At 49.6% G+C, this 232,972-nt stretch overlaps 3 protein-coding genes and 1 pseudogene across 23 annotated transcripts; 2 read left to right on the plus strand and 2 right to left on the minus strand.

Annotated features, from left to right (window-relative positions):
* Positions 1-8,195: 8,195 nt before the first annotated feature.
* Alpl (alkaline phosphatase, biomineralization associated) lies at positions 8,196-64,198 on the plus strand. 2 transcript variants are annotated; one of them, XM_057784328.1, is made up of 12 exons: positions 8,196-8,274; positions 45,544-45,697; positions 50,565-50,684; positions 51,270-51,385; positions 52,288-52,462; positions 53,046-53,221; positions 56,091-56,234; positions 57,955-58,024; positions 59,200-59,334; positions 62,077-62,268; positions 62,623-62,742; positions 63,302-64,198. In XM_057784328.1, exons 2-12 carry the CDS (start codon positions 45,637-45,639, stop codon positions 63,565-63,567), a joined length of 1,575 nt encoding a protein of 524 aa, XP_057640311.1. In that variant the 5' UTR covers positions 8,196-8,274; positions 45,544-45,636; the 3' UTR covers positions 63,568-64,198. The 2 variants fall into 2 exon arrangements, with proteins under 2 accessions (XP_057640311.1, XP_057640310.1); XM_057784327.1 differs by lacking the exon at positions 8,196-8,274 and adding an exon at positions 19,282-19,358.
* A 12,498-nt stretch (positions 64,199-76,696) lies between these two features.
* On the minus strand, positions 76,697-139,224 carry Rap1gap (RAP1 GTPase activating protein). Of its 17 annotated transcripts, none has more exons than XM_057785363.1 (25): positions 139,067-139,224; positions 102,066-102,159; positions 96,422-96,457; positions 95,622-95,669; positions 94,886-94,924; positions 94,338-94,523; positions 90,314-90,417; positions 90,002-90,080; positions 89,593-89,646; positions 88,514-88,597; positions 88,220-88,320; positions 87,958-88,087; positions 86,873-87,028; positions 86,489-86,560; positions 85,832-85,918; positions 85,388-85,525; positions 83,555-83,686; positions 81,679-81,756; positions 80,730-80,839; positions 79,839-79,952; positions 78,588-78,711; positions 77,829-77,878; positions 77,453-77,587; positions 77,239-77,279; positions 76,697-76,939 (listed from the first exon to the last, which is right to left on the minus strand). In XM_057785363.1, the coding sequence occupies exons 3-24, from the start codon at positions 96,437-96,439 to the stop codon at positions 77,243-77,245; spliced, it is 2,076 nt and encodes a 691-aa protein (XP_057641346.1). In that variant the 5' UTR covers positions 96,440-96,457; positions 102,066-102,159; positions 139,067-139,224; the 3' UTR covers positions 76,697-76,939; positions 77,239-77,242. The 17 variants fall into 17 exon arrangements, 13 of the variants coding, with proteins under 13 accessions (XP_057641346.1, XP_057641348.1, XP_057641347.1 ...); XM_057785365.1 differs by having other exon boundaries at positions 77,453-77,532; positions 77,829-77,931; XM_057785364.1 differs by having other exon boundaries at positions 77,453-77,556; positions 77,829-77,931; positions 139,067-139,223.
* A 5,666-nt stretch (positions 139,225-144,890) lies between these two features.
* Usp48 (ubiquitin specific peptidase 48) lies at positions 144,891-222,702 on the minus strand. 4 transcript variants are annotated; one of them, XM_057785512.1, is made up of 27 exons: positions 222,410-222,702; positions 209,351-209,471; positions 207,964-208,120; positions 206,740-206,867; positions 205,330-205,454; positions 204,771-204,879; positions 202,832-202,965; positions 201,835-201,917; positions 196,214-196,393; positions 191,681-191,806; positions 191,025-191,174; positions 186,575-186,772; positions 184,769-184,883; positions 182,218-182,348; positions 177,457-177,528; positions 172,980-173,104; positions 172,756-172,878; positions 172,290-172,351; positions 171,209-171,319; positions 168,338-168,468; positions 167,987-168,093; positions 166,781-166,885; positions 160,295-160,450; positions 152,023-152,148; positions 149,534-149,582; positions 148,213-148,239; positions 144,891-147,287 (listed from the first exon to the last, which is right to left on the minus strand). In XM_057785512.1, exons 1-27 carry the CDS (start codon positions 222,541-222,543, stop codon positions 147,265-147,267), a joined length of 3,108 nt encoding a protein of 1,035 aa, XP_057641495.1. In that variant the 5' UTR covers positions 222,544-222,702; the 3' UTR covers positions 144,891-147,264. The 4 variants fall into 4 exon arrangements, 2 of the variants coding, with proteins under 2 accessions (XP_057641495.1, XP_057641494.1); XM_057785511.1 differs by having other exon boundaries at positions 191,681-191,809; XR_009058020.1 differs by lacking the exons at positions 144,891-147,287; positions 148,213-148,239; positions 149,534-149,582; ... (1 more) ...; positions 160,295-160,450; positions 166,781-166,885 and having other exon boundaries at positions 168,338-168,463; positions 191,681-191,809.
* LOC130883541 (ubiquitin-like protein 5) lies at positions 154,444-159,956 on the plus strand (annotated as a pseudogene).
* Positions 222,703-232,972: the final 10,270 nt, after the last annotated feature.

Consider the following 232,972-nt stretch of genomic DNA (forward strand, 5'->3'; position numbering starts at 1 on the left):
TGTCTCTGTGGTGTGTCTCAGGAAAGAGACAGCCGGGTCCTATCATAGTTTGTACAGAGAATTCCGGTCTGATTTCCACAGCGTCCACGCCAGTTCACACTTTGACAGGCAGTGACTAGAGACTCATCTTTCCCACGTCCCTGTCAGGGACAAATGTTTCTTACCATTTGTTTTCCTGATGGCAGCTCCTCAAATCAGGTTTAATTTGCATTCCCCTCTCGGCTAAGGAGTCATGCACTTTGAAAAAAAAAAAAATCTCCTGGCCATTTGTACTTTTGTTTCTGAAACCTTCTAGTGCATTGGCCCATTGATTGACTGGCCAGTTTGCTTGATTGTGTGTGTGTGTGTTTAATTTTTTTTTTTTTTTTTTTTTGTTTTTCGAGACAGGGTTTCTCTGTGGTTTTGGAGCCTTTCCTGGAACTAGCTCTTGTAGACCAGGCTGGTCTCGAACTCACAGAGATCCGCCTGCCTCTGCCTCCCAAGTGCTGGGATTAAAGGCGTGCGCCACCACCGCCCGGCTGTGTGTTTAATTTTTGCAGCTTTTAGGAAGTGGCTTTTTCTGGGCAGGACCCATTTTGGTCACATGAAAGATCGGAGTGGGGGAATTTGAAGATGCAACTGAAATGTTGAAGTTAAATTCAGCCAGCCTTCTCAGGTCCTAGAAGCAAGGTGAAGATGGAGCCACAGAGGAGCTGCCTTAGTTTCCCCTGTGCTTGCCCCCCCCCCCCCCATCCCAGCAGTGGATTCTTCTTCCTCAGGTTCCCTGGCTCAGCTTGGCTCCAGCACACAGGACAATTTGACATTACCCACCTTTTGGATAGTTCGTTAGTTCAGGCTCCAATTATGAACTTGGTTGGTGCAACTCCGTTTTGTATCTGGGGACAAGACCAGGGAATGGCTGGACCTGGTACAGCTGGCATGGCAACGACTGCCCATCTTCTCCATTACAGAATGAAACAGGAAGTGTCGTCTGTGACCTCAAGAATTTGTATGATCGAATCTAGACTGGGGCGTCTTGTCCCAGACTTAGGTCAATGCCTTCATCTCTGGGAGCTACCAGGTTGGCATTGCATAGCCTCTGCCCAGTCCACAGTTGACTGCACAAGGACTGGACATGTGACCCAACTGGGTCAATCTGGTTCTCTTTCTTGGGCCCTGGCGATGTGATGCATTGATGGGGTCACAAGGAAAACCCTGGGGAGGCCTTGTTATGCTGGAGAAGCCAGAGAGGTGGAGGAAATTCTGTCTGCACCGGTGACTGATCAAATCCTAGCTTGCTGTCTTCCACGGGGCTCTGGAGGGCCACAGCAAACCATCAGGAGAACTTTTCCTTTGCCTCTCACTAAACCCTCATTAGTACTACTAAGGCACTGGGAGTACCGGCTGCCAATAGGAGGTTTAGCTTGCGCCCTGGATTCCCCCAAGGGATGCAGAAACACAGAGCGACCCACTTGCTCAAAGTTGTACAAACATTGGGGTCACATTTGAATCCAGATGGTCCTTCAGAAGTCATCTGTGGCCTGTCCCTACAGTCTTTCAGTAGGAACGTCGGAGGTTCACGCCTTCTAGCCCATCCTGGCTCACTCCGAGCCTGTTGAGATTGGAGGGGTAGCAGAGGAGGGGGCGACCCAGTCTCTACCCAGTTTTCCCAGACCATTCCCACTTCCTGAAGATGAAGGGAGAGTCTGAAGTCCCTGGGCTTGGGTGATTCATTACTCGGGGTTGTAAAGCCTAAGCTCATAGGTTTTCTTCACTTGGATTGTAGAGGCTTCTGGGACCACATTGGAAGAGGATGGACCCTGGGCTCCCTAGAAGAGTGTCATTTGAGACTTTGACCTTTTTTTCTTTTCTTTCATCAAAGTTTGGGGTCATTTACTAATACTACTTAGATAAGGTTATGGGGGGGTGTCTTGTGTTCTTCCTTTCTTTCTTTCTTTTATTTTTGAGAAAGTGTGTCATACATCCCCGGTTAACCTCAAGCTCCACAGAAGCAGATGATCTTGAATTCCTGAACCTCCTACCTCTACTTCATGAGTGCTGAGTTTATAGATAGAAGCCACAGGCTTACTTTGTGCCATGCTAGGGCTCCTCCAGGGCTTAGTACTTGCTTGTGGGGAACTTCAGGGTTCTGGAGTGGTCAGCCACTTTTTTCACTCATTGGTGACTGCCTGCAGAAAAGGAGACCTGCTGTCTTTGAACTGGGCCTGTGTAGACAGAGAGGGAAATGGGGCTTTGCTAAGAGGAATGGCGATCACGGCTGTCCAACTCCAATGCTGAACTCACTACCTTATACCATATTTAGAAGCAAAAGCTGGGAGGCAGGAGACTTAGCAGATCAAACTGGAGATCTAGACCCCTCCCAACCACACCCAGTTAAGCCTTTGTTTGACAAGGAGATTGACTTGGACATGGGCTTTGGGCCAAAGGCCAATTAGTGTTGCCCAGCCCCTGCCATGGCTTTGACCTGCTGTGCTAGAGACCCTCTGTGCTCACAAGGGTCAGGAGATTCACAGAGCTTAAAGGTCATTTTCTTTTTAAATAAGATTTATTCTCTCTCTCCATCTTTGTGTGTGTGGGTGTGTGCGCGCTTGAGTGCAGGTACCTGCAGAGGCCAGAAGAGGGCATCATTTCCCCTGGAGCTGGAGTTACAGGCAGCTATGAGCCCCCTGATGTGGATGCTCAGGTCATCTCTAAGATTGGTACATACACGCTTAACCTCTGCGTTGTCTCTCCAGGCCCTTAGCATCTTTTCTCAGATCTAGGCCAAGATTTTGTTTCAGGTACAGAGATCTGGCAGGACCACGGAGTTGGGCTCCTAGTGTAGCAGCCGAATGGAAGCGAAATAAGTCAGAAACCGGACCCCCAGAGAACACTGAAAACCCTTGCTGCCAGCGCCAGGGAGGAAGCTTGGTAGGTGAAAGTACAAAGAACCAGACGCAGTAGCGTGCAGCTGTAATCCCTGTAATCTTGTGGCAATATGGGAAGTAAGAGCAGGTGAATTACCTAGAAGATGATGGGCTGGCAAGCCTGGAGCACACTGGGCTTTAGATAGTAAGAGTAATTCTAACTCAACAAGGTGGAAGAAGTAAACAGACTCTCAAAAGTTGCCCTCTGACCCCCATAGGTGTGGCATGATGTGTGTGTACACTACACACACACACACACACCATTTAAAAAGGGGCCCGGCTCTGTGCACATGTTTAACACATGAGGCCCTGTCTAATCCCCAGCACCAGCTATTTGTATGAAGAGCTGACCCCAATCTTGCAATCAAAAATTGCTCGCCTAGAAGGAAGCAGGACGCTAAAGCACCGTCATTCTCAACGGAGTCTCCGTATGGTCCATCTCATATGGCTCCATGGAAGAAGGGAGACGGACCAACAGACAGACAGGAGGATGGAGGATATACAGGGGGACAACGGGGGGGGGGGGCAAAGAGAGGCGGGGCGGGAGGATCTTTCCTCTGCTGTCCTGCACACAGTTAAGCTCTAGCCCTACTGATAGAAGTCTGCCGTCCGGACTCCAGTGTGGTGAAGTCCTGCTGTGCCTCCTGGGGTCGGCCTCTGTCTCTGGAATCCTCTGGAATCCGCTCCTAGAAGGCTGCCTCGACCTTTGCACTCTGGCCTCCAGCCACCTTTTCCGGGGCTGAGAGTAGGAAGTAGCGTGCTCCCTCTCCCAGTCTGGAGCCTGCTCACAAGTCCCTTGAGAAATAAGGACAAAATGGGCACACTGTTTGGCGGACAATAAGGTTTTTCTTACAGAGCGAGCTCCTGTGAGCCCTGTTAGGAGGGCTTTCCTGAAGGGCAGTTGGGGTTGGAGGACACCCTGTGGGCCAGAGACGGGGAGCAGGGCTGACATGCTGGGAAGGTACTGGGGCTGGGGAACAGGGTTGCATGTGGTGTGAAGGGGCCGTGATCGAAGACCAGAGAAACAGGAGGTGAGCAAGAGCAGCAGGAGCTGAGAGTAGGAAATGGGTGGGGCAGGATCGGGAGGTTCCTTTTAGGACGGGGTGAGGCTCGGGGTTGGTCCCAGGAGGGTATGTTACACACGGCCCAAAAGCCTAGCGAAGAGACACAGGATCCCTGGGTTTATATTTTCTTTCTTCCTATCTGAGTGGCGGTGGACAGCCTTCTCTTTCTCCCTTGGACAGTCGTATTTAATGCTACAGTTGGCCCTTCTTCAGCACACCCAAATCTGCTCTGGCTTTATCTGTAACCTTATCATCTTCATTACCACATAATCCACTTGTTTATAACGTGTAATGTCTTCTTAAGGACGTCTGTCACCTTTGCCTTGTTCACTTGTGTCTGGGCTTCCTGGAGCAGCGTTGGCCACACACAAGACATTCGATACACTTTTGTGGAATGCATGGAGTTGCTAGCCTGTCCTAGCTGCGCTGAGTGCTTCCTCCTTTGACAAGAGAATGGAGCTAGGGATGTAGCCTCACCAAACATGCACAAGGCCCTTGATTCCATCCCCAGCACTTCACAAACTGAACACGGACACAGTGGCCCGTGTCTGTAATCCCAACACTCTAGTGGTAGAGGCTGGAGATTCAGGAGTTTAAGATCATGCTCAGTGGGGCTGGGGATGTAGTTCAGATGGTAGAGTATTTGTCTAGCATACATGAAGCCCTGGGTTCGATTTCCAGCACCACGTACACCAGACATGGTGGTACACGTCTGCAATCCCAGCATGAAGGATATGACCTTGACTGCATGTCCACTGTGAGGCCATCACGGGCAACATGAAACCCCCTCTTCTCTTTTGTTTTTTCAAGACAGGGTTTCTCTGTGTAGTCTTTGCTGTCCTGGAACTTATTCTGTAGACCAGGCTAGCATCAAATTGAGAGATCCTCCTGCCTCTGCCTCCCAAGTGCTGGAATTAAAGGGGTACACCGCCAATGCCTGGCAAGACCTTCCTCTTAAAATTGGGGGAGAAAGGCAATAGAGAGACTGTCTCCATGGCTACGAAATGAGTCTTTCTGTGAAGAGAGCTTTTTGTCTGGTTGACAGGCACAAAAGAAGTGTCCCTCAAATGACAGCTCACAATGGGCTTTGCTTCCCTGCCCCCCGTCTGTGACTCCCCCACGCTGTAGGGCTGCTCCGAGGAGCCAGTGGGTCATGTGTGGAGTCAGCAACCCACGAAGCAGGCTCCTCATTCTAAATCTCCAAGTTCACTTTCATACTGAGTTGAAAGCAGGACCACAGGCGACCCAGGGAGTAAAAAAGCTGGAGTTTTGGTTGGTTAGACCTAGGCCTGAAACAAAACAATCACACCTTTTAAATATCTACCAGATTTCACAATCTTTCCTTCCCCTGGAGGCCACACTGCTCTTTCCAGTCCCTTTCCCTTGTCCCTGTCCACTGCGGTCCCTACTCCCTGCATTTGGACTCCTGGCCCTCACTTGATTTTTTTTTCCCCCTGAGACATGGTCTCTCTTTGTAGCTGTTTGGCTCTGGACTTGTGAACTTCCTGCTTCTGTCTTCTGAGTACCAGGATTACAGGTGTGGGGGTCACCCCATTGGTGACTCTAAGACCGGGTCCTTGTTTCAGGCAGGGAGCTCATGCATGGAGTTAACAAGGACAAAGTGAATGAGCAGCTCCCAGGCAAGGGAGCTTGGAGGTCAAAGGGTGGTGTTTGCCCATTTCTTTCAGCTAGGAATCGTACCTTGGAGACCAGGTGTGAAAAGATAGGAGAGGTCTATATAAGGAGCTAGCTGCCAAGAAGCTAGCTAGGTGCCAAGCAGACCTGGCACCTTGGAATCTGGGCTATATTTACACATTCTAGAAGGAATCTGGGTCCCAACAGAGATACCTTCTCAACCCACGGGCCAGTCGGGGTAAAGCCGGCCTTGGGCTCCTGGCGTGAAGGCCTGCCTTCCTCCTCATTTTCAGGGAGCATCAAAAGTGGTACCCAGACGCAGGGAAGCAAGGGGTGCTGGGAGACACCATCTCTGCTGATTGCTTTGTTCCGTGCTGAATTTGGGACCCAGGGCTTCAGGCACATAGGCGAGCGCTACGCCATGGAGCCACATTCTTCAACTGAATTCTTGAAGGATGGAGATCAGCAGCAGGGAAAGTGTGAGAGGGCAGAAGGCGGCTGGACAAGCAGCCACTCCAATCCTCTGGAGAAGGCTTGGGGCAAACCATGAAGATACAATGGTCTCAGGCCGGTCATAAGCCAAACCAGAAGTGCCCATTCCCCCAGCCTTGGGAGATGAGAAGCCAGGAGATGTGCTGGGAGCCCACGATGATGAGACAACACCTCTAACTCCCAGTTCAGCTTCTCAGCTCTGCCCATGTTGGGAAGGAAGACCTCCTGTGCCTGGCATGTCCCTTGGCACACAGACAGATACTATCTCAAGCCTTTTGTATCCTCGAGCTCTTCCTTGGCGTTAGTGAGCAATTGCCAAGCGTTGTGCTCTGGGCTCCTTGCTGTCCTTTAATTCCCAGCTTCCTACAGACAAGGAGGTGAAATGGCCAAAGTGTCATTTACTCATTGGCCCCACGACTTTTGCCATCACGACCTTGCTGCAAAATACATAAATAAAGAATATTTATCCAATGCTTGGACTCACTTTTTTAAAAACATGAACTTATTTCTAAAGGGAAATTTCATAGGACTACTGTAAATAAACAGCATTTATTATTAAGATACAAGGAGAAATAAAAACAAATTCAGACATTCTTGGGTTTTGGCATCAGGCTCCTTTCTGGCCCTGAACTTACTGATGAGTCACGCACTCTCACTGGGCCTTGATTTCCTTCCTGTACAATGGGTTCATAGGGAAATCTTAGCTAGAAGGTACCTACGATGGAACTTCAGGCTCCTCTTGGTCAGTGCTGGCGCTTAGGTGCTGAGGAAGATAGGATGCGGGGAATTGTGATCCTTGCCTTCAAATCTCTTGCTGTTGGGGGTTCCAGGCACAAATTACAGAGGCAGCCTCAGTAGTCCCTAAGAAGATCTTCCTCTTAGGAGGAAAGGCACTCCCAGTTAAAGGAGGTGTTTACAGGAACCCCCAGGAGCACTCAGCTGGAACTGATCAAAGACTTCAAACTCAGCCTGGCTCTCACGGAAGAGGCCTTGGGGAAGGGAGGAGGTGGTCTCAGGGGAACAGGCGAGGCCAGCAAGCACCCAGCGGCTGGCTACCTTTCCTCTCCCATTGATCTAGAATTTGTTTCCTGTGCATTTTCCAAACATGGTCTCTTAGCTCCCCACAACAACCGGAGGTAAGGGAAACCAGTGTCTCTGCCTGTTAAAGAGCACTGGCCGGTCCCCGGAGGCCGCCAGAGCAGGCTTGTGGCCCTGGACAGTCTGGCTCCATTGCCGCAGGCAGGTCCTGGGGCCTCCAACTGGGACCGAAGAAGCGTCCTGACTCCTGAAGACAAGAGAGGGGGAGGACTCTGCTCGAGGGGGTCTCCCTGGGCTTCCTTCTACCTTAGCTGAGGGCGAGAAAGAAAGTGGATGGGAAAGGGATGGGTGTGGGGGATCGGAGGCACACATGATTACAGATAAGAATGTATAGGCAGAGAGAGACACACGGACTTAAGGAAAGTCAAGTGGGTCTATAGACTCCTAGACAGACGCGCGGGGACAGGCACAGGAATCGAGGCACAGACAGCCATCGAGGGACAAAGACTTCTACAAAGAAATCAGGGAGGGGGCAATGTGTGGGAGGAGGGGAGGGAAATGGGAAACGGGGAGCAGTTGGAAATTTTAATTAAAAAAGAATAAAAAAAAAAAAAAGAAAAAAAAAAAACCCAAAAAAAAAAAATAAATAAATAAATATGTCAGAGTCTGTCAAAAGTACTAAGTAGAGAGTGCTGTAGTTGTTATGAGAATAACTAACTGGAATGTTTAAGTAAAATTAAAATAGCCAGAGAGTTAAGCAGAAAAAAAAAAAAAAACAAAAAAAAAAAAAAAAGAAATCAAAGATAACGACGGTAGCCCGCTGCACCCCAGAGGCCAGAATCAGCTGCAGGCCGAGACAGGGAGGCAAGACTGATCTCCTTTCCTGCGGTAGCCCTCGGACCGGGCCGAGAGCAACGCTACCGGCAGGGGGCGCCCTGGCAACGCGGAGGCACCGTCCTGGGGCTCGGGGCGCGGGCCGGGGGCGGGGCGGCCGGAGGCGGGGAGGCCGCCGGGCGATCAGGCCGGGCCGCCTTCATAAACCCGCGGGGGAGGTGACCGCCAGCGTCCGCTCCCGCCACTGCACTCCCAAGGATTGCCGCTCGCGCGCCGGGACGGACCCTCCCCACGAGTGCCTGCAGGTAAGGAAAGCATGCTGCGCCCGCGGCTGGCTCGACTCCGATACGCGCGCTCCGCTGGCCCCGCAGTGTCTGTCCCAGTCACGGTGGGGACACGTGGAAGGACAGGCGTCCTGGGGACCCACGACCACTCGTTCTTCTCCGGTCCCCCGCGCGCATCTCTCGGGGCCTGACTGAATGATGGACGGGGCGCCCGCGGAGCCGCTGCCCAGGACCCATCCTCATGCTAAGCACCTGCTCCCGGTGTCCACGCGGCTGCGTAGCCCGCAGCTGCGCCCTTCGTGGTTCCAAGCCACTCTGTCCCCCTTGGTGTTTAAAATAGTTGGGGAGCATCTGGGAAGCACATGCTGGGATCCTTGGCGGGAGAGATTGGAGACCGTGTGCTAGTGTTTGTTTGAGCGTGGGGGAGCCCAGGAAACAGAAGGAGCCTGCAACCGGCTCCGGAATGCGTGCAGGTGAGAGTGGGGCTGCTACCTTGTCCAGCCTGGGTAAGAAAGGGTTAAGGGCACGATCACAACGGTGACAGGACCCAAGGCGGAGGAAAACCTCATCCTCACCCCGCTTTGTCCGTGGTGAACCTTTTCAACAGTAATGGGCCTGGGGGAAGGGGCCTTGCAAAGGACTCTGGAGTGTGCCTGTGCATCCTTGATTAAATGAGGGTTGGAGGGGGGCTGCTGGCAGTCTGGAAGCTGAGGAGCGCTGTGAGTTCATGGCCAGCCTGAGCTACCTAGGGAGATTGTGTCCCCAAATCATAGTGCATACACATACAAGCATACATCATACATACATACATACAAGCATACATACAAGCATACATACATACATACATAATACATACATACATGTAAAAAGAGGGATGAGTCTCAAGCCTGAAAGAACTTTTGGGCCCCAAGAAGAACTCAGGCAGGCCCGGGTTCTCAGGCCGGGTGAGAATTAGAGAAGATGACAGCTGTTTATTGATTGCCACCTGCCCTGACACCTGGCAGACATCTCATTTACAAATGAGGACAGCGAGCTGTAGACAGTGGATGCAAGTGCTGTCAGGGTTTAAATCTGGTCGCTGGCCCTGTCCCTATGCTCTCCAGCAGAGTTGGAGAGCCCCCTTCCTGCCCTCCTGGACTCGACCTGCCTCCCTGCATCCTGCATCCTTTAGTCCTCCCCACCAACTCCTGCCCCAACCTCGTCCATCTCTCTCTTCCTCCCTGTCCAGTTTTAAAACTGTTCTTGAATTCCCTGGGGGAGAACACAGCTTCTCAAAGGCCCCACTGGTGGAGAGAGACGGGGCTGGGCTGGTCCCCATCCGTGTCCATGATGGTCCCATCTATATCTTAAGACTACAATGAATCAAAAGACCAAACAGGCCAGAAGAGTGGTGCCTTCAATCCACACAAACTTAACTAGCCACCAACTTTGTGCTAGGTGCTGATCCAGGTGCTGAGAATGTCTGTCGCAGTAAATGACAAAATCCCTTCTCTCCAAGTAGACATTGGCATAACAAAAGTTTTTCAGGCTTTGAAAATTTGAGTGTCACCGGGTGGGTGGTGGTGGTGCATGTCTTTAATCCCAGCACTCAGGAGGCAGAGGCAGGTGGGTCTCTGAGTTTGAGGCCAGCCTGGTTAAAAAAGAGGGAGTTCCGGTACAGGCTCCAAAGCTACACAGTGTCAAAACTGCTATGGTGGAATCCAAATGAGGTAATTCTCAAAGAAAGGGGTAAAGATGTAACTAACAAAGTGTGTCACCACGTGTGTCACCACCGTGAGTAGTCGGCACACGGTACTGATGAAGACTGGCCATCTAGCTGTGTGATCAGGGCACAGCTCTGGTCTCATTGTAGATGCCAGTCTCCTTGAGGCTGTTCAGGAGCTGGAGTTCACAAGTCCGTAGAACCTGCTGGCGGGGTGGACTCTATGTGAATACAGCTTGCAAGGTGTTTAGCAGATTCATGTCTTAGAAAACAGTGGCTGTTCTCAGCTCTGGTCTCAGCAGAAATTGCATCAGAGTCCATGTACATAGTTATGTCATCACCTCTGAACCCTGCGTCCCCATCAACCACCTTTGCCCGGGCTCTGCCCCTTCCCCGGTGGACTGTGCCTTGAGGGAGCAAGCTGCCATTATTGTACTCAGATGCCACCTCCTCCCTCCTGGACACAGCCTGGGAAGGGAGCCTGGAGCTCCAGGCTGGGCACAGCCCTGGGGTCTCCTGCCATCCACCTCCCACTCATTGCACAGCCTAGTACCAGGCCCCGTCCTTTTCTATCCTGCAAAGATAGAAGGTGTTAGTGATCCTTTCCCGCATGTGAAGGAACCTCTTGAAGGGCCAGTGGCTTACCCTGGGACATGCAGAAACCATCTGGGCATCCGGGGCTGGGACCTACAATGTCAAGTCCAGTGAACTCCCTGCCATACCATTTGTGGGCTTCAGGCTTCTGGGGAAGGGGAGATGGGGGTCGACCATGACATAGAATTTAGGAGTGGAGCTTGAAGCTCTCCGCGCGAGTCTATCTGACTGGACTTATTAACACAAAACCCTGGAGCTGGAGGAGAGTATTGTGGGGCTTGTGAGCCAGCCGGGCTGAGAACTGGTGCTCAGAATTCTCCACGTGGCCACAGGAATGCTGACTGAGCTCCCTCGCACAACAGCCCCATCGTCATTGGCACACCAGGGCTGGGCTGTGTGGTATGTTTGTTATTTTGGCTTTTTTTCCTCCCCTTCTTTTTCTGGAGCTGTTCTAACCTTCGCAATACAGTGGGAGGCAGTAGACTGAGAATTCCTTATCTGTACTGTTGTGGCCCTCTTGGACCCTTCGTGGCCTCATCCGTGATGTGAGGAGGTCATCGTAGGTACCTTGCAGAGTCGCTGAGGGTTCACGAGGATGTAAGCAGTCTATCAACTTTAGACTTCATCTATATGAATTATTCTGAAGATTTTATGTTCTCTGGGAGGCAGTTTCATAGCCCAAGGGGACAGAGCAAGGTCTTTCTAGACACCATGACCTAGATATCAGGGAAGGTGCTGGCTTGAGTCAGTACCTTGGTTCCAGTCCTCAGCACATGTGACGTGAAGCCAGTCTAGTTTCCTCTCTGAGTGTCAGAGTGGGCCCAGAATCATTATTTGATGGTCCATGTCCAAAGAACACTCCAAAGTGCTCTCTATATTTTTCCACCTTCTCATCCCCCCCCCTCACATTTTGTAATTGCTCCCAGAAAAAGTCCATGCTTAAAGTTTTCCATGCTTCAAACCCCAGCCCTGCTGCGGCATGAAATCAATTGTTTGTATTTAATTTAACTTCTCAAATGAAGGGGTAAAATTTGGGATGAGGGTAGGGGCTGGGGGAGGAGATCAAGTTAAAGCAGATGTGTTTTTGTTTAACTGCAGGATGGTGGTTAAACTGCCCCCCCCATGTTATTACTATCGTCCCTTTTGAATTCCAGTAACCAAGAGTCGGGTTTCTCTAAAAACTGTGGTGTTCTTTCCTGGCTAGCGTGGACTTGCCCTCCCTGTATTATTATTATTATTATTGTTTTATAGTCATTGGAGGCCGCAAAGTGCTGGCTAGAGAGGAGACCTCAGAGATGCCTAGAATTGTAGACCGGCCAGGTCTTCAGACACTGGCTGTGTACATCCATGTCTTTGAGGCCCAGAGTGGGAAAGAGGCTTGCCCAGAGGTATCTGGTGGCTTAGACTCAGCCTCCTGGCTCTTTGGATTTTCCGAAGGTGACCCCACACTCACCACGCCCCTCTTGGACTTGGGCTGTCAATTTCACTCTACGTCCTTAATTTACTTTCATTTATTTATTTGAAGCAGAGTCTCATGTAGCCCAGGCTGGCCATGAAATTTGCTGTGTAGCAAGGGCAGAACCCCACCACCACCACCACCACGATTGCTTCCATCAAAAACACTTGAACTTTTCTGGCCAGGCGGTGGTGGCACACACCTTTAATCCCAGCACTTGGGAGGCAGAGGCAGGCAGATCTCTGTGAGTTCGAGGTCAGCCTGGTCTACAAGAGCTAGATCCAGGACAGGCTCCGAAGCAACACAGAGAAACCCTGTCTCAAAAAACCAAAACCAAACCAAACCAAACCAAACCAAACCAAATAAAACCCTCCACCTCCGGTGTTCTGGGATTACAGTAGAGTACCTGGTTTATGCGCTCGGACTGGAACCCAAGACTTCGTGCATGCTAGACGCATCCTCAGCTCCAGTTTCCCTTTCTTTGAAAAGCTGCAGTCACTCAAGGGATGGGGAAGATAGTGCAGAAGATGGGAGAGATCTTGAGCTCTGGAGAGAGGTGTGACATTGGACAAATCACCGCTCTTCTCTAGCCTCAGTTTCCCTCTCTATAAACCAAGATGTCCCAAGAGGAAGGAGGATGGGATTTCCTTAAACTTGGAATGGGTCTCACTGAGGTCCCTCACATCTGGCCTACTGTATGTGGAGGGAGGGCCCAATGCCTGGATGGTTGGGGGGACTGGGGGTGGGACACTTGGCTCCTTACAGTGAGTTCAAAGCTTCAATTTAGTTGCTGGTGTTAAACTCGGGGTGGTTTCATTTTACATAAAAACACTGGTTTCTGACTTCTGACTTCTCTTGAAAGATCAGAAGATGCGGCTCTATGGGGCCACGCCCTTGCCTGGCCACAAAGGCTGGAGCTGAGTGGCAGCTGCCTCAGCCATTTAACTGCAGTTCCTGAGGCGCCTCAGTCCCTCGCACAGCCCACTCCCCTCACCAACATTGCCAGCCAGCCTCTGAGTTTGTAGTTTAGGGGCAGAGTTAGACAAGCCTTAAAACAGAGAGGCTCAGGTTATATTTGAATGACAATGGGTGGCCAGGGCCAGCCTGCAGGGGACTGGGTGGGACCAAGGATACAGAGGCAGTTGATCTGCTTCTGTGGCCTAAACACAGCTCTGAAAGATACTGGCTGTGCGGGCAACCTCTTCCTGCTTCAGTGGAATCTAGGGGCTCCAGAGTGGTTTGGGGGGATGGGACATCATTGCCTGCCTGCCAACATGTAGCTAGCGGGGGATTGCCCAAGACGTAGCTACTCTCTTGAACATGAACAACCTAGGGAGAAGGGATGCCCGTGATATATGTCACCTCACCTCATCTTATACCCATGTCACACACAGGACCTGTAACCTTAACCACAGCTCTCTTCTTCATCCCTTTGCTGGCGCCAACAACAGGTGGGTCTCAAAGTGGCCTCGGTCTGCCGGAGTCTCAGAATCACTGAAAAAGCAGGAGAGCACCATGAGAGGCTGTGGGACCCAGTGGATAAACATGGAGTGTAGCCAGGCATAGAGTCTAGGTCCACAGGAATAAGTTGCTTGAGGGCCACAAAGTGAACTGCGGCAGGGGGACCTCAATTGCTGAGAGTGACTCAGGTCCCCTGCCCCTTGCACTTGACAGCTCTGTAATCGTGTTCCGATCCACGCTGGGCTCTCAGCACCCGCGTACACATGCCCCATTCTGCCCTCTTGCTGCTGAAGAGACTCAGAGTTTGTAGACCCATGGAAGGGTCTGGAAGGTGGTGTCTGTGTAGTTAGACCAGTTAGACCTGCTGTGAGCCCCCAGCCCCTCCTGCAGCCATAACCCCAGTCTTTTGATATTCTTCTGGTTTGGGTTTTTTTTTTTTGACACAATTTGACCATATAGCTCAGGCTGGCCTCAAACTTTTGGCAGTCCCCCTGCTCAGCCTGCCAAATACCGTAATTACATCAGCCTCACCTGAGCTTATGTCTGAGCCTTGTCCTCATCCTCTGGGATGTCTGGGTTGAAGTTCTGTCCTTTATCTGGTGGTCAATAGGTGCTGGGCAGAACTCTGGCAGCATTTCCACGGACCTTCAGAAGCTGTCAAGAGCCAGAGTGAGTCGCTTTCGTTTGAAAAACCTTAAGTGTGACTTTTACAAAGATCTACCCAATGGGGTTATTTTATTTTACTTTTTGCAGGAGAGAATATAGGACCCCAGAACTTCACTCTTGCTAGGTCAACCCCCAGCCAATGAGTTCAACTCTAGCAGCTGAGTTCCATCCTAGTCCTTTCCTTTGTCAAGGACACAGCAGGGGTCCTTATGTGAGATTCCTTTCCCTGGAAACTCCCAGTCCAGCCAGCTGCTTAGGCCGAGCCCACCTCCGCCCACCCACCCCAGAGTGACTTACCTGACCTCTGCATAGGACTGACTCCCATATTTGCTGCCAAGTCAGGATTGTCCCAGTTGCCCTCCCCAACTTCTTCCTTCTTGGCATGCCCATTGCTGCACTGTTGTGACTGTCTCCTCTACCAGGCTGGGGAGCGGGTGTGTGTCTCAGTTGGTAGAATGCTTGTCTGTGATTTACAAAGGCCATCACCAATGCTAAGTAAGCCGGGCATGATGGCACACCCAGCACGCAGAAGTTCAGGGCCATCCTTAGCTGTATATGAAGTTTGAGGCCAATCTGGATTACATGAATCTGTAAAAAAGAAAAAAGGCCTGGCGCAGGCCTATAATCCCAGCTACCTAGGAGCTGAGGCAGCAGGATAATAAGTTCAAAGCCTGCCTGGGTAATACGTGAGTACTGTCTCAAAGTGTTGAAACTTAGTACCATGACAGAGAATAGAGGGTTTACTTAGTGTACGTGAGTCCCCGGGGTTCGGTCCCCAGTAACACACAGACCCTTTCCTTCCCTTAGTCTGTATCTGTAACATTCATGATGACATTCATTTGGTCCTTTGACAGCCCTTGCTGGGAAGTGGAAGCAGAGATCTCTCCTTGTTGCAGTCTGAGATGCTTCTTCTCTGAGCCACAAGTGGCATAAGCCAACTTCCTGGAAGGGCCAGTTGCTTATTTATGTCGAAATAATAAAGTTTAGTAATTCTGTTTCTGGCGATCGTGGCTGACAAGCGTTCCTCTTTGCATCTTGTTCAAACCCTTATCTTTCAGCACTCATCTTCGATAGATTATTCGATTTGACTCATCCTTTTACCTAAATAGTAAGGGCTTATTCTGGGCCCGAAGCTGGGCTACTTATGTTGGATGTCTTTATTGTCTTTAACTTGCTATTTTGTCCTTACAAAGTACAAAGCTCAGAGATGGTAAGTAACTTTCTGAAAGCCACACAGTTACAAAGTATCCGCGCCACCTGGGGTTAGGCGGTTAGGTCTCAGGCCTGATCAGAAGAGCTTTTATGTTTGGGTACAGATCCCTAGGAGACTTCCCGTACACACTATTTTCAGTTGAACCGTCTGTCTCTGGGATTTGCAGCACAGGGTTGGGTCCCCAAAGGGAGGGGACTTAGCACCACCGGGACTTCTAGTTCAGCCGCAGCATCTGCTCTCCCAGACGAATGAATCTTTGCCTGGCCACGCCCCTTTCTGGTCCAGCACGCCAGTGCAGTCTTAGCTGAGCACCCAGAGGGCACGGATTTGAATTCCAGCTGAGTAGCCTTTTTTTTTTTTTTTGTTCTCCTATCTGCACAGTCTAGTATCTTTCCTGAAGCCCCTCCTTCCTGCAAATGAATCAGGGCCTTAGGCCTTTCCTAGTTCCTTGGTGAGACAAAACTGACCTTCATGCAGCCACTTCCCTGCCCTGTCCCTGTGTCAGACATCATCAATCCACTGTTGCTCTCTCTCCTGCTGAAGTTCCTCCCACTACAGTATGGTGCTCCAGACTACCGCAAGTCACTAGTGAGAACTGGCACACAGGAAGAAGGGACAACCCAGATGCAGATTAAATTTAGCAATACCGTGCAGATTAAATTTAGCAATGCCGTGGACCAGGGGTGGGAAACAAATTGGTCCAGGTGGCACTTGATTCAGTGGCATGGTCCTCCTCAGTCCTAGCGCAGGCCGCCTGTGCCAGAACTGACTTCTGCTGTGGTGCAAGACCTTTTATGGGGCCACAGCAAGACCCCACATTTAGCCTCAAGAGGAATTCTGGTTTGTGGATCTGGCTGTTGCCCTGACTTAAGTAAGAGGGGCAAGGAAGGGGCTGTTTCAGGCTTTCCTGGAAAGAGCTGAAGGCTCCCACCGCTGCCTTGCCTAATAACCGCAACGGTGGTAACAATAATAGTAACAGAAAGGAACGCCCCCCCACACCCTGAATATCTTATCCACGCCCCTCTGCTAGCCTTATTTATATGCATCCATGCCGTTAATTACTAAAACAGCCCAGTGTTCTAGCCACAACTTGACAAAAGGGAAGTATGTTGTTTGAGTCTCCTGCTTGCTTCCCAGTCAGTCCTGGGTCAGCTGGGTTTCATGTTAGTATTTTCTGGGTCACCAGGGTCACCAGTGAGTATCACTTAGGAGGTGACATTTCTTTTTTTTTTTTTTTTAAAAAAAAAGATTTATTTATTTATTATGTACACAGTGTTCAGCCTCCATGCAGGTGCCAGAAGAGGGCACCAGATCTCATTATAGATGGTTGAGAGCCACCATGTGGTTGCTGGGAATTGAACTCAGGACCTACGGAAGAGCAATCCGTGCTCTTAACCTCTGAGCCGTCTCTCCAGCCCCTGAGGTGACATTTCTTTATGAGTCAGAGTGGAGAGTGCTCTACCTTGGAACCCGAGGCCTAATCATATGCTCTCTCACGAAGCCCCAGCTCAGTCCTGGCCCTTTTCTCAACTCTATAGGGGACCGACCTCTGCAAATGGGAAACTGAGGCTCAGGGAGGGAGAAGGGTAGCGCAAGGATCACACAGGGACCCTGTTGCCTGTGTGGACCCATCCCAGGTTTATTTCAATTCACTCCATGCTATGGGTTTGTCGCTTTAACTCCTTCAGCCTCAGTTTCCAGGCTTTTGCTGTAATTTATGTTTTTGTTTGTTTTTTTTTTTTTGTTTTTTTTTGTTTTTGTTTTTTTGTTTTTTCGAGACAGGGTTTCTCTGTGGTTTTGGAGCCTGTCCTGGAACTAGCTCTTATAGACCAGGCTGGTCTCGAACTCACAGAGATCCTCCTGCCTCTGCCTCCCAAGTGCTGGGATTAAAGGCGTGCGCCACCACCGACCGGCTGTAATTTATGTTTTAAAGCCATTTCTTCCCTTTTTGTTTTTGAAACAGGGTCTCACTAATGTAGCTCTGGCTGACATGGAACTCTGTGTAGACCAGGCTGGCCTTGAACTCACAGAGATCCTCCTGCCTCTGTCTCCTGAGTGCTGGGATTAAAGTTGTGCCACCATACTGGGCATTAAAGCCATTTCTTCTTCATGGACTCCGAGGATCCTTAGAGGCATATCCAGTCTGCCTGGGCACATGGCTGAAGATGGCTAAAAATGTGGCTCAAAATTAGGGATTTTTTTGTGATTTAAAAAAAAAAAAGCTGAGCGGTGGTGGTGTACGCCTTTAATCCCAGCGCTCGGGAGACAGAGGCAGGTGGGTCTCTGTGAGTTCTAAGTGAGCCTGGTCTACAAAGCGAGCTCCAGGACAGCCAGAGCTGTAACACAGAGAAAGTCTGTCTTGGGGGGTGGGAGGGAGTAACTGTTATGTGGCTCTTTTTTTTTTTTTAATATTTATTTATTTATTATGTATACAATGTTCTGTCTGTGTGTATGCCTGCAGACCAGAAGAGGGCACCAGACCTCATTACAGATGGTTGTGACCCACCATGTGGTTGCTGGGAATTGAACTCATGACCTTTGGAAGAGCAGGCAATGCTCTTAACCACTGAGCCATCTCTCCAGCCCTGTTATGTGGCTCTTGAGTGTGAATTTTGTAGATGACATCTTGTCACAGTGTCAAAAGGTTAGTCATAGCTGAAAGTAATGTCTTCATTTAGCAAGAGGGGGAACTGAGGTTCAGAGAGGCAAGGCAACTTGTTCAAGGTCAGATTGAGGGCAAAAGTCACCCTCAAATTTAAGTCAGGAGCTCAAGCAAAGGCCGTCCCTGAGTGTGTCCCCAGCTGTTTTTTTTAGTTCTGCCCTTCCCTGCCCAGTCATCCTGCAGGGCGGTCTCCTGGCCTGTGGTCCCGCTAATATCAGACTGCCTTCTAGACGTTGGTCAGAGATCTCGAGCCTGGTGCATGAGGTCTGATCTCACACAGGTGCCCGGCCTAGAATGTGAGCTCCAGGAGGGCGGTGCCGCAGACACCCGGATGTGGTTCAGGGCCCAGTAGGGGACTCAGGGCCCAGCACCTCCAGGAGCACACCTGCCAGACTTCCCACAGCCTGCCAGATCTGTGGCCTGACAGCATGTAAAAGCTTACCACCTGAGCCTCTCCTGGCCTCTCCCTGGCCAACCTGCCCTCACCCCTGTGGTCTTCCTTGCTTCGTCCATGACACTGGCTCTCCACAGCCCTTGTCTCTCCACTGGGGCGTAGAGGCAGGAGGCTAGAGAGTTCAGGCAAACCTGGGAGACAAAGCAATATCCTGGTTTGACAAACGTAAAATAAACACAAAGTCGTCCCAGGGATCATTTCTCAAATCCACCTGTCCCCGCTCCCTAGTGCACGGCAGACACTTCAGACAAGCTTGTTAGATGAATAAATATTTGAAGAATAAAATCCTACAGAGATTAAGTGTTTTTTTTTTTTTAAAGTGATCTTGTGTGACTCCTGGGTCTCAGTTTCCATATATCGAGTAACTAACTCCACCCTAGGTCTGCTTACTGATTTATATATCAATGCATGTTTGCTTAAATATGGGGTCACCCGAGCCCAGCTTTGTTCCGAACCCATCACAGGCATTTATTCATTTACTTCTTGTAACCGAGGCTCAGAGAAATTGAGCACATATTCTCCAGGTCAGACGGTTGCTGTCCAGTCCAAAGGTTTGACTGTCCCCAAGGCTGCAGGTGCTCCGAGGAGCGTAAAATAGGAGCGCCCCACCCCCTTAATCTCCCCCAACGTAGAACCCTGCCCCGGATTCAAGAGTTCAAACGTGAGAGTGTGGAGGGCTGAGGAGAGTACTTCTGCTGCCCAGACCATGAAACCGCTCCAAGAAAACACCCGCCCAGCCCGGTGCAGAGCACATGGTGGGTCTCGTGACCACCATCGTCGGAGTAGGCAGCGGCGGTGCCCTAGGTAGAAGCTGCTAGAAGGAGACCCACCTGCAAACCAGGAGTGCTTTCAGCAGAGAAAGGCAGAGGTCCTGACCCCGCTCCATTCCCACCTGTGGTAGGTGCCATAACTTAGGGCCCTTTCATTGCCTTTCCTGGGGGAGGGGGAGTGCCTGCTGCTCTCTCTGTTTCTGCTCACACGGGGACTTGGCCAATACATGGTGAGTGACTGGTCAGTCTGAGTGTGCACTCTGGCTGTTAGGCTGTGGCATCTGTCTGGACGATTTGGGATGTTTCCTGCTGGCTTCCTGGCACCTCGTTGGGCTGGCCCCAGGCAGGCAGGTCCATGTAAGTGCTTAGTCAGGGCTCTGTGTAATACGTGGGGGAAGAAACAGAAGCTTCACTTCCTTGAGGCCTCTCACTTATTTTCCTGGAGGCTGGGTCCAGAGAGATTGTTAGGGATGGTGACTGACCTGTCACCACCCCAGCTGGGGCAGACACAATATGTCAGCTCCTGGATTCCCTGGCACCACCCAGAGCGGAGAGTGTGCAGACTGCCATGTATGTCTCTAAGCTGGGGAAGGAAGGTCTCAGAGTTTCAAGGTGGGTGGGGAGCCATGCAATGTGTGTCACACAGAAACAGGAACCCTGAAGTGCCCAGGACTACAGAACTGGCTAGTGGTGGTGCTGAGATTCAAACCCAGATCCTGGACTCTTTGTTCTCTGGTTTCTGGGTTGGTTTATACCAGTCTGGGCTTGACTTTGGGGAGTGAAGCTCTGTCTCCCTCTGGAATAGTTGGTGCCGAGTTCCCATCCTGGCTCTTCTTAGTCTGTTTATTAATGTGACTATGGGGAGCTGTCATTTACTAAAGCTCCACACAGCACAGGCTGGGAAGAGGACTTGTTACCCCTCCTGTCTCATTCGCTTCAAATGTCTCTAAGAAGTAGGTTCTGGAGTCCTTTTCCTCCAAGGTGAAGGTGCACAGAGAAGGGAAGGGATGCATCCCAGGTCACATAGTTCATCAAAGGTTAATCCAACATTGAACGCCAGCAACTTGGCTCCAGATTCTGGACTGGGCCTCAGTTGCTGGAGAAATCTTTGTAGGCTGGATATGCCTAACTACTTGAACCAGTTGCTTCTGGAGCCAGACTTGGGGGGCTGGCAGGAGTTGAGCAAACACCAGGATTAGATGACAGAGCACCCCAGGAAGTCACTGAACTGCCCCTGCCCCAGAGCTGACGTGAAGGGTTTATCTGTTGTCCCTGATCCCTGGAGTCTCCAGGTCAGGGGGAGGCCACTGCTAGCTCGGGAGTCCTAGTGGTGGAACTGGCCCAGCTGCCAGCCACCAGTTGGGGCTCTGGCCTTGGGCCTGATTCTGCAGGATTTCAATCCCTTGCTTCCAGAGTCTTCCTGGGCCGCGGGAATCTCCCTGCAGTAACTTATGCAAGAGTTTTGCTCTCCAGTTTCCTCCTTCGCCATGGGCTCCCAGGCTGTGCCAGGCCTGCCTGGTTGTCCTGCTTCCCTGTGGTGGGGGAAGTGCACCCTTTCCCCCTGGGCAGCTACCCCGGCTGAATAACCAAGTGCTTCCCTATGGCTCTTGGCCAGGCAGGGCTCACAGTGCAGACCTCTGCCAGCCTCCGTGTCCTGTGGCACATTCCAGCTGCCCAGGGTAGACTCCAGGGAGAATGCCCATCCCAATGGCTGTGGCAGCCTAGGACCAGATGCCACCAGGGATAAAGGCATCCCTGGTAGGTAGAGCTTTGCCTCTCTCTGCCTGGAGTGGTTCCAGGTAAAGGAATCAAGGCACCCTTGTCCCAAGAAATCCCTGCTGGGGTGGCATTTCAATGGCTCCTCGGAGGGTGCCAGTTTTCTGGTACCTGTGAATGAAGAGAAGAGAGAAAAGAGCCAGGAAGAGGAGGAGATAGAAGGATGCAAGAGGACCTCCATTTAGCTATTCAACAAACATTTATTTCTACGTATTATTTTACTTATTTATTTTTTAAAATTTATTTGTATTTTATGTGCCTTGGTGTTTTGCCTGCATGCATGTCTGTGTGAGGCATATTAGAGCTATGTCTAGTTCTATACCCCTGGAACTGGAGTTTCAGACAGTTTGAGCTGCCATGTGGATGCTGGGAATTGAACCCAGGTCCTCTGGTAAAGCAGTCAAGGCTCTTAACCACTGAGCCATCTCTCCAGCCCCTACTTATTTATTTTTAAATTTGATTGTATAGTTTTATATGTGTGGTGTCTTGCCTACATGTGTGTCTGTGTAGCACTTATCTGACTGGTGCCCACAGAGGCTGGAAGAGGGTGCTGGATTCCCCTGGAACTGGAGATGGGTTGTGGGCTACTATGTGGGTGATGGGAATTGAACCTGGATTCTTTGGAAGAACAGCCAGTACTCTTAACCAATGAGCCATCTCTCCAGTCCCTGCTTTTAGTTTTTGAGGCAGGATTTGTAACATAGACTGGCCTCAAACTCCTGATGTAGCTGACCATGACCTTGAACTCCTGATTCTCCTGAGGTGTGCACCACCACACCCGGTTTATGCGGGGCGGCAGGTGGCATGTAGGACCTCGTGTACTCTAGGTGAGTACTGTCCGCTGAGCCACATCCTCAGCCTTTCAACAGATTGGTCTTTAGTCCGCTGCCTGCAGGGCCTTGGTACATCAGTTCCCAGCAAACGTTCCTCCTTGGGGAGGGGAGCTGATCAGCTTCAACAACCTACACAAAACTAGTGCCTTGGGTTGGAGGAAGTACAAGATAGGCTACCTAACTAGCCGGTGGCAGAATGAACAGGAAGGGCTACCAGGGAAGGTGGCTTTCATCCTATAGACAGGTCTGGTTTAGGAACTACAGCAGTGCCTGACCCTGCCCAAACTCGATCACCTGGGAAAAGTCAGCAGAAGTTAAAGTTTATCTCCAATATGAACGACGATGATGAGGAACGGCCTTATGGAGGGTCAAGGGGCTCCAGGGCTGGGGTCTCTGGAGGTGGTGGCCTTTAAGCTGGAGGCTAAGAGAAAGGGGGTCACACAAAGACCTCTACAAAGAGTGTTCTAGGAGGTCAAGGGCAGACCTGAAACAGTAAAGAAGAGAATAAACCGGGCATAGTGGTAATATATGCCTATAATCCCGGTTTTGGGGGGTGAAAACCAGAAGGCCAGAAGTTCAAGGTCATCCTCAGCTACCCAGTGAGTTCCAGGCTAATCCGGGTTACTTGAGACCCTTTCTCCAAAACATCTCAGAAATAAAACAAACCAAAAGAAAGGGAGAAAATAAAATAAAACTTAGAGGAAGAGAAATTGGCATAGGTCAGAGGGGTGGAGCTTGGGGTGATGTCAGAAAGATGAGTAGGACCTGGGGCGTGTGGCCTTTGACCCCATGGATGCCAGGAGAATGCAGAGCTGAGTGGCCTGTTTCTTGGTGGCCCCTTCACAATGGAATGGCTTTGGTGCCTCGCTGCTGCCCCCTTCAGGTACAGATGGAACTGCAAAGCCCAGGGACAGAGACTAGGCTCCCTCCTCTGTCCCCCCACACCTCTTCTTTGGGTCTAACCAGCTGCTTACTAATCATTTACAGGAAGTCCTGTCCTTGCCTTGTTTGACAGGTGGAGGGTGAAGCTTTTCTTGGCCTAGGGGATTTAGTGACCTGACCTGGGTTCCGAATGGTGAATCTACAGAGCCTCAGAGACAGTGAGAACAACATGGTTTTTAATTCCTAAGATTGATTGGGCCTCTCTGAGCCAGGGTGAGTAGCAGGTCCTTCTTATGTCTGCCTGTCTGGCATGGCATGGATGCTTGCTGAGAGCCGACAGTCTGTCCTGGAACTAGCTCTTGTAGACCAGGCTGGCCTCAAACTCACAGAGATCCGCCTGCCTCTGCCTCCCGAGTGCTGGGATTAGAGGCGTTCGCCACCACCGCCCGGCTTTATTTTGTTTTTATGGAGTGGGGGGATCTATTTGTTGTTTAATGGCCTACCTGTCTCCAAGCAACCTTCCCATTGCTCCGTAACTGGAGCCTTGTTTTGTTGCTTATGTTGATAAATTCAGAGACCCCCTGTCTTAGTCAGGGTTTCTACTGCTGTGATGAAACCCCGTGACCAAGGTGGCCCTGGGAGGAAAGGGTTTGTGTGGTTTACACCCCCATATCGCTGTTCATCATCAAAGGAAGTCAGGACAGAAAGTCAAACAAAGGAACCTGGAGGCAGGAGCTGACACAGAGTCCAGGAGAGTGCCGCCTATTGGCTTGCTCCTTGTGCTTGCTCAACCTACTCTCTAGAGCCCAGCACCACCAGCCCAGGGATGGTACCACCCATAATGGGCTGAACCTGCCCCAATCAATCACTAATTAAGAAAATGCTCTACAGACTGACCTTATGGAGGCCTTTTTTGTTTTTGTTTTTTTCAGTTGGGGCTCCCTCCTCTCTGATGACTCTAGCTTGTGTCAAGTTGACATAAAACCAGCCAGGACAGCTGACCTCTTGTCTACTTGACACGCAAAAACACACCATTGTTGAGCCGCACCCCTTTCTTTCTTGTCCATACCAAAGTCACACACTAGTAAAAACATCACAATATAAAACATTTTACAGATTTAAAAAGTCCCACAGCCTTTCAAACTCACAGCCTTAACAGTTGTGTCTTTAAAAATATCCAATCTCGGGGGCTGGAGAGATGGCTCAGTGGTTAAGAGCATTGCCTGCTCTTCCAAAGGTTCTGAGTTCAATTCCCAGCAACCACATGGTGGCTCACAACCATCTGTAATGAGGTCTGGTGCCCCCTTCTGGCCTGCAGACATACACACAGACAGAATATTGTATACATAATAAATAAATAAATGAATAAATAAATATTTAAAAAAATCCAATCTCTTTAATAAAAGCCCAAATTCTCTGTAAAACTTCAATCTCAATTTCTCTCTCTCTCTCTCTCTCTCTCTCTCTCTCTCTCTCTCTCTCTCTCTCTCTCTCTCGTTTTAATTAGTCTTAACTGTGGACTGCTGAGCTAGCTCCAGTTCTTGAGACAGTGTTTCATATAGCCCAGGCTAGCCTCCAACTCACTGTGCAGCAGAGGATGACCTTGAACTCCTGACCCTTCTGCCTTCACCTCTCTACGTTGGGATTGCAAGTGTGCGCCACAACATCCAGCTCTCTTGTTCTTTCACCATTTGTACCTATTTATTTATTTACACAGAGAGTCTTACTGCCTTCATGTGCTAGGATTAAAAGCATGTACCACCATGCCCAGCCTATTGTTATTTATTAGTATTAATATTGTACATATGTAGTAGATAGACAACATGTATATGACTTGTCACCCCTCACCCACTTTTATACATATGTGTGGTGTGTGTATATACTAGTTAGTGTGAGTGTATGCATGCATGCGGGTATGTGCACATGTGTGTGCATTCATGTTGTGGTCAGGTTAGCCTTAGGTGTCTTCATCAATTTCTCTCCACCTTTACTCTTTGCAGGAGGTCTCTCACTGGACCTACAGCTCATAGGCTGGCTGACTGGTGAGCTGCGGGAGTGTTCCGGTCTCTGGACCCTCTCCGCTAGGGATGCAGGCACCCACCACAACTCCCTGTGTTGTTAGTTGGTTCGTTCTCGAGAAGATTCTGGGGATCTGAGCTCATGTCCTCATGCTGTGCAGCGGGCACCTTACTGGTTGAGCTTTCTCCCATGCTCCCCTTTACCTTTGAGATTAGTATTTACAACCATATGTCTATGTAGTATGCATGTGCAAAATACATAGTTGACCTTATGAAAGGCCTTCACGCTGTATAGAAATTCTCACTGTCAGTCTTCTATCGCTGAAGCTCAGCCATATTTTTGCATGTATTGTGTAACTCGCTTCTTCCCTGCTGTATAATACCTCCTGTGGATAACTATTCCACAATATAAATAGATATATATTTTATATACATATATATCATATATTGTTTTTATCTTGTGCTAAGAATGGGATCCAAAATCTCAAGCTTGCAAACACTCTGCCCCTGAGCTATACTCCCAGCCTCTATGTGTGTTTGTTGGCTTTGATTCTCCACCTTTTGCTGATGTGGAAAGAGAACACTCAGAAATATTGATGAACACAGGACTGGGCAGATGGCCAGCCACACAAGTATAAGGACCTGAGTTCAATTACCGAAACCTGTGTAAAAGTAGGGCTTGGTGATACAGACTTGGGGTCTTGTGGTCCCAGTGTTGAGAAGCTGGAGACATGTTGATCCTTGGGCTTGCTGGCTAGCCTAATCAGTCATTCCAGGTTCTAGTGATAGACCAGTCTCAAAAGAGGAAGGTTGAGGAGGCATGAGAAGACTCAGTAGGTAAAGGCAATTGCCACCAAGCCTGAAGACATATGTTCAATTCTTGGGACCCACATGGTGGAAGGAGAGAACCAACTCCTAAGACTTGTGCTTTGTCCTGCCTCTACACACACACACACACACACACACACACATACATACAGTGGTTGTACTAAGTGTCTTGAACTCCTTATGCAAGACCTTAAGATTCTGATCTTCTGAGCCAGGTGGTGGTGGCGCAAGCCTTTAATTCCAGCAGTCTGGAGGCAGAGGCCAGCCTGGTCTACAGAGTGAGTTCCAGGACAGCCGAAAGATTCTGATCTTCCTGCGCTCTGCTCCCAAGTCCCTCCGCTGGGACCACAGGTGACACTCCCGCCCTGACTGATGTGCTGGCTTGGATCCTAGAGCTCTCTCATGCTGTGTAAGCACTCTCGCAACTGAGCTACAATGAGCTTCACCCCTGGCCCTACTGGGAGCTTTTAAAAGAATCTTAATTTGTGTTTAGAGTGCATGAGGTGCTTTTACAATTATTTTGAGATGATTATATGGCTTTTCTTGTTTAATCTGTTAATGCCACTCATCATATAAAAGACTTTCCCATGAAGCCTCTCAACTTGAGCTCCCAGGCTTGACCTGGCTGAGGACCTGGCTGGTTTGCTGTGTATTTGGCTTGCGCCGGTGACATATTGTCTAGAATCATCCATCCCTCTGGGTTTGAGGGTTGTGGTGACCATGGGCATCATGCTAGATGGTGGTTTTTTACTCTCCTTCTGCAAAAGTTCAAGTAAAATCAAGAACATTTGTTTCTCGAAATTTGGTAGTGTTTACTGGTGAGGTCATCTTTGCCCGGCGTTTTCCTTGGGAAAGATATTTCACTGTGGTCTCAGTTTCTTTATTTAGGTTCTCCACGGCTGCTTACCTCAGCTTTGCTAAGTTCTAGTTTTAGGAATTTATGCATTTAATTTACATTTTGACATTTATTTACATACAGGTCTAGCATTTTCTCATAGTTCTCTTGACTATGATAGCTCTCTCTCTCTCTCTCTCTCTCTCTCTCTCTTTCTCCTCTCTCTCTCTCTGCCTTGCACATGCTAAGCGTGAACTCTGCCACTCTTATGTTTCTAAGATGCGTTCTCACCTGTTGGGTCAGAAATCCCTTCCTCTGTCGTGAGGTTGGTCCATACACCAATAATGCGCCATTGTTGAATCATTCCTCTGCTATCGGATGCTTCATCCTTCCAGTTTGGACTGTTACAAATCAGCCTCTGTTCAATGCTCTTGTAGGAATCTTCATGCAGATAGACTTTCATTTCTTTGAGCTAGTACTTAGGGTGGATTTGCTGACCATATGATATGCATATGCAGTAGCGTTCATCTGTAACTCCGGCGCTCCTACAGGGAGATAAGAGGGCAGAGCTCGAGAATCCTTGAAAGCTCACACCCCAGCTAGCCTGGTGTACACAGTAGCAATGTATACTGTCCTGAACAAGGTGGAGGGTGAGGACCAACACCCGAGGCTGTCACACGTGTTCTGTGCGTGCGTGCACTCATACATGAGCATGCAGAGAGCTCAGGGTGTGTGCATGTGCACACACACACACATACATGATGGTGCTAGCTGTGGTGGTACACATGTGTAATCCCAGCAGTCAGGAGACAAGCAGGAATAACTCTACAAGTTTAAGGTCCACCTAGTCTACACAGAGACTTCCAGAGAAGTCTAAAAAAGGTTACAGGGCTATTGGATGCTCTTGTGACTAAGATGTAATAATTCTAAGTTTTTCTATGTTCTTGTTAATGATTGGTTTTTCTTTTTTCTTTTTTGTTTTTTAAAGATTTATTTTTGTTTACAGTGTTCTGTCTGCATGTGTGCCTGCAGGCCAGAAGAGGACACCAGATTTCTTTACAGATGGTTGTGAGTCACCATGTGGTTGCTGGGAATTGAACTCAGGACCTCTGGAAGAACAATCAGTGGTCTTACCCTCTCAGCCATCTCTCCAGCCCCATGATTGGTTTTTCTAATCTGTTTATCCTGTTTTACTTTTATATCATTTATTTATTTATTTTAAGGCAAGGGTCTTACTATGTAGCCCTGCTTGGCCTAGAACTCAGTATGAAGACCAGGAAGACCAGGCCGGCCTCAAACTCATAAGAGATCATCCAGTCTCGGTCTCCTGGGTGCTGGGACCACACCCAGTCTTATTAACTTACTGATTGATGGAGACAGAGTCTCCTGTAGAGAAGGCTAGCCTCCATGTAGCTGAGGCTGGTTATTGAACTCCCAATTCTCTGACCTCTACTTCTGAGTGCTGAGATCGCAGGCCTGTGATATCTGCTCTCCTGGTCTTTCTGGTTTGGTCTTAGGCCTTCTCATTGGTGTGAGTGGATCTCCTTCCCTCGGCTCAGTGCTAATGCTGTCAAGGTTGTGCATTTTATTATCAGTCTTGGGGAGTCCTTTTTTGACTAACTAGCAGCCCCCTTCAGACATAGCTGATGTCAACATTTAATCCGATTTTGCACTTTATCTATTGCTTTCTTAAGTATCTTTAAATAGTTTTTGTTTTGTTTTGTTTTTCGAGACAGGGTTTCTCTGTAGCTTTGGAGCCTGTCCTGGAACTAGCTCCTGTAGACCAGGTTGGCCTCGTACTCACAAAGATCTGCCTGCCTCTGCCTCTCAAGTGCTGGGATTAAAGGTGTGCGCCATCACCGCCCGGTCTCTTTAAATAGTTTTAAACTACTTTTTATTTAGTATGCGTGCATGCACATATGAGCTGTAGCACCTACATGGAGATCAGAGAACAACTTTGGGGGAGGTGGGCCTGTGCTTCCATCATGTGGGGTCCCCATGATCAAACAGCAGACTCGGTGGGGAATGTGGGGTGTTACCTGTTGCACCATCTTACCTGCCCTCTAAAATATCTATCTTTCTTTTCTTTTTCTTTCTCTTTTTTTCTTTTCTTTTTTTTTTTTTCTTGGTTTTTCGAAACAGGGTTTTTTTGTAGCTTTGGTGCCTGTCCTGGAACTAGCTCTTGTAGACCAGGCTGGCCTTGAACTCACAGAGATCCGCCTGCCTCTGCCTCCTGAGTGCTGGGATTAAGGTGTGCGCCACCACCGCCCGGCCCTTTCTTTTTTCTTTTCTTTCTTTCTTTTTGGTTTTTTAGACAAGGTTTTTCTGTGAAACAGTCCTGGCTGTCCTGGAACTCACCCTGTATACCAGGCTGGCCTCGAATTCCCAGAGATCCACCAGCCTCTTCCTTCCGAGTGCTGGGATTAAAGGTGTGCACCACCACCACCCCGATAAAATATCTCTTAAAGAAAGGACATTGAAAATTTTTACTTAAGTCCAGTTGACCATTTGTTTTTCCCTTATGAAAGCACAATAATACGCTTTTATGATTTTCCCAGAGGTTTAATGGTTCTCTTACAGTTACGTTGCTGAGTTACTCACACGAATCAAGCTGGCTTTCACCTGAGCCATCTCACTGGTCCCCATTTTGCTCCACTTGCTCCCAGAAGTCAGTCTTGTCCCCCGGAAATACCCTGGCTCCTGCCTGGACCTCTCTTACTTTTTTTTTTTTTTTTAATCTCTTATGTGTTTTGTTTCAATGAGTCGCCTGTGCAGACTGTTCCTTCCAGGGTTTGGTTGGTTTAGTTGTTTTGTTTTAGCATTTTCAGTCTTGTTTTGTGTTGCTAAGATTCCTGTTGCTCCTGTGACTTCCCTTCCCAACTTCCCAGTGCTCATTTGGAGACCTCTGTCCCCACACAGCTGATTCCTATGCTGTCTCTGATGACTGTGTCTGTCTTTCAACGTCACTGTGCTCTGTGAGTGCTGGCCCTTTAGCTGGGGGTACATTACAGGGTTCACCTCGTTTGTGGATACTGTGTTTTGGGGGGAGGGAGTAGGCTTAACTCTTGTCTTCAGCCTCAAGAAAAGGACAGACCACGCTAGAGACCTGGACCACAGGCTAGCTTGCTGTTTGGGTTTGGTCTGGTCTGTTCCCTCTGCAGGCAGATGATACCTCAGGCCTGAGCCTCGCCTTCTCTCCCCAGGAAGGAGTCTGGAGGAAATGGTCCATCCACTCAGGTCAAAGTATGCCGTGGTGCAGTCGGGCATGTGTAGAGTGACTGTGTGTGGGGGTCCCTTTCTCTTTCCTGTGACCCTGCACGTCTTTAATGTTGTCCAGGCTGCCCGTTTCTAACCCAGGCTGCCAGCTGTGGTGGTCCAGGGATGGTAGGTGCATGTCCAGGTGCACAAGGAAAGCAGAGAACTCAATCTGGCTTTCAAACAGCCTTTTCCCCACTCTGGGCACATGCAAGCCCAGCTCTGGCTGCTGGGGGTTTCCGTTTCTTCCGTCAGCTGGGCAGTCACATTTGCTCCACGTTATCTGGAGTCGACTTCGGAGTGGAATGCGAGAACCACTTCTGATACTTGTTTTTTTGTTTATCCTCCTTCCTTCCCTCCCTCCCCCCCTCCTCTCCTTCCTTCCTTCTTTTCCTTTCTTAAACAGTCTTATGTAGCCCAATCTGATCTCACTACTCAGCTCACTCTATAGCCGAGGCTGACCTAGAACTTGTGATTTTTCTGAGTGCTGGGGTTACAGCCACGCACCACTGTGCCCTGTTTCTGTGGTGCTGGAGATCCAGCTCAGAGCCTCCTACGTGCCAGGCAAGCGCTCTGCCAACTGAGCTACATCGCCAGTCCCCTTCTGTTCATTTCTGATCAAGGCGTGCAGGCCCTGGCCTGCCCCACCACACCCGAAGCACGGTGACCCGAGCTCCAAAGCAGCGTCACAAAGACACTGGAGCCACCAGCCCTAGACTCTAGCTCGGTCTAGAAGAGACGGACCTGCGCCTTTATTTAATTAATTAATTTTTGCTGTACCAGACGGAACCCGGTACTCCACTACTGAGCTGCGCCTCTGGTCTGCACTTTTTAAACATTAGAAACATTACAAACAAAGCAACAACAGAAAAGAAAAACACGAGCAAATTAAACCAGAATGAGAGGCAAGTACAGTGGTTCACATCTGTAATTCGAGCGCCAAGCCAGGAGAATTAAGAATTCAGGCTCTGGCTGTGTAACTTTGCGAAGGTCATGTAACCTCTTTGAACTTCAGCCTCCTGAGGAAAAGCCCCAAAAGCCTGTGGCTGTCCCCTTGTAGGCCTGTGCTTTGTGTCGAGTAACTCCTTAAACGTCAGCTGAGTCACCCCAGCATGACAGCAAACTGCTTGAACACTGAACAGTTTAGACTCAATCCTAGCTCCGCTGCTCCTATGCTGTGTGCCCCTAGACAGGTCCCTTCACCTCTCTGTGTACCCTAAAATGAGGATGACCCTATGAGTACCTACCTCAAAGTACAGGTGTATAGCTCTATAGCTCAGTGATAGTGTTTGCCTATCATGGGCTAGGTCCTGCGTTTCATCCCAAAACTGCAAAAATAAGTCAACAATAGCTCCTCTGGAAAACTCTTTCCACACGCATCCTATTGACTGAGGCTTTGAGCAGACGTGGCCTGCTGCATTGCATGTGTGTGGTGGAATGGGTACAGCATGGGGCTTGACCATCAGCAGGATGGGGGGTACAGCATGGGGCTTGACCATCAGCCGGATGAGTACTGGGAAGACCAGAGAATCCGGGTCTACCAGATGAGCCTAGTGGGGGAAACCCATTGGGAGTCACCACCCCACATGTGTGCAGATGGCTTTGATAGTCTAGAGCCTTCTTATCTTCTGCCGGATGTATGCAGTCTCTCATACTACTATAGAGCCCTGGAGATGGGTTCTGGTGAGCCCAGCCTCTCTCTCTCTCTCTCTCTCTCTCTCTCTCTCTCTCTCTCTCTCTTCTTTCCTCACTCCCTCCCTCACTCCCTTCCTCCCTGTGTCTTCCTGCACACTAACCTATCTTACCCTTGGCAGGGTTCATTTCCTTTTCCATTGCCTTACCATTGACAGGGGTTTGACGAATTCTGTTGGCCCCTGGTGGGCAGTAGCTGCTAAGTAAACAGCAGCCTGGGGACCATTGTTTGAGCACAATGTGGAGGCACAGGAGGTGTGAGATCCACATCAGCTGGGCCTCAGGAGTGGTCAGAGGCTCCCCAGGAAATCGTGTGAGGCCCAGGTGCCAGGCTGCTGGGCAGCAGTGCGCTCTCTATGGGAGAGCATTGCTGAAGTCCCTGGGCACTGGGGCAAGCAAGGATCCCAGGACACTGTGCGGTTCTGTTTCTTTTAACTTTTTAAACTGCTTTGAAGGCTGTCAGGCAGAACAAACAGCCTCCGAGGAGCTATGGCCCAGCCCCACTCCTGCTACCCAGTGACCAGGGGCAAAGGCCCCAGGCTTGGGGCCAGGCACATCTGGCAAGTGGCTGGTTCTGCCCCCTCTTCTGCTCAGGGATCTTGGGTGAGTCACGTCACCCCTCTGTACCTCTCTCCTCCCGAGATGGGTGTTACACAGTTCTGTATTAGCTACTTCCTGGGGGCTGACTGATCCTGGCCTTTGGACCTAGCACAACCCATGTGGGAGTGTGTGTGCCTGTGGCCATGCTGGGCAGTCCTGCCCAGAAATCCCCTTTAATTCTCCTCGCCTCCCTTTCCCTCCTCCCTTCCTCCCTCCCTTCTTTTCTTCTGTGGCAGGGTCTCACTATCTAGCCCTGGCTGGCCTAGAACTTGCTTTGTAGCTCAGGCTAGCCTTGAACTTCAGCAGTCCTCCTGCGTTTGCCTCTGGAGTACTGGGATTACAGACACGCATCACCGTGCACAGTCCTGGATTCCACACGTGTGTGGCTCATGCTCCTGTGTCCAACCACCTTTAGCTTGTTTGTCCCGTCTCTCTTCCCTTTGGTGGAAATAGCCAGCTGAGCGTGAACGAGCAGATGTGATTGTTTATCATGTGGGGAGCTGAGGAAAACCCTCTGGACTGGATTTCTGAGGGCAGAGTCTGGGCTCCAGGCAACGGGAAAAGCCAAAGCAAACAGTGGGAGAATGAACTGGCTCCCATTCAGAGGTGAGCTTCAGGCATGCCTGCATCCAGGGCCTGGACGCCACTGTCCGTCTCGTGAGTTTCTCCGTAGGTTTCTAGTCCACCCTCCCGGCCATTGTTCCCCTTTCGGGGTTCCCCACTCCACACTCCCAGCACCGTGCCATCCAGGTGGAGAAGATCCCAGCATCTGCCAGTCACAACAGCTGAAGGGGGTGGCCTTCGCTGTCGTTAGGAAGGGGAACGGATTCAGAGTAGCCAGATAGGACAGCAAGTCACTGTGGGGGCAGCAGAGAACACCAAAGTGCTCCTGTGCTGGGGATGGGAGGTCTCCGCGGGCTCACTTTCTCTCAGAATGGTGACCAGGGAGAGAGGGAAGGCCGGGGACACTAGCCGACCCTTATGTGCGATAGTGCCCCCAGGAGGCAGGTCACAGTCAAGACAGGAGGAGCTGGATGAGAGCCGGAGTGGCCTGAGATGACATGGCTTCCTGCCAGTCCTCCAGCCCAGGCTAAGCCAGGAGACTCTGCCGACGTAGAGTCCCATGTCACAGCCCCAGTCCATGTGGAGACGGTTCTGTTAGATGCTGGGGTGCCAAAGGCATTGCGTGAGGGGTCCACAGGCCCGGCTGCCTCCCAGCACTCTCACGAGTTTTCTCCACTGGTGGACCTGAGAGTTCTGCCTGCACTGGTCCTGGAGAGATTACACAGAAAGCTCCAAGCACACAGTAGGTGCCCTGTGAAGACTTTCTCCTCTGATTATTATTATTATTATTATTTTGGATTTTTTGAGACAGGGCTTCTCTGTAGCTTTTGGTTCCTGTCCTGGAACTAGCTCTTGTTGTCCAGGCTGGCCTCGAACTCACAGAGATCCGCCTGCCTCTGCCTCCCGAGTGCTGGGATTAAAGGTGTGCGCCACCCCCCATCCCCCTCCCCCCCACTCCTCTGATTATTATTGCTGTGTGACCTTGACCAACTTGCTTCACTCCTCTGTGCCTGGGGAGCAAAGACAGCATCCACCAGTCAGAACTGTGCTGGCTTCCTTGATGGCTTCCTATCACGATAGGTGACAGTGTTTTTCCTCATTGCCCCTTATCCTGTTGAATCCCCATTCCTACAGGGGCAAGAGGGGTCAGTGTGATCACAGCCTGACCCCGCCCCCCACCATGGGTTTAATTCTTTGAGTTAGGTGCTCATGTAGCCCAGGCTGCCTCTTCCTGCTCCCACCATCCAAGTACGGAGATGACAGACCTGAGGCACCACACCTGCCTTGGTTAGCGCACCACAGATCAATGTTCCTGCCCTTCTGGCCCCCACAGCTGAGAGCCTCTGACGCCCCGGTTGCTGGGAGCCTAACAGCAGTCTCAGGCTCATCGGAAAGCGGAGAGGATGCTGTGGGGGCCCAGCTGCCAACCTCCAGCTTCTGCGTGTTCCCTGTGTCAGGCCCACCCAGCACGTCACAAGTTCAAGGTTAGTCTCCACACAGTCCGAAGCCTCGTGTCTAGGGTGCTAACCAGGTCCTCCCAGAGGGAACGCAGCCAGGACAGAGCTGGGGGTGGAAAGGGTGTCTGAGTGTGGGAACTGTTGACTCCCGTGGTTCTAGGGGGATGATCTGAAGCCGGGGATTGTGGGAGAGGTAGGGTGTACCCAGGATCACATCCTGCCCAAGTCCCACGGGATTTCCACAGTCCGGCCAGCCATGGGTGTTGGGACAGGGACCTGGACCCAGCCTGTCCCGGGAGTGACTCTAGGCCTTTCTCAACATGTCACCTCAGGCAGGTAACCTCATCTCTCTCTGGGGCCAGGGGAACCCCTCGGCCAGGGGAACCCCTCCCCCCAGGAGTCCGAGGCAAGCATGCCAAAATGAGATTTGGGAAGAGTGCGTTCTGAGTCATGAATCACCAGGTGTCCGGTCCCTGTTGCGTATGTATTGCGCAGAGCGAGTAGCGTGGCTCATTTCCAGTCAGGCAGGGTGCTGTTGCAGGAATTAATGCTCAGACCCCAAGAGGCCTCCCCAAAGCAGAAAGACACCCACACGGAAGGCTGAATTCTGACGTGGTCACTTGCTGTTCGACTATGGGAAAGCTGCTTAACCTCTCTGGGCTCTTGTTTTCCCATCTGTAGAATGGGAAAAACTGTAGTGTTTAACTTGCAGGTTACTGTGGATTAAATGAGTCAATAGAGGCAAAACTAGCCCTGGCTAGCCTGGAACTTGATATGTAGACCAGGATAGCTTTGAACTCGGAGAGATCCACTTGGCCTCTGCCTCCAAGTTCTGGGATTAAAGACCTTCACCATCACACTGCCTACGTATGTCTCTCTGAGCTAGCCAGGGCGTCACAGCCAGACCCTGTAAGTTCGGGGCAGGATGAGGGAGGAGTGTTCTCTAATGCTATGTTTGATGTATTATCCTCTGGCGGTGTGCATAACATAGAGTTCCAAACCACCAGCGTCTGCACTGTGCCTTGCACTCCTCTAAATAAACTCCTCCAATGGGAAAAAGAACCATCAAGGTGCTGTGTGACTCTGGAAGGTCGTGGACCCTCTCTGTGCCTATCAGTGATTGATGGTAGTGAAAGGAAGGACTGGACTGCCACATCTCCTGGTAATGGAGGGATTTCCGCTGCCAGGGCTGGGTACAGCATGGTAGGAGCCGCAGGGGCCTGAAACACACCTCAGGGGTGCATGGCTTGTATGCCTTCAGCCTCTTCCCTGCTCAGCCTCCAGACTCACGGGCCTGAGGGAGGGAGGAAGGCTGTGTACCTATAAAGTGGTGCCCTGGACCTTTCACCTCCCTCCCAGCCTGCCTGCATCTCCTCCCCCACTGGCCCTTTGCCTGCCACAGGCTGCGGCCCACAGGGTTGTCTGGTGTCACTGTGAAGTGAGCCTTATGCCCTGGGCCTTCTGATTCCAGCTCTGATAGCCATGCCCTCACTTATGAAATTGGGCTGGTGACGTGGATGAGTGAAGGCACAGCCAGGTCCTGCTTTGACTCCGTTGGGGCCACTCCAGGCTGCTCTATCGTCAGACACCTGCTGTCTGCTTGGCCACTGTCCCTGACTGAAATACTGCGCGTCCTGCCTCTTAGCTGCCGATCCTCCTGGCTGTTCTTCTCACCTCTCCTCACTGCCAGGCCTCCTGGCGACCTTCCCTCCGAGACTACCCTTAATAGTCTGTCCCCTCCAAGGGGACAGAGCCTCACGCTGCCTGGAGGTTGTTTCTTCCCAGTGTGTATGAGACAAGCCAGGGAACGGGATCTGTGACCTCCTCGATCCGGATGCTGAACTTTGCTTCGAACACTTAGGGCAGGAAAGACCATTCTGGCCTCAGGTGAGCAGGCATGCGGGCAGGCTCATGAGTGAGTGTGTGTGTGTATGTGTGTGTGTATGTGTGTGTGTGTGCGTGCGCGCGTGCGTGTGTGTATGTGTGTGTGCATGCGTGTGTATGCTTGCACACACATGTGTCCATCCAGCTCCCTTCTGTCTCCCCCATTCTCTCTGCTCACTTCCCTGCATTCCTAGCTGTTTCTGCCCCACAAACCTTCAGACCTGCCTATCCCCAGTTCAGGTTGAGCCTTCTGCCACAAGTAAAATGTCCAGAATCTTCAGGGCAGCCCCGAATCTCTCTCAGACCCTCACTCCACGAGGGAGTTACCTGATGCAGGGGCGAGACTTCTTACCTCAGTTATCTAGCTTAAGGGGCAGAGACAAGGCTAACCCTGGCAGCCTGGCCCAGTGTTGCCCTCCTGCTGCCAGGCTGCCTCTTCCAACACCCACTATTGACTGGCCTGGCAGGCCTTGCCTGCCTCCTGGCTGCTGCACGGGCTTATCCAGCCACAGACTGCCCAAGGGCAGAGACGCTCATGCTGTGTTAGGAGGTGATGCCCGGCTGGGCCTGGGGTGAGGGCAGCTTGCAGGCAGAGCACTTGGGTAGACTTCAGAGAACTTTCCAGAACAGGAAGGGCAGTATACAGCTGTACCAAGACTGGGGGTGTGCCTGGATGGCTGGTGTTCCCTCCTTCAATCTTGTCCTCCTGTGTGTAGGTTTCCTGCCAAGGAGGGGCACCTGCACCTGGAGACCTGAGACTGAAGCTTGCTCTGTCTCCTCCCCCCCATCCCCCATTGTCTGGCTTAACGCCATCTAGAGATGGTCCTCTCGGATCTAACCACAGCCCACTCCCACCAGCAGGCATCTCTTCTTGAGCCCTTAATATGAATGAATGAAATTCATTCCATCTGTGAATGAATAACGTCCTGGGCAGTGAGGATCATCACAGACACCTGCCTTTGGGGAGAGGCAGGTCCCAGGTCCCCTTTGAACCCCTGCAGCTAAAGCCAGCCTGCAGCAGGGCCTCCTTGCCCAATGACTTGCCCCTGTCCCCGCTACATCTTCCCCAGCCTCTCTGCATCAGGGAGTGCTCTAAATTCCAGTTGGCAGGGATGTGACCCGAGCTGCACCTCTGCTCTCCCTGGGGCCCAGAAGGTGGCTAGCTGGAGGACATGGAGTCACCACTAGCCTCCTGAGTGCCGGGACTACAGGTGTCTGTCCCCATGTCTACCTTTTCTTTTTCAACTTGAGTACATCCACCCCTCCAGAAAGCCCATCTTCCCCAGTGCTCCTTTAAACCCATCCATGGAATGCCCACAACCCCCAAGAGTGCAGACAGGCAGATGCAAATTTTTCATTATGTTTTTATGTATGTATTTTGTGTGGCATAGAATCCACCATCAGGAATCAGGTGAACACACAGTGCTGCTTGGTTCTTCTTCTTTCCCAGGTCAGGACTCTAGTCTGGGAATGGTGCCCATCAGATCTTCAAAATTCAGTTTAATCATAATAGCTCCCATGGGCACACTCAAAGGCCCTTCTAGAGGATTCTAAGTCTATTGACGATTAACACTAGCCAACACGATAGTGGAGGGTGGCCTTGAACTCCTGGCCCTTCTGCTGCCACTTCCCAAGTACCGAAATGACAGGCAAGCGCCGTCATGCCTGGTTTATGCTGTGATGTGGATGGAGCCCAGAGCTTTCTGCACACTAGGCAAGCACTCTACCGTGTGGGCCACACCCCTGGCCCTTCTTTACTTTTATCTTATGAAGTGCCCGGCACATAGTAGGTGCTTTGTTTACTGGCTGCTCAGTAATCTATCTAGAACCTAGAACTGAGTTGGGTATACAGCAGGTGCTCAGCAAATGTTCTGGGGTCAGGCGTGGAGGAACAAAGCTGAATGAGCAGCATCAGGTAGCCCTGCCCACAACCTCACCCAGGCCTGGGGTGGGGGATGGGACCTTTGTAGGTTCCATCTCCTCCTTCCTGCCTAATCCCCTGAGATTAGCTCAGGGGTAACCCTCGGCTCCAGAGTCAGCAGGTTTGTGTGACAGCCACATCTAAAGGCTCGCTTCACTCCAAGATGACCCTCCTGTCACCCACCCTGGACATGGTGGTCACCGCAGTTGGTGGCCTCCTCCTGTTCATGCTGGCCCTGAGCCTGCTATGCTTCTTCACCTGTCGCCTGGCCAGGCCACTCAGGTAGGAGATTCTAACTCCTGTCCCTGCTGAGTGCTCTGTCCCTAGTGACTGTTCATGTGGGACAGAAGAAAGGTGGACACTAGTCTTGGGGAAACTGAGGCCAGAAGAGGACAGTCCCCTGGAGAAGAAGATGGCGGAGTCAGCCTGGGTGTGTATGTGATTGTCAGCTAGCCGGTTGGATCTTAAATTTTCTGAACTGAGACGGGAGGCCAGGAATACCTGTGGCTGGGAGGCTGTGCGAGTTCACGGTGAATGTGACCGAGCTCACAGGTAGACAGGACAACAGAGTGCCTGGGAATGAGCATCTTCGGCGCGGTCTCTCAGATTGTCCCGGCTCTATTGACACCAACTGGAGACTGGCATTCTGCCAAACTCTGGAGCCACTGCCTCAGAATGCCATTGTCAGGGCCCCGGGCCCAGCCACTCAGCCTCCCGCTGGCCTGCCAAGTAACTGCTTCCTCCCCCGAAGCCAGAGCCATTGCGCTCCTGTCCTAAAGAGTCAGATCACGTAGCTGGAAGCCTGGCAGAGAGACCAGGCAATGGAAGGGGACTGTGGGACAATGGGTGGCAGGCAACCGGGACCCCCCCCCCAGACTGGGCCCAGGAGAGTCCCCCACCCTGAGCTGCCTGAAGCCTCTGGGGGGAGGGGGGGGAGGAGTCTGAGCTGAGGCAGGAGGCTGAAGGATTTTCTGGGTCTCCAGTTCTTTGTGCCTTCTTAATGTGGGGCCCTGGGAATAGAGTTCAGCATCCCGGGCAGACAGTGGGCTTCAGGCTCAAAGTGCAAAGACCTTCACTGTCTGGATCTGCAGTTCCCAAAGCTTCACCCTGGAGGGAAGAGACTCCGGGCCCTCAGACTAACCATGCAGGCTGCCCGAGCCCTTTCAGTGGCCTCCTCAGTCCTTTGTCTGGGACACTAGGTGCAGAGAGCGGAATGAATTCTCTTTCTCAGGCCACAAGTGTTGTAACTCCGCGTCCACTCCCTTTTCTCCTTCATCCCTGTTCCCTGCGCCACCCACAGTGTTGGGTCTTCTGTGATCCTTCCTCAAGTTCTGTCCGTGCTACAGGTTTGACAGCTAACTTGCTACTGATACAGCACAGCCGTAGACGTGGCGTTGTTACCGACATGTCTTCCTTATTATGGACCAGAGCTTGCTGGGTACTAAGCCAGTGTTAACGGGGAATTCGCCATGGTGATCTCCATAATGGTTTCTGTAACGTTTTGCCGTAAGACTTTGATCATTTGACCAGGTTAAAGAAAAGTTTTGGGGGCCCACCTAGAGTGGAGTTCAGGGGCTGAAGCAGTTGCCTAGCGTGTGTGAGGAATGGGTTCTGTCTAGAACCGAGGGTGGAAGGGGAGGAGGGTGGAGGGAAGAAAAGAAGACAAAGAGGAAGAAAACCCCCACGGTTCTTTCGCGGACACTCTTACTGAGTCTCCTCAAGGTGGTGACAGTTTGCCCTCGTCCTGACAGACCCATCTCCAGCTGCCTGTTCATCCCAATGACACCTCAACCCATCACATCCAATCCAAGTTCCTGAACTGTCCCCACAAAATCCCCTCGCTCCACCTCACACCTCCAAAGGCCACACCCATGCTGAAAGATGGATTCTTCCACCCTAAGATCAGAAACAAGGAAAAACATGGTTATTTTTGCCCTTTCTGTTCCTCCTGACACCAGACGTACTGACCAGTACAAAAAAGGCAAGGGGGACAGAGTGGGAAAAGCCACGTGACTAGAAAGTAGAAAGTAAAGCTTTTTACTTAAAAAAAAAATATTTTATTTAGTTTGTATATGTGTGAGTGTGCAGATGCATATGTGAGCAAGAGTGTGTGCATGCATGTGTGGCGTGTGTGGAGGTCAGAGGAACCTTTCAGGAATCTGTTCTCTCCTTCCATCCTATGGGTCCCCGGGATCGAACTCAGGTTGTCAGGCTTGGCAGCAAGCGCCTTTACCCATACAGCCATCCCACTGGCCCTTAAGTTCTTCGTAAATTACCTGCTTATCTACCTAGAAAATACCAAGGAGCCAGGTAGTGGTGGCGCACGCCTTTAATCCCCTTGGGGGGCAGAGGCAGGCAGATCTCTGTGAGTTCACGGCCAGCCTGGTCTACAAGAGCTAGTTCCAGGACAGGCTCCAAAGCTACAGAGAAACCCTGTCTCCAAAAACAAAAACAAAAACAAAAAAGGAAGAAAGAAAGAAAGAAAGAAAGAAAGAAAGAAAGAAGGAAGGAAAAAGATAATGCCAAGGAGTCCCCACGTGTACACACAGCATGCTTAGAATTTACATGAGTTTGGCATTGAAGGTCAAAATGTAAAACAACAAGGAATTTCTTTTTAGTAACATTAAAGAAACAAAGGCAGATATATACAACCACTCCCCTATGAGAGAAGTGCATAGGTGTAAATGTAACAAAACCTGTCTAAATTCTCTATGCTGATCAAAGTGCCAGAGGGATGGAGACAGATACTGTGTTCATGATGGAAGAATCTACACCGCACAGACAATGATGGCTTTCTTTATAGCTATTAAAATTTTATCTGTGTGAGTGCTTTGTTTGTATGCTGGTGCATCGTGTATGTGTGTGTGTGTGTGGGGGGGCCCTCAGGGTTCAGAAGAGGGCATCGGAGCCCCTGAAACTGGAGTTACCGATGGTTGTGAGCTACCCTGTGGGTGCTGGGAATCAAATTCAGGTCCTTTGCGAGAGCAGTCAGTGCCCTTAACCAGAGAGCCGTATCTCTAGCCCCTATATGAATTTAAATTGATTTGTATTGATTGTATGTGAGAGATAGCACGCGTGCTCACGTGCCGCCATACATGTGTGAAGCCAGAGGTCAACTTGCAGAGTCAGCTTACTCCTTCCACCACGTGGGCTCCAGGGATCGAACTCAGGTCATCAGGCTTGGCAGCGGGAAGCCGCCTTGATATGCTGAGCCACCTCACTGGTTGAATCTGTTGGTCACGTGGTGATAGAGGACAAATCAGGGGCCGCCGTGTGTAGCAATGGGGACTGCTTGATCTCAAAGGGACACAGGGGCTTGGGTGGCATGGCAGGTCTCCACCCTAATCATGGCGGCATCGGAGGGATCTATTCTTATGTCAGGCCTCAGAGCCTTTGCTTTACGCTTGAGGAAATGGAGGGGTTGGGGTTGCCATAGTAATCTTGCTGCTATTTCTGGAATCAGAAGCCCTATGGTCAAGGTTCCCTCCGCCACCGTCTTGTTAGTCAGCACAGGCTCCTCGTGTCTCCCCTCCAAGCCTTGGTCTTGTCATCCATCACGGGGGACTGTAAAATGTCCTCTTTTCTCGCTGTGGAAGTTGCTCGTGGGAACCCCACTGGAAATCCCATTCCAGGCCATCTCACATAGACTGTGCTCCCCAAGGGCGGCTCCACCCTTGTAGAGAAGTCGCCATACCGTCAAGAAAGAGATGGTTCAATTTTCAAACAGCCCACGGGCAGACCGTGAACCTCATCAGTAAACAGACAGCTCCTGAACCTCAGAAGTTCCCATGGTCCCCTTTAGGCTCCACACCTACACCCTTGCACTGCCTTATTCCACTCTCTCTGGTGGAATAAATACCAAAAACAAAGGGGTGCCGCATGGTTCTGCTATTGACGCTGGTGTTGCCCATGGTTCTGCTTTCCCGGCTCAGCCTTACATTGTTAGGGCCGTGTGTGTTGCTGTACGGTGTTGTCAACCGTGAGTTCTGAACTCCTGTGCGAGCTGGGATGGACACGCGTAACAAGGGCTGGCATGGAATAAAAGGGGTCCCGTGGCAGCTGTGGTGGGTGACGACAGGTGCCTGACGTTGCACTCATTGGCACTCTTCTGGTAGTGAGTGACCAGCACAGTCCTCCTGTGACTCCCAGGGCTAGGAGCACAGTTAAGCATGGCCTTAGGGCGGTGGATCTAAAGCCATGAGTGGAGGCCTCTTTGGGATCGCATTTCGGAGGCTTTGATTACATTCCTAACAGTAGCAAGATTACAGTTGTGAAGTAGCAATGAAATAATTTTGTGGTTGGTGGTCACAATAACATGAGGAGCTGTATTAAAGGCCTGTAGCGTTGGGAAGGTTGAGAACCTCTGGACTAGAGGCTGCCAGTGTAGCGGCTGGGAGAGACCAGGAAAGTTATTTTGAAAACAGAGTCGTATGTGCTAACAATTGAGGCTGTGTGAAGTTGGAGGAAACATGTTAGAATTCATTCTGAAAGAGGTGGCTTCGGGCTTAAAGAACCGTGAGTACTATTAGAATGCATTAATATTTTATAGCGACTTGATGGCTTTTTCTGACTTTAGGATTTGCTATGAAATTATTTGGCAACTAAAGGAGAATAAAAAATTTAGATGCTAAGCAATGGTAGCGCACACCTTTCATTCCAGCCCTTGGGAAGCAGAAGCAGGCGGATCTCTGTGAGTTTGAGGTCAGCCTGGTCTACAGAGTGAGTTCCAGGATGGCCAGGGCTACACCATGAAACTCTGTCTCAAAAAACAAAACAAAAAGCAAAAAGCATTAGAATTTGGGTTTGGGCTGGTGCGTCAATGGGGGAAAAGCACAAGGACCAAAGCTTGGACACCTAGCCCCAGTAGGGAAATCTGGGCATGGTGACACATGTCTATAACCCTAGCCCTGGGGATGGAGAGGGAGACGGGAGGATCCCTGGGGCTCGCACCACATCCAGTAAGAGACCCTTCCAGAAACCGATGTGGGCAGCAATAGAGGTGGGCACTCAAAGCCTCCACAGATAAATACAATCCACATACATGTATACACAAACACACAATATACTATGCCCACAGTGTTTTTACTGCATGTGTTTATGTGTGTATGTGAGGGGTAGGTGGGCTGTTGGAAGGTGTGCTATTTTATTATGTGTGGAGGTCAAAGAACAACTTTCAGGAATTGGTTCTCCCCTTCTGCTGTGTGGGCTCCAGGAATCGAATCCGGGTCATCACTCTTGGCAGCAAGCGCCTTTATCTACTGAGCCCTCTCACTGGCCAAAATCGTTTTTTTTTTGGTTTTTTTGAAACAGGGTTTCTCTGTGGTTTTAGAGCCTGTCCTGGAACTAGCTCTTGTAGACCAGGCTGGTCTCGAACAAAATCGGTTTTTAAATTTAACAGTCACCTGAGTTGACCTCAGAGTTAAGTGCACTTGGGCACTAGATGGAGGGTGTTCCCTCCAGATTGCTACCTTCCTCTTACCCACCCTTTCTGCACCTTTACAGTTCCTTGTTCTAGTAGATCGGCAGTTTATCTGTCCCAACATCTTTCATAGAGTTTTGCCGTTCCGTTTCCCATCACCAATGGGGTAATCACATCCGGCCTTGAGCTGACAGGGTAACATTATTTCCCAACGAAACACTTGATATTTAAAATCACACCTCTTCCCGTAGCATCCTCAGCCAGATGGCTGGACATCCTGTAGCCAGCTGCCTGTGATCACAAGAACATGACCGCGGTTAAAACACGCTTAAGCCATTCATGCACACTCATTTTAGGTGGCTTGGGAAAAATATTTAAGAGGAAATAATCATTCCCAGTCTTGCCACCCTGCGCAAACCACCAGCGGATGTTTGCTGTGTTTCTGCTGTGTTTCTTCCAGTTCTTTTAAAACAGATTTTTTTCCTTCCTTTCTTTCTTTCTTTCTTTCTTTCTTTCTTTCTTTCTTTCTTTCTTTCTTTCTTCTTCCTTCCTTCCTTTCTCCTTCCTTCCTTCCTTTCTCTATTTTCAGACAAGGTTTCTCTATAGCTTTGGATTAAAACATTTTTAGCTGGGCATGGGGGTGCACGCCTTTAATCCCAGCACTCGGGAAGCAGAGACAGGTGGATCTCTGAGTTCGAGGTCAACCTGGTCTACAGAGCCACAGCCAGGACAGCCAGGACTGTTACACAGAGAAACTCTAATGAAAAACCAAAAAAGAAAAAAATATTGTAAAAAAATTTTACACTGAGCTGAGAGTGTTACTGTATGAAGCCTGAAGCCCAGAGTTTGGTCCCCAGCACGGGGGTGGGGCAGGGGAATATTCTTCAAACGTTTGTTCTCGTTGTTGCTTGAGTTCAGGAGGGCCTGGTGCAGTGGGGAGGTCAGAGGGCAGTGTGGGCATCACAGTCAGTTCCCTGCTTCCATCCTGTGGGGTCTGCTCAGGGAACGAACCACGTTGTGTCATCAGGCTTGAGGCAAGCGCCTTTACCTTCTGAGCCACCTCTGGTTCCAGGGGACAGCTTTCAAAGTCAGTCCTCTTCTTCCGCGGAAGGTTCCGGCATCAAACTCATGTCCCCAGGCTTGCTTGGCAAATGGTTTCACTTGATGAGCCAGCTCCCCAGCTCAAGGCAGAATATCTGAACAGATACGCCAGCGCAGAAGGTGCTGAGGAGCCTGTAGGAAGCTGCTTAGTGTGTGAGTCAGACCAAAGAATCCTCAGTTCAGGGGCTGGAGAGATGGCTCAGCAGTTAAGAGCATTGCCTGCTCTTCCAAAGGTTCTGAGTTCAATTCCCAGCAACCACATGGTGGCTTACAACCATCTATAATGAGGTCTGGTGTCCTCTTCTGGCCTGCAGGCATACATACAGACAGAATATTGTATACATAATAAATAAATAAATATTAAAAAAAAAAAAGAATCCTCAGTTCAAACTCGGTGGCAAGCAGCTGTCCAGCTTGTATGAGGCCCTGGGTTTGATCTCTGGCATTGTTCCCACCCCCCAAAAAAAGAAAAAATCGGGGAAAATACAGAGATCATTAACAAAAAAAAGAAAAGAAAAGAAAATCAAAGTCAGCTACTGAGGCGTACACCTGTAATCCCATACTTGATGGGTATAGGTAGGCAGGAGGATCGGGAGTTCAAGGTCATCCTCAGCCAGTCTCAGCCACGGAGATACTTCAGCTTCTACACCTCTTACCAAAAACTGATTCGTCCTTGAAGAGAATCGGGCAAATATTGGTGTCCTGGGTACAAATATCCTTGTGAGGAAACTCGGGCTGTTTTATCCCTGCTGAGTGAGGCACAAGGAGTCAGAAGGCCCTGCACTCAGTTGTAGCTTTACTCCTTGAGGTGTGGTCTGTGAGCCAGCAGCAGCCAGAGCATTGCCTGAGAGCTTCCAGAATGACGGACTCTAGGCTGGGCGACTCCAACACTGTCCTCTAGCTGGCATGAAAAGTCTGCCCTTGGGGAGGTTAGGCAGCTGGGGTTGGGGTATATATTTGCAGGACAGGTGCATTTAGGCCCGGAGAGATGACTCAGCAGTGTAGAGCATTGCCTGCTCTTCCAAAGGTCCTGATTTCAATTCCCAGCAACCACATGGTGGCTCACAGATGCATTTATGTATGTTGGCTTGCACAGGTGTTCACGTGATTCTGTCCCAGAGTGGTAGCCCACCGCTGGGCTTTGGTATTCAACAGCTTGCCGGATGAACCAAGGAACAAAGGACTGAATGAAGAAACTGCCCTAGAGTGACATCTACATACCTTTTCTCCTCTTTTCTAACTTCTAGGATCGGAACGTCAATTAACGTCTGACGCTGCCAGCCTGCCTCTTCCCACCCACCCATCTGGGCTCCGGAGCGGAACGGGTCTCGGGGTACACCATGATCTCACTATTCTTAGTACTGGCCATCGGCACCTGCCTTACCAACTCTTTTGTGCCAGGTAGGACTGCCGGGCTCAGGTGGAAGGAGTGGGTAAGTAGGGTTGGAGGAGAGTGTGGTCTGGGTTCAAGGTCATGGACTCATCCAAAGTATCGAAGAGCTGGGAGCCAAGTGCTGCAAGCAAGACCCCCTCAGCTTGCTTTTGAACTCACCTTCAGTGGGAAGGTGTGTGTGGTATGTGTGTGTGTGGTTTGTGTGTGTACAGGTGCCTACAGAGGCCAGAAGAGTGCCCCCAGATCCTGTGGAACTGAGTTTAAAGGCAATCATAAGCCGCTCCACATGGATTCAGGGAATCCAGCTCCTGGTCCTCTGACTAAACAGTACGTCTTCTTAACTGCTGATCGATGTTTCTGCGGGATTTTTTTGTTTTCACCCATGGAAGCATTTCTATGATGTGGTGTTGTGTTTAACCCTTTCCACCATGGAAGCCAGAAGAGGGCACTGGAGTTACAGACAAGTGTGAGCCACCACGCGGGTGCCAAAAATCAAATTGAGGTTCCCTAGAAGAGCAAGAGCAGCCAGTGCCGCTAACCCCCGAGCCGCCCCTCCAGCCCTCCACCTATTTCTGAGATGGGGTCTCTGACTGAACCTGGAGCTTACATTTTTAACTGAACTAGCTGGCCATCAAGCCCTATGACCCACCTGACGTGTTTCCCCTACATGGGTTACAGATGCATGTCGGGGATCTGAACTCAGCCCCTCTTGCTTGTACAGCAAGACCTTTAGTCCTGAGCTACCCCCTCAGCTCATCTGTCCCGGCATTTCTGTAGCTAGAGTCAGCAAGGAGAGCCCTCCTCGGCTCCCTCCATCGTGTGGCTGAAAGTCCTGCTGCCCTGCTTTCCATGAGCCTCAGTTTCTCCATCTGTCTGGTGGAGATAACGCCACACTTCTTTGGAGTCATTAAGGAGTTGCAGGGACTGACCGACTTACCTGACAAGAAGGGAGCTCATGGGCTGGAGAGATGGCTCACTGTTTAAGAGCACTGACTGCCCTTACAGAGGTCCTGAGTTCAATTCCCAGCAACACAAATGGTGGCTCACAACCATCTGTTAGATCTGGCGCCCTCTTCTGGCCTGTAGGCAGACATACAGACAGAACACTATACATAATAAACATAATAAATCTTAAAAGTGGGTGAGTGCAGACAATGCTGGCTTCTTAGGAAGTCTTTTACTTCAGCAGAAGAGATGGGGGTGCAGAGTGTTTGCTCCAACAGTGGTGGGGTTCCCAGGTCAGCATGTTCTCTGGAGTCCAGTGAGTCCCATCCATGGGCACCCTTGGGAATCCAAGTTCACCTGGACAAGGTCCCTGCTTCTCAGCACTCCAGCCTCCTGGATATGAGAGATGAGCTAGAGACAGAAAAGGAAGAGAAGCAAAACCAAATATCCAAAAAAACAAAAAAAAAACAACAAAAAAAAAACAATAAAAAAAAAAACCCAGATGGGTCTGGGGAGATGGTTCAGTCATTAAGAGCACCAGCTGCTCTTCCAGAGGACCCAGATTCAATTCAACTCCCAGCATCTACATGGCACCTACAAAGACGCTCATAACCATCTGTAACTCCATTCCTAGGGTATCCAACAGAATGATGGGTTTTCATATATATTTTTCATATATATATTCATATGTATATATATTTGTTTTCATATATATTATATATTGTGTTTATATGATATATTATACATATATTGTGCTCGTGGAGCCACCATTCAGATTAGGGAGACATTCCCAGGCACAGAACAGAGGCCAGTTTCTCAGTGCCCCTCCCAACATCCCTTCTTGGTCCCAAGCACCACTCTGAATGTTCTGGACCCCATAATGGATTTATGCAATGGGTACTAATTAGTACCTTAGGACATAATGTCACATTCTGGGCATTGGTCCCTGTCATTTGTCCCTTGAGACAATGGTCTCCTGGTATTCAGTCATCTAAACAGTTATTGCTTAATATTGCCGGTTCTCTAGCAAGGCAGTCGGTGTGATATTGACTCAGCCCTTGTTAGAAACAGGCTCTGGAGTCCCCTTCGGATTCCCAATCTACCAGAGGCTGGTTAGAACGGTGGCAGGGCCAGTATTGAGAAAGATCGCGGACATGGGCAGACTGGCGTCAGTCAGGCCTGGTGTCTGCCTCGCTGCTGGGGGTAATTGGGCATGTGGTCAGAATGGACTGAGGTGGCACCAAGTGACGGCAGAGGCTCCGTGACCAAGGGTGTGAGAGACTGGAATTGGCCCTGTTTGTAGAATCAGTGATCTAAACCATTGGCCTGGGGGCTGGTGAAATGTGGGCCCCGTTGGTCAGAAGTTAGGTTTGATCCCAGCTGCCATGTTAAAAGCTAGATGTGGGGACGCAAGCTCATAATCCCAGGGCTGGGAAAGTGGGGACTGGGAGGGGGGTTCCTGGGGTTTACACAGCCAGATCAGCTCCAGGGCCCAGTGAGAAGCCCTATCTCCTATAAACAAGTGACTGTATCTTTTATAGTCTTATGACCTCCATCGCCAGCTCTCCATTCCATTCCCCCGGCCAGAAACTAGAGTGAAGAACTTACCCAGTGGTCAGAGCTGGACAGCAAGGCCCAGGCCTCCAGGTTCCCCTGGGGGTCTCCACTGTGAGGTCTGAAACTGGGGTTCCCAGCAGACACTTGTGACAGAGGAGGGACTGGAGCTTAGGGATGAAGACAGCACGCAGAGTTTGGGGTGCAGGACACATGAGAGGTCATAGAGGAGGGCTGGAGGCTGGGGTGCCCAAGGCTTGAGGTATAGTCCCCCTCCCTGGCTTGTCCATAGCGTCCATTGCCTGGCGAAGTGAAATGTCCTCAGATCTTCCTCAGTGGCTCATTTTTGGTCTCTTCCCTTCCTGCTGGGAGGAAGGGATGTAACACCTCCTCTGAGGTGGCTGAGGAGACACAGAAGGTATGCGTGTTCTGAACTCTTGGCACATAGGCTGGGATCCACACGGGTGCCAGGACAGAGCGGTTCCTCAGGAGCATGCTGTCCTGAGAGGCAAGTGTGGGCCTGAACAGGCTGGAACATGTAGCCATATCTCCAGCCCAAGGATCAGCACTGTGGCCCTGGGCTGGCCTCTTCACCTCTCCTGGCCTCTGCCTCACCATGGCCAGAGTGGGTGGTCTCTGAAGGAGGTATCCATGCAGGGCCTTCAACCCTGGACTCTCAGTTTTGTGGGTGTGTGGGTCTAGCGGGGCCAGGGAAACCCATAGAGGAAGCTTTGTAAACAGCATCCAGAGATGGGAGCCTAGGGAGAGGGGATACAAGGTGGGAAGAAGGCGAAGGGGCATCTTCGGAACCTCTGTGAAGCAGGTGTGTCATTTCCACAGTTAGTGCGGTCCTCAAAAAGACCCTGAGTCAGCCTGGCGGTGATGGCGCACACCCTTAATCCGAACACAAGGGAGACAGAGGCAGTTGGATCTCTGTGAGTTTGAGGCCAGCCTGATGCACAGAGTGGGTTCCAGGATATCAGGGCTACACGTAGAAATACTGTCTCAACAACAATGTAAAAGACCCCAAATCAAAAGTTTGACAGGCAAGGAAACTGAGGCTCAGGGAAGTGATTTGCCTGGAGTTCCACAGCTATGGATTGGTTGGTACAGAAGGTAGAGCATGGAGAAGTGGGGGAAGAAGAGAAGAGACTCTTATTTATTTATTTATTTGTTGTAATATGAGCGGCGGTGCTGCGTCCCCGGCACCCAGCCGCCCACATGGCTAGCTTATGCCCCGAAATAATTACACGGAAACTGTATTCTTTTGAACACTGCCTGGCCCATTAGTTCCAGCCTCTTATTGGCTAGCTCTTACATATTGATCTAACCCATTTCTAATATTCTGTGTAGCACCATGAGCTGGCTTACCAGGAAAGATCTTAACCTGCGTCTGTCTGGAGTGGGAGAATCATGGCGACTCACTGACTCAGCTTCTTTCTCCCAGCATTCTGTTCTCTTTACTCCACCCACCTAAGGGTTGGTCTATCAAGTGGGCCTAGGCAGTTTCTTTATTAATTAACCAATGAAAGCAACAGATAAATGCAAGACCCACCTCCATCATTTATTTATTTATTTATTTATTTATTTATTTATTTATTCATTCATTCATTTATTTATTTATTTATTTATTTTGTTTTTCGAGGCAAGGTTTCTCTGTGGTTTTGGTTCCTGTCCTGGAACTAGCTCTTGTAGACCAGGCTAGCCTCGAACTCACAGAGATCCACCTGTCTTTCCCTCCCGAGTGCTGGGACTAAAGGCATGCACTACTACCACCCCTCTGAGACTCCAGTTATTAACTCTACCAGGGAAGTAGTGAGGGTGGAGACTCAGCCAATCCCTTCCCAGCTACCCCAACAGGAGTGCCTTGTCCGTACACGTGATGCATTCACCCAAAGGCCGGGCTTGCTTTCTGGTTCAGCGCTTAGTGCGCTCATCAAGGAGCTCCAATCCAGCTGAGCCCACTGTCATAAACAAGCCAGGTAGAGTTTATCATTGATAGCTAGCTACCTCTAGGAACTTCTGCAGCGGTTTGTTCTTGAGAAGAGGTTAAAAATTACCCTGCTTGCTGCTGATTGAAGGACAGATATGGATTTGGCAAGGAAATCTAACTTTGCCAAAGTTTGTTCATGCTGTGTGTCTTTGGAGGAGTCACTTGGTGTCTCTGGTCTCTGGTATCTTCATTTTGAGATGTGTGAAATTACCAGTGTCCCCAGGCTTGTTTACAGGGTTTGCCTGGAACCTGTTCACAGACCTTCATTATCTCCTCCGTGTTTAGATCATCTCAGCCCTCAGGAATGAACTACTGGGGTGTCTGAAATTCTGGGGATGGATAACCAATTCCTCACTTTGCCAAATAGCTGCTTCTCTCTGCAGAGAAAGAGAAAGACCCCAATTATTGGCGACATCAAGCCCAGGAGACCTTGAAAAATGCTCTGAAACTCCAGAAACTCAACACAAATGTGGCCAAAAATGTCATCATGTTCCTGGGAGATGGTGAGGCTCGGGGCAGTGACTCTGAGAATGATGGGGCTGGGGACAGAGAGCCTGGAAATGGTGGGGCTGGGGGCAGTGACCATGGGAATGGTGGGGCTGGGGGCAGTGACCCTGGGAATGGTGGGGCTGGGGACAGAGAGCCTGGAAATGGTGGGGCTGGGGGCAGTGAGGCTGAGAATGGAGGGGCTGGGGGCAGTGACCCTGGGAATGGTGGGGCTGGGGGCAGTGACCCTGGGAATGGTGGGGCTGGGGACAGTGACCCCGGGATTAGTGGAGTTGGGGAGAGTGACCCTGGGAATGGAGGGGCTGGGAGCAGTCAAATTGGGGCATTGAGGCTAGGTCACTGGAGCCTGAGGCGATGTTTGGCTGGAAAGAATGACTCCTGCTAGGAAGTGGCAGGGCCATGTGGAGGAGGGCTCTGGGGCATAGATTTAGGAGAAAGGGACAGAGAGACATTTACAGAGCCTTGCCCTTCTGTCTGCTGCCCACTCTCCTTGGCTGTCTTGCCACTGAACTAGAGAGCTCTGGGTGCCTGGGAAGGTTGAATGGAAGGCCTGAGAGTCTGAGCTGTCTGTCCTCACACAGGGATGGGCGTCTCCACAGTGACAGCTGCCCGCATCCTTAAGGGCCAGCTACACCATAACTCTGGGGAGGAAACGCGGCTGGAGATGGACAAGTTCCCCTTTGTGGCTCTCTCCAAGGTGAGCTGTCCCGGTTCCACCCTCCACATGGTGGGCTGCAAAGCTTTCAGACCTCCTGGGTCCTGTGGTCCCATAGTGACACCCGGGCAAAAGCAGCCATTCCCAAGGTTTTTGGAGGCTTTTAGCTCATTGATCTAGAACCTATTGTTGGTGTGTAACACACTCAGGTAAAAGTGAGTGTGATCCAGTTTGAATCTGTCCCAAGCTGCTGGTGTCTGAGTAACTAACACCTGCTGTCCCCTGAGCTGTGTCTTGTCTTTGTCCTTTCCTCCCCTGACAGTTGCCACTGTCCTGACCCCTATACCAATGATTGGTTGTGACTGTTTTCTGTAAGCAGAGTCAGCCTAGTTCACACCTCCCAGGTTAGATTATCCGCGAGAACCATTCGGTACCCTGCATGCTGTGGGCAGCTGTGGTTCTTGGGGGAAAGACGTTGAGGGGGTATATAACAAGCACCCCCTAGCCACCTAGAGTCAAGCCTCAGCTTCTTCTAGGGAAAGAGGGGAGACTGTAGTTTCTGGACCTCCAGGGAGCTCTCAAGTTCATGGGAGCCAGGAAGGTAGGCCTATAGGATCTCCCTGGGAAGTCTGGACATAGTGGTGACCATTTGCAGGGGCAGCAGAGAAGCCAGGTTGGTCTGTCAGACCTACTGTCCCCTCCCCTCAAGTGGGACATCCTGACCCACCTGCTCCCTACCCTGTGCTGGTTCCACAGACCCAGGCTTGGAGGGAGACCCTGAGTTCTGCCAAGGCATGGGAAGCAGGCAGCTCAGTCAGGTGACCTTCTGGTTCTGGGAGACCTCAACAAGCTGCAGTAGCCCTCACACCCTGTTCCCCTGATGGAAATGGGGACGGGGTGGCCATGCTGGGTGCCCATCCCCTGACTCTCCCTCCCACCTGCAGACATACAACACCAACGCTCAGGTGCCTGACAGCGCGGGCACCGCCACTGCCTACCTGTGTGGTGTGAAGGCCAATGAGGGCACTGTGGGAGTGAGCGCGGCCACTGAGCGTACGCGGTGCAACACCACTCAGGGGAACGAGGTCACCTCCATCCTGCGCTGGGCCAAGGATGCTGGTGAGCCATCACAGGCAGAAGTTCTGTGACTATCTGGGTCTTAGCCTCCCCATCCATGCATGCGAGGGTGGAGGCAGGTTCTTCACAGCCTCTTGTTCCCCTGTGCAGAGGAGCCAGGGAAGCCCCTCCTGAGCTGAGGAGCCTGCATGGAAGGCCTGGGTCTGTGTAATTCGCTACAGAGTGGGCATAGCAATGGAACCCTCCAATTTTGAGTGAAGGTCAGAGCATCAAGCTAGGGCCAGCCCGCAGCAGTTCAGGGTGACTGCGCCTTCCTTCTGCCCTAGGGACTTGGAAGGCAGGGTGACAGAGCCCTTCTCTCTCCATCTGAGGTCCCTTTGGGGCTGCCTAGGGCTTCCTATAGGCATGGGCTTCACAAGTCACACATGGAGGAGAGGACCTCAGCCTGCCTCAGGTACAGGGAAGGGTGTTCAGCTGCATCTGCCTTCAGGCAAACTAGGGAAACTGAGGCCCAGGCAGCCAGAGGAACTGATGGGAGGCAGTCTACGGCAGGAGGGGAAGATAACAATCTGAAGGGCATCCCTCATCTGCAAGGTGTGCTCACCTCTCCTGTCCCACACCTCAGGGAAGTCTGTGGGCATCGTAACCACCACGCGGGTAAACCACGCCACCCCCAGTGCAGCCTATGCGCACTCGGCTGATCGGGACTGGTACTCAGATAACGAGATGCCACCGGAGGCTCTGAGCCAGGGCTGCAAGGACATCGCCTATCAGCTGATGCACAACATCCGGGACATCGATGTGAGTGCGAGCACCTGGCATGGCTATGACAGGGCGGGGGACAGTGGGGTGTTGGGGGAGGCTGACCTGGGAAAGGCCTGGTTTCTCTATACACCTGGGAGAGCTCTCAGACCATTAGGGGATTTGTGGTTGGAGCAGGCAGCCACTGTAAGATTTCTCTGTGGTGGGGCTGTGAGGCGAACCCTCATGTGGCTGCCACACCCCGAGAACCAAGTACCCAGGGATTATTCCATGAATTGGAGTCTGATGCTCCACCCTATCCCCAGTATGCACTGATACCTCTCTCCGACATGCACTGACATCACACACGCACGCGCGCGCGCGCGCACACACACACACAGTATGCACTAACACCCCCTCCCATACACACAATACACAATGACACTCCCCACAGTATGCACTGACATACAATGTGGTCTTAGGGGATGGTCTGCCCTACATAGTCACACTGCACAGAGTGGCACCTGCCTGCACACAGAGCTGACGTGCCCAGGAAACATCCAGAGCACGCCACGCCTTTCCCAGCCTCGCTCCGCTTTTGGCTAGCTTGTATGATCTTGTGCCATTACTTAATCCCTGAACGTCCCCTCTTCCCCTCGTACAACTCTTCTGCCATCTGGACCTGCTCTGGCAGCTCACTGCAAGAACTAAGTAAGAAAATCCCAGTTGAGTTTGGTGCAGAGCCTGCCCCGTGAGGGCTCGAGAGGCAGCCCTTACATGTAAGCCACCTGTCCTTGACGTACACATTTTAACACCCAAACAGGTTCTTACATGCAGGCCTCAGCTCTTGGGGAGAATGTCTGGGTTGTTCTTTTTCTACTATGAGGGCTGACAATGACTTAGACCCATTGAGCCTGACATATGGGCTCAGTGAGGCTCAGGGAAAGCCCTGAGATTCAGGTGCCATCTCTCCCTGTCCTCCTCAGTCTCTCATGCCCCCAGCTCTCTTTTCAAGTAGCGGGTGAAATCGCTGCCTTCAGGGTCAATGGTCCTGTTACCTCCTCTTAGGAAAGAGCCACCTGGGACGTAGCCACCCACCTGGCTTTATCCCCACCTGCCAGGCCGCACTCCCCCTCCTTTGCCCTCCCATTTCCCACCTGCTGGCTCCCAGGCTGCGCTGCGGGAGGCCAGAATGAGGTCATGTGTGAGCACACTGGTCCCTGGGGTAATTACAGTAACTCTAGCCAGCTTGGGCAGGAGTTGCTGAGGCAGGGCTAGGCACTTTGGGAAGAGATGCTTCGCAGGCAGTGAGGGGAGCTGGGGTCTCTTAGAGCCGTGAGGGCATGAGCCAAGGAGTCAGAAGGGGAGTCCTTAAGACCCCCCCTGCCTTTACTCTCCTCTTCCAGTCCCCCCCCCCATTTGCCCCTCTGTCACCACCACTACCCCAAAAGCCCTCCAGACCATCCATGAAATGAAAATCCTGGTGTCCACTCTGAAAATAAATATCTCGAGCTTTAAAGAGAGAGAGACACAAACCCAAACCCCAAAGGCGAAGAGCCAGCCTGTTATTTGGACGCTTAATGAGGCCGTGTGAAGTCTCCACTGGGCTGGGAACCTCGTGCTCCCGGCAGGAAGATTGGGGGATTTAGTTCCACTCTGAAAATGCCAAGGGGTCAGGTTCTGTGGGAACAGAAGGCGCCAGCAACCTGGAGTCTTTTCCTTCTCATCCCAGTCTGCACTGTCCAACTACACGGTGAGGGGAAGACCTGGGCTCCTTGGGAGCGGATCTTCCATGGCGGGATCTTCTCTGGACAGTCATTCCCATTTTATAGAGTAGGAAACTGAGGCCTGTAAGGTAAAAAACAAACAAACAAACAAAAAAACGGGCCCTTGGTTAACAAACAGTAGAGTTGGGGTTTTATTTCAGTGTCCTTGGTCTTTCTGGGTGCCCATGGCTGCCCCAGGGGTGCCTTCCCCACATCTACTGCCTGCTCAGATATCCAACCCTCTCATTATCCCATAGAACCCTGGGAAATAGAATTGAAGGTAGAGTGAGAACTTTGCCCCATCTGGGGACAGTGGATCTCAGGTGTCAGCCAGGGGCAGCCACTTGGGCTGTTGCCCACGGTGACAGGAGGACACGGTATGGCGGTCACCATGGGCTGTGGCTGTTGTGTTCTTGGCCTCTACTTTAAAAATAGTTAGGACTTCAAACATGGATTCCCTAGGAAAACAAACAACCCCGCGTCCGTCTGCCCGCGCATCCCAGCCACAGTGGATAAAATTAGCCTGGCGGTGACTACACAGACATGAGGCTGGCCCGTGTTTGCCCAGGCAGTGGGTTGGTTCCCAGCTGGGCTGCCCTGAGACCTCCCTGGCCGAAGCCACTCACTGTGAGAGAATAGACTCCTGAAGGCCCCCTCCTTGGCTCTGTGCATACAGCAGAGCCACTGGGGGCTTCTGGTAGAGAAACACTGGGTGCTGGGTTTGAATCTTATCTGCGTCATGTACCACTATGTGGCTGAGTGGCAAGAAAGCACATCTCTGTGCTCATGTCTATATTGAGAAAATGCTGACCGCTTCCCTTGCAGCTTGGGTAGGAGATTGAATGAGTTACTCTATTTCAGTGGCTCAGGCCTGGCACACAGTAAATGGGCTTTCCTCCACAGGGGGTGTTAGCCTGGTGGAATAGGCATTCGGGAACACTGATATTCCACCCAGAAGCCCCAAACCACAGTTTTGCTAGATCAGTGATTTCATTTCTCCAATTTGAACAAGTAGGGGCTGAGAGAACACGGGCCCAGGACTTAACCTGCTGGGTGAGCGTCCATACCTCCACCCAGACTCTGATGGCTGCTTTCCAGGCTGGGACGCCAGGGGCTTCTGAACAATTTAGAACCCTGGGTGTGATAACTCATGTGTCCTTCAGGTGATCATGGGGGGCGGCCGGAAGTACATGTACCCGAAGAACAGAACCGATGTGGAGTATGAACTGGATGAAAAGGCCAGGGGCACAAGGCTGGATGGCCTGGACCTCATCAGCATTTGGAAGAGCTTCAAACCCAGACACAAGGTAGCTGACGGCTGCAGGTGGGGTCGGCTATGGGACCTTGGGCCATGGGACCCCCACCTGTGCCTCAAATGTTCTCTTCCAGGGAGGGTCCTGCTTCTACCTTTGTTTGTTCTACCCCTTACAGACCTGTGACCGACACTCATGCACCCTGCAGGGCGGGCACCAAGGGGGATAGTGACAGGGTTAGGGAGTTACCTGGGTGGACCCCAGGCAGATGGAGCACCTACAGAGGCACCAGAACAGAGGGAGTGTCATGTGCCTGGCTGGCAGGGAGTTGGGATCATCAGGCATGCAGAGGGGTTACCACAGAAGCCCTGGGCAAATGAGAGGGCATGGGGAGACAGTGCGGGGCAGATGACAGAGACACAGCTGAGGAGAATTCCTGGCTGAAGAGGGAGGTGTAAAGCCCTCAGAATGCATCCCCGGGGCCAGGGCATGGGTGGGCTGGGACGGAGGCTGCAGCAAGGTCAGGTCAGGCCCTGATTCCTCCAAGAGGCCTCTGGCCCTTTAAATCTGTAACAGTGGCCAGCGGGCAGCTGGGTCTGGAAATGACTGTGGTCAGGGCTGAAGACAGTGGGGAGCAGCCTGGCAGCCGCTTTGATGTCACTCTGGGGTTGGGTTTCTCAGGGTTCCAAGGCAGTCCCTGGGGAGGCTTGGTGGGATGAGGTTGAGCTTAAGAGTATGGTTGGGACAAGGCTGGGGACAGCCCCATGCATGGGTACAGGGTGTGGGAGCGACTGACTGTTCTCTTTCCCCTCTTGGGCCAGCTTGGACAGGCAAACCAAAGAAACACCGGCCTCTTTGCCTCAGTGTCCATGATCAGGGCCGGCAAGCCCCCCCTAATTGTCCCAGGACTCTATCTGGACTCCTAGCATGGGGAGGGGCCTGTACTACGGCCATGAGCTGTGCCCGATAAGTCCCTGTTGGATCCCAGATTCTGGGCGTCCATAGAAAGGCCTAGAAGTCATTCTCAGTGACCCTGATGTTTGTGTGTCTCAGTCTGTAAAATGGGGGACAGTCTTGAGGCTGCTGTGAGGATTGCGTGACACGGCAGGACACTGGGGACCCGAGTCCCTTCTTATGTCCCTTCCGCCACTCCCAGAGAGCAACCTAAACTATTGGGGAAAAAACAAAACAATAAAACTGCTCCTAAGGCAGCCGCCCAGAGAAGGCAAGAGGGCTGTCTTAAAGATAGAGAATTCCTCACAGTGCTGGGACCACACACCTCCTGGGTCCTGGATAATCCAGGCAGAGTCTCGCTGTGTTCCTGTGCTGTGGGGGAGGGATGGGATTCCCAAGGCACAGCCAGTGAACTTCACTCCTTCCTGGCTCTCCAGGGCCCCCCCCCCCAACACCACTTATTCCCTTCTGTAGGCATCCAAGGTCCCTGTGACCTACACATCTCTTCTTTGCCCAATGACACCCTTATGGGACAAACAGCTCCCTGGTCCCAGATGGATCAGTTTCTACTTTGCTTCAGGACCTCCAGAAGCTGTCGCCTCCACCAGGAAGCCCTGCCTGGTCTAGCCCCCAGGATCCTTGTTACCTGGGTTGTACACGATAATGTCCGTGTGTCTGTCCGTTTTTGAGTACTGAGATGGTAGGTTCCCAGGGCAGGATGTTAAATGATGAAGGGGAACTGAATACCCTGACTCCAAAGCCAGTTGGGGCTGTCCCTAGATTCCCCAGCCTGCGCTGACACAGCTCTTCCCACCCCCAGCACTCCCACTATGTCTGGAACCGCACTGAGCTGCTGGCCCTCAACCCCTCCATGGTGGACTACCTCTTAGGTAAGTAAAGAAGGCAGGGACCCCATGACTAGGGCTGAAAGAGGCAGCCCCCTGTTGCAGGGCCTTTCCAGGATACAGGGAGAAAAGGAGGCTTTTGTTTGTAGAGTTAAGCTGTTGGAAGAGATGAGCCCCAGTTGGCATAAGAACCCAAGATCAGAGAGGGGAGCATGCATGACACAGCCAGGGCAGAGCCAGCCAGGCAGCCTCTGCCAGTCCTCAGGGTGACCACTGTTCCCTAGAGAGTAGAGACCAGCAAAGCGTGTGGGCACTCCAGAGGCTGATTAGCACAAAGGCCAGCTTGCCAGCAGGAGGGACACAGGACCTGAGCTGCAGGAGGCTGGTGGCTCACACCGTCTTGAAGGTCAGCTCTTGCTTCCAAGATGCTCGAGATGGGGGGCTGGAGAGATGGCTCAGTGCTTAAGAGCATTGCCTGCTCTTCCAAAGGTCCTGAGTTCAATTCCCGGCAACCACATGGTGGCTCATAACCATCTGTAATGAGGTCTGGTGCCTCTTCTGGCCTGCAGACATACACACAGACAGAATATTGTATACATAATAAATAAATAAATATTAAAAAAAGAAAGAAAAAAAAAGATGCTCGAGATGGAGTGGCATAGAGGGTGCACTGGGCTCAGCTGGCACACGGTGACAGGGTGAGGGATGGCTCTCATGTGGGAGTAAACCGGGGACAGTGAGCAAAAGACACAAACACCCTGAAGTTTCTGCCACTTCACCGCATAGGCCTCTGTGCCCTCTGACCTCATCTGTAAAAATGCACAAGTCGAGCCCCAGCCAGAGTTCATGGCTGGAGAGACGGGGTGCCATGTCTTCTTGGCTTTGAGTCACAGGTCTGCCCTTTCACCTGCTGAAAACAGCAAGTTGCTGGGCCCCTCCAGAGCCTCTGTCTCCTCCTCTGTGAGGCGGGCCATAGACACCCCCACCTGTGCCCCTGGTGAGGTGGGCTGTAGGCCCTGTGCCCCCGGTGTGGCAGGCTGAGGATAATAAAAACTGAGTCCCCTTCTGGATCCATAAAGCCTCCCAATAAGATCCCTCTCTCCTACATTTGCCCCAAGCTGAGCATAGGGATTTTGTATCCTCTGTGACACCCCAGGTTTCTTCGGGTCCTGCCTACAGGCTCAAGACTCTGGCACCCACACTCTTGCCTACGCCCACAGGTCTCTTTGAACCCGGGGACATGCAGTATGAGTTAAACAGAAACAACCTGACTGACCCTTCGCTCTCTGAGATGGTGGAGGTGGCCCTCAACATCCTGATGAAGAATCCCAAAGGCTTCTTCCTGCTGGTGGAAGGTAGGGCCTGATGGAGAAGAACCTTCCAGAAACATGACTCGGGTTAGGCAGAGGATGGTACAGCTTTCAAAGAGAACTGCCAATTTGGGGGTGAAGAGAGAACTCCCTCGTAGGAGAGGATGCTCCCAGTGAAGACTGGAAGGTCGAAGGATGGGGAACTGCCAATCTGAAAGAGCTTCCTGGCAGAGGGGACAGTCTTTCTCTAAGACCTGGCTGTGGAGCTCCATCCGGAGGCTAAGCACCACCTGTGCAAAACCAGTTCCACCTGCTCTGTGGCTGTCAGGGGTCGGGGAGATGGTGCTTGGGTTCTTGCCCCCATGCTACCATGGCTGTGGGGCCTTCGCTAACCATGTCTGTAAAATGAGGCCAAAATTTGTCCCCTGTCCTAGAGCGGAGACTCAGCTCCGTTGTGTTCAGAAATGTAAAGCAAGGACTTGGGGTAGATGATCCAGTCAGTGAAGAGCCTGCCGCGCAAGCATGAGGACCTGAGTTCAGATCCCAGAACAGGCGAGAAAGTCAGGCCTGGTGATGAGCGCCGGGAAACCCGGTCCTGAAGGGGTGGTGACCAGTAGGGCCAGCCAGGTTCACCTTCAGGTTCAGGGAAAGATCCTGTCTCAAAAAATGGAGACGGAGGGACTGGAGATATAGCTCAGCAATTAAGAGCAGTTCCTAGCGCCCACATTAGGTAGCTCACAACCACTTGTATTGCCAGATCTAAGGGATCTGACACCCTCTTCTGGCCTTCACAGGCACTCCCTACACAGAGAAAGAGAGAAATAAGAATAAAAATACATCTTGAGTCTGGGGAGATGGTTCAGCAGTTAAGAGTGCTTGCTGCTCTCCCAGCAAAGTTGGTTCCCACCACCAACACCAGGCTGCTCACAGCTAACTGCCTATAACTCCAGTTCTTGAGGACCTGATGATGTCTTCTGGTCTCTATGGACATTGCACACATGTGCATAACCAAACGTGTGTGTGTTTTGTGTGTGTGTGTGTGTGTGTGTGTGTGTGAGAGAGAGAGAGAGAGAGAGAGAGAGAGAGAGAGAGAGAGAGAGAGAGAGAGATTAAAGTTAAAAATAAAAGCTGGGTGTGGTAGCCCACACCTTTAAACCTTTAATTCCAGCACTTGGAAGGCAGAAACAGGCAGATCCCTGAGTTCGAGGCCAGCCTGGTCTACAGTGTGAGTTCAAGGCCAGCCTGGCTTACATAGCGAGTTCCAGGACAACCAGGGCTACACAGTGAGACCCTGTCTCAAAAAAAAAAAAAAAAAAAAAAAACCAAAACAATAAATAAATCAAATTCTTTAAAAATAAATAAAAGGGAAAGTGATTGAGAAAAGACACGTAGCCTCAATCTCCAGTCTCTACACGCATATCTATGTGGCCCTGTGCACACACCCATAACTAACCAGAACACAAACCCTAGGGGAGCAGGCAATGAGAGTTAGACCTCAGTGTTTCCATTGCTATCGCTGTAATTACATAGTAGCCAAAGCAACAATGGGAAGTAACAAAGTTTCCAGAGCCTTCCAGAATTTCAACAGCCCTTGCTCTCTATGGTCCCTTGCATGGCCCTGCTGAGATACTCATGTACTCACCCCATGCAGACACGCAGGCATGTCTGCACACTCCGTGCCCAGTACACACATACCCGCTCAGGCTCCTCCACCTTCCAGAGGCCAGTGGCCACCAGCCCAGCTAGGCTACCTTCTTGCCAAGCCCTGGGGTTCCCACCAGTGCCGCGGTCTGACCCCAAGCATGTCTCCGATCTGAGGAAGCGCCAGGAGCCAGTGGTGGTGAACATGGGTTCCCCGGGAGTGGTCCTCTTTGTGAGCAAGGCCAGGCCAGCTGCTCCCAGAACCACAACAAAGGAAAGGCCAGCCTTCCTGCCCTGCCAACCAGCCCTGCCAGCAGTGAGGGTGAAGTTAGCAGGGAGGGAGCTCCTCCTGGAGTCCCAGCGAGGACCCTCAGAACTGGGAGTGACCACTAGGTGGCATCCTGCAGGCAGATTTTTTTTAAAAAAAAAAAAAGCAGTTGCTAAGGCCTGCATATATACTCCAAGGGGCTAGCGTTATGGGATTCAATCTGCCATTGGCCTTTCTGGAAAGGCCACCGTGACACTGCCTAGGCACTTGGGGGCTTGTGCTGCTGTGAAGATCCAGAAGTTCCCATGCTTTCTGCTTATAGGGATGTGTTCATGGAGGAAGCAAAACTATGGGCTTCGGAATGAATTAGACCTGAGCTCCTATCCAGTACCCCCTATGGGAATGCCACGCCTCCATGCTTCCTCAGATGGCCTAAGCTATCTATATATACATGGCTGAGTCCCATCCCCGCCGGGGTTTGCTGCAAAATCGAACAAGATGCCTTTATCATGCCCAGCACACAGTAAGGACTTAAGCGTGTTCCCCTTCCCTTCCTTTCGCTTCCCTGAAGCCTTCAGCCACCCCTTAAACAGTTGAGGATGCTGAGCAGGGAGCAGAGGGATGGGGGAAAGAGCCAAGCTCACCCTGCATTTCTCCCTTCGCTGGGTGACTCTGCTCTGCCCACGTTCACCTTGCCCGCCCTCTGAAAGCCACTTGACCATGTGAGACGCCTGAGGTGGACCTGGGGAGTCCCTGGTGAAGGTCACTGTCATTCCCTATCAAGGAAATGTCAATCTGATGACAGTGTCCTGGGGCCTGTGGAGGCATGGCTCCCTCCCCTGTCACCTCACGGGAGGCCTTTGTCTTGATGTCCCCAGGAGGCAGGATTGACCACGGGCACCACGAGGGCAAAGCTAAGCAGGCCTTGCATGAGGCCGTGGAGATGGACCAGGCCATCGGAAAGGCAGGTGCTATGACTTCCCAGAAAGACACCTTGACCGTGGTGACGGCCGATCATTCCCATGTTTTCACTTTTGGTGGATACACCCCCCGAGGCAACTCTATCTTCGGTGAGTGTGCCGCTTCCTGGGGTGGGAAAGCCAGCAAGGTGACTGGGACCCCATGCAAACTGAGGAAGAACAATGAGATAGTGGTGACTGGAGGGAGAATACAAGAGAGCTGAACGTGGCGGACGGGCGAGTCAGGCGGGATAGAGAACGGGAGAGAGAAAGGGTAGATGCATGGGGGGGGGGATATTGACGAGATGAAAGGCATTGGCATTTGGAAGGTGGCTTCATGGAGGTCGTTTGGGCTCCTGAAGGATCACAGGGATAGCGAGCCACAGACCCCGAGGCGCTCGGTTAGGGGGCTGCCGACAGACTTCCAGTTCTCTGTGGTGACCTATGACCCCCTTCCCTGCACAGGCCTGGCTCCCATGGTGAGTGACACGGACAAGAAGCCCTTCACAGCCATCTTGTATGGCAACGGGCCTGGCTACAAGGTGGTGGATGGTGAACGGGAAAACGTCTCCATGGTGGATTATGGTGAGACCGCATGGCCGGGGCTGGGCGGGGAGAGGGTGTCCCTCCAGCATGGGCTGACGTAGTCCTGGAGAAGCCCAGATTTGAGTCAGAACTTCAGTTCGGGTTCTCTCCTGTGCTTTAGCAACTTGGACACAGGATTCCACCTTTCTCAGCTTTGATTTCTCTCATGAAAGGCTGCTGCCTTCTGGGGACTTTACCCTGGAAGGTGAACTTGTCTCATAAGCCTAGCTTGGTGCCTGGCCTGGTGGGTACCACATGTTTTACTGGATGGATATTCTGTAGGGGGCTGAGAGTGTTGTCTTCTGGGTCAGGCAGGCTTGGGTTTGAACCCAGTTGCCTCTGGTGAAATACCCACCTCCACCCCGCTACCTCTGCCACCACCAACCCACCCACCCCACACCCCAACTGTCACCATCTGTCACCATTCTGGGTGCTGAGCTCTGGCTTCCTCTTCTGTGAAAAGAGCCTTCAAGCCAGTCTGGGGGTGAAGGAAAAGGGGGTGCATCTTTTACAGCATTGAGGTTCAGGCAGGCACTCAAAAGATGTTTCTGGCCTACAGCTCACAACAACTACCAGGCCCAGTCTGCTGTCCCCCTGCGCCATGAGACCCATGGTGGGGAAGACGTGGCCGTCTTTGCCAAGGGCCCCATGGCACACCTGCTTCACGGCGTCCATGAGCAGAACTACATCCCCCATGTGATGGCCTATGCCGCCTGCATTGGGGCCAACCTCGACCACTGTGCCTCTGCCAGCTCCTCAAGCAGCCCCGCCCTAGGGACCCTGCTGTTCCCATTGGTGCTGCTCCCCCTGAGCACTCTATTCTGAGGGCCCATGCCTCACGAGTCCACAATGGATAGCCAGCTCCCCTCCCTATGTGGCCCACCACCGGCAGCCCACACTCAAGGGAGAGGCCCAGGCAGCCTCCAGCGGGAACAGAAGTTTGCTGCCCATCTTCCGTCCGGAACCCTCCATGGGCTGGAAGATCCCAGGCTCTGCCTTTACTCCCTACTCAGTACGCTTTGGCCGGCAGGGCAGGTCTCTCTCTTGGGCAGGCAGAACACAGACTGCACAAATTCCCAAAGCACCTTATTTTTCTACCAAATATATTCTCCAGACTCTGCAACCTCCATGGAACATTCCAGATCTGACCTTCCCTCCCCTCATCCCTTCCTTCTGGAACACTGGGCCCCATAGTCATGGCCAGTCCCCAAGCCCAGCCCTTACTGGAGGGGAGACCAGGTCTGCTCAGGATGAGACTCCCAGGAAGCCACCTCCGGGGTTGGCTGTCTCCCCAGGGTGGCCGCCGGACAGGACGCACACTCCCCACCCAGCTCCAGAGACACACGCCAGCCCTTCACTGAAGCGGTCCTCCTGTTTGGAACAGCAAAAAAAGAAAAAAAAATTAATTTCTCTTTTTGGTGTTGGTTTAAAGGGAACACAAGACATTTAAATAAAAACGTCCCAAATATTTCTGAGACCAAAGCTGAGTCTTTGTGGTCAGTGGGAAAGAGACCAAAATAGGCCCATCACTCAGGAAAGAACTGGACTTGGGGTCCAGGGTAAGGGCATGGTGAGCAGAGACATCAGGGCTCCTGCCAGTCAAGGGGTTCACCACTCACCAGCTGCAATGTGTGGATCCCTGGCTTTGCGTCCCAGTGCCCTGGCATATGGCAGTGGGAGACAACCCGCTTGTGGGTCATTGTGAGTTGGAAAAAAAAAAGAGTACTTTGTCTCTAAACCCACAGCAAGAAAGGCTTCTGTGACCCAGGGCGCCCTCACAACACGACACCCACAAAATGCATTGCGTGGCCTGGTGCAGCGTATGCAGCTCATTGCCTTCAGCAAATCCCGAGCGCATGCCAGGCACTGTGTAAAGGCTCAGTAATTGCATGGCGGTGGCCAGGGAGAAGGTTTAGCCCGTTAAGCCACTTGCCGCACAAGCACAACGACTCAGGTTTGATCCCCAGAACCCATGGAAGGTAGGAGGAGAATACTGTCCCCACGAGTTGTCCTCCGACCTCCCACGCATGTACTGCGTGACACACACTCGTACACCATCAATCCCAGAGGGTCGTGGTGAATGGTATGGACATGCGCCTTCCCTTGCAGAACTTCTAGTGACTGATTTTCCCATGCCCACTTCCATGGGAATGCTCCAGACATTGGGGTACACAGAGCCCCCCAAGTTTACTCCTCTTGCCTCAAGTCGCTTTGCTCATGACAATGAACACTGACCCCGGCCTAGAGCTAATAACTCTGGCCTGATACTGTGTGTATATTCCTTCAGTTTCCTCTTGGAGGAGGCTTTTCCCCATTACCCACGTTTATGAATGAGGACACCCACAGAGTAGGAGGCCATATGATTGTCAAGGTCCCCCACGTTGTAGACAGGGATTTGAATCCAGATTTGCTCCATGCCAATGTTCCTGCACTTAATGACATCTTTTATTTGTTTATAATACATTTCCAAATTCCTGCCCACCCAGTCCCAGCCAGTGCCAACGACGCACAATCCACACCAGTGAAACAGGAACCAAGACCGAATAGCTGGAGTGGACCGAAGAGGACACTGAGCAAATCCTACTCTGAGCTCCCTAGCAGTCAAAGCAAAAAGGAAAGCACAGCCAGGCGATGCTGGGATGAGAAATTAAATTGTCTGTGGTCTCTCCAGGACAGAGAACCCTGCCTCATCTTGAACTGTGTATTGCAATGAATTGAGGTCTTAGCACAATACCTGCACAGTCTTTGCCGGTTCTCTGAACTATCATTTAAGCAGTTCCTTCTATTCACATGGAAGCAGTCCTTTAAACATTTTCCAGTACTCTCTGCAGCCTATCAGTGTTCACAGCTAAGAACACGATCGCCAAAGGAACTGGAGACAATGGGGCGTGTAAACCGTGGCTTTGCGTCTCAGGCTGAATTGGGCATGAGTTGCTAAGCTGATGAAGTAGAAACAGAAAGAGAACAAGAGGGTTGTGTGCCTTGGCAGCAGGGTGCAAGAGACACACTTGAGAGTCACATCCAGGGTGTGGAGGAGAGGGGATGTTTCTTCACTAGCTCCCCTCCCTCACTGGCCAAGGACTGGACCAGAGAAAGAGCACACTGAGCTCCCAGCTTGCTTCTTGAAGGGCTGAAACCCCAGACCAGTTATAGGAATCATTGCTGGAGGGCACGGGAGCATCTGCTGAGCCTTGGGATGTGTGCAAGGGGGCAGCATGGCTGAATCAGAACCACAGACGCAGTGGACTGGGACAGAGTCTTGCAGCCCCCTGACACCTGTGCCTAGCACACTGTGGGCACTGAAGACCCCTGGGAACATGCAGCTCTTCCTCTGTGGGATGCTGTCAAAGTTGTCCGGGTGCTCACATCCCAGAGAGCAGAGTCCTGCCTCTCACACATCATAGTACCACGGTAACCGTGGCTGCTGATCGCATGGGTTATGCATCCCAATCTGAGCCAGGGGTCTAGGCAGTGGGCCCAGCTCTGTCTCCAGCAACCACAACCATCGCAATTGGCATCCAGTGGCTCACGGGTTCCCTTTGTCTTCAGGTTTCTCAGGCAAGGACAAAGATGGGCAGGCAGGTCCTCTTCATAACACAGTGTGAGTCTGTTTCCATGTCAACAGATGGATACCCTGGCTAAGAGGTACAGACCCAGGCTCTTCCCACCGGCAGCTACCACCTCTACCTGCTGCACCGGTGCCCTTTCTATCCCACCAGTAGTACCTCGGTAGCAGAGCCAGCACCCTGCTTTGCAACCTGAGCAGTCCTAGCTTCTACTTGGAGTTCATTGGTAGGAACTGGTCACGTGTCTTTCCAAAGTGCAAAGGGTACTGGGAAATGTAGTTTTGGTTGGGAAGCTGCCCTTTACCAACACAGAAGCAACGTCCTGGGAAGAGATGAGCTGAAACAGCTGGGCAGCAGGACTTCAGGTGCCACTCTGAAGAGGCTGAGGGTTGCCGATGAAGGCCCTGGGGAGCCATAGAAGGTCCTAGACCTGGAGAACGAGCACCATCGCTGACGCATCCTCTCCGCAGCCAGTTTTGAGGAAATTTCTCTGATGCTGGAGGCTGGGCAGCTGCGCTAAGACTGCTGCACCAGATTAGGGAAGTCTGGGGCCATGAAAACAAAGTGGGAGATGCCCAGACACGGCCCTCAGCAATCTGGTTCCTGGATACAGAGGAGGAGTTTAGTGCTGTACCTGAGTGGTATCAACACTCCAATACTCTGAGATTAAGAGCTGGTGGCAGCAAGACACCGTACTCAATGCCCCAGATGTGGAAGTGAGTTGCCGCCTAAACGAAAGGCATGCTTTGCACAGCATCCTGTCTGGTAGATAGTCTCACCCTCGCTTACAGATGGAAAAGCTGAGGCATGATAGCTCCAGGCCCCCTTGCTGGGTTTCACACCCCCCCCCCCCCGTGCTTCTAAGGTGTTAATCTATCCAAGGACAAGTGCTCCAACCCCACAAGCCACAGGACTGTGGGTTCCTTGGGGAGATTTGGGGGAGAGACCCAGACAGTGAAGTTTGTAATTACCCCTGGGCTGAACTAAAGACCTCCCACTGGGATGCTCCCTAGGATGCAGGGGAGTGGTGATTAGGCAGTTGGGGAGGGGCTCCTGGTCCCTACATGGTTTCCCCTACCTCCATCATGGCATCAGGCCCTTTCCCCACTCCTCAGGGTCGTCAGGGTGACCCCCAGGTGAGTGGGCATGAAAGCTGACAGCAGAGAAAAGACAAAACAGACAAAGCTACTGGCTGGGCACCTCCACCCTGCCTGTAGGAGCACAGACACAGGCTCCTCACACAGCAGGTTATCCACACAGTGGGTGCATAAAAGCTCTCCCAAGCACATAAATGCTCTCCCAAGCAGTCCCGACTCCAGCGATTTCCTTGGTGTCCCCTGGGTCTCAGGCACTGTCCCTAAGTGCTCCTTGACGTGCATGGGTTCATTAATTTTTTTACCAACCATGTTTGGAAGGCCAGGGCTATTATCTCATTGAATCAACAGGATCAGACAAGAAAGGTGATAAACTCCAGGAAAATGTAACACCAGTGAGGATTAGAGCCAAGGCTCCAAGGCCAGCAGAACAGGCTTTTTAAAAATTTTTATTTAGGCTGGGCAGTACTCGGGAGGCAGAGGCAGGCGGATCTCTGTGAGTTCGAGACCAGCCTGGTCTAGAAGAGCTAGTTCCAGGACAGGCTCCAAAACCACAGAGAAACCCTGTCTCGAAAAACAAAAAAACAAAAACAAAACAAAAAAAATTATTTAATTTATTATTGCATGTGTGCGTGACATGTGTTGTGAGCATAAATATAGGTGTGTGTCACGGTGCAAATGTGGAGGTGAAAAGACTTTCAGGAGTTGTGTGTCTTCCACCAAGGGTTCCGGGTAGCGGTGAAACTCCGAGGCAGGCGCCCCCTTACAGATAAGAAATAAATCCTGAGTGCTGCCTGCTGGGGAGACCTGTCTGAGAAAGTGACATGAACAGGGACCCAGTTAGAAAAATGGTGGCCTGGGGCTGGAGAGATGGCTCAGTGGTTAAGAGCACTGCCTGTTCTTCCAAAGGTCCTGAGTTCAATTCCCAGCAACCACATGGTGGCTCACAACCATCTGTAATGAGATCTGGTGTCCTCTTCTGGCCTGAAGGCATACATGCAGACAGAAAACTGAGAATACTGTACACTAAATAAATAAATAAATCTTAAAAAAAAAAAAAAGAAAGAAAGAAAAATGGTGGCCTGCAGAAAGCTGAAGGGCAGGTCACTGGAAGCAGGGGCAAAGCCAGGCAAGAAGGAACTGATGTGTCCCAGGAGTAAAGAGAGGATGACATACTGGAGCCCAGTATGACATACTGGGCAGTGGGGGTCGGAGAGTGAAGGCCAGCCCTAGTCTGTGGTGCATAGCAGTCTGTGTGTTCTGGTGGCAGAGGAGAAGCCATCATGGGGCCCAAAGAGTGGATGGCCGGGACCTGTGCCTTTGCTTTGTAAGGTAGACTTAGCTGCTGTCAACCAAGCCTGGACTGCTATATAGCCTGTGGGCCCTTGTGTCCTCGGGGACAGAGTGGTGGAGAGTGGTGGCTGATGGCTGGATCATAGACATATTGGGAAGCTAAAGCCAGCAGGGACGTCTGGCAGATGGCATGTGGAGAATGGAGGAGCCTGGGGCACAGCAAGAGCCCCAGTTGCCCACAGACAGGGTCACAGAGGTATGTAGAGTTCTGGGCACACAGGGGAAGTGATTTGCCTGAGGTTACACACACCGATGGCCAGAGTGTTCCTTCCACCCCAAGACCGTCCACCTCTGGGAGGGTGAGGAGAGACGTAGCTGAAGGGGCACACTTGTTACCAGACTCAAGTAGGGCAAGAAGAAGTCTTGAGGATGAACTCAGACAGATCCCTCCAGCCCGGGCCACTGCCCATGGAGGAGCCTTTTTTGAGCTATCCCCTGCCTATGGCATGGACGGAAAAGCTCACCAGGGGAAGAGGGCCTGGGGTCAGGTGATTGACAAACCATCATTTCGATGGTGGGCTTCTGCCTAGGCCAATTCAGGAGCTGGGTGGAAACCATCCAACTATGAAGCTCCTGGCGTCTTCCTGGACTTAGGACCTGGGGCCTAAAGTCTTTCCTGAGCATCCCCAAGCACCATTTTCCTGATGCCTGCCTCTGCCCGTCCCCAGACCTCGGGACCCCTCCAGGTCCCCTTCGGCTTGGCTCTGGTCATGGCTCCTTTCCTGAGGCCAGGACTGAGGCCTCCCTGGCTGCTGCCCAGACCACCCAGCGCCAGGCCCTGGCGGAGCCCGTCAGGGCCTGGCCAGCCGTGGTCTGGCTCCGCCTGAGGGGCTGTGGCCTGGGAACCACTGGCTGTCTCCTCAGGGAAGCGGCTGGGTCTCCAGAACAAACATGGAACCGCAGGCTCCTCTCCTGCCCACCGAAGAGGGAGCTGCTTCTGGCTCCTAGCCACAGGCCACTCTCCAGGCCTGGCTCCCACTCTGTGGGGGATGGGCTGGGGAACGGAGTGGTGAGTACAGCCCTGAACTTGGGGGACGGGTGTGCAGGAGAACTACATAGCAGGAAGAGGGCTGGTGGGTCTCTGTGACCCGAGGGAGGGGCTGAGACAACTGAAGGAATGAGGCTGTGATGAGTGAGAACGTAGGTGACCCCGGAAGACCCCGGGAGACCCCCAGGACGGAGGCTTTGGTGGAGGCCAGGGTGGAGCTCTTCTGAACCTCAAGCCAAGAACAAAGCTTTGGAATCAGACAAGGCTGGTTTAAAATCCAGACTCAGCCACATCTAAACTAATGCGTCTTGGGAAAGTAACTCTTTGGACCCTCAGTTTCTCCCTTAAAAAAAAAAGAAAAAAGAAAAAAAAAGAAAAAGTTCCTGTAGCCTCTGTGTGGCAGAGTAATGGAGAGACGACATCGTCCCCCGGATAGAAAATGCCCAGTGCAGAGCACAGCAGAGTGGAGCCTCAAGGGACATCAGCTACAGCCCCCTCCATGGCTCTTGGGGGGTCCTCGGCCTGGGGAGGGGGGGCAGACCAGGACAACCTCACTGATTCACACCAGCTGGGGGATGGGTCCCATCTGACTCCACTAGAAGCCGCAATTAGAGCCCAATTTAAGGAAATGCTGGGCTGGCTCTTCCCCGGACAGATGTGATTATAGGCTCAGAGCTAAAGTGTTACTAACAGGATGACACAGAGGTCCCGGCCAGGCCACAGCGGTGTCCAGCCCAGCCCCCTTCCTACACTCTGGGGAAACAGAGGCCTCCGGTGTAGAAGGAGCCTGGCTCCAGACCCCCCTGCAGGGAAAAGGGCGATGATCTATACTCCCCCAACTCCTACTTTCTCTGAAGGATTTACTGCAGTGTCTGGATGATGGGAGGGGCAACTGAAGCCCCCAAGCAAGGCGGCATCTCAGAGTCAGTGATGGCCATAAAACCAGCTGACTTCTCCATGCGCACCTCCCAGGAACCTAGACCTGATCATCAAAATGAACAGTGGTAGCAGTTCCCTTCTGGAATGTTCACCAGATGCCCAACAGATACCTGCGTGCCTCGCCCTCCTCACAGACCCTGGGAGAGAGCTGCTAGTGAAGGACCCATTCTAGGAAAGGAACCACTGTGGTGCTGAGCCTCCAGTGACTTGTCCACGGTCAGGCTCGGAGCCAGGAGCAGAGCGAGGCATGGCACAGCACGGGTGTCCCTTGTAGAGTCAGACATATTGCCCTGAGACCTGAGTCTCAGGAGGCCTGGGCAGGGGACTCACAGATGATGGAAATTGTGAACAAGCCAACAAGGGTGGAAGTTGGTGGGAGGGTGGGTTGGGTGGGCGGAGGAGCTGGTGAAAGAGGGGACTGATAAGCAGGAGATGGGTGCATGATTGAGTGGAGGGACGGATGTATAGACAGATGCGTAAACGGATGGGTGAATCTGAGCAGATGGATGGGTGAGCGCGTGGTTGAGTGGGTAGGTGGATGGGTAGATGGATAAGTGAATAGATAGGCAGGCAGGTGGATAGGTGAATGGATGGATGGGTGGGTAGATAGTTGGGTGGGTAGATAAATGGCTAAGGTAGATAGATGTGGATGAGCGGTGTTTAGGTGGATGAATAGAGGGTAGGTGGGTAGAGGGCTAGATGTGCAGATGGATAGGTGGATAGACAGGTGGATGGATGGATGGATATGGATGGGTGGCTGGGTGGATGGGTGGGTGGATGGGTGGGTGGATGGATGGATGGATGGATGGATGGATGGATGGGTGGATGGATGGGTGGATGGATGGATGGATGGATGGGTGGGTGGGTGGATGGGTGGGTGGATGGATGGATGGGTAGGTGGATGGATGGGTGGGTGGGTGGATGGGTGGGTGGGTGGATGGGTGGGTAGATGGATGGATGGGTGGGTGGATGGGTGGATGGATGGATGGATGGATGGATGGATGGGTAGGTGGATGGATGGGTGGGTAGATGGATGGATGGGTGGGTGGATGGATGGATGAATGACAGCTAAGTAGATGGGTGAATGTATAGGTGTGTGGAAGGTTGGATGTGTGTAGGTAAGTGTGTAGGTGGATAGACATGTAGACGGATGGACAGATGGACGGATGAATGAATGAATATGTAGGTGGGTAGGTGGATGGATAGGTGGGTGGAGGGTGGACATGCAGGTGTATAGGTGAGTGTGTGGATAGATAGGTAGATGGGCAGGCGGGAGGATATGTGGGAGATGTATGGGTAGAGGAATGGATGTTCATGGACAGATGGCTGAGTGAATGAGTTTGTAGAGGAAAAGATGGGTGATGGATAAACGGGTTGATAAGCTATTTAAGGGGCTCTGTCTAGAGAGGGTTAAGAGGGACACAGAGCGGTTCCCCAGTTGCCCCTCCAGGGAGACTACTGAGATGAATGGACTACGGAATCGTGGTTGAAACCTCATCCATCCGGGTCAGGGATCTTCAGTGCTCTGGGTCTTAGGTGTCCCATGGTTCAGATGTCCCCTAAAGAGCGTAGAACAGTACCTTGGGTCTGGTCCTCCACTTTAGAAGGCAGAGTTCCCTGCATGAGGCCCCTCTCCTGCTTCCTTAACTGGAGCTGAGCTCCAATTCTGGCCTGAGGCAGAGTGGGCTAGGGAAAGAGGAGCCATGAACCCTGTCCTCTGTCCATGCTGAGCTGCCACTCGAGGCCCTGGGACTGGAGCTAGTGTCCTCCCACCCCGGCATTAACTCCCAGGAACTTAGGAGTGGGGTGCTAGAGCCCTCTTCTGGCCATGTGCCCCACATTCTATGGGATGGGTTGTGAGTCCTCTTACTCAGGGACACTTAGAGAGGTCCCACTGTGTGCCTGCTCCTGGGGCCCAGCAGAGTGCACACGCTGCCCGAGGACTGTGCTTGGATGGCATGTGCCACCACACCATGTCCCCCATGGATTCTCCCCATGTGCAAATGGAGCCCCTTCCCCATTCTGGCTAGGAACTGTGCCTCTACCCTCAAACCAGCCTGTAGACTGGCTGTCCCTGTCCCTGAGAGGCCTCCTCACTCCTAGGACCACAGGACAAGACTGCCAGATAAAACACAGGGCGCCTAGTTCACTGTGAATGTCAGGTAAACAGGAATCATTTTTTTTTTTGCTATAAGTATGTCCCAAATATTGTATGAGGTATACTTAAGCTAAAAATGAGTCTGTGTTTACCTGACATTCAAATTTAACTAGGTACCACATGTTTCTGTTTGCTGCCTGCCAACCCTTGCCCTGAAGCTCATTCCCCCAGCTGGCACCTGGCCTGGCCAGATGGTCCAGGTCGTGCCTGGACTTGGCCCCTGCATGCCGGACCTAGCTCTTGTCAGTGCTAGGTCTCCTGCTCTCGATTCCAGGTGGACACCTACCTCCACCAGCCTGCACAGAGCAGGCTATGGACTGTCTGGCATGCTGCGTCCAGTCTTCTGGGCCAGAAGAGTGATGGAGCCCCAGCTGCAGAGTATAGACCAGAAGGTCAGAGACAGAGGGGGCACAGTGACAGAGGCACAGGAGACCTAGAAGAGGTGGGGATGGTCCAGGGACCGAGACAGACCACCAAAGGTGCTGAACTGCAGTGGGGGAGGGGTCCGCACTGTGGCAGAGGCCAGCCTGGGCCTCTGAATCCCAGCACCAGTGGGCTCACAGGCCTTAGGAAGCAGCATGGGGTGTCCAGGAGGAGCCCCTCCCAGGGGCACACATAGGAACATTCACAGCTTCCCAGAAGGGCCCATGGGGCAGCCAGAGTGGCTTTTAAAATTAGCTTCGCTAACCAGATCTGGTTATTTCAGGAGGCTCCATCCTGGGATGTCCCCTCAATAGGGCAGGCTCAGGGAGGGAGGGAGGGAGGGTGAACCTCTACATTCCAGGGTCCCTGGCTGAGCGCCCCCTGCAGCCTGAGAAGCAGTAAACATTCAGGTCCTGGTCCCCTGGTACTGAACCAGCCCGTGCCTGCAGTCACTTCTTTTGGCAATGTCCTGGAGTTGGTCATAGATATCCTGGGACACCTTTGCTGTGATAGTGGGGTGGTATGGGAGGACCCTCATTTTGGGCATGGATTCTGCACCAGGCTTCATGCATGGCTCCTTAGAAGTATGACAGTGTCCCAGACCATACGTAGGTTTGTCTGTGTCAAGGTGACACTTAGAGAATCTTGCCCACAGGGAGCTAGGGATGCCAGGGATGCGAGGTGCCCCCACTGTCTCCTGGGGCAAGAGCTGTTGTTTCCAGCACCAGGGTTATTTCTAACAGAGCCCGTTGCTTCCCGGAGCTGGTGCCCCCCGCCCTAGCCTTAATTCCAGCCTCGGGTTAGTGTCCTGGCTTGCTCTCCCCACCTCAGAACCGAGGGCAGGCACCGAACTGGCGCGGGGACAAGAGAAACAACACTGTCCACTTTGATCCCAGAGACAGGATCCATCCTCGGACTCCCTGAGCCCCACCTTGGAGCTAGAGAGGAATGGCTTGGGCCATGCACTGTGGCCTGGAGCCTTCTTCACGCCACACCACGGGCGCAAACAGGCAGGGGAGCGGTAGGGGCTAGCCAGGGCTTGCTCTCCTGGCTATTCACCTGTTTTTGTTGCAGGGCCCTGCTGCTCCAGCTCAGCTCTGGGATAGAGCAGGGAAGTGGGTACACAATTGAGCGAAGTCCCAGAAAGGGATGCTCGGCCCAAAAGCCTGTGGTGCTGAGGCTCAGGGAAGCATTCCCAAAGTCTCCCAACTATACCTGTGTGTGGAGCCAGCCCCTGGGACAATGTCCTCTGGACACAGACTGGACTGCATCCTCTGAAGGCTTAGCAATAAGGATGTCTACGGGTACCTCTGTTTAGAGGCCCTATCAACTCTGCTGCTGTCCCCAACCCCCGTGCACTAGTGTCTGAGCCCTGTGGCTTCAGCTGCACCAAGACCATCGCAGTGAGGCCTCATTCAATGGGACCTCATACCAGGGACCACAGAAGAGAAAGTGGAGGGCCAGATACCTCCTTCGCCTCCCTGAGCCCCACCTTGGAGCTTGAGAGTAATGGCCAAGGTCTCCAGGAGAATGAACTGAATCCATGTCCAGGAAGCTCTGTGCTAGATGTCATGGCTGTAGGCCTTCGGCTGAGGCGGAATGCACAGTGGAGCTGAGCTGGTGGGAGATGGGGTGACCTAGGAGGGGAACCACCAAGCCAGGGCAGCTTGGAGCCAAACCCTGCTGGTCAAGGCTGGAATCTGGGTATGAGTCACGGTCCCTGGGTGGCCTGAGGCAGCCGAGGGTCATAGCAGGACCCTGTCAGGAAAGGCATGGTACATCTTAGCCTCCCAGTGTCCTCAGCATCTTCCTGGGAAAGTGGAAGTGAGGTAGGGATACCAAACTTCTAGGGAAGCTGAGCATGGCTACTCCCTTTGAGCTCAATTGGATAGCTCAGGTTCAGTGTCCCACCCATGAGTCTCCTGTGGCTCTATCCCTGAAGAAACCCATCCTCCATGGCGCCTCCAACCAGTTGGGACCCCTCAGACTCCATTAGCAGCCACCACAGCTCGAAGTGACTCTTCACTGTTATTCTGGGCTTGGCATTCATGGCCATGTGTTCTCTGGCCTCACCCTAGCCTATATCCTTGTCCCTTCTAGGACGGTCCTGACTTTGTAACCCCCCCCCAATTTGAGGGACTCTACACACGCAGGACCATCTCCCAGAGACCTCTTCCTCCTCCACCCTGGGATCGCCTGAGACCGGGACATTGAACTCTTCTCTGCCCTGCTGGCAATCATTTGGTGCCCCCTGGTGGCCACATAAGGGAAACCCTCGGGATTTGTGGGTATGAGCTCAAGGAAAGGAGATAATTGTTAGTTGATCACCTATTGTGTGCTGACCTCTAATCTGTCTGGTGACAGTGTACCCCAGCTCACTGGATGCTCACAGATACCCCCTGAAGAGGTCACAAGCTCGCCCTGCTCCTGTAAGAGGAGACTGACTTCCTCACCACCAAGCTAAGGAAAGATGGTGCCAGGGTTGACCGCAGAGCCACACTCTTCCTCCATGGGCAAGGGCACAAGGTGGGGGAGGGGGGCATGGAAAGGAGGCCTCAACTGGTGCTCACAGACCCTGTGACTTCCTGGCCTTGAAGGTACCCCAAGACGCAGCAGCACTGGAGGGGACCGGCTCATTCCCTCCACTTTGGGTCCTCTGGGCATTTACCTGGAGTGTGTCTAGTCGGGGTTCACACAAAGCCAGGCTCCACTCGCAGTACAATAGCGATAAATAGAATTTATTTTGTACAACCCTTACTGACATACATGTAGCCACAGGGCTTCCAAAGTGGGTGTTGGGGCACGGCTCCTAATAGTGAACGGATACACACACGGACGTGGCTCACAGCAGCTATGCCTGGCAGCCCCCACCACTGCAGTGGTGGGAAGGGGATGGCCTGGACTCCAGACCAGCTGAGACCCCTCAGCCCAGAAACGCCCAGGAGCGTGGGGTGGCAGGGTTAAGCTGGGTGCCGGATGAGGAGCCAGGGAGGACCCTCTTCCCAACAGGGGACACTTGGCCATCGTGTGGAGGCAGTGACAGGACGTTGGCAGGTCTGTGGTAAAGCTGGGGGCTCAGGGAAGGTGACAGGTACAACAGCCCCAGCCCCTTAGCCCACCTGGGGCCTCAGGAAGCAGTCGGTATAATAGGAGGTCCCCAGGAGGACTAACGGCCCCCTTCAGGGCGGAGGCATGGAATGGGTCTTCAGTGACCTCTGAAATAGTCTTGTCCACTTGCAGCAGAGATGCCCCGGGAAGGAGAGTGCCTTGCCCAAGGTCCCACAGCAGAAGCCCCACAGGACTCCCTGATCAGTGCTCCCTCTGCATACTGCACACCTGCTGCTTCTATGGTGGAGTGTGTGTTTGCCATGTTCCCTCTCCTCCTTCTCTGCTCCCCAGGACTCCACAGGGGAATCCAGGGGACAGAGGCCCAGGTAGGGGCAATCCAGGGCCAAAGTCCCTGCCCACACCCAGAGCCCCAGTCTGGGGTGGGGGTGGGGTGATGCCGGCAGCATCCACTCCCAGCTCTGGATGGCTCCGCCCTGCGGAGACAGCCCAGATGGGTGGGCCAGGGGGGTTGGAGGCAGGGGTACCAGGGGCTGAGGTGGCTGTGGGGCAGAGGACCAGCTGCCTGGATGTGGTGCAGCATCTTCTCCTTGTGCTTCTGAGGCCTCATCTGCAGGGAAAGGGAGATAAACTCAGAGGAAGAGGGCAACAGCCTGGGAGGACCAGGCATGGGCTCCTTCCACCCATGGGTATCCCCAGCCTTCCCCAGAGTCCTTGATCGCCCAGTTCCTTTTGGCTCCATCAAGCTCCCCAACAACTAATAGGCAGAGGTGTGGCAGCACTATGAGCCCCGTTGCAAATATAGGGAAACTGAGGCCAAGAAGCACCAAGACTAGCCCAGGTCCCCAGCCACCAAGGCATGAGATTAACCCTCCTTCACCCCATAGGATCCCGTAAGCATTGGCTGACCTGCTCAGTCCCGCCTTCTGATGAGGTGGCAGCTAGCAGCCCTGTAGGGACAGATGCAGCCAGAGGTGGGGGCAGGAGACACAGAGAACCAGAAGTCATTGGATGAGCCCAAGTCCTCCTGGCCTAGAGTGGCATCCCAGCCGTCGGGGTCCCCTTGCTCCCTGGTCCCTGTCCCCAACCTGCACTGCCCTCTCCCAGGACAGGTCCCTCATACCATCTGGGGTGTGTGCTGCTCAGATGTTTCCAGTTGGATCTTGATCTCGGGACACGCAGGGTCCCCCGACTTGCCGGCGTCTGGGTGGGGTGATCGTGTGAGGCCTGGGAAAGGGGGCAGGAGGGAGCCACCTCACTGGCCAAGAGGAGGCACCAAGGAGATGCAGGCATGGATGGGTGGTTGGTACTGGGATTCCCCAACCCTGCCAAGTCCCTCCCTTAGAGATCCTCACTCTTAACTCACCTCCCAGTTACCCTTTATTGTCCTGTGAGACCAGTCCACCTGCCCTGGACCACTGTCCCATGCTCTGGAGTATAGGACTAGTCCCTGCCCTCTGTGCCCGGCCCTCTCCCACCCGATGCAGCTATCCTGGTACCTGGGGAGCTGCCCCCGCTCGTGGTGCTCACACTGTCGTCCAGCCATGTGCTGTAGAGGAAGGAGTCCCGCTTATGGGAAGTTCCTGAGGATGACACGCTCTCCTGGGGAAGGGGGGGAGGTCAGCCCCGCCCACAGCCCCCACCCACCCCCATCCCTCGTTCATTCAGCACACATATGCGTATGTTCTCCTGGTCCGGGGTCTCAGGGATAGAACAGACCCAGTCCCTGACCTCAGGGAGCTTGAAGTCTCAGAGGCCAAGAGGCTGTGAAGAACCCTGTAACTCCACTCTAGAAGGTCAGCGGGCAGGGCCTGTGTCTGCCAGGGTACAGGCCAGGCCAGTAGCGGGTACCCACTAGAAGTTAGTTAGATGAAAACAGTCAAGGTGCTGAAGGTGAGGCCCAGGCCACAGGGAGAGTATGACTCGGCCTGGCCAAGGGGAGAAGGGAGGAAGATGAGAGCGGTGGATGCGAAGGCCTGAGGGTGAGATCAGCCCGTGACAGTTAGGGACTGCGGAGGGGCTCAGAATGTCTGAAGGAATGAGACAAGGGCAGAAGGAGCACCTGGGCCCTTGGGGGGGGTCTCTGTGGAGAGCACTGGGGAGTCATGGAAAGCTAAGATTTCTCCTCTGAGCTGGGACACCACCCCCCACCAACACCTCAGTCACAGCCAGGCTTATTCCTCTGCCCAAAGCACCTCCAGAGGCCCAAGAGGCCCCATCCCACCGCTGTGGGGGCCCTAATCCCCCAGGCTTCTCACCAGGCCTGTGTCATCACCGTCCACACCTTCCGTCTCCTCCACTACGCTGGCGAAGCTGCTGGCACTGGATGAGGATCTGGAAAAGCCTTGCAGCGCCTCTGCTCTCTGGGCAGCCGTCTCCACTCTGCCACACAGTGCCGTCAGCCAGCAGCCACGGGCGGGCGCTGCCCCTCGTTCCCTTGTTCCCCACTCTCTCCAGGGAAGCTCAGCCAGGAGCCCCCAGCCAAGCACCCTCTTGGCTACGGCTCTTCCAGCACCTTATCCTCCGTGGACTCCCAGTAAAGCCCGACCTATTGTGCGGACCTGGAGAGGTCCCTCTGTGTTGTTGCCCTCTGGTGGTGGCTCCTCATTGCCCCAGGGAAAATCTGATGACTTTGGCTTGATACTCAGTAACTGTGAAGCGTAGTGGCTCCGTCTAGTAACATTCACTGGTCCCCTGAGATAGTCTGTGGGACCCATCTCACAGACACGGCAGCACAAGGAGGGTGGCACTCAGCCTTAGATCACTCAGTTAAAGGCAGGACAGGGACTTGGGACTCTCACACTCAGGGCCTTTGTGTCTCCTGCCCCAAGTCTTCCCTATTGCAAAAATTCCACAACCCAATTTTGTCCCTGCTCAGCAGTCTGACTCTCCAGCTCATGATGCTGAGCTCTTGACCCCACCCAACCCCAGCAGGGACCAGCCCAACAGAGTAGCAGCCTCCTCAGGCCTCCCTGCTTCTGGTCCCGCACACTTGCCAGCCTCTCTCAACACTCTCTCTTCATAGGTCTTCCTCCTATTTCAGATAAAACTCAAAGCTCACACAGAGCCTCCAGAGCAATAAGCAGGTCTCTGGCCACCCTCTGACCTTGTCCCCCCACCACCAATGGTCCAGTCCCCCAGTTTGCTCCAACGACCCGCAGCCTTTCTTTCTATCCATCAGACATGCCTCAGAGCCTTTGCACTTGCTGGCCCCTCCCCAGAACCCTATCTCCACCAGGTCCACCAGTTCCCCTCTCGGCTTTCTGTCTAAAAACCCATTAAGGACACCTCCTTCCTTCCTGCACCCCTGCTAGCGACCCTGTTCTCTGTGCAGATATGGTTTGTTAGGTATATTGTCCAGGCCAGCAGTTCTGCGGCCCCATGGGCACACAGCTTGCCACTGTGTTCCGGAATACAGAGTGGGCACAGCGTGCATGAGGCACTCAGCGGAACACCAGAAAATAAATGAGAGGCTTCCTCCCCTGAGCCCAATGGACCTGAAGCCCTACCTGTTCTTAGTTGTGGGCATCTCCGGGGAGCTCTGAGTGGAAGAGTTCTCTGACTTGGGCTCCTGTGAGACATGCCCGCTGTCTGGGGTCTTCTGACCAGCTGGAGGGCTCTCCCTGCGGGGCACACGGGGGCAGTAGGGAGACTCAGTACCGAGCCTGGCAGTAGGGTAGAATGAGGTCCAAGCCGTGAGGGGTGGTCATGGGCATGGCGTGGCCTTAGATGGGCTTTTGGGTAGCTGTCCCTTCCTCTCCATGTCACAGTCTCCTAAAGGATGCCCAGTCAGGACTTGGCTACACCAGGGCTCAAGCCCAGGATTTAGATTCTGAGTTCTGGTGGCATGAGACTCAGCTGGCCACTGCATTGTGCTCATGACAAGGGACCTGCATGACAGCCCCAGGCTGCTGGCTGTTTTCCTATCGCACGCTTCTTGCTGCCATGATGCATCTCAGAGAAGCACATGCTTGGCATGCCCAAGGCTACACAGCTAAAGCAGGCTGAAGACCTCTTCTCTGCTTTCTGGGCTCAGCCTTGCCCACGAGCATTCACAGACGCTGCCAGCCCCTCTCGCTGGCTGCATGGACTGGGCAGGCTGTTTCTCGATCTGAAAGGTGCTGGTCCCAGGGAACCAGTGGAACTACTGTCAGAGCGCTTCTTCCTGAGTGAGAGCTCTCATGGGAGGGTCATGAGGCAGAGGGCAGGCGCTGGTTGGGGTGGGCTAGTGGGCTGGGTGCTCCTGCAGGTCAGGGTGAGCCCTGAGTGCCCCTGTGAGCCAGGGTGAGAGGTGCACTGGTATCCCTGAAGGTCACGGTGGGTGGTGGGCTGGCGCCCCCTGCAGGTCAGGGTGGAAGGCGCACTGAGTGCTCTGATGGGTCAGGCTCCCACTCACCCACCTCTTCTCCTGCACCTCCTGGATGTTCTCGATGCCAATGGCGCTGCTGCGGCGGGAGCCAAATGGACCAGACTTCTTCCTTGTGGGACTCTTCCCAGGGACAATCAGGGACTGTGGGGAGAGACTCCGACTCAGTGCCCACCTGCCTTGCATTCCCAGTGGCCCCACCTCCCCCTGGGGCCCTGCCACCGCGCCCTGAAGCCAACAGGTGATGAGCAAGAAAGGAGAGAAAATGTGCTTTCCGGAGTGAGGGCTGCCTGATAGATGGGCAGGCTCAGAGAGGGCCAGTGCTGCTCCGGAGAACACACAGCATGGCTGTGCTGGACCTTAGTCCGAGAAGGGCAGGGTTAGGGTTACGCCACTAGGGTTAGGAGGAAGGACAAATCCTCAGACTCTCGCCCCTGGGCCTCATGGGAGCTGCAGCCTAAAAGTAGTTGTGAGAAAGCAGTGGTAACCCCAGCCCCTGCCAGGACACCTGCACCCTCAGATTTCAGGCTCTGTCCCCCAAGTAAGGACATCCCCCTTTACACAAACTATGGCGGGAAGCCCGGCATCAGAAGCGTTGGGAGGTAGCACGTGGTCCCTGTGGGGGTATGAAGGGAGGGACAGGACCTGCAGGCAGCTCGTGGTGTGGAGGGGACACAGGGAGAGAAGGATGGTGCTTCATGCAGAACCGGCAATATTGGGAGACGTGCGGCTGGGCAGAGGGTCTTTGAGTACCAGATCCCGGCAAGGACCCAGTCCAGGTTCTAGGGGCCAGGCCAGGGCCTGGGGACTCTGACCAGGTCCCAGTATCACCAGAGCTGTGGCACTCTGCCCTGCACGCCCTTGGGCCTGTCCCGGGAAGGGGGCAACGTCCCCAATATGGCCTCCGTCCTGAGAGCGAGCAGAGAAGAGCGCGTGCAGGTGCAGGCAGCTCCAGAGCCGCGGCCCCTGGGTGGGATGACAACCTCTTCCACAGCTCCTATGCCTAAGGCGCTGCCCCGGCGTCCGAATCTACTCGTGCTTTTCCCAGGAATAAGCAATGACTGGCGTGGGGCAGGGAGGTACAGAGTGGAGGGAGAGAGAACACAGAAGGATGGAAAGAGAGAGAGAGAAACAAAGGAGGCAGTGGCAGGTGGGTACCGCAAGAGCACACGACACGGGCAGAGAGAAACCAAGGGGCAGGGAGGGACAGTGGGACACAGTGGGCAGGGAGGCGGGACAGGGAGAGTTGGAGGGGGTGCAAGCGGACGGGGAAGAGGAGGAATGGCAGATGGCAAAGGGAGAGAAGGGTGAGGAGACAGGAAGGGTAAGAAAAGGAAACCACGTGAAGAGAGGGAGAGTTGTGCAAAAACAAAAACAGAAATGGGTCTGGTTACTGCCACGGCAGGTGCTGCTGGCTTGGTCCTAACCCGGGGCCCCTCCACAGCCACCCCCAGGAGGCCAGGCCACTCCACAGGCACAAAGGGAGGGGCTGAGAACCTGGGTTGGGGAGAAGTTGGGCCAGTTCCTACATGACAATGGACTTGGTGACCACTGGACAGCAGAGACTTCACTTTGCTCCCCTGGCCAGACCAGACCACACGAGAGATGGTAGGGAGAGGGGAGACTCCCGCCACATGACACAGCCACACAGCACGAAGCACAGAGCCTGGCATGCAGCAGACAGGAAGAGGAGAGTGGGCGGCCGTGTAGGTACACGGATGGATGGACTGACGGATAAACAGACAGAAGAATGGCTGGGAAGATGGATGGATGTGTATGTGGGTGGATGGACAGGTGGGTAGACGGATGCATGGATGAGTAGGATGATGGGTAGACGTGTTGTTGTATGGGCAGATGAATGGATAGATGCAGAGGTGGGTGGATGGGTAGGTGGATGTGTGAGTGCATTAATGGGTAGATGTACGGGAAGGCAAAGAGGAGTGGAGGGGCAGAGCAATGGGGGCAGTGTCTAATGTGGCCACTAGATGGCGCAAAGCAACTAAGTCATAATGTAGGTTTGTAACATTTGCTGAGTGTGGGGGTGGGGGGCAGACTCCTACAGAGCCTGGCAGACAATTAGTAATCACAGAGAAGGGGTTCACTCAGGAGAAGCCCACACAGAAGCCCAGTTCCAGACACACAAAAGACAGTCACAGGCATTGAGGCCCTGGCTGCCACAAACACAGAATGCCACACAAGAAATGTCCACGCAGCAACATACATCCTGACAGACAGCAGGCATCCCCCGATAATCAGGGCTTAGCACACATCACTTGTTCACATAGCAGCCCAAGTCCTGACACACAGTAGGTGCTCACGCAAAAGCCCAGGGTTGGGACACAGAGTAGGTGCTTACAGAGTAGGTGCCCACACAGCAGCCCAGTTTCCAACACACAGTAGGTGCTCACACAGCAGCCCAGGGGGTGGGGCACATAGTAGGTGCTCACAAAGTCATGTCCACACAGCAGCCCAGGTCCCGACACACAGTGATGCCCACAGCCTGACATACAGAGGTGCTTCCAGAAACCTAAGGCTTGACAGTAAATGCCCACACAGCAGCCCAGTCCCCAGCACACAAAGGACAGCAGAAGTTCACAGAGGCTGCAGAAAGTCACACCCAAATAAACAAACGGCCAGGTGGAGAAGGCCAAGGGGGTGGGGAACAATATCCCAGTATCCTGATTGGGGCACTTGGCCATTGAGAATAGTGTCTATACCAAGTCCAGTGCCCATGACGGACACATGAACAACAGGGCCATGGGAGGTGGTAAGGCCAGGCCTTAGGGGGCAGGGGAAACCAAGGGCCCGGGGTGAGGGGAGCAAGAGGTAGGAGGGCAGGGGGAATGGGGGGACACTCACTACTCCAGCTGCCTTGGCCAGGTCAGGGTTGTTGGGGGTGAAGCTCCCACTGTGGCTTGTAGACACGGTGTTGGGCTTCTTGTTGCTCAGTCCCATGGCATCCATGGACTGGCTCCGGCTCCGGATGACCCTCTGTGAGAGCAGGGGTGGGCGTAAAGGAGGTATGGGCTTTCTGGGGGCCTCTTAACTTTGGGGAACCTCAGGGACAAACGCATCTGGTCCCTCCCCACCAGTGGCACTCAGGGTGAACCTCGGAAGCCCCACTGCTTTGTGACATAGCAGTTTCCCTGTGTGCCACACAAGAGGCAGGGACACAGAGTGCTTAGGAGTAGCTGGGCTTCGGATGCCTCACCGGCATGTTGTCTCGTGGGTGTCATGAGGAAGACAGGCAATATTGAGTATGTACATGGCTGACTGCTCCTCGGGAACCCTGTGGGACCCTCTTAGGGTTCTTTCCCCCTCTTTCTGATCATTTCCAGACCATGCTAGACCAAATGCTTTCCCAGGAGCCAGACAGTTGTATACAAACTCTGCCATGCAAGCCTTCCACAAGGTGGGACTGTCTAATGCACACATTACCCAGGAGAAAGCCTAGGCAGAAGGGACCCTGGGGCCCATAGGGCCAAATCCTGTGCCCTTCCCTACAGACTCCATTGCCTTGGAGGCATGCTTTGACCTAATCCAGGGCCCCTACTTAGAACTAGCCAGATGAGAAACTTCTAGACCCTGCTCAAAGAAAACACCAGACCTGTGTTCAATCCATGGGTCCCTGACTCCGGTGGTAGGGCCAGGGCTCTCTAGACCAATTTGTTGGTATCCTTTGTGGGCCACTGGACTAATCTCCCAATATGAACCCACAGTTCCCACTGTAGCTGAGCCGGGGTGAGGCCACCTCCCACCGATGGACTTGGAGGAGCAATCACTGCCTAGCGCCCAGCAGCTGGTGAGTTCAGGCCCCATCCAAAGGCGGGGGCAGAAGTCTCCTTCCACTGCCTTGCTCTAGTTTGTCCATGCTCTGGTAGACGGAGCAGGCATTTATACCCACATTATGCTAACCCAACTGCTTTGCAAATAATTAAAAAACGTTTGTGCATGACGGGCTGTCACGACCCCCATTTCCCTACTCAACAGATAAACTGAGGTTTGGAGCATGCCGGAGCTGGTAAGTGGCAGGACTGAGCTGGAAGCACAGGGACTCCATACTCTCAGCTAAATCACATAGTACCAGGGGGAGGTCACACAGCGAGCTCCCTCTGCAATGTCACCCGGTCCACATATGCCTCCTGAGCCCATTTCTTAGAGACATGACAGACCTCCTCCTCCTCAGACTTGGCAGTCACAGTCTGTGACACCAGGGTCCCTTGCTGTTGTCTGGAGGACTCCAGCCTTCGATGGAACTCCCAGGTAAACCCTCCCCTGAGTCCCTCCAGCCGTTAACTGCACCCCAAACCAGAGCCCCACTTTATACTCTTCCTCCTGACTCAGACTGCCCAAAGCACAGAGCACATCTCCAGATCTCAAAGCACCTGAAACTGCAGGTCCACCAAGCTACGTCCTAATCCTAGCCATACTTCTAAGCAGAGATACAAGCCCTCAGCCAGACCCCGCCTTAGCTCCATCCCCAGGACTCAGAACAAGACCTGCCTAATCCACCTCCAGCCACATTTCCCTCACAAATCGCCCCCCCCAGACCCCAATTCTAGGACTAGGGCCACGACCCCTCTCCAGGCCCACCCACACCCGGTTGCCTCTAGCTGTCATGTCCCATTCCTTCTCCATCAGCCCCAGCCCACCCGAGCCCCATCCTGCCAGGGTGGAGCCCAGGGCCTTCACCTTGAAAGACTCGAAGAAGCCACCACCACCGCTTCCGTTCTCCATCTTATCATCGTCGCCACCCAGGCCCATCATGGACTGGCTGTGGATGTGAAGTTCCTCATAGAGTGTCTCCAGAAGGGCAACACGCGTCCGCTCCTGTGGGTCGGCCATGAGAAACCCCAGAGATCAACCCCTGACCTGGCAATTACAATCCCAGCTTCACCTACCCTGTGCGAGGCATGCAGAGGTCCTTAGGTACCTGTGTTGGCTTCCCTAACTCTTTAGCTCCCTCCTCCTGCATAGCATCTTCCCCCTCCAGCCCATGCTGGACACTGGCCTCTGCTGCCTCTCACTTCACCTGTATCTCTGTCCACCCCAGTCAGCCCCCCAAAGTCAAGGTCTCAACATGCCTTCTCCCTCCAGGGCAGGGGGGCGGGCGTCTATCCCTCCAGTCTACATTACCTCCAGTTTGGCAAACTTCTCTGCTTTATAGCAAGCATACTCAGCGTTGATCAACTTTGTCAGCAGAAATTCCTGGAACTCAGGCCCCTGGGAGCCCCCAGAGTAGAGGAGACAAAAGGAGGGTCAGAAGAACACTAGAGAAAGGAGCTGAGCTCGGTGAGTCCGACTGGAGCTCCCGAGCCGTGCCCTACTGGGGCCTGAGGTCACCCTCTCCACTCCCAGAGGGCTTCTCCTTGGACTCAGCTCTCTAGCTGGGCACTACAGGGGACTCTGTATCTCTGATGGAACCCCCCCCCAACTTGGGAGGGTCCAGCAGAACAATGCAGGGGGAGGGAAGGATCAAACCAAGGTTTGCCATGTGTAGCTAGTGAGGGGTTGACAGGGACATGTGTACACCCTCCCCCAGAGAAAGGACAGACCGACCAAGAGAGAAAAGATGAAAGGCCACAGTCAGCTAGTGAAAATGCCAAACAGCCCTGCAGTGTACTCTGTGACCTTGCAGAATAAGTCACAGCATTTATCAAGACAAAGAGAGGCAGTGCAGCTGAAGGCTGAAGGGGAACCTAGATCCCCAGTACAGAGTGGGCCTTGGGGTCCTCCCTCAGCTCCTCCCACTTCAGTCCTGCTCCGGGCCAGGGAAGCAGGGCTGCCTCTCACCTTCCTGAACACAGCAGGGTCCGGGAGGGGGGGCCCAAAGAAGGGCACATCGTCTCTCGCGGTGACAGAGACCTGGAAGGAGAGGAAGCTGTTTCTGTGGGGTCCAGGGCCCACCCAACTCACAACATCTAGGACCCCTAAATCGGTCCATGGGGTTCAGGAGGCTCTGGGGCTGCCCAGAGAGGGAACCTTCTAAGCCAGAATTCCAGCTCCTCCAGCCACTGCCCTGAGTCTGCAGGGTGGAGCTGGTCAGGGAACTGAATGAGGATGTGAAAGCTGGGGAGGGGGGTAACACCAGACAGAATGGGAGGCAAGTGGCCCCTCTAAAGAGAGGCCTTCCTTCCTCACTGCCCACAAGCCCTGGGAAGCCCCAATTTCACCTACTTTGTAGAGGGGGCCATCGGGGCCGCCCCCCTCTGCCTGCACCACCACGTAGGCGTGCAGAAAGTTGGATGCAATCATGTCCGGCACGAAGGGTGTGTTCTCATCCTGGAAGACCACGGCAACGATGTCGTTTCCAATATGCCGCTTCCGCTGCAACTGAGCACAGGGCCACAGGCGTTCACAGCCTGGCCATGCAGGTGTGGGTCGGGGGTGCCCAGAGGGTGTGGGGTTGGAGGGGAGACAGGGCAATCAGAGAACACATGTAGGGATGTGTGCTCCTGCCCACCCCCAGTATGGCAGACTTGTCTTAAGATTATTCCCGTTTCCTTGGATACCTCTGACAGATGAGAAAATGGAAGCTGAGAGAGGACTGATTCCAAGGCCTCCCGATGCCCTCGGGGACTTGAACCCAGGTCTCGAACCCGGATCCCACCTCTCAGCCCCTCCCCTATCTCAATCCTATCTAAACACCCCCAAACATGCTCCATCACTGGAAAATGAAATTAGTGTTGCTAAAACGGAAAACCAAAAGAAGAAGCCAGTAAGACTAACACAGCTCCATCATCTGTTACCCTTTTAGCACCCTGGGCTGAGGGACCGGAGTCAAGCAGATACCCTGACAGGAATGCTCGAAACAAGGTAAACTGAATTTTGAGCTTAGGGCTACGAACATGCCTGAACTCCCTGTTCTTTCATGAGACTCCCCACTTCCTTTTGTTAGCAACTTAGCAGCCTGTCATTGTATCTTAAAAGAGGTTCCTAACTCCTGGCTCTAAGTCTCAGGACCCCCACGTGACCCCACCAAGCCTCCTGTTCCCGCTGTGTAAATCTGCTCGAGTCACATCCCTCTCCCTTTGACTCATCTACCGTGTAGATGTCATTATTATCATCGCTCCACAGAGGCAGAAGCCGGGGCTTTCCTACCTCCCCTCCACCTACAGCCCGCCCTGGGGGGTGGGGAAGCAAGTCATTTCCGCATCTGTATGACAGGGCCAGCGCTGAGGCTGCCATGATGGACGCGGAACAGACAAGTGGATGGGGTCACAGGTGACTGTAGGAAACAGGTAGATGGGTGCCCAGGCTACCTGCTGGGCGTCCCCTTCTGTGTATGGCAGCTTGGTGGACACGTGAAACATGATCTCCTTGTTGCGGAAGTTGCAGTACACGGACTCGGTCCCCGTCTGCCCGTGAGTCACGTCCAGGCCTCCTCGGAACCTGTCCCCAGGCCCCCAAGGCCATGGCTCAGTCTCCAGCTCCAGTCAGGCCTCCCTGGGGCCAGGACGGGGCTCCCTCCCTGCTCAGGAACACGGTCCTAATCTGCTCTAGTCATCTGACCCTGGGACTCACCCCTTGAAGTCCTGCAATTTGACTTTCTGGCCCAGAAACTCAAGGAACTCCACGAAGGCGGGGCTTTCCTCATTGGTGCTGAAGAGTTCCTCTTCAGACGTCTGGGGGCCACACAGAGGGGCAAAGTCACAAAGCTGCAGCTTCTGAGTGACCCTCCCTCAGTCCCATATCCTCTCAGAGTGGCAATGGGCGGTCCCCAAGCTCCTGGGAAACAGTGAGTGTTCTGGCAGGTGACAGTTGAGACTGGGGGGGGTGAGCCACAGGCCGGGCCAGGGGAAGGGTAGGTAAACACACCTGCCCCAGCTTCTGATAAATGACTCCGAACTTGAAGTTATTGCTGATAACGTGTTCATCAAAGGTGACGATGAGCCTGGAGGCCTGTGGGAGTGCCCAGTAGTGTGTGCTGGAAGCATCGCTGTGCTCTCCCTGCCTCCACCACACACACACACACACACACACACACACACGCACATGCACACACACAGACACACAGGCACAAGTGTGCGCGCACACACACACACCATCCTCAAAACAAGGTCATAGGGAGACTCCACTGGTCCTCTGCTCCTTGCTTTCAGAGAGCTTCAGTCTTTTGCCTCTGATCAGCATCCTGCAGACCTGTGCAGGGCTGGGACCTGGTTCTGATTCTGTTGGATTTCCAAATTCTACCATGAACCCTGCCTATTATAGCCAAGGTCACCCCAAACCACACTGCAATGCTCAGCTCACTCCCTGACACCTCAGCAAACTTCCTCATGCTCCTTGACAGTTCAGCCATCTTGCCTTGGGGCCCCAAGCAAGTGTCCTTCCTCACTCTGAACCTATTTCCCCCCAGTGAAACCAAGATGTGGGATTTGATTTCTGAGATCCCTTCCTTCACCTTTTAGGATCACAGACTGATGTAAAATATTCAGCTAGGACACCCACCCTAGGATATTTCAAGGCCATGTCTTCCAGATGACAGAAGCCACTGCACTTATGCCAGCATTGTCACAGCCATGGGAGCAGCGGGGTGGGGACTCCAAGTACATCTGTTGTGGGGATGTACTTACAGGGCTATCAGTGTTATTTGGTCTCCCTATATCCCCTAGAAAGCAAGGACCATGGAAAAGAAGTCTAGAGCACAGACTATCCTAGGAAGCTCTCCAGACAACGTGAGATATTCCATGCAGGACAAGGCTCCAGGTAGGCCCCCTTTATCTGCAGTGCGTCCTTAGGTAAACACAGAACCCTTCTGTGCTTTCTACCGCACACTGTGGGCCATGTACGGTCATCAGGGCAAACAAAGAGGGCCCAGCCACAAAAGGTACCAATAGGTGCTCACTCCTTCTCCTGCTGCCACACACCCTGGGTGAACAAACCAGGGCAGATACCTTGGGGTAGAGCACAGGGTAAAATCGATCCACGTTGACATCTTCACATACCAACTGCAAAAGACCACAGGGAGGGGTGTGAGCTGAGGTCAAGGAGAAAGAAAGGGAGAGACTCTCTGCATCTTGGTAGGAAAGCCTAAGGAAGACAGCAGCCGAAAGGAGGGGAGATGGGCCGGTCTGGAAGCAACAGAGACTAGTGAAAGACTGGGGGCCCTCACTGCTGCTCAGACTGGGGCTCAGAGAACTGGGGCCACCTGGGATCTGTGGGTGCTGCAAAGAGAGCTAGAAGCACAGTGCAGGTACCCAGGGCTACACAGGGCAGCATACACACTGGGTGGGATCAGGGAAGAGGTTGCCTTTAGAGGCAGCTGCCATCAGGCCCATGGACCCAGGAGGTTCATGGTTTCACCTTTGCCATCTGGACCACATTGGGGAACTCGGTGAGGCAGGAGATGGGGATGACGTCATGGTAGGTCCGACACTTGGTCCTGGGAGGAGAGAGCTTCATTGGTGAGAGACTCAACAGCGGGAAGACCTCAGGGGACCAAAGGTGACAGCAGGGCACCAAGCCTGGCTAAGGCACTACCTTGCTGTGTGGCCTCAGGCAAATTCCTGCTCCTCTCTGGGCCTCCATCAGGAAGGCAGGTACAGGGAGCTGCGCTCGAATTCTAGACCTTAGTCCTCCCTACTGTCTTGGGGTTCCCCCTTCCACTGCCCTCACCTAAGCAGTAGCCGCAGGTGCTCTTGATCCCCGATGACATCGTACTTGAGAGAGAAGACCAGGTGGCCAAGAGCAGTGTCCAGAGAATAGTAATTGAAGTGCTCCTGCAGGAGGGGCAGGGGAAGTGAGGGAGAGGAGGTCTTGGCTTCTGGAAACCAGACAGTCAACTTGGTCCCAAGCAGCAAATGCCGCGGGCAACAGTGGACTCTGCATCAGATTGATCTGCCCTGTACCAGTTGGGTAGCCTGAGGATCAACTGTTTCTCCATCAATCTCCTGTTCTAGTAGCTGGGGGGGAGGCCACTTACCTGGATGGGGCCCAGAAGTGAGGTACAGAGCCTGCTGGGACTTTATCTCTGGCTCCTTATCAAAGTCGGAGCCACCAAATGTACATCTGTGTGTGTGTATGTATGTATATGTATGTATGCCACAGTCCCTAAGTACCCAGCAATCGCTCCACAAGAAAAGCCAACTAGCCAGGTGGTGGTGGTATATGCTTTAATCCTAGCACTGGGGAGGCAGAGGCAGGCGGATCTCTTGAGTTTGAGGCCATCCTGGTCTACAGTGGGAGTTCCAGGACAGACAAGGTTATACAGAGAAGTCCTGTCTCAAAAAACCAAAAGAGAGAGAGAAGGAAGGAAGGAAGGAAGGAAGGAAGGAAGGAAGGAAGGAAGGAAAGAAGGAAGGAAGGAAGGAAGGAAGGAAGGAAGGAAGGAAGGAAGGAAGGAAGGAAAGAAGGGAGGGAGGGAGGGAAGGAGGGAAGAAGGGAGGGAGGGAGGGAGGGAGGGAGGGAGGGAGGGAGGGAGGGAGGGAGGGAGGGAGGGAAAGTCAACTAGATGCCCATGGTGGTAAACACCTGGCATTCCAACCTAGGGAGGCTGAGGCAGGTGATCCCGAGTTCAAGTCCAGCTGAGCTACACAGTGAGGCTGTCTCAAGAAAAAAAGGAATGAGCTGGGCGGTGATGGCGCACGCCTTTAATCCCAGCACTCGGGAGGCAGAGGCAGGCGGATCTCTGTGAGTTCGAGACCAGCCTGGTCTACAAGAGCTAGTTCCAGGACAGGCTCCAAAACCACAGAGAAACCCTGTCTCGAAAAACCAAAAAAAAAAAAAAAAAAAAAAAAAAAAGGAATGGTAGGATGGGCTGGATGGCCCACTAGTTGAGAACATGTACTGTTCTTCTAGAGGACCCGACGAGCTCTGTTCCCAGAACCCCGTGTCAAATGGCTCACAGCTGCCTGTAACTCTAGGGTCGGGGGATCCAGTGCCCTCTTCTGACCTCCACAGAATAAAGGGAGTGGGAAGGGAGGGAGGGACAGAGGCCAACTACCAAGTGTAGGGCACTGAGAGGAAAAGAAGTCGAATAGTTGATTGCCCAACCTGTGGCTCAGTGGCCCCAGAAGTCAAGGCCCGTGAGAAACAGGAAATGACGCATCCTAACTGACCAGGCAGGTTCCTGACATCCTTACCAGAAAAGAGGGTACGAGGGATGCCTATGACAGGAATGGCACCCTCTCTATGGGAACCCAGGCCTTTTGGGGGAACCTTTTGGGAGGGAAATCCCTAAACCCAGAAGTGAGGGGTCGCAGCCCCAGTCTGGCCCTGGGCTCCCCCTGCTGGCTCGGGCCTTGGAGTGGAACTGCTCAGCCACACCCGCCCTGAGAATCAATCACCCTGGAAGTGAATCTTGTTTAAACATGAAAGTTGCGTTTGGAGGCAGGGTGGAGAAAGAGGCAGGGCTGGGGGGTGTGCCCTCGAATTTGCAGTGCCCCTGAACTAGGTCTGTTGAATGGACCCAGACCCACAGATTCCCCTGGACCCCAACCTAGACACAGGGTGGAGAAAACCCCAAGATGTCTGACATAGATGATCTGTCCATAGAGGAGTGGCAGGCACTTGGCCAGGAAGTCCAGGGGCTGAGAGTTCCCCACTAGGCTGCAGGAACTCTAGAGACACAGTGGGAGGTGGGATCATGGTCTCAGGAGATTGGTCCCTAAGGCTACCCTCACTGCCTCTTACCACCAACATGTGGTCCCTATGCTGGGCACTGCCGTTTCCCTAGCCACCCCAACTCCTCCCCTCTGTCCTACTGACCTGACCCTGGTTACCACAGCCCCCTCTTGTTCTTTATACCTGCCGTACCGAAGACCCCTGCTCCACCCAGCACTATAACACCTCTGGTAGGCCGGGCGGTGGTGGCGCACGCCTTTAATCCCAGCACTCGGGAGGCAGAGGCAGGTGGATCTCTGTGAGTTCGAGACCAGCCTGGTCTACAAGAGCTAGTTCCAGGACAGGCTCCAAAACCACAGAGAAACCCTGTCTCGAAAAACCAAAAAAAAAAAAAAAAAAAAAAAAAAAAAAACACCTCTGGTAGACCTTAGAGTGCCAACAATGCCAGGCTCATAGTCCCTGACTCCTAGACACAGCTAAGAGCACTGGACAGTGGGCACTGGAATGAAGGTCCCCCTCCCTCCACCCCAGGCTGGGCCAGGAGGTAGAATCAAGTGCTATTCTCTGGCTCTGTCCCCAGGCAAAGGCTGGAGCTTCAGCCTGCTGGGTTAGTCACCACACTGTGAATCGCCCCACCCACCCCCCCAACCAGACAGCACCAGTGATTTCCTAGAAGCAGCCTAGTGCCCTGGGTCCATACTGAGGCCACATAGCTTCTCAATTATGCAAGTGTGCTCCTTCTTCCATTAAGTGCACATGTACATGTACACACACACACACACACACACACACACACACACGGCTTGGCTGGAAGTCCCATCTTCCTGAACATCTTTTTACCACCACCACCCCCCGAGATAGGGTTTCTCTGTGTAGCTTAGGAGCCTGTCCTGGAACTAGCTCTTGTAGACCAGGCTGGCCTCGAACTCACAGAGATCCGCCTGCCTCTGCCTCCCGAGTGCTGGGATTAAAGGCGCGCGCCATCACGGCCCCACCTAGTGAATGTCTGTAAGAGCTGGTTCAGTTCTAGGCTCAATACCTGCTCTTGACCAAGTCACCTCACCTGAGTTTGGCATCCTCTTCCGCGAGAGCGGAGGGAGCAAGCAGGTGTGGCAGCTACCGTCAACCACATGTTATGTGCTTCGCAGGCTCCTGTCTTAGCCCCATTTTTACAGATAAGGAAGCAGTTGAAGAAGATTAAATAAAACGCCCAAGATAACGCGACCAAACCAACAGAAGGAGGACCCACCATTTGCACCCCAGAGGCCGCAGCATGGGTCTATTTCACAGCACACCAACAGCACCCGGTGTAATGTGGTCCCAGCCCGGGTCCTCAACTCCCACCCAGTAACTTTTTTCGTTTTGTTTCTTTGGACAAGGTCTCGCTTTGTGGCCTAGGTAAGCCTTGAACTTCCGGTGATCCTCCTGCCTCAGATTCCCAAGTGTTGCGATTTCAGGCCTCGCCATCCTCAGCTCACACCTGATAACTCTGGAGCGTGACTGCCTTGCTCAGTACATGCTCCGCAGAGTGGCACTGTGGGTGTCCGTCTACGGAGCAGTTATCGGGCAGAGTCCCCGCTCTGAGGCTGTGGTGACAGCCGTCCAAGTCAGACTATGACGCTCCTATCTTCCCAGCCCCTCCCCCGGCTGCTGAGGGCCAGGTCTGGATCGATTTTGTTTTCCATACCTAGAGTTCAGTGCAGTGGGTGCTCGTGATCTGTTCATGCTGGAAAGCACTTACGTGGTTGGAGATGCCGTTCAAAACCCCTCACTAGCATCTCCTCGTTAAGGCTTCCCAGCAATCATGTGAGATGGATGTCATAATTGCCATTTCTACAGATGGGGAAACCTAGGCACCCAGTAGATAACCTAGCTAAGGCACAAACCATAATGGTGTCTCTCTTCTTGACAACCATGCTAGACTGCCTTTTGCAATATCTGTCGAGTGAATGAATGAATCTGAGACTCAGAATTCTGGGATACTGACCTAGCTTCATGAGACTCAGAATTCTGACTTAGCTTCAGCCTAAGGCCACCTCCTGTGGGGCCCAGCCTCCCACCCCAGCCAGTCACTCACCTTGCCCAGAAAGTGCTTCCGGTAGATGCGCGCTGTCGGGTTGCACTCCAGTTTGATCTTGGTGGTGGGGGACTGCAGAGGCTCTGTCTCAGGGATGCTGGTGATTTCATGATTGGTGCCTTCAATCCAGTAGCCCCCAAACTGGGGCAGGAGGATGAGGGGGAAGGGCCCTTCTCGCCCCAGAACCTAGAGGGGGACTCAGCTGAGAGATATTCCACACAGCACTCACTAAAGCCCCAGGGCAACCTCTCAACCCAGATCCAGGACTAGCAGGCACTATGGGACAGTCCAGGGCTATGAGACCCAAGGCTCTCGTCTACCCCTTTGGGGAACCTGCTTGGTTCCTTACCTCTTAGCACTACGCAAAGGGTGGGGGAGAGAGGGAGAGAGAGGGTGGCCCAGGGCCATGGGATGAAACGTGGGCGAGAGGCCTCAGATTCAAACAACCCCGGAACTCTCAGGACTGGAAAGTGAGTTTCCATAAGACAGCCCTGCATGAGGGCCTCCCAGGGTCATGGTAAGGGAGGGTGCGGGACTGAGGCTGGTACCTCATGGACACTTGGGTAGGGAATGTAGTCCTCCTCCGTCTGCAAAATATAAACAAACCACGGACCAGCTGAGGTGAGGCTTTACCCTTTACACACACATACATGCACACACAGAGACACGTATGCATGCACACACGTGCTTGCTCAAAGGCTCCCTGAGTCTGATATCTTTAGAAGCTTTCTGCCAGGGACAAGGGAGGGTCCTTGCCTCGCCTGAGGAAAGTCAGGACAGACAGAGGCAGTACTCCAAGTAGGACCTTAGAACCCACATTCCTACCAAGCTCCTGGTGGTACCAGTCTAAGGACCGCTCTGAGACCCCAGCCCTGAATAAAGCGGCAGGCTTATAGCCCAGCACATGCCTGCAGCCTGGAAATCTTCCCCTGGGTCCAGGCACATCCTCTAGGGGAGTCTTGAATCAGAGGACCTGTGCTGAATGAAGCAGGGGCTCCCAGGCCAATAAGGAAACACAGCTATGTGATGGCAGCCACCTTTGCAGCAACTCAGCATTGGTATGAGGTGGTCTGGAGGGGCAGATGCCTGCGGTGAGGCAGGAGGGCAGCAAGAGCTGGCTTGAGAGCTTTCCAAGGTCAGGGCAAAGGCTCTACCAGCTGCTGAATTCCCAGGGCCAGGTGCCCTGCTCAGCAACACTGGCACACAGTGGCAACTGGGACCCTCTTCCTGGACCCTCCCCAGCCCAGGAGAGTGACTGCCTGGAGTCCGGCCTGGTCCACTTACTTTGAGAGGTGGTGGGAAGGAGCATCGCTGTTCATCCATCCTGCTGCCCTGCAAGAGAAGGTATGTCGTTACCCTTCTGCCGCGCCTGCCACCGGGAGCCCTTCCAGGGCTGAAGCCCTAAGACAGATGCTCATGTATGTAAGGGCACTTGCGGAATGGGGTGTTGACCAGCTCGTTCCTCAGGCATCCCCATGGTAATGAGATCAGGGAGGTACAGCAGCAGAGAGGAGCTGGGGGCTCTGTGCAGGAAAACACATGCTGCTGGGAGTGGGGGCAGGGAAGCATACTCAGGCATGTGGTGTGTGTGTTTGTAGGGCGGGGCTAGTGCATCAAGAGATACATGGAGGGGAAGGAGATGGAAGAGAGGGAAGACGAAGAGGCCAAGAAGCTGCAGGGATAGGAGCCGAGCCAGAGAGTTGACATGAAGGAGGCTCCAGAGTTTTCTTCAAGCCACCCCCACCACTCTACCCCATTACCCTTTGCTCCCATCCAGACACTCACCCATGCCACAGACAGAGCAGAGTTTGGAAGTGGAGGGTAAGCAGGGGTGAAACAAGGGGCAGGGCTGCACCCCAGGCTGCCTGGCTCACTAATGCTCCCCCACTTGCATCTCTGCATCTATCCTGCATCCTGCACGGGGTTGCTACACGAGCCTGCCAGGACTCTGATGAGCTATGTTTGTATGTACCTGTGGGGATGACTTGGGAGCTGGGACCCTGGATGAGTTCACAGAGAGGAGGCAGGTAGGGGACCACCACCTTTAGGCCAGCCCACTCTGGGGCTCCCTGACCCATCCTTACCTGCATCTTTTCAATCATCTCAAACAGATCTGTGTTCTGCAATAGAAAGAGGAGCGAGGTCAGTCCCCAGGGAAGCCCAGCTGCTACTATCAAGCCTAAAACAGGCTCTAGCCACCTAGCTGGCCGGGTCCTCTCAGGTACCAAGAGGGGAGCGACCAGGACTTTGTGGGAAGGGTTTTGGAAGGCTAACCCCCAGAGTTTGGCCAGTTTGGGCACCTAGTGGGGTGAGCCCAGAACCTAGGTCCTGGGTCTCTGGCAAATGTCCCACTCAGTTTGCTTTCTTGAAGGGTGAGGAAGTTATTTGAGAAGAGACATCTTCCCTTCTGCCAATACAAAGGCATCAGTTCCAGGATTGGCATATGGACCCCTGAGAGCCCCCAGGATCCAGCCCTAGAGCCAAGACCCATGAGGCACAGAGCGAGGGTCTGTGGTTCCACCAGCACTCAGGAAGAGAGCCAGTTCACCAGTGCCCAGGCCAGACAGCCCTCCCTACAAGCAGTGTGGACTGGGTGGGGAGAGATGCTGGGCTGCCATTGGTCCTTCACCTGTGCACGAGCCTACATGCACAAGCTGGCCTGTCCAAGGCGAAGCAGGAAACACACAGGGTTAATGCAGCGTCTGGCAGCTGCTTGGCAGCATGGGCCTCTCCAACACCAACTCCCTTCTGAGTCTTCCTGGAAGGCGCATCCCTACCGGATGGAGGCTGGCAGCTTGGGGGCCCGACCTGGGAAGCCCCAAGAGTCTTCAGAGCAGCCTTTCCCACCCCCCGCTCTTCCAAGGTTCAACTCAAGCAGTTCCTGCTGTCCAGGAGGAGGCATCTGAGCTCACACACATGTGCTAAGCTTGTGTACCAGGAGGCACACACTCTGTCTGCAGGACAGACACAGGCCTGCACACCATGATTTGAACAGTTTCACTGCAGCAGGCCTACCTTTTGCATGTCAACACACACACACACACACTGATCCATATGGGGCCTGTGCATAGTAATTCTTATAGACATAGCCTAACACACACATACACATGTTGGTATCCTGAGTTCCACACAACACACACTCAGGTCCACATACCTGAGATTCACGCATGTGCAAACCCACACCTGTGTAGCCTGCACCCCAGTAACTGCACATGCAAACACAGGAGACACACTGGCTTGGACAGCAATAGCCAGGTGCTCAGGGAAACAGACAGAGAATTATAGGCATCATTGCCAGGATCAAGGCATGCTGCACAACAGACCCAAACAGCCTCTTACATTGCACACAAGAGTTCTAAGAAGAGGAAGAGGAATCCGGCAACTGCCAGGGTTGTTAAGTCCCATGGGGTCCTGAGTACAACCGCCCAACAACCCTCAGTTAAGTCATGAAGGTCACAGAACTTTTAAGCCCCCATGTGCACAGTCTGAAGCCTGCCAGTAGAACAAGACCCTGTACCATGGTCACCTGTGGCCACACCCAATACCTTTGAGTTTGGAAGAACAGATCCTACTGGTAGTTTGACAGACAGCACAGACAGACATACACTACAGTCCAGGAAGATAAACACACCTGTCAACTCGACTCAATGTTACAACACTGCCTCCATCTGTTCAGGGGTCAGCCAGCCTCTGACCTACCCCTTCCAAAGAGACCCAGCCATGAGTTCAGGGGGTGAGGAGGTCCCCTGAAGGTGACCAAACAGCCAGGCACAGTGAGACATCACACACTGCTGCACCCGAATCACAACTACATAAACACTGACACATGGTACTGTCAGCCAGAGCGTACACACACAGCAACAAGTAACACCCACAGTTACAGCCCCGCAGGCAGTAGCAGACGCCCTGACACATGGCAAAGGAAGGCTGGGAGTGGTGTGGCCAGAAACCTGGCATCCCACCTGAGCAAAAGCCACCACAAATTCACCCGGTGATACCTGTACCCCATCCATGTAGGGAAGGCTGCTGATAGTCCCAGTAGCAGTCATACACACACACACACACACACACACACACATGCACACACACAGTGCCACTGCAGCCCACGGCCACAGGCCACAGTGTCCTCACGTCTGTCCCACAGGCAGCTGTGGAAAACTGCCCATGGGACTGGGGTGCTCCGTGTGGTACGGGTGTCAGTCCAAAAACGCACACATCCATCGTGATGGGGGCCCGGGCACAGCCTGCCGGACTTGGGGTAGTCGGGCTGAGTGGTGGCCTTAGGGTCCCCCATTGGCCAGGCCGCCCCTGCCAGCGTCCTCACCTGCCAGCCGGCCACAGCTGGCAGCGAGCCCCTCCGCGGACGGCCCTGGGACGCTGGGGGCCGCGGCTGCGCCATCCCGAGCCCCAGCCCCGGCGGCGGCGCTGCAAGCCGGCCCGGCCCCGGGGCCCCCGTAGCCGGAGCTAGGAGATCCCGTCCCGCCGCAGCTCTGCCTTCTCTGGGCTCGCCCCGCGGCCGGGCCCGAGGGGGCGGGGCGCCAGGTGCGGGAGGCGCGGGCGGGGGCAGGACGTCTAGACCACGCCCCCTCATGGGGGCGGTCCAGCTAGCGGCCTGGAACACTGCGCCTGCGCGCAGGAAGCCTTGGGCACTTCTGTTAGCAGCTGCGAGTTCCCAGACTGGAGACCCTGCCCAGGGCTTCAAGGACAAGGTTCTTGGGACAGCTGTGCCCAGGGAATGCAAAAGTCCTGGAGACTGGGATAAACTTGAACACTTCCTTAGCCGGACTCTTTTGCGCGTCTCACCTTCTTGCCATATGGCTATCCTTATTAGGCAGATAAGAAAACCATATTCCAAGAGGTGCAATAGCTTATCGGGGACCACACCACTAGGAAAACCAGGGATCCCTAGCCTAGAGCTGCCTCATCCTCACCTCTTCTCCCTCAGCATCCGATCCTCCCGACCCTGGGGGGCGGGGAAGCCTGGAATGGAGAGAAAGGACCCGCGAACTCTAGGACAGGTATTCTATAGTTTAGGTCCTTCAGGGTCTAGCCCTGGCCTTGCTACAACTTGCAGGGTATATAAGGGAGTCTCTGGCACCTCTGTTGGCCCAATTAGCCACCCAAAGTACAAGGCCTCTTGAGTCTTCCCATCTGACACTGCTGTCCTTGTGTCTTGGGCTGGTGCCACTACTTTGCAGTGGGGACAGGCCCCCAGCCATTCCACCCATCCTCTAGACAGAGCCTGGAACATTCTGGGTGTTGCAGGGGCAGGGCTCTCTCCAGCTGGGGCCAGACCTGCAGCTTCCCAGAAGTACTGCCCACTACCCAGGGCTGGGGAGCTCCTGCAAGTCAGGCAGGCACTTTCCTTTCCCTCCCAGACCTGGCCCCAGGTCAGGCTTGGGCCCAGAGAGCCAGCGGGAACACCAGGGATGTGCATTCCAGACACCAAGTAGCTTTGGCTTTAATAATTAACAGCAGCAAATATTGATTTACGCAACCACTTCCAGACCTGCACACTTCCGGGCACCCATCACAATGCAGCCAGAGGAACATCCTTTCCCACACTGGCCCTGGGGGAGGCTGAGCCTGCTCAGATCACCAGCGATATGTAGGCCAGGTAGAGAGAGTGCTGTGCACGCTTCTAGTGTGTGTGCGTGTGCAAATCAGAGGCCAGTTGTGGCTGTACGTGACATACTGCATTTCTGTAGCACAGAAGTGTGCGGGCGGGTTGGAAGGGGTGGGTAAGGATGATTACTGTCCATCTCCTTCAAGTGTTCATGTGTAAGTGTAAATAGACTATAGATCTATGCTTGTATCTGTCTGTCTGTCTGTGGCCCCCAGTATCTAGGTATAGATAGGCCAAGTATACACTTGTATGTAGATTTTACAGTCCCCGAGTTCTGCAGAGGGCAGCTAGAGTCTATTCGAATGTTCTTCTCAAAGATAAGAGAATTCTCTTACCCAGGCCTGACAATGCAGGTGGACTGTTAGCTCCCAATACTTTTACAGGCCTCGCCCAGTGGCAAGCTGGCAAAGCCGATAGAAGAGACACTGTCTACACTATGTTATAGGTGGAACTTGCCCTTATGCATAGGGAGGTCATGTGCTCCTCAAACTGGTTCCAGTACTATTAAAAATATGTACTGATATAGGGTGCTGAGGAAAACTGGAGACTATGGCAGGCCTGGTTTCAGCAGCCAGTAACCTGCCGGGAGCCCCAGAGGAATCACTCAGGGTCTGAGAGTTGATTTCCCACCCTGTCAACAGTTCACAGGGTGGGTCCTCATTTGGGGGAGCCCTGGAATGCCGGAATGGGTCTGAAGCTCACTGAGCTGTGTTAGCCCAATTGGAAAGTGGCAGCCAACTGGGTGGAGGCCAGGTGATCAATGGTAATCAGAAGGGCCCACTGTGGGCTGTGTGCCACGCAAGGCTCCAAGGACGTGCTACATCTACGTCCACTGTCCTTCCTATGAAAAGACCAAAGGCCAGATGGGACAAATAAGAGTCCAGTACCCAGGGGAAGACCTCACGCATAAACCCAGCTGCTCGAGCAAGTGACTGCCATCAAGTCTGTTTCCTGAGGACCCTTGTGGCCCTGGTTGGGGCTGCCCACCAGGAAAGGCAGGCAAGGGTCTCAGGAGGCTCTTATGTGACTTAGAGCACCCCTACTTGGGATTTCCATGGAGATATCAGTCCTTAGATAACATTCCTTGGTCCTTTTTCCTCCTGGCCTAGGAAAGGTGCCAATTCTTATCCCAGAGCTCTGGAGGAGGTCCCTGGCAGAGCCTTCCTGGCTGTGTAACTCTGGGGAAGACCCCTACACATCTCCGAGCATTTAGATCCTATTCGGGAGCAGGCTCCCTGCCTGAGGTTGGTGAAAGGACCACGTGGCAAGGGCTTTAGTCATTGCAGAGAGCATCCTGCCACAGCAAGGGTTTGTTCCCCTGCACTGGAGAGTCCATCAATCACATACTGGCCAGAAAGCACCAGCTGGTCCCGGCCCCACAGCATCCAGCCTGCAACCCTTTGGGCAAATAACAGTATCACTGAACTCAGACTTGGATGGCCGTGGCTACAGCACAGACAGAGTGACAAGCTGAGGGACAGAGCGACGCTACAGGCAAGAGACTAAGTACTAAGCAGCAGTGACGGAATTCCCTGAAATACCCACTGCCCCTTGGCCCTGACACTCTGCAGAAGCCATTCAGACACTCATCTCTTGGCCAGGGCATGGCTTCTCGGGGTAATGTCTGTGTCCTGGCCTGCCAGGAATCTCTAGGTTTGGTACCACTCAGGTAACAGGCAAACCTTGGTTGTTGATTAACAGCAATGAAAAAAGTCTTCACCATAGGGCTAGGAGCCAAAGAAGGTCCAGGCTGTGGGAGAGACACTTTTATCCAATCCTGGTGTGTGGGGGTAGCAGGGGCTATTATCACATCTGGTCTATAATGGGGACAGCTGTGGCCATGGTGATAGTGGAGAGAAGTCAAAGGAGCCACCGATGTCATAGTTTATCCCTAAGCACCCCCTTCTAGCACTTCTGTAGACACTGGTTCAACCTCTGAGACCACACAGGCCACCCAATGGTCAGGAGTGGTATCCTTTGGGGGACTTAGTTCCAGCGGCCTCAACCTGAACAGTTGACATCTTCCCAACAGGCATATTTAGACATCTCCCAGCTCTGACATGGTGGGGCACAGAGCAGGGCCATAGGCTGGGGTCATTTACCTTAGGATAAGATGAGGCAGGGAGGGAAGGAGCTGAGTCCACCAGGAACAGGTCTAGTGCCTGAGGGAAGCGCTGCTTCTGGCCATCACTCTTCCTGGAAGAGAAAAAGGCATCTGAGGTCAGAAAGAGCCTCAGGTGGGAGATTCGGGACTTCTGGGGGAGCGAGGCAAGTAGGCCTCTAAGATCTCCAGAAGGAAGGCAGGGAGGTCCCTGAGCAGGGTTGATAAGCGGGCTCCCCTTCCCAGAGGTCAGAGTCAGGGACTCCCAAGTTCTTGGTCAGTTCTTCAGCTCATTCTGAAGATGAAGGCTGAGTCGGGGACAGCAGGTGTGGCTGTAGACGTGGGAACTATTAGGTTCCCCAGCTCTCTGGGTCCCTCCCAGAGTCTCTAGTGAATGGGAGCCTTAGGACTACTGTTACTAATGCCAGTAAGTGCCACACAGTGGGCCCACTGTGGCCAGGCCTACGTGAGCCACTCCCCAGGCCTTGTAGGCACGACTCCTCACTTCCACTTTAGGACATGGACTATGATGTCCGCAGAGGTCACATAATCCACTCACAACAGGACACTGTTCATGACCCATCTGACCTTAACCTGATGAAGCTACACCCACATCCCTTCAACGACAGGGGACAGGTCGAAAGAGAGTGATGTCAGCACTTGTCTGTCACACAATCCTGCTAGGTTCACCTCCCAGGTCAAGGGGAAGATGTGCCCAGTGGTTTCCAGATCCAGGGAACCTGTGGCCCGGTGAAGCAGGCCTAGCTTCTGTCGCTGCCCAAGGCCAATCTGACATGGCTGTGCCGCAGCCCCAGTTCCACCAAGGCAGGCTAGTCCCGAGAGGGTGAGTCACCTTCCAGAGGCGCTCCAGCAGCCTGTGGCAGACTTGAGTCAGGCAGAGCCAGGCAGACACACCCAGAAGAGGGAGGACCCGCGGCATTCCTGGTCTAGGAATGACCCTGGCAAGTTCTAAGCCTCTTTGCCTCTCCCTGGATCAGAGGAACCGGCCTCAGCCCTGCTTAGCACAGGGAACCCCCTACCCCTAAGGATTACTGACTTCTGACAAGGTCTGTGTCTCGACACTGCTTGACTCAAAAGGACAGACCTGGTGGCAGCAATCTTTTGAGTGCATAGCATCAGTGTGGGCTATAGCATAAGGCACTGACTGGCTAGCATAGCTAGAGTCCAGGACCCAGCAGCCTCTCTGGGCCTCAGTTTCCAAAACAATTCAACACCATGACTAGCCATCATAGGTATTTATGCAACGAACTCTCTCCCAAGTAGGGCCCCATACAGTATTTGTGGACTGATTGCCAGGCTGAAAGTGGGCAGTAGGAAGCCATGGAGGGCTGGTGTGTGAGGGAATGTGCTCAACAAAACTTCTGCTGACGCAAGGTGGGAAGGGGGAGACGAGAGGGGGTAGAAGGTTAGACAGAGGCCATAGTGGTGTTCAGGTTTCAGGTAGATCCTGTGGAGACCCATTCTGCCCTTAGTGTCCTGGAGTTGGTTACTTATTCACACTCTGTGTGTGTGTGTGTGTGTGTGTGCGTGTGTGTGTGTGTGTAGGTGTGCATGTATGTGGAAGCCAAAAGTCACTGTCATGTGTTTTCTCAATTGATCTCCATCTTTGTTTTGTTAGTTTGGTTTTTTAATTTGTTGTTTGTTGGGGGTTTTGTTTTGGTTTTTTGAGACAGGGTTTCTCTGTATAACAGCCCTAGCTGTCCTGGAACTCACTCTGTAAAACCAAGCTGACCTAGAACTCACAGAGATCCTCCTGCCTCTGCCTCTTGAGTGCTGGGATTAAAGGCATGTGCCACCATGCCTGGCTCCCTCTTGTTTTTTTCTGAAACAGGCTCTCCCTGAACCGGGAGCTTGCATCCTCCTGCCTCTGTCTCCCGAGAGCTGGGGTTATAAATGTGTGCCATTGTGCTGACTTTTTTTTTTTAAATGTTTATTTATTTTGTATACAACATTCTGCCTCCACGTATGCCTGCACACCAGAAGAGGGTGCCAGATCTCATTATAGATGGTTGTGAGCCACCATGTGGTTGCTGGGAATTGAACTCAGGTCCTCTGGAAGAACAGTCAATGCTCTTAACCACTGAGCCATCTCTCCATTGTGCTGACTTTTTAACCTGAGTGCTGGGAATCTGAATTCAGGTCCTCAAGCCTGCAGTGTAAGAACTTTACCTTCTGAGCCAGCTCTCAGGCCACCTGCTGAGCCCCATATTTTATAGACAAAGGCTAGCTGGACTTCAAAGCTTACAGCCTTGACCAAGCATAGCTGATGCCCAACAGCGTTGTGGAACAGTCTTTGTACACTGTAAGTATGTATTGCTCTCATCATTAATAAAAAGCTGATTGACTAATGGCTAGGCAGGATTTTCAGGGCAAAAAGAAGGCTGGGAAGAAAGAGGGTGGAGTCAGAGGAGTCGCCAACCAGAGAAACAGGAGATGAGCTTGCTGTGCTAAAAGAAGGTCCCGCCACGTAGCAAAGTGTAGATAAGAAATATGGTTTAATTTAAGTTATAAGAGCTAGTTAGTAATAAGCATAAGCTATTGGTCAAGCATTTATAATTAAGTCTCATGTCAGTTATTTGGGAGCTAGCTGGAGGTCCCAACAAAACATAGTGACACAGCAGTGTAGAGGAATGTGACCAGGAGGTGATGGCACACACCTTTAGTCCCAGCACTCAGGAGGCAGAAGCATAGTGTGGGAGGTCCTTCTGTATATGTGTTGCTTTTATTGGTTAATGAATAAAAAAGGCGGGGTCAAGGAGATGTCATGTAGTTGCCGAAGGAGGCAGACACCATAGAACTGCCCAAGAAGCAAGAGGTAACAAACCACAAGCCTCATGGTAAAATATAAAGTAATAGATTATTTGGGTCTGGGTAGCTGAGAAATGAAGGAGTAGTCTCTGCCTACAGAAGCAGATGAATCTCTGGGTTCCAGGCCAGCCTGGTTGACAGAGCAGGTTCCAGGACAGAACAGAGAAACCCTGTCTTGAACCCCCTCCCACCCAAAAAAGAAGTGCGCTTAGTTGCCACGAAACACTGTTGAGGCCAGAGAAAAGCTGGGTGCTCTCAGCAAGAACCACGGTCCTGGGAGCCCCTGGCTGCATGCAATGGTGGTTTCCATAGCCAGGTTCAATAAGTGGGACTTTCTAACCGTTTCATGGCCCCAGAATCAGACTTCGACAGCACCAGGTCAGCTTGGTGGCAATTCCTACTAGAGCAACTCGTCTTAGCCTGTTGCCCAGGTCCCATGAGCATCTCTCTCAGAACTGCTAAAGCCAGAACGGTCCAGGGAGGCCTCCCTCTCACAGCTGGGGGACAGTACTCTAGTTCCTTTCTAGGACCCTCTTCCTCCCCACAATCCCTGCCTCCACCTCTCACCTCCCTGCTCTGGGCTCTGTCCTCTCTACTGACCAGAGTCCTGGCTCTCCCCCAGCTAGGCAACTCCTCAGCTGGATCCTAACGGACTGGAGAAGGGAGGGGGAGGACTAGGGCCCTCTGCCCTAGTCCTCAGTCCTAATGTGTGGAAGGACAATCTTCACAAAAGCCTTATAGCCTAACAAGGTAAACTGCCTACTTCCTGCATGCGGAAACGGGTTCAGAAAGGGCACCCACCTGCCGAGCAGGCTTCTGAACTCCAGTTTGAGGTCTCCAAAGTCAAGATCTGGACTCTGTAATGTGTGGCCAACCCTGAGGGCCCAATCCTGACCCGGCCACCCCAGCCTGAGGGCCAAGCACTGTTCATCACACCCTGTTGACAGCTGACGAGATGCCAATTCCGAGCAGCAGGGCCGACCATGATTCATGGATGAAGACAAGATGTTCATAGGTACTGGTTCTCTCCCTCCACCATGGTCCCAGGAACCCTCAGGCCCTCAGGTTTGGTGGCAAGTGACTTTACCCGCTGAGCCACCTTACCAGCTGGGATTCTTATTTTTTGAGAGAAGAAACTAAAACCTTTCAAGATTGAGTACTTGCCGAAGGTCACGTTCATGAGTCCAGGACCATAAAACTCCCAGGGATCTGGGTGAAGAAGTCATTGTCCCTTTAGTCCCACATGACAGAGCCTCTCAGCAAAAAGCAGCTGCTCATTTAACACTTCACAGTAATAGACTAGCCTCTTCTTCCTTCCCTCCTCCTCCCTCTCCTTTCTCCCCCCTTCCTCCCCCTCCTCCTCCCCTCAACTCTGCCTTCTGCTCAGACATTCCCGCTCCTCTCTGCATACCTCCCGCCATCTTCATGAGCTTGGCCTTCTAGGTCCCTCCCGTCTCATCTACCCCACCCTCGTCTCTGTCATTCTGTCTACAGGGGGGAGGTCCCCTAAATCTTGTCCCCTTCCCACGTTTCCAAAACCAAAACCCTTCCTGACCCTCAGGCCCAGTGAGAAATATCTCCTGTTGTTCCTACTCCAGCAGCAGGGGCAAGGGGCCCCGCACTGCCAGACGCCCCATTTGGCTGCTACAGTTCACACAGGCAGAATCCCCTTCCATCAGCACAGTTGCTTAAAAAGGAAGTGTGTGTGTGTGTGTATGTGTGTGCGCGCGCATGCATGTACATGCACGTGTATGTGTGTGCCCATGTGTCTGCAGAGGCCAACTCACAGGAGTTGATTCTCTCCTTCTCCACGTGAGTCTTAGGAATCAAACACAGCAGCCAGGCTTGGTGGCAAGCGCCTTTACCTGCTGAGCTGTCTTGATATCTCCCCCAATGCACAATGGCTTTTTGAGGTGTGACTTCATCAAACTTTCATCCCGAAGAAAAACCAGAAGCACAGAGACGTTCTCTAACCAGCCCAAGCTCACATAGCAGGGAAAGGGCAAGGCTGGGGTCTGACTCCACTATGTATGTCCCAGGCGTCCACCACACAAGCCCCTCGTTTTGTCAACTGGCCTACCTACAGCGACTTTCTACCCCAGCCCTGGGCTTCTGCAGACATCACTGTGGTCTTCCTGGCTCCAAGCTTGCCCTGTCTGCACCGGGAACATCCTTGGACACACGAACAGGTTGCAGTCACATAAGAGATGACTTGTCCAGTGTCACAGGGAGAGCCAACCTGGGAACCGGGCCCAGGCACACTTTAGAGTGACATTCAGCTCCTGCAACCCCCTGGTCACCAGCCAGTTGGCCCTGTTTCCTTTCCTCTTGGTGGTATCCCCCTTTCCCTGAGAAAGAGTAAGGCATGGGTCTAGGGGACAGGGCCCAGTTCCTGAGTGGGCCAGCTGGAAGCTGCTGCAGACAGCTCCTGGTTTCTTGGCAACTCTCGCTTATTGTGGCATCAAGGTAACAATAATAATCACACCTGGGGGGCGGGTGCAGGCTCTGCGCTTTTCAAAGGCTTCTTTGCTTTATCCTCTGCTTTATCGGATCTCCTGGGACTCTTGCCGGAACTGAGCAACTGAGCTGGCAGATAAGGCTCTGGCCTAGGCTCCTCATGCCCAGGAAGGCAAACTGATGCTTGAGGAGGTCACAGCACTGCGTGGGGATAGCCCAGCATTCGACAGCAGATTAGAGATGAAAATCCAAGCTCCCCCACAACATAGCCCTCAGGTCTCTGAGTGCCTCGCGAGGGTAGGAGGACCTCGGGGGATCTTGCCCTGCAGAATAGCAGGGTCCAGGCCATCTTTGAACAGGAGGGGTGTTGGAGTTATCAAGGCAGGCAGAGGACAAGTGATGGCACACTTCCCCGGGGTACATTCTCCCAGTGACCCAACTGGAAGGCGGCTGGGAAGCCCCATCTTTTCTTGAACCTACAGGGCAGGAGCTCAGGGTCTATCTGCGCAGGGCTGCCTAGAAGCCTGAAGAACACTGATTTCAGGCACCAGAAGGGTAGCCCAGCTGACCCAGGGGTTCCAAACATGGAGGCCCTGGTTCATCTGGGCCCTGATGACTTCCCTTCCCAGTCTCCGCTTCTCATGTCCCTCTCCTTGTCCTGTCCTGAGGACACCCGCCTGGCACACACGTAGCCAGCCAGGTACAGAGTCAGGAGAACCGGCCAGCTAATGAAGGATTGGGCAGGCAGAGTTAGCCAGAGGCCTAGGGGTGCTTGCCAGCCTGTGCCTGCCAGCCGAGAATGGGGGCAGAGGTTGCCCGCCAAGCGCTTCTACCCACCTGGTGAGAAAAGGGCACAGATCTCCCAGTGAGAATGGGGTTGGGGGGGGCATGCCCTCCAGAGCCCCAGTCTCCCAACACAGGCCTGGGGCTTTGGGTCTAAGAGGACTCTGTTATAAAATGGGAACCAAATAACTGCCTGAGAGCTGCCCCCACCGAAGGGGCACAGAGGCCCATTGTTTTCGAAGCTCAGCCATCTGGCACAGCCCTCCTCCATGCCCCATGCCCTGCCTGCCCATCCCTGCCTGTGCCCAGGTACCAGGAAATGTGACTAGGCACAGCCAGGTGAACAGGTTTCAAAGTAGGGGGGAGGTAAGGGGCTTCTGTCCAGGCGAAGGTAGGAACCTAGGCAGCCAGACATAGGCCCGAGCTCTTCTACTCCGGGATGGCCTCCTGGGGTACCTCTGACCTATGACGACTGGAAGGGTGCATAAGACTGGGGGAGAGGCCAAGAACCACTATTGTCAGTGATGTCCTTAAAACAACACCCCTAAGGAGATCGCTGCTGCCGCCACCCATTTTTGAGATGAGCTTGGGGTCCCCCAAACATGTCTTAAGATGAGCTTGGGGATAGAGTTGCCCGGACCCCCATGGAGCATTCAGATAAGAGGCAGGCCTTCTACTCTAGGCCAGGGTCACCAGTGGGCAGGAAGGTGGCACACGAGGCCCTCACTATGTGCTGGCTGGGAGCCCAGATACCCGGATCCCGGAGCTGGGCCAGGCAGTGGCCTCCTAAGCAAACAGCAGGTTGGCAGGCCAGAGAGGAGGTCATGGGTTAGCCCCCACCTGGGGTGCTGGCTTGCCCAGCTCAGGTGGCCTGGCTTTCCCAGCTCTCCTGCTCCCAAGGCATGGACGCTGGCTCTCACAGTACAGGAAGAAGCAGGCATGGGAGAGAACGTGGCATACATGGAATTTTTTCCTGCAGGGGACATCAGCTAATGCAGCCAGGCACCTTCCAATTAACACACCGCAGCCTTCCCCCAGGACCTCTATACCATATACTGAGAAACCCACTGGCAGGTAACACAATCCACGCTGTACCTGGAAGAGAAACCGCAGCCCCAGCAACCAGACAGGGACTTGCCCACGGTGACACCCGAAGCTTGCACCTTCTATTTCTAATCCTTGCCTGCACTGCCACAGGACAGAGCACCGTGTGCCAACTCTCTCAGACGGGCCTGCTACCCCCACCCTAGGCACAGGGGAAGAACGGCCAGGGTGCCCTTTCGAGCACCCACAGGCCACAGAGTTCCACAGCTGCCTACAGTCTCTGTGTCACCCCACCCCACCCTTGACCTATTGTCCCAGTCAGCCTCTGCAGCCCAGGGGGTCCCCCTTCTCCAAGCTCCTAGCATTCCTGTGCTCACTCACTCCATCAGTGCCCACGCGCACCCCCCCCCCCCCCGCCGTGCCCTTCATTCCTAAGCTTGGTCATTTTCCCACAACACATGGTTTGCTGCCTGTTCTGAGCCAGACAATGGTTGTTGGCAGTCCCTGCTGAATGTTGGCAGGGGGTGAGGGTGGGTGACCATGCCCCCCCCCGCTTGAAAATCTGCAGTGATACCCAGATTCTCCAGCTGTGCCCAGGACTCCTCTGATTTTACCAGCAAGATGCTCAGACCTTCACAACTAAGGCCTTATTTAATCCCCCTGCACCGATCGCACTGAGGTTTACATTTCCCAGCTGAGGGTTCCAAGCTGGGGCAGAATGATGGACAGATGATGACCTTGTCAATCATCTGCTGACTGAAGGTGCAAGGGGAAGCCCTGGTTCTGTCTCTGCACCTCTGGGTACAGAACGGTGTAACTGCCACCTCTCTGGGTCTCAGGCTAGACCATCCTGAAGTGCAGCTGGGAGATCCCACCGAAGGGAGGACGGGAACTAGGGTGGGAAGATCTGCCAAGGGTTGCTTGAAACCAAACCCAGAAGGAAACCTCTCACTGAGAAAACCTTAGGCCCCTCAGGGGCGCTTTTTCTGCTCCAGGCCTCAGTATTTTGTCTGCAAAATGGTATAATAATCACGTACTTGTCGGGGTTGTTACATGTAATAAAATAGATACCATATGTATATTCTGACTGGCCTAAAATTGAGTGTACACTTGGTGCTTTAGGATTCATGACCTTCTGTCTGCAGAGGCGTATGGGTCATAGTGTAGGCTCTAAGACCGAGCTGCCCACATGTTAGTCCAAAGTTTGATGCTTCACAGCGCTGTATCCTTGGAAAAGTTACTTAACCTCTCAGACCCTCACTTTTCTCATCTCTAAAATCAGAATGAAGAGGGGCTGGAGAGATGATCCAGTGGTTAGAGCACTGACTGCTCTTGCAGAGGACCCAGGTTCAACTCCCAGCACCCACACGGTGGCTCACAGCCATCTATAATTTTATTTCCAGGGACACTGCATATATATGGTTCACATACATATAGGCAGACAGACACTCATATACATAAAAAAGAAATAAGTATATTAATTTTGGGGAGTTTTTTTGAGACAGGGTTTCTTTGTGTAGTCCTGGCTGTCCTGGAACTCACAGAAATCTGCCTGCTTCTGCCTCTGCCTCCTGAGAGCTGGAATTAAAGGTGCGTGCTACCACTGCCTTGTATAAAATAAATAAATCTTAAACAAAACAAACCCAAAAAACCAACTCAACAAAATCAGGAAGAATAGCTGGAGAATTAGCTTAGTGGCACAGTGCTTGCCTATCGTGTATGAAGCCCTGGGTTCCATCCCCAATGCATGCATGCATTCACACACACACACACACACACACACACACACACAGAGAGAGAGAGAGAGAGAGATTTAGAAGGAAGCATATCAACAGCACTAGCCTGTGAGGATTTGTAAGTCTATACACAGAACATGCGTGGTAAACGCTAATCTTGAGCCTCCCCCTTTTCTCTGCCTTTCTTTTTTCTTTGCTGACAACAGACCCGGCTCTGTTCCGGGAGGTAGATATAAACAGTGAAACAGCCAGCTGTGTGGGGGATTGGTCCCTGGAAGACCAGGCAGAGCGGCAATGGCTGCAGCTGGAAGTACAGAGAAAAGCCTGAGCAGAGCTTCTAAGGACCCCACCCCCAGGCTGCTTAGGACCCCTAGGGGCGGGGCTGTGGCTAAATCTCCTTGACTTCCAGGATTTCCCTAGATGCACCAGGGCAAAGAGGATGCAATCACGGTATTTCAAGTACTATCGTCCGTCTCCTGGTTGAGAGCAAAAGACACACGCTTTGGCCTGGAGACTCAATTTCTGCTTTTTCCTCTATAAACACATGCAAGGATGCACAGAGGTCTGGCAACTTGATGGTAGCAGGGTTCACAAAAGCTAAAGTCTGGGAGGTACCTCAGCACCCATTAGAGGAAGCTGGTGAGCTGAGGATGGAATCACAAGCAGAACACTCACACGGCTCCAAGTTCACCCAAAGCATCGCAAGAACTAAAACATTGCCAGGTCTGATGGTCAAGGCCTATGCCCATCATTCTAAGGCTGAGACAGGACGGAAAGTTCCAGGCTAGCCTGAGTAACTTAGTGGACAATGTCCCCAAATAAATGTAAAAAAGGCTGAGGCTAGCTCAGGGATAGAGTACTTGTCTTTGAGACGCAGGAAAAGGCTTAGTAGATTGGCAACACCTAGACTTCGACAGTTCGGACCAAGAAGAGGTCCTCACAGCTACAGAAGACAGACGTGGGTTTGTAACTGCAGATATGGATATGGGAAAGTTAACAGATCCACAAGAAATTTCAGGCTTTTGGGGGTTTTGTTTTCTGTTTGTTTGTTTGTTTTGTTTTGAGACAGGGTTTCTCTTGAACGCTGTAGGCCAGGCTGGCCTCAAACTCAGAGATTTTCCTGCCTCTGCCTCCCCATGTACTGGGATTAAAGGCATGTGCCACCACTGCCTGGCAAAATTACAAATTATTATGCTGCAGATAAAAAGGGTATGAAGGAAGTATTTGGCAAATAATCGATATGAAAGAAAAAATAATAAAGACAAAGGGAAGCTAAGTGCTTACTCAGACTGTTGGGACCTGGTTCCTCTGTCTTCTCTAGTCACCTGGAGAGAAAGAAGCTGACCCGGGGAGATCAGAGCCCAGAGCCAGGAGAGAAGAGCCAGGCCCTCACCTCCCTGGCACACCACACTCTTTCCCTGAGGGCTGAGGAAGGACACTGGTGTCACACCAGCGTCCAGAAAGCCAACACTGCATACCTCGTTTGTAAATGCAAACACAGGTTCTGTACCCAAGTGGCCACCAACTGCAGGTTTGCCCCACTGCACCCCAGACCCACTCCAGAGACCTTCTGGTCACCTGGCAGGTGGGTACTGGCTGGCCCAGCCCCCTCCCTGAGCTCTGAATAACTTTGTGTCAATCAACTTTTTATGGAAGACTCTGACCTTGAAAGTCACCTGTCCCCGCACCAGGGAGAAGGTTAGAGCAGCTCCACCTGCAGAGTCAGAGGGTAGGGGGCCGAGAACGGAACTAGAGATCTAGGGGTCCCAAGTTCAATTCCTGACAGTGTCAAGATCTGTGTGTGTGGCTGTGTTTCTGAGCCTCAGTTTTCTCCACTGTGTGGTGGTGGCAGCAATGGCTCCACCCTGCAGGCTCATGGGAATGTTCTTTGGTAGTCAGCCACCTCAGGCACAGGGCTAAGCCCCAGGAGTCAGGCTGGTTGCCTTAGGCGTGTCCCTTCGGAGTGCTGGGTTCCCTGGAGCAGAGTGGTGGGGGGAGAGGGGAACGTGCAGCATCGGGTGGGAAGTGGCTGGGTGTGCATGACAGGAAGTAGAGGTGGCAGAGAAAGCGCTTGTGTCTAGGGTGTGCGTGGGCTTGCGTGCCAGTGTACTTGCATGGGATTGTGCCACCCACCTGCCTAATGGCTTCACTCTGCGTGAGAATGAAGATAGGCTGCCTCACGTGGCCCCCATCTCCCTTAGTCCTCCCTCCCCAACCCCTGCAGCTCCCAAGGCCCTAGGACACTTTTACAGCTCCAGGCCTTTGCACATGACCTGTCCCCACCTTTGCAATAGCATCTCATATACTCTGTCCTTCTTCAGCCTCTCCCTTAGTCCCTACGAAACCAGGAGAAGTGCCCCACTGACCAGCACACCTCAAAAGCCTGGGCCAGGCCCGCAGAACCTTGTTACTAGAATTTACTCCGTGCACTGTGCACTGGACACCCAGCTTGCTGCTCGGGGAAGGGGTATGTTTGTGTGATCCCATGTTCCACACACAGCAGTCTACTAGATCAGCCTGTGAGGGTGACCTTGGCGCTGATTGGGCACAGGGGCATCTCTGTCAGAGGTCTCAAGGAACCTCCAGCCTCCTGGGCAGTTGGTTAGGGAAGGCAGAGGGCTGTCACCAGGCTGGCTGAGGTAAGAGACAGAAACATAAAATCTCTTGTTTCCCACTCCTAAAACAGAGCCTCCACTGCCTGGACCACCCTTCCCACAACAGACTTTCCCATCAGTCCTTGGGGCCACCCCAGTCTCCTTTCAAGGCAGGCTCCTTGTGTGTAAGCCACATTAGCTTTTTGAAATCACTTCATTGGTTGCTTAGCTCATCTTATGTCTGTTTCCCCAACTGGAGGAAAGCTGTGGGGGGTCAGGGACCTCATTCTCTGGGTCCCTGCAAACTGTAACTCAGATGAACAACCAGCATGAACCCAGAAAGTATTTGCTAAATGAAAAGCTTATAAAAAGCCTTACAGGGCCTAGCATGGTGGTATATGCATTTAATCTCAGCACTTGGAGAGAGAGGCAGGAGGATCTCTGTGAGTTTGAGACCAGCCTGGTCTAGATAGAGTTCCAGGACAGCCATGACTAAATAGAGAGACCCTTTCTCAAAGCAACAACAGAGAGAGAGAGAGAGAGAGAGAGAGAGAGAGAGAGAGAGAGAGAGAGAGAGAGAGGAAAGGAAAGGAAAGAAGGAAAGGAAGAAAGAGAAAGAAAGAGAGGGAGAGAGAAAAAAAAAAGGAAGGAAGGAAGGAAGGAAGGAAGGAAGGAAGGAAGGAAGGAAAGAAGGAAGGAAGCCTTGAAGGACAGCTCTGTATAGAGGCATTTCACTTGTATTTTAATAAAGAAAGCTTGCCTGAAGATCAGAGAGTAAAACAGCCCCATGGGTCAGCCTTACAGACCAGGTGGAGGTAACACACACTTTTAATCCCAGTAGTCACATTAGTTGCCATAGAAACCGGGTGTTGCATGCCTTTAATCCCAGTGGTGCATGCCTTTACTCCCCGCCCTGGAGAGTATTATAAAACAGGAGGAGACAGCTCTCAGGCTCAATCTCATTCTGAGATTCTTGGAGGCAGGACGGCCATTTCGAGCCGAGGTAGAGGTAAGAGCCAGTGGCTGGCTGCTTTGCTTTTTGAATCTTCAGGCTGAACCCCAGTTTCACTCTCTGAGCTTTTATTGTGTTTCAGCTCTGTGATGTCTAAATCCCCATTTATGAATTTATTATGGATATAAACAGATTCAGACAAGGCAAGCCTCTAGCCCAAATGCACACAGCAAATAGCCAAACCAGGTCCAACAAGCTAGGCCTGCTGGGGCCTTGGAACCCAAGAATGAATTGAGGATGACCTTTGTTTTATAGAGATTTAAAAACAGCCTCTGAGAAGCGATATATTCACGTCACCAGGGTCACCAAGGCCACCAAGGAGGCTTCCCTCCGGCATGTCTTCCCCGCCTCACTGGCCCTGAAGCAGCGAATCTCCTACAGCCACGGTATGAAAGAAGAAAGCAGGACTCAGGTGAGGAACTCTGCAGGGTCTCCAGCTGAGGTGCCAGCCTGTGTGGGCCAGTGCCAGGACAGCAGTAGGCAGTGTGTTCCTTCACATGGGGAACTGGGGAAAGTCTCTCATCTGCAGGCAGAGGCCTCCACGACAGCAAGCAGACCAGCCGGCTGTGTATTCATGGACAGCGGAGTAACTGCAGCAGTCATCACGGTCAGGGGCAGTTCGGTGCCAGTTCCTAAGTGGGTCCTTGGGGCATACTGCCTTGTGGAACTCTTTCTAGCCAACTCATGCCAGGGTCCCAAACAACCTCCCCCTTCTCTAGTTACTCTCATTCAGGGGTCTGCCTGGGGTCTGGACTTGTGTGTGGTGTCTTGACGCGAGCCTGCTCCTTCCCTGGGTCTTGGTCTGTTTCTTTGCTAAACTCTCTCCCTCTCCCACTCATTATGGGTTAAAGACCTAACAAGTGGGGAAACTGAGGCCCAGAGAGAGTCCCTTGCTTGCCAAATCCAGACAGCCTCAACCCAGGCCCAGAGTCCAGAGTTTGGGGCTCAGCCCACACTAATCACCATCAGGATACTGGGCTCCAAAGCCCCAGAACGATGCAACATCTAAGAGGAGCTCAGGATAAGTCCTGGTGCCCTCAGTGGTCAGACATGGCCCAGGCCCTGTGTCCAACACATGCCATCTGCTCTTCCCTGACAATGATCTGCTAGAACATTCTCTGGCACGGTATTCACTCCCCACCAGCCCCAATGCCCATCTCCCTACCCCTCCGTTTCACACATGCACAAAGCCACACAGCCCATCTCTATGTTGGGCCACTATAGTGAGATGGTTGGTGTTAATAGTTGACTTGAGAGACTTGAGCATCACTGTGCATGTCTGTGGGGCTTGTTTTGATTGGGTGTGAAGAGCCGTTGACTGTAGGTGGCAATTCCCTGGTTGGTATCCCGGATTGTATAATAGAGAAAGCAAGCGGACAGCAGGCATTCATGGCTCTGCTTCCTGATTGTGGATGGGAGGTGACCATTTACTTTGAGCTCCTGCTGCCTTGCTTTCCCATCCCGTGATGGTCTGAACTTTTAGTATGGCTTCATCCTTTTCTTCTCAGGACTGAGAAACTCCAAGAGGCATGGCCTCTTTGCTGTCTCCACTGCAAGCCAATCTGTCCCCTGGTTTGCACATGCTTTGGCCCTCAGAGAGTTTCCTACATTAATGTGTGAATTGGACTACTTTGGACAATAATCTTGCATAAAGACCCTGTGCCCCAAGATACCAAGAGGGCATCCCCAAAACCATCCACTCGCCCCAGCAGCTCAGGCACATGACACTTAGTCTCTGTGGATTAATAAGTCTTTTCTTTCACGAGGCAGGAAACATTCCTGAAGATCCACATTTCTAAGCAGCAACACGGACATGGTATGGAAATAGGAGGCCCAGAGAGGCCAAGTAGGTAGGAGAAGGCCACACAGTGAGTGAGGGGAAGCCAGAGTGGGCATCTGAACCTGGCACTGCCTAACTGCCGAGTTCTGATCTTTTCTGACAGAGGGGGAAGTCTGAGCATCAGCAAGATGAAGAGCCAAACAAGAACAAGCAGGAACCTTGGACAAGAAGCCCAGCTTCATGGTGGGTGCTGTGCACAGGGTTCATGCCAATCACTTCCCTAGGCTGTACTGCAAAACCGCAACAAGCCAGGACCCAAACCCACCTGGAAGGAACCTGACTCTTGTCTCCTGAAGCTATAGAGAAGCATCCTGGCTGAGGGCATCTCTCCGAGATCCCATCCAGGAGTTGTCCTTTTATATAGAGTGTGCGAAGGAAGGTGGCTGCAGCTCCAAGGCAGCAGTAATTGAGCAGAGGATGAAAGGGGAGCTGGGATACGAACGGGCAACACTGTCCAGGAGGAGCAGCCTCAGAGAGCTCCCCTCTCTCACTGAAGGGCTATGTGTGTGCATTGCCAGTGGTGGTGGGGATCCCCAGAACACACACAGGCTCAGACAGCTGAAAAGAAGACCCTCTGATACCCATCTAAGCTGTCTAACAATGCAAGGGGGCCACTTCAAGGGCAGAGCCACAGGGAATGTACGAGAAGGTGGGATAGGAGGGCCAGTGAGGTGGCTCAGCAGTCAAGGGTGCTGCAGCCAAGCGTGAAAACCGGAGTTCTGTCTCAAGACCCATGCGGTGGGTGGGAGGAGAGAACTGGTTCCTAGACTTCCACAGCCTGCTGTGGCACTTCACACGCCACCCAAATAAATAAATAAATAAATAAATAAATAAATAAATAAATAAACAAATGTAATAGAAATTAAAAAGGGGGTGATAACTGAGGCATAAGGAGCTCAAGAGGCCCATGAAGTCACTGAAAGTAGGGAAGGGCTTTTCTCACAAGGCCCCCAAAAGCTTCTAACATGCTAAGGGGTCACAGGCAAATGAAGTAGTTCCTGGCCAAGTGGAAGGCCATGAGAGGTGTTTCTTAGCCTCTTCCATCTCCAAGACTCCAGGAGGCCGGCACTCTCTATGACCCCATGAAGCCAGGCACCTGAGACTCTGCTTCCCCAGGCTAATGGCTGCTGAACCTAAACTCCCACCTTACTTGCAGAACTCACTCGATGCAAGCCTCTCCGAACCTCGGACCCGCCTCTGACCTCATGCTCCCTCAGCCCTGCAGCCACCTGGTTCCTCGCTACTCACAGGACACAGTGAGCTCATTCCCACCCCAGGACCTTTGCACCTGCTGCTCTCTGGATGCCCCAGCTCCTCTCATAGCCAGCTCCACCCTTCCTCAAGAGTCCAGATGCTGGATCTTCTAAAAAACCTTTCAGGACTTTTCTTCCCTGCCTCAGCTTCCTCCGTGGCTCGTGAGATCACAGGTCATTTACCTGTGTGGAGGGCAGTGGCACAACCCCAAGCTGCTAGCTTCCTCCTTCACCCGTAAGCCTGCTTGAGCCTTCAGTGCAAGGCTCAGAGACCAGTTTCTGTCCATTTACGATCCTCTTCCCTACTCATTTCTCAAATGAGGATACCAAGGCCCAGAGAAGTACAGCCAGTCTTGGTCAAGCAGCGATGTCTCAGGAGAAGGGCCAGCCTGTCTCAGGGATCATAAGGAACCCTGTCAGCACACAGTAGGTGCTTAGTGGTTGCTGCAAACTCCTTGCACATAGTAGGTGTCCAATAGTTGCTGTTGATTCTCAGTTCTTGGGAACCTGTCCACACACAGTAGGTACACAATGGTTGCTTGAGGCCAAGTGAATACAGGGTAAATAATCACAGCTCCACTCCTGTGGTTCCAGGTCACCAGGAGCACGCGTGCACACCTCAGACTACATCAGCCACCCCTGTCCATCCAGGTCTAGGAACTTAGGTCCCTCTCAGAAGTGGCTTCTGGGATGTGTTCTTGCCCCTGAGCCCGGTGGGATTCCTTGCTCTAGCTGAGCTAGAAGAGACAGCACTGCCTTTGGCCGTGTTTGCCCCAGAAGGTCCCTGCCCAAAGCTGGGAGCAGGTGTGGGCTCAGGAGGCAGCTGCTGGCTCCCAGCCTGGGCTCTGCCAGCTGCCCACCAGGGGCCTGCCCACCAGATGCATAACAGATGAGCTGGCCCAGCGGGCTGTACCTGCTTGGCATTTCAGAACTCCTAATGAGGCCAGCCGTGGCCTCCTGCAGCACTGTCTGATGGCTGAGAGGAGCCACCTGAGGACAGGGACTGCCACCTCAGCCCACCTCTCAGCTGCTGCAGCTGGAAGACTGTTGGAATTGTCCCCGACTTCCTGCCCTGGGTCAGTCCCTTGCACTCTGAGTCTGTTTTCTCGTCTGTAAAATGGCAATGGAAGTGTACTCTGGGAATAAAAAACTACAAGTAAAATCCCCAGCACAGGACCTGGGCACACTGTTGAGGGGACACATCTTTGTGGCAGGCGACCCCTCCCTATGGGACACTCAGCACTGACTCCCGTTGGGGGGTATTTGCGGGCCTCTTGCCTCTCTCCATCCTTCCCACAGCAAGACTCCCATCTCCGTAGCTTCCATGCCCACCCAAGATCTCCTCTCGAGCAAAAGAGGGAGCCAGATTCAAATCCAGCCCCAACCAACTGCATCCTTTTCCATCCTCTGGTTAAACTGTGGCTTGTGAAATGGGGTCTGCTCTCAGGCCTGACGTCATGACTGACTGAGGCTATCAGAATGATCTCCGCCCTGTCTTTTGAGCTCTACTCTGCCTCCAAGGCTCCTAGTATTAAGAGCAAAGCATCTGCTTTTCCCACAGGTCTTCCCAGAAGTCCCTGCTGTGAGCAGGTCAACTGGTTGCCCTCACACCCCCTCCTGACTTGTCTGGACCCACCTCAAATGCCCAGCCCCTACACCAGGTAGCTGGGTCCTTGGGGCTGCAGAAGCAGAACCAGAGCTCCATTCCACGATATGCACCCAGGCACGTGGCTGGGTGCGGTAGCCCTGCAGGGGACAGAGCCCTGCTGGTCTGGGACTCACACGGGGATGTGAAGTCAAGCCCTTGAGAAATTTCAGCACACCCCGCTTGGCAGAGCACGGAGCCGGCCTCACACTGGAGACTCACATGGACGTACTCTGCCACAGAAGTTGCCTTGAAGAAACTTCCAACTCAGCACACACGTGTTGAGCATCAAGCGGTGCTCTGAGAGGGGACTGACCTGCCCGAGGTCCCCGTCTAGAACACAGCAAAGGCGGATGCCACCCACACCTGTCAGCCTTCCTAGTCTATGCTCTTTCTGCTAACCGGGGAACAATCAGTGATGTGTGTGAGATAAACAGGGGGGCGTTCTAGGGAGAGGAAGGCGTGATGTGGGATCAGAAACGAGCTCCCTCCCCCGCCGCTCGGCAGCTGAGGAAGGTGGCTGGAGGAAGCATGTGGGGATGGCAGGGGAGACGTGAGCAAAACCTCACGGTGACTCTAATCAGGTGTCCCTGTTGACCAGGCCGTGTGAGAAATAACGGCCAGAGAGGAAGGCAGAGGCAGGCCATCATGACTTGTGGAGAAGGCTGCCACTCACTAGACTAGGGCAGGGTTGGTAGTGGGGGTGGGGGGGGTGGGGGGGTGGGGGGGTGGGGCACGCCCAGACTTAGCACCTTGGACAGCGGCTCAAGCAATAATGGAACAGGGCAAGGAATTGTGTATAACTGGTGCATCCTGAAGTTTCAAGATCCTTACCTGTCAGAGAGGGTGAAAGCCAGACAAGACAGCAGGTCAGTTACTCTCAGCCACGGGACCCTGTCTCTAACTCTTGGTTCAGAACGCTCGTCTGTGACAGCCTCATGTGCCTGTCCCCATTAGAATCTCTCTGAGGTCTGGAGATCTCTGCTCAGAGCTAGAGACAGACAGATATGCCTGGAGGCAGCTGATGGCTCCCATCAGGTTCCCATCAGGGTTCTGCATCAGGCCAAAGTTCAAATCCCAACTCTGTATGACCTTGGGCAAGTCATTTGCCCTCTCTCGGTCTCATCTATACATAACTAGAGAGAATAGTCCCCAGTCAGAGGTGTGGTCAGGATGACTCACTAAGCACCTAACACTCACAGCAGGTACTTGAAAAATGGCAGTTACTGGTGATCGAAGCCTAGCAAGGGAACCGTCCGCCTCACCTCTGTTCATCTCCCTATGCTCCCCCTGCTCTGTACATAACACACCAACCTGGCTCAGCGTGGCATCAGGAGTAGAGCTCAGAGAGGGAGAGTCACTGGCCCCAGCTGCACAGCTAGCAAGAAAGGAAGTGAGAAAGGCGCTCTGGAGCTCAGCATGGACACAGTGTGCCTCCTGCCTGCTTTCCAGGGTCCTGGGACCATGGGGGCTGCTTAGAAACCTCATAGCAACTGGATCACCATGGGGCATGTGGACCCCAGAAAGCTCCCAGCAGGGGCAGGAACCTAGAACGGGGGCTGGAGCCACTGGGGGGCCTCCCTCCGGAGGTGAGGAAACTACAGGAACAGCTGGCAGGGCCATGTGATATCGGTGCCAGGGAAGCCAGGAGGCACCCGCCTGTGGGACATCAGGTGCCCGGGGCTGTGAGAATCCCGAGGTGACGCTGTGCTTCCGCCCACTGCCTGGCACCTCTTGGTGTTGGGGAAGCTGCAGATGCCACCTCCGCCAGAGAGAGAGAGAGGCCTCAGACACAGGAGACAGCTCTGGGGTTGGGCATGAATGGGTCTAGAGTTTGGGGGTCAGTGAGAAGGCAAGCCACCACCTGCCCAGCTGGGAGCCACAGCGGGGCAAGGACTGGAGAACGGGAAGGCAAGAAAAGATTTGGAGGAAGCCCTCTCGTAGACCAGCCCAGGTTTGCACGCCTGATTTCCCCAACCTCACACTACTAAATAGGCATCTCTACCCCCATTTCCCAGATGAGAAAACTGAGGTTTGGAGAGGTGGTAAAGCACCGGTGATCACCCAGCCAGCATGGCTCTGAGGCTGACCTTCACAAAGAACTGTGGGAAGAGAATATATTGGTTCTGGCAGGAAAGATCTCCCACGCCCTTCCTAGAGGGACCGATGGGTCTGATTATAGAGGGTAGGAATGGATTGGGGGTGCCCCCAGGGAGCAGCCAAGGCAGCCAGATGCCCTTGAGAGTCCCCGGTACTCACCACACACTCTGATGAGGGGAGAAGGATCTGTCCACCCTGAAACACAGCAAGCGGACAGCCCATGAGGGGACGTCCATGGTGACCCTGCAGGGCACACCAGATCCTTTCCACTCCATCCTGCCCCTGGTGGCCTAAGGAAGCACTGCTGGTAAAGGTACCTGACGTCCTCAAAATCTCCTGGGTGACAAGGCCTTAATTAAGGTCAGTTTAGACACCTAGGGAGGAGGGCTGGGTTTGCAAGTAGAGACCAGAAGCAGGATTGGGGTCTGGGAACCAGGGAAGCAGGGAATATAAGTGTTGGCAAGAGAGGAGTCAGAAGTAGTTCTGAGTCAAGCAGTGTAGGACAGTGTGACTTCAGTATAGGGTCAGAGCGGGGTACAGGAGGGTGGACAGGCCAGGGTGTGCTAGAGCGGGGTACAGGGGTGTGGACAGGGGGTATGCTAGAGCGGGATACAGGGGTGTGGACAGGGAGTGTGCTAGAATGGGGTACAGGAGTGTGGACAGGGAGTGTGCTAGAACGGGGTACAGGAGTGTGGACAGGCCAGGGTGTGCTAGAGCAGGGTACAGGAGTGTGAAAAGGCTGGGGTATGCTAGAGCAGAGTACAAGAGTGTGGATGGGGGGGTGTGCTAGAGTGGGGTGCAGGAGTGTGAACAGGCCGGGGGGTGTGCTAGGTGTCTATGACTTATGGCAGAACCCCATGCCCCCTCCAAGTCCCCCCACCTTGTCCTAGCTCATATTCACCCAGGAATCCCCTGGGCACCTGGACAATCCTCCCCTCACCCCAACACATGTCCTTGCCTGAGCACATGGGTTCTCCCCAAACTGTATTCCCTGTAAGCCCTGCCTGAAGGAGAGTGGGTGGACAGGGCCTTCCCCAGCTTTTCACCCCACTGTCTTCGAGAGGGCACCTTAGGGTGTGGAAGCACCAGGGCTCCACCCTTCCTGGTGGGGTTCCACAGGACTGGGCAGCTGCTGGGAAAACAAATAACTCTTGCCTTCTGCCTGAGGTGAGCAGGAAGCAGAAGGGACAGAAGGCTGGGTTGCTGGGGCTGAGGTTGGGGTGCTGAGCTAGGGAGCAAAGTAGACCCTGCTTGGGAGAAAGGGAGACTGAGGAGGCCAAGGCTCACCCAAGATCACAAAGCAGAACTTGTCCTCACCTTTTGGGCTGCCCCTGGATGTCATGACCAGGAAACCCCACCCAGCTCAGGCTCCTAGCTTTGGCGCTCGTCTGTCTGCCCACCCTGTCCCCCTGCAGGAGGTCCCTCAGAGGCCGAGCAGCCAGGAAGAGAGCACCTCAGTCAGGACCTTGCCTACACACAGCTAGCTCATGGGGCTCTGACTGTACCCCAAAGCATCATACCAAACCTGAGCCGAGTGCCTCTGACAGCAATGAGTCCAGGCTGGCAAAGGGCACACAGTCCCTTGGCTGGCCCGGGAAAGACCACTGGGCTCAGTCTTTGTAACCAGCACCCTCTGGCTTGCCAAATCTCTGCTACTGGCAACAATCCCATCCCTTAGCATCCCTCAGGCAGGTGCTTAGGGTCAAGAAGGTGAGTCACCCTAAGATGGACCATCTACTACCCTGCCCCCAGCCCTAGCCTCCAGGTCAAGCAGGAAGCGTATAGGGTGCTTGGTTTCCACAAGGTGAGATGGTCAGAGTTGGGGCAGGGGCTTCTGATGGCTCCTAGGGACCAACTTTCAAAGCCTCATTAGAGAGATGGCAGAGACAAAGTGGAGGTCCCTGTAGGGCCTTCTGAGACTATCTACCCCACCACATAGACCTAACCCTGCGTCCACCCAGTTGGAACACACACACACACACACACACGTCCAGGCATCTTCCACACACTCACACTCATGTTCATAGATACTGCAATCCGCACTTACTCTCACCCCCACACGTGCATGTGAATACCCAACAGAGCACGCGGGAGCTCACTCATCCCACTCACGACTTGGATGGAAGTTCGCCTCAGCCTCCGCACCCCTCCCCACCACGGGGGCCACCGCACCCAAGCAAGACCCGCACAGCACTTGGCCTCGCACTCACACCTACCCTCCGTAGGCGCCGAAGGTGAAGCTGCGCTTCCGGCCGCTCATGGTGTCCTGGCCACCGCCCGCAGCCTGCCCAGCGCGGGGTCACCTTGGCAACGCCGCCCCAGACCGGACCGTGTGCGTCCCGGCCAGCCAGCTGAGGCCCCAGCGCAGAAAGGACCGCTTGTTCGCTCCAGGCTGCGGGGCTTTCCGAGAGCGCCACCCCCACACGGCCCCATCCACACAGCCACCTCCAGTCCTCCCCTGGAGACTCGGAGGGTGTCCCACTGGCAGGGTTGGGTCAGCTTGGCCTCCAGGGCCATGAGAAGCTGAGTTAATGCGGAGACAGATGGTGCACAGCCCATAAGCCTCGGGGCTGATGCCCTGTGGCCCTTTCTGCAGGTTAGAAAATGAGGAACCCTCCTGTTGTCCTACCTGAAGCTCCCGCAGGAATTTCAGAATGATCCCTCAGCAGAGAGGGGAGGTCTGGAAATCCGTCTAGCCAAGGACCCCTCAGGCATTGACCTTTGGAGACAAACAGGGCTGAATCCTAAAGTCCCTTCATACAGTCCCTCAGCAGACACAGAAGCTCTCTCCTCTACACCCAGCCAGCCTAGGGCACTGCCCTGACACTCCTCGGGACACCAGCTGACAGTGGGCACACTTGTCTCACCCCTGCAATGCTTCCTCACCCCTGTCTAGGGAGGCCCCAGGAGCCCCTGCTTGGGGGAAGTTTAGGAACTGCAGCTATAGAGAAGAGGGCTAAGGGCCCATCAAAGGGACAAGACCAGGTGGCAAGGATCCTCAGAAGTGCTTTTGTAACTGAGCTAGGGCGAGGCTGGCTCCTTCATCTCTTGGGAAATGACAGTTATGACTGGCAAGGGTCTAGACTCTAGTTTGCTTCACCCAGACAGGGCTGGGCAGGGCTGGGCTGGGCTGGGCTCACAGCAGTTACTGAGCCAGCTGCCTCGGCCCGGCTCCACCCCGCACCCCCCACCCCAGGCTGCCCCTTTGCTCTGAGCTCAGATGAGCTGAGGGGCCCTGAGGAGCGGCCTGAAGAGTTCAGGGCTGCTTTGAGATCACAGAGTTCTTGGTTTTCTGCTTTGGAGGAGGGTGGGGCTCCCTCCTGGCCTTCTTGGCAGGATGCTCAGAGTGGGGTTGGGGGTTGAGGAGACTGTGCTGGACCCCAGCTGCAGACTCCGCTGAAGAGGGACCCCTCTGCAGGGCAGTGTGAAGAGCGCGCTCAGTAGGAGGCGGTCAGGTAGGGCTGGATGGTAGAGCGGGCTGAGTCTGGGAGTGCAAGAGTCATCCACTGAGAAGAGAACAAATCTCCCCTCACCCCCCCCCCCCCCCCCGCCTCCATCGCCTTCTGTGGAGAAGCAGGGGTTTCCAGGGAGGAGCTGGATGGGGCAAGGGGCACCTGGATCCAGTCTGGGAAATGGTGTGTTGGGGGCTGCCCAGCCCTTGACTCGCACAGGACTCCAGTCCTTGCATTTACCCCCGCAGCCTGGACTCCAGCCTCGGTAGGCTGACTGAAAGGGTCAGTTTCTGAGTGGGTTCTGAATGCCCAGTTGGCAGGGTGGCCAAGGAGCTGCCAACATGCCAAGTTTCCCAGCTGGGCCTGGCCCCAGAGAAGTCCCCCTGATGCTGGGACAGAAGGCCCTTAAGATGGGCCGTGGGGGCTGAAGGGTTCCCACCAAGGACAAAGAGCCCAGTGTGGGATCTATCTCTGAGCTCTGCCCAACTGCAGCTGCCCAGTTGGCAAGAGATGGGGGTGGGACGGTCAGTGAGGTCATGTTCTCTCAGCCACAGATGCGGAGGGCACTCCTTGGCCAGCCCCTGGCCCCTCAGGCCGGCAGCCATTAAATGTACCTTCTTAGTCCGCAAGAATTCACTCGTTATGCCGCAGCATGGGTACTGGAGATGAATGGCCAAGGGCAAGGGGTGGGGAGGCCTGCATCCTGTGGGGTCTCCTAGGGTTCCAACCGAGCTTTCTTGTCTGTCAGCTGTGTGACCTAGGGCAAGGTGCTTAACCTTTCTGTGCCTCAGTTTTTCCATCCGCAAAGTGGGGCTGGTAATGAAGGTGCTAATTATTCAAAAGGTTTGACTGCACATTAATTGAACTGCCAGTCATAAAGCACTGGGGATCCTGCCTGGCACAGTGTGTGTGGTAAATAAAATCTTCACTGCAGCATGACTTGGAGGAGGCTGAGTTAGATGGGTTTGCCTCATTCTACAAGGATAGCAAAGACTAGTGATAGCAAACTATCTAACTGGCCACCCAGGTGGAGACGCAGGGCACACAACTATGAGAAAGAATGGGCTAGGTGTGGTGGCCCGTGCCTGTAATCCCAGCACTCACACTTGGGAGGCAGAGGGAGGTGAATCTTGGTGAGTTCAAGGCCAGCCTGGTCTACACAGACAGTTCTAAGACAGCCAGCACTACATAATGAGACCCTGTCTCGATAGATAATAGATAGATAGATAGATAGATAGATAGATAGATAGATAGATAGATACATACATACATACATACATACATACATAGATACATAGATAGATAGATACATAGATACATAGATAGATACATAGATAGATACATAGACAGATAGATACATAGATAGATAGATAGATAGATAGATAGATACATACATACATACATACATACATACATAAAAAAATAGATAAAAATAGACCCAGGCATGGCAGTGCACACTTCTCTGTGTCTCAAAAAGAGGGTGGGTGGGTCTGGGTGCTGCTGGAGAAATTGCTCAGTGGTTAGAGCACTGGCTGCTTAGGACCTTGATTCTGTTCCCAGCATCCACATGGTTCACATGGCTCACAACCATCTGCAACTCCAGTTCCAGGGAATACAAAGCCCTCCTCTGGCCTCAGGTACCAGGCTGCCTATGTTACACATACATACATACATGCATACGTACCTGCATACATGCAGGCAAAATATTCATACACATAAAATAAAAACAAAAGTTTAACTGGATGATGGTGGTGCACATCTTTAATCCCAGCACCTGGGAGGTAGAGGCAGGTGGATCTCTGTGAGTTTGAGGCCAGCCTGGTCTATAAGAGCTAGCTCCACGACAGGCTCAATAGTTAACAGCTCAATAGTGAAACCCTATCTCAAAACAAACAAACAAAAAGTTTAAAAATAGTGTTGAAGAATGAGGCAAATCTGTGTTTGAGTATACAGCACACAGGACAGATTCCAAAACAGACACATAGAGAGACAGCACAAGAGACCCATACCGACCACCACAGACCACTGTGGCGGGGGTGGTGCTTGCAGGCTGGCACTGGGGAAAGATGGCTGCACCTGTAGGAGTCCCTGTTCCCTGGGGACTAGAAAAGGAAGCTACAGGCTGGGGGTAGTGCTGAGTTGGCAGAGTGCTCGCCCTAGCATGCATGAAACCCTGGGTTCACTCTCCTGCACTAAATGAAACCAGGCATCAGGCCCACACGTGGTGCACATGCCTTTAATCCCAGGACTCAAGAGGCAGAAGCCGGTGAATCTCTGTGAGTTCTAGGCCAACCTGGCCTACAGGGCCAATTCCAGGCCAGCCAACACTGCATAGTGAGATCCTGTCTCAATAAACAAACAAATACTAGAACCAAGTGTGGTGGCTCACACCTCTAATCTCAGTGCTAGAGAGGTGGAGGCAGGAGCATCAGGAAATCAAGGTTGTCCTCAGCTACGTGAAATCCTGTCTCAGTGGGAAAACGGAGCTGGGGTGTCCTCTGGGGTTAGCCTCCTTCTTGGAAGAAACCTCCTCTTCTAGGCCTCCTGAATCTGTACCCAAGTTAATGGAACACGCGTCAAACGTGATGAAGAAGGAAAGGTGCGGGGGTGGAGAACAGCTCCTTCCCCAAGCTCACCCCAGGCTGAACTCTGAGAGTCCTGCCCACCTGCCTGCAGCACTCCTTAGCCAGCCGTCAGCAGGGAACCGGAGGAGAGAGCAGAGCGATGGGCAAGCCCTGGGAAGATCCCAGGCTGGGCACCACATGCTACTCGTGAGCTCTTGCCAGGGTCCCCAACCACTTTCTTCCCTCTCAAGTTATTCCCATTCAGGAATATACTCAGGGCCTCCTGGGCAGGAGACATGGCGGGCCTGGGCTCCCTGCCCTGCAGGAATATGCTCAGGGTCTCCTGGGCAGGAGACATGGCAGGCCTGGGCTCCCTGCCCTGGTCTTGGCAGCTCCTGAGTGGCTTGGCTAGAATCTGGTTCCTCCCAGGGCTCAGGTTTGCTCATGTGTTAATCAATCTCTTTCTCACCAGGCTAAAAGCCCAACAGTAGCAAAATACACTAGTCCAGAAAGAATTTCACCAGCCATGGAAGCACCCTCATCCTTCTAGCCCGGTTACATCCATTCAGTCCCAGGATCTGTGATCTAAACTCTAAAGTGTCAGGGTTGGGGTATCCCCTGGGAAAGAAAGAGGGGTGGCTCAGCTCACACCCTCCCCAAGCAGCTACGGGTGATGTCTCTGCTGTCCTGGTTCTGAGCACTGACATAAGACACTCCCTGGAGGACCCAAGTACACATCTGTACACAAGGCTTCCCAGATTCACGGGCACTTGAACTTCTACAGAGCATACAGATGTCTAACTTGCGCCTAGACAATAAGTGTAAATTTGCTCCCATGAAAGTCAGCCCCCATGACATGTGCATGTCAGCTCACACGCACACACACGCAACGGTCAGATGAAGTTTCCTCGCCTGAGTCACAAATCTCAGTGTGCTCACCTACTGACTGTGGCTAGGTTTGCACGCCCACAAGACGCACAATCTTCTAACTATGATTGCCTTACATCTATTATACAGTGTGCGTAAGACACGCACACACATGCATCTTGCATGGTACCCAGCAAACTGCTGGGGAAACGTGAGATAAAGAGAATGGCCTTTTGTGAGTCAGAGATGTGTGCAACCAAGCATGGTATCCCCGAGGAGAGCGCAGAGGGGAGGGAAAAGCCACTGTACTGTGGTACAGCAGGGACCCCTTTAGCCTCCCTGTTTTACTGTCTCTGCTAAGTGTATGTGTGGCCTTCCCTGCCCCTTCCCTTTCAGGGTAGCTGGTTAAAACTCAGGCAGGTGCCCACAGCACCTACCAGAGCAGCAGGCTGACTGAGCCCTATTCCCTGGGTCAGGAGACCTGGATCTAGCCCCCAGGTCTGTGAGTCACTTGCTATTTCCCAGGACAAGCCCCTTTCTATTCTGGACTCTGCTGACTTATCTGTCGTTCCCTTCCACACAGCCGGCCAGTCTAGGACCCAGTGAGCTTCGGCAGAACCACAAAGCTCCCACCTTGGCTGTGGTTCTCAATGAGGGCATCTCCGCCCCTGAGAAGCATTAGGGAAATACAGGAAGGTGGTTTTTAATTTAGCAATTGCCGATAGTCACCACAGCAATTCAGAGAGTGGCGGCCCAAAGAGCTATTCAGGGAGAGTCCCAGTCAAGGCAGACTCCTGCACACACACACACACATACACACACACACACACGGTCTGCCTTGCGTGTGGGTACAGTCTGGTAAGTCAGCCTAGCCCCTAAGTGCTTCATATGCCAGTATTGATCTGTACTTTTTTTTTTCCCTTTGCGGTGCGGGGACTGGATAGAACCCATGACCTTGAGTAAGCCAGGCAATTGGTCTTCTACAGCTCCAACCCCGTGAGTATCTTTTTGATGTGACTTTAATCCATAATGAAATTTTCTGAGGTTCAATTACTGGAGCCAGCCAGAGCTGAAGGTCAGGTGCAGCAGTAAGATTTTCCACTGTTAAATGGAAAAGTGTCTCTGTCATAAAAACCAAGGGTTTGGTTACTTCTGTGACTCTTGGAGTGTGGTCATGCCAGGGCATTCACCCAGACAAGTGGAGCACCGTTTGGTTCCCTTACGGTGACATGTCAGCGACTTCTGAAATGATCTGAGCAGGTAGGCTTATTATCTAGGCGGGTTAAGTCTGGAAACGAAGGCTGCACTTTATCTGAATAGTCTCTGAATGTAGCGCGGGAGTCAGAGGCGGTCCCTGGCGCCCTCATCTGGCTAACGATAAAATTGCATGCTAGAGCAGGCAGCACTCCAGGACCAGGGACAGCGCCCCAGCCCTAGCCCCCAGCAACTCTCTGGCAGAGTGGAGACACTGTGCCCTCACAGAAAGTGTCCCAGACCCCGCTGTGACATACCTTCCCCCTCCTCCCCTGCTGCGGAGGCGGCCCCACAGTCTGTCCTCGCCCTTCCCTCTAGACTGTGCCTCTCCAGGCCACAATGGCACACCTGCACGCCACACAATGGTGGCACCTGCTTTGCCGCCTACCGTGTTCCTTCTGCCTTTCGTTCCTCTGAGAGGATTGCTGAGTTGCACCTACTCACCCTGGGGCCTCTGTGATCCCCACAACAGCCCCAGAAGCTAGATAATACAAGAACTGCGCATCTGCTGTAACTGATGGGAAAACTGAGGCTGGCAGCAGCTCCCCGGTGCTCTTCAAGACCCCAGTCCCCATCATTCATGCCCAGAAAAGCAGTAGCTACTCACTACCAAGGCTTTGTGCCAAGCACTTAGCCCACCAACCTGTAAGTTAGGTCGGATGGCTGTGCTCATTCCACAGGTTAGGAAACCCAGGCTTCTAGGGGCTGAAGGGCCTGCCCAAGAGTGGGGGTGGAAATGTCCTGAGACGGTCACTGTGGCTTCTGAAAGAAAACACTGTTCTGCTCTGGTTTTCACAGGCTAGAGTGGATACGGATGGAGCTCCACACCCTTCCCGAGGAACTCAGTCTCTCCATTTGTCCAGGCTTTAACCTTGTAAGACACATAGTAAGTGCTTAACAGATACAAGCTGCTTGGTAGATACCCCACCTTCCAGTCCAGACAGAGTTCTATAAGCAGAGCCACAGAGCCTGGACATTGGGCGCAAAGCCTGGACACAGGGCAGGGCAAGGTTCACTGTGTGGGTAGGGACATAGAAACAAGAGCCGCTCAGAGCAGGGGCCCAGCTCCCATGACTGGAGTTGGATGCTGAGCGGTAGCAGAGGCGCTTGCCTGGTGCTCACGAAATAACAGGGTGGTTATTTATACCCATGGTAGCAGGTGCACCCGCTGGGTCCTGTCCCATTTCTCGCAAGAGGAGGTCAGGTACACCATGGGCACTCAAGAGGGTGCAAAAGCCAGTCTGTGGCTGGCTGGGGACAGGAGAGAGGCAGCCATCACAAATGAGGCAGAGTGAACAGATGTCTGGATCTTGCACCTCACTGCCCAGTCCCTGGCTCTCAGCCTGGTGACGCTAAGCACTTGCTAGGTGTTCAAGGAATGTGTTAATGGTGTCCTAGGCCAGTGATGGACAGGAAGAAAGTCAGTTTTATCCCTATCATGACACACATGGTCTAGTGCCAGCTTGAACTTAGAACGAGTCAGGCCTGTGTTTGAATCCTCCTGCTCCACTATTCCTGACTGGTGACTTTGGGTCTTTTCATAAATTTTCAAAGCCTGGGATCTTTAACAGGTGATGGCAAGGGCAGCAACTGTACTTATCTCACAGGGTTGCCTTTAGAACTCAGAAGTTCTCAGCCCTAACCCAGGAGGAACCAATAAATAAGGACACACAGTCGGGCATGGTATGTATGTCTGTAATCCCAGCCCTTGGGGAGCTGAGGCAGGAGGACTATAAATTCTAGGCCAACCGCAAAAACAGAAACGTGTGGCTAGTGCATGTAACCTCAGCACTTGAGAGACTGAGGCAGGAGAATTGCCATGAGTGTAAGACCAGACCACTCTAGACAACACAGCGAGACCCTTCAAAAACAAAAGGCCAAGTAAGCAAAATTGAGATAGGTGTTTAACACGGTTAATGACAGTCCTGGTGTGGCTATGACCTGTCCAGGAGACCCAGACCCTGAGCCAACCTCCACACTGGCTCACAGAGTAACTCGGGAAAGTGTCCAACCCCCTCTGGACCCCTTTCTCTGTCTACAAAAAGGGCTCTCCAAGGGCCCTTCTCACTCTGCTTGCCAAGGTAGTCCAGGCCCCTGGGCATGGTGGGCAAAGACACCTCTTGGGCAGGGGCAGAGGTGTAGTTCAGACTCTGAGACCCTCCTCTCAACCTGCAAGACCTAGCTCTGAAGACCCTAGTCCCACCTCCCACAGACTAACCCTGGGGCCTAGCACCCCAGACTGGAATGAGGCCGAGAGTGAGGGGTGCTCTCTGGCTATCCTGGCCCCTTTGTCTTCAGGAGCCTCTAGTCTGGAACCCAAACCGTCCTCAGCCTAAGAACTGCAGGGAAGCCCGTGATGGGGTCTAGACTCCTCATTTCAGTCTTAGTAGGACTGAGTCACATCTGGGTGGGCCTCCCTGAGCCCTGGAGGGCACCATGACTCCTGTGGCAGCTGCTATTCCATCTCATGATGAAACTAAGGTTCAGGGAGATGGGCCTTGGCGGGTATGCGCATAACCCTGTTTCTGGGTCCATCCCTTTCTACTCGAGGCACTGTGTTCTAGGACTCTGTGATACCATTTCTACTAGCTCAGGGTTGGCTCTGAGGGGCCCGCATGGCGACAGAGCAAGAATCGGGAAAGGTCCTTGGGTGGGCAGCGAGGCCCTCCTTCCTCCCTGTCAGGAGACATCCACGTTCTCCATGTTGGCACTGGCAGGTTGAGGGACAGAACTGATAGGGAGAGCCCCTGTCCTGGTGGCCCCTGTCCTGGTGGCAGCCTTGTTCCCATGGCCTGAGCAAACTTCCTAGAGCAGCTGGGGGATAGTCCTCCCCCTTCATCAGCACCCTGTCCCTCCTATCTTCCTCTGTACACCACAGTGGTTATTATACAGCCCTAATTAAAATCTCAGCCCACTGAGTGACCTCTGGAGGCTGCTTAACATCTCTGAGCCCCTTAGAGCTGATAATAACAGTTGCTGAGGAGTCAATGGGATGGGTCCATGGAAAGCACTGGCAGGGAACTCATACAGCGAACAGTAACTGCTCAATTAATGCCCCTCCAGGGTTCTGCTGCTCCGCTCACATTCAGCGTATCCTCCCAGAATCCTAAAGGTTGCTATGCGGTTCCCATCCTGCTGGGAAGGACTGTATACATTTGGGGCAACGGGGAGCAAGTCCCAGGCTTCTCTATCTTTAGGGACAGCTACCTACACCTTTCCAGTTGTAAGCCTGGTGGCAGGGATGGGTGTGGTCTCGGCCCTAAGGGCCAAGCTTTGTTCCCGGTAATTAGAGCTCAGAGAGACAGACCACAAGGCGGGAGGTAGGCGCTCACACCTAAATGTAGCCCTGCGACGTCCTTAGCCTGGCACCAGGACTGGCACAAGGGCCTGCAGCAGCTGACCAGAGGACAGGCGGCTTCTCTGCTGATTTCCAAGGTCAGACAAAGGGTGTCAGGAAACCTCATCCTAGCACACCCTGAGGTCAGGATTTGGCCCTCTTGGAGAATGAAGAAATCAGAGGCTCCCCGTCAAGCTCTGGTCCTAAGCGGTCAGTCAGGGGACACTAAGGTCACCCTCCACTAAGGACCTCCACCTGCCCCTGGAGTCCTGAATCAAGGAGGGACCTTGGGCAGGGGAATTGGTCCCTTAGAGATTCAAGTCAGATCTCGGGGGTAAAAGTCTGAACCCCACAGTCCAGCCTCGCTTTTTCCTCTGCAAGTACATGGCTCTGGTGGACTTGAGGAGGTGGCTTGGGTGTCTGATCTGCACCTGCTGTCCCTTGTTCACCTTGCCAACAGCTCCAGCTCCAAATTCCCAAGGGCGCCTGAGGAACAGGCAGTTACAGAAGTACCTTGACTCCCTAAGCGAGAAACACCCCTGGGGCTCAAACAGCGTAGTCATCATTAGCTCCTGGAGCTCTGTGGCCTTCACAGGCTTCTCCCGGGTCACAGACCTAACAGCAGACTCAGAACCTACTTCACTGCTCTCCGCTAACAAGGCAAAGGCAGGGGGACAAGGTGCCAGCCTTCTGTGCACTCTCAGCTACGCTGTTCTCGGCAGGGCTGCTGTCTTGAACCCCCTTCACCTGCTCCAGAGATAAAGACAGTGTGGTGCTTTTGTCTGCACTCGAGGAAGATGAGGGTCCAGGGAGGAAGGCGCTGGGCGGTACTCACCCAGCACAGGTGCCAGAGGACAGCACCTGCAGCAGGGCTGTTTCCTCTTCCCTGGTTACTGAGTCTGGCCATGTATCCAGGGCCTGTATGCTGAATGCCCAGCAGACTCCTTAGTGACTTTGGGGCAATGCAGAGACCTCAGGCTGGCAGACAAGCCGTTAATAAAGCAGCTCACTTTGTCACCCCATCCAAAGTCCCCAACCTTGGCCCTAGCTGGTCACACCATCAGCCTTGCCTTCGACCCTCTCACCGTGCAACTCGGAATTCTCTTGACACCAAGGTTACCATGTACTAACACCTACCATGTGCCAGGCCCTGACCCCTTAGGAGGAAATATTGCCCAAGTGCCAATCGCCTTGAAAATGTGATGTCAAGGGAGAAAAAGAAAAACCCCACTACCCCAAACACTGACGGAAAGGCTTTAAAAAAAAAAACTATAAAGTTTGAGCTGGATATAGTGATGCATACCTGAAATCCCTTGCACTTGGGAGACTGAGAGAGGAGGATTACCATGAGTTCAAGGCCAGTGTGGGTTACATTGTGAAAACTTATCACAAAAACAAGGAAAGGAAAGGAAAGGAAAGGAAAGGAAAGGAAAGGAAAGGAAAGGAAAGGAAAGGAAAGGAAAGGAAAGGAAAGGAAAGGAAAGGAAAGGAAAGGGCTGGTGAGATGGCTCAATGGGTAAAGGTGCTTGCTGCCAAGTCTGACAACCTGAGTTTGATTCCTGGGACCCACATATGATGGGTGGAGGGAACTGACTCCTGCAAGGTGTCCTCTGATCTCCACGTGTGTGCTGTTATGCCTACACGCATACACACGTAAATATGCTAATAAACAAATGTCTTTTTAAAAAGGAAAGTGAGGAGAAGGTAGGAGAGCAAAGTAAACACTGAGAAGTGTTTAAAAAAAGATTTTTCTCCAGGCTTTCCTGGGGTTTGCCCCTCTGTACATTTGAGTGTTTGCCTCTGAGCCCAGCCCTATTTATCCAAAGCGGTTCCCAGGGACTGTGCTGACATCCTCACTACGCCCGCAAGAGGAAAGCAGAGAGGAGCGCAACACTCCTGTGTTGGGGAGAACTCAGTTTCAAAAGGAAGATGACTTGTCCAAAGCCACACAGCAGAGCTCCGACTTGAATTCTTTGCATGTGAACAACCCTCACCAGCCTCGAGCCTGGCCCTGCATGGGCTAGGCAAGCGCTCTACCCCTGAGCCACAGCCCAGCTTTTTATCTGGACACAGGGTTTCACTAAGCTGCCCAGGTTGCCCTTTAACTCACTCTCTACTCCAGACAGGTCTTGAATTTTCACTCCTCCCACGTACCCAGGCTCCAGATAGCTGGGATTCCAGGCCTGGGCCACCAGGTCCAGCATTTTTCATTATTCGGTTGTTTTAGATTTAATCTCCCAGGTAGGCCTTGAACTCAAGTTCCTCCTGACTTTGTCCTCCCAGTGGGTTTACTACTGAGCCAGCTCAGCTTGGATTTAGATACTTGATGACTCCTATCCAGCGTCTTTATTTATTTTATTGGGGTTTTGTTTTTGGATATGGTCTGTCCACACAGTTCTGGCTGGCCTTGAATTTGTTACATAGACCATGCTGGCTTCAAACTCCCAGAGATATGCCTGTCTTGATTTCCCAAGTGCTAGTATTAAAGCTGTACACGACCACCTATGTTAATCTTTTTAATACTTAAAAAACAAAACAATCCACAGTCCCTGCTTTACAGATAAAGAAACAGAGCCTCAGGAAGACGGAGGGAAATGCCTCCAAACCATGCAACTGGTCCAGAGAGTCAGAAACACAGATTCGGGTCTGCTCACCCCAACAGGAGTGTGACCTCATGCTGGTAGAGCAGTCAAGGCACTCTGAACCTCATCTCTTTGCAGGTAACAAGCACGGTAACACAACCCACAGTGACTGCCACTCCCAGCTCACCTCTGTCCCCAGTCCTCCCAGTGAGATCCTCTTTGATTTTGGGGTGCCTCCCAACAAGCACCTTTCGGATTCCTTCTCCTTGCCTCTTTTCTGAATCACCTGCTTGCCAAACGTCAGTCTTCAGCCCTAAAAATAGAGCCTGTCATGAAGGCTAAGAACATCCGCGCTGCAGAGGGACACTACAACTGTGGCCCCTGCCCTCGGGGCCCCCTCTGCCTTGGCCTGATCCCAGGCCTCTGAAATCCAAAGTCCATGGTAGCCTAGGCTAGACCTAGAGCTTCTGGCCCATAGAAAGTCCCCAGCCTGGGTCCTCTCAGGATCACACTGCCCTGCTGAGCCTTGCTCCTTGGCAAGGGGTCTGCCTCTTCACACCTCTGACCCAACTACTTACTACCCAGCTGGACCAAGCTGCTTCCCAGAACCTGAGTTGGGTTCAGAGAGGGGAAATGATTTGCCTGGCTGCACCCCCAGCTAAAGGAAGGGCCAAAGCTTGGGCCGAGGATCAGCACTCTCAGAGGTCTAGGGTTGGGGCCCAAATGAGCGTGATGGAACCCACAACCCCTCATCGCCCCTAACCCACCACTGGCCTGCCCAGGAGGCCTCACCTCAACCTACACCAACACCTTTCAGTAGTAGCTTCCCAGAGATGCCAGCCTCTAAGAAGCTCGGCCAGGGTGCCAGGGCTCAGCCTAGCATTTGCTCTGCCTTGGAAAAAGGTGGAGCAGAGGTATCCAAGGATCTCCTGCATTCACACCAGCTGGCCCCCTAGCCCTCCTCGGGGGCGGCGGGCTGTTCAAAGCAGAAAACAGAACTTGACCTGATAAGGCAGCAGAAGAAAGGGAAGCAGGGGCTGTGGCTGTTCCAAGCCTGTGCTGGGTCCTGTGTGGTCTCAGGAGAGACCTGAAGATCAGATTGGCACCCTCAAGGCCAGGCAAGGGGAGAGACTCTCAAACAGTCCTTTGGGTAAGTGCAGGGTGAGAACAGGGGCAGGTGATGGAGGGGCAAACATGGCACAGTTTCAAAGGCTGTCCTTCCATCCCTAGCTGGGTTCAGAGGGAGCACAAAGGGGGACTAAGGTAAGGGTTGGTTGGGGAGGGATGTTCAGAGGGGCCACTGCCACCCTCCAAGGGTGACAAGGCAGTTACATCCCACGCACAGGAAGCTGATGCCAGGCACGTGTGCAAGCGTGTATCCATGTGGGCGCCTGAGCATGTCTGCCAGGTTCACTTTTAAGGGCCTCCACGTGTTCTTCTCTGCAGGTTCGTGTGTCCTGGCAGCACACGGGAGGCCACTGAGGTAGAAAAGCCCCCTAGATGAAGGCTTCAAGGAGCCTCCCCTTAATCATGGAGGTGGCATCTGTTGGGGTGGCGTGTCTCTTGTGGGTGGGGTCACCCAGGGTAGAGGGTGTCTGTGTGTTCCTGAGTCTGGGTCTCAGGGTATCTGTGTGTCAAGCTGTGTTTGTGTTTTGGTCTGGCTGTGCAGAGCGTGGGGTTGTTTGGCTACTCAGTAGTCTGACAGTGGGAACAAAGGCCTTGAAGACAGACAGGGGGCATGGAAGACTGACCGGACTCAGGAGTCCTTGAAGGGTCTCTGTGTTCTGAAACACGACAGAGGGGTAGGGACAGGAGCAGAAGGCAAGGCTCTCAGGCCTCCTTTACTCCCTACCTGTTCAGACCCTGGTGTGGGGCTGGGGGCTTGTGTGCCTTGAAGTCCAAGGAGAAGATAACTTCAAGGCAAAGAGGAGGCTTGCTGCACCCCAACAGACCAGAGAAAGGTCCCTGCTGTGACCTGTAATGGGTAATGTCTAGAGCAGCAAGAGGCTCCTGAGACCATGCTAGGCCAATATCTTAGGAGAAGGGGGGGCTTTTCTAAATGAAGTAATGAGCTGGCCGAAGCCTGGTGGGGAACATCATAGCCATGGGAAGGGGCATCACTGCCAGTACAGATTCTAGACCTCACCGTCTCACCCAGTTCCATCCAGAGGCACCTCCCCTCCCCTCCACACAGGCAGCAAAGGGCCACAGCCCATGGTGAGCCCTCCACTTGGCCGGATCTCCACCAGGAGAATTCTGACTGTAGCCAGGTGTGTTGGTGCACACTTTTACTTCTAGCACCCAGGAGGCAGAATCAGACAGATCTCTGTTCAAGACCAACCTAGTCTACCATATCAAGTTCCAGGCCATCCAGGATTACATAGTGAGACCCTATCTCAAAAAGATTTAAAAAAAAAAAAAAAATCTGATTGCAGCCCTAGCCCTAGGTAGCTCAGGGCCACACACAGTCTGCTCAGCCTGGCCAGGCCTGTTTCCCCACCTGTGCCCGGAGACCTCATCCTGCAGTGCAAGGCTGCTGGAGCCAGAGAAGGTGCACAGGGCAGGTGCCCACACCACAGGTTAATCATCACCCCGGAATCCTGTGCAAGGTGAGAGGCATACCCACTCACTGCCCAGGTCTTTCCACTGCCAGGGGGCTCTAGAGTCAGGCTGAGGTCCCACAGGGGAACCCCATGGGGCAGGGGTCTGAACACAACCTGTTCCTGCTGCCCTAGGGGTTCTGAGCTCACCTAGACACCCATCGGCGCTATTCTGAGCAACTTCTCCCCCGAACCATCTCTAGGTGGCCCTGGATTGGTGGGGTTGCACACATGCAGTTAGCTCCCTTGGACAGGAAAAGGTACAATCTCACCCCCATTTCCTCTTGGCCTTGCTCCTGCTTCATACCTGGCAGGATTCTCTCCCCATCTCTCCTGCAGGCCAATAGATGTCTGGCCCTCTGACTTTGACAAGGAAGGGAGTGAAGGACAGACACAAATGCCAATATACCATGTGAGGAAGGGGAGGGATGTGCTTCCTAACCCTACCTCAGGCCTATGCTGTGACAGCCACCGGCAAGGTCAAGCATTGGAGAGGGACGGATAAAGGGGTCGGTCAGACAGGCACACACAGAGGGGGGAGGACCCAAGGTTTCTTCAGGAAGCTGTCACATCACAGGGCTCCCAAAGGGCCTGCAGGGCACAGTGGTGACTGCCAGTGAATTCAACCACCAACCCTCAGAGCCAACGGAGCCAGGGGTGGCAACAAGGACTTCGTGACGCCAGTGCCCCGCTCGGTGGTGGGTACGGACGAGCAGGGATGAATTATATATCTGGAGATGCAAGGACATCAAGGCCCAGGGCGATGGCCAGAGGACCCCCACTTCCCTGGTCAGAGGAACAGAGTACCTCCCCTTGAGGATGCCGGGCTGGCCTCTCTCCAGTGCGCCCACTTCTACCCCGTTCCCTCCGGAGGGTGACAAGGGTGACGGAGACTAGGACTCAGGAAACCTAAGGGTGGAACCCGAGTCCCGAGTCTGCCCGCGTCATGGCTGGTGCCCGCTGGGGTCCCCCCCTCGCCCGCCTAGCCACGCCGCCATCTAGCCTGGCCGCGCCCCTCCCCGCCCGGATCTCCTACACCGAGTCGGCACTCACCGGGGGCCTCGGCCGGGGTGTCCTGGGCTTGGCACTCCGGTGCCCTCAGCTGCTGCTGCAGCTCTGCCGGGACGCGCTCGCCACCGCTGCCGCCACCGACGCCGCAGTTCGGGGAGGGGGACGTCACGTGACCGCCGATCGCTCCTTCCCGGCGCCGCTCCCCCCCCCCCTTCACTGCGGAGCCTGAGCCCCAGGCGCGGGAGCGGCAGGGAGGCCACCCCTGCTGCGCGCCCCTGTCTAACAGGTAGGGAAACTAGGGCCCAGAGAGGTGTAGGGACAAGCTCAGGCCTGCACAGCCAGACAGCAGCAGTGCTGGGGGCTCTGAGGACAACTTCAGGGCGATTGGAGAGTTGGGGGGCGGGGGTCACGACACTCTTCTACCGGAGACGCTGGGACAGGAGAGAGACCCACTAGTCAGTGACTCCCTGCGTCTCCTTAGGTTCTTCTCTACCCCACCTTAGGCTAGGACTGGAGGGAAGGCCGGAAGAGGACCAAGAGCAAACCCTACAGCTAGTCAGAGTGACCTCGGAGAACCCCTTAAGAAAACTGCCCCAAGGTCACCTAGCAAGCTGACTACAGGATGGGCTCTTGGGCCTGCCCACCAACTCTAGCTGGTGTTGACGAACACACCCCTCTTCCCGAGGTCAGGGGCAGAGACTGACTGTATAGGTGCAGACCTGTTCCAGAGCCTTCCGGATAGATGCAAGATCCTGACCAAGTTACAGAACATCGGAGCAGACCTTGACTATCTGGGTCTCACTCATTGTTCTAACTGGGGAAACGGAGGCCGCAAGGGTGGGGGAGAGAACTTCCATCTTGTTCATCCCGTTATATTTTGGGGCTGTCTAAGGTCGTGGTAGGACTTAGGAGAAACGACTCAAATCCTGATTTCATGTTTCTTGAGCACCTACCTTCCACTCCCACTCTTACTTCTTGAGCCACAGGGACTGCGTTTCATTAAGAAAATGATCTGGGTCTTTGGCAACTCTTACAGCAGCTGCTATAGGGCTTGGCCAGACTTCAGACCCCCAGGGACCTCACTCTCCTCAAGGGAGATTAGGGGAAATCCCTCATGCCCTCCTCCCCCATGGGAAAAAGGCTGAGGAGCAGTGGGCATGCTATCCCAGCAGTGTGAGTGGGGTGGAGGCCACAGCCCAGCACCACACTGGAATAGCCAGACTGTCGAGCAGCTGGAGGCTGGTTTCCAGCTTTTCCAGAGTGTCAATGCTGGTCCGGGACAACACGGGTACCACAGGCAGCTGAGGCACTGGCGAGGCTCCTAGAGAACACCCTGGCAGTCCCTTTGACGTTCTATAAATACTCTAGGAGTCAAAGCTAGAAAAAGAGGAAAGAAATTAAATGAGGCTGTTCCAGGGCCTTGTTGGGATGGTACTCTGATGTGTGGTGGCAACTGTCTCTGGAAGTGATAATCTTTGTGGATCCAGTACTAACTGGGAAAGAACACCCAAGTGCCTACATACCTTCTGGTCAGAGTGTGATGGACGAGCTTCACCCATCTCAGAAGTCCAAATTCCAGGGTTCTCCTAGGCATCCTTTGGCTTTTTGTACACAGCAGAGCAGAATGTTGAATTCAGTTTTAAGCACAATCCCCGTGCCTCTTCCTGCTTCCTAACTCTTTTCCCAACAGCGGCCTCTTCCCTCCCAGCTGTGTGAGGACGTGGTTCAGCACCTGGAGCCCGACAAAGGCCCTGCAGACAGACGGATGGACAACAGCCTGCTCCAGGCAGCTTATTAGACTGAAGTGTCCCATCTGGGCCCAAGGGAAAAGCAGACAGCGGGGTGTGGGGGGGTAGAAATATACCAGGGAGCTGGAGCTGATGTAATCAATCCCAACTCTCCAGGAGACAGGAAGATCCCAAGTTCAAAGCCTGCCTAAACTACTCAGAATTTAAAAATTCCCTGGACAACTTAGCAAGACCCTGTCTCAATTTTTTTTTCTGGGGATGGCGGTGGGGGTAGCAGGAGTCAGGGTCTATTCTAGATGTCCTGGAATTCTCTATGTAGACCAGACTGGTCTTGAACTCAGAGATCCATCTGCCTCTACCTTGGGATTAAATGTATGAGCCACCATGCCCAATTTAAAACAAAACAAAACTAGGGCCTTGAACGTAGTTGGGCGGTAGAGCACGAGGTGAGGATATAGCTCAGTCGGTAGAGTGCTTGCCTAGCATCAGGAGACCTTAGGTTGCCAGTACCACACAAAGCAGGGACGGCAGGAAGACAGTGAGCCCAGAACTCAGAGGAAGGTCTTCCCCTCAGGCATTTATTGAGACTCCAGAAACAGAAAAACAAAAAGGAATCTTGCGTGGATCAAAAAGCCCAGCTGCACTATCGTGGGCCTTTGTCCTTCCATGCTCTCTGGACACACAGATTAAAAGCTCGGGGGCCATGGTGCTTACTTGCACGGGGGAACTGAACATGCCTGACACTGGCTAAGGAGAGAATGAAGGCTTTTATGTCCCAGGCCTGTTTCTTTAGAATCAAGGAGCTTTTCAATTACAGCCGGTTCCTCTTTGCAGAAAGCCTCTTCAATGGGAGGCTTATAATCTCTTGTGGTTCTTGGAGGGCACCATTCTGAGATGGCCAGAGGCCCTGGGGAGGAGACAACACGTGCCTATGAAGGGGGCTGGGTGCACAGCCTGGCATGGACTGAAGATTGGACAAAGGCCCTGGAGCTTTGCTTTCTCTGGCCTATTTCAATCCAAACCACTCAGCACTGACCACTCACACATGGCTGCTCTAGGCACTAGCTTTCTTGTCCTCACTGAATATGCTCCAACCCTGCTACCACCTTGCCCTTGCACTCACTAAGATGGCTTCAAATGCTGACATCTGAGGCTGAGAACGGAAACATATATGGCACATCTGTGGTTTCTCAATAGTGTGTGTACATGTGCGTGTGTGTTCTAAAACAGAAATGACGTCCCTTGGGAAAGACACCTCTGCTAGCTCTGACAAAGGGAAGAAAAGCAAGGCAGAGATGTCCCACAGGGCTTGCATCTAGGAAACAAGCATGCTAAGCATCCCCCAGGAAAGCTGTGCAGAGGCCTAGGGACTAGGTAGTGAATCTTCAGAAGGGATGTTGGCCCAACCCCAGCTCTCTTCTCGGACGTGCCTATCGGAGAAAATCTGGTGGACCCTGAGAACGCTATGGCCAGGGCTGGCAAGTAAGATGACCACGTTCTGGTGGCAGTGGCCTAAGCTTAGGCCAGTCCAGAACTGGGACAGCTTTCTCAGAGATGGTTTTAGGGATAGGCATTTCAACCTTAAGTCCGACTCCCAGTAGAACAGTACACTCTAGTTCTAGAATCTAACAAGCGAGGACATCCGGGGCCTCTTCCATCTGGGGAAGCAGCAACAGGCTCTGGAGGGATAAGACACTGCTGCCGCAAAGCCTTCACACATAAACTACCCAGAGGCAACTCTGGGACTGCTAAGCCCTCAGTCAGCCCTAGTTGGCAACTTTCCAAACACACACCTGGAGGATCCTCCAGGGAGCCAATGAGCGGAGTGTGGGAACATTGCTGGACCTGCCAGGAGGCCCCACTTTCTCCTTCTACCCAGCAGGAAGAATGTTTGACAACGTCTACACAGCCAACTTCCGTATGTTCAACTGGGAACACTCTTGTCCAGGATCATAAAAGGAGCTGGTTGCCCTTGGTTACAAAACAGGAGTGGCAGAGGCAGGAACACCCAGATACAAGTGTGCAGAGGCCAGTGTGCCAGCCGGCCATGGTCCAACCCAGGCAGTGGCTTGCCTGGACCATGTTCCCATTTCCTGTGGCCCAGGGCTTGCCTGGCCTGGCAGTATAGCCTATATCTGGAACCCAGTAGCCTCAACAGTTGCTGCTGCAGGGCTGGATCCTCTATGCCCAACAGCAATCTTAATGACAGGCTCTGGCTGCCCCTGAGGTGCCAGCCAAGCCAATGCAGGAAGTTTCTTTCACTGTGTATGTTCCGGGGGAGGGAGCAGACGACACAGAGCGACACAGGCCCAAGAATGCAGCTCAGTTGAGAGTGCCTGGAACGTATGAGGCCCTGGGGTCAGTCCGGAGCACCACTAAGACCAGGTGTGTCAATGTACACCTGGACTCCTTACAGACCGGAAGATCAGAAGGTCATCACTGCCTACATACAGTTTTAAGTCAGCCTAGCTAACTAAGTCCCTGTCCCCACCACCACACACACACACAAAAAGGGGGGGCGGTGTCAATACAAGCAGGAAATGGTAGCCCATACCATAGTCCCAACACTGGGGAGGCTAAAGCTGGACCACAAGTTCAAGGCTAGGCTGTGCTACCTAGTTAGGTCTCTGTGTAAAAACAAATTAAAACAAAGGCTGGGAATGGTGCCTCAAGCCTTTAATCCCAGCACCTGGGAGGTAGAAACTTCCGGGACAGCTGAGGATACACAGAAAACCCTGTCTCAAAACCAACCAACCAGGGCTAGAGGGCTGGCTTAGCAGTTAAAGAGTGGTGCTGCTCTTCCAAAGGTCCGGGGTTCAATTCCCAGCAACCACATGGCAACTCTCAACCATCTGTAATGAGATCTGGTGCCCTCTTCTGGTCTGCAGGCGTGCATGCAGACACAGCACTGTTTACAGAATAAATATCTTTAAACAAGACAAAAACCAACCAACCCCGTTTCTCCTGCGGAGTCTTGCCTCCCATGGTCAGGGCACACAAAAGGCTTAGATAGCAACAATCCCGAAGGCAGACCAACATCAGCTTGAAAAGGGCCCAGAGCTCCGAGAAGTGGCAATATTTCCTCTCCTCCTTCCTACAACCTGCTGAGCGGTAACTTGGCTCAGCGCAATAGATTCTGGAGTTTGTTGGGGGCACACAAGGGACACCTGTTTCCAATCCTCAACTCGAACAATTATTACTTGTAAAACTTCAACAATCCATGAACAAGGAAAACCACAGGAAGTAGCTACGAAGCACCAACAGGCATCCTGGCGCCTGCACACCCTTACAGGGATGTTACTATGTTCTTAGCAACAGCAATCAAAACGACTGAAGCCGCCCTTCTGGGGCAAGAACTCCATCGGAAAGGCAGAAGTCTTCTGCACACATTCTAACCATATTTTGAATGCCTTTCAGCATGCCCCTGCAGGTAAACAGGTACTCAAGCCGTGTATTGTTTAGCCACTGTCCATGGCGATATGGGCTAAAGATCTATGAAAAAGGTTAATGGAGCACCTGGCCAGCCACCGCTGCAGCCTGCAGAGCTCCCAGCACAAGGAATGTGTCATGTTCTTGGTGAAGGCTGGGGGAGGGGGTGCACTCTGGATCCCCCAGTGCACTTTCAGACTGCACGAACACCTAATCCTCCAGATGCTGGGGTGAGCACAGCAGCAGATGCTCATGAGATGAGGAAACACAAGCAAGGCCACAATCAGCAGCTTTCCTTGCTAACAAAGTAAAGGGTGGAATTACTAGGAAACCAGGTGGACCTTCCTACACACCCAGCATGTCAGGGCCCTCAGTGCTGTCTGCCCTTTCATGTTTGGGGTCTGAATTGTACTGAATCTGGTCAACACTGTTCACATGCCTGCACTCTGCACTACCACCCTGTACCCTGACTACCCTTGAGCACTTCGTGACCTGCCTGGCTGCTTACGGAAAACGAAAGGCAGGGTTCCCTGCTCTGAAAAGACAAACCATCTCTTAGGTATCAAAGCAGGCCACTGAAACTGAGCATCAGTGTCTGCTGTTGGCCAGGATCTGATCAGACCTGGGATGGAAGACCAACACCGGCAGGTCAAAGGACAAAGAACTCACTCTGGACTAACATCCGTGGAAACAGAGACACAAGTGTCTTTAATTTGGCAGAAAGGTTGACAGTGATTCTCAACAATAAAGTTCATAAATACAGAAAAGAAGTTTTCTCTCAGGGAATGAAGACATCAAATGATAGCCTACATTCTGGTAACGGCAATAATCGTTTCAGCATAGGCGACTCTACACATTTGCTTGGGATTAAAGAATGATCAGAAATATACAAAGGAGAGCTGGGGATGTAGGTCAGTAAGCAGAATGTGTCTTTAGCCTGCATGATGCTGTGCTTGCAGCTCAGCACATTAGGAAATCTGTCACAGTGGCCACATGCCTGCAATCCCAGCACCTGGGAGGAAGTAGGAAGATCAGATGATCAAGGTTATCCTGGTTACATAGTGAGTCTGAGGCCAGCGGGGTTACAGGAGACTGTCTGGGAAAACAAAAAGGAAACATACAAAGAAGAAGCCTGGAGTGTAATGCTCTGGTTTAATGCCATTTCTGAAGGCAGCTTTAGAACCCAGTAGAAGAGCAAGCCTATGCTTTAAGTCCACCCTATCTCGAAATACAACCAAACAGCACGTATTAATAAGCAGAAACATGGCAACTGTTAAGTACAAGTGCATATTCTCCAAAATTTATCTACTTCAAGCTGTGAAGAAGCCAAAGCCCAAGGATCCCGAGCTGCTTGGGGGTGGCCTTGTTCTGGGACCTGAGCTGCAGCTCTAATAAGGCTCGGCAGTGTGAGGGGTGCAAGGCAGAGCCACACAGGTTGTCAGGGCGGAAGCATACTGCAGCACACTGAAACTGGGTCTGCCCCACCTGCATCTGCCTGACAAGAGTTAATGGTTATTATTTTAACATGATGTAAAGAAACATAAGCTATGCAACTGGCTCGTCCACATTCAATACCAGGAAGAGGGGGAGAAACAACAGCTTTTGTCATTTATCCGCACTACCACCTGTTCGTGATGCTTTGTCCAAGAGTCACAAGTTCTGGGCTTCTTTGTAAGGTTATCTGTCAAATACCTTATGACCTGTCGAGTGTCTTGGCCTTAGGAAAGAGTGAACTCTTTGAGTGAGGCTTGGTCCCATTTCTGTGGTGTTCAGGAGGACAGATCTGAAAACCAGGATCACTTGAGTCCCTGTGTCCACAAGAAGGCGTAACTTTCCTGGGAGGTATGTGGCTCTCCTGGCCCTGCACAGGGCACCTCACCTCCTCCGGAACACAAACTTGTCATTGCAAACACAAACACCACATTGGGAGTTTTACCCTAGCAGCCATAAGTACTGACAGAGGGCTGTCAAAAGATGCTGCTAATGTTGAGATCAGCTCTTTTTAGATCAGTTAGGCAAAGATTTAAACAAACTAGAGGTTAAAAAAAAAAAGTGGCCGCAAACATATCCACACCGACTCAACAGAGAAAATGCAAAAAGCCAACCATTATCCCAGCCCTTCAACCCCAACCTCTTGCTCCATTCAAACCCTTGTTCCTGTAGATACAGGTGCTGCTTAGGCTATTCACTACCAACAGTGATCCTGAGTTGGAGACAGCACACCCGCATACTCTTTCGTTTCTCGTTTCAAAATGTCCCTCTGCGGTGTGTCAGAAGAATGCTTTTCAAAGAGAAGTGAGGTCTGAGGAAAGTGGAGCTGGAGGACGGGAGGGCCCCTTCTGCCAGTCCAGCTTGCACTCTTCCGTCCCGTTCTTCAGACGTGCAGGGAATGCTTGCTTTGCTGCTAGGAACTGAGCATTTCCCACCACCACCGCAATGATGGAAGAAAACTGAAACAGTGCCGGGTTTAAGAGGGAGAGCACACGGGTGCTCTTCTCCCCAGCACCGACAGACAGCGAGCAGGCGGCAGGGCTATGGCTGACCTGCAGTAGAGCTCTGAAGACATGTTCCATGGTGGCAAATTCTTCACATTCATGCTTTATTGAAAGACGAGTAAGGGTCAAAGACAGGTACTCATTAGCAGGTCGTGTCTCTAGACAGTCACCTGGAGTTCAGAGCAGGATGCTATCCCATGCACTTCCACACAAATCCACGACTGACCAGGGCATCTGTAGGAAACTGACCAGGACTTTATTCCCTCCTGCGGCTCCAAATCTCACATGTAAACATGATTTACTCCACTGCTGCGCTGCTCACTCACCCTCTCCCTCCCACCACCGCTTAAATAGAAAATCTGAAACATTTCCTTCGTCTGATGCCCATCAGTGCAATCTGCTTTATTTGACATAAGGCAATTGGGACAGTCTCTTTGAATGGATTTTTGCCTTTTGGAAGAGCCAGGTAATAGTTTAATTCTTAAATCCACTTTTCCTTTAATGCCCTAACACGTCAAATTCCTCTTCCTTTCTGGTTATTCCTTGGCAGTCAGCAAGTGGTCAAAGATTAATGTCCAAGCAGACCCGTACCTGAAATAGAACACACATGGAGGGAGGGCTAAAATGAAGAGTTTGTGTATTCTGTTTGGCAAGAATGTGTCAACAGGGAATATCACCCACAACAAATGAACACAGGGGCCCTTGGCACTGAAGATCAAGACAAAATACCAGCAGACTCCAAGCTCTCAGCAAAATCACATTTTGGTTGACAGCCATGGATTCCTATGCGTATCACACAAGCTAACCGGGTTTGATTGATGCTTTCATTTTACAGCTATGTCCAAAAAGGAATATTATGCTTTGATTTATGTAGATCTTGCCAGGAGTTCCTTAGTGGAGCTCAAATGCAGACAACAGAGCAACACGGGGAGGAAGGAGGTATTTGGGCCGGGAGCTTTGGCACTGCCCGGTGAGGAACTGCTGGCAGTTGATTCAATCCCATTTGGGGAAGAATCTGAACCTGCCAACAGACCTTGGGAGTGGTGAACAGGGAAGCAGCTCGGCAGCTCTTGCAGCTGCAAAGGTACAGTGCTGAGAAGACAAGGCAGTGCTGTCTCCACCTGAAAATCTTCATAATTAATGAAACCGGCACTGACCTGATAGAAGCCTATACTCTCCCGGCACCAATTCTTACCCTTTACATACCAGCTGCCCTGATGAGATGGAGCTGATAGGAGATTTGGGCAGAAGGTTAAATATGAATCTAGAAATGTTACTCATTACTTCCCAGCCTCCCTGAAAGCAGACCAAGGAAGTGCTCCTCACACACAGGCCAGTCTCAGGCCTCGGTGTGGAAAGCGAGAACGAGAAGCTGGAATAGAAATGATTTCAGCGAAAATTAATTCCAGTCACAAGACTTGGATTGGATTACATTTTAAAATCAAATTCCAGCCTTCACGTTAATAAAGAGTCCCAGTGTGGCTCTGACATGGAGGAAGCACGACAAAGGCCTTACCTTTAAATCCCTCTTCCGGCATACAAACTGCAGAAGAAAAGAATTCCAGAGTGAAAGACAGTTACTGCGAGCATGTCAAATGCCTCAAGATGAGGAGTTTAAAATAACTTTTAATTGCCTTAGTCACCTGGAATGGTTCCTTTTGAACCCATGGTAGCAATGATCTGTTGGCCTTGTCATCAAAGTCACACACGCATTATTTAGAAAGGCAAACGTTTGTGGCATGCCTGGAAACCTCACGGCTAACCTCTGGGAGCTGTGTCTTCTCTCCTCCTGTCACTCCCACATGACAGATCCCACTGTGAGATTCTCTAGCAGTTTCTTTCTGATATTTAGTTTCCTTCCTTTTTGTTTGTTAAAGATTTAATTTTTATGTGTATGAGTGTTCTGTCTGCACACCATTTCTGTGTATCCCCCATGCACTGACTGGTGCCTACAGATGTCAGAAGGGAATTGAACCCCCTGGAACTGGAGTTACAAACTGTTCTGAGCAACCATGTTGATGCTGGGAAGCAACCTGGATCCTCTACAAGAAAAACAAGAGCTCTTATCCGCCACTCCGGCTCTATTTGAATTATTTTTGAGACAGAATCTCACACTATGTAAGCCACACTGGCCTAGAACTTGTAGCAATTCTCCTGTCTCAGTTGTACAAGTGCTAAATTACATTTTTCTTTCTGAATAAGATATTTTTATTGTTTTCCATATCTTAACTTCTGACAACCTTCCAGTGAAGAACATTTAGCTCTTCTATCACCTAGCACACCTTGCCAATACCCAGTCTGCATGCCAGCCGCCAATGGTGCTTTCAGTTCCACTGCTTATATGCTCTCTCTTTTAGAGCCTGGCAATTCCTGCATAAATCACATGCTTTGTCTCTTTTGCATCTAGCTGCAATAACCTCTTCAAGGCCGTCACCATCGTTTCCATCAACCTTGCAGAAAGCTCATCCTAAAATCCACGTCCAACTCCCAAATCTGGACCAATGCCTATACTACTTGACGCACACAGCCTGGGCTCTGAGATCTCCCTTCCCATCTCCTAGTACTTCCAGTCCCACGCCTGGTCCCAGTAACTTCCTTCTACCAGTCCTTTGTTTAAGAGTGTATCCCCACATGTTGCCCCCAGGCTTACCTTTTTTTCCCCAGTTTCCTCATGTTAATGAACAATGCTTTCTACTTCCCAAACTGCGGAGTTTTCTACTTTCAGAGCATGCAGTAGTTCTCTTTCAAGGTTCAAAGTAAAACCCAGGGCCATTCAGCCTCTATCTATAACCCCATATCCTAAATTCATCACCAGGTCCTGAAAGCATGGTCTTTACCTTGCATGACATCATCCATTGCAGCATAGTCTGCAATTGGTTCATCAGCCTAGAAAACAAATGGAGACCGTTCAGAGTCACGTGGGAGGAGGGGCTTAGGGAAGAACAGGCTAACCACCCCCTGAAGCCTAGTCCTGGTTCAAATACTGGCTACAAATCCTGTCTCACAGTTCAAACCCTTAGCACCTCAGTTCTACCCTTAGAGAAGCAAACTACAGTCTACAGAGGACTTGTTTTGGATGAAACAAGCTCAGATCCCTCAGGGCCAGTAGCTTGGCTGGCTCCGTCAGCAAAAGTTTGGTTCACAAGTGGCTAATGGGCAATGCTCCTCATCCATTCAGTGTTGCCTAGTTTTGTACAAAAAGTTGGCACTGGGCTGGAGGGGCCTTGCTCAGACTTAACAAATGCTCTGGCAAATGTAGGTGTAGACTCCTTTGGCCCACTGTACGAGGCAGAGCGTTGTTATCTTCCCCACAAACAGCTTTAAACAGGGAAGGTGCGAAGGAGCGGTGTCTAAGGGGAGATAACTGCAAGGGCAAAGTGGATGACCAGTCCAAACTCCAGCTGCAGACCTGCTACAAAGCCACGTAATGAGCTAGTCTAGAGGTTAACAACTCAACAGGTAAACATTATCATTCCACAGAATATAGTTCTGGGAAAAGTCAGAATGGGAGGACCAGACATGCCAGACGTAGATGTGCCTGCCCCGTTGTGTCAGGGTAAGTTACAAAAACATGCCCACCCAGGTCAGGTATCTTTGGGATTGTTCTACCGGGGTTTCCTATGTGGCAGAACAGTGTGCCTCAGCACCCCTCTCTTCTATACCAGCATGTAGAGAGCATCACTAACTCCAAAATTTTCTTTCTGAGCTTGTTATAGGATATCTAAAGTACAAAATGTTTATAACCAAACTCCTTAAATGGGTTACTTAAAACAGTAAATATACTGTATGAAATTACCTCCAGGTTGTGTATATGGGGTACATATGAAACATACCTCATTATATATACAAATATTTCAAAATCCAAAATCTCTGGTCCTCTGCACTTCAGACAAAGAAGCCTCAGCCCATGCCCCTGAAGCAATATAGAAGTGCAGGAGGCCAGGCCACTGTGCTATCAAATGAAATCACAAGAAGCCCTACTCTCCTCAAAGAGATTTTTATAATTGCTGTGTCCTGGCTAGTTTTTTGTCCAACTTAACACAAACTAGAGTTACGTGCGAAGAATCAGATAGGACTGTAAGCAAATCTGAGGGCCACTTTATTGACTAATGACCGATGTGGGTCCTGCTGTGCCTGGGCAGGTGGTCCGGGGTAGTATAAGAAAGCCCGTGTAACCAGGCATGGTACACATTTTTGATCCCAGCACTCCAGAGGCAAAGGCAGGCCTGTGAGTCCCAGGCTGGCCAGCACTACATAGTGAGACCCTGTCTCCAAAAAAAAAAAAAAAAAAAAAAAAAGCTGCTTGAGTAAGACACAAAGTGTAAGCCAGTAAACAGTGCTCCTCCACAGCTGCTGGCTCCAGCTCCTGCCCCTCCTTCATGACCGATTACAACCGTAAACTGAAATAAACCTTCCTTCCCAAGCTGCCTTTGTTGTCATGGTGTTTATCACAGCAAAAGAAACCTATTTTGTTAAAATGATAGATGAAAAATTTAAGTATCAACAGGGTCAGCAATCCTTTCACAGGTCACACACCTCTTCTCTGCTCTTTCTTAAAGAGGGAAGAATTGCAAAGAAGCCACACTAGTCTAGACTCCAGCTAGTCCAAAATAAAACAACCCAGGCACAGTGGTGCATGGCTGTAATCCTAGCAACCAGGAGGCTAACGTAGAAGGCCAACCTAGGTTATATAGACCCTGTCTTAATACAACAATAAAATAAGCAAACCAAAGGAATGTGTGCACACATGGCAAGTAAAACCATGAATGCAAGAAGAGGAGGTGCCGACATAGAAATCATAACCAGAGACCAGGCCACTGAGCTGAACCCGGTGTGGTGGGTGGTTCATGGGCTGACAGTCAATCCTGACCTGAGCTCAAGCCTTCCTTCCATGAGTGGAAAAAAAACAGATCTGTGGTCTGGAGAAGCTGGCCTCTTGTCAGAGAAAAATCAACCTGGAGCAATCAGGCTGGGATGGTGATAGTCTTGGCAGTGCTGTCTGTCCTGACTGTCTACAGTACAAACACCAAGCCACATAGAAATCCAGAAAGGACCAAGAGGAGATACCCATTTATCTTTAGTTCACAGGCGGCGGTAGGTATTCTGCCATCACGGCAGCTGATGATGACTGTGAGGACACAACCTAGTGGTGTGCTGGCCTCCTCTCAGCCTCTGTCAGAGCTGGAATAACCAAGAGGGAGCAAAAGCTCCCAGCCCCTGAGAACTCCTGCCCTTCAAGGACCCATGCTGCTTCACCACCACGGCTATCCTTTACCAGGGATGCAGCACTGACACCTGAGGCCCCAGCTGGACGGCTGCTACTTACCTTTAATAAAATGACAGACTCAGGAATGACTCCGAGGGCCCCAAGGGTGGCACGGTCATCACTTAAAATCTTTCCATCAATTGACAAATTCTGGTCAAAGGGAGCGACTGAAAATGCATGCATGATCTGTGGCAATACAAAAGAAACAATGTCTACACAAAGGACAACACTGAGCCCTGGACCACCCTTGAAAACATAGGACAGATTCTAAAACACAGGAAAAATCCAAAGGCAGCCAGCCTACTTGCTACAATGCTAGAGAGTGTCCCTAGGAGGCCAAGCCTTAGGAATACAGAGAACAGAGACAATTAGACATTCAGGTCGGTTGATTCAGTGTCCTGTTGCCTCCCCAAGTCTATCAGGGGGAGCTCAAAGATAGGGCTGTTGTTTGCACCCACACTTCATCAAGATCACCCCATTCCTACGGTGCCCTACAACATATCATAAGCAAGCACATGGTCTCATTCAAAATCATTTCCACGAACAAGTATGAATGCTCACCAAAAAGTATTTTTAGGCTTGAGTTGTCTGGTGCCTATAGTTCATTTATGGAGGGGTTAATGCATGATGCCTTTCTGAATTTAGAGGCTCCATTGCAGAACAAAACATATGCACAGGATTCCAGGCTGGCTTGAGACACTCATTTCAGAAACACCACCACCACCACCACCACCACCACCACCACCACCACACACACACAAATTTGGACAAAATTGTTTCTAAAGGCAAGGTTTGGGTTTCTAAAGACAAGGTTTCTCTGCATAGCCCTGGCTGTCCTGAAACTTGCTCTGTAGAATGGGCTAGCCTCAAACTCAGAGAGATCGATCTGCCTCTGCCTCCTGAATGCTGAGAGTAAAGGTACGCACCACCACTGCCCACCTACATTTTTCTCCTTAGCAAGCAGCCTGGACTGTGTCATTCGGACAAACTGTCAATATTCTTAGACTCAGTGTTGAGTCTCTGGGGACCAAAATACAACTTCAGAGAAGGGCTACGTGCTGTATCCCAACAGTGGCCAAGCAACAAAAGTCAAATACATTCCAAAACACATAATTCCTTCAATGTCTTTCAGATTCAGAAAGTTTTTTTGTTTTGTTTTGTTTTTTTGTTTTGTTTTGTTTTGTTTTGGCGGGGAAAATTCAGAAAGTTTTAAAAGAATTGATGGGGTAGGCCTTTATTTCCAGCCGCTCGGGAGGCTGGGACAGATCAGCCAGTGTTAACTTAGTGAGATACTGTCTCAGTGAGGGCACACTCATCTAGTATAACAAGGCCCTAAATTCAATCTGTGCTATCTCAAAATAACCAATAATGGTTTAAATCATTTCTAGATTGTAATTACATCCAGAGAGCACAAGGAATCTTGAAAAGGCACACAGACACCAATAATAACACTATTCCTCTTCCTCTTCTTCCTCTTCTTCCTCTTCTTCCTCTTCTTCCTCTTCTTCCTCTTCTTCCTCTTCTTCCTCTTCTTCCTCTTCTTCCTCTTCTTCCTCTTCTTCCTCTTCTTCCTCTTCTTCCTCTTCTTCCTCTTCTTCTTCTTCTTCTTCTTCTTCTTCTTCTTCTTCTTCTTCTTCTTCTTCTTCTTCTTCTTCTTCTTCTTCCTCTTCCTCCTCTTCTTCTTCTTCTTTTTTTTTTTAAAGATTTATTTATTAAGCATACAATGTGCTGCTGGCAAAAAGGGCACCAGGTCTCATTACAGATGGTTGTGAGCCACCATGTGGTTGCTGGGAATTGAACTCGGGACCTCTGGAAGAGTAGCCAGTGCTCTTACCCTCTGAGCCATCTCTCCAACCCTCACTATTACTATTCTTAATAGGTAAGGCAGTTAAAAAAAAATTCATGTGAAATTTTTAATTAAGTTATTTATTTTGACTTAGGTTCTTACTATGTTTAGCACTGAGTGTCCTGGAACTCACTACATAGATATGCTGGCCTCCAACTGTAAGAGATCCAATCGCCTCTGCTGGAATTAAAGGCATACATTACTACACTCAGCCAAGATAATACTCTTCAAAAGTAATTCTTTAGCATCCAATTGTATTACACTGTTATCCCTGATGCTCAGGGAGTCATCCAGCTTTCATGCTTTCTTCTACTCGGTGGCAGAAAGACGGGTCATCTGTAGGAATTCAGTCTCCAGCTCCCTGTGCAGCAGAAAGGGCTGGGGTAATGCTTACCGAAGGAGTGATTTTATAACTGGCTACAGATAAGAGCTCTGGTCAGGTAAGAATGATACTTGGATTTCTCAAAAAGACATGAACACCCAGAGGTGACAAGGGCACGGCACTGCCAGTGAGCTTCCTGAAGCAGCAAGCCTTGTCCCTACACTTCCTGCTTATACAGACAAGGCTAACTCTGCCAACCCAGACCAGCATACCAATATGGAACAGGTTCATCAGCACATCCAGCAGAGCTTCGATGGAGATGGGTGACAGTGACTTCACACAGGTAAGGTCGCATTCATTCCCCTCAATATAGGATGGCTTCTTCTCTTGAAATGCCCACTCCATGAGATGGGTCAAGCCCCAAATCCCTTGAGATAGCCATACCATCTCTGAGGGACTGACACACTGTGCTGTGAGTACAGACAAAGGCACGTAAGTGTGTTCAACAATGACTGTGTTCTTCATGAAGCCAGCACACGACAAGTATCGCACTAGACACTGGAAATCTACACTAGGAAAATCCCTCCTGGTAATGCAGGACAGGTGGTTCAGCAGTCCTTATGGGGTGACACAACTTACATGCAGGATTCTAACAGGGACTAAGACAAGGTATCCCAGAAGAGGTGCTGGGAGACGACAGCAGTGGTTTCGAAGAAGAGAGACAAATCAAGGCAGGGGTGTGGACAGTACAGAGCCTGAGTGTCAGCGTACAATAAAGGCTGCCTAATAGTGACCTGCTTCCTAACTGTGGACATTCCAGGAGCAGCAGAGCATGCTGCCAGACTTCAATTACCCACATATCTGAGGCAAGGAAATGCAGACGCTTCAGCCACTTCACCCTGTGCCCAAACACCACCCCCCCTTCCTAAGGGCCAATGACACACAACATCTTTAGGGAAATAAAATTTTGCACTGGAGAAGGGAAGTGGAAGAATGACTATTTAGCATGAGTTAGGTCTAGATTTGAGTATTTGTTCAGCAAAACAAACCAACAGGAGAGAAGCATTACTGGATTATTGGATGAACAAACAACTATGCAAAACAACAAACTTTAGTTTTTTAAAATGTTTTCAACATTTACTTATTTTATGTGTATGAATCTGATGCCTACATGAATGTTACGTGCAACACTTATATACCTGGAGCCTACTAGAGTTACAGATGGTTGTGAACAACCATGAGGGTGCTAAGACCTGAACCTGAGTCCTCTATGCAGCAAGTACTCTCAAGAATTTCTTAACTACTGAGCTGCCTCTCTAGCCCCCCAAAGCAACTTTAAGCTTCTAAGCAATAGCGTATGGGAAAGCATCTATCTATACAACCTGAGCAGTGTGCCCAAAGGAAAGGCTTCATTCTACAAAAGAAAATGAAGTACAACTTTTTTTTTTTTAAGGCACCCACTGGGGCTGAAGAGATGACTCAGCAGTTAAGAGCACTGGCAGCTCTTTCAGAGGACCTGGGTTCATTTCTCAGCAACCACATGGCAGCTCACAGCTGTAACTCAGTTTCAGCTGATACCTGTACTGTGATACAGACTGTACCCTGATACAGACATATATGCAAGCAAAACACCAATGCACATAAAATAATTTTAAAATGTCTACAAAAGAAAAAAAAGTACCTACCACCACCAACTGAGAACTACATGTATGCCACACAGCTGCGGTGGAAGGGTCACAGCTAGCCGATGTTCTGAAAGCACTGGGCAGCAGGGGGAAATTCCATCCCGCCACCCTTTCTTTCAGTCCTGTTTGATTCACAAGAGCGGGAGATGAGAGGAAACACCACAAAGAAATCACTGAGGAAAAGGCGTGTGGGGGTTTCATCTGAACAGCTGCTGCCATGAAGCAGTTCATCCAAGCAGGTAACACACTCCCAGGAGGAGAGGTTATTTTTACTGCCTTCTGATTTATTCTTCAAAAACAGCGATCCATAATAAGAGCAGCACAGGCCTTCAGAAACGTCCTGGTCCACAGGGGCTCTTTTTGTAATTTAAAGGTTTTGAATGCTCGAGGTTTACCGCTGACAGGCAGAAAACCGGTGATGGAAACAAGCCTTCTCAGATGTAAAGGGCACAACAACAGAGGGAAGATATTATGCCAACACATTTATTTTCAGAGCCGTGGGTTCAACCAAGGGAAATGCTGTTCTCAGGACAATCTGGAACACATAACACCCTCAAAAGAAGCCTGTACTTTTGCCTCAATTACAATGATAAATATCAGCAACAAGAAAAATGCATTGCCATGAATGCCACCACATAAAGGCAGCAGACAAGGGAGCGTGGTCAACTTTTGGAGATCCTACAGTGACTCAAACCACAGGGGCCAGATTGTTTTTCATGGACATCTTGAATTTATCAGCTCTTTCTGCTGAGGGTTTGAGACATACTATTGGAAAGCACACTTATGGAACTTTCCCTGATACCAAGAAGTGATACCATCACAAAGAATTTGGGTAATTGCCTGTGTGTGTGACCTTATAGATTTCCAAGTGAGAGTATGGATGGGGCATTAAACAACAATTTGGAAAAGACTACTATATAAAAAAAAAGATAAAGATGAGTTAAAAACCTAGCAAACAGGACTAGTGAGATGACCTGGGGCAAAGGCAATTTCTGCCAAGCCTGATGATCCAAGTTTGGTACCTGAGACATACACGGTCAAAAGGAATCAACTTTCATGGGCTGTCCTTTGACCACAAGTGCACCACAGCACACATGCGTCCATAAGCATATCTACATACAAAATAAATATACATACACAAAATAAACATATTCACACGCAAAAAGTAAACAAATAAATAGATGTAAATATATTCTAGCCAATAGATAATATGTCACCAAAAATACTAAGAAATGAGAGAGTTATAGGCAGGAGTTTGATTTGAGTCAGCCTGATCAATTTAGCGACTTCAACATAGGATAGGCAGGTGTTCCTTAGCAAAGCTCAAAAACAAAAACAGGAGGAGCTGGAGAGATATTAACAGAACACTGTTCTTACAGAGGTTCACAACTGTATGTAAATCAAGCTCCAAAGGGATCCCACAGCTCTCTGGTTTTCTAAGGCACAATACAGTCACACATGCAAATAAATAAAAAATTTAATCGGAGCTGGCATGCTGGCTAGCTTTATGTCAACTTGATAAGCTTGAATCATTTGAAAGAAGGTAACCTCAATTGAGAAAATGATCCCATAAGACCAGCAACAGGGCATTTTCTTAGTGAGTGCTGGGGGAGGGTCCAACCCAATTGTGGCTGGGGTCATAGATAGGCTGGTGGTCCAAGGTTCTATAAAAAAGAAGGCTGAGCAAAGTGTGGAAAGCAAGCCAATAAGCAGCATTCCTTCATGGTCTTTGCAATAGCTTCTGCCCCCAGGTTTCAGCCTTGCTAGAGTTCTTATTCTGAATTCTTCCATTGAAAAACTACAATTTGTAAACTGGATAAACCCTTTCCTTCCCAAGATGTTTTGGGCATGATGTTTCATCACAGCAACAACAACCCAAACTAAGACAGGTGGTGAGAGGGCTCAAGCAAGTAAAAGTACTGTTATTGTGCCCGACCATCTGCATTAGGTTTCTAGTAGATGACAGAAGAAGAGAACAAGTTTCCCCAGAAAAAAACTGTCCTCTGACTTACCATACAGACAGACCCACACGCACGCAAAAGAAACAAGAAAATGTTAACAACAGCAAAGAACTTTTGAACAAGCTTGAGACTCCATGTTTGATCCCCAGAATCCACATTAAAATGTGGGCGTGAACTGTCCGGTGATGGCACACACCTTTAATCCTAGCACTAGGGAGGCAGAGACAGTCAGATTTCTTTGAGTTCAACGCCAGCCTGACTTACAGAGCAAGATCCAGGACAGGCTCCAAAGATCTCGAAAACCAAAACCAAAAAGTGGGTGTGTAGGGCTGGAGAGATGGCTCAGCAGTTATGAGCACTTGTTACTCACCTGGTGGCTAACAACTGCCTATAACTTCAGTTCCAGGGACCTGATATTCACTGACTTTAAGCAGATTAGGTTCTTGCCATGTACTTGGTGCATACACATACACTCAGGCACACACACATAAAATACTTTAAAAACCTGAGTAAGAGGACTGGACAGAGAAAGCTCAGCAGTTAATAATAAGGGCTGCTCTAACAGAAGACCTAAGTTTGGTACTCAGCATGCATTTGGGGCAGCTCACAACTCCCTCTTCTGGACTCTACAGGCTATAGTCACCTGTACACATACTCCAACACATGCAATTAAAATCTAATTAAAAACATATAGGCATGGCAATGTATACCTGTAATCCCAGTGCTGGGGAGAAAAGGAAAGGAAGTTACCTAGATCTTTGCTGGTCAGCTGACGGAGCCTTATACGGCAAGCTCCAAGCCAATAGGTAACCCCCAGTTTCAAGGAACAATGTAGACCCTTGAGCTGGTTCAGTAGGAAAAGACACTTGCTATTACGTAGTGTGGTAGACCACACCTTTGGTCTCGGCTCTCAGGAGACAGAGGCAGACAGACCTGTGAGCTTGGACTACCCGCAGCTGCACAGTGAATTGCAGGCCAGCCAGAGCTATGTAGTGATGCGCTGCCTCAAAAACCTATGTGAATGAATGAATGAATGAATGAATCCCCAACCAAAAAAAGCCAGACCCAAGTTTAATCCCTGGAACTCTCGTAAAGGCTGTCTTCAAATCTCTACATGTGTATCATGGCCCTGCTCCCACATCCCCCTCGGCATACACACTTTACACACACACACACACAGAGTAAAATTTTAGGAGCTGGAAAAAAGATTCAGTGGTTCAGAGTGCTTGATTTTCTTGCGAAAGACACAGCGAGAATTCCCAGCACCCACATGCTGATTCCCAGCCACCTGTAACCCCAGTCCCAAGGAATTGGAGACATGCTTTTCTCTTCTCTGCAGGCACCAGGCACCCACCTGGTCCACATGCAAGCAAAACACTCATACACAGAATCTGAAAATTTTATAATGAATAAAATTTTAAAATAAGATGTGAGAAGGTGCCAAGGTAGATAGTTTTGGCCTCCACGTGCATGAGTGCACACACACACATTCACACAGGCATACACATGTGCAAACCAAATAGGAAACAAAACAACAACAAAAACAAAGTGTGCTGAGAGCTTTTGGCTTATCCTAATAAGCAGTTCCCAGTGCTGTTTGCTTCTCCTCAGTAACAAACTCACAATCCAGCCAGGAAAAGAGAGAACAATTATCCTGAAGTTTGTTATGGATTAACAAGCTCTCTCGATGCCTCCCACCTGAAGAAAAGTGTATGTGCATAAGCTATCACTTGCCACCTGGATACAAAGACTGGCTACTGTGAAAACTAAGGGGTTTTTGGTTTTTTTTTTTTTGGTCCAGCTAAGAGGTTGTGGTCACAGTGATCAAAGTAGTTTGTAACAACCCTCTGTGAAAGAAAGTCCATGTCAGGTTTAGCACTGATAACACCATGGGGGACCTAAAGAAACTGATAGCACCCAAACTGGTACAAGGTCATTCTTGTAAAGTAGAAGTGGTGGCACACACCGTTCATCCCAGCACCTGGGAGGCAGAGGCACAGCCTGGTCTATAGAGCAAGTTCCAGGACAGCCAGAGCTATACAGAGAAACCCTGTCTCAATGCTCCCTCAACAAAAAAGTGATACATGATCTTTAAAAACCATGTTGTATCTCTGGGACATTACAGAATCAACGCCAGGATGAATCTGGAGCTTTACTACCAACAGAGAGGACTTCCTTAGTGCCCTTTTAAACACTTCAAACCAATAGTCAGGAATGTGGGCACACACCTTTAATCTCATCACTCAGGAGGCAGAGGCAGGCAGATGTAGTACCAGGACAGCCAGGGTTGCACAGAGAAACCCTATCATGAAAAACCAAAAACCAACCGAACAATCATTTTAACTTGGGGCCCTACAAGCATTTAAAACTCAGAAAGTCCTCTCCCATTGGATTACTACCATAAGCAGTTAGATTAGTAATGCCTCAGTCCCAGAAAAAAAGGTAACTACATAAAATAGATGTGGGGAGGAACTCACAGAATCCTTGAGAGTCCAGGCAGACAATCCATTTCCCTCACCTGAATCTTCAGCTCTTTTAATGTCTGACTAGCCGATACCAGCAGCGCCTTCTCTCCTCGCACCTTTCTGTGCCTCGTGCTCCGCCGGATAACCTGCTTCTGGTAGGCCGCGTAGCCCTGCTGGGACGTCTTCTGTCGCTTGGTACCTCCATTGCTCTAAAAACAAGATCCCAAAGAGATTACCCTATTCGGGAGGTTCTTCAGGCAAACAGAAGCTGGATACAACTGCTCCGGAAACCCTCTGACTCCAACACAGGGAGTCCAAGGTTCTACAGATTAGTGGGTTCACATATACGGGGTGTGTGCGTGTAAAAATGAACTTATAACTGCCTGTAACTAATTTAAAAGCTCGTTATAAAAAACACTTAAAAAGAAAACAAAGTTTCACCTCCAACCAGGAACAACAATAAATTATCAGTTGTGCTGACCTTCTTCTAATCCTGGCACTTGAGAGGTAAGGCAGGGATTCTGAAGGCCAGCCTAGGGCTAGACAACAAGGCCCAGGGCTGGTGAGATGGCCATCAATGCCAAGTCTGACAGTTATGTAATATCTAATTAATATATTTAAACTAGTTCTCTTGATGCCTTCCACTTGAAGGCAAGTATGCGTGCACACAGTTAAATATCATCACTTACATATAGGGAAAATGGCTATTTTTTGTTCCAGTTAAGAAGTTGTGACCACAATGATCAAGTGATCAAGGTAATTTGCAAGAACCCTCTGGTTGTTCCCCAGGACCCACACAGGGCAAGATGAGAACCAACTCTTGCTGTCTTTTTAACCTCTACTGCATCCACACACATATAAACAAAATAAACAAACAAATGCATTAGAAAGTTAATTAAAAAAAAACCAAACGAGTCAATAAATTGAAATTTCAAGATTATAGAATTATGTAAATAAATTTTAACTTCTTTTACATGTTTTCTTTGGGGGTGGGGTGGGAGTCATGTACCAGAGGCTAGTCTACAGCTCCCTCGGTCTCACCATTTCCTTGGAGGGGGGTGTGTGTGCCACAGGCCTAGTCTACAGCTCCCCGTCTGAACCAACCCTCCTGTCCCCACCTTCATAGTGGCAACATTATAGCAGTGTGCCAACACTTCAGATTTACGGAGCTGGGGACGGAAAGAAAGTAGAGCTCCTGCATGCTAGGCGTGCACGCTACCAACTGAGCCACATCCCTGGCTCCTTTTGAGAATGATATGGAAGTAAATATCAACTGTAAAATCAAAGATTAGGCTTCACTTAAGCAATGTGCTTCTTGTCGTATCAGTGGTGAAGGGAAACGGCTTCGACTACAGTCCTGTGAAACCAAACAAAAGAAGGCCCAAGCACAGCTTGCACATTATAGAAATGCTGATCTACCAGAGTACGGACCACTGTTAAGAACCAAGACCCTTGGCTAGATGGAAACCACCCAAGTCACACAGACCATGCAGCTTCATCAACTCGGGTTCAGAGGACACAGGGAATCGTGCCTGCTAGCTTCTCTCAGATGCACTATACACATTACACGGGAAGCTGTGTTTACCTCTGGAATACTGAGAATCAAATATTTAGAGCAGCACGATCACTGCAACTCACCTAAACATCCACGAAAGCACAGGACTATATATATATACACAGGTATGATACAGGCTGTACCAGTCTTCAGAAAAGAGAATAGCAAGGAGCCAGTGTTCTAGAACATTTTTTTGGTCTGTTTTGAAAGTGTCTCATTATGTAGGTCTGCCTTGAACGTGCTATGTTCTCCAGGCAGTGGGTGATCCTGTCTTCCCAGAGCTGGGATTGGTGTGTGGTGGCTCTCTACTTACAAAGGCCTCACTGAGAGGTTAACAAGAGGTCCAGTTTGCCTGTTAAGCAGGCCAGAGAATAAAAGTGGGATTTTTCAAAATCCTTTTTTTCTGGTTTAATTATATCTGGATAAGATAACTGTAGCTCTTCTCTGGCTTCTAAGATGTCACTGAGTGTCAATTGTGGTGAAAGGGGGTGCTGGGGTCACTGTGGACACATGTGCCTCATTCATATTATGGATGTATTTTGCAATTCATAAAGCAGCTACAAGGGCACAGACTCCACAAGAACCTGGTCTCAGAGTGCTGCCCACTCTAGCCAAAGCTTCCACGCTCACAAATGTGTTTCTAAGATTCACAAGAAAAAAATCAGCCAAGTTAGCAGTCCTGAAAACAACATCTGACAACGGCTGTGAAGAGGGGTCATCCACAGACACAGGATCCACGGACGAACCCTACCTCACCTCATGCCCCACCCAGCAACTAAGATCTCCTCAAATTGATTGTATAAAGGGTCTAAAGGCTTTTCCTGGAATTACTGTTCTTTAACTCATCTCAACCCACTAAAGCCAGCACACTGGTTGTTGTTCCTTTCCCGGCCACTGGTTTTAAAAGGCTTCCAATTACCTAAGTAATATCCACTGAGTGTATCATTAACCTGAATTTCAGATAACACGGAAAGAACTGGGTTGATCTGGCTTAGAGAGGAGGGAAGGGGATTTGCTCAACTCCATTAAGGAGCACTAAGGCCTCGATTTATGGCAGGGATTTACTGCCCTGCAGTACAACCAGCCACCATGTTCTGAGACAAAACAGGGGGAGGGGAGGGTGACATTCTGAAGACACTAGGTATCCCCAGGGACTAGTTACTATGCTCTAAACAGAGGGTTAGAAGAGATCCCGCCCTGCCATGAACCAAAAGTATTTAAAACATTCTAGAGTATTACAATATCCAAACATGGAGAAGGGAGATGGAAGAAAATTATAATGTGTACAAAATAATTATGGCGTAAAAAGCAATGCTCTCCAACATTCTGCATCATATTTGTACATGTGAAATCTTTTGCCATCCACAACTGAGGACAGCACTTCCACACCCACCTGAAAACATCGCTGTGGTCATGACCACAGTGAACAAAACGCTGTTCAGAGAAACAGCCAGCCTTTCAAAGTCTGAATCACATGAAAATGTAGAGTCTGCTACACAACTTGGGCTGAAAATCGGGCTGAAAACGGAGACCAACAAGAAACACATCTGCAAACTCCTAGGTCCCTATCACAGCTAGGAAATGTGGCCACACCAGTAAACCCAGCACCCTGGAAGCCAAACAGGAAGACTACGGGATCAAGGCCAACCTTGGTTACGTGGCACTGCAAGGCCAGCAAGCCTGTCTCAAAAAGGAGAATAGAGACAAGAAAGAAAACACACCAGCACAGATCTGAATAGGGTAATCAAGCACCTCAGTTAGAAAACAAACCGAAATCCCACATTACCACAGAATGCACCAAGGCCACGGGCTACCAAGTTTAACAAAGGAAACTACAATCTGTCTGCCCACGGTCAAAGGGCGGCGCATAAAACCATGTGGTTTTGTTACTTCATGGGTTTTGTTGCTCTGTTTGTTTTTTAAGGTTATTTTTTTTTTAAATATTTATTTATTTATTATGTATACAATATTCTGTCTGCATATATGCCTGAAGGCCAGAAGAGGGCGCCAGATCTCTTTACAGATGGTTGTGAGCCACCATGTGGTTGCTGGGAATTGAACTCAGGACCTTTGGAAGAGCAGGCAATGCTCTTAACCACTGAGCCATCTCTCCAGCCCTTTTAAGGTTATTTTTAAGATTCCAACAAAGCATGGACAACAAATACTGGCACATCCTTCTACACTAGCATAGCTGGGTAACTACAAGCAACATTTACCTTGAGGCAACCAAGACTTTAAGACATGCTCTGCATGTACACCTGCCAGAAGAGGGCATCAGGTCCTATTATAGATGGTTGTGAGCCACCGTGTGGGTGCAGGGAATTGAACTCAGGACCTCTGGAAGAGCAGGCAGTGCTCTTAACCTCTGAGCCATCTCTCCAACTCCCCTAAAGACTTTCTTATTCTACATTAAAAATAAAGAAGTAATATCAGTGTGCACTGATAGACCGACAAGTCCAGAGACTGTTTTCTGCAATGGAGGAGGCAGAGGACCACTCCAACACAGAGAGGAGATGAATGTAATTTAACTACCCTATCTCAGGGTAAAAATATTACAGGTATTAAAAGTCAAACATTAACTAGAAATACCATGGTTTTAAAAACATCAGTATCAGCTGGATGTGGGTGCACTAACATTAACCCAGACAGAGGCAGACAGAGAGGGAAGAGCAAACGAAGACAGAGAAGACTAGAGGCAGGCAGGTATCACAGTAAATTTCAGTTCATTCCAATCTGGGGTTTGTTATTCCAGAAGACCCAAATATGGTTCCCAGCATATTAACCAAGAGGCTCTTCTGGCCTCTGTGGGTACCTGTACTCACATGGTGCATACATATACATACATATAAATCTTCTTTTAAAGCCTGAAAATGTATAAAGTGATCTACAGACTATTCCGGGAACACAATGATCTATTTATTTTCCAGAGCCTGAAGCTCATTCACATATCCATTTATACTTCCTATAAGAATAATTTTCTGTACATTAGGACAGGGAAGCCTAACAGAAACCATTCTTTGGGTTTTATTGAGACAACCTTGGTCTACAGAGCTAGTTCCATGGCAGCGACAGCCATGGCTATATAGAGAAATTGTCAGGGTAAAAATAAATAAATAAATAAATAAATAAATAAATAAATAAATAAATAAATAAATAAAACAAATAAAAAACAAAACAAAACAAAAACCCAAAAACTTGCATGGCTATTGAACATACCAAGATACACATGTCTTGTTTTAGTATTCTTTTGCTGCTTAAAATATACTTTTGCCTTAAAAAAAATTTTTTTTATTTTTTTTAAATATTTATTTATTTATTATGTATATGATGGAGGAGTTACTTTCATTTAATAAAGAAACTGCCTTGGCCCATTTATAGGCCAGCCCTTAGGTGGGTGGAATAAACAGAACAGAATGCTGGGAGAAAGAAGCCGAGTCAGAGAGTCGCCATGATTCTCCCATTCCAGACAGACACAGGTTAAGATCTTTCCTGGTAAGCCAGCTCGTGGTACTACACAAAATATTAAAAATGGGTTAGATCAATATGTAAGAGCTAGCCAATAAGAGGCTGAAATTAATGGGCCAGACAATGATTAAAAAAATACAGTTTCCATGTAATTATTTCGGGGCATAAGCTAGCCATGCGGGGGCGGCTGGGTGCCGGGGACACAGCCCTGCCGCTTTTATTACTACATGTATACAATAGTCTGTCTATGTGTATGCCTGCAGGCCAGAAGAGGGCACCAGACCCCATTACAGATGGTTGTGAGCCACCATGTGGTTGCTGGGAATTGAACTCAGGACCTTTGGAAGAGCAGGCAACGCTCTTAACTGCTGAGCCATCTCTCCAGCCCAAAAAACACAATTTTATTGTTATTAAAAATTTTAGCCACGCAGTGGTAGTGCACACCTTTAATCCCAGCTCTTGGGAGGCAGAGGCTGGTGGATCTCCATGAGTTTGATGAGGTCAGCCTGGTCTACAAGAGCTAGTTCCAGGACCATAAAACAGAGAAACCCTGCCTCCAAAATAAAACAAAAATATTTTAAGGGTGTTAGTGAGGTGACTTAGCAGTTAAGAATGAGTACCAATCTTGCAGAGGTCCAATGTCGGTACTCAGGAATAACACTGGATGGCTACAAAGGGATAGCCAAGGCTTCTGAGGGGACCTAAACTCATGAGCACATACCCACACTCAAATACATATAATTATTGTCTTAACTGCATTTTATTTCCTTTGTGTCATTAGCATGTTTGTGGTCAGAAGACAACTCGCAGGAGTTGGTTCTCTACCTCTCCAATATGAGTTCCAGGGACTGCAGGTCATCAGGTCTGGCTGGTGCCTTTATCCCCTGAGCCATCATCACAAATGGTGTCAGATCCCCTGGAGCTGGAGTTATAGGAAATTTTAAGCTGCCTGATGTGGGTGGTGGGAACCAAACCCAGGTTTCTGTAAGAGGACCAAGCATTCTACTAAGCAGACCTGGGTGACCACAAACCCTTAATCCTGCTGCCTCCACTGCAAGAGAGCAGGACTGTGCTTGTGCCACCACACCTCATTACAGCCTTCCTTCCTTTTTAATTTTTCTAAAGACAGCCTCACTTTGGTCCAAAGTGGCCTCAAACTCACAGGTGGGCTGTCCTGCTTCAGCATCCTCAATGGTCTTAATCACAAACTGCCCCATTCAGCACTTTTATCTTTATTTGCTTGTTTTGAGACCAGGCTGTTTTTGAATTCTCTAAGTAGACCAGGCTACCCTCAGGCACAGTGATCCATTTGCCTCCACCTCCTGAGTGCTTTAAAGGTGTGCACCACCCCAGCCACCGCTCCTAGCTACTTTTTCCTTCTTAAAAGAAATTAATTCTAAAGAAAACAAAATACAGAACAAGTGGAAAAGGGACTCAGAACGATGTCCCAACCAGGGAAGAGACACCAGAAGCATGGAGTGAAAGAAGGCACAATGATGCAAAGACCTTCAATGCATACTTGATTAAAGTCAGGGTCTTTCTCTCCATCTGGCTTAGCTTCTTCCTTGTCCTCTTCTGTCTCAGAACTACTCACATTCAACTCTGGGGCGGAGTCCTTCATCACCTGAATGCACCAGGATCAGAGAAAAATGAGTCAGGCCCTAAGTGAGCATTTGGTAGAGGAAGAGGCTTCCCTGGGAGAAGTGGTTGAATCAGGAACCAGGACCGCTTTCTTTGATCTTTTAACTTCTTGTAACCTAACCCTGCGGCCTCCCGGGCCCCAAAGTTTTGTTTACTCATGTACCTTTATTTTATTTATTTTGAGATGGGGGTCTCACTATTGTATCTCTAGCTGTCCAAGAACTCACTATATAGACCACACTGGCCATGAACTCTGCTGGGAATAAAGGCTTACACCACTACGCCTGGCTTAGTTTTATTTTTGTGTTTTTTAAATTTGGTTTTCTATTAACTGTTTTTCTTATTTAGTTTTAATTGTCTTTTTCATTCTGAGACACACAGTTCAGGTGCCACAAAAACCAGAAACATCAAATCCCATGGAACTGGAGTTATGGGTTATGACGCACCTGACATAGGAAGTGAAAAACAGAAAAAAGAACTGCTCTTCTGCATAACACTGTGGATATGGTTACCAAACTCAAATTATACAATGGCTGCTTCTTCTACAATGTAAATAGGCTGATGGTCAAAAGGATTAAGGATATTCAGGGGGAAGTAGAGATGCTTACATTATGTTCCTGTTCTCAGCATGTTTGGAAATAAAAGCCTTTGTTTAAATTTATAAAATACAATTCTACACCTATAATGGATTAATTAGTTAAGGTAGCATTCTTAAGCAATGGATTTAGTAACCAACTGCCTTTAATTCTCCCAAACCCTGGAATGCAACTGAATGCAACTGACTGGAGTCCGTGCTCTCCTCTCAAGTCCAATACTAATAACAGAAGAATGCTCTGAAACCACTCCTCCCCATTTCACCTGCACTTCAGATCAACGCTGAGGCCCAGCCTGGCATTCCTTGTCCTGTTAAGCTCCCAGCTCTACTCCCACAACATCTAAAACCACAGAGAGGGCAATTTTTTAAACCAGAACTCAGACAGCACTGGAAATTCTCCTACTATTTTCCAATTGCCCAAGTTCAACACTAAGTGGGCAGATTTGATGCCCTACATCTCCCAGTCATGCCCACAAGAAGAGATGGTACCTTTTTGTTGTCCACAACTTTGTGGACATAGATGGTGGCCTGGGTGTATTCTCGAAGGTCCCTCTGCTGTTGGCACAACAAGCCTTCTCTGCAATCTGGACAGAGATCTAGAAAACAGTAGCACAGAAGTAAGTGAAGAATTGCTTCAAAAACCCGTACCAGTTACTACACAGCATTTTCAGTAACTGATATGTTAGGCTGCATGCAAATGATGAGGGAATCTGCGCACTAAACGTTCAGAAGAGGACGGCTCACGGGTCTGCCAGAGAATAGAGCACTGACAGACCCTTCCCTTCCCCCTTAAACTGTCAACTTTTAATGAAAGGAACAAAGAGTAACATGCAAACTTACTAGGCTCAGAAATATACTGTACTTCAGAAGGGTTTACGCCTCCCACTTCAATTCTTGTGATTTTAATTACTTTATCCACAACAAAGAGCTTTTGAATCATTTGCCATTCGCTGGGCCATATGAGAGCTATACTGTGCAAAAAAAAAAACAAAAACAAAAACAGAAAACAACAAACAACATGCCTTAAGACACGTGGAGAGCGACAGAGCAAACATCCTAACAACAAAATCAGTACCACCAACAATTTACTGTTAGAAACAAGAGGGGAATGACTTATTAAAAATGAAACCAGAGAAACAGTGAAACTTTATGAATAGTTCTGATATGAATCTACACTCACAAGCTGGATAAAATAAATAAGCTGCAAAAGAAAAGGTACAGGATAAGGCTACTTATAGAAAACACATAAATATACAATTAAATGTGCAATACTTTCGACTACATACACATAAATTCTGCTTTGGGTTTTAAGCCAAGGTCTCAACATGTGGCTGAGGTTGGCCCAGAAATTGTGACTGTCCTGCCTATATTTCAGTATGCATCCTTTAAAATGATGACTTTTTGAGACAGATGACTCAAATTTACAGTAGTTACTATAAGACAAAAGGAGAGGAAAATGAAAATAAAAAGGAAGTTAAGTACTAGGGGCCTTCAACTATAATCACACTGTCTGACTGTCTGCTGGGATTCTAGCCATGTACCACCACATGCACACGATGGGCTGTGTACCATCCCAGGTCCTGACGTATGTTAGGCTCTACTCACTCGGCCACATCCCCAGCTCTAAGACCATACTGTTTCTAAATGTCTAATGGTCATAATGGCAACACAGCAATGGAAGAAGTGACGAGTCTAGAAAATATGTATTTTTTCAGATTTTCTTTAAATGACCTCAAAGATCATTAAAATACAAATAAGCTCAGTCCAGCTTCATCCCACAGCACATTTTTTTTTTTTTTTTTTTTTTTTTTTTTTTTTTTGGTTTTTCGAGACAGGGTTTCTCTGTGGTTTTGGAGCCTGTCCTGGAACTAGCTCTTGTAGACCAGGCTGGTCTCGAACTCACAGAGATCCGCCTGCCTCTGCCTCCCGAGTGCTGAGATTAAAGGCGTGCGCCACCACCGCCCGGCCCACAGCACATTTTTAATTCTCCTATTTACTTATGTGCTGCTGTGGGCCAACGTCTTTCTCTTTTTCTGTAGAAAAAGACAGCTATTAGGTGTGTGCAAAAGCAACTGTGGGGGGCTGGAGAGATGGCTCAGTGGTTAAGAGCATTGCCTGCTCTTCCAAAGGCCCTGAGTTCAATTCCCAGCAACCACATGGTGGCTCACAACCATCTGTAAAGAGGTCTGGCGCCCTCTTCTGGCCTGCAGGCATACACACAGACAGAATATTGTATACATAATAAATAAATAAATATTAAAAAAAAAAGCAACTGCGGTTTTCACATTGCTGAAATTGCCATGTGAAATGAGAAGACATTTTTAATTGATGTGGTAATGTCATACATCATTTGAATGTACATTTCTCACTTTGTACTTAGCTAATGACTATTGTTATCAAGATTATGTTTACTTAATATTATGGAAATGATGTTAGATAAAAATCAAATTCAAGCAATTTTCCTTTTATGGGTTGTAAACCAGCAGAGACAGCTTGCAATAAACACAGCGTTTGTTCAAAGAACTGCTAAGAATGTACAGTGCAGTGGAAATCCAAAATGTTTTTCAAAGGAAATGAGAAGTATAGAAGCTGGCCATGCATTTGACAATAAATGACCCATTGGGCTGACCCTTTTAAGTAGGCAAAGGTTGCCAGTGAACTCAGTGTGGAGTATTATTCTGCTATTTGAAGGAAATTGGAAAGGTAAAAAGGCTGGGCAATTGGATGCCTTGTAAGGTGTGGGTGTGTTGGTACGTGTGATTTTGAACTACTGTCCTATCTTAATTGTGTGCAATGAAGAAACATTACTCAATCCAATTTTGATGTGCAATAAAATGTAGACTATATATGACACTTGGCACAGTTTAAATGGCTGGTCCGAGAAACTCCAAAACCAACCCACACCAAAATGTCTGGTCACTGGTATCTGGTGCTGGTCTGATCCACTGCAACTTCTGAACACCCACAAAATCTTTACCCCTGAGAACCACACTCAACAAATCAAGGAGATGCACCAGAAACCGCACCACCCACAGCCAGTCAGAATCAGTTAACAGAAAGGGCCTAGCTCTCTATAATGTTCAACCACACAACTTCAAGAGCTGGATGAACAGGGCTGGGAAGTTTAGTCTCATCCACCACCTTCAACTCATTTCTTCTGACCAACTGACTACCTTCAAGCATCTTGACTTTTCTCAAAGAAAACACTTCCACTGCCAGCAGGTTGCAGAAAATGCTGAGCACAGAGTTGAAAGTACTGGAATACATATATTTCTCATTGGCAAAAATGTTTGTAATATTTCCAGAATTGATTAATAAAAATGTTTGAGTCTTGTTTTAATTTAAAATTTCAGTCTGAAACTGCAATTCCTTTTGCACAAACCTAATACAACCAAGACTACACTGACTACATGACAGGTAATGAAGCTGACCTAGAGAAAGACTGCCGGACAAAGGAAAACATCCAGGTAACTTGTTGACTGTGGGAGAATAAAAGACAAGAACAAATTTCCCCGGGTGGCTGTATATCCTGCATGAAGAAGCAACCAATCCATCTCTTTTTAAAGACGGGTGTCTAGTCTTAGGTCATATTTAGAAGAAACACAGTGAAGTAGCTCAGCGCATTCCTAATAGACCTTCATGCTAGACAAAAATACACTAACCACACTTGATCACTGGGGACAGAGAGCCACACGAAGAGAAGAAACTCACAGTTTCGAGTCTTCTTTGGTGAGGGAAGGAAATGTAAACATGAGTCCTCCGTGTGGACACAGAAGGGCAGAGTTCCCAATTGATGACACAGGAGTAGACCTTGCAGGCTTTCTATTCAAACAAGACAGGAGGTAAATTCAACACACTACTGCATGAGGAGAGTTCTTATTTATTTTTGATTTTTCAACACAGGGTTTCTCTGTGTAGACATGGCTGTCCTGGAACTTGCTTTGTAGACCAGGCTGGCCTCAACCTTGCTGAGATCTGCCTGCCTCTGTCTCCCAAGTGTTGGGACTTGTAACACCATTCTCAGACAGATTTTAATTTGGGGGGAAGGGGGGAGTTTTCATGTGCCCATAGCGGGGTGGGGGTAATATGTATACATGTCGTATGTGTGCAGGCACGTGTGTACTAGTATACAACTCAAGTGTGTGAAAACCCAAGGATGATAGCAGGAGTCTTCATGACTTTCCCGAGCCTCTTACTTGAAGCCAGAGCTCACCTAGATGGGCTACTCAACTAGCAAACAGGTTCTGTAGACACCCAGGATCTGCCTTCTGAGAACTCAATTACAAGTGAGCCTTCATTTGCACAGGTTATGCAGATCCAAAAGCTCATGTCATATGTGCTTCTAACAACTGAGCCACGAATGCCCACAGCCTGTAATACTTTATTTATTTATTTATTTATCTATTTATTTATTTATTTATTTATTTTGGTTTTTAAGGCAGGGTCTCACTGTGTAGCCCTTGCTGTCCTGGAACTCACTATGTAGACTAGACTGTCTTCAAACTCAAGAGATCAGCCTGCCTCTGCCTTCCGAATGCTGGGATTAAAAGCGTGCGCCATTACACCTGGCTCCCCAACATTTCTTTTAAATAATAATTTTAAACTAGAGATACATGTAAATGGATATTATTAATTAAATATTTGTTCTGGGTTTAGCTGTGTAACTTCGTAGAAAACAAAGGTTGTCTGTGTGTGCCAGGAAAAGTAATCACGAATGCACCATTAAGGGAATCCACGAATTTTTTAAAAATACGAGTCAACCCACAAAAAGTAAAGAAATTTCTTTTTTTACCTAACAAATTTCCGCCATTCGTCTAAAAAGAAGTGTGACACAATATAGAGAGTATCCGTGTCCTGGAAACAAGAAGCACAAACATAATGAATTAGCTTCATTACCCCTCTGCACCCCTTAAATTGTCAAGGTGATTTTCTTTTTCAAATTCATGTTGTCATGTAACTTGCTAGGTAGCTCAGGTTGTCCTCAAACTCAGAACACAGAACATAATCCTCCTGCAGCCTCCCACACTGCTGGGGTCATAGATCTGAGTGACCATACCCAGTGTGAACCACACTGTTTACAATGCAAATAAATGTATCCCCCCCACTCAAGCTGTGCAATAAAATGGAAACAGCGAGCTAGTCTATCTCCCAATTAGGAAAGGATGTGAAAAAGGAGGGGGCTGGGATGATCTGAAATACTTTTGGCTGAGGCCTTTAAAGTCGTGGGACTTTTTCCCTCTCTGTAGCAATCATGGTACCTCTGGCCAGTTACTGAGACACGGTCTGTTTTTGTCCTGAAACAAATTCGGAAGGGAAGCCTTCTGTTCATTTGCGATCATTTTATGTAAGGCTTCATTTTCTTCCCCTTCTCGTTCTAATATCTGAAAAAGATAGAAGCAGTTAAGCTGTCTCTCCTTGACAACATGTTCCCCTCTACATATACACCCGTTCCACGGGATGGGGCACGCCATTCCCACAGTACCTTGCACTGCGAGCAGCACTCTTTGTAACTTGGGAACTCAGGAGCCTTTGGGAAGTACTGGCGCAGTTTACTCCAGGCCTCTTGAGAAACGAGCCTCCTTTCATTTTCAGATATGCTTAATCCCCCTAAATTAAAAGAGAAAGAATTTGCTTATAAAAACAGGGATGAAAGAAGTCAACATCTATTCCTTAAACATTTTAAAAGTGTATATATATTTCTGTGTGCACCTGTGTAGGTAGGTGTGTAAGTGCACGGCACGTGTGTGCAGGTCAGAGGACAGCTGGTAGGAGTCAGTTCTCGCCTTCTACCACGTGAGTCCCGGGTGTCAAACTCAGGTAGGTCAGACTGAATCACAAGCACTTTTACTCAGAGCCTAAATCCCTATTCGCTATCCTAATGGAGAGTCTATAGTGCTCTCTCTTCCTGCTGTTTAGTAACCTCTGATTCATTTGTGAGTTTCAGCACTGGCTCTAGCTGCAGTGTCAGCATGAACATATACAGGCTTCTACCCACCTTAGGATGCTAGGCCCCATCCCCAGGGGTTAAGAGTACTTCGTTTCCACCCACACACAAAATTGCTGATTCCCTTAAAAGACTATGCTCGACTTCTAAAAGTGTCTTGCAATGAGCAGTATGTTCACGGATGTATGGACCGCAAACTGTTCTCTTTAAATCAAAGGTAAGTAATAAAACAATGTCCTGACTAATCTAAGCCCTTGCCACTCAATCTCTAAATTTGTTCCCTAATTGTAATTGGTTTGGGGACTTTTATTTTTCCTTTTAAATTTTATTTTATATGTTTGGCTGCTTTGTCTGAATGTATGTCTGTCTGTGCACCACATGGGTGCCTGATACCAATGTAAGTCAGAAGGCATCAGAGTCCCTGGAAGAGCAATCAATGCTCTTAACCACTGAGCACTTGGCTTTCTTGGAGCAAGATGTATCTATGTAACTCAGGATGGCCCTTTAGCCTCCTGTACTGGGATGCTGTACAGGCGTGGGCTACCACATCCAGCCTGCAATTACTTTTGAAAAAATCCTCTGGCTGTTCAAAGATCCCAAAAGACAAGAAAAGTATACTGGTCATGGCCACTCTGCCACTTTTGTAATGTCAGGAGGGCTATAATCTGAATCACAGTAATTTCAGTGAGGCTCCTCGATTTACTGTTCAATCACATGCAGCCTGACTGACTTCTGGTTATGCTGTATTTTTTCAACTATGCCAAAGTAAAATATGAGTGAACTGGGCTGACTGACATGGGCTTCATTGCTGAGAGGCCCACATGCAAGTTGTGTTCATGCCCACAGATGAGTTACCAAGCAATGCAGCCACCACAGCACCTGAGCAACAAACATGCCTTTGCCATGCCAAATACGGTCTAATAACACAAAATGTAATCTTCTTGAGTTAATTCTATTCCTCAATTCTTCTGAGGTTACCTTGAGCCAGGTGTGGTGATGTACTATAAGACTATAAGAGTAAAGTAAAATATAGTATAGTAACTGGAGCCTGAGGAGGTCAAAGGTTCAAGGTCAGCCTCTGCTACAAAGTAGGACTGTCTGAAGGAAAGTGGCAAGCAAGTGGCAAGAGGGTCCAACAATGAAGAGCAGTGACTGCTCTTCCAGGGGATCTAGCTTCAATTATCAGCACCCACACAGCAAGCAGCTTACAGCTGTCTCTAATTCCAGTTCCAGGGGACCTGACACCCTCACACAGACATGCATGCGGGCAAAACATCAATGAACATAATATTAAAAAAAAAAATCATTGGAATGATGAAACACACATAGCAACATACAAATGTTGAACTGCACAAGAGAAAGAAAAATCTTAACTAGGTTACAATCCTATGAGCAACTTACACAAAATGAGAGACAAATCACATAAAAATTTTGCTGCAAAATAGGATACTTAAATAGGGCTAGATTGTTGCTCTTGCAAAGGACCCAGGTTCAGTTCATAGCACCTACAAGTCTGCTCATAGCCAACTGTCATTTCAGAGGGTCCAATGCCCTCTCTTCTGGCCTCTACAGGCACTGATGTACAGATGCAGAGCACAGAACTAAATTTAGGCAAACCATACATACACATTTAATTAAAAAACAAAACAAAAACACTTAATAAAAACCAAAAAGGAGCCGGGCGGTGGTGGCGCACATCTTTAATCCCAGCACTCGGGAGGCAGAGGCAGGCGGATCTCTGTGAGTTCGAGGCCAGCCTGGTCTACAAGAGCTAGTTCCAGGACAGGAACCAAAAGCTACGGAGAAACCCTGTCTCAAAAAATCCAAAAAAAAAAAAAAAAAAAAAAAAAAAAGAAGCTGGGCGGTGACGGTGCACACCTTTAATCCCAGCATTCAGGAGGCAGAGGCAGGTGGACCTCTGTGAGTTCGAGGCCAGCTTGGTCTACAGAGCTAGTTCCAGAACAGAGCTAGGGCAAGACGAAAAACCCTGTCTTGAAAAACCAAAATACAAAAAGGATAATTACTTTTTATTTATTTATATATATATGAGTGCTTATATCTTAATATATGCCTGCATGCCAGAGGAGGGCATCAAACCCCATTATAGACAGTTGTGACCAGGATTCTGGGAACTGAATTTAGGATTTCTGAAAGAGTAACCAGTGCTCTTAACTGCTAAGCCTTCTTTCTAGCCAAAAAAGGTAATTCTACACAAGTACTTCAGCAAAGCTGGGGTCACTGTCAGCCCAGCAACATGGACCATGTCTTGAGGAGCTCCAGCTCCAGTCACCAAAACCGCATTAATGTCCAGAAGTCTAGCAACAGCATTTTTTCCCCTTTGTTTTTAGACTGAGTCTCATTATGTAGCTATGACTGACTTGAAACTACTACATGAAGACTCCAAAAAAGAGCTAGTCATCTCTAAAAAAGTTTAAAGGGAAATAAATGGCTAAGGGGCTAGGGAAATACATCAGTTGACCAATGTTTACTTTAAGTCTGAGGACTAAAACTTGATTCCCAGAGCCTATGTAAAACAAACTGGATGTGATGTCACACACTTGTAATCCCAGCGGGGGGGGGGGCGCAGAGGCAGACAGATCTGCTTGAGCTAGCTAGTCAGACAGCCTAGCACACAGACTGAACTCAATGCCAGTAAAGACTGTTTGTAAAGAGGAAATCTCTCCTTTGAAGACTGACTTTTATTTTATTTTATTATTATTATTTTTTTTTGTTTTTGTTTTTTCGAGACAGGGTTTCTCTGTGGTTTTGGAGCCTGTCCTGGAACTAGCTCTTGTAGACCAGGCTGGTCTCGAACTCACAGCTGATTTTTATTTTATGAACATGGGTGTTTTGCCTGCATGTACGACTGTGTACCTCATGTGTATATGGTGTCCACAAGAACCAGGAGAGGTCATTGGGTCCCCTAGGAATGGAGTTACAGATGGTTGTGAACAACCATGTGGATGCTGGGAACCAAACCTGGATCTTCTGCGAGAACAAGTGCTCTTAACTTTAGTGCCATCTCTTCATCCCCATGTATAGACACATCTGCACACACATCTGTATCACCCTCAACACACAAACAGGATTACGCAATACAAGAAAATTACACTGCTGGCAAAAGTCAAGACGTAACCAGAGTAACAGGCAAGATGGCTGAGCAGAAGACTGGTGCCATGCAAGCCGGTCAACTGGAGTTCAACCTTGCAAATCATGTCAAGGCTGAAACAGAGAACTGACCTCACCAGAAGCATGTCCCCAGACAAGGATAATGAAGTTTTCAAAGCTAAGAATCAACTTTTAAAAGGAAGTGGTCAGGAGCTGGGAAGAGAGCTTAGTGGTTAAAAAAATGTTTTGTTCTTGCAGAAGACAGGAGTTTAATTCCCAGCATGCACCTCAGGCAGCTTAACTACCTGTGATTCCACTCGAGGAGCTCCAATGCCTCTGGCTTCTGCGGAGGCCAGCACTCGTAGACACATACTCACACACACATGCTAAAAATTAAAATAAAATGCCACCAGATTTACTATGCTACAGACCTGCCCCATAGACCTGGTGTGGGCATCCAGAGGTTGAGAAAATGGGATTCAAAACTTGGTCTAGCCTGATGTTGCACTCAGAATCTCAATACCCAGGAGCTGAGTCATGGGGATTAATTTGAGTGTGAAACTAGCCAGAGCTACTGAGGTTTCTCAATAAATGAATGAATAAATGAATGAATGAACATATAAATGCAGTATAAAAGAAAATCAAGAATTAAATTTAAAACCATTGGGTATTACCTTGGTTGGCTTAGAACTTGCTATGGGACCAGGATAAAAAGAATTCTCAGTAAGGTGTGCTGACACATTCCCGTAATCCCAGCACTTAGGAGGTAGAGGCAAAAGAATTCTGAGTTGATGATACCCAACCTGAACTACATAATGAAATCCAAACAGAACTTTAGGGAAAGGGAGGAATGAAACATGGTGGGAGCTGATGCCTAACGGACAACAGATACAAGCTTCTAGCTTACCATGAGGACACAGGATGTCTTCATTAAAATTTAATTCCTCCTCCTCTTCTTTTTTTTCTTCCTTTGATTCATCTAATCAAAAAAAAAAAAAAAGACAATTACAGCTCTGGCTGCTGTAGTTAAAAACTAAAGCAGCACAACTTTAAGCAAAGAAACTTGAAATAATTCTGAAAAATCAAGGCAATTGAGACTTGTACAGGTGCGCAGAGCAAGGCTATATTCCCTTCCCTAAGAGGAAAGGAGAAAAACCTCAACAACAGCGAAGGATTTGAAGAGTTATGCAATGACCCTGGCTTGCACTGTGATCCCAGCACTGCAGACAATGAAGGTGGGAAGATCAGGGCCGGCTTGACCTGTGTGGGAAGTTGTCTCCTCCCGGCTCCGGGCTCCGCAGACAGGGTTTCTCTGTGTAACAACAGCTCTGGCTGTCCTGGAACTAACTATGTAGACCAGGCTAGTCTCAAACTCAAAGAAATCTGCCTGCTGCTGCCTCCCAAGAGCTGGGATCAAAGGTGTGTGCCACCACTATCCAGCTAATTTTTATTATTATTAATATTATAAAACGAAAATAAGTTGACTTAGGAATCAGAGGTGGGTGGATCTGAGTTCAAGGACAGCCTCATCAACAGAATTAGACAATGAAACCCTGTCTGGAAAAAAACAAACAAACAAAAAGCTATCCAATAAAACATGCTTTTTCTCAATCTGAAAATTTACATATTCTATTAGCTCTTGTCAAGTGTCATCTACTGTCACTTTCACCTCCCTGCCCTGAGCGATTCAACAGAGCCTTACATGGACATATGATGTTTATGAAGTCTGTGTCACTGTCAACACCTCCCTGACCTTGCTTGTCTACACTGTCACCATGTATAATCCTAGACACTGGAAATCAATCAAGGAAGAAATCTTCAACATTTGGAGACTGAACTAGTTCTTCTTTTTCTCACCCTCCCCCCTTTTCTTTTGCTTGGTTTTGTTTTGTTTTTTGAGACATGGTTTCTTCATATCTTTGAAGCCTGTCCTGGAGCTTGCTCTGTAGATCAAGTTGGCCTCAAACTCACAGAGATCCACCTGTCTTGGACTAGTTTTTCAATGGCTTTCCAGGTTAGGAGACAGTTTCATTACACTCAGTCTATACTGCCACGTGTGAAGATACACACCTATGATCCCAGTACTTGGGAGGTGAAGGCAAGAGGACTATAAGTTCAATGTTTAGCCTGGTCAACGGGGCTCCTCAAAGTGGGGGAAATGTTACAAGTTATTTAAAAAGCTAAAACAATGACTTAAGTGTCACACAATGGTAGAACACTTGCTCAGCATATGAAAGTCTCTGAGTTTGATTCCCAGTGTGTCAAAAAAATAAAACAGACCCATGCCTCCCCCCCCCCAAAAAAATAACCTTAGGTAGAGAACTGGGGGCAAGAAGAACACAATCAGATACATTCTGTCATCTGTCACAAACAGAAGTTATTTCTTGAATGTGAGATGGTAACCTCAATAATAACTTTGGAAAAGGTTAAGTGTCAACACCAAGTTAATCTCTTGTATCAGACTCCTAAACTCTTGATATTAGCAAGTCAGAGGCAAGCATCTAATGCTCCCTAGCCATCCAGGAGCATGCACCCATCACAGAGCAGTGTGTGCCAATTACACATGCAGCTGACTCTGGCCTGCTGGGAAAATAGCACAGGATGAAGCACTGCATGTAAACTGTAAGAACGCTCGCTACCTCTGTCCCCACACACTGACTGTGGAAAAGTGAACCGGATCCGGTTAGTACACATACCCATACAGTGCCTATGCAGCCAGCAGTGCAGCACGGTCCCTGAAACGCCAGCAGGTTTCTTGCCTCCTGGCAGGGACTGGGAGTGGGAGGAATGACACATTGCTACATTTATGTACTTTAAGCTTCAAAAAGTCTGCGGCTGAGTGTACTGGTGCACAATTTTGGTAACAGCAATCTAGAGGCAGGTGGATCTATGTGAATTCAAGGCTAGCCTGGCCAACATAGTAAGTTCCAAGACAGGCAGAGCTACATAGAGATCCTGTCTCAAAATAAAAATAACCCCACCCCATCCCCCCCAAAAAAGAATGGGAAGAGGAGTTGAAATTAGGCCTATTACAGGGAAAGCAAAATGGAAAATATTTTCAAGATAGCCCAACACAGAGACATTTATATTTTCTTTTTTTGTTTGTTTGTTTGTTTTTCGAGACAGGGTTTCTCTGTGGCTTTGGAGCCTGTCCTGGAACTACTCTGTAGACCAGGCTGGTCTTGAACTCACAGAGATCCGCCTGCCTCTGCCTCCCGAGTGCTGGATTAAAGGTGTGCGCCACCATCACCCAGCGACATTTCTATTTTCTAAGTCTACATAAAATGAAGAGCTGATGTATGAAGTGAGAAGGTGTGTGCTAGGTCATATGATACCACTATAACTGTAGCAAGGGTTTTCTAATGACAAGAGCACACAACTGAAATCAATGCTAAGCCCTTGCATCACAGAAACAATAAAATATCTTCAGAAAGAATAAGATATCTTTTCAAATTTAAATTGTATGTATATGGGTGGGTGTTTGAGCACTGGCATGTAGCCTTGGTGCCAAGGAGGCCAGAAGAGGGCATCAGATCCCCTGCGACTGGGGTTGACAGGCAATTGTAAGCCACTTTGTGGATGCTAGGACTTGAACATGGGTCCTCTGGAAGAGCAGCCACTGCTCTCATTACTGAAACATCTCTCCAGATCCATAAAATATTTGAATCAAAAGGAAAACTAACTGCAGGTCACGGTGGGGCACCTACAGTCCCAGCATTTGGGAGGCAGAGGCAGGCACATCGTTGTCATTTTGAGACCAGCCTGTACTATATAGTGAGTTCCAGGACAGCCAGGGCTACAGTGAAACTGTCTAAAATGAAAAAAGAAAAGAAAACCTAAAATTTGAAAATGCACAGCTCAAGAGAATGGGAATCGAGCTAAGCAGTAGACAACATGCTCAGCAATGGTGAGTTTAGTCCTCTTACCCATTCAAGACACAAACTAGAACAGCTCCTTTCTAAAAGGAGCATCATCTGGGAATCCATGTTAAGTACAGAGATTATAAGCTGTAAGGCTTAGTCAGGTGTGGTGCGCACTTGTAACTACAGCAGTAGAGTGAGGCAGGAAGATGTCAAGTTCCAGGCCAGCCAGTGCTAAATAGTGAGCGTGACACCCTGCCACACACACACACACACACACACACACAGGAGACAAGAGAGAAGAGAGGAGGAAAGGAGAGGAGAGGAGAGGAGAGGAGAGGAGAGGAGAGGAGAGGAGAGGAGAGGAGAGGAGAGGAGAGGAGAGGAGAGGAGAGGAGAGGAGAGGAGAGAAGAGAAGAGAAGAGAAGAGAAGAGAAGAGAAGAGAAGAGAAGAGAGGGTAGGAAGGGAAAGGAGGGAGGGAAGGAAGAATGAAGGAAGCGAGATGGGGAGAGAGGGAGGGAGGGAGGGAGGGAGGGAGGGAGGGAGGGAGGGAGGGAGGGAGGGAGGGAAAGGAGGCAAGGAGTGGAAATAATGGTTAAGTGTAGAAAATACATGATTTCAACAAAGCTTAACAATTTAATATAACAGCAGGACAGTAGTGGCGAACGAAAACCTTTAATCCCAGTTCTTAGGAGGAAGATGTAAGCGATCTCTGAGCTGAAGAACAGACTGGTCTATAGAGCTAGTTTCAAGACAGGACTACACAGCGTTACCCTATCCCGAAAAACGAAAATACAAGCATATAAATGTCAGTATTTGGGAATAAAATCAATAGAGATGTAAGTTAGTGGAGAGGTAGCATACTTGCCTAGTTAGTGTGAGACCCTGGGTTCTAGGTCAAGTACCGTAAAATAACAAAACAAAGGGGGTGTGAGGGAGGAAATCGGGTGAAAATAACTATTCACAAGTCACTAACGACACAGCACTAGTGAGCATAATTGACCTCAAAATTAGTGATGGCCAAAATCACAAGTCTCCAGTTTAGACCTAAGTTATTCTAAATGCCTTTGGCATCTGTTTACTGCTAGGTTTACAATAACATGATTTTCTGTCTGAAAGCAGGGCTCAAAAAGAAAGAACAAGTAACAAGTTTTCCAAACCCTGCCCTTTTTGAGACAGAGTGCAGAGGTCACACTGGTCATTGGCTACTATCCTAAAGCCAAACTGCTGAGCTCAACAGCCTGCAGGGCTTTCTGAAGCTCATTACCCTCCCCTCCCTGGAGGCTGGAGCAGAACTGACATGACTCTGCGCGTGACTGACTAGGTGGCTCTTGAGCCCAGAGCTCACTAAAGGAGATGCCCCCAAGGCTCTGTTGAGTCTGTGAGTGGAATTTCAAAAGTCTGAACATCTATTATTTGCCCTTAGCTGTTCCTGAGACCTTGAGACTTAATAAACATCTTAACATACAGGGGCATAAATTTTTATTAAGGCAATTTTACTGAAAATGAAGATTGAAAGGCTAGGGCCTAGCGTTTCCCACGGAGCACATGAGCAAGCTGAACATAGTGCAGTTGTGGGGAAATGGCGGTAGGGGGACCACAGTGCAGCTTTGCCATGGAGACACTCCAACTCTGCAAGCACTCGTGAATGTTCAAGAAAGGGCTAGGCACAGAAACCTACAGTGCAAAAGCAGCAGCAGCTGGGGTGGTGGAAGGAACCCCATGGATAAAGAGAACAAAGCCACCCCCACCCCCCACCAAAAACACTACAAAGGTTCTAACTCTGGAGTCATGCATCCCCCATCACCTTTATTGAAGGGGCTCCCGTTCATCTTCCCGTTGCTTTGCTCCGCCTCACCATCTTGCTCATCTAGTTGTTCAAGAGCCAGCTGGCGCCAGCTGCGCAAGGAAGACTTTCCCACCCAAAATCCATCATTGCTGTGGAAAAGAGAGAATGTTAAACCCTAGCAGGTGACTCTTAGTGTTCCTTCCTTTTATGTCTTTCCCCTGAAGCCCACAACTAAAATGATTATAAACAGTCAAAGCACTACTGTGCACACAACTGTTTTTAATCCGATTCCTGATTCGAGCCATTTTCACGCCTCACTACTGAACTCCAGGTGTCTACTTGCTTTGTTTCCATTCTAGATCATGCTCTCTTTCTCATACGTTGAGTTCAAATCCGTTTCAATCATATTCCACTTTCTTCCACTTGATCACTACTCTTAGCACACACAGCTGTACCTTTAAGTTGGCACAAAGATACTTGGGTATACACACCCTTACTGATGTCACAGAGGAGGCCTTGTAGAATTGGGCCAAAGGGAGACCAGGCTGAGGTCTGCTAGGATATACTCAGGAACAAATGACATGAACACAGCAAGTGCCATCACTTAAGGACTCTTGGTTGAATTAGAGGTGCTCTGTGGAGTGGGGTTTGACACCCAACACCCACTGAGTCTCCCATTCGTCTCAGCATCACTTCATCCTCGCTGAAGGAGACACTACCTTCCCAGGCCCGAGTGATGGTTCTCCAGACAAGCTTTCTGTACTCTAAGCCTGAGTACTGGCTCACATGGTCAGGTCCAGACCTCTCCCCTTCCTCTTTTACAGTGCGAAGGCTGTGTCTGACTCAATTTATTTTCAGAGTAAGCACTGCAAAAATTCATTTTTAAAGACAATTCCTTGCCGGGCAGTGGTGGCGCACGCCTTTAATCCCAGCACTCGGGAGGCAGAGGCAGGCGGATCTCTGTGAGTTCGAGACCAGCCTGGTCTACAAGAGCTAGTTCCAGGACAGGCTCCAAAACCACAGAGAAACCCTGTCTCAAAAAACCAAAAAAAAAAGCCGGGCGATGGTGGCGCACGCCTTTAATCCCAGCACTCGGGAGGCAGAGGCAGGCGGATCTCTGTGAGTTCGAGACCAGCCTGGTCTACAGAGCTAGTTCCAGGACAGGCTCCAAAGCCACAGAGAAACCCTGTCTCGAAAAACAAAAAACAACAACAACAAAAAAAATAAAGACAATTCCTTTTTTTTAATATTTATTTATTTATTATGTATACAATATTCTGTTGTGTGTCTGCCTGCAGGCCAGAAGAGAACATCAGATCTCATTTCAGATGGTTGTGAGCCACCATGTGGTTGCTGGGAATTGAACTCAGGACCTTTGGAAGAGCAGGCAATGCTCTTAACCACTGAGCCATCTCTCCAGCCCCTTTTAAAGACAATTCTAATTTAGCTGGGTGATGGTGGTACATGCCTTTAATTCTAACACGCAGGAGGCAGAGAGGCAGGTGGACTGTGAATTCAAGGCCAATTTGGTCTACAGAGTTTTAAGACAGCCAGAGCTACTCAGAGAAACTCTGTTTCAAACAAAACAAAATTTCTAGTTTAAGGGCTGGAAAAAGGGCTCAGTGGTTAAGAGCACTGGCTGTATTTTCAGACAACCTGAGTTTGATTAAGAAAACCCAAAAGATGGTTCACAGCTGTCTGTACTCTATTCCCCAGGGATCCAATGACCATTTGCACCTTCTGTGGGAAATATACATAAACAAGATGTACATGCAGGCAAAACACCTACACATATAATAAATAATTTTTTTAAATTAAACTAAGAAATGTGTATGCGGTGTGTTTTGCAATGTTTAAAGGTGCATGTGCACACATATGCTTAAAGGTACAAAGTGCACATGTATGTTTAGAGGTGCAAGGTCTTCCTCTTTATTCACTGAGGAGGGGTCTCTTTACCCGGAGCCCACTGCTTCTAGCTTGTCCCAGGAATCCCCCACTTCTGCCTCCTGGGACGACCATGTAACTCTTTATGTGGCTATTCAGGACCTGAACTCATCTTCACATTAGCAAGGGAAGCCCACAGTCCACAAGATCATCTCCCCAACCGCAGAAAGAAAAATATTTTTGTTAAGCATCCTGGGCTCAGCAGTAAAGGCGCTTGCTGCCAAGCATGGCAGGACCTAAGTTCAATTCCTTAGACCTACACGGTGAAAGGAGAGAACCACCAACTGAAAGCTTTACTCTTTCATGTCTACATGGGTCAGGAAACATGCACACGCCCACAAACATGAACAAACACACATACACATGTAAGTGAATACTGCAGGGGTAAAAAGTAAAGGATGCTCACTCGCTCCTGTAGCCCAAGATATCCTCCTGTCTTAGCCTCTAAAGTGCTAGGAATACAGCTGGATTCCTAGCTGTTCTCACGGTACAGGTTTTACTTGAGAACTGCTCCGCTACCGACCTTCATTTAACAGTCAACTCTTTTCTAAAATGAGTAAGCAGCTGTCTGATTACTGCCTGGCAATGTTGTAGGCTCTCATAAACAGCATGCTGTGTAACATACCCCTTCATTGTTGTTTTCAGCAAATTGTTGACAGTTTTGTAATCTTCATTTAACTGGCTCTTCAGGCGCAGTACACGACAACGTTCTACAACACAGTCCTTACACAGGGCTTTCACTAAAGGCAAGAAAGACAACGAAAATAAACTTCATTCTCACACAGACTTCCTATGAGAATGCTTCCAGTACTAAACAAAATACACAAGAATTTTAAATCTAAACCACAAATCCCTGCCACTCCCCAAAACAGGGTTTCTCTGTTTAACAGCCCTGGGAGACCTCGAACTCACAGAGTTCTGCCTGCCTCTGCTCCCATCTGTGCTGGGATTAAAGGCGTATGCTATCACACCTGGCTAAACCAAATTATTAGTCTTTCTATATCCTGATTTTGTTGATCTAGACACTCACTCATACATTAAGTTTTCTAAATAATGAAGACAGTGTTTATCAACTATAGTAGTTAATCAAACGAATCTAACTAGAGGAGGGAGGGTCAACAACATATCCAACAACTATACATGTAATAGTCTTCATGAAGACATGACTTCCCAAGCACAGAACACTGAAGGGATGAAAACAATAGAGGACATGGCATAAGTGCACAGATGCTCTAGAAATCACATGCTGTTTCTGTGTTTGAATTTCATTTATTATTACTGTGGATATATAATACACGTGCACATGCATGTGCTACAGTACACATCTGAGGACTACATGGAGTCTGTTTTTTTCCATCAAGGGGGTCCCGGGAAGCATTCAGGTCAATGGGCTTTGTGGCAAGTGCTTTCACCTACAGCGACATCACATCGGTCCTGAAATGTGATTCCTTGAAAGATCTTACAGGAGTCGGAGAGATGGCTCAGTGGTTAAGAGCACTTGTTCTTGCAGAGGACCCAGGTTAATTCCCAAGACCAACATGGTGGCTCACATCCATAACTACATTTTCAGGGGATGATGCCCCCTTCTGCCCTCCTTGGCACCAGGCATACACATTGTACACAGACATACATGCAGTCAAAACACCTATAAAAATTTAGCCAGGCAGTGGTGGTATGCGCCTTTAGTCCCAGCACTCAGGAGGCAGAGGTGGATGGACCTCTGAGTTCAAGGCAGGCTTGTTTACAAAGTGGGACAGGCTGGGATGGGACAGCCATGGATACACAGAGAACCTCCCCCTCCAAAAAGATTCCCATTGTGTAATTTATTAATTCTGGATGGTGAGTACTTTAGAATGCAAAAGGCCTAGAGCATATAATTAAATGCTAAGCATAACCAAAAGTAGCACTTCACTTCAGGAAAGAGGAACTGGAGGTCATGCAATTCCCTTAGCCTCAGTGGAGATTAGCATAGAACCCATGTGGCCAGTTGCTCATTAAAAAGAAAACTGTGGGACATGTAGTGTAGACATACTAAATAAATAAAAATTTTAAATAGAAATAAGTAGACACTTGCTTGAGAAGAAGTAGCCAAAACTAAACAGATTGGCTATTTTTGGCTATATAGCTTCTGTACATTCAAGGAAGAACTAAGCAGATTTAGAAACTAAGAAGCAATTTCCCAAACCTACACAAACAAGACTAGAATGAGCTTTGCAAACAAAGGCTCAAGGCTTTTAGAAAGATTATTGTATGTGCTGGGAATCCATTCTGTCTGCACTCCACCAGTCGCCTAGCAGACCTTCATCTCTACTTGGCGAGCCCATTTTGCAAAGTATAAAAATGCTCAGTCTCTCAGTTAACTTCAGGTTGTCATCCAGTACTGATCACAGAGAGTAGAGTGTAAGCCGATAGGATGGACGCTCTGACTTACCAGTTAGTCTTGGACCTCCTCCATAGCGACTGTAGAAAATGTCAGCCGCATATTCCGATATTCTCTTCATAATTGATATTTTATCTGGATGAAGCTTGTCATGGGAACATAGGCAAGCATGATTATCAATAGGTTTGGTGGGTGTTGATTCATCCAACCACTTCTGCAGCCATTCAAGAGAGACAAATTCATAGGCCTCTGAGAAAAAAAGGAATGGGAAGAAACTATGTACTTTTACAGTTTGGGACTAAATGATCCAAGTCATTGTCCTCAAGAGACAGTGCAAACTTTGTCCAAAGTCAGCAAGATCAGAAGAATCAATGGGAGGTGTCTGATGTGTGACTAAAAATCCCAGTTAGCTAGCACTTCTGTGACCTCACGTTGTGCATGGAAACACATCTGCACAGAGCCCTATGGGATCGGCGGGTATTATTAACCACATTCTACAAGAGGCATCCACAGAGAGAAGTGCCTTGCTTGAGAGCACAGCAGAGCTTCCATGAGGACACTTGGGTGCTGGATGGAAAATCATCACCTCATCCCTTACTCTGCACAACTGTGTGATATATATCTGAAGATTAAAATGAGAAGTCAGGATCGAGCTGAGCTAAAAATTTACCTTGTCACCTACAACCACACTTCACAAGCTCATTTCATCATTCAACTTTCCTGAATCCAAGATGGGACTAGTGTTAAAAAAAAGTATTTATGATTTCCCCCCAAAGTCTGTGTTACGATCTATTCATTTCATTGTTATTCATTTCAAGAAAATAATGCATTTGAAATAAGTTCTAGGGCAGAGTACACTAGAACAGAATTATCAATTTTCAAGTTCAAAAATTAAGAACACCAGACATTTAAAAACAAATTTTAACTTGGGGAGAGGGAGTCCCAGAGTTCCCCAAAAGGCAAAGTTAAAAATAAAGGGACAGCTTTGATTACTTACAAAGATCTCCAGTGAGTCCCAGCATAAAACATAGAAGAAAACACACAAAGGTTGAATCCATGTATTTGTATCGTGTGCTACTTCTGGCGAGATCTGAGGGGCAGACACTTTAACGCAAAGCTCACTGTGACCAGTTTCACGTCCCCAGAGTCACACATCCAGAAAGTTAACTCCCACTTCATTTTATTTTAAACATTTCAATGTTTTTGACAAAAAAAAAAAAAAAAAAAAAAAAAAAATTGGTGTGTCAGATCCACTTTTGCACTGAAACTGGACAGCAAGGGGCAGCACTAGGCAGCTGCAGGGGGAGATAACTGCCTGCTGAGACCAAAGTCTAATCCAAGTTCTGCCTTAGAAACTCAACGTGAGCAAGTCACTTAAACTCTCTATGCTTCAGATCTTTAATTTGCAAAATGAAGGTAATAATACCTGCCTTCTACCTACCTCACAGAGATGTTGCTGAGTGTAAAAGATAAGATATGTGAAGCATTTTGAGCTTTTTGGAAGAAAAGAGATATAGAAAAGTTAATTATACATACAAACAAAATCTATAAGAGGAGACCGTAAGACACAGGACAGGTAAAATGGTCGTGGCATCCTACAAGTATCAACGTGACAAGGGCTGGGGTGTAGTTCAATGATGCGCTATTTGCCTAACATGAGTGCAGCCCTGGGCCGAATCCCCAACACCATCAACAAATGAAAAGCAAAACAATAATACATACATGCTTTTAGTGAGGCACACAGCTCAGAGCAGAGAGACTGCCCTGAATGTGCACTGCCCTTGTTCAATCCCCAGTACTAGTATCACCCCAGACCCCCAAATCATACCATAGCCAATTATATTCAAAACACCTCCCTCATTCTGTGCTGTTTATCAGGTTTAGGCTGAGTGTAAAAGGAAGGTGTGTGTGTGTGGGGGGGGGGTGACCCTTATCTGTGGGAAATAAAGTCTTCAATATTAAATACTTCCTATACAAAGTCAGAGAATAAAGTTTTGAGTGTTTTCAAGGGGAGTGAGGGACTGATACAGGTTCCCACTTAAGGAATAATTCTCCAGGTTCTGTTCTTCCAGCATCCACAGAAAGGTGAATAAAGGGCGACACCTTCTGTTGCGGGGGGCGGGGGGGAAGGGAGGGCAATGGATCTGCCTATTGAAGCTGGCAGTGGTGGCTCTCATCTATAATCCCAGCACTCAGGGGACTAAAGTGGGAGGATCACCCATGTTTGAGGCCAGCAGGAGCTACATGGTGAGCTCCAGACCAGCTTGAGACCTTGTCCCAGAAGACAAAAAGAATTAACCACTATAAGGAGGAAGTCCTTGGACCATAAAGACACACAATAAATACGTGCTCAAAGGCAGGTAGGTCAAAGGTAACCTGTCCAATCATCTACTAGAATCTCACTGAAAACTTCCCAAATGAACTTTGCTATTTTAGCTTTTAAATGATTATGAATTAATATAAGATCCCAAGATGGGGTGGGGGTAGGGGGAATCACTTCTGCCTTTACAGTAGCAGACACTGTACACGATTCTGCTCTAACCTCCTACTCATCATTACCCAGCTTTCGCTTCAGTGTGCTGGGGTCCTGGGAGAGCAAGCATTAGCTACGGTGATGCCCCTGTAATCCCAGCACCAAGGAAGCTGAGGAAGGAGAACTGTCATGAGTTTGAGGGCACCCTGGGTTACTGAGTAAGGTCACCTTGAAATGAGTCAAATAACATGAGTGAGTTTGAGGTGAGATCCAAAATAAATAAAATTAAAAAAATGGATTTTGAGTATAACAAAGTTAAGAGTCCTGAATAATAATAGCATGAAAAAATATAACCGTTTCTCTAGAATTCAAGCACCTTCAAGTTTAAATAACAGGAGCCAAAATGATAATGTGATTTTTCATTTACACTGAGACTTGGATTTTTAGGACAGGTGGCCTTTCAAAAGAATACTCATACAACAATATAAAACGATGATTGTTTTAGAATGAGGAGTTCCCAATAGGTAAGGGTTCTGATCGGTCAAGGTATAGAAGCCATCATGGCACCCTAAGAGTGAGTGGTTCACAATCCAGGGTCGCTCCGGACACAAGCATGCACTTTGTCCCACAAAGCTTCACCCTCACTCCCTCATGCCATTCCTGTCTTCGGGGCAGGAGTCCTCTTTTCCTCTTCCACAGTCCAAGAAATTGACTACAGTTTGGAGAACAGATTTTTATGGCCAACACTTTAGACTGGAGGCCCATGAACTGAGTGCTCTTACTCCTAAGTTTATTTCCTAATAAGTACAGGTCAGTGACTCTTTCAGATACTTCTAGCACTTAAACACAGTTCAAGTACCAAGTCACAAAGAAGGAAGTGAATCAAATCAAGCAGCAGTTTGGTATGTCGTTTTTCCTCCTTTGGGTGCTGGGTCAGGACCTATCTTTTCAAGCACATGATCCTCATCTGAGCTGTACCACTCACAGGAGGAAACACCTCAAGACTGTTCATACGGACCTAAAGATGTAAGTCATCTTTGATATAAATTATAGCAGCAATGGAAAATTAATACAAAAAAGGCGAAACCATCTGTACAATTTTATGCTTAAATACTTATTTTAAGTTCATACACATTGCTCTCTTCCATATGCAAGAGCAAGGCTGGAAGATGTATTTTGTGATTTGACAAACAATTAATAGCCACTGAAGGCACAAGGTAAATTTGAATAAACAAGGATACATAAACAGATGAGCAGGTTGTATCACAGGTGAACTAGATAAGATTTTCTACCTTAACATTTCATATGAAAAAATTGTACACATATATATCAGTTAATACTCTTGGAAAACAAAGTATTTAAAAACAGAAGAAAGGCCACAGTGATCCAAGCAGATCTGGCTTTAGAAACATTTTATCTCACAGAAGAAAAAAAATTGGTTTTAAGACAAAGTTTCATTATGTAGACCAGGCTAGCCTATATCTCACAGGGATCTGACAACCTCTCTCTCCTCGGGTGCTGAAATTAAAGGTATGCACCACCATGCCTAGAAGTAAAATATCTTCTTTAAAAAAATTTATACAGTATGTGTGTGCATGGTGAGGAGGTTGGCATGCAAGCATACAAAGGTCAGAGAAGAGTCTGTTGAAGTCAGTTCTTTCCCACCATGTGTGTCCTGGGAATCAAACTCAGGTTTTTAGGCTTGGCAACAAGCACCTTTTCCCTTGAGCAATCTCTTCAGCCCACAGTAAAAAGGTCTTTACAGGTCAAAAATGCAGAGAGTTGACCTAGGATTTATCATTCAGGAATAGCCTCCCAAATCAAAACGGAAGTGACAAAATTATATAGGATGCTTGATATCTAGTTACTGCCAGTTTCCATAGTGATTTTAGAGTGTTTAAGCTGGCCTCTAGGAGAGAAAACTGGTTTTTCATAAACACTTTTACAACATTTAAAGATTAAAGCACCACAAAAGCAAAACCCCAGACATTCAATGGCAATAGTGTTGTCCCGGAATATCTCACAGACCAGTTCCAGCAGGCAACCTTTGGTACAGCTCCTTCACCTCCTCGTGCTTCGCTTTGCCTTTGTCCACACTCTGCCTGCGCATCTCAGCCATTTCAACACACCACTCCTCAAACTTGGAATTATCCCGATCCACCAGCTCTTGAAGAAAGGCTATCCAAGAGAGAAACACAAAAACCAATCTTATCCTCTCTTCCAAAGACAAAGATTACACTGATATGCACATCATCATCTAGGGATGAATGAATGGAACCCGTTACTGGTGAAACCGGAGGTGGAATGCAGTCAGGTGATCCCCACCCCGACTGCCCAGAAACATCAAATGGCTCTACACTATCGTGCGTGGGACAGGTCAGGGAGACCAGTTTCTTTAGCTCTACAAGTTGAACAAAATAAAACCGAACATCAATTTAAGCTACCTTCTAACATTGAGAATTGTTTCTGCCTTTCTTGGGAGGTTGGGGTAATAGAACAGTCCTAAGGCTCAGTCATTCCAAAAACTCAGTAGTTGTTAATTTGTGACCAGCATTCACTTTCATTGACATCTACCATACTGAAGAGACCTGTTCCAATGTGAGCAATCTGGTGATGGTCACTAATTGACCCGGAAGTACAGAATTCTACAGCATCTCCAGAAGCAATTTAGAAAAAGTGATTACCTGGGACTTGAACCACTGTGTGATTCTTTTCCTGGGTTTGCAGTCTATAAACCAACATGTATGCATTTCGAGAACAATGAGTTCCTTTGCCACACTTGGGTTTACGTGTCTGGGATTTAGAAGGCTCTGCTGGGATAAAGAAATAAAAGACAACTTAACTAGATGGTCCATACTTTAGGGGCTTGGGGGATACATAAAAAAATTACTTATATGCTCAGTGCACAAACATCCCCCCAAATGCACATTTAAAAAGCTGCGTGTGGTGGCACACACTTGCAATCTCAGTACTCAAGCAGTGGGGATAGGCAAATCCCTGGGGATCACTGGCCCTAAACAATAAACCCCAACCTATTAGAAACCCTGTCTCAAAAAAACAAAATGGATGGCACCTAGGGGACCCAAGATTGACCTGACTTCTGCATGCACCCGAGTGCACATGCGCATGCACGCACACACACAATTTCTAGGAGTGGAGATCTGGCTCAGCAGTTAAGAGCACGGGCTGTTCTTGCAGAGGAACAGAGTTTTCAGTTCCCAAAATCAAGTGTTAGTTTACAACCAAATGTAACTCTGCTTCCAGTTCTGCCACTCTTCTGAAGATCACACAACCTGTTCTGGCCTCCATGGGCACTGAAAGCCTGTGGTACACTTATAAACATGAAAAATAAGCACACACTCAAAATAAAAAATCTTAAAAAAAAATGTCTATGGGCTAGAACAATAGCTTAGTGGTTAATAGCACTGGCTATTCTTCCAGAGGACCAGGGTTCAATCCCCAGCCACAAGGTGACTCATAACAACAACCTGTAATTCCAATCGCAGGGGATTTAAAGCCCTATTATAACTCAGGGGCACCACTATAGGCTCATAGCGCACAAACATGCATGCTGACAAAATATTCATACACACAAAATAAAATTAAATTAAAAAGAAATTATATGTCTGAAGTAGACACCCAAGATCAGAAACAATGAAATGCCATAAATATAGTAGTTCCTTAGACAAAAATTCTCTTGTACTGGTTTATTCTGTGCGTCTGTGTGTGCTGAGCACAAGCAGCACCGGCAGAAGTCAGGACAACTTTTGGGTGCATTCTACCACGTGAGCTCCAGGGACGGAACTCAGCGAGGCTTGGCTGCAGGCACCATTTCCACCACTGGCTCAGATTTGAAGATATGTAAAAAAGACAACAGCCCTATTCTTGCTTGTCACATCCCTTTATGTTTTGAGGCAGAGTCTCATACTAGAGCCAAAGTTGGTCCCAAACTTGTGACCCTTCTGCCTTGCTGCTAGAATGCTGGAATAACAAGCGTGTGTCGCCTTCTCTGGCTTTAACACACCAGTTTGTAAAGATGAAATTATGTTCCCTGAGGACGAACCCAGAATAAAGCAACATTCCTATTGGCTGAGTATGAAATACAAAAGTACACTCAAGGTCCATTCTGGGAAATCTAGCTAAAGTTGGAAACCAACTTGAGATCACAGTTAAGTTCCAGTTCAGCCAGGACAAAAACAAACAAGACTCAGTCACTACTCACGTGACTTGAGTGTCATTCCCCCTTTTTCCTTTATTTTGAGACACTCTGGATAGCACTAGCAGGCCTAGAATTTGCTATGTAGGCCAGGCTGGCCTCATCTCACAGAGTGCTAAGGTTAAAGGTGTCACCTTGCCTGACCTTACGTGTGAGCCTCAAATTATAAAAATGAATCCAAAGATAGATGATTAGAGCCTATTTTCATCATAGCACTCAGTGAGGCTGAGGCAGAAGATTTTAATAGTCTGGGCCTCTGTTTTAACAGTGAGAGATTTAAGACTAATGAGGCCATATCATACACCACCCCACCCACACAGTAAAAGCAGATAAAAGAAAATTCCAAATACGTGCATAGTTATAACATCAGAACTTGGAAGGCTTGTCACAAGTTTGAGGTCAGCCTGGTCACATAATAAAACTATCTGGCGCCGGGCGGTGGTGGCGCGCGCCTTTAATCCCAGCACTTGGAAGGCAGAGGCAGGCGAATCTCTGTGAGTTCGAGACCAACCTGGTCTACAAGAACTAGTTCCAGGACAGACTCCAAAACCACAGAGAAACCCTGTCCCGAAAAACCAAATAAATAAATAGATAAAAAAATAAATAAAATAAAACAAACTATCTGGCAATGGTGATACACACCTATGATCTTGGCATGGGTGGTGGGGGGGAAGGCAGGTGATCTCTGTGAGGTCAAGACCAGCCTATCTACAGAGTAAGTTCCAGGACAGCCAGAGCTACACAGAGAAATCCTGTCTTGAAAATCCAAAAACAAAACAAACAAAAACTATCTCAAAAAATCCAAATGAGCCGGGCGGTGGTGGTGCACGCCTTTAATCCCAGCACTTGGGAGGCAGAGGCAGGCGGATCTCTGTGAGTTCGAGACCAGCCTGGTCTACAAGAGCTAGTTCCAGGACAGGCTCCAAAACCACAGAGAAACCCTGTCTCGAAAAACAAAAACAAAAAAACAAAAAAAAAAAACAACAACAAAAAATCCAAATGAAAAAGTTATTTAAGTATCAGAACAGAATACTGATAAGCAAAGAGATTCTCTTAAGCTCTTTTAAAATTGAGAACTGCCATAGGTATAAAATGGATTGATAGACCCTCACAAGACGTTTAAAAAGATTTTTAAATTGTGTGTGCGCGCACACATGCATGCAGATATGTGAACATAAGTATAGGTACCTGTGGAGGAAGCCCTAAGCACATGGAGCTGGAGTGCCTGTGAGCTGCCAGATATGGGTGCGAAGAACCAAACTTTTATCCTCTGAGAGCAACAAGTACATCTAGAAAAAGTTTCTGTGTAGCCCTAGCTGTCCTAGAATTTATTCTGTGGACCAGGCTGTCCTCGATCTCACAGAGATCTGCCTGCCTCTGCCTCCATAGCACTGCGATTAAAGGTGTGTGCCACCACCACCCAGCATGCACCAAATCCTCAGCTAAGCCACTGCTCCAGCTCCCTAAGACTTTAACTCTTACAACTCCACTGCCCCAATGTAGACAGCCACAATAAACTTCAGTAAGAAACACAAAATGAAAACACAGTTACTTACAATCTAAGGCTTACCTTATGAAAAGTACGATAAAATAAATTTGATCTTAACAGTGTTACCATAAAAAAACACTACATTGAAAATTAGGAACTTAAAAAAAAAAAAAAAAAGCCCACCACAGACCTGTTTAGAATGCTTATTCCCCAGCTAGTGGCAGGACCTAGAACAGGCGCGGAAGTTTAGGATGGGGCAGGCTGGCAGATACAGTGTGGCGGGCTGGTCCTACTCCTAGTGCTCTCTCTCCATTGCAAAGTTCATCCTGGATACCCACATACTTCAGCCGTCAAGAGCTGAGCTGCTTACTCAGACCTTCCCCGCCATGAAGGCCCACAATGTCCTAAAATCATGAGCTTCACTTTTCAAAGCTTTTCAGCCTTCAGCTTTCTATGTCAGATATGCAACACTAACAAGAAAAGCAACAGTCAGCCAGGTGGTGGCGCACGCCTTTAATCCCAGAACTCAGGAGGCAGAGGCAGGCAGATCTCTGTGAGTTCGAGGCCAGCCTGGTTTACAAGAGCTAGTTCCAGGACAGGCTCCAAAGCTACAGAGAAACCCTGTCTCGAATCCCCTCCCCGCCAAAAAAGAATAAAAAAAGTAACAGTCTATAAATGGAATGAGACTTAAAGACACTAAGCCAGCAAGGCAGGCCTAGGAGCCAAGAAGCCTTGGCAACTTGGCTGTGAACCAGGTGTGCTGGTGCACAGGTGTAATCCCAGCTGTATCATGGCAGAGGAACCAAGAGGCACATCCAACCTGGGACTCTCTCAAAATAACTAAAATCTTCAGTATATCAAACAATAATAATACCAAAATAATTAAAAAAAAAAAAGTTCAGATCCCAGGTGGCGAAGTGAAAAAGATCACTGGCTCCCATAAGATCTGACAACTCACTGGGAAACAAAGCTACAGCTGATGATAACAGCTGAGCTGATGAGAGCGGTCATGAGACCATGCTCAGAACACAGGTTTTCTGCCACAGTTACTAATGTCTCAACTCAGAAAGAAGATGGCATACCTTTCTCTGGGAACCCATAACCATCCTTCCCCTGCCCAGGGAATAAACTAGAACTGAAACTGACCCCTTCATCTTCATGCTTTCCTGGTCATCTCTGGGGCAAAATGTTTGGTTTTTCCTGAAGCACGAACTGCTAATAAGAGATGCCTAGTGGTGTTAAATATCCTTAATAACCATTAACAATCTTGATGCATGACAGCATCAAACATTGCCAGTAAAAAAAAATTTAATATTTTAAGACAGGCATGGTGGTGTACACCTTTAATACAGTACTAAGGGGGCAGAGGCAGGCAGATCTCTGAGTTCAAGGCCAGCCTGGTCTACATACTAAGTTCCAGGATAGCCAGAGCTACATTGTGACCCTATCTCAAAACAACAACCACAACAAAATTTATATTTTAAAAGGGCACTCACAACTTAAAGGTTTTACCTAGATCTTCCTCAATCCCTAGTTGTAATTTCTTCCCCTCCATCTTCTCTATGTCTTCGTCATTGAACTTATACCATTCTCCAGACTGAGGATCTTTCACATGGGCGATGTAGTGGCCAGAATAAGCACTCACTCCTCTGTGGATGAGGACGGCACTGAGTTCATACACAAAGGACCCACCTACAAGGAGAAAGGGGGCGTAAGAATACTTTACATGACAACATACCTTACAGCTTTAGCCTAAACTGATAATAATGTTATCAGTTCTTTATCCATCTGACCAAATACAAAAAGTGACACCGAAGAGCCGGGCATAGTGGTTGTACCCCTACGACCCAGCATCCCAGAGACTGAGGTAACAGGATCAACAAGTTCAAGGCTACTGTGCGTTATGTGCAGCTAAACTACTCAAATGAGCGGAGATAAAATAAGGTGACTTTTCTTCCTTTTTACAGTATTGGCAACTGAAACAAGGAAGGCTGAAGCAGGAAGATTACCACAAGTTGGACGACAGCGTTGGCTATATATTACATACATACATATATGTATGTATATATTCCAGAGAAGGCTGGAATATACGTGAGCCACGTCTCAAAACAAACCAAAACATAAAATGGGGGGAGGGAATAAATTTTTTTTTGGGGGGGGGTCTGGCCTGGAACTCAGCTATGTAGATCAGGCTGGACTCAAACTCAAGAGATTCATTTACCTGCCTCTGCCTCCAGAGTTCTGGGATAAAAGGTGTGTACCTCTATGCTCAGCTCAATAAAACCTTCCAAAGTTTGGAAAAAGTAGCTGGGTGTAGTGGTATATGTCTTTAATCCCAACACTGGGGAGGCAGAGGGAAGTGAATCTCTGTAAATTCCAAACTAGCCTGACCTACTGAGACCCTATTTCAAAAGGAAGAAAAAGAAAAGAAAAACCAGGTTAGGCATGCACATGGTATACAAACATACATAAAGACAAATACAATTAAAACAAAATGTAAAACAAAAAAACAATCAAAACAAACCTAAAAGGCAGCCAGTGGTTCCAGCACCCACAGACAGGCTCACAGTCATCCATAACTGGCTCTAATGCCCTCTTCTGACCTTTGTAGACACAAGGGATCTATACACACACACACACACACACACACACACACACGCAAAGCATTCAAGCACATTAAGAAAAAAAGAAGGTGGTGCACGCCTTTAATCCCAGAAGTTGGGAGGCAGAGGCAGGTGGATCTCTATGAGTTTGAGACCAGCTTGGTCTACAAGAGCTAGTTCCAGGACAGACTCCAAAGCTGCAGAGAAACCCACCTTTAAAAAAAAAAAAAAAAAAAACAGAAAAGAAAGAGAAAGAAAAAGAACAAAACTAAAATAAATTCTTTTAAAAAAAATTACTTATAATAACTAAGCATAATTCATCAGGACAATATATGGGACCATTCCTATGTCTATAGATACTTAAACTGTTAGGATCTGGAAACTTTCAGAAACAATATAGTAAAAATAAAAAAAAAATAATAAAAAAAAAACCTTCACATCCAACTTTATTTTGTTGCTGTAACTCTTAAAACAGTTCATCACTCAAACAATAAAAATGCTGGACCCTGTTTTAGACTAGAAAAAAATATTAGTTGACTAAAGGAACGAAATCCCAGGATACTTGTAACTTAGTGAGTAGGACATTAATAAAGATTGGTATGTGGGTCAAAACTCTGGGCTAGGATAAAAATACTAGTGAGAAGGGACACAAATATTTCTGAACTGGGCCAGGGAGAATCCCAGGGCTCCTGAGGTAGAATGGAAGGCCAGGAGACAGACCTGGTTGAAGCTTTTGGACCAGCTAGCCTTGGAGTACAAAGCACACATAGCAGTAGAAACAAGACAGACCCCACTCAACAAGGTAGAAGACAAGAACTGACCCCCAAAGTTGTCGCCTGACACCTCCAGACATACACTATGACAAACACACACGGTATTTCTGTCTTAAATGAAATAACAACTCAGAACTAAACAGCACGTTAATGTCGCCAGCTAACCAAAGCAAAGCCAGCAGATGATTTCCTTCTTGTACCAACAATATGAATCTTCCCACTCTTCAATTCTTCCCAGAACACACAAAAAAATTGTTTTTTGTTTGTTTGAGTCAGGGTTTCTCTGTATAAGCCTGGCTGTCCTGGTACTTGCTCTGTAGATCAGGCTGGTCTCGAACTTGGGGATTCACCTGCCTCTGACTGAGTGATAGATAGGATTAAAGGCATTCATTACCATGGTATGGCCTGGCCTGAAACTATTTATTTTAGTCAACCACATCATGCCAACAGATCTCCAAATTTTATCCCTTGAGGTTGATCATTGGCAGATAAGACATTTTTAGAGTCTATGAATGAATCGTGAAGGATTTCTTTCTATGGCAAGCTTATTTCACTTTCATGTCTTGTCATTCAGGTTTATCCTTGTTGTCACAAAGGACAGAATTTCTTTGGAGATATAAAGTATTCCATTTTACATGTAAAATCCATTATTTTCTTTAAAACCAGAATTCTTATGTTTACTTAATAACAGAAGTGAATCATTTTTTTTAAACAGCATTTTAAAAAATTATTTATTTATGATGTGAACAGTGTTCTGTCTGCATGCATGCCTGCAGGCCAGAAAAGGGCACTAGATCTCATTACAGGTGGTGGTGAGTCACCATGTGGTTGCTGGGAATTCAACACAGGACCTCTGGAAGAGCAGGCAATGCTGTTAACCTCTGAGCCATCTCTCCAGCCCAGAAGTGAATCTTTCTGCCGCAACAAATAGTTGTAGAAAATTACCAGCTGTGGTGGTTTGAATGAAAATGGTCCCCCATATGCCCAGGCATTTAAATGTCTAGTAACCATTTAGTGAAACTGTTTGGGAAGGATTGGGAAGTGTGGCCTTATTGGAGGAGGTATTTCATTAGTGGTGGGCTTCGAGGTTTCACAAGTTCACACCAGACCCTGTCTCTGGTTGTCTCTGTCTCTCTTCCTGTGGATTAAGATATAAAGCTCTCATCAACTACACCATCCATACTTCACAAGGACAAAGCGCACTTTCAGAAGATGGAATACAGAGAATCTACCATCAAAAAATAAACCCATGCCAAGGAACTGTATAGACAATTTAATTACTTGATCTAAAACATGGTTTCCCAGGGGCAGAGAGATGGCTCAGTTCTTGCCACACCAAGCGAGGACCTGGGTTTGATAACCAGCATCCACTTTACAAAAAGCAAGGCATGAAGCAAACGAGACACCACAGCAGATAAAGGTGCTCCTGGCTAGGCTGGTGACTGGAATTTAATCCCTGGGTCCAAGATGGAAGGAGACAATCAGCTCTAAATTGTTCCTTATCTCCACACATGCACCCTGGCATGTATAAATGCATGTATACACAAAATAAATATTTTTTAAAGCAAAGTATAGGTGGTTTGCCTGTCATCCCAGTACTGTGTAGACAATTGGATTCCTGAAGCTCATATACCCTAAGTGACAAGTCCACGTTCAGTGAGAGCATACTAGGGGAATGAATGAATGAATGAATGAATGAAATGGGAGGGAGGGAGGGAGGGAGGGAGGGAGGGAGGGAGGGAGGGAGGGAGGGAGGGAGGAAGGAAGGAAGGAAGGAAGGAAGGAAGGAAGGAAGGAAAGACGGACGGACAGAGGAAGTAAATAGCTCTTGAAGTAGACTCCTCACATCCACATGCATGTATACAAGTTTACCCACTGTAATAGATATGAAGCCATACATACACAGATACACAGATACACATACAACTAAATAAAGTGACTCCAGAGCCAGACTTCCTACAATATGTTTACAATTACTGAGACAGTCAGGGTTAAATAGCAAGACTTTGTCTAAAAGGGGCTGAAGAGATAGATGCTCAAGGAGCAAGAGCAAGAAAGGGCATTTGAGCCGGGCGGTGGTGGCGCACTCCTTTAATCCCAGCACTCGGGAGGCAGAGGCAGGCGGATCTCTGTGAGTTCGAGACCAGCCTGGTCTACAAGAGCTAGTTCCGGGACAGGCTCCAAAACCACAGAGAAACCCTGTCTCGAAAAGAAAGGGCATTTGTTGCTCTTGCACAGTCCCGCCTATTTCAATGGAACTGACGCCCCCTTCTGGCCTCTGTGAACAGCAGGCACATGAGTATGCACATACACTCATTTAAGAACTCACACGTATGGAGAGTAAAAATAAACTTCAAAAGGAAAGCTGCCTAGCCTTGCAGAGCAGAAGAAAAAAAGACAAACTTCGTGGCCACAGATGGACTGGGTGGTCCTCAAGCCTTACTCTCTGATGACAGCTAACTAGGCCAAGGGTCTTTATGGAGGAAGCTGAATCTGTCCCATTCTAGGAAAATCTCTTTATAGATCATTTCTGATGAAGAAAGCCAGCATGTCCAGTTATGCCTCTCAGTAACAAGCTTGCGACCCTAGAGAAACAAGGACCTTGAAAATGCCAATGAAGAGCAGAGAACAGCACAAGGGGCTGTAGGACAGGGCTGATGGCATTTTGTGTAGGAAAGCAGGTGTGACTAGCCAGGAAGGAATCAACTGGAGTAGGGAGCAGGACATAAGGGGGGGCAGTGGGGAGCGCAATGTCAGAGAATTAAATGACAAATGTAAGAGCCCCATTAATTTACATCCTAACCAAAATAGTTCTCTTAAAAAGGGAGGGGCTGTGTGAGAATAAGTCTAATTAGAGAAATAAATCAGTAATCATATCAAGCATAAACAGATAAGTCAATCCAGATAAAGTCTATGATGTCCAATTAGACTGTTTTTGTGTGTTGTCTGAACCCTACTTTGAGGATACCTGGGATGGTGTTTTCTCCAGCCACCCTCCCCACCCAGAGCAGCAGCACAGTTGGGCAATTATGTGTTACCATTTATCTGGCACTCTCCCAGGAGGCAAAAAGAATAAACCAAAAATGTAAAAATGCTTGGGGGATGGGGTGTGTGAAGCCAAGTGATGGTGGCACACAACTTTAATCCCAGCACTCAGGATGCAGAAGCAGGTCTACATGGTGAGTCCCAGGACAGCCAGGACTGTAACACAGAGAAACTCTGTCTCACAAAAAACGGGAAGGGGAGGGGAGGGGAAGAGAAAGGAGGGGAGGGAAGGGGAGGGGAGGGGAGGGGAAGAGAAAGGAGGGGAGGGAAGGGAAAAAAAGATGGGAGGGAAGCACCCAGCGGGTTTTAGGTTGCTGCAATGGTTTTCTTCTTTCAGGTGGTTCATGCAGATATTCACTTTCATGGTATTTACAGAACCACATTTTTATTTTGAAATTTTATCAGTGTTTTATATTATTTTATCAATGTGTTATATATTTGGTCAATGTGTTATATTTTTAATATTTTATATATAAAATAAACATACAAATTATATATTATATATAATAAAAACACTGAGCAGGATCCAATGGGACAGGTAAAATTTAAGTGCACTTACTCTTACAAATGAAAAATAAAACCTTGTCAAAAATTCTGCTGTATACAGGGCCTGAAAACAGGGACCTGAGGAACGCTGCAGTGTGCAGCATGGACAGCAAGCCACAGGTTCATCTCAAGCCAACAATAATCACAGTTTGATCAAAAACAGTACCTTTGTGCTCCACATAAGGTTCCATATCCAGACTCTCCGAGAAGCCGATATAGGCATTGAGCTTCTTCTTGTGTCCAGTTTGCCTACCATGAAAAGGACAGACAATATCGACAGTCACCCATCAGCACAGTGTGCACATGCTGCCAGCTCCCTGACAAGCCCCACAGAAGCTACGCTCTATCTGGTGGTCTAGCACACATGAACAGAGACTGATCTTTCTGCAAACAGAGCTCACTCCAAAGAAGAGACTGGATTCCCATGTGCAGAGGCACAGATGAAAGAGTCCAAGGAGAGGAAATTTTGTTCGAAATATATGATCATACAGAGTATCAAGGTAATTCGGTCAGGTACTTACAGTTTTGTTTTTTGTTTTTGTTTTTTCAAGACAGGATTTCTCTGTAGCTTTGGTGCCTCTCCTGGAACTAGCTCTTGTAGACCATGTTGGCCTCAAACTCACAAAGACACACCTGCCTCTGCCTCCCAAGTGCTGGGATTAAAGGTGTGCTCCACTACCGCCTGGCTTGTTTTGTTTTTTTGAACCAGGGTTTCTCTGTGTAGCCTTGGAACCTGTCCTGGAACTCTGTAGACCAGGCTGGTCTCAAACTCACAGAGATCACCTGCCTCTGCCTCCCAAGTGCTGGGGTTAAAGGTGTGCACCATCAAGTTTTTAATTAAAAAGCTAAAAAATTAATTAATAGTATTTACAACCACAGGTCCTCTTTACATCTCCAGCTCTCATCTATATACAACTGTCTTCTTTAAGACGTGGGTTTTAGGCAGGGTTTGAGAGGATTTCTCTGTATAGCCCTGGGGGTCCTGAAACTCAAGAGATTCACCTGCCTCTGTGCCCCAAGTGCTGGGATTAAAGGCGTGCACCACCATTGTTGCCTGGCTTCTCTTTAAGATTCTTATTGCACTATCATGAAAAATATATGTAAGAACCAAAGGCTTCATGTGAGTCATCGCACCATTGACTTGTTACTCGTGTACCACTCACCTGTCAAACACAAAACGCATCAGCTGCAAGTTCAGAGTGCAAGGAAGGCTCAGGAGTCGAATTTTCCTTGTAGCATTCTGTTTGCTTTGGCAGTTTTCACAGAAGTATCGATTGTCTCCTTCTAATTTTTCTTCCTGATCAGGAATAAGACAGACCAGTTAGGAGAGATGTGAAGAAAGCAATGGAAGCTCTGGAGTAAAGCACAATTATGTTAGTTAGCAGCTCCCATCCAACTGAAGACACCACACTCCTCCTCCCTCCGTCTGTGGTATCCTCCCTAATCAAAATCACTTCATACCTCAGGCTCCTAAGTTTAGGAAACTGGCCATAGTCCCTTTCCCCTCCTTACATGCTTTATAAAATTCTCATTTCTCCCCTTCAAAATAAAACATGAATACAACCTTTGTGCATGTGTGTGCTGTGGATTAAGCCCAAGGCACTCGACACACTGAGCAAGGTCTCTGCCACAGAGCTATCAGCCAGGTCTCATGCAACACAGAATAGTCTTTACTTGAAATGGCTGAAGTTGGCTTTGAACTCCTGCTTTGCCCCTCTGTCTCCAGCATTCAACTCTATCCTCACCTCACAAATAATTCCTCTCCCTCCCAACTCTGCCCCTCTCAATCTTCTCCCATCTTAGAAATGACAATATTCTTCCAACTAATCAGGCCACAAAACCTTAAAATCCCTTGACTTTCACCTTCGTACTCAGTGCATAAGTTTGACTGATTCTACTTTGAAGATAGAAAAGCCAGGTAGTCAGTTAACCACGGGTTAACTGAAGACATGAGCACTACTCACCACGTCTTCAGTTAACCCATCGTCCTGGCAGCCCTGCATCCTGTTCTGCCCAGGCCCTGCCCTTCAGCCTCTTCTCTAGACAGCACTCACAGTCATCCCGGTAAACACTGTGTCTCTCCCAGGATCATAACTATGATGGCCCTGAAGCCTCACTTGATGTAAAAGTCACACTTCAAACCAGACTTCTCTGCAACTATTCGTTTTTTGTCCCTCTTCCTTTGCGCAAGCACTATGCCACACATAACTTCCTTGGCCTCAAACCACAGGTCAAGTCACCACAGCTCTGCCCTCAATGTTTCAAATGCCCATGAGCACCTTTCTCCTGCCTTCTGGTATCGCTCACTCCTGCTGCTGTAACCGTTTCGTTTCAAACTGCAGCCAGCCACACCTACATGAAGGAGAACCTTCACAGCACACGCAGTGGTAGACCACTACACATTCTACTCTTATTTATTTAGAGTCCCTGGTAGTCACGCTACTGTACTACAAACTCCATTGAGGCTGATTTTGCTTCATTTGGCCAATAGTGTCAGTCCAACATCACCATGATGCTTAATACAAAGTAAACGCTCAGGAAGTCTTTAGACGGATAAAGTCAACGCATGATTAATGGTTTCAGCTACTACTGTGTACAAGACAGAGAACATACACATGACACTGTTTAAAGACAGGAAGCTGTGTACTCCAAGCTCATTTATAACACTGCCCATCTGGTAAAGATTGATAATGAAGCCTTCTTCACACGGAAGGAAAAGGAGTCACCTCTATCTCTGCAGAACTCCAAACACACAGAAAGCAGAAAGATGGAGGGAGGGGCTATGTTCCCACTTAATGGGAATATATCTATCTATTACATAACAAGATAGTTAGCTTTATGGTAACAAAGATCAGATTTCCTTAAATACTGTGCTATCTATAACCACACATAATTTCACATACAAATGAGCATGAAAATCCTAAAAGCAGCTAAGATGCAGGTTGCGTTGGTACATTTTAGTTCCTTTTGGACCTTTATAAAAGTAGCTATATCTTATATGGAAAAGTCTCCAATAATGGATGTACCCATGAATCAAAATGCCATCCAAAACAGCATGGAACCACCAGTGACCAGAAGCCACGTATGCTGAGATGCAAGTACCTTCAGGAATTCGGAGATGCAATCTGTTAACTGCTTGTGGCCTTGGATGTTTAACTCCAGTTCATAGAACTTCGATAGAAGCTTAGACTCTCGGCCACACTGATTGCAACTGCAATGTAAAAGCAATAGAATTAAGATCTGATTGACAAGAGCAACACAGTGTCATTACAACACATGCTAGACAGGGGAGTGTTTAAAACCTTCATTATTTTGTTACAGAAACTGTAGCAAATGAATTACAGGGAGAACAAGGATAAAGGCTGACTAAGGGAATCAGACACTTAAGGACTAGGACATTCCCAAGAGCTATTGAACATGATTTAGTTTTCTAGCCAGTTCTAACCTTACATTTCAGCCCACACTACATGGCCGTCACACAAAGACTTCAGCCATACAGTTCCCAACACCTGTTGGTATTCAACTGCAATTGGCAAAGTAGCTGCTTTCATGTTCCCATGGAAATGTACTGCTATAAATACTTCAGGTCCCATGATAACCCATCACTGTGACAACAGGGGACTGAACTGAAAGGTAATGCCATGAGAGCTGCAATACTCACACAGTCACATAGGCATACTCCCCACAGAACTGCTGCTGCACAATATTCCGCACATCTGGGTTCTTCTGTTTAGACAAAGTGTCTTCCAACAACGACATAAAGAGCTTGGAAAACTCTTGGGCATCCTGCAGTTTGAATTCATGAAAAAAGTTGTATCTTGCTTCATGATTTCTCATACAAATGCTACTCAGAAACTATCTGTATTTCCACCTTAGCATTTTACAAAAAAGACCACAGCTATACTGAATCAGTCCCACAAATCAGTTTTGAGAAACAGCTGACAGTTGGAGAAATGGCTTAGCAGTTAAGAGCACTGGCTGCTCTGTCAGAGGACCCAGGTTCTGTGCCCAGCACAACTATCTCAGTCCCAGAAGATTTGATGCCTTCTTAGCCCCATCAGGCACAAGGCATACACAGATATGGACAGATATACATATGTACAGGCAAACACCCAGGCATAAATTAAAAACAAAACACAATTTTTAAACAAGGAAGGGGGTCGGGTGGTGGTGGGGCACATCTTTAATCCCAGCAGAGGGATTAAAAGGCAGAGGGAGGTGGATCTCTTTGAGTTCTAGGCCAGCCTAGTCTACAAAGTCCATTCCAATACAGCTAGAACTATACACTGAAACCCTTTTAGGGGGAGAGGGGCAGAAGGGAAGAATATAGTCAGGCTGGAGAGATGGCTCAGCAGTTAAGAGAATTGGTTACTCTTCCAAAGGTCCTGAGTTCAATTCCCAGAAACCACATGGTGGCTCACAACCATCTGTAATGATATCTGGCGTCCTCTTGAGGAAGAGACCTGATCAGTCATCCTCATCAGCTTAGACCATGAACCCAATATGGATAAATTCAACAGAACCGTCATATATTGGCTACCCATGCGAGCCCCATCCAAACGGTAAAATGACAAGCATAATAAGGAACACATCACATCAGTCAGTAAACAAGAGCAGTAAAATCCAAAGTAGACCCGGGTGGTGGTGGCACATGCCTTTAATCCCAGCATTTGAGAGGCAGAGGGGGCGGGCAGGAGGCAGAGGGGGCAGGTGGAGCTCTATGAGTTCGAGGCCAGCCTGGTCTACACAGTGAGTTCTAGGATAGGTTCCAAAGTTACAGAAACCCTATCTCAAACAAACAAAATTCAGTTCAAGGTAGAATTTTCTTTTAGATACGTTATCACTATATAGGCCTGGTTGGCCTGGAACTAAAGAGATCTGCCTGCAACTGCCTCCACCTCCCAAGTGCTGGGATTAAAGGTCTCTACCACCACACCCAATCAAAAAGTGCTTTTTAAGAACCACCTTACTCATCTTCCCTAGGAATACTAAGAAATAGGTGAGTATTTTGAAGATGAGGAGGGAAGGGTAGGAGGGGATAGGAGAGAGTACTGGAGCTAGCTGTTCTTACCTGCTGCTGTCCAGTATCCAAGCCCAAGGCTTTTACAAATCCTGAAGGATCAATGTATCGCCTGTTACTATTTTGAAGCAGAGCAAATAAGTACTGTAGATGCTCGCAAATTGTCTGAGGCTCATAATCTATTAAAAGAAAAATCCAAGTTTCACTTTAAAAAAACAAAAACAAAACTACCTAAACCCAGCCAGGCATGGTGGTACACATGTCCAGAAACTCTGCACTTGTGAGACAAAGCAAGAGGATCAGGAGTTCCAAGTTATCTTGGTCAGCCTACTAGAATGTAGATGTTACCTTTTTCAACTTAAAACAAGCAAACAAAAAGAGCAGATGTGGTGTCGCTCGCCTTTAATTCCGGCACTCCAGAAGCAAATGCCCCTCTGTAAGTCTGAGGCCAGCCTGTTCTACACTGCGAGTTCCAGGGCAGCCAGAGCTAAGCAGACAGGCAGATCCTGTCTCAACCTCCAACACACACACACACACACACACACACACACACAACATAGGGCAGGTTGAGATGGAACTGGAGAGATGCTCAGGAGTTAAGAGCACTGGCTGTTCATCTAGAGAACCTGGGTTCAATTCCCAGCATCCACATGAAGGCTAACAACCACCTATAACTCCAGTTCCAGGGAGTTCAATGTCCTCTACGTGGTGCACAAAAATGTAAACAAAATGCTCATACACAAAAAAATAAAAGATTAAGAAATTTATTTTTATTTTATGTATATGAGTGTTTTGGCTCATGTATCGCCAGTTGCTCAAGAAAGCCAGAAGTGGGCATTGGACCCCTGGGAACTGGAGTTATAAATGGTTTGTTTATAGCCAATGTCTTCTGTATAGCCAGTCTCTCCCCTCTCCCCCTCCTTCCCCTCCCACTCTGTTTTTCAAGACAGGGTGTGTAACCAGCCCCAGCTATCCTGTAACACTCTGTAGAACAGGCTAGCCTGGAACTCAGAGCTGCATGCCTCTGCCTCCCAAATGCTGGGATTAAAGGTGTGCACCACGACCACCCTCAAATCTCTTTCATAAAAAATTAAAATAATTTTTTCAATGATTCACTTATTAGTTGATTATGTATATATTTTGAATCCCAAGTATGTTTATAGCACCACACTTGGCATGAAACCAGAATTCATGTTTCCTCCTTTGTAGAGGATTCATAAGAGATTTGGCTGGCAATACCCTCAGCAGGGAGCCCCTGCTCCCATCACTACAGACCTTTTTCTCCATGGACACCATCTCCCCTTGTGTAGTCACTACGGGTGCTTGGGCATAAGTACAGTGCCTGTCGAAGCTCCAAGTTGAGAAACCACACCTGGAGAAAGGTGTTGACATAACAGGTGGCTCCCAGGTTAGTCAGGCCCACAAACGAATTCTACAGAAACACAAGAGTCATATAGCAACATTAGCCTCCACGAAACTAAAGATTTGTAAAGAGCATTATTCATAACTTTACCCCCAATCAGCTCAGCATGATCACCTGAACCCCTCTTAGCTGCAGGCGGAGCAGAGCTTTCATGGAGGCCTTTTATACTTGCCACCATTGCAGCTGACCACAGAAGAGGCTTCAGACAGCAACAGTGCTCATCTCTAGCACTACCGTCATCTGTCTCTTAACCCTAAAAACAGAACAGGTGCGCTGAAGCATGTGTACGCAGGCTTTTCATCACACTTCTAAATGCACTTAGTAGAAAGACAAATGAGACTTCTAGAAGAGCTGGGAGACAGAGAAAAGGGCCCCCTTCTATTTCAGAGATTTGTTTGTTTTAAAACAAATATCCCTTTTAATTGGGAAAATATCAATACAACAGAGCTCACTGATGCATGCTGGGCTTGTTAGAAATACTAACACATTTTTAAAGCCTTTATAAATAAAGTGTGTGTGTGTGTGTGTGTGTACACGTACAAATATTACACAAGACAGATGCCATGAAAAGCAAAGAAAAACCATCATGGCAACTTGTATTAGCACCTCTCCTTAAAGACAGAGTGCAAACCAAGACCACCGTCTAAGAGCTTTGCTATACTGTGTGATTGTCTGTTTTTGTTTTGTTTTGTTTTTTTAAGACAGGTTTCTTTGTGTAGCCCTGGCTGTCCTGGAACTCACTCTGTAGACCAGGCTGGCACTGAACTCAGAGATCTGTCTGCTCTGCCTCCAAGTGTTAGAATTAAAGGCGTGCCTCACCACCACTTAGCATGATTACCTGTTGTTAAAGCATGTTGGGAGCTAGAATGTAGCTCAGTATAGAGAACCCTGGGTTTGATCCCCAGCACAAATTAAATAAATGAATAAATAGTTTTGTGCAATTAAATGTGGCTACTATGGTTTACCTAGACTTTCCAAAATCAAAAACAAAGAATTCCACCAATGCACAGGGCCATGAAGTCTCCAGTTCTGACACCTACACAGGTTACCAAAATGGTTAACCGTTTGTGCGTTTGTGGTGATTTCTTTCTTTCCTTTCTGCTTCTTTTTTAGAACAGAAAGGGAGTTCTGGGGATGGCCGCAGGGCCTCCCTCCACTGCTGTAGTACATGTCCACATCACAGGTCTCTGAACACAGGAAGTGAACAACAGACATGGCCGACCACCCACAGCCACTCACCTTTTTCCTCCTTTCACAGTTGGGATCATCAATGTTATGAAAACTATTCTCATCTATTTCTCCTAACCAAATGTGCTCGCCAATCCCAACTAAGCAATTCGGATTTCCTCTGCAATTTCTTCTACAAGAAAAAAAAAAGGAAGAATTAAAAGATTCCCAGGAAGTGAAAAGAGAAGATTGAGTTTTCATTCTTTCATTTAATTACTTATTTGTTTATATATCTTTCCCTCACCCCTAACCCCAACACACACACCCTGGCTGTCCTGGGACCTCATTCTGTAGACTAGGCTTGCCTCTACCATTACCACTTAAGATAGGATTAGGCTTTTTTGTTGTTTTTGTTTTTAGAGACAGGATTTTCTTTGCGTGACCCTGGCTGTCCTGAAATTCTGTATAGTTCTTTTGTTACTAGGATGGGGTTAACAGTTTCTCAGCACAGGACAGGAACTCAGCAACCAACAAAAGCAGAACACATTTCAAGTTGGACAAATCCAAATTTGGGGGCTGGGGTAAAGCTAAGCCACTTGAACACAATCATTAATCAGAACACTCATTAAGCAGTACCCCCAAGATAAAGGACTTGCTAATGAGCTTGGTCCTTGTTCCTTTAACAAATCCTGACGTCTAAATATTCTCCATTAAAAACTCTAAGGCTCCTGAGGGAAATAAATTATAAGATGAGCACACACTGTCCTGCTGTGCCCCTAAAAAAAATGATGGCACCAGCTGAGTAGTGGTGGTGCACAGCTTTAATCTCAGCACTCGGGAGGCAGAGGCAGGCGGACCTCTGTGAGTTCAAGCCCAGTTTGGTCTACAGAGCAAGTTCCAGACAATACTACAAAGCTACACAGAGAAACCCAGTCTTGAAAAACAAAAATGAGCATAAAAGAATGGCACATACTGAAGGGAGCCACAGGATCCCATATTGGGAACGGCAGAGAACCCACTGGTCAAATCCAGCACAGAAAATAGGTAAATCACTACAACAGGGCCTAGGAGGCTGAAGCCAGAAGACTGCAGTGTAGTGGTATTACATTTATATTTTTATAAATAAAGTTTGCCTAATGATCAGAGAATAAAGCAGTCCACTAGTTAGTCTTACAAACCAGGCAGAAGTAACACACACCTTTAATCCCAGTGGTACACATCTTTACTCCCAGCCCTGGAGAGGATTATAAAACAGGAGGAGACAGCTGTCAGGCTCAGTCTCATTCTGAGATTCCTGGAGGCAGGATCACCATTTCAGACTGAGATCGAGGTAAGTGCCAGTGACTGGTTGTTTTACTTTTCTGACCTTCAGGGTGAACCCCAGTATCTGTCCCCAAGTTTTTATTTATTGTACATCACTGCAGTAATTGGAGGCCAGCCTGGGCTACACAGAAGACACTATTTCAAAAAGGAAAAGGAAGCCACAGTGACTCCCAAGTGTGACTCCAGCACTCAGGAGCAAAAGTCAAAGGAGACTGGAGGCCAGCTTGGCTACACACTAAGCTTCCAGAGCTAAGCACTGAGATCCTGTTTTCATGAGACAGAAAGACAGATGGAGAAAAGCTGCTTCTACAGAGAAAGAAAAAAAAAGCCAATTATGGAGCAGCTGTGACAGAATCAGAACTCACCAGGTGACATCCTTCAAAATAAAGTCACAAGGAACGCTAACAAAGAAACAAGACTGCAATGTCTTCAAGTAGCTCAGCACAAGCACATTAACTCCGAGAAACCCAGTAACTCCACTCCAAGCAAAGAACAAACTGATCCACCCGACAGTCCCTTGCCCACCTGGACACTAGGAGGCAATATCACTTCTGCGTGTTCTGGTCAAAAGCACACAACTTTTGCCATGAGCAAATACCACAATCCCAATCTCAGAAACAAAAAAGGAAATGTCATGCATATAAACAATTTCAGATTAAGAGAAACTAGAAACATGGCTAAATGTAACAGGCTCGTGGGTCCTCCTTTCCTTTTAGAATATATCACCAGGACGTATGCGCAGATCTGTGAGCTTTGTCGCCAAGGCTTTGCTGACAGCAGAAGACTAGAACATACCTCCAGAAATGGTGGAGGGGCTTATGCCACTTGCTGCCACGTCTGAAAACTTGCCATGTAGCCTTGGCTGGCTGGCCTGAAACTTGTGGTAATCCACCTGCCTCTGCCTCCTGAATGCTGGGATTACATGTATACCACCTGGCTCCCATTTTTTTTTTAAATTAATTTATTCATTTGCAGGGAGGGCACATACCACACATGCATGCAGAGGTCAGAGAACAACTTCCCTTCCACCACATGGATCCCAGAAATGGAACTAAGGCTTAGCAGCAAGTGGCTTTACCTTCCGAGCCACCTTCATGGCTCTGTTCTCTTATACTCTCTGCAGTGGGACACACAATCTATACATGAAAGAAGTAACTTTCAAGGTGTTACAAATATACTGTCTTTCAAGGATGAGTCCCCTAACAGTTATCCAATCTCAAGTAGTAAATGAACTCAGCAGGTTGTGTGTATGGCGTGTGTGTTGTGTGTGTGTATAAAACAATAATTAAAGAAAGAGAGGTCAAGAAGTTGAGAGGAGTCAGGCCAGGCGGTGGTAGCGCATGGCTTTAATCCCAGCACTCAGGAAGCAGAGGCAGGAGGATCTCTGTGAGTTTCGAGGCCAGCCTGGTCTACAGAGCTGGTCCCAGGACAGCTAGGACTGTAAAACCTTGTCTCAAGGGAAAGGGGAAAAAAAAAAAAAAAAAAAAAAAGAGGAGTGGGGGAGCAAAGGGGTGCAAGGGGGGAAACATGGGACAGAAATTATGTAAGCAGTGATCACATATATGAAGGGGGGAAGGAGGGAGGGTGGGCAGGCAGACGGGATGGTAGTGCACACCTTTAATCCAGTACTCAGAAAGGCAAGTTCCAGACCAGCCAGAATGATGCAAATGTCTCAGAATGAACATCACATGGGCTAGAGGGATGGCTAAGTGGTTAAGAGCCCATGTTGTTCTTTCAGGGGACCCAGGTTCAATTCCCAGCATCCACAGCAGTTCACAACTGCCTGTAACTCCAAGATCTGGCACCCTCACACAAACATAAACATAGGCAAAACACCAATGCACACACACACACAAAAAAACAAACCCACCAATGCACATTATAAACAAATTAAGTAAGTAGATGAAACTTTAAAAACTAAAATATAAATGAACATCATGTGATTTGGTTGGGCAGACAGTTCTTTCAGAAAGCAGTTGCTGAGGATGACTCGGCACTTAAGGCTCCTGTCCCTGATGTAGGTTTCCCCACCATTTTCCATCCTCCACACATCGCCCACTTAACTGGCTCTATGGCTGGCTTCAAAGAATGGCTGTCTGTGACCTAAAAATTTCAGTAAAACTTACAAAAGTTAAGTAAGAGGTTTCGGTAATTTGTATTGTTTTTCCTTTGTAATTCTGCCCTCCTCCCCCCATCCTTAGAGACAATGTCTCACTGAGTAACCCTGGGTTGGCCTCAACTTCAGAGATTCTCCTGCCTCTGCCTCTGAGTTTTGGAATTAAAGGCACATACACCATCTCTGTAAATTAATTTTATTTTGTTGCCTTTGAGACAGAATCCCATGTAGTCCAGGCCAGCCTCAGCTCAGCACTCCTTAAACTGAGGTTCACCTAGACTCCTGATTCTCACGCTGGAATTACAGGTGTGTGTTAGTCATGCTTAGCTTCACATTCTTTCCTTTCTTTCTTCTCTCTCTCTCTCTCTCTCTCTCTCTCTCTCTCTTTTTCTCTCTTTCTTTCTTTATTGGTTTTCTGAGACAGGATTCCTCTGTAGTTTTGGAGCCTGTCCTGGAACTCGCTCTTTAAACCAGGCTGACCTCGAACTCAGAATCCACCAGCCTCTGCCTCCCCAAGTGCTGGGATGAAAGGCGTGCTTTTTTTTTTTTTTAAAAAAAAGATTTATTATATATATAGTGTTCTGCCTACATGTATGCCTACACACCAGAAAAGGGCACCAAATTTCATTATAGATGGCTGTGAGCCACCATGTAGTTGTTGGGAATTGAACTCAGGACCTCTCGAAGAGTAGCCAGTGCTCTTAATCACTGAGCCATCTCTCCATCTTTTTTATTATTATTATTAAAAAACAAAAACACTAAAAGGGGCTGGAGCAATGACTCAGCGGTTAAGATCACTGGCTGCTCTTTCAGGGGACCTGGGTTCAATTTCCAGCACCCACATTACAGTTCACAATTGTCCATAACTTCTGTTCCAGGGGATCCAACACCCTCACATAGACATATATGCAGGCAAAATGCCAATGCACATAAATTACAAATAAATTATTAAAAACAAACATTAAATGACAAAAAATTCTAGCCAGGTGTGGTGGCACATGCCATTAATTCCAGCAGTCTATGAGTTTGAGGCCAGTCTGGTCTACATAGTGAACTCTAGGACAGCCAGACTATACAGATGAAACCTTGTCTCAAAAACAACAAAAGCTCAAAGTTCTATCTTTTAAAAAAGTGAACAGTATTTATTTATTTATTTATTTATTTAGCTAAATAAATGAGCTTTATTGGGAGTTACAGTAATATGGGGAGAGTTGCTTATCACAGCACAGGGAACACAAAGGTAGTTGCAGTCCTCAAACTCAAAATGAGCTTATGAGTACTGGGCACCTGAAACATACTGCACACCTACAGGCACACCTACAGATTAAGGAACATCCTATATTGGTGGTCCAGTTTGACCAATCCTAAGCTGCATGATTTGTCTAAGTTTTGACATTTCAGTTAAACATACTGAATCCTGTCGGTTTCAGGGATCTTGATGTAAACTGATAATGCTCATTTGTTTCCCGGCCATCCAGACCTGAATAATCAGTGAACAGGTATTTTTCTTTTAAGCATATTCAAAAGTCAGAGGCTGAAGTGCTGTTAACAGCCCCCATATTTACCCATTCACCCCATCCAACAGAACACACATGGGATGCACCGCATTCTGCATTAAATCCAAACAAATTTAAAGAAGTAAAGTCAAGTTGGAGAGATGGCTCAGTGGTTAAGAGCCATCTTAACTGGCTGCTCCTCCAGAGGACCTGGGTTCAATTCACAGCACCCGCATGGCAGCTCACAGATGTCTCTAACATGGATTTGACACACTCACACACACATACCTTCACATGTAAGCAAAACACCAATGTAGCCGGGAGGTGGTGGTGCACGCCTTTAATCCCAGCACTCGGGAGGCAGAGGCAGGCGGATCTCTGTGAGTTCAAGGCCAGCCTGGTCTACAAGAGCTAGTTCCAGGACAGGAACCAAAAAACTACGGAGAAACCCTGTCTCAAAAATCAAAAAAAAAAAAAAAAAAAAATTATCGTAAGGTGGGCAGTTAGTATAGCAATACCTCAGATTAGGGAATTAGCTGTTTTATTACAGGACTGCTGAAACTGGTCGATCACTCTGGAGAAAAAGTTGTCTCAGCACTCAGGTGGTTGAAGAAGAGTTTCAAAATCAAACAGGAAATGCTCAGCTAAACAGTTGACTCACATTTGGGGAGGTTACACTATCACTTTTAATTAAGAACTTTTAGACTTTCTTGGCTAAGGAACTGATGTAAGTCAGCTAAGACAATCAAAGACCGCTGTGCTGGGTGCTCACTTGCAATCTCAGCCTTGAGCAGCTGAAGGGGTTGTTAAGCGTGAGACCAGACTGGACCCCAAAGCCAGTGCAGCTGGAAGAACTGAGGGACTGTAAAACTAAGCCTATGCACAAGCATTCAGAAGAGCACACACAGCCTCAAAAACACAATTATTTTTTGTTGTTTTGTTTTCTGAGCCAGTTATGACTGATATTCACTTTCGCCTAGATGGCCATGGACTATGGAACCTCTGGTTTTAGCCTCCCAAGTGCAGACATTAGCACGCCCACCTGAAACAGAACTCTTCAGCTAATTTCATTTCTTACAAAGCAAAGGGGGCTGGGCATAGGCAATATGCTTTGTTTGCTTGTGTGTGTGTTTGTTTTTCTAGACTAGGCTGGCCTCAAAATCAGAGATCCACCTGTTTCTTCCTCCCAAGTGCTGGAATTAGAGGTGTATGCCGCCACCACCACCCAGATTCAATTTTTTAATTTTGTGTATAGGTGCTATGAAGAGGACAATCTGCAAAGTCTGTTCCCTCCCTCTTCCACAATGTGAATCTCCAGCCTGGTCAGTCTTGGCATCAGGCATCTTTACTGGCTAAGCCATCTTATGTGCCCTTTATTCAGTTTTTTTCTTTTCAAGTTTTTAAGCTCATTTCCTGAGAGCTATAGAGCTTGGTGACAGCTATGGACGTGGCCCCAGGTTAAAAGCCCAGTGCTGGAGACATCTGTTTGGGCGGTTTATACAGAGTGATGCTGTCAGAAAAGTTTCATTTTACTATTAACAGATATGCTGGCAGCATTTGTCCTTCCAGACCTGTCACAATGTACCCCAGTAAAGGTAGGGGGTGTGATTGTGTATGAACAAATCCTGTCACTGCAGCAAAGTAACGAGGCCTAGAGATTCATAAATTCTAGCAGACACAGAGATGAACTAAAAATGACAGAAGAGAGAGATACCTTAGGTGAAAGACAAAGTCCCAATCATTAAAAATGGCTCAGAACAGGCATGACGAACTGATAAGCACGAAACTTCAGAAAAACAAGTGCTATGTTAACAGGGGATGCAGTGCGCTGTAGCAGAAACCTCACCAGAGAGTACAGTATTACCTGCTGGGAGTCTCCAAGGGCTGGTAGAATGGATTCCCTGCAGGAAGACAGGCGAGCATCCAGGGAGAGAACAGCAAGTGGAAGGATAAGGCTACGAAACCAGGCTAGGAAAGTCAACCAGCACACCAGAGGGTCTGGTTAAAAAGTGGAAAAGCTAAAGAGGTCGTGGAGTAGTCAGGAGCTGAAGACACCCGCCTTTAATCCCAGCATTTGGGAAGTAAAGGCAGGCTGGTCTACACACTGAGTTCCAGGACAGCCAAAGCTACAGAGAAACCGTTTGTCTCTATTTTAAAAAAACAACCAAGAACAAAAAAAAAAAAAAAAAAAAACGAAAACAAACAAACAGGAGACCATGGAGAAGAAGTCAGACCTAATCCAACAGTAACAAGTAGCCACAAAAAGCCTTTCCGCAGAAAAAGAATCTGTACTGTAGAGGTCATCTAACTGCTTCTCCATCAAGGTGCTTACCAGACTCAGCTCAAGTGTCTCTAAGTTTTCTGTGCACCTTGTACATGCAGGAGCCCTTGTAACTGAGTTACAGGTGCCTATGAGCCGCCATGTGGGTGGCTGAGAACCGAAGTGAACCCAGGTCCTCTGCAAGAGCAGTCAGTGCTCTTCAGCACTGAGTCATCTCCCCAGCCCAAGAACTCTCCTTTACCGGTGGTTTTGCAAGACAAGCTTTCTGGCTCTCTGAGCATAGGCTACTCTTCCAAAGGTTTCAGAACATCTCTATTTACCTTTCATCTGAGAGTCAAGCTGCTTAAAACACTTGACAGCATTAAAGCAGGAACTTTGATTTAAAGCTTTCAACTCCTTGGAACAATTTAGAAAGAAAAATTCCTCATGGCAAATGAACTACTAAATCAGTAATCAGACCATTGGGACAAAGAAGTCAGCTCACTGTGGCAGCAGTGTCAAAGGCTGCCGTACAGGGACCTCCTCCAGGCCTGAAGCGGCCATTCCTGGTACCATAAGGGATTCAAATTAAAAACAAAACAAAACAAACAAACAAACAAACAAAAAAACTAAGCTAAGCTGCTTACCTACCCTTGCTTGCCAAATAAAGAAACAGAAAATAAAAATAAGAGTTGAGGCTCAGTGGTAGAACCTATGCTGATTGGTACAGCTGAGGCCTAAACAGAACAGAGACCATCCAGGGCCTTCTGTCACCAGGCTGCATGCTGCATCTTCACAGATCTCTGTTTCCCACGAGAGAAAAAATGGTTCTGTCAAGACAGGTATTTTGAGATGCCCAGTAGTGGGTTTCTCCACCAATGCAGTAAGTCAGATCAGGCCGAAATAATAAGACCAGGTTTAATCTGAGCAAAGCTGGGGGAATAGGAGAAAAATCACATGGCAGCTCTAGGGACCAGAGCTCTGTAGGCGTGATCATGAAGGATGATGTAGGCTCTGGGGGAGAAGCCAACCCTTGGTGGGTCTAGGCGGGGTTTGTGATGCCAATTTTGGGGTAGAGGGACCAGCTGGAGATTCCCAACAACAGGGTCTCACTCTGCTGGCCTGAGCAACCCTACAAAGACCTTACTGATCTTGATGTATAACAATCTGTGCTTGGATTACAGACAACTTGTTTTTACGGTGGGGATAGAACACAGGGCTCCTGCATGCTAGGCAAACACTCTACCAACTGAACCTCCATCTCCAGTCTCAACTTTGTTAAAGAGTGTACTTAGAGGGCTGGAGAGATGGCCTGGCCATTAAAGGCTATGGTCAACCAAAAAATATAAGAATGTACTTTGCCAGTGGTGGTATCATATGCCTTTAATAGAAGCACTCAGGAGACAGAAGCAAGTGGATCTCTGAGTTAGAGGCCGGTCTACAGAGTAAATTCAGGGCTACAGAGAAGTGGGGGGGGGGGCAGAGCAAGGTAATAAGGTATAATTCCAGCTCCAAAGAAGGCTGAAGCAGGAAGCTTGCAAGGTCAAGCTGGGCTACACAATGAGTCATTATCTCAAGAAAACCTAAACTCCCCATGAGGAGCTGTGTGTCTTGTCCCTTAGAGCCTGGAAGGACTAAAGTCTCTAAGAGTAGACAGGTTAGATAGACAGGCAACATTCAAGCAGGACAAGACACTGGCTTTGCAGCACAAAGCCTCCTAAACCAGTAATAGTGTGGCACAGTGATGGCTGTGAACTCAAGGGCCAGGCTGATCTACACATCAAGGTCCAAGATGGACAGGGATACACTGTGAGAAGTTTATACCTAAGCAGGCTGTGAGGATCACTAAATTCAAGGACAGTTTGAGCTAAGGTCTGAAACCAAAACAAAAGAGGTGAGTGCCTTTAATCCCAGTATTCAGGAGGCAGAGGCAGGCAGATCTCAGTGAATTCGAGGCCAGCCTCATCTACAGAGTTCCAGAACAGCTAAGATTATCAGAGAAACCCTGTCTTGGCTCAGTGGAAGATCCCAGAGCCCACACAATGGCTGGAGAACAAACTCAGCTGTTCTCAGACCTTCGCTCCACTCACCCACCCCAAGAGGAGTCTTGAGGACTTAGTGCCATTGTTCTTACCCTGTGATTTTTTTTTTCAAAGCAGTTTCAAAAATACAAACAGTCCTAGAGGCAGGGCATGCTAACACACGCCTTTACTCCTGGGAGGCAGAAGCAGAGGCAGGAAAATGGAAAGATGGATCTCTGAATTCTAGGCTTGCTTGGTCTAGGTAGTGAGACCCTGTCTCAAAACAAGCAAAAAAACAAACAAACAACAACAAAAAAAAAAAAACAGGGGGTTGGGAGGTGGAGGAATGTAAAGATGCCTTATATACAACAACCCCTGGGTATGAGTCCCAGCACCTCACAGATAGGATGCAAACTTGGGTGGTGGACGGAGGAGAAATTGAAGGCCATCCTTGCCCACACAGAATCAGAGACCAACATTAGCTATGAGACTCGGTCTCCAAAACAAAACCCTAAAATAATTTCTGTAAAGAAAATATATGAGTTGGGCAGTGGTGTAGCATGCCTGTAATCTCAGCACTCAAGGTCAGTCTGATCTACAGAGATAGTTCCTGGACAGCCAGGGCTACACAAGGAAATCATATCTCAAAAAAACAAAACCAAGCTAGGCAGTGGTGGTGCATGCCTTTAATGCTAACACTTGGAAGACAGAAGCAGATGGATCTTTGGAGTTGAGTCTATACAGTGAGTTCCAGGACAAGCTCCAAAGCTACAAAGAAACCCTGTCTCAAAAAACCAAAATATAAAAAAAAAAAATAAATAAAAAATAAAAAACATGATAAAACCACAAAAAAAGGGACAAATGTAAAAACTGTGAAGAAACTGGGATCTTCATACACTGCCTGTGAAACACTAAGAAAAAAGTATTTTCTCAAAATGTGAAGACAGTTGCCACCCGACCCAACAATCCCCTCCCCACTCAGAGCAAACACGTGCACTCCTGTGACCAGGAGAGCAGTTTACGACTGGCAAAAAGAAATAATCTACAGGTCCATCAAACTGAAAAATGTTGCTGGGCATGGTGGCAAATGCCTTTGATCCCAGGGCCTAAAAGGCAGAGGCAGGGATTACACAGTCAGACCTTATCTTAAAAACAAAAAATAGAAAAAAGCTGGGTGTGGTTGCATGAACCTTTATTTCCAGCACTCCGGAGGTAGAGGCAGGAGGGCTTCTGTGAGCTGAAGGTCAGTCTGGTTGACAAAGTTCCAGTACAGCCAGAACTGTTACACCACAGAGAAACCTACCCACCCCCAGAAGGAAGGAAAAAAACAGAAATAAAAGGAAGGAAATAAAATGGCCAATACGACCTGAAAGGGGATTCCTTTGCAGCAGAGTTTGCTATCATTTGCAGGGTTCAGGCAGGAGGCAATCAACAGACACTAGACACTACATCACTTCACACCCACTGTGAAAGCTGGGAGTGTCATTCATGTAACTCTTGAACAAGGCTCTGGGTTAGAGCTGCAGCACCAACAGAATGGCACATGCCTATAGTCCATCACACTCATAATTTCATATTACTTCCTAGCAGGACTGTAAATCTCAGGTAAGCATGTACAGGGTCCGCACGCGCGTGCGCGCACACACACACACCCCAGCCTGGACAGCCTAGTGAGACTTTTTCTTAAGGATAAAGAGGAACTACAAAAGGGATGGTTCGGTAGTTAAGGGTTTGGTTCTCAGCACCCATACAGTAATTGAAAACCCTTTTTAAAACCAGGCCTGATGCCATGCACTTTTAATCGCAGTACTTGGTATAATGGATTAAGTAAAATGCTGCGGATCCCCGAGTGGCTGCAGTGGCAGAAACGCTGCAGGTCCCTGAGCAGTGGCAGTGGGTCCCGAAAGCAGCCAGTCCCAGGCAGGGAAGGCTGCAGCAGGCCACGAGAAGAGACAGACAGATGGGCAAGCAACAACAAGACCACAACACAGGTCTCCGAAGGTAGCTGGTCCCGGGCAGGGAGCCACAGGGCAGGTGAGAGCCAGAGACATGGATAGGCATGCCATGCAGAGTGAGGCTGGATATTTATTTAGTGGGTTATGGAGGGGAAAGGAGAGAACGGGAGAAGAATAAAGGGGGGGTAAGAGGGGGAGAAGTGGGGAAAGGCAGAAGCTGCCTCTTAGGGAGAGGGAAAAGGAAGGACGCAGGCTGCAAGCATGAAGATCTGCCTGCCTCAGTAGATGGGGAGGGAGTGGGCGGGGCTTGTTCTCTTAAAGGGACAGGACAGATCTGTCTGAGCTACAGAGTGAGTTTTAGGGCAGCCAGAACTACACAGAAATTCTTTTTAAAAAAACAAAAGAACGAAAACAAACTAAAAGAAACCCAAAACCTTTTTTATTCCAGTTCCAGGGGATAGAATGTCCCATTCTGACCTCCATGCTTATCAGACACATTGATGTTGCACACAGGTGGTACACACACAGGTGGTGCAGAGTTGGTGTATACATATGTGTACACACACACAAGCAAAACACTTATATGCAAGAAACAAAAATATTTTCTCAAAAAATCCTAAAACATACAAAGTCTCCAGCCCTACAAAAAGAAATAGGAAGCCAGACTGTGATGGCACACGTCTTTAATCCCAGCACTTGGGAGGCAGAGGCAGGCGGATCTGTGAGTTCGTAGCCAACCTGGTCTACAAGAGCTAATTCCAGGACAGGTTCCACACCTACAGAGAAACCTTGTCTCAAAAAGAAAAAAAAAGGAAAAAAAAATACCTTGGATACAATGGACTCTACTAAGATTTCCTACAACTTTCAAAAAGGATTGTTTTCAAGTTTAAGTGTATGTGTGCTGATGCGCTGGTATCCATAGTATTAAGCTTGCTTTGCATACCCTGGAGCTGGAGTTACAAGTGGTTATAAACCACTTGATGATGTGGGTGCTGGGAAAATTTAGTTATCCCCCAGGCCCAGATTGGACTCTTTATTTTATCCCCAATACCGAGAAATTGAACCAAGTACCTCAAGCATACAAAACAGCCACTCTACCCCCAAGCTAACCCTCCAACACTGTAATGTACACTTCAAATGAGTACCCCAGAAAAACTGTTTGAATTCCATACTGCACAGACTGATGTCATTCCAGAACTTTGAGAGGAGTCCAAGCTGTACTTATGAACAGATAGCTACCTGGAGATCAGAACGATGCCCCTACTTTACGTATATCTCAACTGAGGCAGCTCCGAGGCCATAAACTAAGGCTTTCGCATCTTCCGGACCTCCCTAAGCAACGGAGCTACTGAGCATGCCCAGCTCAAGACTAGCACAATCATTTCGATTCAACACACCAGACCAGATTGCAAGGTGGGAAAGAGAAAAATCACTCCAAGCCGATGGACTCAACGTAAACGAAGAGGGTCGAGAAAAAGAAGACCAAGCAAATTTGAGTTGCACCACTCAAATTCTTATTCTAAGTGGTGTGGAGTTCGGGTGCCCAAAAGAAATAGGTACCAGATCAAAGAGAGAGCCGGCCAATGAGACTGGGGAGCCGATGACGTAGGTTAACCAAGTGTTTTTTTTCTAAAGCTGCTCTCTGCAAACTGATACTTAGGGTATCAGGCCTTCTCGGTGTGCAGTGACAGGAGACATAAACGTGACAAAGTTCGCTGCCGGCAAGTTCCTCTTTTACACATGGAAAAAGGCACAGTTGGGGCCAACACCGGCCAACCCTCCGGTGTTTACTAAGCCCTATCTCCAACCATCTCCACCGCCATCTTCTGGATGAGAGCCCAGCAGCCGCATCACTCCGGAGGCTGCGTAGCTCGGGGTGTGCAAACCGAGAGGCGAGGCACCTGCACCGTGCACCTCCGTGGCCCGTCACCCACTCCGCCTCGGCGCGTGGGGGCCTCACCTGCACACGCCTCGGATACAGGGCTCCAGCCAGATGCGGTAGGCGGTCTCGATGTGCTCCTGCGACACCTCCTCGGGCCTCACCGTCTCCGCCCAGCGCCAGGCCGCCTTCTCCAGCTGCAGCCGGGGAGCCATGGCCTTGATCGAAAAAGCGCTTGCCGAGGCAGGCGGCCGCCGGCGCCTCCTCCGCCTCCGCCCTAACGGGCTCCGGCACCTGCCAGCCGAAAGAACCGAGTGCTTCCCTCAGCCGGAGGACCAGTCAATCACCTGCGCGCGCGCCACAGCCGCCGCGCCCGCCCGCCCGCCCGCCCGCGCCCAGTCTGCACGACCAGCCGCAAAGCACCGCCGCCGATACCCGACAGCCCCCGCGCCGAAGGACGTTGGAGGTGTACGCCCAGCCAGCGTCTGCTCATGCGTGCTCCCAGCGGGCCCCGCGCCGCAAGCACCTATAAAACGACGGGCAGACAACAGCAAAGAAGCTGCCCAAAGGCAGTTTGCCACGTCCTCTCCGCCATCGTGAAGGCTATCGCGCCTCAGCCTCCGTCCGCTACTCGAACGAGTGGGCGCCCGTCCTTGTTCTACATATTTCCCCTATTATTGTGACAAAGTCACCCGAAAGAGTACTCAACGCAGACCATAGGGCCGCCGGGACTGTGGGGTGGGACCTGTTAACAGTAGAAACCGGGTCAGCCAGAGACTCCAGAGTCGGCTCCCTGGAGGATGATTTAACTTGAGTCTGGGCGGATTCCGACTTCTTTCCCGAGCCCTTTGACGTCACGGGGCGTTATGTACTGTGCCGGTGCTGGAACGGAACTACATTTCCCAGCTTGCACCGCGGTCTGCCACTCGTGGAGTGCGAGGCATGCTGCGATTTGTAGTCTTAGAAGTGGGAAGTTCAGTCTTTGAGTTGCAGAGTGTTGACGCGCACGCGCAGGTCTCTGGCGGGTATTTCTTTACTGTAAACTGTCTTCTAACTTAGACGTCTATACTTTGACCTCTTAATTGTTTATGGAGGCTACACCCTAGCTCCCGGCTGTGAAACAGTGTCCTTTTTGTAACTCCTTCCCTTTGAACCTAAGGGCTAAAACCTTCGCAGTGTTTTGTGACTGAACGGAGCACTTCCTACAAAAGAGAGGACGTAGCCGGGCGGTGGTGGCGCACGCCTTTAATCCCAGCACTTGGGAAACAGAGGCAGGCGGATCTCTGTGAGTTCGAGACCAGCCTGGTCTACAAGAGCTAGTTCCAGGACAGGCTCCAAAAAACCACAGAGAAACCCTGTCTCGAGAAAGAAAGAAAAAAAAAAAAAAGAGAGGACGTTCTGGAATTTTAAACATGGGAAAGCCCCTGGGAGCCTGGGAGTGGGGAGGGGAAATCCAAGCACTAAATTTCTCCGTTATCTTCTCTGTAGCCTTGAACAGAAGTCATTAGCTAATTTAACGAAGGAAGGCAAGATTTGGTCCCTGTGGCTGAGGTTACTTGTGGGCCTATAGCACATAAAATGACTCTGTCTACACACACACACACAAACACACACACGCACGCACACACATGTCCTGTCTAGGTGGTGACATTTAAAAACTGAAACTGGAGAAATAACTCAGCAGTTAAGAGCACTGGCTGTTCAATCCTCGCACCCACATGGCAGCTCATGACTGTCTGTAATGTAACTCCAATTCCAGGGAACCCAAGACCTGACAATCTTTACACAGATACACATGCAAGCCAAACATCGATGCACATAAAATAAAAATAAATCATTAGGGCTGGAGAGATGGCTCAGTGGTTAAGAGCACTGCCTGCTCTTCCAAAGGTCCTGAGTTCAACTCCCACAACCACCTGTAATGAGATCTGGTGCCCTCTTCTGGTCTGCAGGCAAGCAGGCAGGCTGACCACTGTATACTTAATAAATAAATCTTTGAAAAAAAAATCATTAAAAGTAAATAAATAAAAATAGATACATTCCTCTAAAAAGAGATTGAGAAAGAGGAGGAGGAGGCATTTGTAGAATTGCAGAGCTGGTTGGGTCATGCCAAGGCCAGAGGTAACGAAGGCCTGAGCTAGGGCACTGTAAAGTAGGTGGTGTAGACACTGAATTGCTTGCTACACTGCTAATGAACTGACCGCTATTGCTTTGCTCTTCTAGTAATTGACTCCCAGTATCAGGTCCTGGCTGTCTCCTCTGCCAGCTGCCTCCCTGTCCCTGTTTGCACAGGATGACACATTAGTGTGCTATCCACTACAGTATGTTGGTTTCTCTGATGTGGATAATGAAGTAGGCAGAATTTCTACAGAAGATACAGAAACCACAGAAGGGACAGGTTTAGGTATTTTGTTTTGTTTTATTTCTTTTGGGGGAGAAGTTGACACAGTGTTTCTTTATATAACAAGTCTGGCTGTCCTCCAACTCCCTTTATAGACCAGGCTGGTCTCAAACTCAGAGATATGCCTGTCTCTGCTTCCCGAGTGCTGGGATTAAATGTGTGGCCACCACCAGCCTGAAGGAGCAGATTTAGAAGGGAGAGGAATGGAGAGCTGGAATTGGAGCAATGGAGGGCAAAGAGTGAGCAGCTCGCAAGCGAATGAAAATGAGGACATGAGTGCTTCTTAGGTATGGGCCAGCAGAAGGTTATGAGGGAGAGGACAGCCAGAGGCATCTGGACCCGTCCTGATGAACCAGGCCATGAAAGCAGGGGGTGAGAGGAGCAAGAAAATGTTGTGTTGGGTGTTGGGTTCATGAGTGTCCGTAGGATGAATTTTAGCCTTCGCAGCCACAGGAGAGTCAGCCTATGGTGAGCTGACTGGAGCTTTGCAAGGTTTTTTTGTTTTGTTTTGTTTTGTCACACATTCAGTTCCCACCTTTAGCAAGTCTATTTCCAGATACCAAAACGTCTGATCTGAAACTCCTGCAGAGACACAGAGGCCAAAGCAGTTTCTAGCCACAGGACTTCTCAGTTTGCAGAGCCGCCCGCAACCAAGTTTTGCATAGGCTTTGAAACTAACAGGAGGAAACGCAGGATAAGATTTACATACTTTAAACAGAAGGTACAGGTCGCAAGAGGTAGCAGTTACAGGAGGCAGATCAAAGCCAACTCTGGAATCAAACCAGCTGCAGAGTTTTGCAGGAACTCTCGCTGTGGGTATGGGTGAGGAGAAGGTTTTTATTGTAGTTATGAGGGAGAGGACAGCCAGAGTCATCTCTGGAAGGGTCCAGGCTGAACCAAGCCATGAAGGGAGGGGAGTAAGAGGAAGAGAGAGCAAGGAGGGAGGGTAAATGGACCAAGCTGACCATGAGAGGAGCCAAGGAACAAGCTGCCCACAATGTGCATGGTCAAGAGAGTGCATGGTCAAAATGGCTGGGGTTGGGGGAAGGGAAGCAAAGCCCAGTCCTGGGCTGGAGTGGTGTAGGGTGGTGAGCAGGTGAGGAGTGCCAGGGGAAGCTACAGGTACTGAGGAAGACTTACCCCGGGTTTTTGTGGGATCTGACAGCAACCTAAAAGCCTCATATGGACTGAGAAGCTCTGGACAGGAAAGTTGACTTGAAGATGACAAATATGGAAGCTTCCAGTCATGACAGCCACATACCAAACCTACTGCTCTTACCGCTGTGAGACTCCAGGGGAACCCATCAGTAAACAGAATCTTCTATTCTATTCTATAAAACCCCAAGACCACATGCACACAGTCTCAGCTTAGGCAGAGAAACTGTGGCCCTTTGGTTGTTCTGATGAGAACTGTTATTCTTTCGGTCCCGCCCTAGCCATGCCCACTCCTTTTTTACCTCTGACCTCTGCCGCCCTCTCCTCTCTCTCTCTCTCTCTCTCTCTCTCTCTCTCTCTCTCTCTCTCTCTCTCTCTCTCTCTCTCCCCCTCCCTCCCTCTCCCTCTCCCTCTCCCTTCCCTCCCTCCCTCCCTTTCTCCCTCTCTCCTTCAATAAATGTTTTATGGCTACCTTTGTGTCTATGGGTCTGCTCACATGCATTGGGAATTCCACTGTATGACTCCCCGCCGATGGGAACTCTGCCGACGCTTGGGTGCCGGCACCCGCCCGCCCCGCTGGCATCCGCTGGAGCTCGCTGCTGCTCTGTGAGCCCCGGGGGGGGGGAGCCCCGGGGGGTGGGGAGCCCCGGGGGGGACCCCACCCCCCCATATTTTTTAAGAACAACAAGAACAAACGCACTTCTGAAGATGTCTGTTCATTTATTTCCAAGTCACTTCCATCAACGTGGATCCAACAGATAGGATCAAAATGCGTTGTAATTGTGCATCAAAATCTCAATACATAAAAATTATACTCTAATAAATTTATGAATTAAAAATAGAGGAAGGTGGGCTGGAGAGATGGCTCAGAGGTTAAGAGCATTGCCTGCTCTTCCAAAGGTCCTGAGTTCAATTCCCAGCAACCACATGGTGGCTCACAACCATCTGTAATGAGGTCTGGTGCCCTCTTCTGGCCTGCAGACATACACACAGACAGAATATTGTATACATAATAAATAAATAAATAAATAAATAAATAAATAAATAAATAAATGTTTTAAAAAATAGAGGAAGGTTTACAATTTGAATAGATGGCCTCTCAGAAGGGTCGGGAATATGTGTGTCAGGACACCGAGGAGAAATCTGAGTCTGGGGGCACATACTGCATCATGAATTTTCAATCCCTACTGGTCCTTTCTCCTCAGCATCCAAATGTGCAGGGTTTTCCCTCACTTAACAAGCCATCTCCTGGCCCTATTTCCAGCTGTGGTACCACTTCCCTGTTCCCCTCCATAGTAAAACTATGTCAGGAGCCATTTTCCAGGGATGATGGCGGGGACCATTGTTCTGGGGATGTTTGCAGAGAGCCCCACACCCCAACTGTATTGAGAACTGTTTGTTGGCAGAGCCCACCCCACACCCAACTATCTTGAGAGTTATCTGTTAGCGGAACCTGCCCCACATTCCAACTATCTAGAGAACTGTTTGTGGTTGGAATCACAAAAGGAACGATTCCGCTTGCATAGAGAACACTAGGTGTGTCGACTCCTGACCAACTCGTGACCTCGTGACAAACTCGTGACCAAGTGTCGACTCGTGACCATTGCTGCAAGACCCCTTCCTGCCCTCGCCATGCCCCTGCCCCCATCCCAAGCCAAATTCCTCATTCAAGGGCTATATAAGCCACAACCATTTCGCCAATAAAATGAGGCCTTGACAACATATCTTGCTTGGCCTCGTTCCTCTTTCCCGCCCATGTCTTTTCAGATAGCGCTTCTTCGGGGACCCTGGAATAACTGACCAGCCAGGCAGGTTACAAAACTACTGTAAAGAATTCCCCATAAGCCAGGCGGTGGTGGCGCACGCCTTTAATCCCAGCACTCGGGAGGCAGAGGCAGGCGGATCTCTGTGAGTTCGAGGCCAGCCTGGACTACAAGAGCTAGTTCCAGGATAGGAACCACAAGCTACAGAGAAACTCTGTCTCGAAAAATCAAAAAAAAAAAAAAAAAAAAAAAAGAATTCCCCATATTTTCAACTTTCCTTCCAATTCTTCCTTAAACCAGTTCCAAACAGGTTTCTTTGCTGTCACATCCACAAAAAAACAAAAATAAAAATAAACATTATCAAAAGACAAAATTCAACCAGTCATGATAGCAAACCCCTGGTATCCCATCAGAAGTGAGAGGATTGGCCCAAGTTCAAGTCCTTAGATGACTTGATGTTCAACATAGCAATTTCTAGAACTAGACATGGTAAGGGCTGGGGAATGCTTGCAATCCCAAATTCCAGGGGTAGAGGCAGGCAGGAGGCTCTTGAATTTAAGATCATCCTTAGCTGCAAGGCAAATTCAACCCACCAGGCCTAGGTGAAGGCCTTGACTAAAACAACAACAACAATGAAAACAAAACACACACACACTGGGAACTGCAGACTGGATAGATAGCTTCAACAGTCAACAGTACTTGCTTCTCTTCCAGAGAACTGGGGTTCAGTTCCCAGCACCCACATGACCAAAGGCACTGTATGCCAGACATGCACGTGGTACACATACTTATATGGAGATTCACTATAAGTGCCAAAGTTACATTTTCAGTTTTAATGACTAAGCCTAAGAGATCCAGGAGATAAAAATGCCTCTGATCTGCATGCCCCTTGCCTAAGGACAGATAGCTCCTAAGATGTTAGAAGCTATTGTTTATGAGAGATAACAAGCCACATGTTTTACATTCCCCTAAACAAACAAGTTTACACCCAAGTGCTTGATCACAGGTGGGCAGGAGGTTCACAGGATGGAGATAAATTAGGATGTCTGCTTGCCTGAATGGACATGATGGGAAATGCAAAGAATTATGGGCTTTTCCTTCTTAAACCTCTACAAACTGATTCTGGGCCATTTCCCAGGAAACTGGGCAAGCACCTGGCCAGAACTCATCCACCTGGCCAGTATTTAGTTAAACCTTGCTTCAAATTTGAGTTTAAACTGTGGTGGTGGTCTTATTTTTGATCAGTGGGGTTAACAACACACGCATATAGAATAAAAATAGGCCAGGCAGTGGTGGTGCACACCTTTAATTCCAGCACTCGGGAGGCAGTGGCAGGCAGATCTATGAGAGTTCAAGGCCAGCCTGGTCTATAGAGCAAGTATCAGGACAGGTTCCAAAGCTACACAGAGAAACCCTGTCTCATAAAACCAAAAAAAAAAAAAATTAAAAATTAAAAAAAAAATTTTTTTTAAACAGTATAGCTTTGGCCTGTGCTGGAATGCGCTTTGTAGACTAGGATAGCCTTAAATTCACAGAGATTTGCCTGTGTCTGTCTCCCAAGTGCCAGAATTAGAGGCACTCACCACCACCACCGGGCTTTCAATCTTTTCTGGAAAGATTTATTTACTTACGTTTATGAGTGCTCTATTTGTTTTGTATGTGTGCCTGAATGACAGAAGACGGCATCAGATCCCATCATAGATGATTGGGAACCACTATGTGGGTGCTGGGAATTGAGCTCAGGACCTCTGGAAAGATAACCATCTCTCCAGCACCAGCGTTTTTTGTTTTTAAGCACACATTACACACAGATGAAGTGTTTCAATGGGGGTTTGTTTAGCCAATGTCTTCTGTAGTGGCTGAGGAACTTACTCTTCAGATACAGAAGGGCTAAAAAGAGCAAAAACAAACACATGTCGAAGTTAGTGACTTTTTTTTGTCTCAGGTTTGAGACAAAAAAACTGTGATTTTCTGTTTTTGTTCATTTGTCTGAGGTAGAGTCTCATATAGCCAAAATTAGCCTTGAATTCCTAATTCTACTTTTACCTCCTAAATACTGAGATTCCAGGCATACACCATTGTGCTTAACCATAGTGTGAGACAGTTTCCCCCCAAAAAAGTTTAAAATATTATCAAGAAAAATGAGTTATACAAAAAAAGGACAGGCAGTTTCATCTAAAAGTGAGGTCAGATACTGTAGGACCCAGCCACGACAAGCCCAACAGAGGCCCGAGTCTCAGTAGTTTATCCTAAGGCAATACCTGGTTCTGAGAAAGACCACAAACTGAGACTACTCTTGCACCATCCAGGAACAGAAATTCCTAACATTCCAACCGTTGTAGACAGGATCATCTGCCCGCACACATCCATTGCTTTTCACCAGGACACCCTTAGACAAATGTCAGTCCATCAGGGGTGCTGAACCTTGGAAATTGTTGGGTCCAGGGGGGTCGCACAAAGATGAGAACACCACCAAGTCTAATAAACCAGAAGCAAACTTTATTCCAGAGACCAGATCCTAGGAAAACCAGAAGCAAACTTAAAAATAAAAATTAAAAAAACACCACGGGGTACAGAAGCTTATAAGCTAGCTGAGACCACAGCCAGAGATGGTGTTTGTTAGGCTGTGGCCAAAGGCCGGTTTCTGAACTCATGTTTTATAGTTAGGGCACCAAGCATTAGGTCTGAACAACGGAATTTTTACGATCTTACCCTGACCCATGGGTCAGGTCAACGAGACCCTAAGGAGGGGAGTAAGTTCTAACGTCAATGGGTAACTAGGCAGCTATCATGAAATATGTTTTAGAGTAGATTACAGTGAAGGTCACTAATTGCAAGAAAACAGATGTCTTTAGCAATTAGTCAGAAAAGGGACTGCTAGTAATACTAGTAGGTTAATAAATTAGAATTAATTGGTTCTTAGGTTGAGAACTTAGAAGATAGCAGAAAGTTCTTCACACTATTTCAAGGTAAAACTCAGATACAGACTGCCATACTTTACAACCTCTATTATCAGAGCTCATTAGTCAAATCCATGTTTCTATCTTGTCCACTGATTCTCCTGGTACCTCCAGGCAGTATGTACCGCCATACCTCCCCTTTAATGGTGCCAATTTTCCATAACAGAAACAGTGCCTAACCCAGAGGTCATGTATCCATGTATCTCTGTCTCCTAAAGGTTAACTCAGTTCACATCTGTTGTTTATCAAGGATGGCCAGTGTTGTGCTTTCCTGTCCCTTTAAGGGACAAGCCACGCCCACTCCCATTACCTCTGACCTGCCCGCGCCATCTTGCCCTCTTCCCTCTTCTGTTTCTTTGGCGTGCGCACGCATTTTCTCTGTCTCTTTTCCTCTTTTTCTCTCTCTCTTCTCTCTCTCTCTCTCTCTCTCTCTCTCTCTCTCTCTCTCTCTCTCTGCCTCTCTCCCCCAATAAAATGCTTTATGCCAAAAAAAAAAGAGAGAGAAAAAAGAAGAAAAAGAAAAAAAATAGAGAAAGAGGGAAAGAGACAGAGAAAAACGCATACGCACGCTAAAGAAACAGAAGAGGGAAGAGGGCAAGATGGCACAGGCAGGTCAGAGGTAATGGGAGTGGGTGTGGCTTGTCTCTTAAAGGGACAGGAAAGCACAACAGCCAGGACACTACTCTCAATTTGCAGGGAGAAGCTCTGGCCTTGTAAATAAAACAAAAAATTGTAAAATGGAATGACCTAAGCTGATGGAGACTTCCCAAGCATCTGAGAAAATAGCTCACTGTGGATGAGTGATCCTTGATCTGCTGAGAAAGCTGCTGATAGTCCGCTTTCATTCTCCTAGACTTATAACTTTATATTTCTTTATTTCTACATTCTTTTTTTTTAAACATTATTTATTATGTATACAATATTCTGTCTGTATGACTGAAGGCCAGAAGAGGGCGCCAGACCTCTTTACAGATGGTTGTGAGCCACCATGTGGTTGCTGGGAATTGAACTCAGGACCTTTGGAAGAGCAGGCAATGCTCTTAACCACTGAGCCATCTCTCCAGCCCCTATTTCTACATTCTTATTTTTAGAATCTACATTTTTATTTTCTGATTCTTGGACTCTTCAGAAATCCCTCACCCCCACCTTTGCTACTATAAAAACCTAATACCAACTGAGCTCAGGGCTCTCCAACCCCTCCAATATGTTGGACACATGTAGAGTCTGAGTTTGCAAGGCTCATTCTCTCCCCCACTTCTCCCCTTCTCCCTTTTGTCTCCTCTCTCTCTCTCTCTCTCTCTCTCTATCTCTATCTCTCTCTCCTCTTCTCCCCGTCTCCCTTTCCCCTCCATAACCCACTAAATAAATATACAACCTCAAAAAAAAAAGGCTCTTTGGTTTATTTTGTTTGTTTGTTTTTTGTTTCTTTCTTTCTTTTTTTTTTTTTTTTGGTTTTTCGAGACAAAGTTTCTCTGTGGTTTTGGAGCCTGTCCTGGAACTAGCTCTGTAGACCAGGAGGCTGGTCTCGAACTCACAGAGATCTGCCTGCCTCTGCCTCCCAAGTGCTGGGATTAAAGGCATGCGCCACCACCGCCCGGCCAGGCTCTTTGATTTTACACAAAGGACTTGATCTCCTAGTTGGTTTTGGGGGGACTCCGTGATCTGGCAAAACAATACTGCTGCTGGTAGATCTAGGAAAACAGTGTGCAGCCACCAATGCATTTAACTATGTAGAGACATCAGCTACTTTCTAGGAGTATCTTTGAATGATTACAGGAGGTATTAACTAACTACTTATTCTGTGTCCCAGTAGGGCAGACTAAAACCCAAGATGGAAAGCTTTATTTTAAATTTCATTGACCTTCAGAGCACTAGTGTTGTGGGAATTTGATCCATTCTGGGCAATGACATTTGATATTTGGGGTTGTAATGGTGGCAGTGGGCCATGTGGTGGCAGGCAGCGGGGACCTGAGAGCAGCCAGTCCCAGGCCAGGATGGCTGCAGGTCCCTGAGCAGTGACTGATCCCGGGCAGGGAGACATGTGGCATTGGCAGGTAAGAGACAGAAACATGGATAGGCATGCCATGCAGAGTGAGGTTGTATATTTATTAAGTGAGTTATGGAAGGGAAGGGGGAGAAGAATAAGGGCAGAGTGATAAGGGCAGAGAGAGAAAGAGAGAGAGAGAGAGAAGGGGGAAGGAGAGAATGGAAAAAGGCTGCCTCTTTGAGAGGAAAATGGAAAAGAGAAGGAACTCAGGCTGGAAGCTAAAGATCAGCCTGTCTCAGCGGGGGCAGTGGGGTGGGGAGTGGGCATGGATTGTCTCTTAAAGAGACAGAACAGATTATTAGAGAGGTGACTAGCCCT

The sequence above is a fragment of the Chionomys nivalis genome, chromosome 11 (genome assembly GCF_950005125.1).
Source record: "Chionomys nivalis chromosome 11, mChiNiv1.1, whole genome shotgun sequence".
Taxonomy (NCBI): Eukaryota; Metazoa; Chordata; class Mammalia; order Rodentia; family Cricetidae; genus Chionomys; species Chionomys nivalis.

Coding starts and splice junctions, on each gene's coding strand:
- Rap1gap (XM_057785355.1), bottom strand. CDS start 98,736: ATGGCGCAGCCGCGGCCCCCAGCGTCCCAGGGCCGTCCGCGGAGGGGC. Junction 94,925..95,621: donor CCTTCCCACCACCTCTCAAA/GTAAGTGGACCA, acceptor TATATTTTGCAG/ACGGAGGAGGACTACATTCC. Junction 85,526..85,831: donor AGAAGTTTGCCAAACTGGAG/GTAATGTAGACT, acceptor GCCGACCCACAG/GAGCGGACGCGTGTTGCCCT.
- Usp48 (XM_057785511.1), bottom strand. CDS start 222,543: ATGGCTCCCCGGCTGCAGCTGGAGAAGGCGGCCTGGCGCTGGGCGGAG. Junction 196,394..201,834: donor ACCTTATGTGGAGCACAAAG/GTACTGTTTTTG, acceptor TTCTCCTTGTAG/GTGGGTCCTTTGTGTATGAA. Junction 173,105..177,456: donor AGACATCCTGTGTCCTCATG/GTAAGCTAGAAG, acceptor CTTTTAATTTAG/GGGGATTAAGCATATCTGAA.
- Alpl (XM_057784328.1), top strand. CDS start 45,637: ATGATCTCACTATTCTTAGTACTGGCCATCGGCACCTGCCTTACCAAC. Junction 51,386..52,287: donor CCTTTGTGGCTCTCTCCAAG/GTGAGCTGTCCC, acceptor TCCCACCTGCAG/ACATACAACACCAACGCTCA. Junction 62,269..62,622: donor CCGAGGCAACTCTATCTTCG/GTGAGTGTGCCG, acceptor TTCCCTGCACAG/GCCTGGCTCCCATGGTGAGT.